The sequence below is a fragment of the Ovis canadensis genome, chromosome 6 (assembly GCF_042477335.2).
Source record: "Ovis canadensis isolate MfBH-ARS-UI-01 breed Bighorn chromosome 6, ARS-UI_OviCan_v2, whole genome shotgun sequence".
In the NCBI taxonomy this organism is placed as follows: domain Eukaryota; kingdom Metazoa; phylum Chordata; class Mammalia; order Artiodactyla; family Bovidae; genus Ovis; species Ovis canadensis.
Window position 1 is genome coordinate 132655916 of NC_091250.1, and position 215988 is coordinate 132871903.

The 215988-nt window shown below is 56.2% G+C and overlaps 4 protein-coding genes, 1 long non-coding RNA gene and 1 other non-coding gene across 23 annotated transcripts; 3 read left to right on the forward strand and 3 right to left on the reverse strand.

The window, feature by feature from the left end:
* Positions 1-3738: 3738 nt before the first annotated feature.
* Positions 3739-3845, reverse strand: LOC138443042 (U6 spliceosomal RNA). The gene has a single exon (XR_011257969.1). It is a non-coding gene; the product is annotated as a U6 spliceosomal RNA (small nuclear RNA).
* Positions 3846-21847: 18002 nt separating this feature from the next.
* RNF4 (ring finger protein 4) lies at positions 21848-54004 on the reverse strand. 13 transcript variants are annotated; one of them, XM_069594908.1, is made up of 8 exons: positions 53846-54004; positions 44497-44641; positions 41364-41478; positions 34043-34122; positions 25606-25615; positions 25217-25376; positions 24573-24621; positions 21848-23995 (listed from the first exon to the last, which is right to left on the reverse strand). In XM_069594908.1, the coding sequence occupies exons 2-8, from the start codon at positions 44503-44505 to the stop codon at positions 23846-23848; spliced, it is 573 nt and encodes a 190-aa protein (XP_069451009.1). In that variant the 5' UTR covers positions 44506-44641; positions 53846-54004; the 3' UTR covers positions 21848-23845. The 13 variants fall into 13 exon arrangements, 11 of the variants coding, with proteins under 11 accessions (XP_069451009.1, XP_069451005.1, XP_069451001.1 ...); XM_069594904.1 differs by lacking the exon at positions 25606-25615 and adding an exon at positions 33113-33200; XM_069594900.1 differs by lacking the exon at positions 25606-25615 and adding an exon at positions 33113-33230.
* Positions 54005-55932: 1928 nt separating this feature from the next.
* Positions 55933-98154, reverse strand: CFAP99 (cilia and flagella associated protein 99). 2 transcript variants are annotated; one of them, XM_069594897.1, is made up of 16 exons: positions 97932-98154; positions 91963-92089; positions 83735-83879; positions 82615-82709; positions 80440-80552; positions 79241-79418; positions 77991-78071; positions 77770-77844; positions 76921-76992; positions 76636-76727; positions 75834-76038; positions 60333-60474; positions 60075-60226; positions 59145-59350; positions 57301-57463; positions 55933-57162 (listed from the first exon to the last, which is right to left on the reverse strand). In XM_069594897.1, the coding sequence occupies exons 1-16, from the start codon at positions 97964-97966 to the stop codon at positions 57055-57057; spliced, it is 1989 nt and encodes a 662-aa protein (XP_069450998.1). In that variant the 5' UTR covers positions 97967-98154; the 3' UTR covers positions 55933-57054. The 2 variants fall into 2 exon arrangements, with proteins under 2 accessions (XP_069450998.1, XP_069450999.1); XM_069594898.1 differs by lacking the exons at positions 91963-92089; positions 97932-98154 and adding an exon at positions 84937-85876 and having other exon boundaries at positions 83735-84207.
* A 148-nt stretch (positions 98155-98302) lies between these two features.
* Positions 98303-194162, forward strand: ZFYVE28 (zinc finger FYVE-type containing 28). Of its 2 annotated transcripts, XM_069593291.1 has the most exons (13): positions 98388-98734; positions 144905-145045; positions 153322-153459; positions 154676-154878; positions 155979-156068; positions 157170-157259; positions 160124-160225; positions 167924-169066; positions 188031-188164; positions 189610-189726; positions 190849-190953; positions 192113-192216; positions 192979-194162. In XM_069593291.1, the coding sequence occupies exons 1-13, from the start codon at positions 98696-98698 to the stop codon at positions 193108-193110; spliced, it is 2538 nt and encodes an 845-aa protein (XP_069449392.1). In that variant the 5' UTR covers positions 98388-98695; the 3' UTR covers positions 193111-194162. The 2 variants fall into 2 exon arrangements, with proteins under 2 accessions (XP_069449393.1, XP_069449392.1); XM_069593292.1 differs by lacking the exons at positions 167924-169066; positions 188031-188164; positions 189610-189726; ... (1 more) ...; positions 192113-192216; positions 192979-194162 and adding an exon at positions 162747-163294 and having other exon boundaries at positions 98303-98734.
* On the forward strand, positions 114612-116087 carry LOC138442950 (uncharacterized). Its single transcript, XR_011257942.1, has 2 exons — positions 114612-115440; positions 115814-116087. It is a non-coding gene; the product is annotated as an uncharacterized lncRNA (long non-coding RNA).
* Positions 194163-201102: 6940 nt separating the features above from the next.
* Positions 201103-214995, forward strand: MXD4 (MAX dimerization protein 4). Of its 4 annotated transcripts, XR_011257912.1 has the most exons (8): positions 201103-201513; positions 201605-201704; positions 205190-205219; positions 210520-210634; positions 211415-211577; positions 211753-212390; positions 212965-214061; positions 214197-214995. XR_011257912.1 is itself a non-coding variant. In XM_069594912.1 (6 exons), the coding sequence occupies exons 1-6, from the start codon at positions 201450-201452 to the stop codon at positions 211908-211910; spliced, it is 630 nt and encodes a 209-aa protein (XP_069451013.1). In that variant the 5' UTR covers positions 201103-201449; the 3' UTR covers positions 211911-214995. The 4 variants fall into 4 exon arrangements, 1 of the variants encoding a protein (XP_069451013.1); XR_011257911.1 differs by having other exon boundaries at positions 211753-214061; XR_011257910.1 differs by having other exon boundaries at positions 212965-214995.
* The last annotated feature ends 993 nt before the right edge of the window (positions 214996-215988 follow it).

The following is a 215988-nucleotide window of genomic DNA, read 5'->3' on the forward strand; positions in this document are numbered from 1 at the left end:
ACCCAGGGATCGAACCCGGGTCTCCCGCATTAGAGGCAGACGCTTTAACCTCTGAGCCACTAGGGAAGCCCTATGGGCATGTTACCATTTGGCGATCCCAAAGAACCAGGCAGTTCTTGCGGATCACCCAGAACTGAAGCCCACCGGTCAGAAGCTCTGCCCACATGGAGCTTCTAATCAGCTTTTAATCACATTGCTTGTGAACATGAAGGAACAGTGAAGGATCACCAGTCATTTAAGAAATAGATCAAGTGTGAATATGAAAAAATGTGTGGGCAGGGTGGGCAGGCAAAGAAACTGTTAATGGAGGGAATCAAAACATGTTTTCAAAAACTGCTAATAGCCTCAGAGATGTTTAAGAAAAGAGTCTTGAAAATTAAAATTATAGCCAACATTGTAAAAGAAATTCAATAGAAGGACTACAAGATAAAGGTAAGGAAATTATTCAGGAAGTAGAACAAAAAGAAAATTAGAAGGAAGTTATACAGGAAGTAGAACAAAAAGAGACAGAAAATTAGAAATGACTTAAAATCTCACTTCAGGAGCCTTAACAACTTTCCCCTAAGGATTCTGGGGGAGGACTTCTCTTGAGGTCCAGCGGTTAAGGACCCACTTTCCAGTCCAGGGAACATGTTCAGTTGGTGGTCAGGGAGCCAGATCCCACGCGTTGCAGGGCGGCTGAGCCCTCCCCAACTCCAGCTGCCCTGACTGAGCTTGCCCGCTCCGGAGAGTTTGCACTGCAAATAAAGCCCTCACACCTGCAGTGAAGACCCAAATAAAAACAACTCGAGGGGGAACAATGGAGGGAAACAGCTTTTAAAAGAAAGAAGGTGGGACTTGTCTGGTGGTCCAGTGACTCAGACTCCGCACTCCCAATGTGGGGGCCCAGTGTTGATCCCGGGTCAGGGAACTAGGTCCTGCATGCTGCAACTCAAGATCCCACTTGCAGCAACTAAGACAGGTGCACCCAAACAAGTATTTTTTAAAAAATAATAGTAATTTACCAGAAATGAAGACTTGAACATACAGACCGGAAGGCACCTGTGCGCCTCAGTATACCACCAGCGTGAAGGTTCAGATTGAAAGAGCCCACCAAGGAAGATGGTTGACTGTATAAATCAGAGATTTAAAAAAAAAAAAAAAAGAACTTAAAAACATTCAGAAGGAAAATCAACTTCATCTAAAAAAAAAAAAAGGAAAAAGAACCTCACTAAACTTCTTAATTAGTAACATTCAATGCTAAACTGATGCAGGGCCTTCAAAATTCTGAAAAAGAAAAAAAACACATTTAAGTAGAATTGTATAGCCAGCCAAACTGTCGATCATGTATGGAGACAAAAAAACAATTGTGGACATACATATTGGGAGAAGATATTTCCAAACGATGTTACCAATAGGGATCAGTCTCCAAAATTTACAAACAGCTCATGACAATTAACAGCATCAAAACAAACAACCCACTCAAAAAGTGAAGACCTAAATAGACATTTCTCCAAAGCAGACTTACAGATGGCCAATAAGCATATGGAAAGATGTTCAACATTGCTAATTATTAGGGAAACACAAATCAAAACTATCATGTGATATCACCTCACACCAGCCAGAATGGCTATCATCAAAAAATCCACTAACAATAAATGCTGGAGAGGGTGTGGAGAAAAGGGAGCCCTCCTACACTGTTGGTGGGAATGCACGTTGGTGCAGCCACTGTGGAGAGCAGTGTGGACGTCCCTTAAAAAACTAAACACAGAGCGACCACATGGCCCTGCACTCCCACCACTGGGCACATATCCAGAGAAAAACGCGGCCCGAATAGACGCATGAACCCAATGTGCGCCGCAGCGCTGTGTGCAATAGCCAAGGCAGGGACGCAGCCTAAATGCCCACCTACAGAGGGAAGGATGGAGAAGACGCGGTCCGTCCACACGATGGGATGCGACTCAGCCGTCAAAAGGAGTGAAACAATGCCGTTTGCAGCAACATGGATGGCCCTCGAGAGGGTCATACTGAGTGAAGTGAATCAGACAGAAGGAGAAATATCGTACCATATCCCTCATGAGCTTACTTACAAAACGGAAACAGACCCGACTTCAAGAGAACAGGCTTATTGTTACAGGGGTGGGGAAGGATGGGGGTAAGGGATAGTTCGGGAGTTTGGGATGGACATGTACACACTGTTCTAATTAAAATAGATAACCAATGAGGACCTGCTGTATAGCACAGGAAATTTTGCCCAATGTTATCTGAAAGCCTGAATGAAGGGGAGTTTGGGAGAAAACGGATATGGATGGCTGAGACGCTTCTGCTGCTCACCTGAAACTATCATTGTTTGGTAATCGGCTATGTTGTTGTTCAGTCGCTAAGTCACGCCCAACTCTCTAAGATCCCACAGACTCTAGCACGCCAGGCTTCCCTGTCCTTTACTATCTCCCAGAGTTTGCTCAAACTCATGTCCCTTGAACTGGTGATGCCATCCAACCATCTCATCTCTGTCACCCCTAGTCAGCTATACCCCCAATAGAAAAAAATTTTTTTTTAATTGTGGACATTCAAACTATATTTTTCAGGTAAGCAGACTGTAACATAGTAACAAAGCCTAAAATACCAGTACGTCTATTTCTCACCTATGGCCTGAGGCTGTGAAGTGTCTCTCCTCCATCATGAACCATGAACTTCCAGATGTTCAAGCTGGATTTAAAAACGCAGAAGAACCAGAGATCAAATTGCCAACATCCGTTGGATCATCAAAAGAGCAAGAGAGTTCAAAAAAAATCTGCTTTATTGACTAAGCCAAAGACTTTGTGTGAATCACAGCAAACTCTGGAAAATTCTTTTTTGTTTTTTATTTTATTTTATTTTTTTAATTTTTATTTTTTTATTAAATTTTTATTTTTACTTTATTTTACTTTATAATACTGTATTGGTTTTGCCATACATTGACATGAATCCACCAGGGGTGTACATGCGTTCCCAAATATGAACCCCTCTCCCACCTCCCTCCCCATAACATCTCTCTGGGTCATCCCCGTGCACCAGCCCCAAGCATCCTGTATCCTGCATTGGACATACACTGGCGATTCGTTTCTTACATGACAGTATACATGTTTCAATGCCATTCTCCCAAATCATCCCACCCTCTCCCTCTCCCTCAGAGTCCAAAAGTCTGCTCTACACATCTGTGTCTCTTTTGCTGTCTCGCATACAGGGTCATCCTTGCCATCTTTCTAAATTCCATATATATGTGTTAGTATACTGTATTGGTGTTCTTCTTTCTGGCTTACTTCACTCTGTATAATCGGCTCCAGTTTCATCCATCTCATTAGAACTGATTCAAATGTATTCTTTTTAACAGCTGAGTAATACTCCATTGTGTATATGTACCACAGCTTTCTTATCCATTCATCTGCTGATGGACATCTAGGTTGTTTCCATGTCCTGGCTATTATAAACAGTGCTGCGATGAACATTGGGGTACATGTGTCTCTTTCAATTCTGGTTTCCTCGGTGTGTATGCCCAGCAGTGGGATTGCTGGGTCATAAGGCAGTTCTGTTTGCAATTTTTTAAGGAATCTCCACACTGTTCTCCGTAGTGGCTGTACTAGTTTGCATTCCGACCAACAGTGTAGGAGGGTTCCCTTTTCTCCACACCTTCTCCAGCATTTATTGCTTCCTGACTTTTGGATCGCAGACATTCTGACTGGTGTGAAGCGGTACCTCATTGTGGTTCTCATTTGCATTAAAAATATGGAACGCTTCACGAATTTGCGTGTCATCCTTGCGCAGGGGCCATGCTAATCTTCTCTGTATCGTTCCAATTTTAGTATATGTGCTGCTGAAGCGAGCACTGGAAAATTCTTAAAGAGAAGGTAATACCAGACCACCTTACCTGCCTTCTGAGAAATCTGTATGCAGGTCAAGCAGCAACAGTTAGAACTTGACTTGGAACATCAGATTTGTTCCAAATGGGGAAAGGAGTATGTCAAGGCTGCATACTGTCATCCTGCTTAATTTAAATTACATGCAGAGCACATCATGTCAAATGCAGGCTGGATAAAGCACAAGCTGGAATCAAGATTGCTGGGAGAAATATCAATACCTTAGAAACACAGATGACAGCACACTTATGGCAGAAAGCAAAGAAGAACTAAAGAGCCTCTTGATGAAAGTGAAAGAGGAGAGTGAAAAAGTTGACCTAAAACTCGACATTCAGAACACTAAGATCACGGAATCTGGTCCCATCAGTACAGTTCAGTTGCTGTCGTGTCCGACTCTTTGCGACCCCATGAATCGCAGCACGCTAGGCCTCCCTGTTCATCACCACCTCCCGGAGTTCACTCAGACTCACGTCCGTCGAGTAAGTGATGCCATCCAACCATCTCATCCTCTGTCGTCCCCTTCCCCTCCTGCCCCCAATCCCTCCCAGCATCAGAGTCTTTTCCAATGAGTCAACACTTCGCATGAGGTGGCCAAAGCACTGGAGTTTCAGCTTTAGCATCATTCCTTCCAAAGAAATCCCAGGACTTATCTCCTTCAGAATGGACTGGTTGGATCTCCTTGCAGTCCAAAGGACTCTCAAGAGTCTTCTCCAACACCCACAGTTCAAAAGCATCAATTCTTCGGTGCTCAGCTTTCTTCACAGTCCAACTCTCACATCCATACATGACCACTGGAAAAACCATAGCCTTGACTAGACGGACCATAGTCGGCAAAGTAATGTCTCTGCTTTTGAATATGCTATCTAGGTTAGTCATAACTTTTCTTCCAAGGAGTAGGCGTCTTTTAATTTCATGGCTGCAGTCACCAGCTGCAGTGATTTTGCAGCCCAAGAAAATAAACTCTGCCACTGTTTCCACTGTTTTCCCATCTATTTCCCATTTAGTGATGGGACCAAATGCCATGATCTTCATTTTCTGAATGTTGAGCTTTAAGCCAACTTTTTCACTCTCCTCTTTCACTTTCATCAAGAGGCTTTTTACTTCCTCTTCAATTTCTGCCATAAGGGTGGTGTCATCTGCATATCTGAGGTTATTGATATTTCTCCCGGCAATCTTGATTCCAGCTTGTGTTTCTTCCAGTCCAGCGTTTCTCATGATGTACTCTGCATATAAATTAAATAAGCAGGGTGACAATATACAGCCTTGACATACTCCTTTTCCTATTTGAAACCTTCGTCCAAGGTAAGGAGCAGCGGCTGCGCTTTCCTGGAGCAGCCGTGAAGAGGTACCCCACGCCCAAGGTAAGAGAAACCCAAGTAAGATGGTAGGTGTTGCAAGAGGGCATCAGAGGGCAGACACACTGAAACCATACTCACAGAACTCTAGTCAATCTAATCACGCGAGGACCACTGCCTTGTATAACTCAATGAAACTAAGCCATGCCCGCGGGGCAACCCAAGATGGGCGGGTCATGGTGGAGAGGTCTGACAGAATGTGGTCCACTGGAGAAGGGAATGGCAAACCACTTCAGTATTCTTGCCTTGAGAACCCCATGAACAGTATGAAAAGGCAAAATGATAGGATACTGAAAGAGGAACTCCCCAGGTCAGTAGGTGCCCAACACGCTCCTGGAGATCAGTGGAGAAATAACTCCAGAAAGAATGAAGGGATGGAGCCAAAGCAAAAACAATACCCAGCTGTGGATGTGACTGGTGATAGAAGCAAGGTCCGATGCTGTAAAGAGCAATATTGCATAGGAACCTGGAATGTCAGGTCCATGAATCAAGGCAAATTGGAAGTGGTCAAACAAGAGATGGCAAGAGTGAACGTCGACATTCTAGGAATCAGCAAACTAAAATGGACTGGAATGGGTGAATTTAACTCAGATGACCATTATATCTACTACTGCAGGCAGGAATCCCTCAGAAGAAATGGAGTAGCCATCATGGTCAACAAAAGAGTCCAAAATGCAGTACTTGGATGCACTCTCAAAAATGACAGAATGATCTCTGTCTCCAAGGCAAACCATTCAATATCACAGTAATCCAAGTCTATGCCCCAACCAGTAACGCTGAAGAAGCTGAAGTTGAATGGTTCTATGAAGACCCAGAAGACCTTTTAGAACTACCACCCAAAAGAGATGTCCTTTTCATTATAGGGGACTGGAATGCAAAAGTAGGAAGTCAAGAAACACCTGGAATAACAGAAAATTTGGCCTTGGAATGCGGAATGAAGCAGGGTAAAGACTAATAGAGTTTTGCCAAGAACATGCACTGGTCATAGCAAACACCCTCTTCCAACAACACAAGAGAAGACTCTACACATGGACATCACCAGATGGTCAACACCGAAATCAGACTGATTATATTCTTTGCAGCCAAAGATGGAAAAGCTCTATACAGTCAACAAACACAAGACCGGGAGCTGACTGTGGCTCAGATCATGAACTCCTTATTGCCAAATTCAGACTCAAATTGAAGAAAATAGGGAAAACTGCTAGACCATTCAGGTATGACCTCAACCAAATCTCTTATGATTATACATTGTAAGTGAGAAATAGATTTAAGGGCCTAGATCTGATAGATAGAGTGCCTGATGAACTATGGAATGAGGTTCGTGACAGTGTACAGGAGACAGGGATCAAGACCATCCCCATGGAAAAGAAATGCAAAAAAGCAAAATGGCTGTCTGGGGAGGCCTTACAAACAGCTGTGAAAAGAAGAGAGGCGAAAAGCAAAGGAGACAAGGAAAGACATAAGCATCTGAATGCAGAGTTCCAGAGAATAGCAAGAAGAGATAAGAAAGCCTTCTTCAGCGATCAATGCAAAGAAATAGAGGAAAAGAACAGAATGGGAAAGACTAGAGATCGCTTCAAGAAAATTAGAGATACCAAAGGGACATTTCATGCAAAGATGGGCTCGATAAAGGACAGAAATGGTATGGACCTAACAGAAGCAGAAGATATTAAGAAGAGGTGGCAAGAATACACAGAAGAACTGTACAAAAAAGGATCTTCATGACCCAGATAATCACGATGGTGTGATCACTCATCTAGAGCCAGACATCTTGGAATGTGAAGTCAAGTGGTCCTTAGGAAGTATCACTACAAACAAAGCTGGTGGAGGTGATGAAATTCCAGTTGAGCTCTTTCTAATCCTGAAAGATGATGCTGTGAAAGTGCTGCACTCAATACACCAGCAAATTTGGAAAACTCAGCAGTGGCCACAGGACTGGAAAAGGTCCATTTTCATTCTAATCCCAAAGAAAGGCAATGCTAAAGAATGCTCAAACTACCGCACAATTGCACTCATCTCACATGCTAGTAAAGTCATGCTCAAAATTCTCCAAGCCAGGCTTCAGCAATACGTGAACCGTGAACTTCCTGATGTTCAAGCTGGTTTTAGAAAAGGCAGAGGAACCAGAGATCAAATTGCCAACATCTGCTGGATCATGGAAAAAGCAAGAGAGTTCCAGAAAAACATTTATTTCTGCTTTATTGACTATGCCAAAGCCTTTGACTGTGTGGATCACAATAAACTGTGGAAAATTCTGAGAGAGATGGCAATATCAGACCATCTGACCTGCCTCTTAAGAAATCTGTACACAGGTCAGGAAGCAACAGTTAGAACTGGACATGGAACAACGGACTGGTCCCATCACTTCATGGCAAATAGATGGGGAAACAGTGGGAAAGGTGACTGACTTTATTTTTCTGTGCTCCAAAATCACTGCAGATGGTGATTGCAGCCATGAAATTAAAAGATGTTTGCGCCTTGGGTGAAAATCTATGACCAACCTAGACAGCATATTAAAAAGCAGAGACGTTACTTTGCCAACAAAGGTCTGGTCCAGTCAAAGCTAGGTTTTTCCAATAGTCATGTATAGATGTGAGAGTTGGACCATAAAGAAAGCTGAGTGCTAAAGAATTGATGCTTTTGGACTGTGGTGTTGAAGACTCTTGAGAGTCCCTTGGACTGCAAGGAGATCCAACCAGTCCATCCTAAAGGAGATCAGTCCTGGGTAGGACTGATGTTGAAGCTGAAACTCCAATACTTTGGCCACTCTAATGAGAAGAGCTGACTCATTGGAAAATACCCTGATGCTGGGAAAGATTGAGGGCAGGAGGAGAAAGGGACGACAGAGGATGAGATGGTTGGATGGCATCACCGACCAATGGACATGGGTTTGGGTGGACTCCGGTAGTTGGTGATGGACAGGGAGGCCTGGCGTGCTGTGGTTCATTGTGTTGCAAAGAGTCGGACACGACTGAGTGACTGAACAATCCTTTCCCAGAATGTTTCACCATCTCAAACATAAACTGTACCCAGTGACTATCCCAAGGCCGTGTTAACCTCTACTCTACTCCCTGTGTCTGTGAATTTGTCTATGCTAAGGACATCACGTAAGCGGAATCGTAGCAGTTTTACGTGTAGCTTATTTCATTTAGCATGATATCATCGTTAAGTATGCATCCGAATTTCATTCTTTCTTCAGGCTGCATACTATTCCATTGCGTGGATATACCGCACTTTATCCATTCATATGTGGATAGACATTTAGGTTCTTTCTACCTTTTAGCTGTGAATAATGTTGCTATGAACACTGATATACAAATATCTTAGTCCGTTTTGAATTCTTTTGGGTATTAATCTAGCAGTGAAAATTTTGTATCATAGAGTAATTCTATATGTAACTTTTTCAGGAACCAGCAAACTGTTTTCTAGATCAGCTTTATAACTTTATATTTCTAGCAGCTATGGACAAGGGTAGCAATTTCTGTTCATCTTCACACTTGTTTTCCGTATTTTTGAAAATAGCCCTTGAATGGGTGTGAAATGGTATTTAGTTTTGATGAACATTTTACTCATGACTAATGATTTTGAGCTCATGGGCTTATTGGTTATTTGTATGTCTTCTTTGGAGAAATATCTATTTTAGTCCTTTACCAATTTTTGAATTAGGCTGATTTTTTGTTCTTATTGAGTTGTAGGAACACTTTATATATTCTGATTATTTGACCTCAATCAGATAGATGAATTCCAAATATTTCCTCTTGTTCTGTGGGTTGTCTTTTCAATCTCCTAGTAGTATCCTTTGATGCACAAAAGTTTTAAATTTTAATGAAGTCTAATTTATTTTTCCTTTAGTTGCCTCTTTTTGATGTTGTATATGAGAAAGCCTTGCCAAATCCAAAGTCATGAATATTTGCATTTATGTTCTAAGAGTTTTTATAGTTTTAGTTCTTCAATCTAGGTATTTGATCCATTTTTTAATTAATTTTTACTTATGGTTTAAAGACCCAGCTTCATTGTTTGCACATGTTCAGTCCTTCAGTCATGTCCAACTCTTTGCAATCCCATGGACTGTGCCCACCAGGCTCCTCTGTTCATGGAACTTTCCAGGCAAGAACACTGGAGTGGGTGGCCATTTCCTACTTCAATTCTTATGCATGAGAATATACAGTTTTCCAAGCACCGTTTATCACAGAGACCTTTCTCCTCCATTGCATGATCTTTAAACCCTTATGAAAGTCGCTTGGCCACTGAAATGAGGATTTATTTCTGGGCTCAGTCTCACTCCATTGGTCTCTGTGTCTGTCCCAAAGCCAGCACCACATGGTTTTGATTTCTGTACTTTTATAATGTTTTCAAATTGGGAAGTGAGTCTTCCACATTCTTCTATTTCAAGATTATTTTATCTGTCCTTAGTCCTCTAAAATTCCATAGGTTTCTATAGTCTGCCATTGGGTTTGGTAAGGATTGCACTGATTCTGTATTATATTGTTTGGGGTAGTATTGCGAACTTAACAATACTGTCTTCCAACCCACCAGCATGGGATGTCTATTTATTTAAATGTTTCTTTCAGCAATGTTCTGTGGTGTTGTTATAGTAAAGTCTCAGTGTACAAATTTTATACCTACTTGGTTAAATTTATTCTCAAGTGTTTTATTCTTTTTTGATGCTATGGGAAACTTAATTTCCATTTCAGATTATTAACTGATAGGGTATAGAAATACAATTGATTTGTGAATTTGCATCCCACAACTTTGCTAAATTCATACTGTAACTGTATGTACTGTGTATTATTTAGGAAACTCTACGTGTAACTTTGTGTTCCTAGGAGTTTGCCCATATCATCAACATTATCCAATTTGTTGGCATGAAGGGGTTCATAGTCTTATAATCCTCTGTATTACTGTAAAGTTCAGTAGTATCCTCTCTTTCATTGTTTTAAGCAGTTTGAGTCTTCTCTCTTGCTCTTAAGTCAATCTATAGGTTGGTGAAAAAGTAATTATGGTTTCAGACCACGTATTTTAAATCATTATAAATAGATACCATTACAATCAACATATTTTTGCCAACAAGAAATCAGTCTGTTTATTCCTGTATCATAAAAACCCATGCTCTGGGATTCAGAGAACCCTTGGAAAGCATTTTCTGCCTCCTGCTGATTGTGAAAGCATTTTCAGTGCAGAAAGTTGTCAAGGTGCTTGAAGCGGTGGTAGTATGTTAGCAAAAGATTGGGCGAATATGGTGGATGAGACAACACTTCACAGCCCACTGCGTTCAATTATTGAAGCATCGGTTGTGTGGTGCGCAGGCGGGCGTTGCTGTGGAGGAGAACTGGGCCCATTCTGCTGATCACTGCTGGCTTCAATCATCACCATTTCAGTGCGTCTCAGATTTACCGAGATCACATTACTTGCTGAGGTGCATTACATCTGTATGTACCTCTCAGATGTAATGGTTTTGCCAGGATTCAGAAAGCTGTAGTGGATCAGTTGGGCAGCAGACGACCAAATAGTGATCACCTTTTTTGGGTGCAAGTTTGGCTTCAGAAAGCGTGCTTTGGAGCATCTTCTCCGTCCAGCGACTGAGCTGGTCATCGGTGGCTGTCATATACAATCCACTTCTTTTCGTCACACGTCACAATCCAATCAAGAAATGGTTCACTGTTTATTGTGTAGAATAAGAGAAGACAACACTTCAAAATGATGATTTTTTTTAAATTTTCGGTACCTCATGAGGCACCCACTTACCAAGCTTCTCAGCTTCCAATTTGCTTCAAATGCCCAATCACCATACAATGGTTGGTGTTGAGTTCTTTGGCAACTTCTCATGTAGTTGTAAGAGGATCAGCTTCCATAATCCTCTCAATAGGTCATCGTCAACTTCTGATGGCCGACAACACAACTGCCTGCCTGGTCTTTAAGGCTCTCTTCTTTGCAAAACTTGAAACACCACTGCGCTGTAGGTTTGTTAGCAGTTCCAAGGCCAAGTGCATTGCTGATGCCACACATTTTCTCTGCTGCTTTAGTCAGTTCAGTTGCTTAGTCGTGTCCGACTCTTTGCGACCCCATGAATCGCAGCACGCCATGCCTCCCTGTCCATCACCATCTCCTGGAGTTCACTCAGACTCACGTCCCTCGAGTCTGTGATGCCATCCAGCCATCTCATCCTCGGTCATCCGCTTCTCCTCCTGCCCCCAATCCCTCCCAGCATCAGAGTCTTTTCCAATGAGTCAACTCTTCTCATGAGGTGGCCAAAGTACTGGAGTTTCAGCTTTAGCATCATTCCTTCCAAAGAAATCCCAGGGCTGATCTTCAGAATGGACTGGTTGGATCTCCTTGCAGTCCAAGGGACTCTCAAGTCTTCTCCAACACCACAGTTCAAACACATCAATTGTTCGGCGCTCAGCCTTCTTCACAGTCCAACTCTCACATCCATACATGACCACTGGAAAAACCATAGCCTTGACTAGACGGACCTTAGTCGGCAAAGTAATGTCTCTGCTTTTGAATATATTATCTAGGTTGGTCATAACTTTTCTTCCAAGGAGTAAGCGTCTTTTAATTTCATGGCTGCAGTCACCATCTGCAGTGATTTTGGAGCCCCCCAAAATAAAGTCTGACACTGTTTCTACTGTTTCCCCATCTATTTCCAATGAAGTGATGGGACCAGATGCCATGATCCTTGTTTTCTGAATGTTGAGTTTTAAGCCAACTTTTTCACTCTCCTCTTTCACTTTCATCAAGAGGCTTTTTACTTCCTCTTCAATTTCTGCCATAAGGGTGGTGTCCTCTGCATATCTGAGGTTATTGATATTTCTCCCGGCAATCTTGATTCCAGCTTGTGCTTCTTCCAGTCCAGCATTTCTCATGATGTACTCTGCATAGAAGTTAAATAAGCAGGGTGACAATATACAGCCTTGACGCACTCCTTTTCCTATTTGGAACCAGTCTGTTGTTCCATGTCCAGTTCTAACTGTTGCTTCCTGACCTGCATACAGATTTCTCAAGAGGCAGGTCAGGTGGTCTGGTATTCCCATCTCTTTCAGAATTTTCCACAGTTTCTTGTGATCCACACAGTCAAAGGCTTTGGCATAGTCAATAAAGCAGAAATAGATGTTTTTCTGGAACTCTCTTGCTTTTCCCATGATCCAGCGGATGTTGGCAATTTGATCTCTGGTTCCTCTGCCTTTTCTAAAACCAGCTTGAACATCAGGGAGTTCACGGTTCACGTATTGCTGAAGTCTGGCTTGGAGAATTTTGAGCATGACTTTACTAGCATGTGAGATGAGTGCAATTGTGTGGTAGTTTGAGCATTCTTTGGCATTGCCTTTCTTTGGGATTGGAATGAAAACTGACATTTTCCAGTCCTGTGGCCACTGCTGAGTTTTCCAAACTTGCTGGCATATTGAGTGCAGCACTTTCACAGCATCATCTTTCAGGACTTGAAACAGCTCAACTGGAATTCCATCACCTCCACTAGCTTTGTTTGTAGTGATGCTTCCTAAGGCCCACTTGACTGCACATTCCAGGATGTCTGGCTCTAGATGAGTGATCACACCATCGTGATTATCTGGGTCATGAAGATCCTTTTTTGTACAGTTCTTCTGTGTATTCTTGCCACCTCTTCTTACTGTCTTCCGCTTGTTAGGTCCAGACCATTTCCGTCCTTTATCGAGCCCATCTTTGCAGGAAATGTTCCTTTGGTATCTCTAATTTTCTTGAAGCGATCTCTAGTCTTTCCCATTCTGTTCTTTTCCTCTATTTCTTTGCATTGATCGCTGAAGAAGGCTTTCTTATCTCTTCTTGCTATTCTCTGGAACTCTGCATTCAGATGCTTATATCTTTCCTTGTCTCCTTTGCTTTTCTCCTCTTTTCTTTTCACAGCTATTTGTAAGGCCTCCCCAGACAGCCATTTTGCTTTTTTGCATTTCTTTTCCATGGGGATGGTCTTGATCCCTGTCTCCTGTACAATGTCACGAACCTCATTCCATAGTTCATCAGGCACTCTATCTATCAGATCTAGGCCCTTAAACCTATTTCTCACTTCCACTGTATAAGCATAAGGGATTTGATTGAGGTCATACCCGAATGGTCTAGCGGTTTTCCCTTCTTTCTTCAGTTTAAGTCTGAATTTGGCAATAAGGAGTTCATGATCTGAGCCACAGTCAGCTCCTGGTCTTGTTTTTGTTGACTGTATAGAGCTTTTCCATCTTTGGCTGCAAAGAATATAATCAGTCTGATTTCAGTGTTGACCATCTGGTGATGTCCATGTGTAGAGTCTTCTCTTGTGTTGTTGGAAGAGGGTGTTTGCTATGACCAGTGCATGTTCTTGGCAAAACTCTATTAGTCTTTTCCCTGCTTCATTCTGCATTCCAAGGCTATATTTGCCTGTTACTCCAGGTGTTTCTTGACTTCCTACTTTTGCATTCCAGTCCCCTATAATGAAAAGGACATCTCTTTTGGGTGTTAGTTCTAAAAGGTCTTGCAGGTCTTCATAAAACCGTTCAACTTCAGCTTCTTCAGCATTACTGGTTGGGGCATAGACTTGGATAACTGTGATATTCAATGGTTTGCCTTGGAGATGAACAGAGATCATTCTGTCGTTTTTGAGATTGCATCCAAGTACTGTACTTCGGACTCTTTTGTTGACCATGATGGCTACTCCATTTCTTCTGAGGGATTCCTGCCCGCAGTAGCAGATGTACTGGTCCTCTGAGTTAAATTCACCCATTCCAGTCCATTTTAGTTTGCTGATTCCTAGAATGTCGACATTCACCCTTGCCATCTCTTGTTTGACCACTTCCAATTTGCCTTGATTCATGGACCTGACACTCCAGATTCCTATGCAATATTGCTCTTTACAGCATCGGACCTTGCTTTAGACCCATTTTGAACTTGAATAAGGAAATCACTCAAATTTGCTTTTTGTCTAATATCATTCTCCTAGTCTAAGATAAATATAAAATAAAAAGTAATGGCATTAGCAAAAAAACATAAAGCAACAAATGTGCATTAACATGATGTATTCGGACACGACTGAGCAACTGGACTGGACTGAACTGATGACATAACCACATTTAAGAATGTATTCCAATATCAAACAGCAAAGTCCAACAGTGCAGAACTGCAATTACTTTTGCATCAACCTAGCTAAAGGTTTTTTTTTTTTTTACTTTGTTGTTTTTATTATTATTTTTGCCTAATATATATTTTATTGAAGTATAGTTGACTTAACACTTCAGGTGCACAGAAAGGTGATTCCCTTGTACATGTACACCCATTATTTTTCAGATAATAGAAAATATATTCTAGGTTATTACAAGATAATTGACTATAGTTCTGTGTATAATATGGTAAAACTTTTGTTCCATATCTATTTTCCTTAACTAGAAATCTAGGATTCTATTTATACTAAGTCAAACAAGTGGAATCAAAATGTCATAAATTTTTTAGTTAGGCAAAAGTTGGTAAGTGTTCTAAAACATATATATTATACACACTATTTTTATAGATGTATACAAAAGCTTTTCTACTGCAGTTGATAAAGACTTGAGAAAAAACATCAAAAAAAAAGAGAAGGAGAAATTAGAAAACGTAAACTAAATGAAATGGGAGCACTGAATATGAAAAAGTGAAACTCGATCAAAGATCATCATATAGTCCAGGTGCTTTTAAACATGACTGCTCATTAGAAACGTCTGGAGCTCTGGAGAAAAACAAGCAATACTCGAGCATTTGTATTTTTCTAAAATTGCAAGATAATTCTGATACCCATTTGGATTTTAAAAAGTGGTTACAAGTTTTCCTATTAAATGGTAGTTTCGGTGATACCGAATTCTGTTATTTTCTGTTGACCAATCATGATACAATGGTATTAAGTGAGTAATAGTTACATAATCATAATAGTAAAAGATGTGAAGATGTTTATGTTTTCACAATCAACAGCCAGACAAAAAATAAGAGATAATTACAACTGCAAGCTATCATGGGAACAAGATTAACCTGCTGCTGCTGAGTCGCTGCAGTCGTGTCCGACTCTGTGTGACCCCACAGACGGCAGCCCACTAGGCTCCTCCGTCCCTGGGATTCTCCAGGCAAGAACGCTGGAGTGAGTTGCCATTTCCTTCTCCAGTGCATGAAAGTGAAAAGTGAAGGTGAAGTCGCTCAGTCGTGTCCGACTCTTAGCGACCCCATGGACTGCAGCTTTCCAGGCTCCTCCGTCCATGGGATTTTCCAGGCAAGAGTACTGGAGTGGGGTGCCATTGATAGCTACATACAATCTGGGGTGTCAAGCAGAGTGATGTGATACATGCACATTTTCATGGAATTCTCTGTTCCACATGGCCTGTCTTTTGGTTGGTGCATTTAATCCATTTGCATTTAAGGTAATTATCAATATGTATGATCCTATTACCGTTTTCTTAATTGTTTAGGGGTTATTTTCTGCAGGTCTTTTCTTTCTCACGTGCTTCCTGCCTAGAAAAGTTCCTTTAGCCATTTGTTGTAAAGTTGGTTTGGTGGTGCTGAATTCTCTTACCTTTTGCTTCTCTGGAGAGCTTTTGATTTCTCCATCAAATTGGAAGGAGTCTTGCCGGTAGAGTATTCTTGGTTTTAGGCTCTTCCCTTTCATCACTTTTGATTACTATGTGTTGGTGTGTTCCTCCTTGGGTTTATCTTGCCTGGGACTCTGTGCTTCCTGGACTTGGTTGATTATTTCCTTTCCGATGTTGGGAAGTTTTCAGCAATTCTCTCTTCAAATAATTTCTCAGGATCTCTTTCTTCTCCTCCTGGGGCCCCAAGGTGCACATGCTGGTGTGTTCGTTGCTGTCTCAGAGGTCTCTCAGGCTCTCTTCATTTTCTTTTCATTCTTTTTTCCATATTCTGTTCTGTGGCCGTGATTTCCACCCTTCTCCTCCAGGTCATTCATCAGTTCTTATACCTGTTATTCTATTGATTCCTTCCAGGGTAGTATTCGTCTCTGGTTTGTCCTTCAGTTCTCCTAGGTCTTTGGACATTTCTTTCATCTTCTCCACTGTTTTCCCCAAGATCCTGGACCGTCTTCACTATCACTTTTCTGAATTTGTTTTCCAGAACATTGCGTTTTTCCAGAACATTGCCTGTCTCCATCTCGTGGTTTTCCTGGAATTTTATCCTGTGCCTTCATCTGAGACATAACTTTCATCTTGATTAATGTTCTGTAATATGGTTTTTGTTTGTCGCTGTGGGATTGTGCTTCTTCTTCTGTCTGCCCTCTGACAGATGAGGCTGAGGCTTTTGTAGGCTTCCTGATGGGAGGGACTGGCTGTGGGGAAGCTGGCTCTTGCTCTGGTGCATAGGGCCTTGTTCAACTCTTACTGTCTGTTCTTTCCTCTATTGTTTTTTAGCCTCAATTTCCTGCCTCTGCTTCATCCTCTTCTATTGCTTTCCATCTGCTAACTTTAGGTTTAGCTTGTTCTTTTTCTAGTTCTTTAAGGCATCCAATTATATTATTGATCTTGCAATGGAGAAATTTATAGCTATGAATATCCCTCTGAGCAGATCAAAAGGCTACAGTTAGAACCAAACATGGAACAAAGAACTGGTTCAAAATTGGGAAAGGAGTGTGTCAAGGCTGCATATTGTCACTCTGTCTCTTTACAATATACGCAGAGTACATCATGCAAAATGCCTGACTGGATGAATCACAGTCTGAAATCAAGATTGCTGGGAGAAATATCAACAACCTCAGATATGCCTATGATACCACTCTAATGGCAGAAAGCAAAGAGGAACTGAAGGGTCTCTTGATGAGGGTGAAAGAGTGAAAAGGCTGGCTTCAAACTCAACATGACAAAAGCTGCCTGGGAGAGAGGGCAGGAAGGGGCTTCTAAGGTGCTGATTAAGTTTCTTGCTGCAGTTGGTTGTTCCATGAACATGTGCTTTATGGTAATTCACTAGACTGTACTTTTGAAGTAATTCCATGAAATATGCTTTTGCAACTTTTTAAATTTAATGTTGGCTGCACTGCGTCTTTGCTGCTGCACGTGGACTTTCTCTAGCTGTGGCAAACAGCTGTCTCTGGCTGCAGTGCGGGGCTCCTCACGGCAGTGGTTTCTCTTGTTGTGGAGAGCAGGCGCGGTAGCTGAGGCCCACGGGCTTTGCTGCTGCCCAGCATGTGGAATCTTCCCCAGCCAGCAACTGAGCCTGGGTCCCCTCCACTGGCAAGCGGATTCCTGACCACTGGAAACCAGGAAAGCCTAAGGCAGGCTTTCTGTGTTCTCTGTTTCACAGCGCATGCTAAGTTGTCTCAGTTGTGTCTTACTGACTCTGTGCAACCCCAACGGACTATAGCCTGCCAGGCTCCACTGTGCACAGATTCTCCAGCAAGGAATACTGGAGTGGGTGCCATGGCTGTCCCCAGGGGATCCTCCAGACCCAGCAATCAAACCCGCGTCTCTTATGACTTCTGCGTTGGCAGGCTGCTTGTTTTTTTTTAAAAACCACTAGTGCCACCTAGGAAGTCCATATTTCACAGTATAAAAGGCAAATAAACACAGTAGCCTTGAGCTGGTAACAACCTTAAACATTTCATAAAAGCAAGGGTTAGAAACAGGGAGGGAGGTTCAAAGGGAAGGGGAGATACATACACACACAGACACACACACACACACCTATGGCTGATTCATGTTGAGGTTTGACAGAAAACAACAAAATTCTGTAAAGCAACTATCTTTCAATACAAAAAGAAAAAGGAAAAAGGGGTTAAAAACAAGAAAAAAAAGGAAGGATTAATACTCTCTGGAAGAATCCACCTTCAATCCAGAACTCAAAAGAACTTTCTGGTAGTGCACCAAGTTAAATGGGTTCAATGTAAGGAAGAAAAAAGCCCACAAAACATACCGAGAAGGATGTCACTATCAGAGCCAGCAGGAATAAAAGGCCTCAGAATTAGATCCACAAAAACTGGGGGTACTGGAGTCAACATAAATGTGGGACTGACAAATCTCTAAGAAAACTTAAAAACAAAGGGAAAGCACACATTAGCATTAATGGTAGAAAGGTGCTGCAGAAACTAATTAGCTTACAAGAGAATATTTTGAACTTTATACCACAATCTTACAAAAAGATGAAATGCACAATTTGTAGAAACCTGCAACTGATTTTAAATATGAATAATTCTGAAACATTAAGAAAAAAAAAAACCCGGGTCTTCACTTGTGGTCCAGTGGTTAGGACTCCATGCTCCCAATGCAGGTCTGACAGCTGGTTAGGGGGTGAGAGCCCGCATGCCGCAACCAAGACACAGCACAGGCAGAAAGAAAAAAATCTGCATTTTAAAATCTTTCCTTGATGGGTCAGTGTAACCTGTGAACATGTATTTTTAAAAACCCAAAACCAAACATTCGGATCAGAGAAAAAGCAAGAGAATTCCGAAAAAACATCTACCCTTGCTTCACTGAAGTGAAGTTGCTCAGTCGTGTCCGACTCTTTGCGACCCCACGGACCACACAGTCCACGGAATTCTCTAGGCCAGAGTACTGGAGGGGGTTGCCATGCCCTGGTCCAGCGGGTCTTCCCAACCCAGGGATCAAACCCAGGTCTCGCGAATTGCAGGCGGATTCTTCACCAGCTGAGCCACCAGGGAAGCCAGTCGCCTGCCCGCAGTGCAGAAGACCTGAGTGTGATTCCTACGTCCAGAAGACCCCCTGGAGACGGAAACGACAACCCACTGCAGTATTCTTGCCTGGAAAACCCCATGGATGGAGCCTGGTGGGCCACAGTCCGTAGGGTTGCAGAGAGTCAGACGCAACTGAACGACTACACTCTTTCTGCTTCACTGACTGCACTAAAGCCTTTGACTGTGTGGGTCACAAGTTGTGGAAAATTCTTAGAGATGGGAATACCAGACCACCTTACCTGCCTCCTGCGGAATCTGTATGCAAGTCAAGGAGCAAGTTAGAGGTGGACATGGAACAATAGACTGCTTCCAAATTGGGAAAGAAGTATGTCAAGACTGTATATTGTCACCCTGCTTATTTAACTTATATGCAGAGTACATCATGCGAAATGCCGGGCTGGATGAAGCACAAGCTGGAATCAAGATTGCTGGGAGAAATATCAATAACCTCAGATACACAGATGACCACCCTTATGGCACAGAGTGAAGAGGAACTAAAGAGCCTCTTGATGAAAGTGAAAGAGGAGTGAAAAAGCTGGTTTAAAACTCAACATTCAGAAAACGAAGCTCACAGCATCTGGTCCCATCGTTTCACAGCAAACAGATGGAGAAACGATGGGAACAGTGAAAGACTTTATTTTCTTGGGCTCCAAAATCACTACAGATGGTGACTACAGCCACTAAATTAAAAGACGTTTACTCCTTGGAAGAAAAGCTATGACCAACCTAGATAGCTTATTAAAAAGCAGAGACATCACTTTGCAAACAGAAGTCCAAATAGTCAAGGCTATGGTTTTTCCAGTAGTCATGTATGGATGTGAGAATTGGACCATAAAGAAGGCTGAGCATCGAAGATGCTTTTGAACTGTGGTGTTGGGGAAGACTTTTGAGAGTCCCTTGGACTGCAAGGAGATCCACCCAGTCCATCCTAAAGATTAGTCCTGAATATTCATTGGAAGGACTGATGCTGAAGCTGAAGCTCCAATACTCTGGCCACTTGATGCAAAGAACTGACTCATTGGAAAAGACCCTGATGCTGGGAAAGGTTGAAGGCGGGAGGAAAAGGGGACAAAGGATGAGATGGTTGGATGGCATCACTGACTCAACGGACATGAGTTTGAGCAAGTTCCCGGAGTTGGTGATGGACAGGGAAGCCTGGCGTGCTGCAATCCACGGGGTCACAGAGAGTCAGACAGGACTGAGCGACTGAACAAAACCAAATAGTGGCAAGACAAAGAAACATTTAAGTCAATACATCATGAACAAAGTGGATTTACCAAAGAAATGCAAAGCTGGTATACACTGAAAGAAAAATCAATGTGAAACATACTATTAACTGATCTCAAGGGGAAAAAATCCTCTACCCCAGTAGAGAAAAAGGATCAATAAGGACATACATCCATAGTGGACAAAATAAAACAGAAATAAAAGGCAAACTCTTACCTCATGGTTGGAAAAGGAACCTTCCTTTCCTATTAATTATCTTACAAGTCCAGCAAGAAAAAGAATGTTCCAAGAATTAGAACAAGTTGGACTGTGAAGAAAGCTGAGCACTGAAGAACTGATGCTTTTGAACTGTGGTGTTGGAGAAGACTCGAGAGTCCCTTGGACTGCAAGGAAATCCAACCAGTCCATTCTAAAGGAGATTGGTCCTGGGAGTTCTCTGGAAGGAATGATGCTAAAGCTGAAACTCCAGTACTTTGGACACCTCATGCGAACAGCTGACTCACTGGAAAAGACTCTGATGCTGGGAGGGGTTGGGGGCAGGAGGAGAAGGGGACGACAGAGGATGAGATGGCTGGATGGCACCACGGACCCGATGGACGTGAGTCTGAGTGAACTCCGGGAGATGGTGATGGACAGGGAGGCCTGGCATGCTGCAGTTTATGACTAGCACATAGTTGGGACACGACTGAGCGACTGAACTGAAGATGATATGGCTGTGAATGAAAAGGATTCAATAGAACCCAGAGTCTTACCAGAATAAAGCTTTGGCAAAGATGCTTACACAATATACAAAAACCACTATGTGCAAACAACAGAAAAATGTAGTTAAAACACAAGTTTCAAAAGTAAGAAGCCTAGAAACAAGCCCCTTCAGTAGCCAGTTTTGCGGGCCCTGCTGCTAACGCTCACGCTTCTCCCCTCCTGGGGCCTGCCGGGGACGGAGGCCTCCTGGATCCTAGCTTCAGGACCACTGCTGGGTTTCAGTGGCCACCCAGAAGTGTGGGGTCAGTCCCAGCCCCAGGTCTCAGGAGGCCCGTACCCCGGAAGGGCACTGGGCCTGAGCCTGTACTCAGGAGCTGTTCCTCTTCACCCTACCTAGACTACGCAACTGAGTTTTTGTCTCCGGTGGTCTCCTGTGAAAGGCAGGCCTCTGAAGCTCACCAGTCGTGTGCCCCCGAGCCCCGGGCCTCGAGCATGTGAGCCTGCTCCATCTTGGGACCACCAGACAGGAATGGAGAGAGGCAGACAGGAATGGAGAGAGGCACACAGGAGGACAGCTCTGCCATCCCTTCTCTGGAGACCTCAGGCCCATCCGTCTTTTCAGCTTTCCCAAGGCACTGACAGGCACGCCACGCCCTCCTGGGCCCCTTTCCCACACGGAGGACAAACCGCGTATGGTGGTTGGTGCACCAAGTCCACGCTGCTCAGAGCTCTGCTCCTGAGCTGGAACTGGCAAGACTGAGCAGACAGCCCCCAGTCAGCCTCACTTCTCAGGGGCTGAAGTTAAATTCTGATCAATTAGGGATTCCAGGGCCTGGACTTGCAGCTCCACCCAAGAGTAACCCTCTTACCCGCTGGCTTCTAAGCTGGTACATGACCAAGCCACCTTCCCACATGTGTGCCCCAAGATACACAAAGCTGGAGGTAGACAGGAATCACGTACCTTGGGCAAGGGTGCAGGGCGAGAGGTGAAATGGATCCTGATGAATAAATGAACACACGAAAAACGTACCTGGTTCAAGTTAATGATTTATTTTCACCTGTAACACTAGCAGAGAAGTCAAAACCAGACTGACAAACATGGATAAAGTTTATAAACAGAACAAAGAAAGATCTGAACTATGTACACTGAGGGAGAGAAAGGGATTTTTCTGTATCAACTTTTCCTATTTTGCAATTTCTGAACAGTAGAAACTAAACATTTCCCCCCAGTTTAGTATGAAGGAACACAACTTGTATGATCAACCATCTGTCCTTAAGCATAAAGTGTAAGAGATTTTGGCTGTGTAGTTGTCCTGGCTCCTGAAGTCTGGGTATTGTTAGAACATTAAAAAGAAAAAAAAAAAAAAGAGTGTTCCATGAAGCCCAGAAAGAACTGCATGGGGACACTGTCTACTTAAACGGCAGACAGTGCCCGGCATGGTGACGAGAACTGATGTCCTGCCTTCCTCGATTATAAGGAGAAAATAGTACTTTTATCAAACCAACTGGAAGTGAGCCAGTTATCAAAGTCAGAATGAAGCATGAAGTTTCCTTTCACAGAGAAGGGACACTCCTTCGGCCCTGTTTAAAGTGAATTCTGCGCTGAGTCCCTGCTCCTCCAGAAGGAAAACCTGAAGGCCAGTTATTGCTAGCAACGCCAGAGGAGGCCCCCTTCCACCTTGAAGCTGTTTCACACAGAAGGCTGTGGGTCTGGCTTGAAGCCCTCTGAGGAAGGAAGGGGTGGAGGTGGAGGTGGCAGGCTCTGCAGGGCTTCTCTCCCGGGAGCCACCCCCAGGCCACCACGCCACCTCCTCGAGGACCAGAGGCTCTCACACCTGGAGTTGAGCAGAAGGGTGTTATCTGGGCCCCTGGGGAGGAAAAATCTAAGGAGCAATCGAAGCCCAAAGGATCAAGGCCCAAAGGCCAGAAGAGCAGCTTCTGAAACGAGTATCAGTTGCGGGGGTGGTGGTACCCAGCTTGAGTCTGGAGAGCCGAGCTTTGAATCGCAGGTGGCTGTGACTTGGGCAACAGGATGGACGTGGGCAGCTGATAAGGCCACAGTGACTGCCACCGCCGCCTGGATCTATGCTTGAGTAGACGTTAGGCAGTGGGAACTGAGGACCAGAGGGCCTATGGTAAACACAGGATGATTTTATCAGAAAAGAGGACACCCGATCACGTGCCTGCCCCACTGTGACTCCTGCGCCAGTGAGCTCAGGCGCGGGGCCAGTTCCTGAGAACAGGCGGTGAGCAGGACGGGGCGACCCAGGCACCGCTCCGCAGGTGGCACGAGGCCTCCCAAGGACACTGGGAGTGCTACATCTCCTGGGCTGCTGGAAAGGAGGCAGAGGACGGGCTTTATTGCACGTTTCGTCCTTAGAAAACTAGGGATTGCCCTGCGAGGCCTTGGTGATCTGCAGGAACCTCTGACATCGATGTAGGCGGAATCATGGGTGGCCTCTGAATCACAGGGGATGGAAAACAAAGTCCAGTGGTTGGTCTTTCCGGGGCCACGCTTGTGTCTGGGATCCTCAGACTGGATGGACCGTGTGTGGCTTGCGCTGCAGTGGGCAGACGCCTGGGACGAGGTAGCATGCCCAGGAGAGCTGGGCGGACCTGCGTGCTCTCTGGCCAGGGCTGGCGCTCCATGACACCGCCAGGTGGAAGGTGGGGCAAACTCTCCAAACGGGGGAAAACTTCTTGGCAAACGTGCAGCTTCTGAAAGAGGCTAGAACCATGACTCTTATTTCCAATGTGCCTGACTCCCTCTCTCCTACCATGGAACCAGACTACCCAGGAGATGTCAACCAGCTGGGAGGGGCCTGGCTCCAGCTCCATGGCATCCAACTAGAGGTGACAAAAGGATCTAAGATGGGGTTGGAAACAAGAGAGCAGTTTACATAGTGGACGTTGATTCTGAAATAGTCTTTTTGAGCTCAAGAAACTGGAGGCAGATGAGCCGCGTAAGGCTGCAGAGAGAGCCCAGCCAGGCTCTGTGCGGCCCCTTGTCTCTCCGGAGCACACTCAGCACCTCATATGTAAATGGGGTGGTACCGTTTGTGGCTCATCTTTTTCCTGCAAGTCGGGCAAGTGTTAGCACTCTTCAGGGAATCGCGGAGGCACTGGCTACAGAAGACGTGGCCACACTCTGTAGAAACGATGAGGCGTCCGTTCTGCACAATCTGGAAAGCAAACAGCCTTCACGTCACATCCTGTACCTGAGCGGCCGGAGCCCCAGCGTGCACGCCGCCTGTTCCTAAGGTGACGAATGAGCGGGGAGGGGCCGGGGGCTGCAGCAGGAAAGCAGGGAGGGGGTCTGGAGTACTAAGGATGCTCCTCTGAGGCTCAGGCAGGTACGGGCGGCGTCTCTGAAGCTGAGGAACAGGCAGGAACCAATCTCGGGCAGCGAGAGCCCAAGTTGAAGCCCTGGGGCTCCAGGAACCCCAGGCACACAGTAGGGCAGAGCCAGAGGGCCCAGGGCCACCGGAAACGCTCGCAGCTTCTGCCGAGCCCGGGCGGGGAACACACAGGACTGGCACTTGCACAGGGCAGTGCAGGGAACGAAGGGGCCAGAGTTCAAGACCGTGCCGCCCAGAGAGAGGGCACGTCCTCCCCTCACAGATGTGCGCCACGCCACGTGCCAGACCCGGCACGCCTGCAGGACAGGTGTCAGAGCCCACCCGCGAGAAGTGCTCATCTCACTCCCTGCCTGGAGCAGCAGAGACCAGGACCAGGGGCGACGCAGCCGAGCCTGCTTACCTCCGAGTACCCGTCCATGCAGATGGGACAGCTGACGGTGCCCGAGGGCCTAGAAGCACAGAGCTCACGTCAGGGGAGCAAGCCGGACGGCCAGCTCCTAACGCTGCGTGGCTCCATCTAAGCCGCCCACGGCCCCTCCTCACAAGAGCCTCCTGCAGCCTGCCACAGCCCAGGCACTTGGGAGGCTGGCAGTGCCATGGCGCAGGGGTCCTCAGAGAAAGGGGGGCAGAGAGCACAAGAGAAAGTGCAGACAACAGGAGTCCCCCGTGCAGCCGCCCTGTCTGGGGCAGGAGCTGGCTGAGCACCGCCTTCCTCCAAGCATTCCTGCTGCAGGAGGCGGGGGTGCTGGGGCTCACCCCAGCTACTCACACACACCCTGGCAGTGCCTGGTGCACCCGGTCAGGTCACGGGGGGGACAGTGGAGCCCAGCCTGGGGCCCGCCCGCCACCCAGATGCGGCAGCAAGCCCTTCCTGAGCCCAGGGGTCGAAGCATTTGCCGAGGGGCCAGTATTTCTAACACCCTGCCTCCGCCCAACCTCTTCACTGAAAACTGGAGGAAGAAGGGATCCTCATTCCCGGGACAAGCGCCCATGTGTCCAGAGGCTGCCTGGCAGACAGCCTGCCCCCAGCACGGCCCCTGGTACCTGAAGCCCGCAGCTGCCTCCTCCCTGGCGCTCCTGGGGGAGTGGGTGGTCACATACACGTCCTTGTCCCGGGCCAGCTCCTCCTCGTCACTGCTCACCACACAGCTATCCGCGTGGTCCTGGCGCAGCCGCCGGCCATTCCTTCTCGGCCGCCTCCTCTCTAAGGTGTGAGTCCTCGTTCAGGGAAGGGCCTCTCAGCCCCATCCCTTTCGGGACCAGCTGCCTTCCCAGCCGTCTTCCCAGGAGGGGCCCCCAACCCTGCTGCGAGCAGGCCAGGGGTGAGTCCCCGAAGCAGGCAGGGCTGCCCCAGGGGGTATTCCCGCCCACAGAGCAGGCGGGCCTGCAGCACCGCCCTCGCCCAAACCCAAGAAAGGAGGGAGACCACTCACCTTCAACAAACTTGGAAACAGGAGAAAAACAGAAGAGAAAGACACAGTTAACTTGACATATGATATTCTGTACTCTTTAAAAACTCTTCAACAATCAGGCTGATGCATTTGGGTCCCACGCGGGATCCTCAGGGGAGCAGCCAGGCCTTGAGCGGCTGAGCCTGGTGCCCGGTGCTGAGGAGTCCCGGGAGCTGGCACGTCACTCACCCTCCCGGAGCTGCCCATGGCCTCTTCTGAAACAGAGGCTCCAGTGCCCACAGCGCCACGCTGCTGCGAGGACCAGGCGAGACCACACGATGCCAAGGGCACCAAGGGCGGCTGAGCCCACCACCTGCCCCGCCTATCCCCACACCCCACAGGCTACTGCCAGAGATGGGGCTTTACTAGGAGAAGGCTTTGCAGGGTTCATGCTTTACCAACTGGAGGTGGTCAGGTAGAGACCCTGAGAACAGCACATGCCATGCAAGGACACCAACCCAGCCCTGCGCTGGAGGCGGGTGGAGACCGGCAGGGAGAACCCTCCAGCCCAGGGCCGGGCTCCAGGCCAGCGGCCTCGCCACGCTGCGTGCACGCTGTGGCTCTTACATGCCAAAGTCCCCGGCAGTCCTGCTGCTCCCACTGCCCCCAACAGCATTTGCTCGCTTCCCATCTGTGTCACCGTCTAGTAATTCTCACCACGTTTCAAACTTTTTCATTGTTGTCATATTCACTATGGCTCTACCTGATCAGTGATTTCTGATGCAACTACCCTAATTGTTTTAGAGCACTACGAACCTCACCAATATAAGATGATGAGCTTAAGTGATAAATACGTGTTCTGACTGTTCCACAGACCAACTGTACCATGACTCCCTCCCTCTTCTTGAGCCTCCCTACACCCTAGACACAACAATACTGAAATTAGGCCAATTAGTCACCTTACAGTGGCCTCGCAGTGTTAAAGCGAAAAGGAAGAGCTGCATATCTCACTTTAAATCCCAACCTAGAAATGACAAAGCTTAGTGAGGAAGGCACTTCAAAGGTTAGGACAGGCCAAAAGCTAGGTCTCCTGCACCAGTCAGCTAGCTTGTAAATGCAAAGGAAAAGTAGTTCCTCAAGGAAATGAGGACGTGCTCCTCCAGTGAACGCACAGTGATAAGAAAGTCAACAGGCTTCCTGCTGCTGTGGAGAAAGAGTGGCCTGGACGGAAGATCCAACCAGCCACAGTATCTCCACAAACCAAAGCCCAAGCCAGAGCAAGGCCCTAACTCTCTTCAATTCTGTGAGAACGCAGAGGGGCGAGGAAGCTGCAGAAAGTGTGAAGCTGGTGGGGTTGGTTCCCAAGGTCGAAGGAAAGATGCCGTCTCTGGCACACCAGAGTGTGCAGGTGGAGCCCCAAGTGCTGACGGAGAAGCTGCAGCAAGTCACCCAAAAGAGCCAAGACCACTTCTGGGGGGCTACATCAGACAGCAGGCTTTCAGCATAGACACAGCCTCTATTAGGAGGAGATGCCATCCAGGACTTTCGTAGCTACAGAGAAGTCAATGCCTGCTTCAAAGCTCAGACTGACTCCCTTGTTAGGGGCTTAATAGCTGGTTGAAGTCAACGCTTGCTCACCACTCCAGAAGCTCTACGCCCCTAAGCATGGCGCTGCATCGACCCCTCCCTATCTGCGCACACGGAGCACAGTAACTGCGCGCCGCGCGGCCACTGGGCGTCTTGCCTGCTGGCGCTCACTGCTCAGAAAAGATTCCCTTCAGAACAGCCCCTCCCACAGACAATGCGCCTGATCACCCGAGAGCTCTGATGGGGATGGACAACCAGACGAATGCTGTTTCTTGCCGAGTAACACAACATCCTGCAGCCCATGGATCAAGGAGGCATTTCAACTTCCAGGTCTTGTAATTTAAGAAATATATTTCTAAGCCTACAGCTGCCATAAACAGTACTTTCTCTGAGGGATCTGAGCAAAGTAAACCCAAAACCATCTGGAAAGCAGAGATATCACTTTGCCAACAAAGGTCTGTATAATCAAAGCCATGGTTTTTCCAGTAGTCAGGTATGGATGTGAAAGTTGAACCATAAAGATGGCTGAGTGCCAAAGAATATGATGCTTTGGAACTGTGGTGTTAGAGAAGACTCCTGAAAGTCTTTTGGACTGCAAGATCAAACCAGTCAGTACTAAAGGAAAACAGTCCTGAATATTCATTAGAAGGACTGATGCTGAAGCTCCAACACTTTGGCCACTTAATGCAAAGAGCTGACTCATTGGAAAAGACCCTCATGCTGGGAAAGACTGAGGGCGAGAGGAGAAGAGGATGACAGAAGATGGAGGTTGGATGGCATCAGTGACTCAGTGGACATGAGTCTGAGCAAACTCAGGGAGAGAGGGGAGGACAGAGGAGCCTGGTATGCAGCAGTCCGTGGGGTTGCAGAGAGTTGGACACGACTTAGTGACTGAGCAGCAAGTGAGTGCACAGTGGCCAGAGAGCCCCTCCCTGGTGGTGACCGTGTCCCCGTGCTCAGTGGGAGAGGAGCTCGGAGATGAGGCTTCTTGCACAAAGCACAAAAAGGAATGGACCCACACAGCCTGGCCTCCCAGCTCCAGGCCCCTCCTGTGACCTTGAGTCACCTCCTAGCAGATGGACAATAACACAGTTTGTAGGATACAGCTACCGATAATATGATCTTTAATTCATTACTAGAAAAGAAATGATGAAAATTAGCAAAATAAATGATGAAAATTAGCAAAATAACTCAAAGAAAAGAAAAAGCAATGAATGAAAACAGACTTATAAGAAAAACGATACACAAAACTGAAAGTTGGTTCTTTGAAAGATCTAATATAACTCTGGTGATACTAATCTTAAAAAAAAAAAAAAAAAAAAAAAACCAGAAAACACAAACAACCAGTATCAGAAATGAGACATCACTACAGATTCCACAGAACTGAAGACATTACAAATTTATGCCAATAAAAGTGAAAATTTTAGATGAAATCAACAAATTCCTACAAAGTATAATTAGCAAAGTGAAGTGAAAACTGAAAGCTCCTCAGTCGTGTCCAACTCTTTGCAACCCCATGAACTGTATCCCAACAGGCTCCCTCTGTCAATGGGATTCTCCAGAAAAGAATACTGGAGTGGGTTGCCATTTCCTTCTCCAGGGGAATCTTCCTGACCCAGGGATTGAACCCACTACAGGCAGATTCTTTACCATCTGAGCCACCAGGGAAGCCCAATAATTACCAAAGCACGAACACGTAGTTGCTCAGTCATATCCATCTTTTCTTTCTTTTTCTTTTAATCAGTGTGATACTCTTTATTCTTGGCTTTTTACAACTTGTGAGATTTCATGAAATAGTATTAACATCAGAACAATTCCAAATACATCTGAAAGTTTATAAAGAGTGTTTTAGTTATATCTTGACCCATGTGAGTCAAAGATTTATTATTTTTTAAAACAAAAAGTAATTTTTCTGTTACTATTTACTGATCAACTTGCATAAATAGATGAGATATCTGAGAATAAAGAAAATGAATAAGACAAACGATTAAAGGCATGGGTGGAGTGTTGTAAAAAAAAAAAAGGAGAAAGCAACACATGAAGGGCTCCTGAAACCTGATTCCTCCACTGAAATAATTTCTAATAGAATCCTGCATGCCTATCACAATTTATTCCAGCCTGTATGTCTCTCACAGGGCATATCCATCTTTTCAACGGCATGGACTGTAGCCTACCAGGTTCCTCTGTCCATGGGATTTTCCACGCAAGGATACTGGAGTGGGGTGCCATGCCCTCCTCCAGGGGATCTTCCTGACTCAGGAATCAAAAGTGGACCTCCTGCATTGCAGGCAGCATCTTTACTGTCTCAGCCACCAGAAAAGCCCCAATAATTATCCAAACCTACTAAAACTCTGCTGCTGCTAAAACTCTACTTCTGCTTTATTGACTATGCCAAAGGCTTTGACTGTGTAGATAACAATAAACTGTGGAAAATTCTGAAAGAGATGGGAATATCAGACCACCTTACCTGCTCCTGAGAAATTTGTATGCAGGTCAAGAGGCAACAGTTAGAAATGACATGGAACAACAGACTGGTTCCAAATTGGGAAAGGAGTACATCAAGGCTGTATACTGTCATAGCGCTTATTCAACTTATATACAGAGTACATCACGTGAAATGCTGGGCTGGATGAAGCACAAGCTGAAATCAAGACTGCTGGGAGAAATATCAATAACTTCAGATACACAGATGACACCACCCTTATGGCAGAAAGTGAAGAGGAACTAAAGAGCCTCTTGAAAGTGAAAGAGGAGAGTGAAAAAGTTGGCTTAAAGCTCAACATTCAGAAAGCTAAGATCATGGCATCTGGTCCCATCACTTCATGGCAAACACTGACAGACTTGCTGACAAAGGTCCATCTAGTCAAAGCTATGGTTTTTCCAGTGGTCATGTATGGATGTGAGAGTTGAACTGTGAAGAAAGCTGAGAGCTGAAGAATTGATGATTTTGAACTGTGGTGCTGGAGAAGACTCTGAAGAGTCTCTTGGACTGCAAGGAGATCCAACCAGTCCATCCTAAAGGAGATCAATCCTGAATATTCATTGGAAGGACTGATGCTGAAGCTGAAACTCCAATACTTTGGCCATCTGATGCAAAGAACTGACTCACTGGAATAGACCCTGATGCTGGGAAAGATTGAAGGCAGGAGGAGAAGGGGACAACAGAGGATGAGATGGTTAGATGGCATTACCAACTTGATGGACATGAATTTAAGCAAGCTCCGGGAGTTGGTGATGGACAGGGAAGCCTAGCATGCTGCAGTCCATGGGGTAGTAAAGCACTGGACACAACTGAGTGACTGAACTGAAGTATTTTCTCTGTAGAGTTCTACCAACTATCTAAGGAAGGAGTAGTCCCAATCTTACAAAATCTTCTGCAGAACAGAAAAAAGGTGCCCAAATTACTTTGCAAAGATACCAAAACTCTGATACCAGAACTTTATAAAGAAAAACTACTGATCACTAATCTTACTCACAAAAATAGAGGCAAAGATTACATACAAAATATTAGCAAACTGAGTCTAGCAACATAGAAAAAAAAAATTATGTTACAACCACAATGCTTAAGTAGTTTAACACTAGAAACCAATGTAATTCTCCACTCCAACATATGAAAGGGGAAAAAAAAAAATCACTAGATTAGACTAAAATTTCAACACTGATTCAGGATGAAACTTATAGCCAAACATGAAAAAAGAGAAAATTCTCCACTCTGGAAACGGTATCAACAAACCCAAAACGTTACAGCAGAGGTCTTATTTAATGGTAGAACCGAAAGGACTCTTGCAGGTTGTGAATGAAACAAGAATGCCCATGACTGTCACTGTTTTTACTCAGCCAATACTGAGTTTTTTAGCCAGTGTGTTAAGGCCAAGGGAAAAAAAAAAAAAACAAACGAGTAGAACCAAAACCTGTTTTATGTACACAAAAAAATCAAAAGATTTACAGATTAAGAATTGTTAGACTAAAAAAAGAAAAATCAATTGCATTTCTTTATATTAGCAAATCATAATTAAAAAGAAATGAAAATCTGAAACACCATTTATAGCATCTTAAAATACTACATACCTAGGAATAAATCTCCTAACAAGACATGCAAAATCACTCCAGGGTATAAAGTTTACTGTGAAGTATCTAATCTTGGTGTTCAGTTGCTCAATCGTGTCTGACTCTCTGCGACCCCACAGAAAGCAGCACGCCAGGCTTCCCTGTCCTTCACTATCTCCCAGAGCTTCCTCAAACTCACGCCCACTGAGTGTGTGATGCCCTCCCACCATCTAATCTCATCTCAAACCATACACAAAACTCAATTCACATAGATTACAGACCTAAACATGAAACGTGAAACAGTAATACTTTTCCAATACAGGAACAAATTTTTATGGTACAGGATTTTCATCAACAGAATTGATAAATTCAACTATATTAAAATTAAGACCCTTTGTATATAAACCAAAAAGAGAAAAAGACAAGCGTCTAAACAGAAGATTCAATACACAACTGATGGCAGGCTCATATTCAGAACTCATTTAAAAAAGTGAGGCAAGGCAGGCAGCCACAAGGGAGAATGAGCGGAGATTCAGTTAAAAAAAAAAAGATCCCAACAGGCAACACACCGAAGAGGAAAGTGAGCCACCACTGAGCATGGAAAGGCATGTGACCCCAACAGTACCAGGGAAACACCCTGAAAGCATGTGGGAGACTCCAGGCAACACCACAGTGGCGGGAGCCTGGGCGGGGCGGCCTCTCTGGAAGACAGGGGTCACTGCCCAGCGCCTGCTGAAGGCACACACCTGGACAGAGTCTGCACAGCCTCTCCTTCAGTCTTCAGAGGGCTCACCAAAGCTCCACTGTGGCCTGGGGTGTACAGATGTGAGCTACTCCCAGACGGGGTCCACGTGGTACTTAGCCTACCCCCTGGATTCTGGGTGGCTGGTAAGATTACCCCAAACTAGGAAACAACACGATCATTTCACTCTCCTGAACGTGGCATCCGATGTAACCCTAAACTCGTAACCACTCTAATAGAGGCCCCTCATCTTGAGTTAGTAACATTACTAGGTATTCCAAGCGGATACTTAGTGAAAATTTCAGTCTAGGTATACTTTACACTGTAAATCTTAACAGTGGCATTTGAATTTGTTAAAGTAGTTATCAATAAAAAATGAAGAACAATTAGATTAAAAGGGATGCTATCAAATCCCAACTATTCTGTCTGGGAACACTGAGGCCACAGGAAGGGGGACTCCTCCACCAGAACCCAGGACCCCTGCTTCTCAAGCTGGTCTCCCCCACAACCTGCCCAGGCTCTCCACCTGCTCCCAGGACAGCCCCCAGTGCCAGCATCCCTGTCCCAGCGTCTCCCAGTGACTCTCCACAGGCAGGGACACAGCAGGAAGCTAGAGAGCTCAGAAAGGCAGCGCATGGAGGGAAGGCAGATGAACCATCAAAACAAAACCAGGGCGTAAAAGGGACTATGACAACGCTGGCTAGTCACTCAGCAGCAGCCGTTGGCGTCCCCATGAGGGCAGAATCCTGGCCAGCTCCCCAGGGCCTGGCATGCCTCAGGTGGACACCAAGTGGTGGGCCAACAAGGACTGGCGGCCCCGTGAAGTGCTAATCAGCAACTGAGCTGCAGGTCTCAGCCCAGGTGCCAGACTCAGCTGTCTTCTCAGAGCCTCAGGGAGCTTGCCAGGAACAGCAGCAAAGCTGGATGTATGATCCTTAGAAAACACTCATAAGGCCCAGCGGGGACCACTGGACAGCTAAGCCACTGAGACATCTCCAGGGAAATGACTGCCTCTTGCTCAGCAGTGGTGTCCCCGAGCACTCACGCATAATCCGCTGGGACAGCTGACAGGCTCAGCAGGAGCAGCTGCCTGGCCTTTGGGGTGGGGTGGGGGGTGGGGCGGATGCGACGGACAGACACACAGCCGGACAGCCCAGCAGTTTCAGACTGGGCCCAGAGTCCAAACCTCTTCACTTGTCAGGTCAGTCCCTGTCCTCACACACTTGCTTCTTTTGAAGGCTCGAAGCTTCTCGGAGTAACCCTGAGGTTCCAAGCACAGCCAGGATAGCCCCTAGGCCGAGGGGAGACTCAGCTCCCAGCAACCTCCGCTGGCCCCAGCAAACCATCCTCAGCAGCACTGCACCCCCCCACCCCCCTCACAGGGGTCCCCCTCCGCTCTGCACACCTGCGCCCTTGCAGCATCCTGAGACAAGCGCACCCTCAGGAAGCGGGCGGGCTGAGGCAGACTCCCAGCCCAACCGGGGGAGGCACCCTGCTTGGTGGAGCTGGGCTGCAGGACTGGCTCCCCCATCCCCGAGCAGGTCTCCTTCCTGGAGGCCACGCAGGGGCAGGCAAGCGCCCCAGGACAGCAGCCTCTGGGAGCCACGGCACTGTTGGGCACCAGCGGGCAGTGCAGGGGGCCTGCCTGCTCCACGGCAGCGGCTTCCAGGCCTCAAGACCCGCCCTGGCAGTGCTCAGCGAATGTCCCCATTCCCACCAGCCAAGAGGGTGTGAACTCACGTTTACTGGGCACCACGTTGGGTGCCAGGCACTCAAATAAAGGATCCTTCCAACCCTCACAGTATCCTACTGACACGGATGGTATTATCCTCATTTTATGGACAAGCGAAGGAGGCTAAGTCACTTGCCCCAGGTCATGCTGCTGTTGTTAAGGGTGGAATCAGAGACTAAAGAGAGACGGAGCCTCAAAGTTCTCCCCAACTATGCAAAGGAGGCTCACTTGTGATTAATTAGAGCAATAAAGTTATGATAAATGATTTTCCTGAAACATGTTCCACCTTGAGTGCCTGTGACCAAGGGCTTCAGATGTGCCAGCCAGGGGCCCACCACCGAGAGCACCAACGCTCAGGCTTCCCCACTTACCACAACGGAGTCATTATGAGTCAGGTCGACGACCACAGGCTCTAAAGATTCACAGGTGAGGTCCACTATTTCATCTCCAGCTTCAAAATAAAGCATTTTAACAAGCTTTAGAAGAAAAGTAAAGGCATATTGCCCAGTTTCATTAATACGACAACTACCAGAACACAGCTTATGGCAAACATCCCTGGTCCAGTAGTAAAGGGGCAAGCAATGAACACTCCTCGAGCCCTGCTCTGAACAACACTGCGCGGTTTAACCAATACACCAGCCCTCCCTGTGGCTTCACACCCCACCCCTGCGCATCCGCAGCAGAGAGGCAGCAGGTCGCCTGCGGCAGGGGGGGTGCACAGCCGGGGAGCCGCCAGGCACGCTGGGCTCGGGCTTCGGGGCGGGTCTGTCTGGAAGCTCCGCTCCCTCGATCTCAGGTCAGGCTATACTCGGCACCGCAGAGGCTGTACTCTTCATCAGTTGCATTTTCATCTCCCTTTAGCCCACTGGCACTTCCCAACTTGGCTGGGCCGCAACGGTTTACTCACTGGTGCCCCAAAACCCCAACTTGCCAAGAGAGGTCGAGCCTGTCCTGCCACTTGCCTGTGGGCCCGAGAGTACACTGCACGTCTCCCCACGCGTGGGACACGTGGGAAGGGCGTGTGCCAAACAGTTACCAGCACTGAGGTCTGGCAGTGCACAACCTCCATTTCTATAAACTGAAACAAGATTTACAACAAGATTTACAACCATCTTTGCTTCTATTATTCATAACATTAAAAAGCAGGAGGAAAGAACTTCTAGAAATAATGGTCAATATTTGGGGAAAGTCACTTGTAATACATTTAACATATTCAAATTTTTGTTCTCCTGGATTAAAAAGTTCACAGGAATAAACATCATAATATATCAATGATTCCAACATAATTTATACAAAATGATTTTATTTCTTTTAAAGAATAGTCCATAATGGATCTATCATAACTTACAGAACTGTTTCTCTTTCTGGTGAACACCGTTTTGGGTTCTTACAATAAAAACTATGCCAACGGGCAGCTTGTGCACGGAGTCCTGCACATGGGCGTGAGGCTCACCGAGGACGGAAAATGCCACCGTGGAGAGCAGTGGGCCTCAGGCAGGCTGGAGACTCTGAGCCCTCTGAGAGGCACGCATGGGTTCCGTGTCCCACAGGAGCAGACCCCTGCACCTGCTGGGGGGGCGCGGGGGAAGCAGGGTGGCCCAGGGCTGTACGGGTCTGCCCGAAGTGAGATCAGAGACCAGAGACAGGCGGAGGCCTCACTCCCTGAAGGGCCATGACATGACCTCAGGCAAGCCGCTTCTCTCCAAGTCTCAGTTCTCGTGCCTCATAATTACAAAAGCAACCTTCCCGTATGCAGAGCGGAGGGACTGACGCAGGCCATGTGCCACTGCCCTGAGCAGCCGAGCAGAGGGGAAAGAGCCAATCTGCCTCCGCCCATGCCCAGTGCCCTCCAGCCCAGGACGGTCGGCGCCAGGTCTGCCTTCTGCGGCAACTGTCGGTCTTGATGAAGGAGAAAAGAAACCTGAGTACTTCCTGAGGCCAAGTTTAAGTTGAGACACAACTTCAAAGAGAAAAGGTGGACCCAGACAGTGTCCACGTCTACGCTGCGCAGCCTCCGAGGATGGCTGATTAGGCCCAGGGGGCAGCTCTGGCTCACTTCAGCTTTGAGTCGTGGACGGTGAGTCTGAGACTGTCGGTCTTATAAACACAGCGACTAAGCTGGACCTTGTATAGCGCATCTGACACGTACAGCTCTGAGTGTTCGTGTCACCTACTCACTTCAGAGCCGGAACAGCTCTACACAGAGCTACTGCATATACACGCGCCACGACCCTTGCATATACACGCGCCACGACCCTCGCACGCACGTACACGTGCCACGACCCTCACACACAGCCCCATTATTCATGTGTTCACACATGCCATAATCCTCACACACACACACGCCACGATCCTGACATGCACGCATGCGATGATCCTCACACAGCCCCATTATTCATGTGTTCACATACGCCATGATCTGCACACACACCGTTATCCTCACACACACACACGCCATTATCTGCACACACACACACGCATGATCCTCACATACAAACAGGCCATTATGCCCATATACACACATGCCACTCATCCACGTGCACACAAACCATCATCCATGTGCACACATTATCCTCACACACACACGCCATTCTCCTATACACACAACCCCATTATCCACGTATACATACACACATCATTCTCCTCATATACACACCACTACCCTCATATACACACACACACGCCATTGTGCTCATATACACACCATTGTCCAAGTCAGACGGTAGGTGTTGCAAGAGGGCACCAGAGGGCAGACACACTGAAACCATACTCACAGAAAACTAGTCAATCTAATCACACTAGGACCACAGCCTTGTCTAACTCAATGAAACCAAGCCATGCCCGCGGGGCAACCCAAGACAGGCGGGTCATGGTGGAGAGGTCTGACAGAATGTGGTCCACTGGAGAAGGGAATGGCAAACCACTTCAGTATTCTTGCCTTGAGAACCCCATGAACAGTATGAAAAGGCGAAATGATAGGATACTGAAAGAGGAACTCCCCAGGTCAGTAGGTGCCCAACAGGCTACTAGACATCAGTAGAGAAATAACTCCAGAAAGAGTGAAGGGATGGAGCCAAAGCAAAAACAATACCCAGCTGTGGATGTGACTGGTGATAGAAGCAAGGTCCGATGCTGTAAAGAGCAATATTGCATAGGAATCTGGAATGTCAGGTCCATGAAGCAAGGCAAATTGGAAGTGGTCAAATAAGATGGCAAGAGTGAACGTCAACATCCTAGGCATCAGCGAACTAAAATGGACTGGAATGGTTGAATTTAACTCAGAGGACCATTATATCTACTACTGCAGGCAGGAATCCCTCAGAAGAAATGGAGTAGCCATCATGGTGAACAAAACAGTCCGAAATGCAGTACTTGGATGCAATCTCAAACGACAGAATGATCTCTGTTTGTCTCCAAGGCAAACCATTCAATATCACAGTTATCCAAGTCTATGCCCCAACCAGTAACGCTGAAGAAGCTGAACAGTTCTATGAAGACCCAGAAGACCTTTTAGAACTAACACCCAAAAGAGATGTCCTTTTCATTATAGGGGACTGGAATGCAAAAGTAGGAAGTCAAGAAACATCTGGAGTAACAGAAAATTTGGCCTTGGAATGCGGAATGAAGCAGGGTAAAGACTAATAGAGTTTTGCCAAGAACATGCACTGGTCATAGTAAACACCCTCTTCCAACAACACAAGAGAAGACTCTACACATGGACATCAACAGATGGTCAACACCGAAATCAGACTGATTATATTCTTTGCAGCCAAAGATGGAGAAGCTCTATACAGTCAACAAACACAAGACCAGGAGCTGACTGCGGCTCAGATCATGAACTCCTTATTACCAAATTCAGACTTAAATTGAAGAAAGTAGGGAAAACCACTAGACCATTCAGGTATGATCTCAATCAAATTCCTTATGATTATACAGTGGAAGTGAGAAATAGATTTAAGGGCCTAGATCTGATAGATAGAGTGCCTGATGAACTATGGAATGAGGTTCGTGACATTGTACAGGAGACAGGAATCAAGACCATCCCCATGGAAAAGAAATGCAAAAAAGTAAAATGGCTATCTGGGGAGGCCTTACAAATAGCTGTGAAAAGAAGAGAGGTGAAAAGCGAAGGAGAAAAGGAAAGACATAAGCATCTGAATGCAGAGTTCCAGAGAATAGCAAGAAGAGATAAAGCCTTCTTCAGAGATCAATGCAAAGAAATAGAGGAAAACAACAGAATGGGAAAGACTAGAGATCTCTTCAAGAAAATTAGAGATACCAAGGGAACATTTCATGCAAAGATGGGCTCGATAAAGGACAGAAATGGTCTGGACCTAACAGAAGCAGAAGATATTAAGAAGAGGTGGCAAGAATACACAGAAGAACTGTACAAAAAAGATCTTCACGACCCGGATAATCGTGATGGTGTGATCACTCATCTAGAGCCAGACATCCTGGAATGTGAAGTCAAGTGGGCCTTAGAAAGCATCACTACAAACAAAGCTAGCGGAGGTGATGGAATTCCAGTTGAGCTGTTTCAAATCCTGAAAGAAGATGCTGTGAAAGTGCTGCACTCAATATGCCAGCAAATTTGGAAAACTCAGCAGTGGCCCCAGGACTGGAAAAGGTCAGTTTTCACTCCAATTCCAAAGAAAGGCAATGCCAAAGAATGCTCAAACTACCACACAATTGCACTCATCTCACATGCTAGTAAAGTCATGCTCAAAATTCTCCAAGCCAGGCTTCAGCAATACGTGAACCATGAACTTCCTGATGTTCAAGCTGGTTTTAGAAAAGAAAATCCCATGGACGGAGAAGCCTGGCAGGCTGCAGTCCATGGGGTCGCTAAGAGTCGGACGTGACTGAGCGATTTCACTTTCACTTTTCACTTTCATGTATTGGAGAAGGAAATGGCAATCCACTCCAGTGTTCTTGCCTAGAGAATCCCAGGGACGGCGGAGCCTGCTGGGCTGCCGTCTATGGGGTCGCACAGAGTCGGACACGACTGAAGCAGCTTAGCAGCAGCAGCAGAGGAACCAGAGATCAAATTGCCAACATCCGCTGGATCATGGAAAAAGCAAGAGAGTTCCAGAAAAACATTTATTTTTGCTTTATTGACTATGCCAAAGCCTTTGACTGTGTGGATCACAATAAACTGTGGAAAATTCTGAAAGAGATGCAATACCAGACCATCTGACCTGCCTCTTGAGAAATCTGTACGCAGGTCAGGAATCAATAATTAGAACTGGACATGGAACAACAGAGTGGTTCCAAATAGGAAAAGGAGTACGTCAAGGCTGTATATTGTCACCCTGCTTATTTAACTTCTATGCAGAGTACATCATGAGAAATGCTGGACTGAAAGAAACACAAGCTGGAATCAAGATTGCCGAGAGAAATATCAATAACCTCAGATATGCAGATGACACCACCCTTATGTCAGAAAGTGAAGAGAAACTAAAAAGCTTCTTGATGAAAGTGAAAGAGGAGAGTTGGCTTAAATGCTCAACATTCAGAAAATGAAGATCATGGCATCTGGTTCCATCACTCCATGGGAAATAGATGGGGAAACAGTGTCAGACTTTATTTTTTGGGGCTCCAAAATCACTGCAGATGGTGACTGCAGCCATGAAATTAAAAGACGCTTACTCCTTGGAAGAAAAGTTATGACCAACCTAGATAGCATATTCAAAAGCAGAGACATTACTTTGCCGACTAAGGTCCGTCTAGTCAAGGCTATGGTTTTTCCAGTAGTTATGTATGGATGTGAGAGTTGGGACTGTGAAGAAGGCTGAGCGCCGAAGAATTGATGCTTCTGAACTGTGGTGTTGGAGAAGACTCTTGAGAGTCCCTTGGACTGCAAGGAGATCCAACCAGTCCATCCTAAAGGAGATCAGTCCTGGGTGTTCATTGGAAGGACTGATGTTGAAGCTGAAACTCCAATACTTTGGCCACCTGACAGGAAGAGCTGACTCACTGGAAGAGACCCTGATGCTGGGGAAGATTGAAGGCAGGAAGAGAAGGGGACAACAGAGGATGAGATGGTGGATGGCATCACCGACTCGATGGACATGGGTTTGGGTGGACTCTGGGAGTTGGTGATGGACAGGGAGGCCTGGCATGCTGCAGTTCATGGGGTGGCAAAAGTCGGACATGACTGAGCAAATGAACTGAACTGATCCTCATACACACACACACACAGACACCATTATCCTCATATACAAACACAATATTATTCTCACACACACATGCTGTTATCCATGTGTGCACACACACCATCATCGTCATATACACAAACACACGCCATTATCCACACACGCACACAGGCCATTATCCTTATACACACGTCATTACCCATGTGTACACACATGCCATTATCCTTACACACACACCATTATCCACGTGTGCACATACGCTGCTGCTGCTGCTGCTAAGTTGCTGCAGTCGTGTCCGACTCTGTGTGACCCCATAGACGGCAGCCTATGAGGCTCCCCCGTCCCTGGGATTCTCCAGGCAAGAACACTGCAGTGAGTTGCCATTTCCTTCTCCAATGCATGAAAGTGAAAAGTGAAAGTGAATTCGCTCAGTCGTGTCCGACTCTTAGCGACCCCATGGACTGCAGCCTGCCAGGCTCCTCCATCCATGGGATTTTCCAGGCAAGAGTGCTGGAGTGGGAGGCCATTGCCTTCTCTGGCACATATGCTATTATCCTCCTAAACACACATGCCATCATCCTCACACACACACACAACCATAATCCTCATACACACACACGCCATTATCTGTGTGTGCACACATGCAATTATTCTCATACACACACATACACGGCATTACCCTCCTACACACACACACCCCATTATCTGCACGCACACACATGCCACTATCCTCACACACAATTAGCCCCCCACACACAACCATAATCCTGATACACACGCGCCATTATCCATGTGTGCACACATGCAATTATTCTTACACACACACATACACACCATTACCCTCCTACACAATTATCTGCACGCACACAAATGCCATTATCCTCACACACATACACAGAACCATAATCCTGATACACACGCGCCATTATCCATGTGTGCACACATGCAATTATTCTTACACACACACACACCATTATCCACCCCCCCCACATGCCATTATCCTTATACACACGTCATTACCCATGTGTGCACACATGCAATTATTCTTACACACACACACCATTAGCCTCCTACACACACACACCATTATCTGCACGCACACACATGCCACTATCCTCACACACAATTAGCCCCCCCACACAACCATAATCCTGATACACACACGCCATTATCCATGTGTGCACACATGCAATTATTCTTACACACACACACACATCGTTACCCTCCTACACACACACACACACCATTATCCACCCCCCACACACATGCCATTATCCTCACACACACACAATTATCCTCATACACACATACATAAATGCCATCATCCTCATATAAACACACACACATCCTCACTCACACACATGCCATTATCCTCATATATACAAACATGCCATTGTCTGCAAGCACCATGCCTTAATCCTCATACACACCCCCCCCCATTATGCACCGTTTCAGATGAGGAAACTGAGGCCCACAGGTATAGCCTGCACCAGGCCAGTGGCTCCCAACTGATGCTCAGGGTCACTGGCAATCTTACCGCTTTCCACGAGCTCTATAGGTTCTGCCTCCAAGGCCATCTCAGGTGGGGAGGTGGTTTCCCGAGTTCGCTTCTGGGCTTGTCTAGAATTTACTGTCCCACCACGACGCTTTCTCTGAGGGTTTCCAGGGAAAAAGAAACAGTTACATAGCTTCTGACCAGTAAGATTTCTGCTAGAAAACTAAAAAAGGCCAAGTCACTGAGAATAAGACCATAATGAACAGCCCTGAGGCTGAGGTCCTTTCAAAACTTGAGATTCTGGCACTGAATGCTTAGCGAGAAATCATCCAAAATACACAGTGAATACAATTCTATAAAGTGAAGCTCCTGTTATACAGACTGTTAGTCCGTCAAACGCACATGCCACACCACTCCATGGAGGCCTCTGGCCCAGGCTGGAATCAGACCAGAAGCCCCTTCTATTAACCAAAAGTTACAGGCCTATTTCTCTTGGATTTGTATTTGGCCCACTGAGCACCTTTTGTCTTTCAGCCCAAGGCCTTCAGTTCCCCAAGTTTCTATTCCCCGTGAAAAGCAGGTCTCTTTTTGGGAAAGGGTTCTGGCCTCTAAATTTTTAGAATACTATCAAGTTGTAGTTTATACCCTAATAACCACTCCCCACAGCTCCAAGAACCAAAGCTTTTATCTATTTTTTCTTGAGATGAGAACTTTAAAAAGTTTTTTATTGGAGTTTAGTCGACTCACAGTGTCGTGTTAATCTCTGCTGCACAGCAGAGTGACTCACGTATACATAGACCCTTTAAGATTCCTTCCCCACATAGATCATTACCGAGTACTGGGTAGGGTTCTTTACGCCATACAGTAGGTCCTCCAAGAACCAGTTTCAGTTCCTAGGGGCTTCCAGAGAGACACGCCTTCTGGAAGGTCAGAACCGTTAATCAGCATGTCTGCAGTCAGACCCCGTGTCAGGCTTCCGTGGCCTTGCACCAGGTGCCAACGTGCTCCAGCACATCTGGCCTGTCCCCTGCATCTTCCTCAAGAGACGGGGCCTCCACCTGCCTTGTAGCTTTATTATTGCGTCCTGTGCTGCCCCATCCAGCCCTGGCTCTGTTTCAGCGCTCCTCCCTGCCTTGTCCCGCTCCTCAGTGGCACTGGGCCCACTGTTTACAATGGGCGACATGGGGCTGAACTTCCTCACCAGTGGCAGCCCCACAGAGCTCTCCTAAGGATGAGGCGTCTGCACAGCGCTGAGCGCCAGCCGAAGACGCCATCCATACACTCTCGTGCCTCGCCAGGCATCCTCACCGTGGACACGCTGGCAGGACAGGGAAGTGTCCTCGGGACCCACACAAGATTAAGGAGTGCCCCTCACCCAGCCAGTCCTCGATGGTAGCAGAGAAGCCGGCTTCTCTCCGTGTTCTAAGCGCCGCTCTCCTCTCACGGCCGCCCGAGGAGCCGCCTCCCAGCCTAGGGGGGCCTGGAGGCCAGAGGCAGCAGGGAGCCGTTCCGTCCCTCAGGCCAGAGGTGAGGCTACCGGCGGCGGTTTCTAACTTTCCCCAGCAGTTACCAGATTACCTAGGGCTCTCCCCCACTCTCTTTGAAGCTGTCCTGATAGCGTCCTTCCTTGGAAAAGGACTGCGTCTTTCTCAGCAGACACTGCTGAACAGAGCCCTTCACGCCCCTACTGCGCAGCTTCTCTGAGGGAGGAAGCAGCAGTCATGGGCCTGGCCACAGTCTGAGTGTGGAGCCCTAAAAGCCCCGTCCCGGCCACGGCAGCGATGTGTCCTGCTAACCCTCAGCGCAAGCCAACAGCAGTCCTCTCCTCTTTCAGCCTCCCCCTGCCCTCTTCACTGGACCAGCTCTCACACAGCTTTGAGGGGCTTCCTCGACTGGCAGCGCCACCGTGAGGCCATTCTCAAGCCCTCCTGCTGGCCACCTCGTGCCCCCGTCCTCCTCCCCCTTCCCCACAGGGAGCCCCGCACTTCCCCTCCTCCTCCACCCGCACGCCCTGGAGGCCAGGCTCAGGCAGCCTAGGACCCAGGAAGGCTCTGCCCCGCCCCGCCCGTTATTTTCATCTCGCTCGCCTGTCATTTACCAGCAGAGCCCTCAGAGGGCCGCAGCCTGGTGTTAAAGCTGACCACCTGGCCACTGCACACCTTGTTCACACTGCCCTGAGTGGAGTTTAACCAGCTTCTTCACAGCTGCTCACAGAGGCCACACTGCTCTGTCTGTTCAGAGTGCAGCTTCCGAGGGGAGGTGCCCAGGCTTAAGAGGCTTCCCTGCAGATAAGGGACTGAGGTGGGAGGTCACCTGGCCTTTAAAGGGCAGGTCCAGGGGCCTGGAACACAGCGGGGACTGCAGTGGTCAGAAGGGATGGACCAAGGGGAGGGAGGTGGGCCAGAACAAAATCTATAGGACTCCTACCACTCTTCAGCCCGGGAGCGGACTGGTCAGCCTTCCCGCCACCCCAACACCTCTAGAACCTGGAGAGAGGATGTCTCCCAGCTAGCCCACCGGCCGGGAATGCTCTGCTTCAGAAAACAGCTGTTCTGAGTTTACATCACACGGGCAGCATCGGTAGCAGGCAGTAAAGCGGGGAGGGGGACCGTCAGGCAATCTCTGGACTCGAGGGGCTCCCGGTGACATCTGGGCTACAACAAACCAGAGCTACCTCTGCCGTCTAAAACAGAAGTTACACTGACTTACCCACTTCGGCCACTGAGCGTGAGAAAACTCACCAAGGGTTGTTCTCACTACCAATGCTGGCATCAGACCAAGGACTGTGCAGGGAGCAGAAACAGGAGGAAAAGTGGGAAACTGGGCTGTAAGCAGTTACATAAACCAGGGCCCTAACAGCTCCAGGGTGCCAGCAGCGGCTCTGGAGGCGTGAGGAGTGAACCCTCAGCCGTCCTCCTCAGCCTTCCGTCTTTAGAGCACCGGCCAAAACACTGGCCACTCTGACCAAGGCAGGCAGGCGGATGCGACTGCCCAAAGGCCCCACGCACGCTCTTCCAAGCAGACGGATGCGACTGCCGAAAGGCCCCACGCACGCTCTTCCAAGAATGAGGGTTACTCAGAAGCAGCTTTATGGTACTCTCGTAATTTAGGTGCACAAGGAATGCAGTAGGTGTTTAGTCTTAAAAAACAGAATCCGTGAACTTGTAAAGCTCACCGTACTCATGGTGCTCCTTGGCGCCAACCTAAAGGAAAACACAGAGTCTAGACCAGGCCTGGCCTCAGCCTCTCATGCCTGCTGGTTACTCATCTTGACTAGCGCAGGGATCTGCACGCCAGCAGATTTCAGGAATCTTCAAGCCCTGGAAAATAAAGGCATCAAGTTGACAAATGCTGCACCTGTTTTACCAACAAGCGCGCTCAGCTCAATTGTCTACGGGTCCTTCCTGTCAGCTGCGCACGTTGCTGAGCACTTTATGCAATCACGTCCTAATCCACATCCTCCATGGGAGATACATACCCTTGTGGAATACAGGACAACGTAATCCCACAGCCTGCAAGCAGGACCATTAAGTCACCTCTTGCCCTCCTGGCTGCTGAAACACACACAGATGCTCCTTGGCCCACGGCCCCCTCCCTGCCTGTCTAGACTTGCCCCCGTGGGGCTAAGATGGGCTCTGGCCTTGTCGAAGTTGTGCCCACCTCCCCCAGGGTGTGCCAGGAGACAAAATGCAAATGGCAGGGTGCCAGCCAGCTGCTGGTCACTGGGCGACCTACTCTAGTTAGGCCGTTCCAGGCAGCCGAATGGTGATGACCTGTGACCCATTAGGGGAGCAGGCAGAGGGGACAAAGCCCAGGTCTCTGTTACGAAAGGAGAAATCCTGAACCCTCTTGCACAATCTGTGAGGACGCGGCTTGCCTCACTCAAGCTTAGGAAAGCAGCTATTGCCCCATGACTCTGACTGCGAGAGGCTGGGGACCCTGAGCTCACGGCCTCTGGTTCACAGCTTCCTTGGATGCAGTGATCCTGCCTCACTGCACACGCTCTGAGGCTCCTGCCAACTGGGAGGGTGGGTGACGCTGAAGCCCCCTCCCATCTTGAATCCTCTCTGGAGTAATCAAGAGGAGATCAATAAACAAAGGGACCCCCCCCCCGCAACACACCAGACACACACACACAGACAAGAAACCCCTGCAGAGTCCTTCGCAGCTTCTGGGAGGATGAGAATCAGAACTGCTCCATGTGACCGCACAACCCCAGGAAGGAAAGAGCTTCCGCCTCTCCCCAAGACTGGGAACTGGGGCCTGCTGCAGGTGCCCGTAATTCAGGGGAAGCGACAAGGGCCACCGGTCCTGACCCACCCTCCGTGCCCAGCTGAGACTCTGCCACTGGCAGCAGATGAGCGGAGAAGAACCAAGAAATTGTGGGTCGGGAAGCCAGGCAGGCTCCGGGAAAGGCAGAGAGCGCAGCAGGTGCGGAGGCTCCTGGAGAACGGAGACCCCTGGTTCGCTCAGGGCCCGCCGAAGGTGGGGACTAACCCTGGAGATCTGAGTTCAGGGACACAGTGGCGAAAGCAGTGAAGGAGCAGCCCAGATGTGCAGACGGGCTTCTAGCGGGAGAGGCCTGAGCGCAGGGCAAGGCCGAGGGACCCGGGCAGGGGCAGAGGGAGGCGGCGGCTCCGGGTCGGCCCGGCCGGGATGACGGGGGTTTGCACAAGGACAGGCGTTCTCAAAGTGGAGCCCGCATCAGGCTCACTCACCTGGAGAGTTTGTTAAACTACATTCGGATTCAGGAGGTCTAGGATGGGGTTCACAAGTCCCAAGGCAAGGCTGATGAAGCCACTGAGGGCCACGCCACAGGAAGGCCTGTCTAGGAGACGGCCTGGGAGCTGGAGAGGACCAGTCATACACACGTGAGAGACAAGGACACGGGGCCTCTGCCAAACACCCTTCTCCTCGTGCCCGGGGCTGCCGCCTCCTCCACACGACCTCCCCAGCCTGGCACCCTTCTGCCCTACTGCCAACAGGGCTCTGAGCAGCAGCTGACCCCACAGCCTTGCCCCAGGTCCCCATCAAGTCCCGACCCCTAAGCCTGGCCTGCGGAGTCCACCTGGCCTTTCAGTTAGAGCACACCCGCACAGCCAGACAGCAGGGACGGGGGTCGCAGCTCCAGACCCCTGCTTGCAGCCTTGGTGAGGCGCCGGCTCCTCTGTGCCTCATCTGCTGTGAAGCCGCTCAGTCGTGTCCGACTCTGACACCCGTGGACTGCAGCCCGCCAGGCTCCTCCGTCCATGGGATTCTCCATGCAAGACCACTGCAGAGCGTTGCCATTTCCTTCTCCAGGGGATCTTCCCAGACCAGGGATCGAACTCATGTCTCCTGCATCAGTAGGTGAGTTCTTTACTGCTAAGCCCTCAGGGAAGCCCAGGCCTTATTTGCTTGTCTATAAAACAAGACAGCATCGACCTCAAAGGTGTGTGAGGATTACAGGAGCTAATAGAGAGAGCACCTGGACCAGTACTGGCCCTTCACAGGCTCATGGACCTGTTCTGCCAGCACAGCCTTGCACCGCCCATTGCGTAGCCCCAGCCCTCTGCCCAGCCCTAAGAGGCTGTGGACCGCCGCACCCGACCCAGCTTCAACACGTACCCACGGGCTGCACGCCTCCCCACATCTGCACCCATCAGCGCGGCTCCTGCCCTGGGAACACAGCAGTGACTGCATCCAGCCCCAGCTCCTGTCTGGGGTGGGTGCCAGCAGACAGCTCAGGTGTTGCAGTAATTGGGACATAGGAGCCCTGTGCAAGGGAAACCAAGAGGGCCGGGAGAGGCCAGAGGTTCCCCAGGAGCAGCCCCACTGAGGGAGCGTAAAGCCAACTGAGCCTTTCTCCAGCACCCGGCAGTCTGCATCCGGGCGCGCCCCGACCGCACGGGCCATGCAGACCCCGAGTAGTTTACTTTCCACCAGCGGGGAGCTGCTCTACAGCGCTGTACTGGAGTCTGTCACGTCAGCATCAGCCATAAGCGCACGCATCGCCCTCCCTCAAGCCTCCCCCGGCGCCACGGGTGCCTCAGACAGTCTCTCCAATGAGGCTCGCAGCTGGCCTACTGCATGACCTCGCCTGACACCCTCAGACCGGCCCAGGGGTGCCCTCAACTCGAGCCTGGCACAAGTGCCTCCCAAAGCAGACATGAAGACAGTCCACCTGGCGGGCACGGGTGGCGGTGGCACCTCCACAGCCCCTGGGGACTCACAAGATCAAATCACACGTGGTTCCAGAGCCACTGGGCTTCCTGGATCCTAACCCAGAACTCATCAATTCCAGCAGTCTCTCTCAGAACTGAGAAGAATCTGATACAAATGTCACTGACAGTGATCTGTCTGCTGAGCACAAGGAAATAATTTAATGCACAGACCTCTGCTGCTCTGAAGCCTCTTGCCTCCTACTTGTTTTAAGCTTTAGGTTTTCAAACACTGTTGCTCCAGACGCGTCCAGCAGCTGCGCCACAGGGCTCTGCGCTCCTCAGCGTGCACACTCTCCTTGCTCCCCACTGCCCACCTGCAGCCCCAGGCTCTGCTGCACCCCCTGCCTGGTTCTCCCTTAGCGGACAATAAAGGTCAGCGGTCAGAGGACATAAAAGGCTGGAAGGCCAGCCTCAGGGAAATCTGCCAAGGGGCTGGATTTCACCAGAGAATGGAGGTGGGAAGACCGGGGTCAGGGGGTCTCCCCAGCAGACCAGCTTGTGGACATGGAAGTACAATGTGTGGACAGAGAGGCCAGGGGATGTGGGAAAGATGGCCCTCACCAACTACAAAACGTTCTGGGTCATGCAGCTAATAGAAGCCACTACAACAGTAAGACTAACTAACAATAGCTCAAACACAGAGGTCACTTCTGTGTGCAAGACACTACAGCGCTCTCCACACAGCACCTTGGATAATCCTCTAGCCCAACAAGGAGGCAGACACTATTATGGTGACCATCTCACACACAAGAGAGCTAAGAATGGTCAGGGGTTAAGTAACTTGCCCACAGTCCACACCTAGTAGACACCAAGTCTGGATTTAAGCCAGGGCAGTTTGACACCAGAACACCGAGTCTTAAAAACACAAACAAGCCAGAGTCAGATGTATTAATTCTAGAAACAATATGGAACACGGGTGTTTCCCAGGTTTCTCAAACGTAGGTCCAGGAACTCCTTCCAACATGCCAGCACTCCATCTCAGCAACACTCCCCACCGTGGTTTCCAAAGCAAACCATGCAGTTATTCAGCATGCCTCACCTGAAAAAGTGCCAGAGGCCAGGCCTCTGTCTACTTCGCACCTAGCTAATCCTTTGCCCAAAGGAGATGTTCCTGTTTATTGAAGCGGCGAGTGGCTCAGAAGTGAGAGAGGGTGGTTAATGTCCCTGCCACTAAGAAAAGACCAGGAGTAGAGGGTGGCACCGGAGAAGGCGATGGCACCCCACGCCAGTCCTCTTGCCTGGAAAATCCCATAGACGGAGGAGCCTGGAAGGCTGCAGTCCACCGGGTCGCTGAGGGTTGGACACAACTGAGTGACTTCACTTTCACTTTTCACTTTCACGCATTGCAGAAGGAAACGGCAACCCACTCCAGTGTTCTTGCCTGGAGAATCCCAGGGATGGAGGAGCCTGGTGGGCTGCCGTCTATGGGGTCACACAGAGTCGGACACGACTGACGTGACTTAGCAGAGCAGCAGAGCAGAGGATGGCACCGGGAATGGTCAAGAAGGCCAGATGCCAGGACCCCTTAATGCTCTGACAGGAAGGTGAGGGAAAACCAGCCCTCGCGAGATCATCTATCTGGGTATACCGTGGGAGTGACGCCACGGAACTGGGCTAGGGAAGGGATAAACAAGGAAGACACCTTAATTTTAGAAATGCTGAACGTGGGTATCCAAGGAGAAAGGTCCAAAGGCAACTGAAAAACTCAGGAGAGAGAACCAGGGTGGAGGGAGAGGTTTCAGAATCTGTGTTACAATCTGGGAAGTCAGGTGGGGGTGGGGGTGGGGGGAAGCCTGAAGAGACACTCAAAATGCAGAAAGCAAGCTGGGAGAACTTGGACATCGGTTAGACAAAAGCTGGCATTTCAAGGAGACGGCAGCAGTCAACAGGCAGACCTAGAAAAAGGACAGAGAGCTGCCCACAGGGAGCTGAGCCCCAGTGGCCAAGCAACTGGAGTAAAATCAACTATACTTGAATGCATTTATTGAAAACAAACCAACAGAGAACAGACGGTGCCTCACTTCAGGTACTGTGGATGCCAGTCCCAGCACCGTGATTTGAAATATGCTGTTCCCTCGCCTGCAAGGGTCTCCTACCCCATCCCACTCTGGAGAACTGCTCATTCTTCTAGGTCTACCTCAAGAAAATGTCTCCTACATTTCTGTCACTCCTCGTCCTCAGTTTTTTCTGTTGCACTCCATCTGCTAAACATAACTCTATGTCAAAACCCATCAGGGAATGCCCTCTTCTTTGAACAGCACTTGGCACAAACATGGTAGCTAAACAATTATTTTACATTGAAATTAAATTACCGACCTCATGAGATACTTGGAAATGATGGCAGATTCTTCAGGATGGCAGAGTGTCCTGAGGCGAGAAAAAGATGGGGAGAGGGGACCCCGATCACACTGCAAATAGAGATACAATCACCACGGGGAAACAAAGGGACATTTAAAACGAGAAGATCACCAAGGGAGAATAGGACAGAACATCTCTATCTGAAGCATGTTCAACTTGAAAATAAGAGGCCACAACCTTAAGTTTTTAAATATTAGTTAAGAACTGAAAAATATCAAGAAGGTGTTCAGAAAAGCAGCAAACTTTATACAGGTCTGCTACAGCAAGCAGCAGAATTCAGCAACAGTTTGGTTAAAATGAGAAGTGAGGTGCAGCAGACAGGAAAATGCCCAGGTCCTGAGACTACTTTCTTGGGCGAGGGGGCCACTCAGGAACAGAAACTAGACTCACGAGTACAATACAATTACTGAAAATTAAGTTTCTCGAGAATATTTATAATTAGACCCTTTTTGGGTAAACCTTCCTTGAAAAAGAAACGTTCACAATAAACACTAACAAAGTCCAGCAAAAGGAACAAAGACATTGGGGTCTGAGGCTCGGATGCTGGGTCTGCTTCCTAACTGCATGACCTCTGTCTCTCCTGTGCTTCAGGATACCTAAGATGGAGCTAAGCAAAACTACCGGGCAGGGTGGATTTTTAAGTGGTAGAGACCCCTAAATTTAGTAGACATGATTATTACATCACAAACCTACCTTTAGAGACATCTGAGTCACATTCCTCCAGCTAGAAAAATTATGACTCCAAGGACTTCACTGAGGTCCAGTGGCTAAGTTTCCAAGCTCCCAATGCAGGGGGCCCGGATTCTATCCTTGATCAGGGAATTAGATCCCACATGCCCCGACTAAAAGAGTTCACATGCAGCAAGGAAGACTGAAGATCCCTTGGGCCACAACTAAGATCTGGTGCAGTCAAGCAAGTAAATATCAAAAAGAAAAAAATTATAACTCCCAAACAAAATGACATTAACAGGTAATAAGGCCATTCAGGAGATATTCATTTTAAATTTGTCTATGTCAAGAAGATCTACATAGCAAGCGAGTCTCCTCAGCGATCCTGAGGCGCCTACTGGGTGTGTCAGGAGACCATGTGGCTTCTGGAGCACAGGAAAGCCTGATGGTCACAACCTCTCTTCTGCACAAGCAGGCTACTGATAACACTCATTCTGGAACGTTCCCAAGCCTTTCCTTCTCTTCTAAATGAGGTATTCATTTAGAAGTAAACCTGCCCAGATTTACTTATGCCTGAGGGAAAAAACAAAACAAAACCCTTCCAAAGAAAATTCCCCATCCCTGTGGAGCGGTACCCTCTACCCCACGTTTACTCACACTTGACCTGTAACCCTGGGATGAGGTGGAATCTGTGCTCTGGGCCATCCTTCTTAGAGAGGAAACCTCAAAATGCCTTGCTCTAAAAATTCCCAAAGTTCTTCTAAGAAGCAAGCTATTTAAGAAAGATAAGTCAGAAAAGCTCATATGATTCATATCTCACTCAATAACAGAGTCAACCTTGTAATACTCTACAGGAGCCACCTTATCCCTCAAAAATCCCTAATTTGGGGATAGTGAAAAATGTACATAAATCATTCCAAATAAGACATGGGTAACATATACACGCCCTTGGCTGGTGGCTCAGAGGGTAAAGCATCTGCCTGCAGTGCAGGAGACCTGGGCTCGATCCCTGGGTTGGGAAGATCCCCTAGAGAAGGAAATGGCAACCCACTCCAGTATTCTTGCCCGGAAAATTCCATGGACTGAGGAGCCTGGTAGGCTACAGTTTATGGGGCTGCAAAGAGTCGGACACGACTGAGCGACTTAACTAACATATACACAGGAGCACACGACACGTACAAAGCAACCAACTTGTGCACATGTTTTCATCGAGCAGCACCCCAAGTCTTTCCCAGAAATTGGCAAGGCTATAAACTCCCAGACACAAACTCTGCTGAAAGCTTTTAAGTAAAAAGTGAGTAAAGAACTTCCATGACTGGCAATCACCAAGTTCAGTGACCAGTCCCTTTGTGTGTGCACGCTCAGCCGTGTCTGACTCTTTGCAATCCCACAAGCTATAGCCTGCCAGGTTCCTCCATCCATGGAATTTCCCAGGCAAGAATAGTGAAGTGGGATGCCATTTCCTTCTCCAGGGCATCTTCACGACCTAAGAATCGAACCCATGTGTCTTGCATCTCTTGCACTGGCAGACGGATTCTTGATTACTTGCACCAGCTGGGAAGCCCCTAGTCACTCACTACCCTGGCTCAAGCTACCCTTCCCTCTCTTCCTAACTGGTCCTGAAGCAACTAGTTTTGTCCACCTTTCTAACCATCCTTCTCATACACAGAACAGTGATTTTTCTAAAACACATATCTAACCCTGTTAAGTTCCCTTCTTAGAACTCAATTCAGTGATTTCCCACTTGGCCTTCAGATAAATGCTGAATTCCTCATTGTGGAGGCACACCACAGACCTTCTGTATTCTAGTTCCTGCCACCTCTCCAGCCTCATCTTATGTTTCAACCTTGGGGAATACCCCTCATGCTCTCCACTCTGGCTCCTCAGCTCCACCAGGGCCTGTACCACGACTATTTTTGTCCAAGCAAAAGCTTGGCACACAGAAGACCTCAAAATATCATGACTTAAAATATTAATGTATGAATTCTTAAAGGCCGGGGAAGCCCCTTCTTTTTCTTTACAAAGCATAAACATGCATATAACTCATAAAAAGAGCATACACTAGGAAGGCAGCTTGAAACTGTGCAGAGAACAATTGTTCGCTGAAAACAACTAGGAAAACAATGTGTAAAAAAGGCTGGGGAAGGAGGGGAGTCATGATTGTAGAAGGTTTACAAACACTGCCCTAAAGCAAGGTTTGAGTCCAAGTCGGAAGCTCAAGTTCAGGCCATACAGATGGCAGCATTATTTGAATGCTCTCAAACTCATAAGGAAAACCATCCCAACCCCTCAAAAAACAAACCACCAGAAAAACAAAGCCAAACGATTCCCTTCAACTTTTCTTTCATAACCAGTGGGCCCCCAAGCTCCTGGTCACTGAGTTCAAAGGTCTAGTTCTGCAGGCAGGGAACTCAGGCTGTGACCTTGGGCAGGCCGCTTCAGTCTTCCCGGCCACAAGCTGGAGCACAGCGTGCAGGACCGCAGAGCTGGAGACCCCAGGTCTGGTTCCAACAAAAGTGGCGCAGAAGAAGGAAGGTATGGCCGTGACAGTCCACGGGCAGGGGCTGGAGTTACACAAAAGCCCACGCCCCACGAAAACGCCTACCAAGGCTCTGAACTCTTCCCCTTTTCCCTCGACGGGTGAAGACGTGGAAAGTGGCCTGCGCCGAGTCCTGGGCTTCAGGTACCCGTCTCCAGGCGCCCGCCGCGGGCTCGGCCACAGGCCTCGGCGGCTACGCGTCCGGCCAGCGCGCGGAGCCTAAGACCCGCTGAGCTCTGCCCACCCCCCCGCCTCGAGCGTGCCAGCCTCGGCCCAGCCTGAAGGCGGCTCCGCCCGGCGGCCTCGCCAGCCCGCGGCGGCGGCCGCCCGAGCACACAAAGGGGGCGGCCTCGGCGGGGACGAAACCCTCGCCCGGCCTCCCTTCACGCCCGCGCCGGCCCGCGAGCGGCGCCCCTCCCGGCCTTCCCGGTGACCTTGGACGCGCCCCTCCCCGCCCCGCCGCCTCAGTTTCCCCGGCGACGCTAAGACGGCGGCGCCCAGGCTGCGGCCCGCCCGGGGCGGCCGACACCCGCGGCGAGGCCCTCCCCACTTCCGCGCCCGCGCCAGGCTCGTGCGGCCCCCGCGCGGGGCCCGGGGAGAGGCTCTCGGCCGCGGGTCGGGGCCCCAGAGGGGTCGGCCGCTCCCCGGCGGTTCCGCGGCGCCAAGGCCTCCTCAGGCCGCGCGAGGCCACCAGAACCCCCGAACCCGCCCGGCGCTGCCTTGCCGCCCGCGCCCCCCGCGAAGTCGAGCCCTGCCTGGCGCCGGGGAGGCTCAGCGGGCGCGGCGGTTGACGCACTCGAGCGAGGGAAGCACCTCCGCGAGCCGCTTCAGAGAAGACCTCCAGCAGACGACGCCGCCGCCGCCGCCTCAGCACCGACCCACTTCCTCTCCCGGGGCCTCGGCCCCGCCCCCACGCCTCCCTACTGGCCGCCGCCGTCCCTAACTCCCGCGGTCCGCCCGTGGAGAGGGCTCTATTTTCACTCCTATTGGACAACAAAACCATCTATCACCACTTTGAAACGCGCCTGCTTCCGGCCCCGCCCAGGCCCGCGAACTCAAAAAAGCTTCTGCCTTCCCGCGAGAGGAGCGGCCGGCGCCTCTCGGCGCGCAAGGCCTGCCGGGAGTCGTGGTCCCGGCTGGGACACGCCCCTCTCTCCACCTAGGTTCTCTGGAATCTCCGCCGCCTCCACTCTGGCCTCCTGACCGCGCCAGGCCCTGGACCCGCGCGCGGCTGGTTCCCGCGATCCCGTGCCTTTACCGGGCTGCTGGCGGAGATGGAAGGGAGGGGTGGGAAGCACGGACCAGCCCATCTGCGGGAAGCCGGAAGAGGCACTCAACCGGGCCGTCTGGGAGGGCTCCCCGGAGGGAGCTAGCTGAGCATCCAAAGCACTAGAATGGAGGAGAGCAGTTCCAGGAAAAGGGGGCCTGGGTGAACAAAGGTGGGCGCGCATGGCCAGGGAGCTGAAGGCTGCCCAGTAGGCCAGGGTGCAGGGGTTGGGAGCGACGGGGGTCGCGGGAGGCAAGACGCAGACCTCGGAGGGCTGGGAGTCTTGATTATTCCGAAGACTGTAGGTGTCAGGAAAGGGCTGAAGACGGACGAGAATTCCCGCCGGCTTCCGGCCCAGCCAGGTCCTAGGAAAGCGGGCCTGAAGGTCTCCCGGGTAACTCCCCGGAGTCAGAGTGTGGAGCCTGGATCGCTCTTGCCTGAGTTTGAATCCCAGCTCCAGGGTTCAGGCAGGTCCAGGGTTCCCTGGCCTGTTGTATGGAGAAGACAGCGGTGCCCACCTCAGGGGATCCTAAGACCCAACTCTGAGCACAGGTGTGTGCCAGCCCAGGTGGGGCTGCATGTCAGAATGGGGATTAGAGAGCCTGGTGGTGGCTTCCTCGAGTTTAGCTGCCAGAACTGGGCCTGGGCATGGATTTGGCAACCAGAAAAGGGCCCAACTTGTCTCTTTTTCTGAGAATACCAGATCGTCCCAATAGGACCATCCCACCTGGGACAGGCCCACACTGTGGCCAGGTGGAGAACTAGAGGGACCTCCAAGGCCACCTGAGGTCCAGGCTGTCACCTGGCACACTGCCGCTCCTGCTGGACCCTATCGGCCAAAGCAAGTCAGCTCAGATTCAAGGACTCTGCTTCTTGATGGGAGGTTACAAGGCAAGGAACATGGATACCAGGAGACACTGTTGCCATCCGTACAGCACAAGACAGGCCCTCAGGCCATAAACTCAGGGGATGGCCCAAGAGCTGCCCTCCAGGTTCCATGGGGTCTATATGAACAGAAGGCCCAGGTTCTCTCAAGGCACTCTGAGCAGCTGCCCAGTCCAGGAGGGCAGGTGGGGACCCTGTGGACTACCAACCAGCATCGTTCCCAATAGCACCCTGAGTTTGCTGGGCCACCACCTTTCCCCCTGCTCCAGAGGCCAGTCGGACAGGTGAAGGGAAATTCTCTGCCTTTGTCACAGAGCCTGCTTTAGGCCCCCATGCAGGCCTTCCGCCATTGCAGGGACTTGTTCAGCAGACCATGTTCAATCCAGTGAAGCTAGAGCTCAAGGCTTGGAAGACAGAGAGGTTTCCCTCCTAAGAGAGCTGCCAGGGAGAGATGGCCCTTCCTCCAGATGCTGTGAGATTGGAGCTGCTATCAACTTAGAGACAAAGCTCTTGGATCAGGCATGTCCTGAAGTCCACTCTACCTTTGAATTACCAGTTATAGAAGGTGACAGTTCCCCTTTTGGAGCCGTCTGGGCTCCTGAGGGACTCTCTTGGGGCAGGTCATCATCAGTGTATTCCCTCAATACCAAGTGAAATGGGTTTGAATGACTCAACAAAGGATGTAAGAAATGCCGTTTTTTTGTTTTGTTTTTTTTTTTTAATGAAATTTAATCTGCTCCCAGCTCTAATTTGACAGGGAGGTGGGAAATTCCTCTTTTTACCAGCCTCGGTTGCAGGGAAGTCCTGGGGTTCTGACACAGTTGAGAATATTGGGGGAGAACTCTGGTCTTTAGTCCGTTTCTGTCACTTTCAGATGGCCACCCTCCTGGTCTGGATGTGCTCTGGGGTTCTGCCTCCCCGCTCTGGGGTGCCCTCTTCTCCGCAGGCCCACAGAGGATGTGGGTATGGGGTCCCTCTCCTAGACATCCATCCCCTACCGCCTTGTACCCCACCACCTTGTACCCCACCGGCTTGCCCATCCTCTCCCAGGAGCCGCAGCACACTGCGTGGTCTTCACTCAGCCCGCTGGTCCTCAGCCACACACCTGCTGCCCAGGCCTGGGTCTGAGGACCAGGAGAATCAATCCGTTCCTGTCCAGGCCCTGGGCCAGGGCACCTGCCCAGCGGCTCCAACCTCATTCCTTCAGTGAGCCTGGGTAAGGCTGGGCCATACTCTAAGGGCCTCCAGGCCTAGCTTTGGGTCCCAGGGCTCGGGGCAGTTCACTTCACCTTTCTGAGCACCGGTGTTCTCACCAGCAGAAAGGGCATGGGGGACAGTTCCCAATTCCCTGGCCAATTCCCCCCATCCTCTGAGGTTTAGGAGATCAGGTGCGAGAAGGGCCAGTTGGTAGTGACTCAGTATCCTGGCCACTTCTAATTGCATCCGCACAACCACATATTCAGTCTTGGGGGATTAGGGCAGAGAACGGAGATTCCGGGGTTCCACGGGCACTGCGGGCTCCGGGAACTCGGGCGCGGGCGGGGGAAATGCCTACCGCTAGGCCGCAGGGAAGGGCAAGGATCTGGACCAGGGTGGCCATGTTTAGCACATTCGATACAAGACACCCCAATAAAGCTGAATTCCAGCGGATACGTTCTTAGCATGTTTGTCCCACGCAATAACTGGGTGTCCCGCCTTTTATTTGGCAACCCTGCTCTGGGCGGGCGGAGCGGGGCAGGGCCACGGCCCCGCGGTCTTCATTCGGGCTAGTGTCTCGGGGTCCTGGGTGGGGATGAGGGGAGGCCGCGCGGCTCAGGCGGCCCCGAGGCGGCGCGCGGCCCCGCATCCTGGCTGCTGCGCCTGCAGCCAGCGCTCGCGGCTCCGCTCCAGCTCCAGCCTGCGCTGCGCCTCCAGCTGTGCCTGCGGGAGGGCGAGCGGTGGAGGTCGGCGCGCGGCGCTGCGCCGCAGCCGGACGCGGCTTCCCTGCGCGCCCCCTACCCCGCACCTCGCGTCCCCGACCCCCGCGCGGCGCGCCCTCGCGGCCGCCGCCGGGCTCACCCGCTGCTTGGGGCGCACGGCCCGCGGCGCCGGCACGTGCCCCGGGGCCGCCCGCGCGCGCCGCTCGGCCGCCTTCTCCTGGATCCGGCGCCGCAGCTCCAGCACACGCTCGTCTTGGGAGGGCGCTCCGGCAGCCGCCCACCGCGCCTTCTTCTCCTCCCACCTGGGCGGGCGGAGGGGCCGGTTTAGGAGGGCCCCGCAGCGGTGGACCACAGGGTTTTAGGTGCCAGCGGACAGCGCCCCCACACCCCCGGGGAACCGCTCCGGGAGGGTTCTCCCCGGCGCCTCTTGTCTTTTTGCTCCTTGTATCTCACAGTTGAAAGAGTGTTCCACAGGTTTGCCTATGCACGTTTCCGGGGATGAGAAAAGCCACCGCCCTTTCATCTTACCCTGCCTTCCCCGCTCTTGCCTAGAGATTACTACTGCTAATATTCCACTCGGAGAAGGCAACGGCACCCCACTCCAGTCCTCTTGCCTGGAAAATCCCATGGACAGAGGAGCCTGGAAGGCTGCAGTCCATGGGGTCGCTGAGGCTCGGACACGACTGAGAGACTTGACTTTCACTTTTCACTTTCATGCATTGGAGAAAGAAATGGCAACCCACTCCACTGTACTTGCCTGGAGAATCCCAGAGACGGGGGAGCCTGGTAGGCTGCCGTCTATGGGGTTGCATAGAGTCAGACAGGACTGAAGTGACTTAGCAGTAGCAATATTCCTCTGTCTGTTTAGATCTTTCCATACCAGGCCCCACGGGGCCCAAAAAGTCACCACAGTGTTCCCCAAACAAAAAGGGTGTGTGTGTGTCCATGTGCTTTCCACTGAAAGAGATGTTTGACAACCAGATGCTACCTGTGACCTCATCCCCCACCTCCCCACCCCCACCCCACAAGCCCTAGTTTAAAAAGATAAAAGTTATAGTACTCAATCTTTCCAAGCTGTAGTGGACAGTTTTGGGATCCTTGGAGAAATGTGACCAGACAGGGTATTTAGATGGCACTGGGAGTCTCTGCTCGTTTCTAGCTGTGTCATTGTGCTGTGGTTATGTAGTGAAAGTGACGTCGCTCAGTCGTGTCTGACTCTTAGCAACCCTATGGACTGCAGCCCACCAGGCACCTCCGTCCATGGGGTTTTCCAGGCAAGAGTATTGGAGTAGGTTGCCACTGTGGTTATGTAGGGCTGTGTTTTTTCTCAGAAGATGCACACCAGAGCGTTTATGAGTGCAGTGTCCAAAACCCACATGGGCTTCCCTGGTGGCTCAGCTGGTAAAGAATCCGCCTGCAGTGCAGGAGACCCCGATTCAATTCTTGGGCTGGGAAGATTCCCCTGGAGAAGGGATAGGCTGCCCACTCCAGTATTCATGGGCTTCCCTGGTGGCTCAGACGGTAAAGACTCCGCCAGCAGTGCGGGAGACGTGGGTTCGATCCCTGGGTTGGGAAGATCCCCTGGAGAAGGGAAAGGCTGCCCACTCCAGTATTCTGGCCTGGAGAATTCCGAGGACAGAGGAGCCTACAGTCCAGTCGCAAAGAGTTGGACACGACTGACTAAGCACGCACTTCCCAGCATCCGCCCAAACCCATTAAGTAGCTGGCTCGCTATTAATGGATGAAGTGCAGGGCTAAAGGGTGTGGTCCGGCTCATTGGAGCCGTCACCGGAGGCTTTTTTTCCACCCTTTCTGAAGGCCTGAGACTTGTCTAAGAAAACAGTTGGGTGGGGGGAAGAGATTGCAAGGGAACTGACTGGAGGGTGGTGGATTGCTGCGAGGAAAACCCACGGGGGGAGGAGGGGAAAGGCAGGCTCCCTTCCCCTTGCCCAGGGTGCCCGCCCTGGGGTCGCCAGTACCCACCTCAGGGCTGCAGACCTCCCCATGGCGGCGCGGCAGAGCGCCACCTGCTCCACCGTGTCCCGCAATTCCTGGCTCTTGGTGCGCTTGCCCTGGATGATCTGGTCTCGCCGCTCCTCCTCCTGGCGACGCCGGGTCTCCTTAAGCAGGGCCAGCCGCTCACGCAACTCCACCACCGACATCTCCCCCTCCAAGCCATGGCCGGGGGTCTGCAGGAGGACCAGGGTAGGGAGATGCCCCAGGTCGGGAGCCAGGCCCAGCCTTTCTCGGGCAGCCCCGGCCCCTGGCTTTCCCCCTGCACCAGCTTCATCGTCCTTCCTGAAGGCCACAGGCCTGGCCCCGTGCCCAGGCGGCCTCCCGTCCTCTCAGCGGTGTTTGTGTGGCAATGTCCGCCATCTGGCTTCTCCCGCCTGGGCTCCCTCCACAGCCCTGACCTGCGCGGGGACAGCTCAGCTGGGGGCCTGTTGGGGCCCCCCATGGTACTCAGCCCTGTCTCCCCAGCCGGGACCTGGGGACCCAGCCAGAGAGCCCATCAGACTCTGCACAGCCTGGGACCAGGCCTACCCACCCCGGCCCATCCCCGGGTACCAGCCTGGCCTCTCGCAGTGTTTCCCACACTGGTCCCCAGGAGCTGCTGCCCGTCCAGCACACCTGCCACGTGGGCCTAGTGGGTCCCGGTAGCTCCCTCAACGCACAAGTCCATGAAGCTGCCTGGCCAGCCCCCGGAGTGCCAGAGGCCTCCCTGGACCAGGTCCTCTGGCACAGTGCACGGGGGGCAGCCGGGCATGAGTGGCCAGGTGGACCCCAGACTGCCTTCGGCCCTGGTGGGAATCATGGGTGCACCCTCCGCAGGATGCCAGGCCCAGGAAGATGTGGGGAAGCGCCCCTGCTGGAGGGTGCTGGAAGGGCACAGGCCGTGGGCTGCGGCCTCACCTGGGTCAGGTCCACCAGCTTGCCCCTGCGCGTGGGCTGAAACTCCAGGGCTCGCAGCTGGGAGACGAGGGCACGGCGCTGCCTCCGTTCCTCCTTGGCCGCCTCTGCGCTGCGCTGCAGCAGCTCCCGGTTCTCCTCTGTCACCTCCTGAGCTGGGGGCCGAGCGGGGCGCTGAGGGGCTCGGAGAGCAGCCGGCCAGCCCCGGGGGCGGGGGTAGCTCCCGGGAGGGCATGGCGCCCCCCCACCCCGACCCCCTACCTATCCGCCGGCGGCCCTTCCGGAGCTCGGTCTGTGCCACCCTGACGTTCTTCTGTGTCTCCATCACCTGCTCCACCAGCTCCTTCATGGACTTTTCCTCCTGGAGGCGCCTCTCCGTGCACCGCTGCATCAGCTCGGCTGTCTGGACACAACCGGCCGCCATCAGAGCTGCCCGCTCTGGCCCCTGAGCCGCTGAGGTTGGCCCTGAATCACTCGGGAACCTGGGTTTAGGCTTGCCAGCGTCTCGGGGGTCAGGCCTGCGGAGAAGTCCTACCTCACGCCCTCCTGGTGTCTGCGATGGGGGTGAGCCCAGAACCAGGCAGTCGCGACCCCGGATCAAACAGGGTCGCTGAGGAGGGCGGCCAACAGAGCCTGCCCAGTGATGACTCTAGCTGAGAGAGGAGGACCCTCCTTGCTTTGCAGCCGCATGGGGGCAGCTGTCCAGATTCTGCCCACGTCTGTGCACAGGCCAGGCCGGCCCTGGGGGAGCCCCAGGCATGGCCTGACGGTCCTCCCACACCTCTCTTTCTCCTGGAGCCTCTGAAATGCACGGTCCTGAACCGCAGGGCATGCTGCTGCCACTGTGAACCACGTCACAGGCCCTGCGTCCCCGCTCCCCTCTTCTGCTCTGCGCCAGGGGTTCCAGCCTCACCCACGTGTTCACTGGGACTGCAGTTGGCTTACTCTCGTGGCTCTTTCAGGGAATATATCACAACTCTTTGATCCATTCTACCATCAAGACACATTCAGGTTGTTTCCTGTTTGGCGCTATTGTGAACAATTCAGAATATTATTTTCAGTCTTCAAGATGCTACAGAGTGGACTTCCCTGGAGGTCCAGTGGTTAAGAATCTGCCTGACAATGCAAAGCTGAGCACTGAAGGATTGATGCTTTTGAACTGTGGTGTTCGAGAAGACTCTTGAGAGTCCCTTGGACTGCATGGAGATCCAACCAGTCCATCCTAAAGGAAATCAGTCCTGAATGTTCATTGGAAGGACTGATGCTGAAGCTGAAACTCCAATACTTTGGCCACCTGATGCAAAGAACTGACTCATTTGAAAAGAGCCTGATGTTGGGAAAGATTGAAGGTGGGAGGAGAAGGGGAAGACAGAGGATAAGATGGTTGGACGGCATCAACCGACTCAATGGACATGAGTTTGGGTAAACTCCGGGAGTTGGTGACGGGCAGGGAGGCCTGGCGTGCTGCAGTCCGTGGGGTCACAAAGTCGGCACGACTGAGCGACTGAACTGGACTGAGAGTACAGGGGACACAGGTTCGATCTCTGGTCTGGGAAGATGCCGTGTGCTGTGGGACAGCTAAGCCCATGCGTCACAACTACTGTAGCCTGTGTGCCCCAGGGCCCAGGCTCAGCGAGAAGAGAAGCCGCTGCTCACCACAGCTAGAGAAAGCCCACGCACAGCAACGAACACCCAGTGCAGCCAAAAAATAAATAGAAAATTCTTTAAAGACTCTCCATTTAAAACAGAAAAAAAGATTCCACAAAGGACAGTGTGGGATGTATACCTCCCGTCACTGCCCAGCGCCGCCAGGGGCTCTGGACTCCCAACCCCAGAGGTCTTGGCAGCTCGGGGTTCATTTCAGACCTCGTGGCACATGGAGGGTCCGCCTGTGGTGGTGGCGTGGACTCCAGGCACACTGGGCAGGAAGAAAGCCTTGGTGAAGCACTCTGCCAACACATATAAACTGGCTCATGGCCGCCCCTCTCCGTGCAGGTTCATCCCAGGTTCTAAGAAAAGGAACCAGGGTCTTTGGAGAGATGGCCACTTTACGGCTGAGGAGGAGAAGGTACAGGATGAGCCGGGAGCGTTTTATGGCATTGTAAAGGAAGGAGGGGGCCTCCCGAGTGGGTCAGCAGTAACAAACTGGCCTGCAGTGCAGGAGACGTGGGTTCAATCCCTGGGTCAGGAAGATCCCCTGGAGGAGAGCATGGCAACCCACTCCAGTATTCTTGCCTGGGATATCCCATGGACAGAGGAGCCTGGCAGGCTACAGTCCTTAGCAACTAGGCAACAACAAAAGTGACGTGCGTGCGAACTCGCTCAGTTGGTCTGACCCTGCGACTGTATGGACTGTTTGTTTTAAACAGTAAAAATGAACTTCCCTGGTGGCTCAGACGGTAGAGCATCTGCCCACAATGCGGGAGACCCGGGTTCAATCCTCCGGTCGGGAAGATCCCCTGGAGAAGGGAATGGCAACCCACCCCAGTATTCCTGGCTTGAGAATCCCATGGACAGAGGAGCCTGGTGGGCTACAGTCCATAGGTCACAAAGAGTTGGGACAAGAGTGATCGACTTCACTTTCTTTGAAAACTTTGTCATAAGTTCGAGAAATGCTTCGGCGGAAGTACAAGGTGAAAAAAAAAGCAGGCTCCCAGAACATGGAGGAGTCCTACCTCAAGTAACCAGCCTCTGTGCAAAGAAAGATGCCTGGTCTCTGGGTGCCCAGCTTGTCAGCAGCACAGAGAGGGCTGGGGGCCTCATCCACGGCTCCCAGCTCCGTGTAAGCCTCATGGAGCCCAGGAGCCCTGCGGCCAGCCGTGGAGAAGGCCCAGGGAGGGAGGGAGGCCAGGATTGTAGTTCTGCCGGGCAGATCGCCCCGCCCCGCCCCCTCGTCTCTGCCGGTGACTGGGGTGGCGGTGCTGCCTCCCCGACCATTCCCTGGCCCCCATCCGCTGTGGCCCTAATGTCAGCCCAGCATCGCTGATCAGAGAAGAGGGTGGAGTGCTCGAAGAAAGAGGGAGGCCAGAAAGCCGAACGGGTGGGCGGGCAGAGGGGCTGCGGCCTGGCTCTCTGGGCCGGCCAGCAGGAGGAGGGCAGGGGTCACCAGGGTGCCCGGAGCCCCGGGCCAGCTCTCGGCTCTGTCTGCTTGGACGTAGCCCTTGGGCCCGTGGTCCAGCCCGGAGTCCAGTCGGGGGCCAGCCTGGCCTCCCGCCTCCACAGCCAGTACCACCCTGCCCCAAGGAAGGGCCTTCAGCTGGAAGTTCAAGGGAACACGGACCGCGCCCAACAGCACCAAATAGAAGAATGCCCCAAGGGGCTCCTAAGGGAATAATCCACCCAACACTTCCGTGAAGCGCGCTCTCTGAACGGGCGCCCGTGGCAACCAGATTGGGAGGGTCCTGCAGCCTGTGGCTTTGTGTACGGGTTTTCTGGATTAAGTTCACTGTGACAACAGGTTGAAAAAGGAGATTATGTGAATTTCATCCGTTTTTCCCCCAATATAGTTACTTATTTCTATGGTTCATCAAATTATTTTTACAAGGGGATAACATTGGGAATTCCCTGGCTCTCCAGTGGTTAAGACTCTGCACTCCCACTGCAGGGGCACGGGTTCAATCCCTGGTCGAGGAACTAAGATCCCACAAGCTGAGCAGTGCAGCCAAAAAGAGAGGGGGGGAAGATGAAATTTAGTGAAGACAGTATATTCTGATTGTTTAACATCTTGAGACAGTGACAGAGCTACGCTCAGGACTTTGCAATTGTGTCCTTTTCAGCCCCATTGCTAGAGCGCCTTAATACTGGGGACCAGGGAAAAATCAGAAAAGCCCCCTGACCCCCAGCTATGGAAATCGACCCTGGGCTCTGCGAGGAGGCCCCGGGGCTCAGGAGAATAACTGAACGTGTGTCTCAAGAAGAGGAAATTCAGATGGGCCCCACACATCCTGCCCCTCAAAAGAAAGGACGTCCCGTGGCTCTAGATGGGCAGAGAGGACAGGGGAGGCTGGGTGGGGAGGGTGGGCCCCGTGGGCCGGGCCGTGGCCACGGAGCCTCCGGCCGACACAAAGTCCCATTAAGGCCCAGAGGTTAAGACTCGGCACTTCTACTGCAGGGGCTTGGATTCAATCCCTGGTTGAGGAACTAAGATCCCATATTGTGCGTGGTGTAGGAAAAATTAATAAATAAAATAAAGAACACTCGATTTAAATTAAAACCTTAGAAAAAAAACCTAAAATGATAGTTAAAAACAAGACAGAGGCTGTAAGAGTCACTAGTCCGGCATGAACAGCACAGGGAAAAATGAAACTTCCTCTTCAAATGCGCCTGTGCTAGTTGCTCAGCCACGCCCGACCCCTTGCGTGGCTTGTGACCCCATGGATCACACAGTCCATGGGACTCTCCAGTCCGGAATGCTAGAGTAGGCAGCCTTTCTCTTCTCCAGAGGATCTTCCCAGCCCGGGGATCGGACCCAGGTCTCCCACATTGCAGGCGGATTTTTCACCAGCCAAGCCATGTCTAATCTGTTAGTTTGCTCGTAAAACATAGTCGTCATCTAAACGCCTGCAGCTGGATGTCCCAGGAGCGGCGAGAGACGCCTCTGGACCCACTCGGGGTGGGGCAGTCAGGTTCAGCTTCATTCTGGGGACACGGCTCGGGGCTTGCAGTGCTGCCCAGTTATGCGGACAGTCGGCGGGCGAGATGCAGGGTGGTGGGAAGCCAAAGTGTTCTGTGCCTGCTTCCCAAGAGCAGCCCAGCTCCTGGAACACGGAAGGAGGCCCAAGGAGGAGTGAGGACCCCTGAGGCGTTAAGAGCGAGGCATTCGGGGGGGAAAGCCTGCGGGGGTGGGGGTGCTTTCCTCCCGGGAGGAGCTGCTCCCCCAGCACCTCGGATGGGTCGCCTGGACACAGTCTCGTCCCCAGCAAGGCCACTCATCAGGCCACAGCTTCTAGTCCAAGCCCTGGCCTCCAGCTGGACTAGTGACTTTTACAGCCTCCAGCGCCCACCCCTCTGATGGGGTCTCTGCCCCTCCAGGTGGCTCCCCCGGGCTCCTCTCAGGGTCTCCAGTCAAGGCAAGTGCTCGGCTGCTCAACTACAGCCCATTTTTGCCCTCCGTCCCCACCCCCCGCCCCCCGCCCCCCGCCTCTGGACATTTCCGCCTGAGTCCCAGGGACTCTCAAACTCCAGGGAGACTGCACGGGACTCATCCCAGGAAGGCACGGAAGGGTTAGCATTAAGAAATCCCTCATCCTGCGTCCGACATAGACTGGCGATTCATTTCACATGATAGTATACATGTTAGAATGTCATTCTCCCAAATCATCCCACCCTCTCCCTCTCCCTCTGAGTCCAAAAGTCCGTTATACACATCTGTGTCTCTTTCCCTGTCTTGCATACAGGGTCGTCATTGCCATCTTCCTAAATTCCATATATATGTGTTAGTATACTGCATGTTTGGGAAAGCATGTAAGAATTAAAGATTTTAAAATTAAAAAAATAAAAATAAAAAATAAAAATAAAATAAAATAAAATACTCATTAAAAAAAAAAAAAAGAAATCCCTCATACAATTCACCACATGCATAGAGGTTGGGAGGAAAAGTGGATTCTCTCCACAGACGCTGCAGAAGCCTTTACGAGAATCGACACCTGGAACGTCCACGTCTGGGAAGACGGCGGGGGGCTGGGGGGCAATTTCCTCCCTCCCACTCGGCACAGCTAAAAGCCCCAAATATAAGTTGTCAAACATACAGGGACTTCCCTGGTGGTCCAGTGGCCAAGGCTCTGTGCTTCCAATGCGGGAGGGGCCCGGGTTCGCTCCCCGGTCAGGGAGGTAGAGCGCACAGGCCGCCGCTAGCCCTTCCCTGGCGGCTCCGAGGTAAAGAGTTCACCTGCTGAGGCAGGCGACGACATGAGCTGGGTCCCTGGGTCGGGAAGCCCCCCGGGGAAGGGAATGGCCACCCACTCCAGTATTCTTGCCTGGGAAATCCCATGGACAGAGGAGCCTGGCGGGACATCGTTCCATGGAGTCACAAAAGAGCCAGCTGAATAACAATCACAATGAATACTGCAACTAAGACCTGGGACAGCCAAATGAATAAATATTAAAAAAAAAATACATAAGAAGACAGCTAACAGTGGAGGGAAGAGGGCCGGCAGGCTAGGACTGCAGGGCCTGAAGAATGGCACGGTGCTGGGGCCCCTGGTCTCTTTTTTACCTTCTAGGTTCTAGGCTGGGGGCTGAAGGCCCCCAAAATGCCACAAGTACAGACAAAAAAGTGCGACCAAAGCCTGCTTTCTCCAGCGAGTGTCAGCTGCTGTTGTCTGACTCTCTGCGACCGCATGGACTGAAGCCCCAGTCCACCAGGCTCCTCTGTCCATGAGATTTCCCAGGCAAGAAGACTGGAGTGGGTTGCTATTCCCTTCTCCAGGGGATCTTCTCCACCCAGGGATTGAACCTGGGTCTCCCTCACTACAGGCAGATTCTCTACCAGCTGAGCCTCTGGGGAAGCCAGGAGCCACCCAGAGAGACAGAAGACGGAGCAACGTGACCTGTGCTCCAGCCAGACACCACAGGCAAAACCTGGGCAAAGGCCAAGCGGGCGTGAGCTTCCTCAATCTGAGCAGGGGCCTGCCCTAGGGGTCCGGTGTGCCAGAGGAGAGCTGGCAGCAAGCTCAGCAACCTGGCGTCCACCCCCACCCGTGGGAACAAGGGTCCTTTCACCACCTCCCCCCCCCCCCCGACCAGGGTGGCGTCAGAGGAAGCTGAGGGCCAAGTGAGGGCTTTCCCTTCACGCTTGTCACGTGACAGCGAGGGCCACGTGGGGGCAGTTATAAGGTGCCCCTGCCACCCCAGGTCAGGCAGCTGTCAGCGGAGGACTAGCGGAGCCCTTGCCCTCACGAGTAGCCCCTCTCGGGGGTCAGCAGAGGCACGTGGGGAAGGTGGGCTGACAAGCCTGCCGGGCAGTAACACAGTGGTGCCTCCCTTCCCCTCCCGGAGCAGCATCAGAGAGGGGACGCTCAGACAGAAGGCTTAAATGCGACCCAGAAGCTTGGAACATAATACCCAGAATGCCCAGGTTTCAACCGGTTATCACACACAAGCCAGGATGGTCTCCAGCAGAATGAAGACACAATCAGCAGATGCCAGCACTGAGGTCACAGAGGCGTTAGATCTGACATCGGTTTATAAAGAAGCCGTCATTAAAATGCTTCAACAAGCAATTATGAAAGACGTGATCTCAACAAATCTAAGATAAACAGCACGGAGTATGTTCAACAACCACGATGGAATTGACCGGAAATCAATGACGAAAAAGGACAAATGCTTGGGAACTAAACAACATACTTCTAAATAATCCAAGGGGCAAAGAGGCATTTTCAAGTGAAATGAAAAAGGACACTGAACTGAATGAAAGTGAAATACAAAATACCAAAGTTTGTGGACACAGCCAGAGCAACAAAATAAACAGAGACATACAACACCAGCACTTAAACAGAAAGGCAGCGGAGTCTCCAGTCAGCAGCCCAGCTCCGACCTCAAGAACCTGGGAAAAGAGCAAAGTAAACTCAAAGCAAGCAGAAGGAATAATAAAGAGCAGAAGTCAACAGCATTGAAAACAGTAGAGGAAAATCAATGAAACAAGAAACTGGTTCTTTGAAAAGATCAATGGAATTGACAGATCTCTAGCAATTCTCACAGAAAAAATGAAAAAACATGAAATCATCAATATCAAGAGTGAAATGCTCTAGACCCTACAGACATTAAAAAGGATAGTAACAGAATCTTCAAAACAACTTACAGTCATAAACTTGGCAACTTAGTGAAATGGACAATTTCTCAAAAAACAAACTGGCACAACCTACCGAAAACTAAACAGATCATTTGAATGGCCCTGGAACTTGTAAGAGAGTTGAATTTCTAATTTAGATACATCCAAAAAAGAAAACCCCAAACCCAGATGATTTCACTAGAGAATCCTACCATGTGTTGAAAGAATGAATATCAATTTTACACAATCTTTCCTAGAAAACGAAAGGAGAAAACACTTCCAAATTCATTCTATGAAGTTAGAATTACCGCGATAACCAAAACCAGGCAGATGACATTACAAAAAAGAAAACTATAGGTTAACACTACTTATGAAGCTACATGTAAGAACACCTCTAAGAAAATCAAACTAGTAGCAAATAGAATTCAACATACATAAAAAAGAATTATACAAACACCACAATCAGGTGGGGCGTATTCTTAGAATGCAAAGCTGGTTCAACATTTGAAAATCGGTCAGTGGAATCCACCATATTAACAGGCTAAAGACGATCACACGACTGTATCCATTGATCCAGAGAGCCACCGAGCAAAAATTCCTGATAAAAACTTTAAGAAAACCAGGAATAGAAGGGAATTTAATCGATTTGATAAAGTGCACATCTACGAAAAACCTGACATCTAACATTACACTTAACAGTGAAAGAACTGATTTCCCCCAAGATGGAGAATGAGCCAGTGCAGCAGGCGAGAGGAAGAGAGAAACGGAATGCAAACCGGAGGGAGGGGATGCGGACCGGAAAGGGGGGATGCGGACAGGAAAGGGGGGGATGCGGACCGGAAAGGGGGGGATGCGGACCGGAAAGGGGGGGATGCGGACCGGAAAGGGCGGAACAGGAGATGGCATCCGCGCCACAGAGAGAAGCCCAAGGAATCGACGACAAACTGTCCTGTGTGTCCTAGAAAACTAGTTAGGGAAAAAAAAAGAAAGAAAGAAAACTAGTTAGGGAGTTCAGTGAGGCCACGGGACACAGGAACGACACGCAAAACCAACTGTATTTTACAGACTGGCATTCACTACGAGGATGCCAAAACTGAAAATAATAGTGCCATCCACAACCACTCGAAAATCATGGAAGAAATACTTAGGTGCAAGTCTCACAAACTTACAGAAACCTAATAACCAGATGAAAGAAATAAAAGTCATAAGTGGACAAAAGAAGCAAGTGGAGGCATGTCCTGCATTCGGGGACTGGAAGACTAAACTGGACGGCATCTGCTGGATTCGGATCTCACACCACGCGCGAGAATAAGCTTCAAGTGGATACAGATCCAGGTTTAAAAACAAAACCACACAAATGCTAGAAGAGAATATGGCTGAATTCTTCCATACCATGCACATGGGAAAAGCCTTCCTCATTCCAAATCCAGATACAGCGAAGGAGAAGACTGGTATGTTTGATGACACGAATACACACTTCACGGCCAGAACACACTATTCAAGTGAAGCCCAATGAGTAACCCGGACAGGATACCTGTAATAACAGATTACAATTAAACAGTTACCTTCCTTAATAGGTAAGTGAAAGTTGCCCAGTCATGTCCAACTCTTGGCGACCCCACGGATATACAGTCCATGGAATTCTCCAGGCCAGAATACTGGAGTGGGTAGCTGTTCCCTTTTCCAAAGGATCTTCCCAACCCAGGGATCAAACTCAGGTCTCCCGCATTGCAGGCAGATTCTTTACCAGTTAAGCCACCAGGGAAGCCCAAGAATAAACTAGTTAATCTAATCACACTAGGACCACAGCCTTGTCTAACTCAATGGAACCAAGCCATGCCCATGGGGCAACCCAAGACAGGCGCGTCATGGTGGAGAGGTCTGACAGAATGTGGTCCACTGGAGAAGGGAATGGCAAACCACTTCAGTATTCTTGCCTTGAGAACCCCATGAACAGTATGAAAAGGCAAAATGATAGGATACTGAAAAAAGAACTCCCCAGGTCAGTAGGTGCCCAACACGCTCCTGGAGATCAGTGGAGAACTAACTCCAGAAAGAATGAAGGGATGAAGCCAAAGCAAAAACAATACCCAGCTGTGGATGTGACTGGTGATAGAAGCAAGGTCCGATGCTGTAAAGAGCAATATTGCATAGGAACCTGGAATGTCAGGTCCATGAAGCAAGGCAAATTGGAAGTGGTCAAACAGGAGATGGCAAGGGTGAACGTCGACATTCTAGGAGTCAGCGAACTAAAATGGACTGGAATGGGTGAATTTAACTCAGAGGACCATTATATCTACTACTGCAGGCAGGAATCCCTCAGAAGAAATGGAGTAGCCATCACGGTCAACAGAGGAGTCTGAAATGCAGTACTTGGATGCAATCTCAAAAATGACAGAATGATCTCTGTTCATCTCCAAGGCAAACCATTCCATATCACAGTTATCCAAGTCTATGCCCCAACCAGTAATGCTGAAGAAGCTGAAGTTGAACGGTTTTATGAAGACCTACAAGACCTTTTAGAACTAACACCCAAAAAAGATGTCCTTTTCATTATACGGGACTGGAATGCAAAAGTAGGAAGTCAAGAAACATCTGGAGTAACAGGCAAATTTAGCCTTGGAATGTGGAATGAAGCAGGGTAAAGACTAATAGAGTTTTGCCAAGAACATGCACTGGTCATAGCAAACACCCTCTTCCAACAACACAAGAGAAGACTCTACACATGGACATCAACAGATGGTCAACACCGAAATCAGACTGATTATATTCTTTGCAGCCAAAGATGGAGAAGCTCTATACAGTCAACAAAAACAAGACCGGGAGCTGACTGTGGCTCAGATCATGAACTCCTTATTGCCAAATTCAGACTTAAACTGAAGAAAGTAGGGAAAACCGCTAAACCATTCAGGTATGACCTCAATCAAATCCCTTATGCTTATACAGTGGAAGTGAGAAATAGATTTAAGGACCTAGATCTGATAGATAGAGTGCCTGATGAACTATGGAATGAGGTTCGTGACATTGTACAGGAGACAGGGATCAAGAGCATCCCCATGGAAAAGAAATGCAAAAAAGCAAAATGGCTGTCTGGGGAGGCCTTACAAATAGCTGTGAAAAGAAAAGAGGAGAAAAGCAAAGGAGACAAGGAAAGATATAAGCATCTGAATGCAGAGTTCCAGAGAATAGCAAGAAGAGATAAGAAAGCCTTCTTCAGCGATCAATGCAAAGAAATAGAGGAAAAGAACAGAATGGGAAAGACGAGAGATCTCTTCAAGAAAATTAGAGATACCAAGGGAACATTTCATGCAAAGATGGGCTCGATAAAGGACGGAAATGGTCTGGACCTAATAGAAGCAGAAGATATTAAGAAGAGGTGGCAAGAATACACAGAAGAACTGTACAAAAAAGATCTTCACGACCCAGACAATCATGATGGTGTGATCACTCCTCTAGAGCCAGACATCCTGGAATGTGAAGTCAAGTGGGCCTTGGAAAGCATCGCTACGAACAAAGCTAGTGGAGGTAATGGAATTCCAGTTGAGCTGTTTCAAGTCCTGAAAGATGATGCTATGAAAGTGCTGCACTCAATATGCCAGCAAATTTGGAAAACTCAGCAGTGGCCACAGGACTGGAAAAGGTCAGTTTTCACTCCAATTCCAAAGAAAGGCAATGCCAAAGAATGCTCAAACTACCACACAATTGCACTCATCTCACATGCTAGTAAAGTAATGCTCAAAATTCTCCAAACCAGGCTTCAGCAATACATGAACCGTGAACTTCCTGATGTTCAAGCTGGTTTTAGAAAAGGCAGAGGAACCAGAGATCAAATTGCCAACACCCACTGGATCATGGAAAAAGCAAGAGAGTTCCAGAGAAACATCTATTTCTGCTTTATTGACTATGCCAAAGCCTTTGAATGTGTGGATCACAATAAACTGCGGAAAATTCTGAAAGAGATGGGAATACCAGACCACCTGACCTGCCTCTTGAGAAATCTGTATGCAGGTCAGGAATCAACAATTAGAACTGGACATGGAACAACAGACTGGTTCCAAATAGGAAAAGGAGTACGTCAAGGTTGTATATTGTCATCCTGCTTATTTAACTTCTATGCAGAGGACATCATGATAAACGCTGGGCTGGAAGAAACACAAGCTGGAATCAAGATTGCTGGGAGAAATATCAATAACCTCAGATATGCAGATAACACCACCCTTATGGCAGAAAGTGAAGAGGAGCTAAAAAGCCTCTTGATGAAAGTGAAAGAGGAGAGTGAAAAAGTTGGCTTAAAGCTCAACATTCAGAAAACGAAGATCATGGCATCCGGTCCCATCACTTCATGGGAAATAGATGGGAAAACAGTGGAAACAGTGTCAGACTTTATTTTGGGGGGCTCCAAAATCGCTGCAGATGGTGACTGCAGCCATGAAATTAAAAGACGCTTACTCCTTGGAAGAAAAGTTATGACCAACCTAGATAGCATATTCAAAAGCAGAGACATTACTTTGCCGACTAAGGTCTGTCAGTCAAGGCTATGGTTTTCCAATGGTCATGTACGGATGTGAGAGTTGGACTGTGAAGAAGGCTGAGCACTGAAGAATTGATGCTTTTGAACTGTGGTGTTGGAGAAGACTCTTGAGAGTCCCTTGGACTGCAAGGAGATCCAACCAGTCCATTCTGAAGGAGATCAGCCCTGGTATTTCTTTGGAAGGACTGATGCTAAAGCTGAAACTCCAGTACTTTGGCCACCTCATGCGAAGAGTTGACTCATTGGAAAAGACTCTGATGCTGGGAGGGACTGGGGGCAGGAGGAGAAGGGGACGACCGAGGATGAGATGGCTGTATGGCATCCCGGACTCGATGGACATGAATCTGAGTGAACTCCGGGAGTTGGTGATGGACAGGGAGGCCTGGCGTGCTGCGATTCATGGGGCCGCAAAGAGTCGGACACGACTGAGCGAGTGATCTGAACTGAGCCTATCTCCAGGGGATCTTCCCAACCCAGGAACTGAACCAGGGTCTCTTGCATTGCAGGTGGATTCTTTTCCAGCTGAGCTACATAAAGTCAATGAAATGAAGGTTAAAAGCTCACAGAAAATGTACATGGTCAACTAATCTTTGACCAAGGCACCAAGAAAATTCAGTGGGGAAAGGACAATGTCTTTTATGAATATTGTTGAAAGAGCCAGATTTATGCAAACAGTGAGATTGAATCTCTACCTTAACCACACACAAGAATCAACTCAGAATGGATCAGAGGCTTGAATGTAAAGCCTGAAGCCATAAATGGGCTTCCCTGGTGGCTCAGATGGTAAAGAATCTGCCTGCAGTGCAGGAGACCTCGGTTCGATCCCTGGGTCAGGAAGATCCCTGGAGAAGGGCATGGCAACCCACTCCAGCATTCCTGCCTGGAGAATCTCATGGACAGAGGAACCTGGTGGGCGCATGTCCATGTGGCTGCAGAGTCAGACACAACTAGCAACTCTCAGCTCCACTTTCTGGGCTTCCCAGATGGCAGCAGTGGTAAGAAATCCACCTGGCAATGCAGGAGGCTTCACGAGACCTGGGTTTAATCCCTGCATCAGGAAGATCCCCTGGAGAAGGAAATGGCAACTCCCTCTGGTGTTCTTGCCTGGAAAATTCCATGGACAGAGGATCCTGATGGACCACAGTCTATGGGATCGCAAAAAGTCAGACACGACTGGGCACTCACACATGGAATGGGAGACGATATTTGCAAATCATATATTCAGTACAACTAGACATCTCTTCAAGAAAATTAGGGACACCAAGGTACATTTCCTGCAAAGATGGGCACAGTAAAGGACAGAAATGGTGTGGACCTAACAGAAGCAGAAGATATTAAGAAGAGGTGGCAAGAATATACAGCAAAACTATACAGAAAAGAACTTAATGACCCAGATAACCATGGTGGTGTTATCCCATAGAACCAGACATCCTGAAGTCCAAAGTCAAGTGGGCTTAGGAAGCATCACTACGAAAAAAAGCTAGCGGAGGTGATGGAATACCAGCTGAGCTATTTCAAATCCTAAAAGATGATGCTGTGAAGTGCTTTACTCAAAATGCCAGCAAATTTGCAAAACTCAGCAGTGGCCACAGGACTGGAAAAGGTCAGTTTTCATTTCTATCCCAAAGAAGAGTTATGCCAAAGAATGTTCAAACTACTGCACAACTGCACTCATCTCACATGCTAGCAAAGTGATGCTCAAAATTCTCCAGGCTAGGCTTCAACAGTACATGAACTGAGAACTTCCAGATGTTCAAGCTGGATTTAGAAAAGGCAGAGGAACCAGAGATCAAATTGCCAACATCTGTTGGATCATAGAAAAAGCAAGCGAGTCCCAGAAAAACATCTACTTGTGCTTCATTGATTACACCAAAGCCTTTGATTGTGTAGATCACAACAAACTGTGGAAAATTCTTGAAGAGATGGGAATACTAGACCACCTCACCTCCTGAGAAATTTGCATGCAGGTCAAGAAGAAACAGTTAGAGCTGGACATGGAACAACAGACATTTCAAAATTGGGAAAGGAGTAAGTCAAGGCTATATATTGTGTCCCTGCGTATTTAACTTACATGCAGAGTACAACATGAGAAATGCTGGGCTGGAGGAAGCACAAGCTGGAATCAAGATTGCTGGGAGAAATATAAATAACCTCAGATATGCAGATGACACCACCCTTATGGCAGAAAGTGAAGAACTAAAGAGCCTCTTGATGAAAGTGAAAGAGGACACTGAAAAAGTTGGCTTAAAGCTCAACATTTAGAAAACTAAGATCATGGCATCCAGTCTCATCACTTCATGGCAAATAGATGGGGGAACAGTGGAAACAGTGAGAGACTTTATTTTGGGGGCCTCCAAAATCCCTACAGATGGTGACTGCAGCCATGAAATTAAGACACTTGCTCCTTGGAAGAAAAACTATGACAAATCTAGATAGCATATTAAAAAGCAAAGACATTACTTTGTCGACAAAGGTCCGTCTAGTCAAAGCTATGGTTTTTTCAGTAGTCATGTATGGATGTGGAAGTTGGACCATAAAGAAAGCTGAATGCCGAAGAATTGTTGCTTTTGAACTGTGGTGTTGGAGAAGACTCAAGAGTCCCTTGGACTGCAAGGAGATCCAACCAGTCCATCCTAAAGGAAATCAGTCCTGAATATTCATTGGAAGGACTGATGCTGAAGCTAAAGCTCCAATCCTTTGGCCACCTGATGAGAAGAGCCAACTCACTGGAAAAGACCCTGATACTGGGAAAGATCGAAGGCAAGTGGAGAAGGGGACGACAGAGGATGAGATGGATGGATGGCATCACCAATCCGATGGACATGAGTTGGAGCAAATTCTGGGAGACAGTGAAGCACAGGGAGGCCTGACGTGCTGCAGTCCATGGGGTCACAAAGAGTTGCACACGACTGTGGAACTGAACAACAGTGTGAAGAACAGAGACAAATGCGTCTTGCAGGAGGAGCGATACACGTGAACCTGAGGCGTAGCCACCGACTCAGACCCTTAGAGGCACATCTGACGGGGTGGGCTCCTGTGCGTCCCTGGGCCCTGCAGGCTCCCGCCTCGTCCAGGCTCCCGCCAGGCCCTCTGGACGGGACACCGGCAAGGCACCCCCAGCCAGGCCATGTCTCCTGCGATGTCCAGAGCATCCTAACTGGAAACGTGGGCGACCCATTACCCTCTTGTGTCTCATGCAAACACGTCTGCATAAGTCCCTCAGTCCTCCAGTCTCCCCTCACGTGTAGGTGCGGGGACCAACCGACCCTGCTAGTAGGGGCAGGGGGCAGCCTGGACCCGAAGTGCTGGCCAGTTGGCCCACTGAGGCCCCTCCACTACCGCCCCCTGCCCCGGCCCGGGCCCCGCAGGGCCAGAGGACCCAGCCCAGCTCTGTGGGTTTAGGAGGAAACGGCCGGGTCAGCAACTGCGGGAGCAGCCCGGGCCGCCCCCCACCCCTGGTCACCTCCTCCTTCTTCAGCTCCGCCGTCCGCCTCTTCTCCCGCGCCACCTGCTGCCGCGCCAGCGCCGCCTCCTCGTGGCTCAGCTTCCCCCGCAGCCGCCGGACCTCGCCCGCGGCCAGCTGCTCCTCCCGATCCTTCGCCTGCATCCGCCTCTGCCACTCGAGGAACTCGGAGAAGTCCCCAGCCCCGTCCACGAGCCGGTCCACCCTGGGGAGACGGGGCGGCGGGCGTGCTGGCGGCTCCTGAGAGGCCTGCCCGGAGCCCAGGGTCCCCGTCGGGGCGCATTGCCTTCACGGGCGTGGCCGCTCTGCACCGGACACCTGGCCCCAGGCCGCCCGCCGACGACCCCAGCCCACCCGCCCTGGTCCAGCGTGTGCACCCACCCTCCGGCCGCGTCTCCCTCCTCATCCCTTCAGCCGCCTGTCTGTCCTCCACCCCCCCACCCCCCGCCCACCCGTCTGTCCTTCTGTCCATCTTCTCATCCAGCCGGTCAGACACCCAAGCTCCCCCCACAGCCCAGCTCTCCGGATGAGAGCAGGGCCTGCAGCCGGAGTGGTCTAGGGGAGGGGGCACCGGAGAGGGTTCCCGGGAGGAAGTGGCCCCTCAGGGAGGTGTGGGGTGGCCGGGTTTCCCTGAGCCTCCTCCTCCTCACCTGTCCATCTCCTCCCCGAGTGGAGATGACCTTCCTCGGCTGCGGCCATGACCCTGGCGCTGGCCTTCTTGAGCCCCTGGGGCTGTTCGCGTGGGACTGTGTCCCTCCCCCCCGGGCCCCACAAGGGATGCCCGAGGCCCTCCCGTGCCCACCTCTGCAGCGCCTTCTCCACCTGCCGCTGGTACAGGGCCCCTTCGCGCAGGATGGCAGCCGTATTGAGCTTGACCGGGGCGTTGTCATTAGGCTGCGGGAGAGGGTGGGGGCGGGCTATGATGGGGGTGGGGGGGCGGCCTCGGAGCAGCCAGCGCCCCCTGCCCCTCTGCCGTCCACACCCGCCCCCTGCCTGGCGCTACCCTAGGCCGAAAGGGCTGGGATGTCCTCAGTGGGACAGGCCCGGAGGCGGACGCATGGGGAGAGGCCCCAGGATTCCCACTCACCGTGTAGAAGGTCAGTTTCTGGGCCTTGAGGATACGAGGCGGGAGCCGAAGCCGTGGCTTCTTCTTAGAGTCCTGCAGGAGTCCAGGCTTGGCACCTGTGCCCACGGGTGCCCCCAAATGCACCCCGGGGAGGCGTGGCCCACTCCCCTCTGCCCAGCTTGCCCCGTGCAGGGTCCCTGGGCAGGGCCCTGCAGCCTCCTGGGTGGGTAGGGAGGGTTTGGGGCCAGGGACCACGGTTCCCAGCCCCGGCGCTGCAGCCTGCAGGCTCAGGGGCCCTCTCCCCGCTGCCCCGGGGCTGCCCCAGGACGGGGCCGGCTGCTCCCTGCCCAGCCTTCGGCTCTGCTGACCCCCTCAGGGTTGGCACGGTGGTCCATGGGACAGCAGCTGGTGAGAGGCACCCCCACCCACAAGCACTCAGCTGTCACACCCAGGCATGCTGCTCCCGGATGGGGTGCCCTCTCCCCTGGCCTGCCCCCACTGCCCGTGGGAGGTTCACCTCTGGTCTATCTGCTGCCACCCAAGCGGGTCGACGGTGTGGGGTGGTGGGGGACAGGCCAGCCTCTCCCAAGGGAGTGCCGCTCAGTGTCCACCCAGCACGGAGCCACCCAGTGCGGGGCCTCCTGGCCCAGCTCCCTGACTTTCTTTATTGACAAATGCATCTTGGGGGTTTTTTCTCACAGAAACGTTAAATGCGCAGCGTGGGAAAACCTGGAAACAGCCGGAGAGTGCGAGGCTGCCCCTGCTGTCCTGGACCGCACATGGCCCGGCGGCTCGGGGCCGTCCCCCTCTGTGGGCCAGGGAGGGGCCTGTCTGTGGAGCCCCGCCCAGGGCGTGGGGGGCGGGCGTCACCTGCAGCTGGGGCTCCCCTCGACTCCTGGGTACCGCGCACCGCAGCTCCTCGATGTTGGCCTGCAGCAGCAGCTCCTGCGCAGGGACAGACGGCTACAGCCCCGCCGGCTGCCACGTGGTCCCCCAGCCACTCACGCACAGGCCGGCTTGCCGCCCCGCCCCTCCCCTCCCCTCCCCGCCCCCCGGCACCCCCACAGGGGTCTCCTGTGCAGCCTGCCCACCTCAGCCTTCCAGCGGTTGTATCTCTTGGTCATCTCCAAGAGCCGCTGCTCCTTGGGCGGCTCGTAGGTGCTCCTGGGGACCTGGTGGGGGGGGGGGCAGTGGAAGGGAGACCCGAGGTGACAAGCCACACTATGAAAACTAAAAGACCAATAAAAACCGTAAAAACTAATTGGTGTCATGAAGAAAAGGATCTGGGTCAATGAAAAGGAAATTGAGAGAGCTGATAGAGGCGGGGGGGTCCATGGAAGGCCTCTCAGGGAAGAGACTGTAAGGAGACCAGACAGGTGGTGGGACTGGACTGGGACCCTGAGAGCACCCTGCACCATCCCTTCACCCTTCACGGACTCCGTAGTTCTGCTGGGGGATGCGACTGGTTCTGGGAAGCTGAGTCCACCACAGGCACTCAGGGCAGAGCCCAAGACTGGTCAGAACACTGCACTGCCGGTCACGGTCACCAGGTCAAGGGCAGACATGCGACCCCAGCCGGTCTAACCATACTGTCACAGGATTCTCGGCCCTAGGTGTCTCCTCTCGTGCCCTGGACAGTGAGCTGTGGGCATGAGGCCTGGATGTTTGGCTACTATGAGGGAAGTCAGCCCAGAGATCAAGCTGACCCTCAGAGGGGACTAGGGGAAAGAGAGTCACGAAGAAGCAGCTCTAGCACCCTTATCAAACAATGCCTGAAGCCGATCCTAACTCAGCCATGAGAGTCAACTAGTCCTCTATCGTCTAGGCCAGACTGAGCTCTTTTTCCTTGTAATAAGAAGCATCTTGACTGAGAGACGTCAACAACGCAGGGGAGCGGGAGGCAGCGATAAAGGGTCTAGGCAGATGGGATAGACAGGCAGAGACCCCGAGGTGGGGAAAGCCTGCACCAGCGCGCACACACACATGCGCACACACAAACACGCACACGCACATGCGCGTGTACTCTGTGGGGAGGGAGAGGTGCATAGCAACAGGGTTAAGAGGGCTCTGAGTGCCAAGTAAGACAGGCCTGCACCCTGCGGCCACCAGATTCACTCCACGCCTACTGACCAGACCTCACTCCCTGGGCGCCCACTCCCCTGGGCAGGCTCTGGGTCAGCCAGGCTTCCCTCTCTGGGTGAGATGGGGTGGTAGGGGTGTCGAATGTTCCTGGTCTGGCCCATGCACCCTCAGCCCTGGAAGAACCCAGCTCCGCCCTGGCCCACACGGCCCATGCTCCCTGCCTGCACAGGCCGGGCCCATGGAGACCGACTCCACTTACTGGTCTGGTCTCGGCCACCTGGGGGACCAGCTCAGGCACAGGGATGGCACGGGGCCTGGGGGTGGTCAGGCTGAGCTCCTTGGGCTCTGTGACCTTGGCCTTGCTCTTTGGAGGAGAGAGCTGGCTGGTCAGCTCCCCCTGCAGCTGGTTGATCAGCTCCTGGATTTCCGGCTGCCACCTCAAAGGCAAAGTGGGAGCAGCTTGGTACGGCTGCCTGTGCAGGTCAGTGAGGGGACAGCCCCTCGGCACAGGGGAGGAGGCTATGAGCGGGCAGCAAGCGGGCAAGTCAAAAGCAGGCTCCCTGGAGCTGCACCGCCCTGATGGGTGGAGAGGAGGCCGTGGGAGGGGGCGAGGAGGAGGGAGTCTCGAGGTGGGGGTGCCCCGGACCAGAGGTTCTGGAAGGGCCCTGCTGGGCTGCCCCTGAGGTTTGGGCTCCGCCCCCCATGCCTTCTCATGCCAGTGGGGCACCGCCGGCCATTGCCCACGTAGCCAGTGGATGATGCCTCCCGGGCAGACTGCTTGGTGTGACTCTTTCCTGCCCCAGCCTGAGGTCCAAGGTCACCAGGAGGAGGAAGGGCATGTCTGAGGGCCAGCAGGGCTGGGGTCTCATGACGGGGGGTGGGGGGGATGGTGAGGAAGGGGGCTGCTCACAGACCGGTGGGGGGGAAGGCTGCACATGGGGTGCTGGGCGGGGCAGGCCTGGGCAGCTGGGAGCAGCCCCCCGGGCAGGCAGTGAGTCCAGCCAGGCGGGAGCGAGGCCCTCCCCCGGGTAAAGTGCCGGCTCCGGGGGCACCCCGTTGCTCAGGGCTGGGCCTCCTCCTCCACATGGTCGGGGGCCTCCTGTACCCAGTGGGCACCCGAGGGCTCTGCCGCTGCCAGAACCGCCTGTCGGCCTGTCCCCAGGAAGACAAGGTGGCTCCCCCAACCCTGGCAGAGGGGGCTGGCTGCGGGGGGCGCAGCTGCGTGCTGGCTCTGGCAGGCCCACTGGAGGTCCTTCCACCCGCGGGGCCTGGCCTGCGCCAGCCCAGCCGGCATCGGCCCGAGCCTGTTGAGGGAGGTTGTGGAAGGCGGTGGGGACAGCTTTGGGATGACGGGCCCAGGAGCAGCGCTCCAGGGGCAGCTGGGGAAGAGATGCAGACCCCCCCCGACCCCGGCCATGAGCTGGCTGTCCGCGAGGTGAGAATTCCAGCGCTGCCCACCTCATCAAGGGGTCGATCCAGTTCTCCTTCACGTGGGAGGTCTCATAGATGAGGCTCCACTCGTCCTTGATCCACGAGCCAAGGTTCAAGGGGTTGAAGAGGAACCTGAGGAACTGAGGGAAGAGGGGGCCGCGGGGGCCAGGCCCCCTGGGTGAGAGAGAAGCCCCCGGGGGCGCCCCCAGCGGGGAGTCAGTGCTGCGGGGCGCTGCGGCTGGCGCACCCCAGGACACCTCTGCCAGCTGCAGGCAGGGGTCCTGCCCCCCGGCCTGCCCCCTCTTGTGGGCCCCGGCGGAGCTGCCTGTCATTCACCTGGGCCCCTGTGTTTGCCAGCGGGGTCCCTGCCGGCCATGGGCCCCGGGCTTCAACCCCTGTACCCCCTGGGTCTGTACGGACGCCCTCACCCCATCCTCCTCACCGGCCCTGGTTGGCTGGGGGCTGGGCAGGCCCACAGCCCTGATGCCCAAGGGGGTGGCGGTGGGCAGGGGGCAGCAGAAGGGCCCCTGGTTGCCTGCTGCTGCCTCCTCTGGGGGCCCACCGCCCCCACAGGCGCGTCCGCCCTTCCTCCTTCCGCTCAGGCCTCCATGCCCTTCCTCAGGGAGCGGCTGCCAGAGGTCCTTCTAGAGCCTTCCACAGCTTCCCACTCAGCAGCCTGGCCCCTGCTCCCCCGCACCCCAACCCGCCAGGTCTCTGTCTACCCCCTGGGCACCACGGAGGCTGTCTCAGCTCCTCGCCTACCCCCTCCCGGTGTTAGCTCCATCTCCTAGTTCCTGTTCCCACTTGCTGATGACAGAGGCAGTCAAGTTCCTGTGGTTGGGGCATGGGGTCTCTGCAATTCCCCCTCCCAGACCACTGCTCCCGGGGCCCACCACTCCACCCCCAGGCCCCTCCTCTTAGCGCAGGGCGTCTGTTGACCCCCATCCGGGGACACACCGCTCCCCGTCCGCCCGCAGATGGGGAAGCCGCATTGGAGAGGGTGTGCTGGCTGTGGGGACCGGCCGGGAGGCTGAAGCTGGTGCAGGGTCGGCTCCGCAGCTGCGGGACCCGGGGCAGGCTGACTCACACGTGGGCCTTTTGCTCAACAATCATTAAGAATTTCAAGACTCTGACAGCGGAGTGTGAACCAAGTGCAGGCGCTCCAGCCGCTCCAGCCGGGAAGCTGGCCCCGGGGCGAGGGGGAGTTGTCTCTGAATAGCGCTCAGAAAATGCTGTCACGAAATGAAGCCCTCACGCTGACTATGCAACATCCACGCACTGCGAACTGCTTACGTTTACGTGGACAGGAAAATGAGTGGCTAAACGTGCTGCCCGGTCCCCTGCCGGGGGTGGGGGGCGGGGCAGATCTCTGGGCGGTGGTCCCAGGAGTGTCCCGGCTCCTGGCTCCCCTCCCGCACCCCTCCCCCTTCAGCGCTTCCCTCCAGAGGGGCCCCAAAGCACTCCTGGGGCCTCAGCTGTCCCTCTCTTCTCAGGGGAGTCATTATCCTGGCCTGGGGGCTGCTCTCCCACACCCAAGCCAAGTAGGGAGGAACCAACCAGCGGTTGAAAGCCTGGCCCAAGAGCCGGCTCTCCCGCACAGTTGCTGTGTTATGTCAAGTTAGTTACCGAACCTCTCTGTGCCTCAGTTTCCTCAACTGTGGGCTGAGTGCCTGTAGGAGTGACCTCACCCAGTCCCGGTGAGGGTGGACCAAGAGCTGCTCGCAGAGGAAGCTGGGGCCACAGCAAAAGCCCGTGGGAGTGGCTGGCAGAGGGCAGTGGGCCTCAGGCCCATTCACAGTCCTGCTGGCCCTGAGGCCCCAGGCACCCCGAGCTTTCCACCCGAGTGAACAGGCAGCCACAGAAACGGCCTGGGGGCTGCAGGGGGTGGGCTCCTGCAGGCGCCCTCCCAGAGGCTGCCACCCCTCAGGACCTGCTCCAGACTGTGCCCCCTCCCGGCCCCCAAGGCCGCACAGCCCCTCCTGCAGGGAGGAGAGGCTGCCTGGGGCTCAGGAGATTCCAGAGGCCCAGACTATGAACGGGCAAGGACACTTTGTCTCGACTAACAGCTCACATCCAGCAGCGACCACACGCCGGACCATGAAGAGCAGAAACCAGATTGCCCAAGGCTGAAAAGGGCGCATTTGCAGCAAGGAGGGGTAGGGGCTGGGGCCTACGTGGGGCCGGGGGGCGGCGGGGGCTCACCTTGCACGCCTTGTGGGTGGGCTGGGCCTGCACAACATCGCGGAAGACCTGAAAGCCAAGCTCCTCCAGCTGGAACGTGGCCAAGTAGCAGAGCACTGGGGCGAGACAGGACGTGGGCGTGGGGGCAGGGCGAGGGCGTGGGGGCAGGACGCTGGGGCCCGCCCGGGCGTTGGATCCCGGGACAGGCGCCCGGGGCCTCAGCCCAGAGCCAAGGGCGCCCGCCTCCCTCGGGCCGTGTGGTCAGAGGCGCCCGCTCCATCAGGCCCGCGAAAATGGCAGCCTGATACAGCAGCACACGCGACGGGGGCGGGGGGCGGGGAATGGTTCCAGGGCTTCAAGCACGCGCAGGTTGTGGTAGCTTACTGGATACATTTCTAGAAATTCCAAAACTTCTGGGGTAAAAGTGAAACCATCTTGCATTTCAGGTTGTGAATTCTGAGACTGGAAGCTGCTGGACTAGGGAGCGGGGGGCCAGCAGCCCAGCTCTGGCCCCGGCATCGGGGCATCGGGCTCGCCCCACGTCTGTCTCTGAGCTCCCTGCAGTCCCGGCCCCTCCCTCCCAGGCAGGGCCATCGAGGCCCAGGGGCGAGGCCACCTTCCCCGCTCAGACACTGGCCCTCTGCCCACGCTGCCACCACACCCCACGAAGGCAGCACTGCACACGTGGGGGCTTAGCTCCCTGACCAGGGATCGAACCCACGGCCCCCTTCACTGGCAGCTGCCCGGGAAGTCCCCAAACACCTCCTACTACTGAATCCCCTCTGGGAGCGTCCAGAGCACAGCCAGAACGCTGTCTCTGCACGTTGTCCTCAGGCCGAGGGGCCAGGAGCTCAGCTGATGATGAAGGCCCGTCCTGTCACCAGACTGGCCTCCAGGGCCACCTCTCCCAGCCAGGCCCGCCCTCCCTCTGAGGCCTGCCGAGGCCTGCCTCCTGGGGCCTGGCGGTCAGCACGCCCGGAGTGTCTCCACGTCGGTGAGAAGGGAAACACAGCCCCCTGGCCGCCCATGCTCCAGCACCAGGAGGGTCCAGGGAGGGAAGGGAGGCTGAGGACCTCGGAGGCCTGCTGGGGGAGGGTCTCGGTTGCTATCGAGGGTCTGCGGGGGTCTGGCCCGCACCTACCCTCAAAGAGGCTGTAGTCGGCCCGTGGGCAGAGCCGGCCGTCCCGCACGTAGAAGGCATCCACCACGATGGTCAGCAGCTTGTGGTACTCCAGGCACCCAGACAGGATCTCCATGATGAACGCCTGCTTCTGGGGGCTCAGCGTCTGGAGGAGAAACAGCCGGGGGAGGGGGCAGCCGCCTCCAGACGTGGGGGCCCCGGAGCCCTACAGTGGGGAGCACCCTGGCCAACCCTCTGAGCCCGCAGGTCCTCCCCCAGGAGTTGGTCGCAGGACAGAGACCATGAGGGGAGCAGAGACAGAGACAAACATGGAACACGACCTCAAAGGAAAAGCCCTGTGTGATCCCACTCGTGTGAGGAGTCAGATTCCCAGGACCGGAAGTAGAAAGGTGTGTGGGGGGTGATGGAAGGAGGGAGAGAGGGTGGAAGCTGTCATTTGATGCAGAGTTGCCGTTTGCCAAGGTGAGAAGGTTCTGGAGACAGACGGTGGTGATATTCACACATGAACACACTTAATACCACTGAATTGTATGCATCATACACCTAAGAATGGCTAAGATGGTGAATTTTATGTCACGTGTCAAGCTCCTATGAAGTTTTTCAAAATTACCCCCCCCCCCAAATCAAACAAACACAAAAACCAAGCGAGGAAAATCTCTGGCAGAGGGAATCAGTGTCAGCGGAGACTGACTCTTCTCCGTTTACTCTGAAACACGTGGGGTTTTGTGACCTGTGTGTGTCCTGGTTTGTGTATTCAAAAAACTAAGTTTCGACAATAAGAAAAAAAGAATATCTGTGGTAGCCAGCAGGGCTTGCCAGGCGGAGCAGTGGTGAAGAACACACCCGCAAACGCCGGAGGCGTAAGGGACGCCAGTACATTCCCTGGGTCGGGAAGATCCCCTGGAGGAGGCAACGGCAACCCGCTCCCATATTCTTGCCTGGAGAATCCCAGGGACAGAGAAGCCTGGTGGCCTGCAGCCCATGGGATCGCAAAAGAATCAGACACGACTGAAGCGACTTAGCACTCACTGTTGCCGACACAGCAGTGAGCCTGGGTCGTGGGGACGGGGCTGGGGTGTCTTTCCTGAAAGCAATTTGGAAATATGTTTCAAGGGTCTTGTATTTCCCACACACTTTAACCCAGGAACCACACTTCTGGGACTCTAAGGAAACCAGACAAAAGGCAGGAAACATCCACATACGAGATGCTCAGGGCAACGGCACGTGCAGCGGCGAAAATGTTAACAGCCTGAATGTCAACGCAGGGAGTCAGATACAAGCTTTCCATGCTGTGGGCGAGTGGGATGCTGCGACTACCATGATGCTCCTGGAAGACTTACAGTGAGATGGCAAAGTACTTAATGCCGCGTAAACCTGAAAATGTAGACTAGGACCCCAGCAGATGTTCAGTTCAGTTCAGTTCAGTCGCTCGGTTGTGTCCAACTCTTTGCGACCCAATGGACTGCAGCACAACAGGCCTCCCTGTCCATCACCAGCTTCCGGAGCTTGCTCAAACTCATGCCCATCGAGTCGGTGATGCCGTTCAACCATCTCATCCTCTGTAGTCCCCTTTTCTCCCCGCCTGCCTTTAATCTTTCCCAGCATCAGGGTCTTGTCTAGTGAGTCAGTTCTTCGCATCAGGTGGCCAAAGTATTGGAGCTTCAGCTTCGGCATCAGTCCTTCCAGTCAGGACAGATTTCCTTTAGGATGGACTGGTTGGATCTCCTTGCTGTTCAAGGGGGCTCTCAAGAGATGTAAAACACATCAAAATAATCATAAACTCTTGTTAGCAACATCACTCCCCTCCACTTCCCCACTTTTGGACAATATTTTATCTAAAAAAAAAAGAAAAGCGCTTCTTGGGCGGTGCTGGGCCGCTTTGCCCAGGCTTTCCCTCCTTACGGCGAGCCGGGGCTTCTCTTCACTGCGGGGCAGACGTTTTGTCGCGGCAGCTTCTGTCGCTGCAGAGCATGGGCTCTGGGGCACCTGGGCTTCAGGTTGCGGCCCGAGGGCTCTAGAGGTCAGGCTTAGCTGTCCCTTGGCATGTGGGATTTTCCTGGACCAAGGGTCAGACGATGTCACCTGCGTTAGCAGGAGGACTCTTACTATGCCACCAGGACGTCCTGAAGTTTTATTGTCAATGAGATTTTCATACGTTTACTGGACATATACTTGTATTTCCCTTCTGTGAATTATCAGTTTATATTCTTGGCTAACTTTTTCTATTGGGATATTATTTTTCCCAATCCTCTATAGATTGAGGGAATCAACATGTCCATTACGTGTGACAGCTATTTGCTATAAGCTTGTAGTTTGCCTTTTAATTTTGTGCAAAGTATTTTTTTTTGACATATGGATCATATAACTTTTGCTTTGTTTTGAGGTCAAATCTGCCTTTTCCTCTGTGATTTCCTCCCTTGTTTTTATGCTAAGAACACCTGAGTAATGAGCCCATCCAGGGGTCCGAGATGAACTTGGACTCCCGGGAGCCCCAGCCCCCACGCGTGTGAGTAGGGTGTTTGTTCTTACTCCCTCTCGGCCTCCGCACCCCGGGGGCTGGAGGCCTGAGAGCGGCCCTCTCCAGCCGCCCCGCCTGGGGTCCAGGGGTCCTGGGTGGAGTCAGGTTCGGCTGGCAGCAGTGATGGGCGGCAGTGGGGGGACGTCCCCCTCCTGCCTTGGCAGGGCGCTCCCGACACTGACTCTGCCGCCCCTCCGGTGCCTAGAGCCCCCAGCTGATGGGGCAACAACACCCTCCCCGGACCTCCGACCTCCGCTCACAGGCTCCTCCGCGACTTCTCGGTTTTCTGCACTCGCCACTGGGTGACCGTCAAGACTGACGCAAGCAGATTTTGACTGCGGGTGGGAGGGCCCACTCCCGTCTCAGGAAGCACTACGCCCTATTTCCCCGCGACGCTCTCCCCAGCGTCCCGTCACCTCCTTCGGGCACTCCTCAGCGGCCGCCCAGCAAGTCTTTGTAAAGGAAAGGCGGATTGCCCCCGTGCTTGCTGGAACCCTCTAGGGAAAACGTCCTTCCGCTGCCCCGCCTCCATGAGTCCCCGCCCACGCGGCTGCACCCCCCCCCCCCCCCCCCCCCCCCGGCGCTGGCGACCCTCCAATCAGAGGGACCTCGCCTCCAGACCGGCTGTCCCCTCCGCCTGCAGGGCCCTGCCCTGCACGCTTGCTCCCCACGCCCATCAGGCCTTGGCTCAGAGGCCATCCGACCCGGGAGGCACCTCAGCCACCCCCCAGGGTCACCCATGGCCCTCCCGGCTCCCGAGGGAGAGGGTGGGCCGCCCTGCCTCCGTGGGGGGCCGCGGGCAGGTGGGCACAGGGCGGGGCTACCCCCTCGCAGCACAACCAGGAGGGGAGGGGCGGCCTCGCCCAGGTCAGCCCCGGCCTCAGGAGCCAGGACCCTGGACCCTGCCTCCTATTCCCTCTCAGGCTTCCCTGACCCGCTGGCCGTGCCCACACAGAGGGCACGAGCCCCAGCCAGTGCCAGGCACCCTCCTCTAACTCCCCGCCTTTGTCAAGGGAAGCCCGGAGCGGTGAGTCAGCAGGGCTCGCTCGAGGGACGCCCTGAGTCAGCGCTCCCTGCGCTGAGGCCTCCTGGCTTAGACCGCGGAACTCCACTCTGCCTCCCCTCACACGCCTGGATTTGGGGCCCTGAGCGTGTATAATACGTCAGACAGAGCCTGGAGCCTGCGGCTACAGGCCCTCGGCTGTCCGCCCCGGGGAGGAGGCAGGGCTGCGCTGGGCCGAGGGTGGGGGTCGGGGGTGGGGGCCCAGCAGGCGAGGAGCCAGGCAGCGCAGGACCATCTGGCCCGCATGCCAGGCCCTCACCCCTGCAAGGTCGAGCAGGGGGGGTGGTGGAGAGGAGGCTGAGGTCCACACAGGTGACATGAAGGATGCTGAGCCCTAGACTGGTCCTCCTGGCCAGGCCAGTGCAGCAGGCAGGGCGAGGTCCAGACCCTCCAGAGGAGCCCTCAGTCCTGGAGTCAGACACCCCTAACTCTGGGCCAGCCTTGGTCACTGAGGCCAGAGGGCTACCCGCCCCTAAGGGGCCTCTGAGCTCCGGGTACAGTCTAGGGCCTTGGTCCAGTTCAGGGCTCCTGGGTCTGGGGATCTGGGCAGGCAGGGGCCCTGCAGGCAGGGGGAACAGAGACCCACAAGCCTGCCTCTGGCTCGACACGTCCGGCAGCACCTCTGATAGCGGGTGCTCGGGTTCATGGTCGGAGCCCCAGGGTCGGTGCAGAGCTGCAGCGGGCTCCGGGGCCAGGAGGGGACCCGGATGCTGATTGTACCACAACCCAGGGTTTGTAACTCATGTCACCAAGACCCAGGGGCTCCCGCTCATCGGTGACACAAAGACATAAGTTGGTTAGAAGAGGGGGCGAAGGAACCAAGGCTGCCAGACGCACACACAAGCGCTTCTCCCCTCCTTCCTGCTGGACAGGAGTAAACTGTCTCGACTTCTCCCAGCCCCTTGCTGATGTGGCTCGTGGCTCCAATGAGACCTGATGGCAAATTGCTAGGTGTGGCCTCCAAGAAACTTCCTTGAGCATCAAGCAGATTCAGCTGGCACCTGCCTTTCACTGTTTGCCCTTCTCTCCTCTCTGGGACCTGGGTGCAATGCTGGAGCAAGGCAACCACTTTGTGATTACAGGACAAGGGGCACATTCTGCGGATGGATGAGCAGAGACAAAGGAGAGTGAGGTCCTAACGGTGCCACAGCGGTGCTGGTAGCCACCCTGGGCCGCCCGTCCGCCAAATGCTTCTCACGTGAGCAAAGACACCTCTGACAGCTTTCTTGCGGTTGCTGCTGCCCAACACCATTTCCTTATAGACACGAGTCTGAGCAGGAAGGCCAGAACAAGAAATACTCGTGAAAATATAACAGGAGAAATGCTGATTGTAACTACACCGACTGCCTGTCCCCACCTGTTCCGTTTGTGAGCGCATCACACAAGCAGAGAGTGTCAGTAAGGAGGTCTCTGTGTCAGGTCAGTTGGCAAGATCTCTTGAAGTAACAAGGGTCAGCACTCTCTCGCGAGTGTTTTCTAGAACTTGACTCTGGGTGTGGCTGCCCAGGTGCAGAGGGACAGGGTGGTTAGGAACAGTAACAGACTGGAAACAACAATGATCCCACCCACAGGGCATGGTTATAATGGTTCTGGCACAGTCAGCGAAAAGGATGCTCATGGCTTCACGACAAGAACAGGGAGTGATCCCCGCGACCCCTTGCTAAGTGGGAAAAGAGGAGGGCAGGACTGTGTTTAATGTATTACCCTCTTGCAAAAGACTTTAAAAATTATATACATTTATTGACAGCTTTCACATGTAAAGGTTATAGTTTAAACTAAAATGTTTTCAGATCTATTATATTACCTATGTGAGACAGGCCTGGACAGTCTCTCCAGATGGAGGTCACTGGTCTCACCCTAGGGATACCCAAACTGCATACCATATTGAGTGTTTGGGTTTGGGATCTTTGATCCAAAGTACATTGGGTATTTTTTAAGATATCCATTAAAACAAAAACCCTGTCCCAAGCCCAGGTCTCCTCTCACACTGTGGACCAGAAAGTGAACCAAGGCTCCCTGGGGCTGGCTCCCCCGCACCACACCTCTTTCCCCGCCCGGACCAGGGCTGTGTTTCCAGGCTCCGCCCGCCCCTGCCTTCCCCCAGCCTCTTGCACAAGCCTCTTCCCATCCCCCTCGCTTTCCCCCAGGCTGGGGGACTGGCCTTTCCCCACCCCAGGCTGTCTGATGAGGCCCCTCTCCTGCCGGCCCTTTCATTTCGCTGCTCAGAACTCACGCCCCCCAGGGCCCTTCCCCCACTCCGGAGGCCGGCATCCGGAGAGGCTGCTCCCCACGCCTCAGCCCCGCCTCGGGCGGTGGTGCGGTGGTGCGGTGGTGCTGCCGGAGAACTTTCTCTCGATGGCAGATGGATCCCTTTCAGATCTGAGACCGAATCTTCTCCCACTGACATATGTTCTCTGTGCAGGAATGCCATCGGGACTGTGGGCTGGGGGGCTGCTCCGAGTGTGTCAGGGGAAGGATCCCCAGGCTTCTGTCTACAGAGGGAGAGACCCCACACTCTGCCCCACTCCACTAACCACCTTTCCCGGTCCTGACATGATGAGTATCTGCAAAGAACGGGGTCTCCGAATAAGGTCACTCTCACACGGATTCCCTGGAGGCTCAGATGGTAAAGAGTCTGCCTGCAGTGTGGGAGATGTGGGTTTGATCCCTGGCTTGGGAAGATCCCCTGGAGAAGGACATGGCAACCCACTCCAGTATTCTTGCCTGGAGAATCCCATGGATGGAGGAGAATGGTGGGCTACAGTCCACGGGGTCGCAAAGGTTGAACCAGGGCAGTGTCCTGACCCAGCTGGAAATAAAGGCTTGCTCTCCAAACTGGGTCAGACTCCAGTGCCCCCTGCACTGGGCCCAGGATGGCTCCCTGAAAAGGTGTGAGAAGACCCGTGACCTGGAGAAGAAGCTGCCTCTTGGTCCAGCCTGAGTGCCTGCACCTGTGGAAGACTTCGGGGGCTGCTGGGCTAGGGTGGAGTGGGCCTGGTGCCTCCCTCGGGGTGGACTTGCACACGTACTGCCGTCATGCCAGAGCCCGCCGGGGGACAACCAGGGGTCATTTCCTAAGCCATTGTGAAAGTGTTACTCACTCGGTGGCGTCCGACTCTTTGCGACCCACAGACTGTAGCACGCCAGGCTCCTCTATCCGTGGGATTCTCCAGGCAAGAATGCTGGAATGGGTAGCCGTTCCCTTCTCCAGGGGGTCTTCCCGACCCAGGGATTGAATCCGTGCCCCGTGCAGTGGAAGCATGGATCCTAACCACTGGACTGCCAGGGAAGTCCCATCCCAGGGTTATTTGTTGTGACATACTCAACTTTCAGTAATGATTCTGAAATGATTCTGGAGAAAGAAAGGCATTAACTTTGTTGGGTCCGCTGAGCAGTGAGGAAGGCCCTGCAGGGCTTGCAGTGGGTCAGGATACCCAGGGGTCTTGCTGGAAATGTGGGCGGTGCTGGGACTGCAGTAAAGAGGCCTTTCTTGTCTTCAGTAGCTGTGGGTGAGGGGAGGGAGGCAGGACAGGCCGAGGGAGCAGCCAGAGGGGCAGCTGGCTCCAGGGACACGGCTTCGAGGCCAGCTTCGACCAGCAAGGAGAGGGACCGCGGACGGGCCTGACCTTGGCTGTTTTCATCCTTTCCTCCAAACGCTTTAGGTTTTGGGGGAGAGTTTGAGGGAGAGGAGGGGAGCAGAGGTGCGGAGAGCGGGGCGCACCCCATGCCCCAGTCCTTGTGGACAACAGGGCTCTAGCTGGCAGAGACACCCTTTTCTGAGCCACCCGGGGAGCAGTGGTCCTGAGGTTTCCCTTGAGAGACAGGCTTCGGTGTCCAGGCCTCCTCCAGCCTCTGTGGGCACCTCCAGGGCCCTCCCCACCCCAGGTTTTCCAGCGGCGGCACCATAAGGGGGCTGATGAAGGTGGAGGGGAAGGTGGGTCTGTGGGCAGCCCCGGGGCACGGCAGAGGCCACCCCACTGCGGGTGTGTGCGGCCCTTGCTAAGCTGGGGAGGGCTGCAGCTGGTGCTTAAAAGCTGACGGGGGGGGGCGCAGCAGGCTGAGTGTCCCCCTAGAGCCCTTCTTTGGGAGCACGTGGCCTCCTCTGACGCCCCGTCCATGGGGCCCATGCCCGGAAGTCCTGAAGGTGGCACCTGCATCATCGCCTGGCCCTGTTCCTGGGCACTTGCCCTTGATGGACAGACCAACAGACGCGGGGTCAGGTCACAGGGCGGCCTCCGAGGTGCCAGAGGGAGTTCAGCCCAGAGAGAGTTCAGAGAGAGCTCAGCCCAGGGTCCCTCTGCACGTGTGTCAAGGGGCGTGCCGCAGGACAGGGACCTCCAGGGCTTGGGGACAAGAGCCCAGGAGCTCCTTTTGGTGTGGTCGCGCTGCCTGCCACTCAGCGCTGCCCTGGGTGGGAAGATGCCCCCCGGCAGGGTGGGCGGGGGAGACGCCTGTGAGGCAGGCACACATCCACCTTCAGGGAGGACGGCCCACCCTGCAGACTCCTGGGTTACATTGCTGGGTCGCGGCAGCAGCATTTGGCCCTCTGGGAATCTTGCCTCAGGTCTCTCCATGTGAAGGACGGGATGAGACTGAAAAGCTCCCGCCATGGCCCCCCCGAGCCTCGAAGCCCCATGTGGAGCCTACCTGCAGGGAGGCGGCCGCGGCCTCCAGGAACTGCTCGGGACTGTCCTTCTGAGGCTGAAATCGGTCCAGGTGCTTCATCGCTACTTCAATGCACTTCCCATAGTGGGCCATCTTCCCGGGCGGGACCCTAGGAGCAAACCGGACAGGTCACGCCCTCCATGCGCCCTGGGCCACTGGCCTGGCAGGCGGTGACGGGCCCTCACCGAGCCCACCAAGGGTCCACCAGGGAGCCTCGTGTGGCGAGGAATGCCGGACCAAAGTGGGGACCCCGGCGGGCATAAGCCCAGGCCCACCTCCTAGACAGCGTCCCTGCAGGCCTCGGGGAGCCCGCCTCCGGCTCCCGCTCCCCCACAGCCCCTGCAGCCTTCTCTGCCCACGGAGGGTCCCAGGATGACCCCTGAGGGAGGCCCGGCCAGCATGGAGGCCCCTGAGTCCACCCGAGTGTCCCTCAGCCCAGCTGGGGCGTGGTGACGGGTGACTCAGCAGTCCTGCTCAGAGGAGGGGGGCACCTCGTCACAAAAGTCTGGGGCAAGAAGAATCCTCAGGTCTCCACTTTAAAGGTGAGGTAACCAGCACCCTGGCTGGTGCTGAGATGGTGGGGGACAGGGAGGCCCGGCGTGCTGCCGTCCACGGGGTTGCAAAGAGTCGGACGTGACTGGGCTACTGAACAACAATGACAACCAACACCCAGGTAAGATGCCAGGCCTGAACATTCCAGAAACGCAGCAGCTCCAGCAGACCGGCTCGCTCAGAGCCCTGGCAGACCCTGGAGAAGCTGCCTGGGGTGGGATGGGCCCCCAGGACCTGGCTCTAATAGGTGACGCCACATTGCCCTCAGAGCAGGGTGGCCAACCCCCAGGAGCTCCCATCTCACCCCCCGTGGCTCCATGCTGACTGAGCAGCTTCTGGGTCACCACGCAGCTGGCTTCCCAGGCACCAGCTATCAGCAAGGCTGCTCCTCCCTCCACTAAGCTGGACCGGCTCCCGAGAGCAGCCCGCAGCCCTAGGTCCCGCAGGTTGGAGACCGAGCAGAGAAACACCGGGGTTCCCCAGTGAGAGGCCAGCCCCAGTCAGTCACGGCCCTCTGGGTGAGACCCCCCACCATCACTTTGAAGACAGCGAAGGCCAAGTGTCACCAGACGCCAAACACGGAAACAGAAGCCCGCCAAAAACGACGTTCGAGAACAGTGGGAATAACCCAGAAACAAACAGCTATGCCGGCTCGGAGAGGGAGAGGTGCAGTGTTCACAAAGCAAATGAGGAGAAGAGAGTTCTTGGAAATTAAAGTGTGATAGCAGAGCGGGAGACGTAAATAGGAGAGGCGAAGGCAGAGCGGAGAAGAGAGCAGAGAGCAGAAGGGCAAGATGACGTCAAAAGCGGGGAAAGAAACCACGGAGAAAAGAGACCCGCTGTGCATTCCGGCTGACAGGGGTTTCTGAGAGACAGGAGAGACGCAGTACAAGAGAGTGTCCCAGCATTGCCGGACGGGGGCCCTGGAGGCAGGTGGTGAAGGGAGGGACAGGGCCGGGTGAGGGCAGCCCCAGGTCCCCCGACAGTAACTCTGGGCACCAGGCCCCAGGGAACCCCTCTCCAGCCCCAAAGAATGATGGCTCCGGAGGCAGGAACGGGTCCTGGTGGTGCCAGCAGCTAACTCCCCGGTACCCATGGGAGATGGACAGAGAGGCCCTGCCCCCCAGCCCGGGGAGTGTGCCCAGAAAGGGGCAGGCATGGCACTGGAAAGCCAGAGACTTTTCCAGGAAGGTGAGAGCAGGGGGCAGGCTAAGGGCCCCCTCCCTGAGCAGTTTTTCGGACGCTTTGACCCCTACCCTCACCAGGAGAGGGAGAGCAGCGCCGAGCTGCTGGGGGTCTGCACACCTGGGCCCTGTACCACCCCACATGGAGGCCTGACTGGGCCCTTCGGCTCCTGGGGCCCGCTTTGAGGCCTGGCCCCCGCTGTGCATGGACACAGAAGCTGGCTGGGGCCTGTCCCAAATGGGGCTGGAGGAAAGGCCTTGTGGGCCTTGGAAACATGCTGGAACTGGCCTGCAGCCCTGGGCCCAGGGGAGGGCCCGCCCGACCTGGAGACCACGTCTCAGGAGGGTCGGTGGATCCAGAGACTGGTCTACCGCAGCCAGGGCCAGCCACGTGAGCAAAGGCCATGACCCACAAAGGCTCGGGGGCTGCCCAGGAGCCCCTGTCTCCACACCGGTCCTTGCAGCCAAATGCTCCTAAGCTGCCGGAACACCAGGACCCGTCACCGCCTCGGGGCAGGGGGCGGGAGGTCTGGGAGGGGCAGCCTCCGGTCCGCGGAGTCTCCTTCCACCCCAGCCATCACTAGCACCCCCGGGACCCGGCAGAGCCTCCTCAGCGTGCCCCTCTGCTTAGCCTGGGGTCACAGTCCCCGGACTCTTTTCCGTCCTCGCCCTGGCCCTGCCCGCTTGGGCTTCTCACTGGCTCAGAAGCCCCATCACATATCTCTCCAGAAACTTGAACTTTCTTCTCTCCCTGGTGAGCTCCTAGGCACCCCTCAGCACCCCATTCACATATCGCCACCCGTGGTGAAGATGTGTGCAAGGATCGACCGTGCTAAACGGTTCTTGGGTTTCAATCTGCTGTTTCAATCACAACAAGAGTTGTGATCCAGAGACAGACCTGCTCAAAGACCACGAGCTTTTTAAGCCTCGGCTTCCACAGGTTCTAGAATTCAACAGAGCTCAGCTCTACTGTCTCATTCAATTGGACAGTAATAGATGCCTCAGTGGCACTCATGAGGCAGGTTACCGTGGAAGAGAGCCACCTGGGCTCGGGGAGGAGGGTCAGCCTCTTCATCCCCGAGGAGCGTTTCCTGCCTGTGGGACCCACTGAGGCCCAGGCTGGGGTCTAAAGTCCTTGACCACACACTCCACCAGACCCCGGAACTGCATGGCACCATGTCAACACAATGAGAGAAATAACAGTCACCTCCAGGGCTCACAGGGAAGTCCTGAACCTGGGCAGAAAGTCTGTGTTTATGAAAGCAATGTCAAGCATCAGTTTTTCTCCTTTTCCCGCACTGCGGTCACATTGGGGTGCTGCCCTGGGACACGCTCAGCCTGGAGGGACTGGGTAAAGGGATCCCTGCTGTGCCTGATGTGGGCACAGAGAGAGCACGTGCGGATGTGTGCGTGTGCGTGGATGTGTGTGTCTATGTATGTATGGGTGTGTGTGTAAGTGTGTGTGTGCATGTGTATGTATATATGTACATGTATGTGTGTGGGTGTGTATGTGTGTGGGTATGTGTGTGTGTGTGGTGTGTGGGTGCATGTGTATGTATATGTGTGTGTGTGTGTGTGGGTATGTATGTGTGTGGGTGCATGTGTATGTATATATGTATATGTATGTGTGTGGGTGTGTATGTGTGTGTGGTGTGTGGGTGCATGTGTATGTATATATGTATGTGTGTGTGGGTGTGTGGGTGGGTGCATGTGTATGTATATATGTATATGTATGTGTGTGGGTGTGTATGTGTGTGGGTGTGTATGTGTGTGGGTGTGTATGTGTGTGGGTGTGTATGTGTGTGTGGTGTGTGGGTGCATGTGTATGTATATGTATATATGTGTGTGTGTGGGTGTGTATGTGTGTATGTATGTGTGTGGTGTGTGGGTGCATGTGTATGTATATATGTATATGTATGTGTGTGTGTGTGTGTGTGTGTGGTGTGTGGGTGCATGTGTATGTATATGTATATATGTGTGTGTGTGGGTGTGTATGTGTGTGGGTGTGTGTGGGTGTGTATGTGTGTGGTGTGTGGGTGCATGTGTATGTATATGTATATATGTATGTGTGTGGGTGTGTATGTGTGTGGGTGTGTGTGGGTGTGTATGTGTGTGGTGTGTGGGTGCATGTGTATGTATATGTGTGTGTGTGTGTGGGTGTGGGTATGTATGTGTGTGGGTGCATGTGTATGTATATATGTGTGTGTATGTGTGTGTGGTGTGTGGGTGCATGTGTATGTATATGCATATATGTGTGTGTGTGGGTGTGTATGTGTGTGGGTGTGTATGTGTGTGGTATGTGGGTGCATGTGTATGTATATGTATGTGTGTGTGTGTGTGTGGTGTATGGGTGCATGTGTATGTATATATGTATATGTATGTGTGTGGGTGTGTATGTGTGTGGGTGTATACATGTATGGGTATGCGTATGTATATGTATATGCGTGTGTGTGTGTTTAACGGCACCTGGGCAGGAGGGCTTTCCTCCCCTCCCCTCTCCTACTGTCCTGGAGCTGGAACATTCTGAAAACAGGATGACCTGAGGTGATGATACACGTCAAGGAGGAGCAAGAGAGCCATCCAAGGCCTCCCCATCCAGAGAGACCTGGATGGAAGCAGTGAAGGGAGGGGCAGGGTGGAGGATACAGAGAAGAGGGTCCTGGGGTGGGGAATGGGCACCCCACACCTGCCACAGAGGGCTGCCTGTAAAGGTGGACACTGGAAGAGGCACTTGCATTCTGCATTCCAACTGAAATTAGCCTAGAATCTTAGTCAAAATAGTCACAACTTTGGGTAGGAAATAGGTTTTGAAGTTCATCCAATTCCAATGCGTGCTTTTAGCACCTCAGCTTTATTTTAATGGTGTAAAACCATACATGTGGGTAAGTGACATTTAATTCCCAAGCTTATTGTTTTTTTTTAATATTGATTTTAACTCCAGTAATCAGGCCGTGACTGTCTCATTTCTCAGGGAACTTTAAAGGTGGGCTGGACCAAGTCTTTTCTCTTGGTCTCAAAGATTTCTATCAAATCCTTTACAGGCAGAAATGAGATTACACAAGGAGATTCAAATTCCATAATCCCATCAGACACACACTGGTTCAACACTCTCAGTCACTAGAGTGGCTTAATTGACATAGATCCCAAATGTGTGCTAATTGAAATATATTCTTTTCCTGCCTTTAAATTCTGATTAAAGCCAGTCTCCTAAGGATTTCTGCTAAGTCATGCTCAGATGGCTTTGTTTAAAGTACAGACCCATGTGGCAGGTTTTGTTGGTTGCTTTTCAGTCTTCTCTATTCCTTCTTCCCTGAGTACAAAACTCTGATTTTTAGTTGGGTCCATTGTTACCTAACTGAAAGAGGACATTTCTTAGCCTTCCTGGCATCTGGGTATGGCAAGAAGCGGAAGCATCTTGGAGACTTCCAGAAAGTCTCCTTGTAAGAGATGGGCATACACTTCCTCTCTTTTCCATCTTGCTGCCTGGACTCAGGAGGTGATGGCAGGAACTTAGGAAGCAATTCTGGACAATGAGGAAACATGCAAAGATGGCAGAAGAGCAAGTTAGAGGACCCCAGATCTCCCTGATAACTTTTGAGGGTGTCATATCTCCCATGATTTCCTCCCCATGGGCCTATTTTTGGGAAACATTAATTACCTTGTCTGGGTCACTATGACGTTTTGCATAAAGCTGAACCTAATCCTAACTATTGGGCTTCCCTGGTGGCTCATGGTAAAGAATCTACCTGCCAATGCAGGAGACTCGGGTTCGATCCCTAGGGAAGAGCACCGGGACGAGGAAATGACAACCCCCTCCAGTATCCTTGCCTGGATAATCCCAAGGACAGAGGAGCTTGGCGGGCTACAGTCCGTGGGGTCACAAAGAGTCAGACATGACTGAGTGGCTAAGCGACACTAGCTCTTAACAGGTTCTCAGATTTTTTTTTGATTGTTTTTATGGATGCAAATTAGGGCACGTTTGGGGGAAGTAGTGAATACGGGAGAATATCTTCTTAAAAAGTATCTCTTGAGATGATTTAAAAAAAGAAAGCACTGTTAACTTCAATCAGGGAGTTGGGAAGAAGAGGAAGTTAGCGAAAGCAAGACGGGAAGCAAGAAAGAACTAGCCTGCAGATCTAGGGAAGTGCAGGTGGGAGGTGCCGGTGCTGAGCGGACGCGCTTTGCCTCACTTTCATGCTGCCCTACTCCGCGTACCTGTTAGGCCCCGCCGGTGCTTCGGAACCTCCCATTTTCGCCACCGACCGCCGCACAGCGGTTGCCAGGGTCGGCGGACGCGAGGGGGCTCGGGAACAGCAGTGAGTCCCGCCGCCTGCACTTGTGCTCCTCCTGGACCTCTCTGCAACCCCTTGGGCAGGAGCGCTGCTGGGATGCAGTTGGACCTTCGTCACCTAGCAACCACTGCACGCTTCGGGGCCGTGGGCGGGAAGACTACAACCCCCAGAATACACAGCGCGGCAGAGATCGCCCCATTCAAGGGCCCCGCCTCCTCGCAATGCCCATCGGGACTTGTAGTTCTCGGCGCCGCAGGGCGCGCCGGGTCGCCGGCGAGGGAGCGCGCCTCGGGCGGGGCGCGGCGCGGCGCGCGGATTGGGCAGCCTCCGCGGCTCTCAGCGGGGCCGGGGGCTCGCAGCGCGTCGGCGCATGTGTGGCGCGAGCGGCGGTGGCCGGTGGAGGCGCGAGGTGTCAGTGAGCGGGGAGGCACCGGCGCCCCAGTCCCCGGTCCGTCTGCGCGTCTGTCCGCGGGTCCGCGCCGCGCGCCGCTCTCCGAGCATCTTCTGGCTGCGCACCTGCCCCGCGCACCTGCCGCCCGCCCGCCCGGCGCCCCAGGGTCCGCGCGGGACTCCGGCCCGGCCCGGCCCCGCGTCCGCCCCGCGCCGCACCCGGGGCCAGGCGCAGCGCTGCGGAGGTAAGGGCCGCTGAGGTCGAGCCGGGCCGGGCCGGGCCGGGTCGGCGCGGCGATGATGAACAGGTTCCGAAAGTGGCTGTACAAACCCAAGGTGAGCGCTGCCGGGCAGACCCTCTTCCCAGTCGGGACCGGCTTCTCCGCGGTGCCGCCGACACCTCTCCCGCTACTCGGCGACTTGCAAACACGGTCGCCCTCCCCTCCCCCCGACTTGAGCGGGTCCCCCCCCCCCAGCCCCGCCTGGTGCAAACCCTTCCTGCTCTTACCCTCGAACCCGGGTGCACTCGCTGCCGCGCCTGCCGGCTGCCAGTACCGGCCCCTCGTGCTTCCCAGTCGGGTCCTGCGTGTGCCCAGCTCGCACCTCGTGGTGGCCGGCACGCAGCCCGAACAGACCCCCCCCTCCTACTTCTGGGTTCCGGAAAGACCTCTCCAGCCCCCCTCGCTGCAGCGGCGATGACTCCTGCGTTCCTCTTCTGCGCCCCCTCCCAGTTATCCTGGACCCGGAATGTACCTCCCGCCCGCTTCCCCCTCCGCCCCTGCCTCCCCGCAATCAGAAACGGACCCTCTCTGCGTTTCCTCCAGGTTCTAGAGCGGGCCCTCATATCTGTGTCTTTCCCGGGGCCCGGAAGGACCCCTCCTTGCTTGTGTCCGGAGCGGGTCCCCATCCCACTTCCCGAACCAGGACCGATCCGCGCCTGACCCACTTGGCGTGCGTATCCTTGTCCCGTGCCCACCCGCGTGCCCTGAACCCAGGGGATGCTCCTGCCCGCTGGCGGAGGGTGAGTGCGCCCGGGGCCGCAGGCTCGGAGGGGATGGCGACGAGCTCTTCCCGGCGCGGCGCCCCTCCCTGGTCGTGGGTCGGGGTCTGGGCAGCGTGCCCCGCGCCGCCCTCGGCGGCTGCGCCAGTCGCACTGCGGGCGCTGCGTCCCTCGCAGCTCGCCCAGGGCTCGAGTTCGCTGCGGCCGGAGCTCGTCGGAGTGCGGCGGTGCGCCCGAGCCGTGCGGAATCCTGAGCGCACCCTAGACTTCCCGGGGCCTAACGCTGGGGGACCGGTGCCGCGGTAGGGCCGGGGCGCTGGGGTCTTGGCTCGCGGGGGCGGGGGGGCGGCTGGTTCTTGGTCGGGGTGGTGCCAGTGGTCATCTCTAGGCGCCTCGGACATCCACAGTGGGGCTGAGCGACCACAGGGACATCCTCACCCCAAGGCTGACCACTTCTCTGGATCTGGGTTTTCTGCCCCCCCTCCCCCGCCGGAGGTCGTATCTCAGGGTCGGGGGAGGGGGCGGTGCTGAGATCTGTGGTCTCCTGGCGCTCTTTTGGGGTCAGCCGCCCTCTGTTGGAGGATGGGCACCCGAGGTCCGACAGCGAGTTCAGAGGCCACAGGGACTCATGCGTCATCGCCCGCGGGGTCGCCGTTGGGTTGAGAGTGCCTGGGGCCACCCCTTGCTTGGCCTTGGCCTCACCCGGCGGGAATTCAGGTTCTCTCTTGCCCGAGGCGGCTGCAGCCCTGCTCCTGCTCATCTTCCCACCTCCCTGTAGGTTCGCAGCTGTGTTGGCCGCTTGCTGGGGGCACCCTGGTGCCTCCTGGCGCTGCCCCGCCGTTTGGGGCCTCTCTGCCCTTGGCTGCCTCCCGCCCAGCCCTCTTCTTACTGCAGTCCCCCCACCCCCACCCCCAGCAGCGGCTTTGATCCTCCGGGTTGGTGCTGTGTAGGTGGCCAGGGGAGGGGAGCCGCCTCTGAACACGATTTCTGTACAAGGAGTGGCTTTCTGTTTGTGTGACTTCTGTCCCCAGTTAAGGAAAAACCAAATAGACTTTCAGAAGGTCACTTTGGGGGTGGGCCCCAGAACCGTTTTTCAGTGGGCACGGGTGAGACGGGACAAGGTATGGTAGTAACATTCTGCTGTCTCTGAAAACACTTTGTCAAGGATCCTGTTCCCAGGCGGGGCGGTGGAAGAGGCCTTGTTTCCAGGGTTGCTGCTGTTGCTGTTGCCCATGGGCTGCAGCACGCCACGCTTCCCTGGCCTTCCCTACCTCCCGGGCTTTCCAGGGTTGCCTCACTGTAGCATATTGTTGGAAGGGATGCGAAAGCAACGTGCACACTCTGTTTCATCGGCAGCTGAATAATTCCAGTGGCCCTCCCTGCTTCAGTTTAGGGAAAAGTCTTTAGAAGTGGGAAATGATTCTGCCCTTGAGATTGTGCCCCAGAATTGAGAGTTGAGTCCCGAGTTTTCCCTCTCTGCAGGCAGCTCTGCCCTTCCAAAGCCAGCCCTGGGGCTGGGCAGGGTCAGGTGGAGAGTTTGTGAGTCAGCCTGCGCCCGAGGAGAAGTGGAGGGGGGGTGTTTCTTCTGGTCCCGCTCCTCCCCTGAAAGTGGTGTCTCAGTCTGTTGTCTGACCCTTGGACTCAAGACATACCTCCATCTGAGATCTTTGTGTTTGCCCTGAGGCCGATCAGCCTGAGCGTGGCAGTCCCTTGTTGGGCTTCTGTCCTTGGGGTTAAATATCTTGATTATTTGAAGGGTTGGAGGAGGTTAGGTCACCCCAGTAGCTTTTCATTTTTCAAACCAAAGCAATTTTGGCCTTAGACTGTGAACTGAAGTTCGTGCTTTCCTCCCTCTGGCACAAGCAGCAGTCGGTTCTGGGAGGTTTCTGGGCCTGGAAGGGTTGAAGTGTTAAATGCTAGGTGTGGGGAGGTGTGTCTGAGAGAGGTTGCTGCCTGCCGTGAGGGTTTTTTCCACCATTTTATTTGGATAGATATGAGGGTTTTTTCCACCATTATATTTGGATAGATATGCAATTCAAACTGAATTCTTGATTTAATCCCTGCTTTGGTTTAAAACTGAACACTGAGCTTCTTGTTCATCACAGTGCAATGGAAAACATTCTGAAACCAAAAATACTCGTTGTTCTTGTTCCGAAAGGCATTTGGAGATGCTTTAAAATATTCTTATATGATGCTTACAATTTTTGATGTCTGAATCATGAATAGCTACCTAAGTTGAATGACAAGCCAGACCAACCTGATGTATACGGTAGTTATTTGCAGGCTCTCATTCTTCCTTCTTTATTTTCTTTAAGGTGGTCTTTTAAGCACTACTGTGGTTTTTCTCCATGGAAGGTGTTTAGGATTTCTAAGGTCTTTGCTTTTGCTTAGGGAGAAACTTTCCAAGAAAGAGTTAACTCTAAGAGCGTGAACTGTCATGGAATACCGGGTCTTCATTTTCATCAGCAATCTGCACACTTGTGTTTCCTGCTGGGCTAGAACTTTCTCCCTGTCCCCGGTGACTGGGCTGGGGGGAGGCCCCGGCGTGGGTGCCGGGCCGGAAGACTCCTGGTCTCCTTGGCCGTCAGGGAGCGGTGCTCAGGAGGCACCGTTTCCCACCCTTGGGGAAGAACAGATGAGCGGGTGGGTGGTGTTGCCAGGTGGACGGGGATTCCCACGCTCGGCTGTGTGCCCCACGAGGAGCTCTCTTGTCTGCACCCCCAAACCACGTCTAGGGGGTGGCGTCATTAACTTTCCGTATCCCCCCTTCTTTGTGGAGAAGCAGTCCTTGTAAATACAGAGCTTTCCTGAGTGAGTTTATCTGGAAACTTCCTGTCAACATTCTGGGTTCGGTTCAGGGATGAACTGGCCTTTTCCAAGAGAAGCTGAGAAGCCTGCCGGGTGTGTGCGGTTTGTGAAGGAAGCCCTTTGCGGAGTTGCGGTCTGCCTGCTGCGGGGCTGGCGGGCAGGGCACGGGGCGTTGTGTGTGAGGCTTCCCATCGTGGCTGTTGGCCCAGCCAGGTCTCCGTGGGCAGCTGGGCGTCCGTGGCCCCGCCCGGGGCCCCTCCCTGTTTCCAGAGTCTGGGCCCTCTGGCTGTGGGCCTTGGGCATGGCGCTGCCCGGTGGGGGCCGTCACTCTGCCCCTTGACCCCCAGGTGGAGGGGGTCCTGCAGGTATCAAACCAGCCGGCCCCAGGGCTAGGACAGCCCTGGGCTTGCATCTGCATGGCCCCCATTGTCCACAGACATGAGCAGCCAACTTGTCCCTGGGGGCTCACCCCCGTGGTGGCCGAGAGTGAGGGCACCCCCTCTGGCAGCAAAGCCTCAGGTTCAGAAGCGTGGCGCGAGGGGTCACAGTGGAGGCGAGTGAGGTGGTGGTCTTCCTGTGGCCTGAGTCCTGCCGCCCCGGACTCTGGACTGGAGCGTGGCCGTGGCTGCCGCCGGGCGCCCCAGCAGCACCTCTGTGTGCCCCACTCGGAGCGCAGCAAGGCCACAGATGGGCACGGACACAGCTCCAGGGCTCCGGACATCAATGCTGACTTCTAGCAGTGCTGACTGCTAGCTGGTTCTTTTCTAGCTGATAAATCCTGAGCATCCAGCTGCGGCTGCAGCCGTCGTCGGAGCGGCAAGTCTGTCTCCCGGGAGGTGGGGGCAGAGGGAGCTGCTGGAAGGCCAGGCGGTCTGCCCTGGGCAGTGGGGGCTGGGCCGGGAACGGGGCTCCCGAGTCCCGGAAGGATGCCCGGCGGTGCTGAGTCAGAGCGCTGGCCGGGCGCACCTGTCTCTTGTCCCTGAGTTCAGAAGGCACCAGGCCCCGCCCCCACCCCGGCTACGGCCGCGCCCCCCAAGAACCATCCTTCTGATGCAGGCCAGCCCGGGCACACAGGAGGGCCCGGGAGTCTGCTTGCCAAGGAGGCTTGTGGCACCCGCGTCGGGTCTGGTGGGGGACTCAGTAGGAAGCTCTCGTCTACTCCCCAGGCTCCGTTGCCCTTCGTCTGTGGCTAGGGGTGAGGGGGGCACGTGGGGGCCGCACACGCCCAGCCTTGTGCTGCCGGCATTGGCGGGGGGCGGGGGGGGAGAGGCTGAGCTGCGTCAATTTCTGTGCCCGCTCTGTGCCAGCTCTGAGGTCATCGCTCAGGGCTCTGCGCTTTACCATCAGTGCAGCGGCCTGTTTACGGGAAGCATATGATACGGTTTCTGTTAAATGGGCGAGTCACAGGCAGGGAGCCTGAGGCTTCGGCTAATTGCTGTCTGGCCTCGGCGTCCAGCGGGCGGTGGTGGGGTGTGGGCAGGGGGTGGGGTGGGGGGGCCTGGGCCTTGGTGTACTGTCCCCCGTGAATGGGAAGTGCGTCGAGTGATTCCGTTTGCCCCCTGCTGGAAGGCGGGTGACGTCAGCAGGGCCTCTCGCTCAGACTGCCTGGAATCCCCAGGGCACCAGGCAGGCTAGTCCTGGCCACGTGCAGGTGCCCGTGCGTGACTGGGCGGTCATCTGCCGGTTTTGAAAGCAGTGTCTTGTCGGGGCTGATAAGCTCGAGCAGCCTCGGCCCTGCAGGGTTGCCATGTGGCCACAGAGGTGGGCACAGGTGAGCTGATTCCAATTCAAAGAAACATCTGCAGTGTTGTGGGTGTCGGGATCCCTCCGGTGTTTACCGCCCTCAGTCTTTGCTGCCCGCCTTGGCTTATGCGTCTCCACAGTGTTGAAGCCACAGATGGGGTGGTAGGCGCCTCACTGCCCTGCCCCCCCAGCCCTGCCTGCAGTGGGGGGAAGAGACCAGATAGGTGGAGTCTGAGGGGGCCATCTCTGCCTGAGGCTCACGGTGATGGCTCAGGAAGCGACCTCTGCCATTGTAGGTGGAGCTCGCGGGCGGGGTCGGAGGTGCGGGGTTGAGACAGAGCTCTGTGTGGGGGACTTTGTCGGGTCCCAGAGGCCCGCATGGCTGCTGGGTACTGCTGCCGGGTCACTCTGAGAATGAAGCTTCTCGGCAGGTGCCCCTCTTCCTTTGGGTGCTCAGCTTTGGGGAGGAGACCCTGACTTGCTCTCTGGCGTCCCGGGGTCTGGTTACCTTCACCCTCCCTGGTGGGAGAGACGCTGCCTGCTGTTTGGGTACCCCTCCCAGGTGAGAGTCCAGGGGCTTAATTTCAGCCAGTGTGGGCCTCTGTGGGGTCCACTGTATCAGGCCTGACCCCAGACCTCCTGAGATATCACCCCGTGGAAGTGGCCCGAGTCCCCGTTCCCTTGGCTGGAGGCTCAGGACCCAGTAGAGGACCCCAGAGGAGTGGGAAAGGGAAGGAGTCCGGCCCGGGGGCTGGGCGTGAACGATGCCTTGGGGTAGGTCTCTGTTGCTGAAGGCTCCGAGGCTTTGGGGGCGCTGGTTAACAATTAGATTATCCTAATGCAGCCTTTCTTACACGTGAGGTTAACTTGCTGGAGCCATCACAGGGGCTAGGATTGAATTTAGGTCTGTCTGACCCCAGGCCTGGAGCCCATATGCACCCCATCCTGAGCGGTGCCTTTCCTGCAGGAGTGAGTTGTAACTGTCATTGGTTTTTGCATGAATCCCATTTGGTGAAACAATTACTTTTGTACTTTTTACACTTGGATTGCAAAGAAACTTGGGTATTGATGGGCAATTCAAGTGTTTGAAGGAGGAAAACAAAAATGAATGGATTTTTTTCTCCAATCTGAATAGATTAAGCAAAAGTAGAATAGAGCATTTCATGTTATGGTAATTTATGTAGAGTAGTTGGTTAAGATGAATGGAATATTTTTTTCCTTCTTACAGTAAGGATTTTGAAGCTCTTCCATTTCTCATTGTCTTGTGCTGGGTGGGGACGGGGATGTTGTGGACACTTCACGGGGGGCTCCCTTCGTGGCTGAAGGGGGTTTCTTGAGCTCCGCGTGTTGTTCAATCGCTAGGTCGTGTCGTGTCCGACTCCTTGCAACCCCATGGACTGCAGCACGCCAGGCTTCCCTGTCCTTCACCATCTCCCGGAGCTTGCTCAGATTCGTCCGCTGAGTTGGTGACACCATCCAAACATCTCATCTTCTATAGTTCCTGTCTCCTCCTGCCTTCAGTTTTTCCCAGCATCAGAGTCTTTTCCAGTGAGTTGGCTCTTTGAATCAGGTGACCGAAGTACTGGAGCTTCAGCTTCACCATCAGTCCTTCCAATGAACATTCAGGGTTGATTTCCTGTAGGATGGACTGGTTTGATTGAGCTCTGCCTGGGGGCTCTGTAAGTCTCTGCTGCGGCGGGGTTTGTTCCAGCCAACGCTTTCCCCTTGACAAACCAGCCCCAACCATGGGGGCACAGTGGCTGGGTTCCTGGGGGAAATGGATTAGCATACCCACTGTGGGGGTGATGTATTTAGAACAGTCATTTTTTTTTTCCGTTGCATTTTCAATTTTTGAGTATGTTTTCAGTTGCTTCTAGGGATATTGTAGTTAATTTTAAAAAGTCCAAGAGCAGAATCTGCTCCTCAATGTCGATACGTTTAAGAATTGCACAGTGTGTTCAGAGTGGCGTGAGCAGCCGGAAGGTGGAAGCTGCCCAGATGCCCACCAGCAGTGAGCAGGTGAATACGCTGGGGTTCGTGCCCACAGTGGAGTGCGATTCAGCCACGAAAAGGAATGAAGCACCCAGAGCCACGTGCCTGAGCCTTGAAACCCTGATGCCGAGTGTAAAGAAGCCAGGCCCGAGAGGGCGGATAGCGAGTGATTCCCTGTATGTGAAATGTCCGGGAGAGGCAAGCCCACTGAGACAGGAGGTGGATCGGTGGCTGCTGGGGTGGGGGGCGGGGCGTGAGGAATGAGCCTGAAGGTATGGGGTTTCTCTGGGAGGTGGTGGGAAAGGTTTAAAACTGGAGCATGGGCGCACAGATGCCTCTGGATCCCACAGTTTGCGTGATTCCTTGTAGTTGTATGAATTTCACTTAAGTCGAAGGAAAGGGATTTTTGGAGATTTTTTTTTCTTTTTACGAATTGTATTGAGATAATCAAGGGAAAAGGTGTTTTGCAGCTGAACAGAAAGATGCTCGGGTCCACATTTCTCAGGGGGGCTTGGTGTCCTGGGCCCCCACGGCTTCCGGGTCCCCACTGGCCAGTGCCCGTCCAGCTCTCCCTCCTGGTGGTGTCGGGGGTGGTGGTCATGTGCCCCGGGGGGTTCTCCGAGGAGGGGTGAGTGGACCAGGGATCAGCGGGGAGGGGCAAGGAGCCTGTGGGGCCAGGGCTGGGTCAGATGCTAGGGTCATTGGTGCTCAGAGTCACCTGGGTACCCGGTGGAATAAAGCAAGCTGTCCCAGAAGGGCCTCCTGCTGCCCTGCTGAGGCGGAATTTGCTGTAAGAAGTCACGAAACTCCTGAGAAAGTGGTTCCCCCTGAGCAAGGATCAGAAGTAGCAAAGGTGTGGAATATTACTCAGCCATAAAAAGGGACGCATTTGAGTCAGTTCCAGTGAGAACTGACGAGATGAACCTAGAGCCGATTATGCAGAGTGAAGTAAGTCAGAAGGAGAAAGACAAATATTGTGTATCAACGCATGTATGTGGAATCCAGAAAGATGGTACTGATGAACCTGTTTGCGGGGCAGCAACGGAGAGGCAGACACACAGAACAGACTTGTGCACACGCCGGGGAAGGAGAGGGTGGGAACAGTTAGAGAGGCGCGTTGAAACATACCCATTACCACATGTAGGACAGGGAGCTCATGGGAAGCTGCTGTGCGATAAAGGGAGCTCAGCTCGGTGCTCTGATGACCTGGAGTGTGGGACGGAGGTTCTGGAGGGAGGGGACACGTGTGTACATGAAGCCGAGGCGCGTCGTATGGCAGAAAGCAACACAGCACTGTAAAGCTATTATCCTCCAATTAAAAATAGATTAAAAAAAGAAAACGGAACGCCTGGGCTCACAGGACCGTCGCGAGAACAGTCCAGGACGTGTGGGAAAGCACAAGGCAACCGAGACTTTTTAATTTAAAACATTTTAATTTTTTTTTTGCTATGTGATCCTAGTTCCCCAGCCAGGAATTGAACCTTTGCCCGCTTGCAGTGGAAACACAGAGACTTAACCAGTAGACCACCAGGGAACTTCCCTGAGCCTCTTTAAACCAGAGCCAGAGGAAGCTCCCAGAATGAGAAAAGGCAGTCTTTGGGTTAAAAAGCAAAGCCGAGGCCCACCCGAAGGAGTGGGTTAAAGGTTGGAGGGGGTTGGTGAGCTGGCGGGTGGTTGAGGAGGTCACCCAGCAGGTGGCCCGGGAAGTGGGCAGCACCCTGAGAGGTTTGGGGACGCAGAGGGCAGGGTGAGGGGTTCCAGGTGCACCTGATGGGGCTTCCGGGACGAGAGGCCGGAGAAAGGGAGGCTCTTGTCTGCCCGTGTTGGCGGCGTTCAGGCTGTGTGCTGCACGCGTCCTGAGCAGCACGGGCGGTCCTGAGTGCCGCCTGAGTGAGGAGCTGACTCACGGTGCTGAATGCACGGCACGTGGGGGACTCCTCGCGAGGACAGTGGGTGGGGCTGGGCCCCAGGCCCAGACGCGGGGGTGGGGTTCACGGGCAGGGACCTCGCTGGGCCGAGGGAGCTGGGGGTGCAGGCGGAGTCCCCGCAGAGTGGGGCTGCCATCCGCGGAGCAGAGTCAAAGGGACGCAGACAAAATGTGTCCGCCCCCCATCCTTGCTGCAGAGACGTGTTCTCCAAAAGCAAGATCAAAGTCAGCAGGAGGGAGTGGGAGGCGAGAAGCAGTCAGATGCGCCAGCGTGGGGGCAGGCGGGGGGCCCGGCTCCTGGGAGCGGCCCTGAGAACCCGTGAGGATGGATGACCCGGACTGACGCCTGCCGGCCGGCCGGACACACAGTGCAGGTCGAGGCTGCTGTTCCGGCCACCTCTGGGCTACGAGCTGAGTGTGTGAGTGAGCTCGATAAGCCCTCCGTGTTAGTCACAGACCGGGGAGCTCCAGACCTGGAGAGGGAAGAAAGAACACAGACGATGGGGCCCATCCAGCCGCAGCAGGAGAAGGGGGGAGAAGGGACATAAAAACCAAGCAGTGAAGCTGCAGCAGCCGCGGCAAATTCCTCGGAGTCTGAGCTCTGTGGAGGAGCAGGTGCCTCAGGCCTGCCTGAAGGAGGGTCCTGGGGTGGGGGGGCTTCAACCCCGGCTGAGAGCAGGCCCAGGGCTAAGCGGCCCGTGCAGAGGTGGGGAAGGGGGCCCTAGAAGTTGGCTCCCGGAGCTTTGCCTGCAGGCGGGGTGTTGGGAGGCCTTGGGGAAGGGATGAGGCAGGGTGGGACTGGGCACAGAGGACACTGGGCCTCGGCGGGCTGGCCCTTCTGGACGGCTCGTCTGCCACCCTGGACAGGTGACAGGTGCCCGGAAGGGGCCTCCTCGGTGGAAGCCACCCTGGGTGCTGAGGGTAGGCCCCTCGCTCCTGGAGGTGCGTCCGGGCGCGGGACGAGGCAGGCCCGTCCTCACCTCCATCCATCACCTCTTCCTCTGGAAGAAGGGCCACGCTTGCTGGGTGGACAGACCGGCTGCGTGAGCCCGGGGGCAGCTCAGGGTCCTTCTCTCCCTGTGTCTGAGGTCATCACAGGCAGCTGTGAACGTCACAGAAGCGGTCACACGTGGTCCTGGGGCTGCTGCCCCGGTCGGGACCCGTGAACGTGGGGGATGGCTTAGCCCAGGACCTCCCACCCCACCGTCAGGAGTCTGGGGGCCTTCAGGAGTCTGTCCCGCACTCCCCACCCTGGTGGCGGCTCTGCTTTGTGGATGGGGAGTGGAGACGGGCCCAGGACGTGGGCTCAGGCCCCTGGGGCCCCCTCAGGCCTCCTCGCCCGGGGGGTGACAGACGCGCTCGCTGTGGGTTGTTGTTGCCAGGCTTGGTGCTCTGGCTGAAGAGGAGGCCCTCGGAAGCCCCTGGAGCCGCCTGCCTCCCAGGCCTCTTGGGCTGGGCTCCCAGGGACCTGGCTGGGGGGACCAGCAGAGAGGACCCTGCCAGGATGCCCACTGCTTGCGTCGCTGGTCAGGGGACATGAGGTGCCACACAGGCGCTCACGGTGGCCTGTTTCCCCGCATCAGCCAGGCTGGTGCCTGGGGCATCGCCTCCCCTGACAGGGCACCTGTGCCTGTCCAGGCGAGCAGGTTGGGGCTCCCTGGGACCGTGAGGATGCCGACCAGCTGTTCCCAGTCGGGGACACCTGGAAGGGACGGTGGGGGGCAGCCACGTGGCCGAGGCCTTCCTGGCACCCCACCCCACCTCTGCCGCCCTGGCAGCCTGTTGCCGGGTGTTTGGAAAATGCTTCGAGGGAACCAGAGGCCCCCCAAGGAACAGTGCTGGGACCACACGGCTCTGCACCCTGTGGTCTCATGGCGGCATTGCCTGGCTGCCCCTCCTTATTACCCTGCGGGTCCTGGGGCCACCCTCCTGCCCACTGCCCTCTGCCCAAACCAGGCACGGGGCCTGGCCCACCCGCCCCCTCTGGCCACGTGTCCCGCCATGGGCTGCTGGCCATGGTTGGCATGTGGCCTCTCTAAGGGGCTCTGGGGGGGTCTGGTTGGTCCACGCCAGAGTGCTCCAGATCATTCTAGAGCCAGGGACTGTTGGGTCTCACCCTGCCTCCCCCTGAAGACAGCCCCAAGAAAGCAAGGCAAGTGTTGCTTGAGACACGTCCCCCACCTTCCCTGTGCAGGATGGCCTAGAAGGGGCCAGGACACGGGGCTCGTGCCCCAGAGACCCCGACCCAAAGCTGGAGGGCCCACGGGCTCCCCTCAGGGCTTTCCCAGCGATGTGCTTAAATCTGGCTTGTCGATGAGGCCTGCTGTTGTTTCTTGGTTTTTGTTAATATGTCTTGTTTTTCTAAAAGAATGTGGTGACATTCACACAGTGTCCAGTTCAGTGCAGACTCCAGCTCCCCTGGTCTCTAGAATGTTCCCCGGAATCCCTGATGGAGGCCCTCTCCTGCCCCAGCCCCTGGTCTCCAGAATGTTCCCCGGAATCCCTGATGGAGGCCCTCTCCTGCCCCAGCCCCCGGCAGCCTCCAGGCTGCTGTCTGTCTCATGGATTTGCCTGCTCTGGACATTTGTATAAGAGGAGACCCACCACCTGGGGCCTTTCGCGTCTGACTTGCTTCACGTGCGTTTCATCTGTGTTGTAGCCCTTGTGAGAATTCCCTTTGCAAGGACAGGTCACGCTCCATTGTGCGGGTGGCCCGCCGCTGTCGGTCCGTACATCCCTCCGTGGACTTCAGGCCGTCTCCAGCGTTTGCCCCTCGGAAGGCTGCCATGAACTTCCGCCGGCGTGTTTCCGTGTGGACAGGAGTTTTCGCTCTCCTGGGCAGGTCCCAGGAGCGGAGTTGCGGGTCAGGCAGCACCTCTGAATCTGCCTCTGTGAGGAGCTCCTGGGTTCCCTTCCCCGTGTGGATCTTGACCGGTGGAGGGTGGGGGGTGGAGGTGGGGGCAGGGCCTGGGTGAGCCCCGAGGCATCCAGACGGGACGGACTGTGGCAGGCCTGGAGAGTGGGCTGTCCCCACGGCGTCCCCCACCTCCCTGTGCCCATCACCCAGGGCAGACTCCTTGAGATTGCGGGCCTGGCAGTCCTCCGAGGGGCTGTGGCCTGTCCCCCAACACGGCCTGAGGCCTGCCATGAGCCAAGCCCACGTGGCGGGAATCCTCCTCGGACGCGCACAGAGTGTGCCGATGCTCCTTGATGTGCCTAGGCCTTTCTCACGCGCCGGCTGCACACCCCACGCCGGGCACAGTTACATGGGGTCCCTGGGTGGGGTGGTCATGTGCTCGGTGGGGGTCCCGGGAGCTGGTTGCAGCTGAGTTAAGAGTGGGGCTGCCCCTGAGCTGCTGTTGCCTCTGCTGGTTCTGGACACAGGATAGTTTGGGCTCTGGTGAGGGGCAGAGACTGCAAGGAGATCCAGCCAGTCCATCCTATAGGAGATCAGTCCTGAATATTCACTGGAAGGACTGATGCTGAAGCTGAAACTCCAATCCTTTGGCCACCTGATGCGAAGAACTGACTCGTTGGAAAAGACCCAGATGCTGGGAAAGATTGAAGGCGGGAGGAGAAGGGGATGACAGAGGATGAGATGGTTGGATGGCATTACTGACTCAACGGACGTGAGTTTGAGTAAACTCCAGGAGTTGGTGATGGACAGGGAGGCCTGGCGTGCTGCGGTCCATGGGGTTGCAGAGTCGAACACGACTGAGCGACTGAACAGAACTGACCTGAACTGGGGGCGGAGTCCTTGCCCCACATCTGGGTCCGGCCAGAGCGGGCTCCCTCTCAGGAGAAGCTGGGACCTTCCTGCGGGCGCCTGTGGGGCAGAGGGCAGTGGGTGCTGGGGGTCGGGGGCAGTGAGGGGCGCCGGGAGGGCGGGGGCAGCACTCAGCGCCCTCAGAAGAGAGTGCTGCACCAGGTCAAGTGCCGCACAGAGCGGGTATGCGGGGCACGGTGAGAGCCAGGCGCAGTTCCCTGTCCTCAGAGGGACGGGACAGGGCTGCGGGCACGCCAGGCAGGGCAGTGCGGAGTGGGCAGGGCAGGCAGGGGCTCCTGAAGGCCGCGGAGGATGCCTGGGCAGGAGCAGGGGCCGCGGCTGGAGGCCTCAGCGTGGAGGGCCGGGCCTTAAGCCCAGACCCGCGTGGGTCCTAAGAGCAGGCTTACAATCCTCCACGTCTGGGGGGCGCCGGCCCCCCTGGGCATTGTGGGATCTGCATGGCCAGCCCCTGCAGGTTGGACGGTGTCCCCCTGGAGACAGTTCAGGCCCTGACCCCTGCACCCGTGACCAGGATCTTATTTGGAGGCAGGGTCTTTGCAGACGATCTGGTGAAAATGTCCTCAGGGTGAGGCCTGCGTCAACAGGACTGGAGTCCCTGTGAGAAGGGGACATTTGGGCTCACGGGGCACTCGGGGGTGGGGGGCATGTGAATGAAGACAGAGGCAGGGATGGGGTGATTCTTCCACACGCTAGAGATCACCAGGAGTGCCCCAGACTCGGGGGGAGAGAGGGAAGAGTCTCCTCAGAGCCTTGGCGCTGAGCGCACCCACCTCCATCTGCGCACCTGGGTTTGGTGGCCCGAGCGGGTCACAGGACCCCGACGGCGAGATTGTGCAGAACCGGCCGGGAGAGGTGGCCGAGCTCCGGGCTGGTGCGCCCCGCCGTGCGTCGGGAATTCCTGCTCACGCTAGCTTCCCCAGGGCTCTGGGTTCAGCTCCTCTTCTGTCCCAGGCATCCCCGTAGCCTCCAGCCTGGGGACTCCGGGGTCCCCAGGCTCCTGCCCCAAGCCCTGTCCACCCCCACCCTCCATAACCAGGAGCACCCGAGCAGAATCTGAGGGGTGGTGGTTTGGGGCTGAACAGGCTTCTTCAGGGACCATTCTCTGGGCATCAGCGGAGTCCTTGGCTCTGCCAGGGGCCGCCCACCCAGCCACATCGGCCAGCACGTACGTGGCCCCTGCAGCCGGGCCCATGGCGGCGGCTCCCCGGGGGGGTCGGCTAATGCCTTCACCTCCTGTCGTCTGCCCCCTCAAGGTTCCCCCCTAAACCCCTTGTGAAAAGTCCCTCTCAGTTCAGAGCTAGGATTCACCGTGGGGAGGGGGATGTGTACCTGTACACCTGCTCCCCCAGGTGGGACACACCTGGCTGTGCCTGGCCTGCCTCTCCGAGGGGACCGTCCCACCCCTGCCTCTGCGCTGGCATGTCGCGGCAGCCCCCAGGCTCTTTGGGGACAACACTGGGCATCGGTCCATCAAAACAAACAGCTCTGACGGGCTGCCCTGGGCTTGCTCCCTCCAAGCCCAGGGTGACTGGTAACCTCCGGGACGCTCCTCCAGGGCAGTTTGGGACACCCAAACGTTGCCGTGGGGTCACAGCTGCTCAAGCCCCCATGTTTGAGTAAGTGCGAAGAGATGAGTGGCGTGTGAGTATTTTATCACCTGGTGAACGGAGATCATTTTGTGTCAGTCTGCGCTTCTAAATGCTCTGCAGTTGACCAACAACACCTAAACACACTTAATCCCCAGGCCCTTCTGGAGAAGGCAATGGCACCCCAGTCCAGTACTCCTGCCTGGAAAATCCCATGGATGGAGGAGCCTGGTGGGCTGCAGTCCGTGGGGTCGCTGAGGGTCGGACACGACTGAACGACTTCACTTTCGCTTTTCACTTTCATGCATTGGAGAAGGAAATGGCAACCCACTCCAGTACTCCTGCCTGGAGAATCCCAGGGATGGGGGAGCCTGGTGGGCTGCCATCTATGGGGTCGCACAGAGTTGGACACGACTGAAGTGACTTAGCAGCAGCAGCAGCAGCAGCAGCGAGGTCCTTCTCGTGGATGAATGAATTAACCCCACAGCCCTTCACATGGATAAAGGGCGTGCAATCAGGTCATCCTACCAGTGGTTCTCTGAGGCCTTTGAAGGCTCTTAAGGTCTCTGAACCGTGGCGGTGGGGGCAGAGGGGGTGGTTCAGGGCTGTGTGCCCCCCTGGAGAAGCCAGCAAGCTCTTGTGGAGTGGCCAGGAACCCGAAGGGTCTAGCCCCCTCGGTTAAGCAGATGCTAAGTGATGAGGCAGAGCCCCGTGCACTGCAGGGCCTGCCTGGCAACCGCCCGGGAGCACCTCCCTGGGGCTCTCTTCTGGGGAGAAGGTTCCCAGCGCTGCGTCTTTGCAGGCACCGGCCTGGCCCGCTTCCTTCTCCCGTGCCCCGAGAACGCCTGCGCATGAGTGAGGGAGACAGGGAGCAGGGAGCCCTCTGAACCGTCCCAGGATGGTAGTTGAGGTGATCGTTGATTGACTCAGCAAACATTCCTTGGGTCGGTACTGGTCCTGGCCTTGGCCTGGGACTTTGGCGGTGACCAGGGCCACGAGGCCCCTTGTGCAGTTCTTTCCCACGGGGGATAAAGCCGGCTGCCTGGAGTGAATGGTCAGGGGTTTTGTCTGCGTCAGAGGGTGGGAGAGTTGAGCGACCTGCAGCAGGGGCCCCTCCCTGTGCTCCTGCGGGAACCCTGACGGCTTGCCCCCCCGACGGCTTCGTCTCCCAGGAGGTCGGAAATCGCAAAGAGGCTCTCTGAAGCCGGTCTCCTGGCTCCCGGGCCTGCAGGGCCTGCAGGACAAGGCCGTCCAGCCCGGGCGATGGGCTTCCTGAAGCCACCCTGCAGAGGCTGGAGGCTGAGGGCCTTCGTGGAGCAGTGGGTCAGCGTGTGGGACTCTGCGGGTCTCTGCACGTGACCCCACAGGTGTGACTTCCTGGAGTCTTCCTTCCAGACACCCTGACCCTGGAAGGTTGCCTCTCTGGACCGCATGCTGACCAGCAGGGGGTCTTGGGGATGACCTCAGCAAAGGGGGCACTGAGCGCCCGAGAACGGATGTGAGCCAGCAGGGGTCCCCTCCGTCCCGTGGGGCTGCAAAGAGGCTGTGACTCAGGGCCCTGCGAGGAGAGTCAGCGCCTGCTCCCTAAGTCCAGGCTTTGAAAAAGTTTCTTTAAACAAACAAACAGACAACTTTTAAGGGGCTTTATTGAGGCAGGCTTCCCCGGTGGCTCAGTAGTAAAGACTCCACCTCCAACACAGGGGTCACAGGAGACGCGGGTTCCATCCTTGGGGTGGGAGAATCCCCGGGAGGAGGGCATGGCAGCCCACTCCCGTGTTCTTGCCTGGGAATCCGTGGACACAGGAGCCTGGCGGGCCACGGTCCACGGGGTCGCAAAGAGTCGGACACGACTGAACTGACTTGGCACACACAGTGTACTTCGTGCCAATAACCTGTACTCCTAAAAAGGGTTAGGCGGTAAATTCTTTGTTATGCGCATTTTGCCACAGTTCGTATTTCTTGAAACACTGGTGGGACGATGGAGCGGTTGCGCGTCTTGGCTGTGGGCTGGACCCACATGCGGGATGGGTGTGCACAGCCCTCGTCACACTTGCAGTGCGCGGGCGGACGGAGGGCAGCTGGGACGGGCAGCCAGCCTCTGTCAACATCCCGGTTGCTGTGGGCTCTGCGGTTCAGCCGGGGTCCCTGCCAGGGCAGGAGCGGGTGAAGGTGCACCCGACCGTCTGTGCATGTGAGTCTGTAAGTTCCTGAGACCGAAACAGCGAATACAAATAGCGACTTTTAAGCGGCTTCTTGAAGGTGTGATTGGTGGACAGTAAACGCACGTGTTTTAAGTGGGTGTGACTCCTGTGAAAGGGTCTCCACGATGCAGACGGTGTGACTATCCCCCCAGGGGACCCCCGCCGTCCTGCACCCCCCAACTCAGTCGCACCCCCGCCTTCACCCCCTGCAGACTAATGCTGGTCTGCTTGCTGTCATTATAGAGCGGTTCCAACTTTCTATAAAAGAGGGCCATCTAAATAAGCACAGCTTCCAGGGCCTTGGAGCCTGCCGCGGGGTGTGTGGGGTCTTGCAAAGAGGAGCAAAAGGAGCTCCTAGAAAACCTTTTCAGTGACAGGACTGTGGTCGGGGGTGCCGCGGACTGAGGAGGGTCCCCCAAGCTCTCGAGGAGCCCTGGCCCCGAGCACGGCTGCGTTTGGAGGTGGGCCTCTCGGAGGCCATTAACGACAGATGCCGTCCCGAGGAGGGTGCCGTCCAGCCTGCCAGAGGAGCTGTCCCCGCGGGGCACACACGCCGAGAGCCAGGCCGCGGGAACTCGCCCCGGTGGTGCCTCGACCCTGGACACCTGACCTCCAGACGGCGGGAAATAAACGTCTGCCCTCCAACTGCCGGCTCTGTGGTCTTCTCTTGTGGCTGCGGGGGGCTGATGGTACAGTGGCTGAGCGATCTCACCCCACTCCGGCGCCCCCAGAAGGGAGGCAGCTCGTCTGGAACACACTCCTCGGCCCTGTGCTGGGACAGCCTCTCTCCTTGGGTCTCCCTCGTTCAGCCCCTGTGTGGGGCCGGGGGTCCAAGAGACGACCCCGTGCAGGAGGCCTCTGGGCACTCATGCAGCAGTGCTGGCTGTGTTCCCTCGGCCCCAGCGGGTCAGGGGCCACCCCGGGTCCAAGGAGGGCGACAGAGTCCGCCTTCAGATACAAGGAGAGGCCTGGGCACAGGGAGGTGGGGGCCCGGAGCACTGTAGGCAGCCCACCTCTCCCACCGCCTGGACCCCACCCCCTTACACACTAGATCTGATGGCCCCAGCTTATACCCTGGGCCCAACCCCGTTACACACTGGCTCCCACCGCCTTCTACACTGGACCCCACCCCCTGTTATACCCTGGGTCCAACCCCCCATTATACACTGGCTCCCACCCCCTTACACACTGGATCCCACCCTCCTTACACACTGGATCTGACCGCCCCAGCTTATACCCTGGATCCAACCCCCCATTATACACTGGATCCCACCCCCTGTTATACCCTGGGTCCAACCCCCCATTATACACTGGATCCCACCCCCTTACACACTGGCTCCCACCCCCTTTCACACTGGCTCCCACCCCCCTTGTGTCCTGGATCTCACCCCACCCTTTGGACTGGATAGTCGCCCCCTGTCCTGTCCCGATCTCCCCCAGTCTTCTAGGTCATCGTCAGAGGTGACAGACGGCGGTGCCTGTCCTGGCGAGCTCAGTGAGCACCCAGGAGGCGGCGGGCGTGCCCTGCAGCCAGCCTGTCACTGCAGCTATTCCAAGCGGCCATTGATGGGCGGATGGACGGCAGGTGTGGTAGGTACACACACGACTCAGCCTTGGCCAGGAAGCGAATCCCAGCACCTGCCACAGCGTGGGTGAACATCTGTCACACTGAGCGAAGCGAGCCTGACACAAAGCCACGCCCTATACGATTCCTCTTACGAGAGGCGGTTAGAGCGGCCAGACTCCTCGAGGTGGAGGAGAAGGGTGGTTGCCAGGGTGGGGAGGGCGGGGGATAGGGGTCGCTGTGTGACGGGACGGAGCTCCAGTTTCACAAGATGAACTGCCTGGAAGGGATGGTGGTGACGGCTGCCCAGCAAGGTGAGCGCACTTCATGCCCTTGACGTGCACTCAGAAATGGTTAGATGAAGATCTTGTGTGCATGTTGCTGCAATTGAATAAGTAATCAAAGTGTTTCTGGGGGACAACCCCTTCTGACGCCTCCCCTGTTCCTCGCAGGAGCCCCTAAGGGGCTGCAGCCTCCTCCTGCCCGTGGCCCCCACCCACCCCAAGCTGGTCTTAACACAGCAGCCAGAATCTTTTTTTTATATTATTTGTTTGGCTGCACCAGGCCTTAGTTGTGACTTGGGAATTCGTGGTTGTGGCGTGTGGGGTCCAGGTCCCTGACCAGAGATTGAACTGGGGCCCCTGCACTAGGAGCGTGAGGCCTTCACCACTGGACCGCCAGAGAGGCCCCCGGAATCGCCTTTTTAAAAATCCCTTGTTGTGGCCGTGCAGGGTCCTCGCTGCTGCGTGTGGCCCTCCGAGTGGGCCCCTCATCACTGGCTTCTCCTGTTGCAGGCTTGGGCTCCAGGGCTCCAGAGCCGTCACTCGGCTCAGTTGCCTTGTGACGTGTGTGGTCTTCCTGGACCAGGGATCAAGCCTGTGTGCCTTGCATTGCAAGGCAGGTTCTTAACCACTGGACCACCAGGGACGCCCCGGAATCATCTTAAACACAGTTCTGATGCCGCTCTGCCCGGAACCCCTGCCACCCATCTCAGAGTAAAGCCTGCGTTCCCGGGGGGTGGGGGTCAGGCGCCCCTGAGGCCTCTGAACCCGCAGCCCCCGCAGCCCCTCTGGGCTCAGGCAGCTTCTCCCCTCTGCCAGGACGGCTCCTCCCTTCTCGATCCCCCCTCCCAGGTCTACCTCCCTGGAGGCCCTCTTTTCTGTCTGACCCATGGCTCTCAGTGGGGTGATCTTGACTCTTGGGGGATGGTTGGTGGTGTCTGGAGATGGGTTCTTGTGGTTACAACATGGAGGGGGCGTGTCCTGCTGGCCTCCAGTGGGCGGCAGATGGGGGCGTGGCCCAGCCTGGAGCAGTGCACAGCACGCTCCCCCCCAACCTCGCTCACAGCAACCCTGGCTCCCCTCCAGGGCCCCTACCCTGCCGGTCCTCTGGCACGATGCGATGGGTATGTTCCCTCCCACGGCAGCACCTTCGCCTGGTCTGGCCTGGTGCTCACAGTGCCCTTGGCTCCAGAACAGCTCAGGTGGAGGTGACTCACAGGAAGGCCTTGCTTCCCGCCCCCAAGTCCACGACGAGGTGTCCAGCCCAGCGCGAGGGGCCACCGAGGCTGAGCCCTGGGCCTCAGCATGGATGCCCCTGGCCAGTCCCGCCGCTCAGCCTGAGCGCCTCAGTCGAGCTGGGAAAAGGCTTCCTTTTGGTTTTTTCGTCTTGTCACCTGTTCTTGGAAAATAAGCCATATAATTAAGCAGTTCTCATGAAGCGTTAGGTGCACTGTCTGGATTCCTCCTTTATTAGACTGTTAAAATCTGGACCAGAGGAAGTGGCGAGTGGGAGCAGCTCTTTCTGGGGTGCGCGTGACCTCAGACATTCCAGGCTGGTCAGAGAATATGGATGATTCCTTGGAAACGGGTCTTTCCAGCCCTTGGAGAAAAGGGGCTTCATGCCAGGGGTCTCCACCATACCCGCTGTGGTTCTGTTCCACTTCCAGGAGAGAAGAGAGGCCCTTCTCCCTTGGATGAGGTTGGGTTTTGATTGAAAAGGTCAGAGAGGTCAGGAGGCTGGCCTTGACCTTGGCCTTGGAGAGATCTCTGGCTCTTCCACTGCAACCATGCTGATGTCAGAGCGCCACACCTCTGACCTGGACCCTGTAATCAAAGTGTGTACACCCAGCCCGTGACTGTTCCCAGGACTGCAGACCCCGTGTGCCAACGTCCGTTCCCCAGGCCCCTCCATGTGAGGACTGTGAGCTGGACACACTCGCCCCTCGGGGGCACAAGCTGGAGCTCCGTTGCAGCCCCACCACCTGCTGAGGACATGCTCAGCACCCAAGGGTCCTGGGGCCAGAAGGCCCGTCCTCAGCAAGAGCCACCCCTCCCATTCGGCTGCCACGAAGGCGTCCTCCGCGGAGGGGCTGGGCAGGGTGGTCCCCAGATCTGCGGCCTGGCTGCAGGGCATGAATGGGGGTGACCCAGAAACGCTGCCCGTGGCAGGCAGAGTCTTGGCCCCTATGGGCGTCTGCATCCTGGGCCCCAAGCCTGTATCTCAGGTCACGTGCCCAGGTGCAGGGAAGGCTGCAGGTAGAGCTGAGCCGCGATTGGTCAGCCTTACAGTGGTAAGGAGCCCCTGTGGCACCCATGGGCCCAGGGTGACTGCGGGTCCTCCTGGTGGAAGCCGACCGAGGGCCGCAAGAACTGTGCCCACGGAAGGAGGCGAGAGACTCGTGCCGCCGGCCTCTGAGATGGAGGGACGGGCCTCGGGTCAGAGAGAGCGGGGTGTCCAGAAGCCAGGATGTGACAAGCCAACAGCCAGTCCCCAAATACCGCAGACGCGTGACGTCCTTTCTATAGAGTTAGGAACGACCGAAAACGCACTCCAGGGCGACAGATGGCAACGACAGGCTGCGCTAATGGGGCCGTGTGAGCCGGCACCTGGGGCGCGGGTAGCCCTGTGGGGCCGTGGTGCTCCCTGCCTGTCGGGTGCTTCCTGCGCGACTCACAGTGACTACTGGGTCACTTAACTTCTGTGCAGAGTGGAGAAGCAGCCCGTTCCCAGGCGCCGTGTGGCCCGGGGCCCGCCTCCTGGAGAACTGCAGCCCGGGCGTGTCGCAGAGCGGGTTTCGGTCGGCGGTCTGTGGGGCGTGTTCTGGCCGTGAGATGGGAGGTCCAGGCGCCTGCCCTCAGCCTCCGGGGCTCTGCCTCGAGAACCCATCGACTCCTGGGGTTGGGAGGACACCTTCGGTGGCGAGAAGAAGTGGACTGTGGTTGTTTTAGAGGGAGATGGGGGAAAAGCCTGTCTGTTTTGCCTGCATCTGCAAAGGGATAATGCTTTTTCTTCCCCGGGGACTTGGGAGTGACTGTTTGCTGCACTTCTGGAATCCCTCCGGCTGAGCTGTCCGCCAGGTGGTTCTCCGTACGCTTGGGCCAAAGTCCTCTCCGCTTCGCGGCTCAGCGCCGGGTGGGGACGACTGGGTTTTGAGGTTGACGGTGGAGTGAGGAGGCAGGGCCCCTTTGACGGTGTTCGCTTTGAGTCCCGTTAGGGACTGAGAGACGGGAGGAAAGGCTACCCTGGGTGCAGTAGAGCTCGGTTGCGTTTAGGGGACTTTGTAAGACGGAAGGTCATCACGATGCTCGGTGGTCCTCCTAGCAGCCCGCAGGTTACTCTCCTCTGTGAAGGCTTGCCTGTAAACCCTGGCCTTGAATAGCCTCTTTCCCAAATCACACGTGGTCCACCTGATCAGGAAGAAAAATGTAAAATTAATGTACTTTTTTGAGAGTTCTGCCTATTTTATACCTCTCAGTCATTGTTCCCTGATAGCTCAGCTGGTAAAGAATCTGCCTGCAATGCAGGAGACCCTCGTTCGATTCCTGGGTCAGGAAGATCCCCTGGAGAAGGGATGGGATACCAACTCCAGTATTCTTGGGCTTCCCTGGTGACTCAGCGGATAAAGAATTTGCCTGCAGTGTGGAAGACCTGGGTTCCATCCCTGGGTTGGGAAGATCTGGCTACCCACTCCAGTATTCTGGCCTGGAGAATTCCATGGAAAGTATAGTCCGGTCCACTGGGTCGTAAAGAGTTGGACACGACTGAGCGACTTTCACTTTCAGTAACCTCTTATCTGCCAGGGTGCGGAGGGCCTGCCCTGGGGAGACCCCTGGCCAGGAGGCTCTGGGCTGTCACCCCCGCGGGACTGCATGGGGTTTGGGAAGGAGGTTCCAGGCACACGGGGGGCTGCTCCGCTGGTTGGCCGCCCTGGGCTCCTTTTCTGCTTCTAAGATTGACTTCTGTGGGGCGACTGTGCTTGGGGTCATTGTCATTAGGAGTTGACCTTGAGAAGCTAACTGGGAAATGAGCATTCTGAAAACTTTTAATTTGCCTTTCCTGATAGGATCCGCATTTAGTGTGGTCGTAATTGCCAGTTTTTATGTGTCTGGATGTCTTAAATTTATGCTCAGGCTTTGGAGAGAGTTTCCGGGAATGGCGCTGTCAGATAAATCAGGAGGCCAGCACAGGGCCCTGCGGCATCGACAGGGCCCCAGGCAGGTGGGCACCACGGCTTTGTCGGGTCCCATCCTGGCTGTGCTCACAGAAGTCAGCGATCTGTGTCCAGGAGGAGGGGGTCCGAGGGGCCTCTCTCCTGAGGACTTCTGCTGATGCCAACACCCCAACTCCGTTCCTGGGCAGGGGAGGCCACCGTGAGGGGGGAGCCAGGGACCCCGACATGACGGCACATGCTGGACTCTCACAGAGCTGTTCTCATTACAGCAGCTGTGAGAGCTGTCAGCTGGGGCCTGGGCACCCCCCTCCCCTAACAAGAAGGGGTCCCGCCTCCCCCCACACAAGAGAGGGATCCTGGCCCCGGTGCTTTGTTGTGAGGGGTTCTCTGAGGATGGCCGGCCTATCCCGACCAAGGCCCGGATGGATGCTCCCAGGATCCTAGCAGACCCTTCCCCAGGGGGGTCTGGGGGGATGCAGGAGGCAGGCAGGGGGGCCCAGCGGAGAGCTCATCCCAGGAGGGGTGGACCCAGAGGAGGAGAGGGAGGGGGAAGGACTCAGGGGCAGAAAGGGGAGGGGGCCACAGGGGACGGAAGGGGGTGCGGAAGCGGGGCTGAGGGGCAGATCAGGGAGGAGGCGAACCCAGGAAGACCCTCAGGGAGGAAACAGGAGCAACCCTGGGGTGGGGGAGCGGAGAGTATGCTGAAGTGGGGCGCAGGGCCGTGGGGAGGGTTCAGGGAGGTGAGCCCCTTCCGTCCGCCCACACACCCCCGCCCCGACCCCAGCCGCAAGGGCCTCCAGACGCTGCGTCTTCCTCCAGGCTAGGTCCTTCCTCTGCCTGGGCGCCAGGAGCTGTCCAGTGCCCCTGCTCTGGGTCTCAGGCCTCAGGGGACTCTGGTGGCCACCACTCCGCCGTGTCTGGTCGGGGACTCTGAGCCCCCTCCAGCCCCTGGTCCCCACAATTTCTGTTCAGATGAGCCTGGACTCTTGGGGTGCTGGGGAAGGTGGGAGGGGTCCCTGCCAGCTCCTTAAAGGAGGTTAGGAATTTATGAGACAAAGCCATAAAGACGCAGGAGTGTGGTGGCGGTGGTTTCGTCGCCAAGTCATGTCCGACTCTCGCGACCCCGTGGGCTGCAGCCTGCCAGGCTCCTCCCTCCATGGGGTTCTCCAGGAAACAGTCCTGGAGTGGGTTGCTGTTTCCTTCTCCAGGGTATCTTGCCAACCCAGGGATCGAGCCTGGGTCTCCTGCACTGTAGGCAGATTCTTTACCGACTGAGCTAGAAGGGAAGCCTTAGGAAAATAAGCCATAAAGACGCAGGGGTGTAGAGAGACGTGCCTCTGTCCTGGAGTAAGGTGTGGGGTGACAGGCCGGAGGCGGGGGAGGCTGCAGAAGTGAGATTCGGCACCACAAGAGCTCCACAGCGTTTCTCACGGAGAAGACGACCATCAAGTGAAACCACGGGTGACAGAGAGCACGTGTCAGTAATGGTGGAGCAGTGAATCGCTGGCTTTAGTGATGAGCAAAAGCTCCCACCCGCGGGGACGGCAGCCACCCAAATCCAGGAAAAAGCGAGTGCTGGCGAGGACGCACAGAAGCAGGAACCTGTGCCCTGTGGGCGGGAGTGTAAAACGGTGACGCCACTTGGAAACAGTATGGAGTTTCCTTAAAAACTAAAACCAGAGCTACTGTGCAATCCAACAATTCGAATTCTGGCATCTCTCTTAAAGAAAGCAAGGTCTTAAATGCTTGTAGATCCAGGTTGATAGCAGCATTGTTCACGACAGCTAAATGGTGGTTGCAGGGGGCTGGGTGGAAGGGGTAGTGGGGAGTTACTTACTGTTTAATAGGTATAGAGTTTAAAGGTCCGTCTAGACTGAAGTGACTTAGCAGCAGTAGCAGCAGCAGTCAAAGCTACGGCTTTTCCAGTGGTCACGTATGGATGTGAAAGTTGGACCATAAAGAAAGCTGAGCACCAAAGAATTGATGCTTTCAAACTGTGGTGTTGGAGAAGACTCTTGAGAGTCCCTTGCACTGCAAGGAGATCCAACCAGTCCATCCTAAAGGAAATCGGTCCTGAATATTCATTGGAAGGACTGATGCTGAAGCTGAAACTCCAGTACTTTGGCCACCTCATGCGAAGAGTTGACTCATTGGAAAAGACTCTGATGCTGGGAGGGACTGGGGGCAGGAGGAGAAGGGGATGACCAAGGATGAGATGGCTGGATGGCATCACGGACTCAATGGACGTGAGTCTGAGTGAACTCCGGGAGTTGGTGATGGACAGGGAGGCCTGGTGTGCTGTGATTCATGGGGTCGCAAAGAGTCGGACACGACTGAGCGACTGAACTGAACTGTCCATTTAAAATGGTTAAGATGGTAAATTTTGTTTTGTGTGTTTAACCATAATGACTGCTGAGGGCCAGCCATCGCATCTGCATTCCAGTCCAAAGGCAGGAGGAGAGAGGAAGGCAGGCTTGCTCCCCCTGCTGTTGGCCCTTGGCACACACTGGGTGGAGACGGGCAGGGGTCTCCAGGTGAGCGGGAAGGCGGTATCCGTCGCCTCTGCCTCTGTTGAATTAACTGTTCTTCTGGAGCCGACTCACACACTTGTCTGTCCGCACATCCTGGACTGGCCTCTCTGCCCACCCTCTGTGGCCTCCCTGGCTTGGGCTCTTTCCTCGTGCACCCGCCGCCCTGCTGACCTCGAGCGGTGAGCTCCGGGCCCCCAGCCCCGTTCACGTGACCCCACCCCTGACCTCACGCTGCATTGGCTAAGGTCGTGGTGACCCCGGGCCCCACCTGTGGTCAGCCTGAGTGGTGCCCAGCGTCTGTCCGTGCTCTTGGTGGCACACTTTCTGGGTCACGCTCCATCTAGAAGGTCCAGGAGCTCAGAAACGTGCTTTTCTACAAAGCCTGCTTCATGTTCCCTGATTAAAGTGTTTCCTTCCAGAAAGTTCCCTCCACCAGCAGGGCAGCCTGGGCCCCTCAGGGTCTCTCTGAGGACCTGCAGAAGGGCCCATCAATGAGCCACTCTGCTGGAGCGAAGCCTGCAGCCCGGGGTTCCTCCTCTGACGCAGCGAGGGGTGGACCCAGCTGGTCTGTGGCGCGAGGTTCTGGACGCAGATGTCGAGAGGGTCAGTGGGGGGCGACCAGTCGCCTGTGCGGGGGAGGTGCTGCGGAGGCCGAGCAGCCACGATGCACGTGGCCACACCGTGACGCCGCCTGTGTGCGCTCCACACGCACAGAGAGGCCTGTCCGTGTGCCTTAGAGACGGAATGTCCAGGGCCCAGACGCCCGGAGCTGGGCCAGAGCCTCTCCCTGAACTCTGTGTGGCCGGAAGGCTCGTGCGTGTGAAGGTGACTTGTCGTCGGCAGGTTCCGGCCCTTCCTGGGTGTCAGGATGGACACCTACCTCCGGGGTGGGGGTGACCGGGACTGTGTCCTCCCGGGGACCTCGGGTTCTGCTTCCCTGGCAGCCAGAGTTTGTGCCATTCCCGCCACAGGCACCGTGCCCTTCCAGCCAGTTCAGCTCCAAGTCTTTGCTGCAGCAAAACTGAAGTTGCTCAGTCGTGTCTGACTCTTTGTGACCCGTGGACTATACCGTCCACAGAGTTCTCCAGGCCAGGATACTGGAGTGGGTAGCCTTTCCCTTCGCCAGGGGATCTTCCCAACCCCTGGAATTGATCCGGGGTCTCCTGCATTGCAGGCGGATTCTTCACCAGCTGAGCTATCAGGGAAGCCCTCAGCAAAACTGAAGGAGGCTTAACTGAGCTGCCACTGACATGCAGCAGAGAGGATTTTGATCGTAAAGTGATTCTCAGCCCCTGAGTCAGTGTTTCACGGCACGGCACAGAGATGTCCTTCTCCTTCCCTGCCCCCCTGTGCTGACTCAGCTCTGAGGATGGGACCCAAACCATCTGACCGCTGACGCCAGTCTAACGTGGCAAAGAGCAATGTCCCCGCATAAACATGAATGGGCCAGAAACCCCCAGCTGCGTCTGTCCGTTTAAGAAATGTGTGTCTCCATGTGTACGGGATCTAGAAAGACGGTGCAGATGAGCCTGTGTGCAGGGCAACCATGGAGACACGCACAGAGAACGGAGTTGCGGACACGGCAGGGGAGGCCGAGGCTGGGCGGGCGGCGACACACACGTCTCCCGCTGTGACGGCCGGCCAGCCGCACCTGCTTTATGACACACGGAGCGCAGCCTGGTGCTCTGTGATGACCTTAGGGGTGGGAGGGAGGTCCTCAGGAGGGAGGGGACGTAAGTGTGCCTATGGCTGAGTCATGTTGATGTAGGGCAGACTGTTGTTCCAAAGTCGTGTCCGACTCCCTGCGACTCCGTGGAGCGTAGCACCACAGGCTTCCCTGTCCTTCACCATCTCCTGGAGCTTTCTCAAGCTCATGTCCGTCGAGTTGGTGATGCCATCCAGCCACCTCATCCTCTGTCACCCCCTTCTCCTCCTGCCCTCAAACTTTCCCAGCATCAGGGTCTTTTCCAATGAGTTGACTCTTCGCATCAGGTGGCCAAAGTATCGGAGCTTTAGCTTCAGCATCGGTCCTTCTAACACAAATTTGAAAAGCAATTATCCACCAATTAAAAATTTAAAAACAGAAATGCGTTTCTCATAGAACTTTACTGTGAAACGCTTGGGCACCAGGCTTTTGTTCTACGTTTCTGTTGCTTTGCTCACTTGTGTGCTGAAACTTAGCGCAGCAAGGATTTAACCTGGAAGAAGCTTTAAACACTCAGCGCCTTGCAGTCAGGGAATTCTGTAAGAAGTTTTCAATCCAACTCATGTCAAACAACTGACGTCAAATATGAACGTATTGACAGGCGATCAATAAAAGACCGTGAGACACAGAAATACGTCCCCAAAGGACACATCCCACAAGGTAGGGGTGGGGGGTGGAAACGTGAGTTTCGGAGGCAGAGGAGCCGTGTCCTGTGCAGCGGCCTGTCCACCTTCTAACCGGAGCAGCGGGGTCGGGGGCTGCGTGCAGGCTCATTCTGTCGCTAAATGTCGACAGCTGCTCTGCCAGCCACTGCACCCTGTCCTCTCGTAAACCGTAGCGTAGGACTGGAGCTGTAGACTCGGTTTTCCTGATTCTCTCAAGAGGAGGAGAGATCTCCGAGTTTGAGGTGCTGGGATGGGGCACGTGCCCCCAGCTCCCCCTGGTCTGGCAGGACCTGGGGCTCTGAGATAGTCTTGTTTCGGTAGTGAGGAAACTGGGGTCCCTTGTGGCTGTCCTTTGACTTTCGAGGGTCCTCCCTCTTCCTGGAGGTTCCCCACCCCCGAGACCCTGCACAGCGGCTTGCTCTCTGCACCAATATGGACATTTTCACGGGTGATCGATGTATCCGTAGCAGGGCTGTGCTTCTCCGGGTCCAGCCATCCTAAGATGCCCTCTGCCCGTGTGACCAGCCCTCATCCAGCCCCTTGTCCTTGTGGGACGGCCCAGTAGCACCCCCAACGTGATCCAGAGCTTGCCGAGCCAGCTGGTCAGGCGGGGCCCGGGGGCTCTGGGGTGGCTGTCCGCCCCGTGGACCCCTTCCCAGCAGCTCACCAGGACATCCTGGAGCCCACAGGTCACCAGCACAGACCTGCCCCTGGAGGGAGAGCCCTCCACTCGGAGCCCCTTGCCCGGCTCCTGGCTCCCTGCCTCCTGGGGTCCAGGGTGGGGTGGGTAGGGGTAGATGGACCCCACCGTCTGATTTGGTTCCGTGTGTCGAGTAATCAGGATCCATGGTGCTCCTGGGGATTTAGAGACTGCGGCTCTAAAGGCAGCCAGCTGTCCACCTGGTCCTAGGAGGCAGGACGGAGGAAGGGCTGGGGCTGGGTGAGGAGGGCTGCAGGAGCTTTCTGCCACGTGCCCAGCCTCCTCAGACCTCGCAGTCACTGCGCAGAGGCCATGTTGGAGTCAGTCCTGGGGGAGCACAGAGGGCAGGTGGGGCTCCTGAGCTCGTGCAAGGCCCAGGGGTGGGCCCTCCCTAGGGTGGACATGTTGGAGTCAGTCCTGGGGGAGCACAGAGGGCAGGTGGGGCTCCTGAGCTCGTGCAAGGCCCAGGGGTGGGCCCTCCCTAGGGTGGACATGTTGGAGTCAGTCCTGGGGGAGTGCAGAGGGCAGGTGGGACTCCTGAGCACGTGCAAGGCCGGGGCAGGGGGGGCCAAGCTCTGGCAGATAGTAGAGGGCAGGGAAGCCTGGTGTGCTGCAGTCCGCGGGGTCGCAGAGTCAGCCATGACTGGGCGACTGCGCAGCAACGAAAGCTGCTCTGGGCGACCTGTAGGCCCGCCACAGCCGTGTTAGAGTCGCTGCCATTTTTTTCAGATGAATCGAATACATCAGTGTTTTTGAGGGGTTCTCTGGGGAACGTGAATTTCTGCCGAGCTATTAATACATGCGTTTTGCACTTACTACGGTGTGGGTTTGAGAAGTTCTGCTTGGGGTCTGGGGTGACTAAGAATTATGTTCAGTCTTGGAGACATTTGTTTTCCTCTTTATATTTTTCAGAACATCTGTACTTTTTACAATCAGTAATATTTAGAACTGTTCTGTGTTGAATACACTCTGTCAAGGGCTTCCCTGTGGCCAAGCAGTGAAGAATCCGCTTTTGCATTTGCAGTGCAGAAGACCTGGGTTCGATCCCTGGGTCGGGAAGGTCCCCTGCAGAAGGAAGTGGCAACCCACTCCAGTGTTCTTGCCTGGAGAATCGCATGGGCAGAGGAGCCTGGTGGGCTGCCATCCGTGGGGTCACAGTCGGACATGACGGAGCGACTGAGGCATGCCTACTCTGTCACGGCGTGTCATTCCTTAGGCGGCTGGAGCCTGAGTTGCTGGAATTTTCTAGTTCACCTTTTGGTAAATGGAGATGCCGCCCATCAGCCACCCATCCAGGGCCTCCGGTCTCTGTTGGGGGGCTTCTCTGAGGGAGGCACTGACCGGGGGAGCCCCGAGGGTTGGCCCCGAGTGAGGGTCTTCTGTTGCCCTGGTGTGGCTCTGCCCCGCCTCCGCTGCAGGGGCCTGGGCTGTTGGGGGCGCTCCTAGAGGCCTGGTGGCCTTGGACGCTGGGTAGGTGCTGGGCCCGGGCGGCCAGGCTGGCCAGTCTCAGGGAGGAAGCTCCAGGAGGGTGGGTTTCAGGGATGGACGTGGGCTCCGCTGCCCAGCGCCCCTCCCGCAGTCACCAGAGCCTGTGCAGCCCCAGGTGGGGTGGTAGCGTGCAATGCCAGCCAGAGGCCACGCCGGCCTTCCTGAGGTTTACGTCTCAGACTCAGTCACCGGGCAGTGCCAGGCCAGCCTGCTCACGCCTGCCTCCCGGGGCACCTGTCCACTCCTCCTTCTCACGTCTTGCCCTCAGGGACCCAGGGAGGCCTGGGGCCTTTGGGCACAGCCCTGGGGTCTGGGCCGTGAGGGCAGAGGCCTGGAGGCTTGGCCTCGCAGGGCGTGCAAGGCGGCGTGTGCAAGGCGGCATGTGCAAGGCGGCGTGTGCAAGGCGGCATGTGCAAGGCGGCGTGTGCAGGACAGCCAGGTGAGGGGAGCGGGCTGGGGCTGTGTGTGGGGGTGGGGGCAGTGGTGTTGGCTGAGTGATGGTAAGAGGGTGGCTGAGGGTGGCCAGGGGCGTTCGGGGGTCAGCATGCCGAAGACACAGCCCCTCGGGCTGGCTTGGGCCGCGGCGCCGGGAGGGTGGGAGAGGGGGTCCCGGGCCCTGGGCCCTCTGTCCGTGCTTCCTCTTTTTAACTGGAGTCTGCTTGGTGCCTGGTGTTGTGTAAGCCGCAGGGCGCAGGGCGCAGGGCTCCCGAGCTCTACAGGGCGTGCTCCGCTTGGTCATCGCAGAGCGTGGCTGTGTTCTCCGCACAGCGCCTCCTCGCAGCGTGTTTCACGCGTAACCGTTTGCGCCGCACCCCCACCCCTGCGATCCCCCTCCCCGCTGGTGGCCGCCCGTCTGTCCCCGCGTCTGTGAGCCCGCTCCTTGTTTTGCTGTGATACCTCCTTTGTTTCCATCTTTTCCGTCTCCACATGTAAGTGGTACTTATCGTACGCAGCGTTGCGCCTGTCAGTGAGAAGCATGTGGTCTTTGTCTGACTTAGTCCACTCAGCATGACCCTCCAGGTGCATCCATGTTGTCGCAAAGGCAAGCTCTCATTCCTTTTCTGTGGCTGAGTAATATTCCGCTGCACATCCAGACCACGCCCTCTTTACCCGCTCACCTGTCGACGGACACTTCGGTGACTGCCAGCTTGGCTGCCGTAGATACTGCTGGAGTGAACACTGGGGCACATGTATTTTTTCTGTTAGTGCTTTCATGTCTTTGGATATTTACCCAGGAGCGGAACTGCTGGACCCTACGGTGGTCCTACTTTCAGGTTTGTGAGGACCTTCAAAGGGTGGAGAGAGCGCGGACGTGATGAGTGCGTGGCCTTTAACCGCAGTGTCCTGTCCGCTCCCTGAGCCTCTCAGGTTCTTGCCGACTCTGCCCCTGAGCATTCTCGCTGCCGCCTAGGCTGGGCCCCCAGTGCCCTGTGACTGCCGTCTGTCCCACTGTGCCCTGTCTGATCAGGCACCGCCGAGCTGATTCTGTCATTGGGTACGCTGTTCACTCGCTCAGTCCTGTCTGACTCTTCGCGACTCCATGGACTGCAGGGGCCAGGCTTGCATTTTCCAGAATTGTGTATGAATGGGGTTGTATATACTCCAGTCTGTTTGGGGCTGGCTTCAAGTCAGCCTCGATACCGTAAGACTCACCGCTGTGGTAGAACGTGTCAGTCCCTCTTGGGCGTGCTCACCGTGTGGACGGACCGCCGCCTGTTTGCCTCACGCAGTGGACGTGTGGGTTGCTTCCACCTCTGGCTGTTACAGATGAAGCCGTCCTGAACGTATGTGCACAAGTCTTTGTGTGGACGGGAGCTTCCACGTCTCTTGGGACAGCTGGGCATAGAATGGCTGGTTCGTCTGGTCAGCTAGTATTTAACTCTTTGAGAACCTGCCACCCTGTCTTCCAAAGGTTGGGCTGCTTTGCACCCCCACCCGCCGCATGAGGCTCTAGTCGCTCTGCGCCACCGCCAGCACTTGGGTGGTGACTTTCTGAACTTCAGCCATCCCGGCAGGTGTGAGGTGGTAGGTCACTGCAGCCTGAATCTGCTCTTTCCCTATGACCACGTATTGCGTGTCTTTTCAGGTAGGTCTTCTTTAGTTAAGTGTCCAAATCTTTTGCCCAAATTTTAAAAGCCAGTTGTCTTCAGACTGCAGTGTGAGAGTTCCTCCTGTTTCCTCCAAAATGTATGTGTTTGACAAATATCGTCTCCAAGTCCGTGGCTTGACTTTTCATTTTCTCAACAGGATCTTTTGAAGAGTAAACTTTAGAATGTTGGTGAAACCCAGGGTGTTTGTTTGTTTTATAGTTCACGCTCTCTGTGAACTATTTAATAAAGCGTTGTCAAACCCACGGTCACGGATTTCCTCTTTGGGGCCGATGGTTCTGCGTGTGATGAGTAAGGTCTGAGGACCGTTGCTGATGGTTCTGCGTGTGATGAGTAAGGTCTGAGGACATTTGCTGATGGTTCTGTGAGTGATGAGTAAGGTCTGAGGACCGTTGCTCTGCACGTGGCTGTCCAGTTGCTCCAGCACCACTTGTTGACAAGATGCTTTTTTCTCCATCGCGTTTCTTTGGTGCTCTTGTCAAAAATCAATCGGCCATGTCTGTGTGGGTGTATTTCTGGATTCTCCATTCTGGGGCATCCCCAGGCACTGTAACAGCCCAGACCATCCCTCTCTCTACCGACACACCCGCGTGGGTGGGCCCTGACTGGGTGCTAAACACAGGATCCCCAAGGGCAGCATTTACAGGGAGGATGTAACCAGCTCAGGGGAAGGAGAGGCCGCTTTGTGACACTGAGTCTGTGTCCTGGGAGAGGCGCACTGCAGCCATCCAAGGACGAAGGGACTCCTCCCCATCCTGCTCCGGAGGGCCCCGTCCAGCCCTGACTTTGCCGCCTTCTCTCCCGAGCCCTAGGTGGACGTGGGCTGACGTCTTGTCCCAGAGGCTCTGCCCTGCCTGCCTTTCAGATGGCCTAGCACTTAGGGTCTGCCCCGCCAGGGCTGGGCGAGTCTGGTCCCCTCTGGGCAGGTGGGGTGAGCACATGGGAGGGGCAGAGCAGGAGCCCAGGGCTGCTCAGCTTTTGCTACTGTTGGGGGTTCATGTGAAGAGCTTTAATTGTCCCCTGTTGCTGAAGGGAGTCTACTGTGTGTGTGTGTGTGTGTGCGTGTGTGTGGGGCAGTGTTTACGTATATATGTGTGTATGTATGCAGGTGTGTGCGTGCATGCTGGTGTTTGTATGTGTATTTGTGTGTGTGTGTGTATATGTGTGTCTCTGTGGGTGGGGCAGTATGTGTATATGTGTGTGGGGGGGGGCAGTGTGTGTGTGTGGGGGGCAGTGTGTGTGTATGTGTGTGGGTGTGTATGTGGGGGGTAGTGTGTGTGTGTGTGGGGGGCAGTGTGTGTGTCTGTGTGTGTCTGTGTGTGTCTGTGTGTGTAGGGAGCAGTGTGTGTGTGTGTGTTTATATGTGTGTGTATGTGTGTGTGGGCAGTGTGTTTGTCTGTGTGTGTAGGGAGTGGTGTGTGTGTGTGTTTATTATATATGTGTGTGTATGTGTGAAGGCAGTGTGTGTGTCTGTGTGTGTCTGTGTGTGTAGGGGGCAGTGTGTGCATGTGTGTGTGTATGTGTGTGTGTCTGTGTGTGTCTTTGTGTGGGAGTGTGTGTGGTTTTACCCTGACTTGAGAAGCTGCATCTGAGCTATTTCCCCACCGACCCCATCCTTGTTTTTGGGGTTTTTCTGAGCAGACTCCCAGTTGCTTCTCTTCTGCCATATGTCAGAACATCCTGTAAAAATGCATAAAAGCCAAACAGAGGCCCTTGCTGGGCTCCACTGCAGATAAGTTTTACCCTCTCGTGAAACAGCATGTTGGTGAGAACAGGTGCTCTGTCAGGATGGCTATTTTTAAAGCACGGGGACAGCTTGTTGTCTGTGATCCGTGCCTCTAGTGACGAGCGCCCTGTGAGTCAAGTGCCTCTAAGTTTTATTCGCATTATTTGCTAAGCCGAGCAGCAAGCGCAGTTTAGAGGGAGACTCTGCCCGGGGCGCGGGGTGTGGGCGCCGGGAGTCCTCGAGCGGCCTGGAGGCCCGAGCCGGCCTCCCTCTGCCCATCCCCCCAGCACCCTAGATCAAACCTCCCCGGCTCTCCAGCTCCAGGCTCTCCAGCTCCAAGTCGCCCCCCTTCCCTGCTTCCCTGTAGGAAGTGGGATCCAAAACCTCAGAGGTCTGACCAAGAAGAGCCAGACTCAGAATCTGTGTCGCGAAGGCTTTCCCGTGTCCTCAGCAAGACCCCTGTGCGCGCTTCAGTGGAGAGCAGGCCCCGTGTCCTCCCGTGGAAGCACCTGGAGCTCTGTGTGCCGCCCAGAAAGGTCGGAGGGACAGATTCCGGTCCTGCAGGGGCGCAGGCCATCAGAGGGAGGCCCTCAGAGCTGCAGGCCGGGAGGGAGCAGGGACAGCCGCCAAGGAACACCTCGCCACCCTGAGCAGACAGCGGGATCACAGGGGAGCGCTCAGCAGGCCCTCCCGCCTCCCTGTGGCTCAGCCGAAGCCCTGGGCCCAGGCTGCCTCGGTCCTGCGGGTGCGTCCCCTGAAGAGACGGAAGGCTTGTGGGAAGGGTCCAGGACCTGGGCGGTGTCTGTTCTCTGAGGCACTGGGGGCGAGGGGCACGTGGGGAAACGTACCGCCCCAGGTGTGACCCAGGGCACGTGACCCCGCCTGCAGCCCAGCAGCCCTGCGGGACCCAGGACGCCGCGGTGCATCCAGCAGGGCCCGGGCAAGCGGCGCTTGGGGAGTTCTGAGTGGGCAGACTGCAGAGAGAAGCAGGGCTCACAGGGCCCTGGCTCGCGGGGACCCCTCTTCCCTGCCTGTGCCGAGGTGCATCTGGGCGTGGGGACGCTGCTTTCCCGTCCCATGGCTGCTGTGCCCACAAAGTAGGTGGCTGGGAATAGCAGGAATGTAGCCTTCCATGGTTCGGGAGGCCCGAGTCTGGAAGTAAGATGTCGGGAGGGCTGGTCCCTCCTGCAGGCTGTGAGAGGCAGTCTGGTCCTTGTCTCCGCCCGGTTCTGGGGCTGCAGGTGCCCCAGGGCCTGCAGACGCCTCGCTGCCGTCTCCGCCTCTCTCCCCCATGGCCTCTCCTCGCTGTGTGTCCCCTCCCCTTGTAAGGACACTTGTCTCAGCAGGTGGGGCCATTCGGTCATCCGGATGGCCTCATTCCAAGGCCCTGACCTACCTTCCATCTGCTAAGGCCCCTTTTCTCAAAGTGTTAGTCACTCAGTTGTGTCTGTCGCTTTGCAACCCCATGAACTATACCCCCCAGGCCCCTCTGTCCATGGAATTCTCCAGGCAAGAATACCGGACTGGGCGGCCACTCCCTTCTCCAGGACATCTTCCCAACCCAGGGATCACAGGGGTCTCCTGCAGGCAGGCGGATTCTTTACTGTTAGTCTACGCAGTCATGTTCGACTCTTTTGTGACCCCATGAACTGTAGCCACGCCCTGCCCTTGGTTCCTCTGTCCATGGAATTCTCCAGTCCAGAGTACTGGAGTGGGTAGCCATTTCCTTCTCCAGGGGGTCTTCCCAACCCAGGGATCGAACCCACCTCTCCTGCATGCAGGCAGATTCTTTACCATCTAAACCGCCAGGAAGCCCCTCTGTAGAGCAAGTTGGATCCTAATCCTGATGGAACTGCCACGCTGCCCATCCACACCCGCCCGCAGCTTTGGTGGCGTCACGTGGCTGCTGCAGAGCGGACCCTTGTTCCCCTAGAGGAAGGCTCCGTGTAGACCGTGCGTTTGTTTACATGACTGTGAGAGAGCAGATGTGGTCAGTCTCGAGAGCGCCTCAGCCCCTCCACTCACGTGCGGACAGATGACAGGAGGAAAGAAGACTCACAGACACAGCAGCAGGCGGAGGGCGCTCCACCGCATCGGTCACCAGGGGGACGCAAGTCCAAGCGAGACAGCGCTTCACACCCCCCAGGACAGCTAGAATCAGAAGCCAGACGGCAGCTCGGGGTGGGGAGGACGTGGAGAAATTGGACCTCCCACACTGCTGCTCTGTGATCAGCTTTACTGATGTGGTGGACGTGAAGCTCGCGTCACGAGCTGTGATCGACACATGTCACGTTTGGGGGTACTGCACGAGGACGTGGCTCCCACACATCACAAAATGGTCATCACAGTCGATTCAGTGAGCATCCATTTAAAGAGTCTCTTGATGAAAGTGAAAGAGGAGAGTGAAAAAGCTGGCCAAAATTGAAGATTATGGCATCCGGTCCCATCACTTCATGGCAAATAGATGGGGGAAAGTGGAAACAGTGACAGACTTTATTTTCTTGTGTGCAAAGATCACTGCAGGTGGTGACTGCAGCCACAAAATTAAAAGATGCTTGCTCCTTGGAAGCAAAGCTATGACCAGCCTAGACAGCACATTAAAAAGCAGAGACATCACTTTGATGACAAAGGTCCCTAAGCTGTGGTTTTTCCAGTAGTCATGTACAGATGTGAGTGTTTCGACCATAAAGAAGACTGAGCGCCGAAGAATTGATGGTTTCCAGCTGCGGTGTTGGAGAAGACTTTTGAGAGTCCCTTGGACTGCAAGGAAATCAATCCAGTCCATCCTAAAGGAAATCAACCCTGAGTATTCATTGGAAGGACTCATACTGAAGCTGAAGCTCCAATACTTTGGCCACCTGATGCAAAGAGTCAACTCACTGGAAAAGCCCCTGATTCTGGGAGGGATTGAGCACAGGAAGAGAAGGGGCCAACAGAGGATGAGATGGTTGGATGGCATCACTGACTCGATGGATATGAGTTTGAGCACATTCCGGAAGATGGTGAGGGACAGGGAAGCCTGGCGTGCTGCAGTCCATGGGGTCTCAGAGTCAGACACAGCTGAGAGACTGAGCAAGTGTTTATTTATCATGTTGTACACCACAGCCTTAGTGCTTTTTTTTCTTATGATGAGAAGCTTGTATCCTGCGAGCACCTTCCTCCAGTCCCCTCTCTGCCATCTGTATCTCTGACAACAGGTCTTGTGTTTTTCTCCTTGAGTGTTGTTGTTTTAAAGCCTATACCCTGGAAGCCTTCTTTTAATGCACTTATTGGCTGTGCTGGGTCCTTAGTGGCGGCATGTGAACTCTTTATTGTGGCAGCTGAGCTCTAGTCCCCTGACCGGGGAGCAACCCTGAGCCCCCTGCATGGGCAGCACAGAGCTCAGCCCCCGGATCCCTAGGGAAGTCCCCCTCCGTCTGTTTGTGAAGTACAACACTGTTTCAGTTCCCATCACACAACACGGTGATCTGACACTTCGAAAGGGTCACCAGGATGAGTCTAGCTGCTGGGGCGGGGCGAGGTGGGGTGAGGCGGGTAGGCGCGGGCGGGTGTGTCCCCACATAAAGACATGACACTGTCACTGCTCCCCGCGCGGGTTAATCTTCTGCTGAAACTTGGCCCTCCCAGTTGCCCTTGCTTTCTCGCTCCTCTCCTCACCCCTCTTCCCTCTGGAAACCCCCCGTTTTCTGTATCTATGACCGTTGCTGTTATGTTATGTTTGGCCACTTGTTTTGGTTTTTAGATTCCACATTTAATGAAATCTTGCAGTATTTGCCTCTTCTCTGTCTGACTTAACCTCACGAAGCATAATACCCTCTGCTGCTGCTGCTGAGTCGCTTCAGTCGTGTCCAACTCTGTGCGACCCCATAGACGGCAGCCCACCAGGCTCCGCCGTCCCTGGGATTCTCCAGGCAAGAACACTGGAGTGGGTTGCCATTTCCTTCTCCAGTGCATGAAAGTGAAAAGCGAAAGTGAAGTCACTCAGTCATGTCCGACTCTTCGCGACCCCATGGACTGCAGCCCCCCAGGCTCCCTGTCCCTGGGATTCTCCAGGCGAGAGCACTGGAGTGGGCTGCCGTTTCCTTCTCCAGTGCATGAAAGTGAAAAGCGAAAGGGAAGTCGCTCAGTCGTGTCCGACCCTCAGCGACCCCATGGACTGCAGCCCCCCAGGCTCCCCGTCCCTGGGATTCTCCAGAAGCATTGCTGCCTTCTCCAGTAATGCCCTCTAGGCCCGTCCATATTGCCACGATGGCGAGATTCCATGCTGGTGGCCGAGTGCGGCTCTGCTGTGCACACCTGCAGCGTCTTCATCACTCGTCTGTGGATGGGCACTTACGGGGGCTCCATATCTTGGCTGTTGTAAACAGTGCTGTGATGGACATGGAGGCGCAGATACCTCTTCAGTCTTTCCATCTTCTTCAGATAACAATTCCCGGGCGTGGGATCACTGCATCAGGCAGCTTCATGTTCTGAGGAACCTCCGCGCTGTTCTCTGTCATGTCCGCACCGATTTTCATTTCCATGGAAGCGCACGAGGGTTCCCTCTTCTCCACACCCTTGCCAGCGCTTGTCACATGTACCCTTTTCGACAGCCATTCTGACAGCTGCGAGGTGGTGGCTTGCTGACGCCATGATTTGTGTGTCCCTCATAGTTCCTGATCTTAGCATCTTTCCGTGTGCCTGTTGGCCGCCTGCATCTCCTTTTTGGAAAAATGTCTATTCGGATCCTCTGTCCATTTTTCAGCTGTTTTTTGATGTCGAGTTGTATGAGTCCTTGGTATATTTTGGATACTCTCTCCTTATCAGATTATCACTTGCAAATATCTTCCCTCATTCAGTGCGTGGCCTTTTCATCTTGTCAATAATTTTCTTCATTGTTCAGATGCATTTTAGCTTGATGCTGTCTCATCTGTTTATACTTACGTTTCTTTCCCTTGCCTGAGGAGACAAACCAAAATATTTCCATATACATACATATATATATATTATAAGACCGATGTCAAAGAGCGTCTGCCAATGTTTTCTTTTAGAAGTCTCACGGGTTCAGGTCTTGCGTTTAAGTCTTTAGTCCACTTTGAATCTATCTCTGTGGGCGGTATGAGAGCGCGGTGCGGTTCTTTGGAATCTGTTGCTGTACGTGGTATGCGAGCGTGGTGCGGTTCTTTGGACTCTGTCGCTGTAGGTGGTATGAGAGCGCGGGGTGGTTCTTCTGCATGCGGCTATCGAGTTCTCCCAACACCATTTACTGAAGAGGCTGTCTTGCCTCCCTTATCAGAGATTAATTGCCCATTTGAGTATGGGTTCATCCCTGGGTTCTCTGGTATGTTCCATTGATCTGTGTGTCTGTGTTGTGCCAGGACAATGCTGTTTTGACTAGTGTAACTGTGCAGTATAGTTTGAAATTAGGGTGCACGACAGCTCTAATTTTTTTTTTCTTTCTCAAGATGGTTTTGTTATTCAGGGTCTTTGTGTTTCTACACAAATTTTAGAGTCATTTGTTGTAGTTCTGTGAAAAGTACGGTTGATACTTTGATAGGGATTGTATTGAATCTGTAGCTTGCCTCGGGTAGTCTGGTCATTTTTACCATATTGATTCTTTCAGTCTTTGAGCATGGCAGACCTTTCCATCTGTTTGTGTTATCTTCCGTTTCTCTCCCTAGTGTCATAGGTTTCTGAGTACAGATCTTTTACCTCCTTGGTTAAATTTATTCTTTTTGATGAGACTGTAAATGGGATTGCTTTCTTAGTTTCTTTCTGGCATTTCCTTGTTAGTGTGTAGCAACGCAATAGGCTTCTGTATGTTAACTCTATATGGCAACCTTGTTCTTACATCTTTGTTAAATGGTGCAGCCAAATAATCAGATTTTCAAAAAGTCTAACATAGTCACTGTATGACTGGCACTGTATGGAATTCCACTTTGGCTTATTCCCCAAAGAGCTGAAAACATATCCACATAAAAACCTGTTTGTAGCAGCATTCTTCACAATGGTCAAGGCAGAAACAGCCCAGACGCCCATCACCTGACGAATGGATTAGCAAAACGTGGTCCATCCACGTGGTGGAATATTATTCAGCCTGAAAGGACTTCCCTGGTGGCTCAGACGATAAAGCGTCTGTCTACAGTGCGAGAGACCCGGGCTCAATCCCTGGGTTGGGAAGATCCCCTGGAGAAGGAAATGGCAATCCACTCCAGTATATTGTCTGGAAAATCCTATGGACAGAGGAGCCTGGAAGGCTACAGTCCATGGGGTCGCAAAGAGTCGGACACGACTGAGCGACTTCACTTATAAACGGGAACGAAGTGCTGACGCGTGCTGCCTCATAGAGGAACCTCGAAGCCATGCGGAGCAACAGAAGCCAGGCATAAAAGATCACAGCTTGCACGGCTGCCGTTAGTTAAATGCCCAGAACAGGCACCTCCATAGCCATGGTGGGTTAGCGGGGACTGCTAGGAATGGGGGTGAGGCTTCTCTGGGGGTGATGAAAAGATTCTAACTTTAGTTCTTGGTGATGGTGGCTGCTCTGTGAAGATACTAAACCCCAGCATTGCATACTTTGATCAGGTGGATGTTATGGGAGGTGAGTCATGTCTCAGTAAAACTGTTTCTAGAAGCCCAAATCATCCTCTCTGGAGAAGGGGTGGCAGGGCTTGTCCCCCACCCTGCTGGAGCTGCCTGTCCACAGACCCTCCCAGAGCAGCGTCACCTGAGCCGCCCGGGTGAGGCGTGGTCAGAGGGTCTGTGCCGGGACACAGCAGCCACCCTGGGTTCCCAGGTCCTGTGTCCTTCAGGGGGTGGTCCGGAGCAGTGCGCTCCCCCCGCCCCGGTTCACCAGGGGCCCCGTCAGTGCTGGCTTCCACTGACGTCCTCTCTTAGGTGCTCCCATGGAGCCCTCTCCGGGGATTCCATGTTCCTCCCCAACCAGCGTGTTCCTGGGACCCAGGCAGGAAGGGCCTCTCCCAGTCCACTTCACCCCAGCCCGGTGGGGGGACGTGCCCAGGACAGGGGGGCATGCCCCGGGAGGGCTCCGGCCTGGCCCGGCAATCCTGAGATCAGGGTAACCACCTGCAGTAATCCACATGGCCCAGAACCCGGGATCCCTGTTCCGGACTTCTGATTGCTCCTCTGATTAAACAAATAGGTTCAATTCACTTGCATTATAATTAAGTCATCTCAAGTCCTTTTTGAAGGAGAGAAATAATTCATAACAAGCAGTTTAAATTCCCATTTCCCACGAGTGGATTTCTATCCGTCCTAGAAGCGGAGAAGACCGCAGCCTCTCCGCGGCTGGTTCCCGGGTTGCTGTCAACCAGGTAGGGCTTTTCCCGGCAGCAGGGCGCGGCCTCGTGTCGCCCTGAAGGCCCGCGGCTTCTGGGACAGTGTCCCCTGGCTGTCAGAAGAGAGTGGACAGGCTTGATTGGCGTGCTAACAAGTTCACTAGGTGATGAGTCTTAAAAATAAAATGCTTGTTAAAGAGCCTGAAACCTATTGAAATTCAAAGATGAGCTCTCCTGCACTTTGAAAGCCCAGCTGTCAGATGCCGTTTGTTCACATTGGTGCCACGGGGACCCCCCTCCGCCCTACAGGGCGGTTGCCACCCTGGGCTCCTTTCTTCTGCGGTTACGGAAGAGCTTCTTTCTGACCCACTGCAGCGGCTGCGGTTAAATTTCCTGCAACTAGTGCTCTCGGCCTGTCGTCTGTATGTATATACAACATCCGATTGGGAGTTTTATCTGAGAACGCATTCTCCTTCTGAAAACCGTCCTCGAGACGCTCAGCCATCTCCAGGCCTTGTGTCTGCACGTGCCACAGCCAAGGCCCCGGTGGGCGCCTGGGGTGTCGGCAGGGCCCCGAGCCCAGCTGTCCCCTGGAAGGAGGGTGTCCAGCCCGACGGGGCCACCTCATTCTGGCGGGACCAGACCAGCTTCCTCCAGGGATGGGCCTGCTTCTCTGGAGCCGGTTCTCCTGTGGGGGGGGGGGGGGGGGGTTGGCATTATCCAGGGGCCCTCGCTGTGCCACACGGGCAGGGACCCTCCGCGGGGGTTCTCCTGAGGCGGGCTGCCCTCCAGAGTGACCCACGGCTCGAACTGCCCCTCCGAGCCGGCTGCGGCTTTCGGCCGGGGGTAACACTGCCTGGAGAGACAGCAGGGGCGGGGAAGTGACTCTCTGGGTGTCTAAACTGGTCCGGGAATTGAAAGCTTTCAGGGCACATGTTCAGTAGGCCGTCTAGTGGCCGCAGAGTCCTGGCCTTGCCGCAGGGCCATCGGCGGTCGGCTCTGCGGAGGAAGGTTCTCTTGTTCAGGCGCTCGGTCGTGTCCCACTCTGAGGCCCCGTGGACTGCAGCAGGCCGGGCTGTAGAGGCGGTGACCTGACCCCAGGTACGGGTCCCAAGAGTGAGCAGGGGCTGGAGGCCCAGCCGCAAGGCCCTGGTGGAGGAGCCTGGGTGGGAAGGCTGGCAGCGGGGTGCAAGTGTGTGCAGGGTAGCCAGCAAAGGCAAGGGAGCGGCAGCAGCGCGCGCCCGCTGGGGGTCCCGGTCCGCTGATGGCGGCGGGTGATGCGGCTGGGGCCCTGACGTGCTGCTGTGGACCAGGCCAGCCTTGAGCAGCGGGGTCACGGCTGCCCGGTACCCCCAGGCCCCGGGGACGGAAGGATGCAGTGGAGACCCGCGGAGGGCCTGGCTCAGTGTTTGTTTGGAGGCAGTGAAGGGTTTCCAGTTGGTGGCCCGTGGTCAGTGGCTTTCCCTGACAGTCTCGTGTGGCCTGGGCAGCTTCCCCTGAGCCCAGGGCCCGAGGGCCAGCGGGCTGCGGGAGGCCCCGCTCGGGGAGCAGCTAGACTCTGTGTTCACGACCTGAGGCTCTTCTCCGCTTTCTCGGCTACGCTCTTGTGTTCAGGCTTGGCAGAGCGGGGTATAAGGCTTTGCTGGAGGGCTTGTCCAGGAGAGGCCCAGGCCTGGGCTGGCCCCACCAACTCTCACTCCTGAGCTGCCTGCCGCCTGTCCAGCTGCAGCCCACCTGGGGAGCCACCGAGATCTGGAAGGCTCTCCTCTGCCCAGCGTGAGGGTGGTGGGGGTCGTGTGGGGTGTGGTCTTGGGAACAAGGGTTTGGAGCCCAGCTCCTGTCCTGGGGCAGCTGCTGGGGGGCGGGGGCTGGCTGCTCTCCATCGCCGGGCTTGTGCTGGGGGTGCGAGGGGGCTGGTTCTCTCCGACCTGGCCACGCTGCTGTCCTGCCATGTGTCCTGCCCACCTGTCCTGCCATCTGCCTCCTCCTCTCCTCCCCTTCCTGGAGCTTGGCTGAGACCGTGCTGCCGTGACCAGGCATCCTTCTAAGGTTTCCCCGCTGCAGCGTTTGCTTCCTACTTGGGAAGCAAGAGTCACGGATCCGGTCCTGGTTCCTCTTTCCCACGCGGACCCCCGAGTGTCCTTAGACTGAGACCTGGGCTTACCGCCGGCTCTGCTGGGCCCACTGAGGTGACCCTGGCCGTTAGTTTGCTTCATCTGGGTTAGTATCAGGCCACCTCACAGAGGGTCTGGTGGCACCTACTGGGACACAGCCGGCAGTCTGCCCAGGGCTGGGGGCGCTCACGGTTCAGGCCACGTTCTGCCCCGGCCCAGCTGGCCAGCCTCACGCAGCGTGGGTCCCTCCAGCATCGTCCCATGCCTGGCTCAGACAGGCACTTGAGGGCAGGGCCTCAGCTCACACACACCCCGGCGTCCACGCCCGCATCCCACATCCCCAGCCTGCATCACAGAACAGCTGTTTGAGTGACGGATCATCCCATCGGCTTCACAGAATCGGTTCTGAACTGTCAACCTTGGCGCTTCGGACTGGCTCAGCCACTGCTGTGGTTCTGTGTGTTTTCTCTTGCCTTCTCGGAGGCTGCTGATTCACTACTCATCTAACCGCCTAAGTGCTATCTTCGTGAATTTTATTTTTGTCCTGTAACAGTGAAAGCTGTCACTGCTATGAATTTATTTTGAGAAAATATTGACATCGTGTGCCAAAAAGACATCCTTATTGGGCTCTATTTTATCCTCTCATGGTTTTAATTTCAAGGTAGGGTGAGCACTTCTTCCTGTCCGTATCAACTGATTCTCTTTGCCGTGGACACCTCACTCAGGGACATTTGAAAGTCTCATTTAAAATTTAACGGTAAGCGTTGTTGAACGAGGCCGGCTGACCCAGGTCGGAGCGAGCAGAATGTCTGTCCTCTGCTGCACTCTGCTTCCCTGCAGTCCACGGTCCTGCCCCCACGCTGGCCTGAGGGTGACCCTGCCCTGCTGGACCGATGTAGGTCTGAGTGATGAGCCAGGCTAGAGATTGCTGTGTTCGCTTTGTTCTCTGCATACTTAGAAATGAAAATATGGCACCAAAATGTTCTTTTGGATCCTGTTGATCAGCACAAATTGAATCATTGGAGTTGTGTTCATTCATCTCCTGGACCCCTGCCCGGAAGTTTTGTCTTCACAGCATTTGGGTCTCCCGGTGGCATCGGCAAGATTCTCCCGCTGCACCTTGGCAACCCGAGCCCCCCGGGAACTCTTTCCATCTTTCCAGTTCTGGCTGCGTGTTGTGGCCTGCGGGATCTCAGTTCCCTGACCAGGGGTCAAACCTGTGCCCCTGCACTGGAAGCACGGAGTCCTAACCAGTGGGCTGCCGGGGACGTCCACGGAGGGGAATTTTGATTCTTGGCTGGAAATCATCCCTTCTGAGGGGACTGGAAAACTATCTTGGAATATAACTAAAATTTTAAAATCACACAGGCCTTCTGTGTTTCAACAAAATACTTGCTAGCTTAAACAATATTTTTTTTCTGACTTCTCTGATTTCTTCAGTGCGCACACGTGCTGTGCACACCTATTTTTGGTGATGGTCAGCACACTCGTAGCTCTGGTCTCAAGGTCTTTGCTGTACTGGAAGCAAAGCGTGGTAAGCCCAAAGGGCTCGTCTCGGTGCTTCCACTCCCAGGCGACAGGGTCCGCTCCGCCCAGGCCGTGTTCCCAGGGAGAGGGGAGGCCGGCTTCGGAGGATGTTTGTTGCTCACGGTCATGGAGGTGTTTGGCCCACCCAAGTCTGGGGGGCTGCTGGTTGGGGTCCCCGGTACCGTGTTGCCGTTTTCTTCCCTTTCTCTGGGCGGGCGGCCCTCCCCAGCTCCCTCCTGTCTTCTCCCTTATGTGGGTGCCTGCCACACCCTGAAGGTGCCAGGTTAAACCCTGGCTGGGGGTCAGAGGACAAGCGTGTCCCTCCCTGCCCCCAGCTTCTGAAACCAGGAGGAGGCCCCGGGGTAGGAAGTGGGTCCAGATGGGCCGTAATGGACAGATGTGGGCCTGGGGGGCTTGAGACCAGGGTGGTGGGGAGCGTGCGTGAGGGTGCTATCCGGGCAGATGCTTCCAGCCCCTCTCCTTCCGGTCAGCACAACAGGAAGGGGGCAGAAATGCACTGCCAGCTGCTGACCCCACCCCAGTTCCCCTCTCATCACAGAGGGGTCCCTGGTGGGCATCCTGGGGGAGTCAGCTGAACCCACGGAGGGGACCAGGGAGTCAGGGACACCGGGGGCCCGCAGGGTGGGGTCTGGCCTGCCCTGGTCAAGGCGTGTCCCCTGTTCTGCATTCTCAGCAGTGGGTGCTCAGGCGCCTTTGCTGGGTAGGGGGTGGGGGTGAATCCCCGATCTCCTGTGAAAAGTATCTGGGGGGGCCTCTCCCAGGTCCTGATAACCAAGACCCCTGCTCGGAGGAAGATCCACCCAGGAATGGGCCACACTGGGGGACGGGCGAAACTCAGGCTCCATCAGCCAAGCAGAGAACTGAGAAATCACAAAAACAAGTTACCCTGTGTTCAGCAGACTGCAGGGCATAGTCACGGGTAGGCTGATTCCCAGACGGAAGAAGGAGGGAGCAGGGGCTGACCTGCTGTCCGGCCTTCGCTCCTGTCTCTCTGTAATCACGGAGGGCCCTCTGGGCTGCCCCAGAGCTGGCTAGGACCCCTTCCGTGAACATGTCCTCACCCTGCACTCAGATCGAGGGGACACGCCCTCGGCCCCCGGGCCGGAGGGAGACCACGTGGAGGCCTGCGGTGGCTGGGAGCGTGTGGGCAGGACACGCGGTGGGTGCCGGGCTGGAGCCAGGGGCGGGCAGGGGACCAGGTGGCCCGCAGGCCGGATGGAGGCGCATCGAGACCAGGGTCGGAAGGGCCCCCTGGGGTTCCGTGGGAGCTGAGCCTCTGAGAGGAGGGTGTCCCCCTCAAAGGCCTGCTCCTCCTGGCGTCGTGGAAGCCGGGCTGCGGGCTGGGGGTGCTGGGGGCGCTGGCGGGGCTGGGCAGCGGAGCTGGCCCTCCGTTCAGCCGCTGCCTTCATGGCCTCGGCTTAGTGTCCGGAGTAAAGCTCCTTCCTAAGTGAGCCCACTGTCCTCGGCCCCCAGCGCTCCCCAGCCCCTTGTCTGTGATCACCACCCGCCATGCACACAGGGGCGCAGGGGCCCGTCAGGTGAGGGGCCGCACCGGGCGTCTGCTCACTCCGCTCCCTCCGCAGCGGTCGGATCCGCAGCTGCTGGCACAGTTCTACCACGCGGACGAGGAGCTGAGCCAGGTGGCCGCCGAGCTGGACAGCCTGGACGGGCGGAAGGACCCCCAGCGCTGCACGCTGCTCGTCAGCCAGTTCCGCTCCTGCCAGGTGAGGGGCGGGGACAGCGGAGGGGGCGGGCAGAGCTGCTGAGGAGGGCCAGGCTCACGGGCCCCCTCCAGGGGAATGGGGGGGCTGCCCCAGAGCTGGCGGGGGGGCGACTTCCACGCTGCAGGGTCCAGACTGACGGTCGGTCCAGGCTGCCCTGCTGGGAATTCCTACGGCTCAGCAAGCACGGCTTCACCAGCCTGACAACTTCCATTCCACAGTTCCAGAGCCTGCTCAGCCCGCCAGTCCACGCCTCTCCACTTGGGGAGGTGGGGGCTTGGGCGTGCGTCCCAGATCACAGGCAGGTAGGGTCCCCGAAGGGTTTCAAGCATCATGGTTCTTATAGGAGGAGCACACCCTCCTCTGTCATCTCTCAGGAGGGGCCAGGGCCCAGGGCCACGGGGGTCTCCCACCTGGCTGGCCCCTGGACAGCCTGGTTTCCCAGCGGAGGATGGCCACAGTCCTTGCAACTTGCTGAGCCCGGCCGGGCAGGAGGCCGCTCTCTGCCCCTCCCCACCTGGCCCGGCTCTCCTGGCAGGGGGGGACTTGCTTCCTGGGATTCTTGGATCCCAAGCCCCGCCGGGCCTGCTCACTGCATGTTACACAGACGGACCAAGTAGGTAAAACTCAGCTGGCACCTCGCAGAGCCTCGGCAGGAAAAGCAGAGAGGGAGGTCCGCCCTGGGACTGGATGCAGGTGGAGCAGCTCAAAAAAGGTGGAAGAAAGTCATAAAAGTCGGCTAAAGTACCTCACAGTCACACGGCAACACCAGAACCTTCCACGTCTCACACTCCCTGAGGACCTCCAGGTCAGGGTCCCCAAGGCCACCCCGGGTTCCAGCAGGAGGACGTGTGGACCGGGCACGTTGGTCCTCTCAGCTCCGATCCATCACAGCGAGAAGCTGCGAAGCAGAACCAGCAATGGGAAAAGGCCCAGTGGGGGACGGGGTGGGGTCCAGGGGAGACAGGCCCCAGCTTCCAGAATCCCATCCCGAGGACACACACGGACCCACAGAGACATGTGTCCCCAGGGAAGCTTGTCGCAGACTCAGAGCCGGGGTTGTTACCGGGGGCCGGCCCTGCGGGCCCCTCTGCTGGGCAGACACTCAGTCCAGCCCCAGGGAGGAGGGTGTGAGCACAGACAGAGCACGCAGGCACAGGGAGCCCCATCCGTGCGGGTGCTGGGGGCCCTCCCGACACCCCAGCTCCTGGACGCCAGCCCACACATGGGCCTCTCGGAGGACGGCAGTCAGGCCTGCTGGGAGGACCCCTCTCTGCACAACCGCATGGCCCCAAGTGTGGCTGAGGCCCCCCGGGCCCTGGCTTAGTACTCAGCTGCCCACTGAGGAAACAGGACTTAGAAGAGCCGCCAAAGCGAGCCTCCCTGTGCGAGCCGCCCCTTCACAGAGGCCCGGCAGCGTCACATGTGGCTGGCCCGTTGCTGCGGCGCCTCTCGTTGTCGGGGGCTCCCGCGGCAGTGAACTCCTGTGAAGCTCAGCTGGTCACAGGGGGAGTGATTTTCATATCTAACTCCTCCTGAGACAGGCGTTCTGCCCTCTCCAGTCTTCATCGAGGTCTCACGTTCTGCTTGTCATGATGCCACTGGCTCACGCCCTCCATCGCTCCGTGGCACTTCCCCGCAGAGGTGCCCCTCTGCAGAAGGCGGATGATGGTGGGGGGGGGGGGTGGGCGTCTGCAGTCAGGGAGGGGTTTGGACAGAGGCCGCGCACCGGGAGGTGCCGTGAGTGACCACAACACACGTGAGATAAAACGTGCCGGCCTGGCGGAGGGGCTGGTGGCAGCACGCCCTGCCGGGCCCCCGCCGTGGCCTTGAGTCAGAGCCCTGTCACCCTGGGGGGGTCTCCCAGCTCCAGATTTAGCTGGTTCCCGTCCAGGTGGCTTGGTGGTGAGGAATCCATCTGCCAGTGAGGAGATGTGGGTTTGATCCCTGGGTCGGGCAGATCCCCTGCAGGAAGGAACGGCAGCCCACTGCAGTCTTCTTGCCAGGAGAATCCTACGGACAGAGGAGCCTGACAGGCTGCAGTCCAGGGGGTCGCGGACTCGGACACTGAGCAGGCACGCGCTTGCTCTTCCCGCTGGCTTCTTCCCCGCCCCTGATGTTCCCAGCATCCGTGCGTCAGGTCCCGGAGCACATGGACGCCCCCGGACGTGCCCGGAGGTCACGGCTTTCTCAGCCGCAGGCAGGGGCTCGGCCCCTTGCCTGGGGTGCCTCAGGCTTCCCAGATGCCATCACACCAGGTGCCCTGCACTCAACGGGGGCGTCTGTGCGGGGCCCGCAGGACAGCACCGGCCCAGCCTGATTCTGCCTCCCGGGGGGGCCTGGGGGTCACATTTTCCTAATTCTTTACAAGCCTGGTCATTTTTCTATTGGACGCCTGGCATTGGGAATTCTACCTTGCTGGTAGCTGAATAGTTTTGTTTTCCTGTTAAGCTTTTGGAGCTTATTTTGTAATACAGTTTGGTTGCTTGGAAATGGTTTGATCCTTTGGGGTCTTTTTTTTTTTTTTTTAAGATGTTACGCAGCTTCAGAGCCCTGTTTAGTCTGGGGCTAAGAAGAATGGCTACCAGGTACACCTGGTGTTACTCAGTGCCCTGTGATCTGTGAGCATTTCTATGCTGTGGGGCCTGCGCCCCCTGGACCCTCAGGGAGGGGCCTCCCCGTGACTGTCTCCCCGGGCAGCTCACTCACCTCCGCTACTCTGTCCTCTGGATTCTGGTGGCCTTGGCTTCCGCAGACTCTCGGCTCTGTCTCCCCATCCTGGGCGTTTGCTGGGCTCCGCCTGGTCCCCTCTGTCTGTGCCAGGACCCGAGAATTCCCTCCAGGCAGTGAGCTGGGCAGTCACAGTTCCCTCCTCCTCTGCTCCTCTTCTCTCTGGGATCACGCGTTGCCTGATGTCCAGTGTCTGGAGAGTCCTTGTCTTGCTTCCATCCTTATCGTGTGAGGAGGTGGTTTTCATTCCTGTTACTCCATCTTGGCTGGAATCGGATGTCCCAGCAGATATCCCGTGAGGGACACTGCTCTAGCTCTGGGGACCCATCAGCGTCCCTGGGTCCCTCGGTGGCTGTTTACTGGGACATCCTCAGGCAGCTCCTGTCCTGGGCTGGGCAGTGGGGAGCATCCCCACTAAAAGGCCACATGACTTTGGGCAAGGGCTTGGCTCCCTGGCCCGCAGTACCCTCTGGTGTTTCCCAGGCACTTGCTGCTGGTTTTGACATTAGTTTTTTGTTGGTTTGTTCAATCGTGAGACAGGGACCTGCCCACCCAGAAAATCTTTAAAAAGAGCTGACAGTGAGACGGCTCAGTGACGGCTGGATTTTATTTTCATGTTTGGTGCATTTCTTATGCTGCCTAATTTCCTTCAGAGTTTAGCACATCACCTGTTTGCATTAGAAAGCCACGCTTCCTGCTCAGTCTTCTGCCTAAGGAAAACGAAGCTCGGGCCTCAGGGGAGGGGAGGGCTGAGACAAAATTGCCCAGGGCGAGACTCAGTCAGTGCCATCTCTCTGGAAACCAATCATCGGAGCTGATCGCAGCTCACACTCGGCTTTGTTGTGCTGCCTCTAGGCATGGCTTACGACGGACCAGCCTGAAGTGCGGCGTCAGGCGCCACGCACCACATGGTGACCGCGTTATTCACGGAAAATTAGAAGTGTCGTAAGCATCCAACAGAGGAGGCAGCAGGGAGCTGAAAGGATGGGGCGTTCGCTGGGATCTACGAGGCTCCCCACCACAAGCTGGATTTGTGGGAAGTCATAATAACGTGTCCCAACAGTAGGCGACAGCAGCGTGCGGAATTACGCACACAATCCCAGCTGACGGGAGGAAGCCCTTGGGGACGAGAGCAGGGAGGAGGCATGCCACCTCCAGTCTCTGCTCCAAGGACACTCCCCGCTCGCCCGGTTCCCGATTCCTGGGATGGGTGTGCATTCATCTCACCCCTAACAAATCACAAAGAAACGGAATTTGTAACATTCTCGTGATTCTGCTGAATGACCGGCACACGTAATGACCGGCACACGTAATGACCGGCACACCCATACAGAACAGGACGGTTTTGAGAAAGCAGTGGGATGCCACCTAAGATTCAGTAGGGCAGGTTTGCGGAGGCCGGGCTTGCAGGTCAGCCCTTAGTGACCCTCAGTGACGTCGGTGGCCATGTTGCCATGGAGCCCAGGATGACGCCGAGAATGTCAATCAAAGCAGCACAGACAGTAGGTGCTGAAGAGCCTCTCTAAAAGCGTCTGTCCACCTAGTCCGGTTCAGTCGCTCAGTCGTGTCCGACTCTTTGTAACCCCGTGGGCTGCAGCAGGCCAGGCTTCCCTGTCCATCACCAACTCCCGGAGCTTGCTCAAACTCATGTCCATCGAGTCAGTGATGCCATCTAACCATCTCATCCTCTGTCGTCCCCTTCTCCTCCTGCCCTCAATCTTTCCTAGAATCATGGTCTTTTCCAAGGAGTCTGTTCTTCGCATCAGGTGGCCAAAGTATTGGAGTTTCAGCTTCAGCATCAGTCCTTCCAATGAATATTCAGGACTGATCTCCTTCAGAATGGACTGGTTGGATCTCCTTGCACTCCAAGGGACTCTCAAGAGTCTTCTCCAACACCACAGTTCAAAAGCATCAATTCTTTGGCACTCAGCTTTCTTTAATGGTCCAACTCTCACATCCATACATGACCACTGGAAAAACCATAGCTTTGACTAGACAGAACTTTGTTGACAAAGTAAGTCTCTGCTTTTGAATATGCTATCTAGGTTGGTTATAACTTTTCTTCCGAGGAGTAAGCGTCTTTTAATTTCATGGCTGCAGTCACCATCTGCAGTGATTTTGGAGCCCCCAAAAGTAAAGTCTGTCACTGTTTCCATTGTTTCTCCATCTGTTTGCCATAAAGTGAAGGGACCAGATGCCATGATCTTCATTTTTTGAATGTTGAGTTTTAACCCAACTTTTTCACTCTCCTCTTTCACTTTTGTCAAGAGGCTTTTTAGTTCCTCTTCACTTTCTCCCATAAGGGTGGTTTCATCTGTGTATCTGAGGTTATTGATATTTCTCCCCCCAATCTTGATTCCAGCTTGTGCTTCATCCAGCCCAGCATTTCTCATAATATACTCTGCATTTAAGTTAAATAAGCAGGGAGACAGTATACAGCCTTGACATACTCCTTTCCCAATTTGGAACCAGTCTATTGTTCCATGTCTGGTTCTAACTGTTGCTTCTTGACCTGCATACAGATTTCCCAGGAGGCAGGTCAGGTGGTCTGGTATTCTTATCTCTTTTAAGAATTTTCCACAGTTTGTTGTGATCTACACAGTCAAAGGCTTTGGCGTAATCAATGAAGCAGAAGTAGATGTTTTTCTGGAATTCTCTTGCTTTTTCTATGATCCAGTGAATGTTGGCACTGTAATCTCTGGTTCCTCTGCCTTTTCTAAATCCAGCTTGAATATCTGAAAGTTCACGGTTCATGTACTGTTGAAGTCTCCCTTGGAGAATTTTGAGCATTACTTTGCTAGCATGTGAGATGAGTGCAATTGTGCAGTAGTTTGAACATTCTTTGGCGTTGCCTTTCTTTGGGATTGGAATGAAAACTGACCCTTTCCAGTCCTGTGGCCACTGCTGAGTTTTCCAAATTTGCTGGCATATTGAGTGCAGCACTTTCATAGCATCATCTTTTAGGACTTGAAATAGCTCAGCTGGAATTCCATTACCTCCACCAGCTTTGTTTGTAGTGATGCTTCCTAAGGCCCACTTGACTTCACATTCCAGGATGTCTGGCTTGAGGTGAGTGATCATACCATTGTGGTTACCTGGGTCATGAAGATCTTTTTTGTACAGTTCTTCTGTGTATTTTTGCCACCTCTTCTTAACATTTGCTGCTTCTGTTAGGTCCATACTGTTTCTGTCCTTTATTTTGCCCATCTGCTTCCCTGATAGCTCAGTTGGTAAAGAATCTGCCTGCAATGCAGGAGACCCCGGTTTGATTCCTGGGTCAGGAAGATCCACTGGAGAAGAGATAGGCTACCCACTCCAGTATTCTTGGGCTTCCCTTGTGGCTCAGCTGGTAAAGAATCCGCCTGCAGTGAGGGAGACCTGGGTTCGATCACTGGGTTGGGAAGATCCTCCAGAGAAGGCAAAGGCTACCCACTTCAGTGTTCTGGCCTGGAGAATTCCGTGGACTATACAGTCCATGGGGTTGCAAAGAGTCAGACATGGGTGAGTGACTTTCACTTTCACTTTTGCATGAAATGTTCCCTTGGTATCTCTAATTTTCTTGAAGAGAAAATTCTAATCTTTCCTATCTCTGCTAAGTCGCTTCAGTCGTGTCCGACTCTGTGCGAACCCATAGACGGCAGCCCACCAGGTGCTGCCGTCCCTGGGATTCTCCAGGCAAGAGCGCTGGAGTGGGTTGCCATTTCCTTCTCCAACGCATGAAAGTGAAAAGTGAAAGTGAAGTTGCTCAGTCGTGTCCGACTCTTAGCGACCCCATGGACTGCAGCCTTCCAGGCTCCTCCATCCATGGGATTTTCCAGGCAAGAGTGCTGGAGTGGGGTGCCATTGCCTTCTCCATTCCTATCTCTAGTCTTTCCCATTCTGTTGTTTTCCTCTATTTCTTTGTATTGATCACCGAGGAAGCCTTTCTTATCTCTCCTTGCTATTCTTTGGAACTCTGCATTCAGATGGGTGTATCTTTTCTCCTTTGCCTTTTGCCTTTCTTCTTTTCTCAGCTATTTGTAAGGCCTCCTCAGACAGCCAGTTTGTATTTTTGCATTTCTTCTTCTTGGGGATGGTCTTGATCACTGCCTCCTGCACGACGTCACAAATCTCCATCCATAGTTCTTCAGGCACTCTATTAGATCTAATCCCTTGAATCTATTTCTCACTTCCACTGTATAATCATAAGGGATTTGATTTAGGTCGTACCTGAACGGTCTAGTGGTTTTCCTTACTTTCTTCAATTTAAGCCTGAATTTGGCAATAAGGAGTTCATGATCTGAGCCACAGTCAGCTCCTGGTCTGGTTTTTGCTGACTGTATAGAGCTTCTCCATCTTCACCTGCAAAGAATATAGTCAATCTGATTTCGGTATTGACTATCTGGTGATGTCCATGTGTAGAGTCTTCTCTTGTGTTGTTGGAAGAGGGTGTTTGCTGTGACCAGTACGTTCTCTTGGCAAAACTCTGTTAGCCTTTGACCTGCTTCGTTTTGTACTCCAAGGCCAAACTTGCCTGTTACTCCAGGTATCTGCTGACTTCCTGCCTTTGCACTCCAGTCCCCTGTGATGTCAAAGGCATCTTTTTTTGGTGTTAGTTCTAGAAGATCTTGTAGATCCTCATAGAACCGTTCAACTTCAGCTTCTTCAGCGTTACTGGTTGGGGCATAGACTTGGATTACTGTGATATTGAATGGTTTGCCTTGGAGACAAACAGAGATCACTCTTGTTTTTGAGACTGCACCCAAGTACTGCGTCCTGGACTCTTTTGTTGACTGTGATGGCTACCCCATTTCTTCTAAGGGATTCCTGCCCACAGTAGTAGATATAATGGTCATCTGCGCTAAACTCACCCATTCCAGTCCATGTTAGTTCACTGATTCCTAGAATGTCGATGTTCACTCTCTCCATCTCCTGCTTGATTACTTCTAATCTGCCTTGATTCATGGACCTGACATTCCAGGTTCCTATGCAACATTGCTCTTTACAGCATCGGACTTTACTTCCATCACCAGTCACACCCCCAGCTGGGTGTTGTTTTCTCTTTGGCTCCTTCTCTTCATCCTTTCTGGAATTATTCCTCCACTCTTCTCCAGTAGCATATTGGGCACCTACCCACCATCTGTCCACCCAGGAATTCCATTTCTCCAGCTCTGTCCTCAGAAATGTGTGCACAGGCATTAAGAGAGACACTTGGGGCTGTCACCGTGGCCGAGGCTGCAGGGAGCTGAGGGTGGGTCTGCAGGGGGCGGTTCAGCCATCACAGAGGGCGCCGCACCGTGCCCACGGGGACTGATGTGGGAAGTGCCCCCTGCCCTGTGGTGGGCGCACTAGATACCTGGCCGTGGGGAAGAGGAGGCAGGCAGGTGGTCCTCCCTGGGTGCTTCTGGCAAGGCTGGGCTCCTTGCAGCGCGAGCCAGGCAGGCCCCAGGTGCTGCCACGTCGCCGCCTCACCTCCCAGCACGCCGGGCTTGCTTCTCGGATTTGCCCAGCGGTCCTGCTAAGCCGCCCGCTGGAGCTGTGTCCTAGCGCCCTCCCCGCTTCTGTTTCAGGACAACGTGCTGAACATCATCAACCAGATCATGGACGCGTGCATCCCCCAGGACCGAGCCCCGCGGGACTTCTGTGTCAAGTTCCCTGAGGAGATCCGCCATGACAACCTGGCCGGCCAGCTGTGGTTTGGCGCCGAGGTAGCCCAGCCGTCCCTCCGTGCCTGGCCCCCGTGGGCACCTGCAGGTGCAGGGCGTCTCCTCTCCCACGGGTGGCAGATGGTGCTGAACCTGCTCCCCTGAAACTGCACACGCAAATACAGACGTGAGGTTTCACGTGTGATTTCTGTGAGGCTCTTAGGCCCCCAGGCATGTGAAAATGGTTCTCTGCTACAGTGACACTCAGACAGCACTGCCCCCCAAGGGGCTGTTTACTCCTGCCCGGGCGGGGGAGCTGCACCAGCCCACACCGCTGCCACCACCCACGTGGCCCCTCAGATCTTGGTCTTCAGCCCCGGGGAGGCGCCTGAGGCTCTGGAGGGAGGTGCTCCCCCCGACCCCAGGCAGCACCAGCCTCGCTCTGTGCAGCGGTGTCCGTGGGAGCCCCTCGCCCGGCCCCTCTCTCAGGACGCTAGCACATGCCATTCCCCCCCCCCCCCCCCCCCCCCCCCGCCCAGCTCTCCAGGATTCCCATGCGCCCACTTCCCTGCACACTGCCGGCCCTGGGCCTGCCTGCTCCCCCATCTCAGTCTGTCCCACCGGCTCCTCCGAACCGCCTGGGTGGGGTGTCCCCAGTGGGGATGGCTCCAGATGGTGGGGGTGGCCCCAGGCAGGCGGTCTCTTCCCCCAGCCTCAGTTTTCACCTCTGCAAAGTGAGTCCCAAGGGCGGGGGCAGCTGCGGGGGGCCGTGAGGCGAAGCAGGGAAGCTTTGTGGACACCAAGTGTCTGCATCTTAGAAAGGTGTGGGTCTCGGGGAGCCCGGGGCAGCTCCCGGGCTGTGGGCCTGGGCGAGAGCCAGAATGGGGTGTCTGCGGGGTGTCTGTGGGGCCGGGGGCGGGGCGGGGAGACAGGGGTCACATGCCCAGGAAGGCCCCGTGTGGAGCCGCAAACCCAAAGGCATTTGTTATCACGGCTGTGCACCTAAGAAATCAGGAGAGAGCCGGTGCCCAGAGGAGGGGGGAGGGTCTCATGGATGGGAGGCGGGGCTCGGGGCGGGGCTCGGGGCGGGGCTCGGGGCGGGGCGCGGGGCGGGCTCGGGGCGGGGCGCGGGGCGGGGCTCGGGGAGGCCACGCCCCCACCCCGCCCCGGCCGACGTGTGGCCGCGGCCTCCCGGGGCACGCGGGGTGGCTTGTCCCGGCGTCGCCGGGGTGGCGCGTGCTCCGCGGGCGGGCTGCCCTGACCCCTCCGCCGCCCGCAGTGCCTGGCTGCCGGCTCCATCATCATGAACCGCGAGCTGGAGAGCATGGCCATGCGGCCGCTGGCCAAGGAGCTGACCCGCAGCCTGGAGGACGTGCGCGGGGCGCTGCGCGACCAGGCGCTGCGGGACCTCAACACTTACACGGAGAAGATGCGGGAGGCGCTCCGGCACTTCGACGTGCTGTTCGCAGAGTTCGAGCTGAGGTGACCGGAGGCCGCCTGCGGGGGGTCGCGGCCCCGGCCTGCTGGTGGGGGAGCCGGCCGTCTGCCGCGGAAGACTCCGCGAAGGGAGGCGCCCTCCCCGGCTGGTTGCGGCCTTCGGGGGTGGAGCGGACCCCTGGGGTGGGTGGGGGTGGGCACGGCGAGGGGAGGGGCCAGGGCCGGCGGAAGGACACAGGGACACCCCCTCCCCCGTCCTGCTCCCACCTCTGCCCCTGGCGCCCCACCAGCGGTGAAGACCCCGGGGCGGCCCTGTGGGTGCAGGTCATCCACCGCCCCCTCCTCACCCAGCGCGTCTTAGGGCTCCCACCCGGGACACCGCCCGAGCCGGGATGAGGTGGCTGCTAGGGTCCTGCTGGGCCCCCAGCTCCACGGTGCGGAGAGCCCCCTTCAGCTCAGCGAGTCTGCAGACGACAGGGCAGGGCCCCCTTCCCCCCACCCGCCCCGCCAAGGGCCCTGGAGGGCCCGGGACTGTGGGGACTGGGCTGCAAGATGTTCAACAGACACAGACACGCTTGGGGTTCAGGAGACGCAGGAGGCTCCCACCCGTCCACCGCGGTGCGGGTTAGCAGAAACTGCCCGACTTGTGATGCGTGGGCGGAGGAGGAAGTCACAAGGTTCCAGATGGTTCTCTAGGGAGCGGGGCCCACACATGAGCTTTCTACCTTTCTACCTCCCTGTCTGCTCCAGGTTTCCCCAAGTGAGCTGTTATTACAAGAAAGGCCAGTTAGTCACTTAGGAGGAAGGGAAAGCGTTCTCACCTGGGGAATCGGCGAGTCCTGCTCCGCAGGGGCCTGGGGTCCCTCGCTGGCCCTGGGTCCCTCACTGGCCCTGGATGCACGTGGTCACTCCCTCGTTCCCTCGAGGCATGAGCAGTGGCAGCTCCAGGCCAGGTGCGGCCCAAGGAGGGAGGAGCTTCGGCTGAAAACAGGAGCGGTGATACTGGGGCCCTGTTGTGAGCCCTTGAGAGGCGGCAGGGGGCTGCAGTCAGAGGGACCCCGTTTGGTTGTCTGTTAAGCCCCACAGGGCTCGGAGACATGGCCGGGCACCCGGGGCTGACCCTCACCCTGTCCCTCTGCCCGCAGCTACGTGTCGGCCATGGTGCCCGTGAAGTCCCCCCGGGAGTACTACGTGCAGCAGGAGGTCATCGTGCTGTTCTGCGAGACGGTGGAGAGGTGAGGCCCCTGTCACCCGGGGGCCCAGTGCTCCCCCCACCCCGACCTAGGGGAGGGCTGCACCCGGGAAGCGCGCCGAGTCCGTGTGCCGTGTCCACCAGCCCTGGCTGCCTGCCCCCAGCCCCACAGTCCCGTTTCTCTGGGCCTGGAGGATCGGTCCAGCAGGTGAAGCTCGCAGGGGCCAGGGGGGCTCCAGGCTCAGCCCGAGGAGCCAGGCTCCTCACCTCCTCACCCTTCTCCTCCTGCTCCTCACATTCCCACCTCCTCACTTCCTGTCCTCCACTCCTCTCTCCACCAGGCCAGGATGGAGCCCCTGTAGGCTGGGTTTCAGGGGTGATTCATCGGTAATCTAAGCATGCCTTGTTCGGGGGCAGGGGTCAGATCTGAAGTCAGGGTTTATGAATAAACTAAGATTGAACCTGGAATATTCCTCATATCTGACTAGTGCTTCACTGACAGGTAAGTTTTGAACTTGCCTACTATCACATCATTGGAGAAGGGAATGGCAACCCACTCCAGTACTCTTGCCTGGAAAATCCCATGGACAGAGGAGCCTGGCGGGCTACGGTCCACGGGGTGCCAAAGAGTCGGACACGACTGAGCGACTAAAGAACAACAATGCCACATGGTGAGTTTGTTAATTTTTTGAGACAGATTGTTCACTCTTAGGCGTTGATAGATACTTCAAATCAGCAGTCGGTCAGACGGCAGGAAACCTTTGGTTTTGAGCACGCTGGTGCGTGCCTGCCCACGCGTGCAGGGACGCCAGCTCTGTATCCCTGGAGGCGGGTGAATGCAGGAGAGCGGTTGCTGCTTCTCAGGGGCTGTTGCTGGCTCAGGGCAGCACCTTTACTCTGCGGTGTTGGGTGGCAAGCTGCCCCCACCAGCCCCCCTGGGCGGGCACCTCTCTCGTGCTCCCCGCTTCTGTCCAGCAGTGGGTCAGGAGGTGGGAAGCTAGGGGAGGCCAAGGGGGAGCTGGGCCTCTGGGAGCGGGCTCGTGCAGCCGCCGTCCTCCGCGTGTCCACGTGTGAGGCCCGTGCGGCCGCCCTCCCAGCCCCGCCTGGCCGTGGTCACGCCTGCTCCCTGCCTCCTCCCCGCCAGGGCCCTGGGCTTCGGGTACCTGACCCAGGACATGATTGACGACTACGAGCCGGCCCTCATGTTCACCATCCCCCGGCTGGCCATCGTGTGGTGAGTGTCCCTCACGCTGCCCCGGGCGGTCGTTTGCGGAAACCCAGGGGTGTCAGGCCCCTCTGAGTGGTGCTGAGCGGTGCTTGTACCCTGATGGTGGCCATCCACCCGCCCCGGAGCAGTCACCGGGGGGGCCTGCCCTTGTTCCAGCAGACAAGGAGCCAGGTTTTCCAGGCGCACCCCCTCACCCTGGTGTGGGAGGGACCCCCAGCCTCGATGGGGGGACAGGTGAGCATGTCAGCCACGGGCACTCCCAGCCTGGGGAGGAGGACCCTGCGCTCAGGCACAGGGGACCAGCAGGGGCTGTGGGAGCCGGCTTTGCAGGGACGAGAGGCGAGGCACCCCTGTCCCTGGGGAGGATGTAACGAGCTTGTCTGGACGATCCGCGGGGTGGCTGGGAGGCGGGGCCCGTGGGCTGAAGAGCAGGGGTCCTAGTGATGGGGCGGGAGCACAGCGGTGAGGGCTGGGGAGCTCCAGGTCAGGCCTGCGGGCTCGCGGCCTCGGCTACGGCAGGGCAGCACGTGGGTTCAGGCCTAAGGACTTGGAGGCGGGAGGCGCGCGGTCTCGTGCTGGGCGTCTCGGAGCCACTCGGAGCCAAGGTCAGAGCTCAGGTGTTCTGGGCTTGGTCCACGGCTGCGCACCCACACCTGGACACCCAGGTGGAGACTGCCTGCCCCCCCGCCAGGTGAGGGACCGGGGACAGCTGGGGTGCCGAGCCGAGGCTGCTGGCAGATGTGGCCATCGGTGGACTGGCCCGGGGAGAGTGGGGTGGACACGTGGGCCAGGACCGGTCCGGGCACAGGCTGCGGGGGGAACCTGCCGGGGGTGGGGGCTGAGCAGTTCCCGGGGCCCGGCCTCTGGGACATAGGGGTGTCCATAGACTGGACCACAGGGGCCTAGACGGGTCGTGTGCCACGTGTAGGGCCGGTGGGGAGCGAGCTGGGCAGACGCCACTACCCGGGGATCTGGAGCAAAGAGCCTCATGTGCCCTGGAGTACAGGGAGGACCTAGGCGATGAAGACCCAGGAGGATGGGGGGCGGGGGGTGGGGCTGGCACCCAGGGCTTCAGAGAAGCCTGAGCAGCTGCCTTGGGATGCGTGGCGTCTGCCCCTGCCACACCTGCAGCTCCCCTTGGGCTCGCGGTGTGGCCTGCACCTCGCTTTTCCTGGCCTCGCTGCCTTCCCCCTGCGAGGTCTTGACAGTGGTCTTGTGGGAAACCAGACCCTCCCAGGAAACTCTCATCAGCTCCCACCGTCTTAGAGGGAACCTGCTCTAAACCTGGAAGGAGGCCCTTAGGCAGCCTGTCCGTCTAAGGTAAAATGAGCCTGTTGAACAGAAGCGCGTGCTTCTGGGTCATACAACCATCACCACTGATTTCAGTGACCTTCGTCTCTGGAAAGAGATCACTGACCCCTCGGCCGCCACCTGCATCCCCATCCTCCCACCTCTCCGGAGGTTTTCCGATTCGGGATGTCTCGCCTAAGTGGGATCTGGCTCACTTTTGTGTCCCCGCCACTGGCCTGTGTCACGGAGCAGTGTCCTCCCCGCTAGTCACCCAATGTCCTTGGTGCCTGGCAGGCGGCAGCACGCGAATTCCTGCAGAATTTCATTGTATTGACCTAGCAGGACACAAAACACGTATTTATGAAGCTTTTTCACAGAAGTTTTATTTTTAATTTATAAAAATTTGGTATGGAGGTATGTATCCAGAATTAAAGTGTGAAAGTGTTCAATCAGTCGTGTCCGACTCTTTGCGATCCCATGGACTATAGCCCGCCAGACTCCCCTGTCCATGGGATTCTCCAGGCAAGAATACTGCAGTGGGTTGCCATTCCCTTTTCCAGGGGATCTTCCCAACCCCAGGGATCAAACCTGGGTCTCGTGCATTGCAGGCGGATTCTTTACCAACTAAGCCACCAGGGAAGCCCTATCTAGAATTTAAGGGTTGGTTAAAAGTCTTGGGACTTCCCCGGTGGTCCAGAGGTTAAGAATCCCCCTTTCAATGCAGGAGAATTAAGACCCGACATGCTACAGAGCAACTAACCCTGGGTTCCCCAAACCCACCTTTTTTTCTGTCTGTTTTCACTCTGCTTTTGTGCTGTGACCAACACATTTTCCCACGAAGTCAAGGTTCTGTCTTGGGAAATTGTTCCCCAAACACCACTAACTGAAGCACCGCCATCTGGAAAGTCTCGCCCGGTCTATGCAGTACCCCTGAAGGACCCTGTCCCCACCGCCAAGGGCCCAGCCCTGGGGTCAGGGCTCCTGGGCTGGGGGAGGGCAGGCTGGGCCTCAGTCCCAGCTCCTGCTTCTCTTTGCAGCAGGTGGTTTCAGGGCCAGTTCTCACCAACCGTGTGTCTGTGTTATATTTAAACACAAATCCGGTGTTTCCGGGCTTCCCTGGTGGCTAAAGAATTTGCCTGCAAGGCAGGAGACTCGGGTTGGATCCCTGGGTCAGGAAGATCCCCTGGAGGAGGGCATGGCAACCCACTCCCATATTCCTGCCTGGAGAATCCTATGGACAGAGGAACCCGGTGGGCTGTGGTCTGTAGGGCTGCAGAGTCTGGACACGACTGAAGCGACTTAGGATGCCAGTGTTTCCACTTTGAAGGAGGCAGATTCAGCAACAGACTTCGATGCTGAGTTATCTGATGGCAGCAAAGAAGTGTGCAGACGTGTTTTATGATTGTTATGATCCCTCAAACGAACGCAGGCTGACCTGCTTTGAAAAGGGATGAAACCTGGGTCACCTTCACTGCTTTTTCCTAACTTATTTACAATTCGAGCTCAGAGGGAATCGCAAGTGGGAGCAGTCTGGGCCGGCCGTGGGGCTGAGGCCAGGCTGGCTTTGTGCTTGGATGCAGCGGCCTCGTGGTCTACGCGGACGGACCCCTGAACCTGGACCGCAAGGTGGAGGACATGTCCGAGCTGTTCCGGCCCTTCCACACGCTGCTGCGGAAAATCAGGTGAGGGGGAGGGCGGTGTGTGCCCCTGAGCCCCTCGGGGCTGCGACTGATCCAGGGCTGACAGTGAGCTCTCTGGATGAGTCTGGTCTTGCTTTGCCCGCTGATAGCTCCAGGGTATGCGTTTCCTCCGGGCGCAGCTTCAGAGCGAGGTTGCCTTTGCACTCCTCTATGAAGCTGATTCTTTGCCTTCCGTTCACTGAAAGCCCCGGCGTGGACCTCCGTTCACCTCGGGGGTGCTGGCGCCTTCACCGTTGGCTCCACTGTTGGGAGCTCCCTCTGACCCCCACTGCTTCTCCCCCACAGAACAGGTGCTTGTTCTCGGCCCATAGCCTTCAGACCCGCACACAAACGTCCTGTCCCAAGACAGCAGCCGCCCTGGCTGACGGCGTGGACGCCAGGCCCCCCTCTGGTTTCTCACAGAAACGCCTCTGTGACTGAGTGTCTCTGTGAAACCGGGGTGGTGCGGGGTGGACAGGGCCACACACGATGTCCCCCTGGGCCAGGCTGCCCCCCACGTGCGCTGGACTGGGGCCCAGGCACGGGCCTCCTGCTAGTTTTCTGACTGGTTTAGGGGGTGTTGACTAGTTTAGGGGTGTGGACTGGTTTAAGATGTGGATTAGTTTAAGGGTGTTGACTAGTTTAGGGGTGTTGACTGGTTTAGGGGTATTGACTGGTTTAGGGGTGTTGACTGGTTTAGGGTGTTGACTGGTTTAGGGGTGTTGGCTGGTTTAGGGGTGTTGACTGGTTTAAGGTATTGACTGGTTTAGGGGTGTTGACTAGTTTAGGGGTGTTGACTAGTTTAGGGTGTTGACTGGTTTAGGGTGTTGACTAGTTTAGGGGTGTTGACTAGTTTAAGGGTATTGACTAGGAGTATTGACTAGTGTAGGGGTATTGACTAGTTTAGGGTATTGACTGGTTTAGGGTGTTGACTGGTTTAGGGGTGTTGACTTTTAAGGTGTTGACTAGGATGTTGACTAGTTTAGGGGTGTGGACTGGTTTAAGGTGTGGACTAGTTTAGGGTTGTTGACTGGTTTAAGGTGTTGACTGGTTTAGGGTGTTGGCTAGTTTAGGGGTATTGACTGGTTTAGGGGTGTTGACTGGTTTAAGGTGTTGACTGGTTTAGGGGTATTGACTGGTTTAGGGGTGCTGACTGGTTTAGGGGTGTTCACTGGTTTAGGGTGTTGACTGGTTTAGGGGTGTTGACTGGTTTAGGGTATTGACTGGTTTAGGGGTATTGACTGGTTTAGGGGTGTTGACTGGTTTAAGGTGTTGACTGGTTTAGGGGTGTTGACTGGTTTAAGGTGTTGACTAGGGCTGTTGACTAGGGTGTTGACTGGTTTAGGGGTGTTGACTGGTTTAAGGTGTTGACTGGTTTAAGGTGTTGACTAATTTACAGGTATTGACTGGTTTAAGGTGTTGACTGGTTTAGGGTGTTGACTAGAGTGTTGGCTAGTTTAGGGGTGTTGACTGGTTTAAAGTGTGGACTAGTTTAGGGTGTTGACTAGTTTAGGGGTATGGACTGGTTTAAGGTGTTGACTAGGGCTGTTGACTGGTTTAGGGGGGTTGACTAGTTTAGGGGTGAAGCGCTCAGTTCTCAGTGAACAGTTCCTCCCCTGCCCTGAGGCTCACTCTGCCCCTTCTTGCTGCCCCCCACCCTCCCAGGGTGGCCTTGGCACCATCTGCCATCCTGTGGGCATGGTGTCCTGAGGGCCTCCCTTGGCCTTCAGCAGTGGGTCCTCCAGCCAGCAGCCCTGACCTCGACCCTTCCCCAGTAAGCTCGCTTCAGGTTGGATGGTGCCCCCAGCAGTGGTGGCCTCTGTGAGCAACAGGGCCCAGCTGAGGCTCCTGTGGGGGTGGGTCGGGGGGCTGTCCTCTGAGGCTATGTCCCTGCCACACTCTCCCTGGCCCCATCTCGGTGGACCCTGAGGTCTTTCCTTCCACCATCCCTGGTCTCCGAGAGGCCACTCTTCCCTGATTGTTGGTCCGGAACCCCAGGGACCCCTGCCACACTCTCCCTGGGCCTGGCAGGCCTTCCTGGCTCAGGGCAGCTTTCCTCTGCTGGCCTTCTTGCCCTTCGCCCTGTCAGGAGCCAAACGCACTTTGAATCCAGGCAGGGAGGAGTGACCCGGGAGGCCCAGGGGGGTCAATGGGCATCCTGAGCAGGACGTGACCCTGGACCCAGAGGCTGAGTCCCTTGCCCTCTCTGGGCGCTCAGCTGGGAGAGGAGACAAGGAGCAAGGGGAGAGGGTGGACGATCCTAGGCCAGGAAGGGAAGAGCAGGCCCTGGATGGGCAGTGGCCGTGGGGGAGGGCGGACTCATGGGGTTGGGGAGGGGCCAGGTGCTGGGGACTCTGAAAGGGCAGAGTCCAGAGCCTCGGTATGGGCAACACACTCGAAACTCTAATGTGCGTGATTGGGATCGGAAGGAAAGAACAGAGAAAACGGGCAGTTTGCTGAAGCTGTATTCAGAGAAATCATGGCCAAGAGTTTTTCAAAACTGAAGAGAAATCTCTGCCCACAGATTCAGGAGACTCAGGAAAACTACGCGCAAGATGGACAGAACACATACCTGGGTGTATCACAGCAAAATGGCTGAAAACGGAGAAAACCCTTGAACACAGCCGGAGGAAAGAGACATATTGCTATGAAACAGTATAGATTGACAGCTGTCTTCTCAAAAACAGTGGAGGCAGGCAATGAAATGATGTATATTTAAAGTGCTGAAAGGAAAAAGCTGACAATCAGAATTTTATGACCAGGAGAAATATTCTGCAACAATTAAGATGAAATAGTGGGCTATTCAGAAATACAAAACTAAAGAAATTTGTTATCACCAGACTGCGCGTAAAGGAAAACTAATTGCAGTTCTTTCGACAAAGGAAAAAATCCCAGATGGAAATATGGGTGCACAGGAGAGACTTAAGACCTTGATGTGAATTAGTATAAACGAATAAGGGCTGTACAAAATAATTATAATGTCTTAGGAAGTTTGACTTATGCATAGCATAGTTTAACGTTTGAAAATAAAGTCAATGTCTTTCTATATTAATTTTTAAAAAGGAAGAAAAACCAAATCATTTTGAAAGTTAGAGAAAAAGAATTTGAAAAATTCAACACCTATTTTAATCAAAACATCTCTTAGCAAATTAGGAATAGAGTGAAATTTTCTTAATCTAATAAAAGATACACTCACACGTATGCACACACTTATGAAACGGGACGCTTACCTAACACCTTACATAGAAATTAACTCAGAATGGATCAGTGATCTAAATGTAAGAGCTAAAACTACAAAATTATGAGAAAACAGGACATAAGCCCATGACGTTGCACTCGGCAGTGGTTTCTTGGATGTGACGCCAAAGTCACAGGTAACAAGAAAAAATAGACACACGACTTTGAGAAAATTTCAAAATTTTGTGCCTCAAAAGACACTACAACAGAGAAAAAAGGCAGCCCATGGAATGGGAGAACATATTTGCATATCATGTATCTGATAAGGGACTAATACCTCGAATATGTAGAAAACTCCTAAAACTCGACACCAGGAACAGCAACAAATAAACAACCCAATTAAAAATGGGCAAAGGACGTGAATAGACATTTCTCCAGAGAAGATGACCAATAAGCACATGAATAGATGCTCAACACGATTGTTAGGGAGACACAAATCGAAACCTCACACCCGTGAGGAAGGCTGCTATCAACACAAAACAAAAACTAGAAAGCAGCAAGCGCTGGTGAGGATGTGGGGAAACTGGAGCTCTTGGGAACCACTGGTGGGAATGTCGAATGGTGCAGCTGCCGTGGAAGTTCCTCAAAACACTAAAAGAGACCTACCACGAGATCTGGCAGTTCCCCTTCTGGCTTTTTACCCAAGAGCATTGAAAGTAGCATCTTGAAGAGAGATTTGTACACTTGTGTTCGCTGCAGCGTCATTCACAGCAGCTAAGACGTGGAAGCAACCGGTGACAGGTGAGCGCGTAGGCACGGCGCGCTCCAGTCTTACTCCGGGACGTTGTTTAGCCTTGAGAGGGAGGGGGATTACAGCGCGTGCACGACAGGGATGGACCGTGAGGCCATGCTCCGCGACGTGAGCCCGTCACAGACGGTGCGCGATCCCACTGACACAAGTTCCCCAGCGTCCGCTAGGTGACAGAGACGGAAAGCATAAACGGTGGTTGTCTGGGGCTGGAGGGAGTGGATAACGTCTCATGGGGACAGAGGTTTAGTTTTACAAGATGAAGCGCTAGGGGATGGAGGCGCAGCAATATGAATATATTTAATACTGCTGAAAATGAAAGTCGCCCAGTCCTGTCCAGTTTTGTGACCCCCATGGACCACACAGTCCATGGAATTCTCCAGGCCAGAATACTGGAGTGGGTAGTCTTTCCCTTCTCCAGGGGGATCTTCCCAGCCCAGGGATTGAACCTAGGTCTCCCGCATTGCGGGCGGATTCTTTACCTGCTCAGCCACCGGGGAAGCCCTGGCGAACACCACTGAACTGTCCCTTAAAACGGTTAAGGTGGTAAGTTTCATGTTACATGTATTTTATCACAACAAAAAAATTTAAGTGTTATTTACAATGGTGTCAATAGCTGTTAATCACTTAAGCATAAACCTGAGATGTCTGAGACCTCTACTGAGAGTTCCAAAATGTTTTTGACCCCAAATTTTAAAGACCTAAGTAAATAGCTGCTCCATCTTCAGGGAGTGGAAAACTCAATGCCAAGAGGATATCAGTGATTCTCAAATTAATCTCTGAGTTCAATGAAACCTCACACAAAATCCCAGGAGGCTTTTTCTTTTGTGGAACTCGACAATCTAATTCTAAAATTCACATAGAAAGGCACAGGGCCTGGAATAGCCAAGAAAAAAAAAAATTGCTGGAAAAAAAGGGCAAAGAAGAATATCATTGCTCTGTTCCGCCCTGAGTTGCGTTTGGGTAGCTTCCACAGGTGGGGAAGGTGACGGCGTCCACTCCAGTGCTCTCACCTCGGGATCCCAGGGATGGCAGAGCCTGGTAGGCTAAGAGTTGGACACGACTAAATTACTTCCCTTTCACTTTTCACTTTCATGCATTGGAGAAGGAAATGGCACCCACTCCAGTGTTCTTGCCTGGAGAATCCCAGGGACGGGGGAGCCTGGTGGGCTGCCGTCTATGGGGTCGCGCAGAGTCGGACACGACTGAAGTGACTTAGCAGCAGCAGCAGTTTCCACAGACGGTGCTGGTGTGACCAAGCTCGTGAACATACGTGTGCATTTCTGCTGAGTGTCCTTCATAAAACAAGGGCGCAGTTGGAGACAGTCCCTGCCATAAACTGTAGTCATGCTGGCAGAGGCGCAGTGCGCAGGGCCTTTGACGGAACAGAGGGTGGAGAGCGACCAGCACCCCCTTCACGCCAAGGGTGGTGGCAGGACCATGGAGAGTGGCTGGCTTTTCCCAGTGCACAGCCGAACCAGTAACGTCCACACGAGGAGGAAGATCCTTAAGACACTCACGTGTGTTCGCTTGCTCAGTCATGTCTGACTCCTTGTGACCCCATGAACTGTAGCCCATCAGGCTCCTCTGTCCATGGAATTTTCCAGGCAAGAATACTGGAGTGAATTGCCATTTCCTTCTCCAGGGGGATCTTCCCAACCCAGGGACTGAACCCGCATCTCTTGCGTCTCCTGAATTGGCAGGCGGATTCTTTACCGCTTGCGCCATCTGGGAAGTTACTACACTGGGGAGTTTGTCAATTTTAGGTTGATTGCAAGCACAAAGGTGAAAAGACAACGCTTTCAGAGGGAGAAACTGGGTACATGTTTGTGCTCTTCGAGCAGGCAGAGACTCCTTCAACAGGGCACAGAAACACCGACCACGGAGAGACATGACATATTCAGCCTGACCGAAATTAGAAACTGGAGTTTGTTCAAAGGCACCGTTAAGAGTGAGAAGGCCGCAGAGCTGGAGACGACGCCCAGTGAAGAACCTGGATCCAAAATTACACAAAGAGCTCCTGTCAATCGGTAAGAAGAGTTAGCCCAGCAACAAGGAAGTCCTGAGCAGGCACTTGAGAGGGTCTCCAGGGGTCGGTCGGCATGCGGACGGGGCACGGCCTCCCGAGTGAGCAGGCTAAAGTGATATGAAGCCACGGTGAGGAATGTGCTGCACGCTCAGCAGAGAGGAGGACGTGGAGACTGAGTGCCCTGGGCTCTGGGCGGGGACCTGCTCTTTACTCGGCACCCTGGCTTCAGAAATGCACCCCCGCGGCCCCCTGGACAGGGGCTCAGAGATGCGGGTCCCGCAGCCAGGACCCTTGGGGTGTAGAACAGCTTCAGAGAAGACCTGCGGGGCGTTTCCACCGGGAGAAACAGAAGGGTTTACGACGACTACACGTCTCACCAGAGAGGGTTGCCAGGGCTGGCACGGCGAAACAGCAGCAAGTCCGATTGAATTTGAATTTCAGATACACGGCAATACTTCGTTACAGGAAACATGTCCCCAGTGGGGGCCATTTGGGACATACTTACTCTAAAAACTATTCATACACTTTTTAAGTGTTTGTTGGGACTTTCCTGGTGGTCCGGTGACTTAGGACTCCAGGCTTCCAATGCAGGGGGCCTGGGTTTGGTCCCTCGTCAGGGAACTAGATCCCACAGGTCTCAACATCCCACATGCTGCACCAAAGATCAAAGTTAGCCACAACTAAGACCCAGCATAAATACAAATAAATACAAATAAACTTTTTTCAAAAAAAGCCACTTCTTTTTTAAAAAGCCTTTGTTTCCCTGAAGTTCCAATGTGACTGGGTGTCCAGTGTCTCTTCTGGCGCCTCCTCACACATCCAGGGCCGGCTGACAGCCTGCCGCGCAGGCTGCGGAGCAGTGTGGAACGTAGAGGTGACGGGCCGGGAGCAGGGCGGGCCACGGAGTCCATCTACCTGCAAAGAACAGGTGTGATCACTGCAGGGGCCGTGGGGTGGTCACGGCAGGGAGTGATGGTGGGGGAGGGCCGTGTGGGGGCTCCTGGGAGCACGGTGAGCACTGTACTTCTTGATCTGAGTGCTGCTTGCAGAGTGTGTTCAGCTTATGAAAACCCACAGCTGAGCGGTTCTGAGACATGGGACCTGTAGGACCCACACTGAGCTCATCCCAGTGGGTGGCATTAGACCCACTCCACTCGAGTTCAGTGCCACTTCCTCCAGGGAGTCTCCAGGTTTGCTGGCGCCTCCTGGCGGGCACGGTCCTCTGCTGCCGCCGCTGCCGTGACTGTATTTCCATTTTTGCTCCTATCTGTTTGTTGTCTGCGTCTTCCTTACAGAACTCACATGGGCAGGGGCCATGCCAGTCTTCCTATGTGTCACCCTGGGCCTGGCACAGAGACAGTGCTCAGGAGTATTTGTTGAACCAAAGGATGAAAACCTATATGTTAAACCACATGTATCTTTTTACTAGCAGAAGGTTTTACTAATGCAGTTACCACTGAGAATCAGGGCTTTCTTGTTTTTCAGCAAGAAGCTTCAGAATCTCATTTTTAAGGAAGAGCGCATTCTAGAATCAGTCCGCCACCCCAAAGGACTGTTGTCCCGACCCGAGGCCCCCGAGACCCTGGAGGCATCGACACCTTGCGGGGATCACTGCAGGCACCACTGGGGACTGGCGGGGGGTCGCTTCAAGGACCCTCACCCTTCCTTTGTGCCTCGGCCCTTGTAGGGATTTGCTGCAGACCCTGACGGAGGAGGAGCTGCACACCCTGGAGCGGAACCTCTGCATTTCCCAGGACGTGGAGTTGCCCGTCCGGGCCGACGCCCCAGCGCCCCCGGCCCTGGCCCCGGCCGAGCCCAGACGCGCGGACGCGGAGCTGGCCTGCTCGGTCCAGAACGACGACCAGGAGCTGGAGCAGCTCAGCCGCCTGGTGCACAGCGCAGGGGACGCCATGGCCTCGCTGCTGTCCCCGCCCAGCGCCGGCCCGTCCCCCGCCCACAGGCCGGGCGCGGCTGCCAGCCCCCGCGGGCGGGCGTCCCCGGGCCGCGCGCAGCTGCCCCCCGCCGGCGACGAGGAGGAGGGGAGGGTGTTCTTCATGGAGGACGTGGACGGGGCGGCCGAGGCCCCGGGCGGCGGCGTCGACCCCCAGGAGACGGGGGAGGGCCGAGAGGCGCGGGTCGCCTCGCCGGCTTCGGCCAAGCGGGAGGACTCGGGCAACAACAACAGCGCCGAGGGCGCCGCGCTGCGGGCGGCGGCCCCCGCCTCCTGCCCCTGCCTGGACTCGCGGCCGCAGCTGGACGGCTGGGAGGCTGGCGCGGAGCACGCCGAGACGGCCGAGCTGATCGCCCACCGGACCGGGGGCATGAAGCTGTCGGCCACCGTCATCTTCAACCCCAAGTCGCCCGCCTCCCTGGACTCCGCCCTCGCCCACCCGGGAGTCCCGGGAAACGGCGGCCCCGCGGCTGCCGAGGGCACGGCGGGCGGCCCCCACAGACTCAGCGCCACGGCCACCAACTGCCTCCTGAACTCCTGCGTCTGCTGCGCGGGCTGCGCGGGCGCCGGCGAGGACGCGGCCGCCCAGAGTCTGCGGGGCAAGTGCGGCTCGGGCGGCGTCATCCGCTCCGCCAAGGTGGGCGCCAAGGGCTCCGCCGCGGGGCCGCTGGAGGCCCTGCCCGCGGGCGCCCCGGACCCCGCGCCCTCCGAGGACGCCCCCGGCAGGCCGGAGCCCGAAGCCCCTGCTTCCGACAAGTGCCTGGCACACAGCTCAGGGCCCCCGGGGGACGCGGCGCACAGGCCGTGCGGAGGGGTTGACGGCTCGCGCCAGCAGGAGGAGGCCCCGCAGGAGCAGCCCGCGCCCCCGGCGGGCCCCAGGTAAGGGCCGCCGGCCTCATCCTCTGCTCGGTTTAGCGGCGTCAGGCCCTCCTGCGCGCACGCGCCCCCTGAGTCCCACCGAGAAGTGTCGCCAGGGGCCTAGGCCGCCTCGTTTCTGGCCTTACCGGCGCCTCCCGGCGAGTGCGGGCAGCGCCAGGCCCCGGTCAGCCCCTCCGCACGGCTGTGCCCGGCGTGGGCCCACGGCCCCGAGCCTGGCGCCCCCCTGACTGGCGCCACTGCCCCCCTGGCCGCAGTTAGCTGCACTAATTCGCAGCCTGGGCATGTGGCCCCGGGGCCGCGGTGGGATCCTGAGACCCGCCCCTGCCCCCAGCAGACCCTCGGCAGGGTTCCCAAGGGTCCCTTTGTCTCCCCCTGCGGCTACTGAGCAGGCGAAGCAGGCGGGCCGGGCAGGAGGGGCCCTGGCACCCACACGCCTTCCATCCCCACGCCACAGCCTGGGCTTCGACTGAGTGGAGTAGATCCAGCCAGCACGGCCCACGCCCACCGTATGCCCCCCATCCTGGGCTTCAAGGAAGGAGGTGCCAGGGGCCCAGCCTGAGGTCCACACATGGCCATCCCTCTGCCCTCTCGCAGGAACCTGGCCCGAGGCTCCCATCCTGGCTGCACTGTGTCTGACGGCAGTTGGGGGGTGGAGAGGCCCCCACCCGCGGCCGTGGGAGCCGAGCAGGGAAGGAGGCTGGACACCAGGGGAGGGGTCTCTGGGCGCAGGGGCAGACGCCCTGTAGGCGCCCCTCCCTAGAGCTGCAGGTCCTCCCGGCAGCGGGCAGGGGGCTGGCAGGACCCCTGGGGGTCAGGGCCGCTCTCCTCTCTTCCCGTGTGGAACTCTGCTGCTCCGTGCCAGCCTTTCCTGTGTGGGCATCACCCCCCCAGCCCCTGGCAACCAGGAGTCTACTCTGTGGCCCCGTGCATTCGCCTGTTCTGGACGCTCCACAGGAGCAGAGTCACTGCCCAGCTTCCTTTGCTGAGCGTCGTGTCGTCAAGGCCCACCCTGTGAAGGGCTGTCACGGGTGTCCGGGCCTGCTTCCCGTGGCCCCCTCTCCTCCAGGGGGACCGCGCTGGGCTCGTGTGTCTGGGGCGTGTGCTGTGGTCCCTGCCTGGGTGTTGTGAGTGCTGTCGCTGCGACCGCGCTTGTGTGCGGCCGTGCGAGTCGGTTCTCTGGGTGTCCTCCGGAGTAGAGCTGGCGCCTCACACGGGCCCTCTACGCTCCAGGGTGCTGTCCCCGGCATCTTTCATCGCCTGGTCGTGTGCGGGGCTCCTGTTTCTCCACACCCTCACCGACACGTGTCGTCTAAGATGTTTTTACCAGTTCTTTTGACCTTTCGGGCACATCCCTCTAGAAGATAGAGCCGAGTGACTGCTTCCGAGTCACTTGACATCCTTCTGTCTGTAAAGTCATCTCCAAATCTTACCCGCAATAGGGTAATTTGTTCAGTTTGGCATGAGACGTAGAGATATTCCCATTTGCATTTCACTTTATAATTATGTGAAATGTTTGCATGGTTCCCAGACAAATTTATAAAATAAGTTATACCCAGAGAAATCTGTTCCTCCTTATTCTCCCCCTGCTCTAAAGTTACCGTTTTCAAATTTTTTACAGCTTATAAAAAACAGAAGCAATGATGTATATACAGAGAGAGACACACACACACACGCAGAGATATAGACATACACACACAGACGCACAGAGACATAGACACACAAATGCACACACAGATAGTGTTCCCCCTCCTGTTCTTTGGCAGAGGGCCTCATCCTTCCCACTGTGCTTTCCTGACCCTCTAGTCTGCAGGCCCATCCGTGACAGTTTCTAGAGGGCCTCATCCTTCCCACTGTGCTTTCCTGACCCTCTAGTCTGCAGGCCCATCCGTGACAGTTTCTAGAGATGGCCTTGTGGTCACTTTTGGCCATGTGGGACCGCACCGTGTGGCTGGATCACCGTGCAGTCAGGCCCTGCTGTTTCTAGTCTCGTTTCTACAGACGGCGCTGCAATGAACAGCTTCTGATGAGGCCCTTGTTTAGGGCCAAGCCTGGCCTCATCGAGTCCAGGGGGACAAATTATTGTCCACGACCCAGGGACAGTGTCCTCCCTTGGGGCCTCTGACTCAGTGGCCCAGAGCTGATCGGTGAGTGAATCGTTTTTTGCAAGGGTGATATGAAACCATCACAGATTCTTTGACAGGACACACGGACCTTTCAGTTTCTGATTCCCCCCTTTTCTTGCTCTGTGTCTAGGTCTGGAATCCCGTCCTGTTTTCCTGACGTGTCCCATCCTGGACACTGCTCATTCACGCCTCCCGGCAGCTCCCAGACCTCCCCTGGCTTGGTGCAAACGTGGAATTCTGCCGAGCTGAGAAGAGGAAGCTGCCTCCAGGGAGCCCTTGAGAGTCACTGCCGTCTCCCAAGGAAGCATTTCCTGCAGATGTTGGAGCCTGTGGGCCGCGGAGATAGGGGCGGGTGGGCAGGACCGTGGACAGCGACGCCCGGGTCCCTGCGCTGCACTGGGAATCGAGTCAGCAGGTGGCGCCCATCCCTGCCGCGGGCAGCGCCACCGGGCATATCATTCATTCATGTCACAGGCGGGCGGCTGGATGACTGAGCCAGCTGCGGGAGAGGTGGTCTGACCTCGCGGAGCGTGATCTGACTTGAGTGGTTGGGACAGAGAGACAGACAGATACAGGTGATCACCCTCTTGGCAGGATCCCTAGACATCAGATGCTGAGGTTGCTGGTGCTGCTTGGTGGTGGCAGTGCCGTCTGAGTGCAGCTCCTTGTAGACGGGCTCGCGTCTGCCACGGGTGACCCCCTCCCCCCGGCAGAGGGAAGAGATGGAGCCGCGAGGAGGCCGGCACCCCGCTTGGGTCCAGGGCGCCCTCCAGGGTCCCCTTGACCCGCCTGAGCGAGAGCCCGTCGGCCCAGCGGCGTCCTCCTCCCTGGTTGTCCCTCGGCCGGGACGAGCCGTCGTCTCAGGTTGACCGTGAGGCCGGCCGGTCCACCAGGTGCCCCTGTGGCCCTGCCATGCGCGGCAGGACCAGTGACCTCGGGTGCGACCTCGGGTGCGGCCCGTGTGCGAGTGAGGCGGGTGCAGCCTCAGGCCGCTGTGCCACCTTCAAGCAGGGCTCCCTGAGCCACGGCTACCTCTCTGCTCTCAGGACCAAGCGCCCAGTGGCCGCCCGGAGCGTTGTCTGCCTCTCGAGCAGCCCCTGGCCTCTGGGTGGAAGGGCAGGGCTGCCGGGGAGCAGACACAGGCCCGCAGGTGGGTCCTGGAGCGAGGCCCAGGCCAGGAGGACCCCACACGACCCCCAGCCCACTGCACACAGGCCAGTTCCCCTGCTGCCTAGGGCAGGGGACGGTGCCCCTGTCACAGTCCTGGGCAGAGTGTTCCAGAGCCAAGTGTCTTTCAGCTCTTCTCTTTCTACACCTTTTTCATACCCTTTCAGTGCTCAAAGATTAACCTTAGAACTCAGCACGTTTAAAAGCTTGCTATTCTCCATCTAGACGCACCTCCTCATCCAGAACCTTCCACATCCTCGAGCCAGCAGGAGAGCTCATTGTCTAGAAGATGGAAACTCGCCCTGACCCAGGTCTGCTCCATCTTTTCTGTGGACACTTCACTAAAGTGCGCTTACAGTCTTCTGACTCCTTGAAGGGGCTTCCCAAGTGGCTAAGGGGGCCAAGAGTCTGCCTGCAATGCGGGAGGCACAGGAGACTCGGACTGGATCCCCGAGAGGGCAGGACCCCCTGGAGGAGGCCGTGGTGGCCCACTGCAATACTCTTGCCTGGAGAATCTCACGGACAGAAGAACCTGGTGGGCTGCCGTCCATGGAGTGGCAGAGAGTCAGACACGACTGAAGCGACCAAGCATACACGCCTTCTGGAAAGAACATCGACTTTCTTGTTTCCGATTATGACTGTGGCCCATTGTGGTTCATTGTAGAAGCTTATGGAAACATAAAAAAGAGTAAGAGAAGGAAATAAAAACCGTTCCAAATTGGATGATGAGCAGTTTTATTTTTTTTCACTGAATGTTATCTTATGATCATTTATCTGAAAAATTCATTAAAAGGCAATATTCATAGAATTGTACTCTGTCATAAGGACACGTTAATTGTTTCCGTGTTTTATCCATGTGCGGTTAGCCTGTGGTCCCTCTCCCTAAGATCCTGCCTCTGCCTCTTGGAACCGGCCATTAGCCGTAGAGTCCCCCCGGCGAAGGCAGGGCTGCACCTCCCTTGGCGGTGACCGTGCCCCGCGGCGCAGCCAGGACCCCCAGGCTGCCTGGCTCTCTTGGGAGGCAGAGTGGAGTCGGACGCTCTGGTTCCTTCTCTCTGGTGGTCGTGTCCCTGCGTGCTTCCTCCCGTCTCTTCTGCAGAGTGACTTCCCACTTTTTACCCTTTTAGAAGTTGGGCTTCCTTCTGGCTGGGGTCTTTGCTGCAGCTAGCTTTCCCCAGTTTGTTACTTGCCCTTTGGCCTTATTTGTTGATGCCATTTAATATTAATTTTATGTATTTATTATTTATTTTGGCTGTGCTGGGTGTTTGCTGCTGCGTGGCCTTTTCTCTAGTTGCGGAGAGCGGGGACTACTCTCCCGCTGCGGTGCGAGAGCTTCTCCTTGCGGGGGCTCCTCCTGTTGCTGAGCACGGGCGCTAGGTCTCGTGGGCTTCGGTCGCTGTGACTCATAGGCTCAGTATCTGCGGTTTTAGAGCTCAGGCTCAGCAGCCGTGGCTCCCGGGCTCCAGAGCACAGGCTCAGCAGCCGTGGCTCCCGGGCTCCAGAGTGCAGGCTCAGTATCTGCGGTTTTAGAGCGCAGGCTCAGCAGCTGTGGTTTTAGAGCGCAGGCTCAGCAGCTGTGGCTCACTGGCTTAGTTAGGCCAGAAGAAGATCCCACGTGGGATCTTCCCAGACCAGAGTTCCAACCCGTGTTTCCTGCATTGGCAGGTGGGCTCTTTACCACTGAGACATCAGGGAGGCCCTGCTGACGTCTTGATTTCTAGATCCTTTAGTTAAGCTTATGAGCACTCTAGAGCTTCATGTCCTCCACCTCTCTCGTTCCTCTCCACCCCAAGGCTGGGGGACATTCCCCCCACGCCTCCCGGCTCTCTGAGTTTGCCTCTGCTCTCCCCTGCGTGGTGAGAGGCCCAGGCTGGTGTGTCTTCTGGGGCCATCTGCACCCCCCGGAGAGGGTGGGGTGGTCAGGGCTGCTGCCATCGTAATGCACGGACAGGCCCGCTGGGTGCTGGCCAAGGGCCGTGGCGCCCCCGGAAGCCCAGGTCTGCCCTGCGTCGCTCAGGCCCGTGGCTGGTGGTGCCCGTCCTCCCTGGGGTGGAGCGACGGGACTCCGGCAGGCAGGCCTCTGGCCACGTGCTCCTCCCTCGCTGTGTGCACGGGTGGCCAACGGTGGGCCCTGGGGTCGCCTCCCCCGGGGGCCTGTCGGCCCTTGGTGCTTCCCTGCGGACGGTGGTCCAGGGAGGGAGGCGCCTGTGGGCCGCTGGTCACCCGCCTCCCTGAGCCTCAGTTTCGCCATCTACAAACGGCTAATAGCAGTCCCCAGTGCGTGTGGCGCCATGAGGAGGTGCCGTAAGGGACCCATCCCTCGTCCCTCCCCGTCTCAGCGGCCTGGTTGCGCGTCTGCGTCGCTCTCTGCCGTCCTGTGTCTTCCCCCTGCTGGGCTCTGCAGGCCAGGTCCCTGGCTGCCAGCCGTCCTGACCGCCCTCCCCGCGCCCGCCCAGCCTCGCCACTCCCTGGCCTTGCCTCCACTTCCTCTCACCCCTGAGCGTGGTGACAGCTGGACAGGGTGACCGACTTGTCGCCCCAGCGTTTCTCCCGAGCAGACGGCTCTGCACCCCCCAGTGCGTGCCGTCTTCCTCTTTCCTGCGGCCTGGGTCTGGGTGGGGACCGCAGGGGCCTGGGGGTGCCCTGCGTCCACCCCTGAGCAGTGGTGACTGCAGAGAGGAGGCTGTACGCTGAGTACCCTGGAGCCACTGGCCGCTTCCCCACACAGAGGGGACTGCCGTGTGCCTGTCCCTGGGAGCCCTCCCCGAGGCCCACGGCTGCCCTTCTGACCTGCTGGGTCCACGCATCGCTGAAGCCCCTTTGCCTCTGGCAGAGGGAGTCATAGCCTCACGTCAGGGCCACCGCTGTCCACTGGCCCCTGCGGCCTGGAAGGATGCGCTTCCTTCTCCAGCTTCTGGTGCTGGCCGTTGGGGCTGCGGGGGGCATGTCCTGCACCCAGGGTACGGGGCGGGTAGCCCAGGCTTGGCACGGTGGGCACAGGGCCCAGCATGGCCTGCCTGAGCACTCCATGAGCCGGGGCGCGGGGGCGCGGCCTGGCCCTGCCCACCCCTTTGTGGAGGGGGGACCACCTCTGGGGTGTGGTGACAGGGTGGGCCCGGGTCTAACTCCAGCCAGTCCTGGAGGCTGTGTGACTCTAGGTGCCCCCTGCCCGCCCACTGCCCGGTTCCCTCCCTCCCGGGCCTGCACATCACTGCCCCCGGGTCACAGAGCCGCTCTGGGGCTGGGTGGCAGGCCCGAGACTGGAGCCCACGGTAGCTGTCCCCGCCGCCACACGGAGCCCCGGAGTCTCCCACCCACATCCTGGCTCTGGAAGCAGAAACAAGAACGATCGAGCAGTTTAAACACAGAGGAGAACCTGGAATTAATTAGAATTGAAAACCAGATTAGGCCTTGTGATGGTCATTGAATGAGCTGTTCACAAATGCAGGGACCCCGAGGAGGGGAGACGGGGGGCGCTGGGAGACCGGGGCTGCCGCACACGCGTCAGGTGGGCAACTACTGACAGCTGTGCAGCCCGGGGGCTCCAGCTCATGCGCTGCGGTGACCCGTCCTGAGTGGGAAGCGCCTGAGGGTGAGTGGACATACGTGTGCACGTGACTGACCCCCTTTGCTGGGCAGCAGAAGCCAGCACGAGGCCGTGACGCGGCGATGCTCCAACAAGAAACGTTTAAAAACCGCTGGTTCCCAAGTGACGGGGCCATGCCGGCCCACCTGGGGTGAGCGCGCGGAGCCAGGCTGAGTGGGCGGGAGGCCCAAGGGGCAGCGCTGGGTGCGGGGGTCCCCGGGAGGGGCCTGCCCTTCTCCTAGACGGGGCCTCCCCAGTGTCTGGCTTTCTAACTAAATCGCAGCCGATGGTGAGCGGCCGTGCTCTGGGCCCGGAGGCAGACCTGGCCTGGGCCGCGGCCACCGTGGGGGGCCAGGACTGAATCCAGGCCGCCAGGACGGCTCCTGCCAGCGCTGGCCTGGGAGACCCCTGGGTTCACGCGAGGCTCCTCCCGCCAGCTGGCCGCCTCCTGGCGCCCCAGACCCTGATGGAGGGGCCCCAGGCAGAGCAGAGGGGGCGAAGGAGGGAAGACGGGAGGGAGGGGGTGGGGGCCCCCAGGGGGCTTTGTAGGGCAGGTTGGGGGACAGGTCTTTTCCGAGAGGAAGCCTCAGCGTCAGAGGCACTACCACGGAAGCACAGTGGGGCCCCTGACTCCCCTCCCCGCCCCTGGACGGACAGACAGGTGCCCAGGGGCCCCTGCTGGCCGCAGGAAAGGGACGACGGCTCTGCTCGGTCAGTGGGCAGTCCAGCCAGACGACTTCCAGTGCTTTCCCACGACGACGGCCTCTCCCTAACGTGTGACACACCTGGGATTTCACTTTTTAAATCTTTTCGTTGAAAATTGAAAGATGAAAAAAATAAAAGTGGAAGATGAACAGGATCTATTTTCAAAGGAATACACAGAGAACGCACAAATAAATGACCACTTCTAAGAACCCGAGCTCTAGCGCGACGTTCTAGAAATGGGTTTGAGACCCTACGCGGAACCAGGTCTGGGCGCCGTCAGGGCTGGGATACGTCACTGGGGTCGCGGCCGGTCCTCAGAGGAGGTGAAAGTTGGGGCTTATTTGAGTGGAAAAGCTCACCATCCTGGACGGTGAGCCCTCGAGTCATCCTGTGCCCCGTGGTCTGTGCTCAGAACTGGAGGAAACAGGCTTTGTCTCCAGCACCTGCGCTTTCCTGGGGGGTCTTCACCGCAGTTCTGAGCGGCCCCCGCCCCCTCCCGGACCGGGGCCCCCAGGCTGGGTGGCTCCTCCGTCACCCCGGAGGACGCAGGGCCCAGGCCAGGGGGAGAGAGACCCCCGCAGGCGCCCCATCTCTGAGTCACATGTCCGGCCTGCTTGCTTCTTTGGACGCGTCCAGAGACTCGCAGGTTCGGCCGTGTGGTGTCACGGCTGGAGCAGCTCGTGTTGCTATTGGTTCTTCCAGGTGTGTTTTCTCGTATTCGGTAGACCCTTAGAACGTCAGAGCGTTCTGTTTCTGTCAAAGGCTCCTTGTTTTTTTCCCCTCCTCTGACAGTGGAATCGGACACTTGCCGTGTGTCCCTGCCCAGGGCGCGCTTTGGGAGGTTTGCTGCAATGCCTTTGACTGTGCGCAGAGACACAGGCTGGACAAGGCGCTCAGGGTTCATGTGACTGTCTGGAATTGCACAATATCTTGCTACCAGAAAAACGATGCTTCCTAGTGATTCAAACCTCAGGGGAGCTGTGACCGGGGATCTGTGCCGCCTTCTGTAAAAGACAGTGGCGGGAAACAGCTGGAAGCCAGCTGGGCATCGGTACAGCATCGGTACACAAGGCGCCAGGGCTCCTACATCCTGGTGAGCGGGAGGATCTGACACTGAGTGACGGTGCGATGGGAGGGCAGCCTCCCCGGGGCGGGGGGCGGGGAGCCCTTGGCCGGCCGGCGCCCCGCGCCTTCACCCTCGCCGCTCCCAGCTGCCATCCCTCTGCCTGGGGGCTCCGGCCACGTCCCGCCTGCACCCTTCCTGCCCCCATCGCAGATGCGAACTGCTGGGCGCCCGCTGGCCTCTCAGCTCCACCTTTAATGCGTTTGGCTCTAGACTGGGCTCTTGGGGCCCACACACAGGGCCTGATTCTTCCCTGGGACCCTCTTCCGTCCCCAGCCTGTCTGTCCAGCAGCTGCCTACAGAGGACCCGTGCCCTTCCAAAAGAGTGACCACCCTGGGCCGTGTTCCTGGTGTTCCTGGTGCCCAAATAATGCCCATCCGCTGGCCCCTGGGGAGCAGGCTGCCCCAGCCAGGCCCCAGGCTCAGCCCCCAGGTGTGGTCCCGGGCCCAGCCTCCACTGTTCTGTTCGCTTGCTCTCTGTGGCCCTTCCAAGCCTCACTGGGCTCCCTGTGGGCAGCACTTTATTGATTTTTCTGCCTCGGACCAGTCTTTTTATGGAGCCTTCGGCTCTCTTTCCATTCACACACACACACTCACTCACATGCACACACGCCCTACTCTGCAGAGCAGCTGGAGGGGGCGTGGGTTGGAGGCTGCAGTTGCGACCTGCCCCAGCCACCGCCCACGGGCCAGCCTTGGCTTCAGTCTTCTGGGCGAGTTCACTGGCTTCCCTGTTTTGTTTATTTGGAGTCTGGGTGGGGTCTTCCTTGCAGCATATGGCCTCCAGTTCCCTGAGCAGGGATTGAACCAGGGCCCTCTACATTGGGAGTGTGGAGTCTTAGCCGTGGACCCCCAGGGGAGTCCCAGACTTCACTGCTGTCTCAAGACATAAGGTGAGCCCCAGGCTTCGTGGCTCTCATAGCTCCGCCCATGCTCAGGGCCCCGCCCCGGGCTCCTTGCAGAGGAGCTGCCTACTGCCCTACTGCCGCCGCACCTGGCTCAGAAAGGCTTCTCTGGGGCCCCAGAGGGTGCCGTCCCTCCACTAAGACGCAGCCTCTGGGCCTCAGGAGGGCTGCGGCGGCACCTGCTGCAGGCACGTCCTCCCCTCAGCCTAAGCGCGTCTTCTGCTCCCAGAAGTAGTGCTTGATCTTAGAAGACACTTTGGCAAAATACCAACTTATTCATAGTCGTGCTGCTCAGATAAAGGTAATAGTAATGCTTTGCATTGACTATATTTTGCAATACCTCGTTTATGTACGTGTGATGGCTCTAATTTTTAAAATGCTATCTTTTTATTGACTATTTCAGCATTTCCAGCATCATTAACTATCCTTCCTGGACACCTCTGACCTGATTTACTGAATCAACCCACCATTGATGGGCCTCTAGCTTGAGCTAGTTCTTGAACATGCCTTTGCTAAATGATTACAAGAGAAACATCTTCTTATTCTTTTTAAAGTGCACAATTCAGTGGCTTTTAGCGCATTCGCAGAGTTGTGCAAACGCCACCGCTGTCCAGTCTCAGAACGTTTTCATCACCCCGTAAGGAAACCCCACATACTCCCCCAGTAAGACCTCTTCAGTCGGGGGCAACCATTTACTTTATGTCTCCATGGCTTTGCCGAGACTTTTCTAGACTTTTCAAAGAAATGAAATCATACAAGTGGCCTTTGTAACCGGCTTCGGTCACAGCTTAGTGTTTTCAAGGTTCGTCTACGTCGTGGCACCTGACGGTCCTTCATTCCTTTCCGTGGCCAAAGATTAATTCCATTGCACGGCTGGACTACGTTTTGTTGATCTGTTTATCAGCTGACCGACATTTGAGTTGCTTCCATTGTTAGGCTAGTATGTGTGAACATCCATGTACGAATGCTTGTGTGAATCTATGCTTCAGTTCTCCTGGGTAGCCACCTTAAAGTGGAATTGCTGGGTCATTCAGCCCGGGGAACTGCTGACCTGTTTTCCAGAGTGCCTGCAGCATTTTAGGTTGTCGCCAGGAATGCACGAGGGCTCCAGTTTCTCCAGATCTTCACCCACACTTGTTTTCTTTTAATTATTATCATCACGATGGGTATGAAATGGCACATTATTGTTTTAATCTGCATTTCCCAAATGACTAATGACGTTGAGCATCTTTTCATGTGTTCACTGGCTGTTTATATAGTTTTCTTTGGAAACATGTCTTTTCAGATACATTGCCCATTCTTTAGTTGGGTGATTTATCTTCTTCTTCTGTTGAGTTGTAAGAGTCCTTTCTATATTCCAGGAACTTATGCACTCTTGACAGACACATGCTTTGAAAAAGTGTTCTTGCATTCTGTAGAGTTTTCCACTATCTTGATGAAATCTTTTGAAGCACAGAAACGTTTAATTTTAATTTTGGGAGTGAATCTATGTTTCAGTTCTCCCAGGTTGATACTCAGAGTGGGGTTGCCGGGCCACACCTCATGAGGAACTGCTCATATTTGTCTTTGGTTGCTATGTTTTTCATGTCACACCTAAGAAATTATTGCCTAATCCAAGACCACAAAGATTCATGTTTTGCTGTAAAAGTTTTAGCTCTTACATATAGTCTTTGATCTGTTTGAGCCAATTTTTATATGTGGTGTAACGTACAACTTCATTATTTTGCATGTGGAAACGCAGTTTTCCCAGCACCACTAAAATTTTCTATAGAGGTACAGTTGATTGACAATATTCTGTTGGTTTCAGGCGTATAACATAGCCTTTCAGCATTTGTATAGGTGATTGACAATATTCTATTGGCTTCAGGCGCATAACATAGCCTTTCAGCATTTGTACAGTTGATTGACAATATTCTATTGGCTTCAGGCGTATAACATAGCCTTTCAGCATTTGTACAGTTGATTGACAATATTCTATTGGCTTCAGGGGTATAACATAGCCTTTCAGCATTTGTATAGGTTATCCTCCATTTAGACTTGTTATGAGATGCTGGCTGTGTCCCCTGTGCTGTGCGATACACCCTTGCGGCTCGTTTATCTTCCATTTAGCAGTCTGTGCCTCTTAACCCGCTGCCCCATCTCAGCCCCATCTCACCCCTTCCCGTCTCCCTCCCCCCGCTGGTGGCCACTGGCTCGCTCTCTGCACCCAGGACTCTGCTCCCGTTCTGTGCTGTCCATGCGTGTGTGGAGTTCTTTGGGTCCTGCATCGTCGCTGCATATTCACGCATTCTCGTGGCGTAACGCCTGCCCGGTCGTCTGTGCCGCTGGAACTGACACGGTTTCGTTCTGTTTTCGTGGCTGAGTGGCATTTCGCTTTCTATCTGCTTCACACCTTCTTTGTCCACTCAGCTGTTGGTGCGCACCTGCGTTGCTTCCGCATCTTCGCTGTTCTAAGTGATGCTGCTGCGAACATTGGACTGCGTGCTTCTTTTCTGATAAGTGTTTCCAGATTCTTCAGATGCATACCCAGGGGTAGAACTGATGGACCCTATGGTTGTTCTGGTTTCCGTGTTGCGAGGAACCCCCATGCCGCTTTCCACAGTGGCGGTACCAAGTTACACTCCCATCAGCAGTCTAGGAGGGCTCGCTTTTCTTCCCATCCTTGGCAACACTTGTTATTTGGGGTCTTTCTTATGATGGCCATTCTGACAGGTGGGAGGTTGGTATCTTTGGTTTTGATTTTCATTTCTCTGATGATTAGCAACATTGAGCATCTTTCCATGTGCTTTTAAACATCTGCTAAAATCTTCAGTCCATTTCCTGGGGTTTCCTTGTTGGCTCAGTGCTAAAGAATCCACCTGCCAGTGCAGGAGACCTGGGTTTGATCCCTGGGTCAGGAAGATCCCCTGGAGAAGGAAATGGCAACTCACTCCAGTATTCTTGCCCAGGAAATCCCATGGACAGAGGAGCCTGGCAGGCTACAGTCCATGGGGTTGCAAAATAGTCAGACACAATTTAACAACTAAACAACAGCAATTTCTGATCCATTTTCTCATCCAGTTGTTTATTTTTTTACATTGCATTGTATGAGCTGTTTATGTATTTTGGATATTAACACCTTATCAGTTGTATCATTTGCAAATATTTTCGCCCATTCAGTTGGTTATCTTTTCATCTTGTCAGTGGTTTCATTTGCTGTGCAAAAGCTTTTAGGTTAAGTTGGTCCTGTTTATTTTTGCTTTTCTCTCCCTTGCCTTGGGTTTTGGTGGTCATTCAGGCATGTCTGACTCTTTGCAACCCCCTGGACTGCAGCATGCCAGGATTCTCTGTCTTCTACCGTCTCCTGGAGTTCACTCAAATTCATGTCCACTGAGTCAGTGATGCTATCTAACCATCAACAGAACCAAAAACTATTGCTACAGCTTATGTCAAGAAGTGTTCTGCCGATGTTTTCTTCTAGAAGTTTTTTAGTTTCCAGTCTTACAATTAGGTCTTTAATCGATTTTGAGTTTATTTTTATGTACTGTGTGAAAAAAATGTTCTATTAATAATTTCACTTCTTTATATGCAGCTTCCAGGTTCCCCAGCACCACTTAGTGTAGAGACAGTCTTTTCTCCATCTCAGAACCATCTTTTGAGAAGGCCATTCTTTCCTTCCTGGGTGACCTTGACACAAACTCCTGGGTTCATTTCCGGACTTGCAGTGTTACTTTTCTCATGGTTCCCATGCCACTGCCGGCCTTGTTCCCTGTTGTTAAATTACACGGCATGTGAGTCCTCCCACTTTGCTTTTTTTCTTTCTCAAGATTGTTTCAGCTGTTCTGAGTCACTGCATTTCTGTATGAATTTTGCAATCAGCTTGTCAATTTCTGCATGGAAAAGGAAATTTTTTTTTTTTATATGGATTCCATTGAACCTATAGACCAGTATTGGGAGTATTGCCATGTTAATGATATTAAGTCCTCAACCATGAACATAAGCTGTGTTTCCATTTATTTAGGTCTAATTTATTTCAATGATGTTTCATTGTTGTCCATAACTCTTATGGAAAAATGCATCAATAACCTCAGATATGCAGGTGACACTACCCTTGTGTCAGAAAGCGAAGAGGAACTGAAGAGCCCCTTGAAGAAGGTGAAAGAGGAGAGTGAAAAAGCTGGCTTAAAACTCAACATTCTAAAAACTAAGATCATGGCGTCTGGTCCTATCACTTACTTCATGGCAAATAGATGGGGAACCAATGGAAACAGTGGCAGGCTATTTTCTTGGGCTCAAAAATCACTGTAGATGGTGAGTGCTGCCATGAAATTAAGATGCTTGTTTCTTGAAAGAAAAGCTATGACAAACCTAGACAGCTTATTAAAAGGCAGATAAATCACTTTGCCAGCAAATATCCATGTAGTCAAAGCTATGGTCTTTCCAGTAGTCACGTATGGATTTGAGAGTTGGACTATAAAGAAAGCTGGGCACCACAGAATTGTTTCTTTTGAGCTGTGGTGTTGGAGAAGACTCTTGAGAGTCCCTTGGACTGCAAGGAGATAAACCAGTCAATCCTAAAGGAAATCAGTCCTGAATATTCATTGGAAGGACTGATACTGAAGCTCTAATACTTTGGCCACCTTATGTGAAGAGACAACTATTGGAAAAGACCCTGATGCTGGGAGAGATTGAGGGTAGGAGGAGAAGGGGACGACAGAGGATGAGATGGTTGGACAGTATCACCGACTCAATGGACACGGGTTTGAGTGAACTCTGGAAGACAGTGAAGGTCAGGGAAGCCAGGCGTGCTGCCATCCATGGGGTCACAAAAAGTCAGACACGATTTAGGGACTGAGCAACAAAGGGTGACCTGAATGGTGCTGATATATGATATCTGTATAGTGTGTGTGCACGTGTGTGCGCGCGTGTGTGTGAGTGTGTGCACGTGTGTGCTCGTGTGTGTGTGTGTGTGAGTGTGCCCATGCATACTCAGTCAGTCGTGTCCGACTCTTTGTGACTCCATGAACTGTAGCCCGCCAGGCTCCTCTGTCCATGGGATTATCCCAGCAAGAATATTAGAATGGATTGCCATGCCATCCTCCAGGGGATCTTCCCAACCCAGGGATCGAACCCAGTCTCCTGCACTGGCGGGCGGATTATTTACCGTCTGAGCCACCTGGGAAGCCCTATATATATATAAATAAATATAGTATATATTAATAAAACTGTTACTGTTAAAGACCCAATTATATTAAGATATGGTAGCAATTAAAAAAAATCTTACTTGCATTCGCTTCAAGAAGATTTAAATATTTGGAATAAATGTAAGAAAAAAAAATACAAGAGTTAAAGTCAGTTCAGTCACTCAGTTGTGTCCGACTCTTTGCAGCCCCATGGACTACAGGACACCAGGCTTCCCTGTCCATCACCAATGCCTGGAGCTTGCTCAAACTTGTATCCATCAAGTCGGTGATGCCATCCAACCATCTCATCCTCTGTTGTCCCCTTCTCCTACTGCCTTCAATCTTTCCCGCCATCAGGGTCTTTTCTAGGGAGTCAGTTCTTCCCATCAAGTGGCCAAAGTCTTGGAGCTTCAGCTTCAGCATCAGTCCTTTCAATGAGTATTCAGGACTGATTTCCTTCAGGATTGACTGGTTTATCTCCTTGCAGTCCAAGGGACTCTCAAGGCTTCTCCAATACCACAGTTCAAAAGCATTAATTCTTCGGTGCTCAGCTTTCTCTATAATCCAGCTCTTACATCCATACATGACTACTGGGAAAACCATAGCTTTGACTAGACGGACCTTTGTCAGTAAAGTAATATCTCTGCTTTTAATATGTTGTCTAGATTTGACATAGCTTTTCTTACAAGAAACAAGCGTCTTTTAATTTCATGGCGGCAGTCATCATCTGCAGTGATTCTGGAGCCCAAGAAAATAAAGTCCGTCACTGTTTCCATTGTTCCCCATTTATTTGCCATGAAGTGATGGGACTGGATGCCATGATCTTCGTTTTCTGAACGTTGAGTTTTAAGCCAATTTTTCACTCTCCTCTTTCACTTTCATCAAGAGGCTCTTTAATTTTTCTTTGCTTTCTGCCATAAGGGTGGTGTCATCTGCATATCTGAGGTTATTGATATTTCTCCCGGCAACCTTAATTCCAGCTTGTGCTTCTTCCAGCCCAGCATTTCATGTGATGTATTTTGCATATAAGTTAAATAAGCAGGGTGACAATATACAGCCTTGACGTACTCCTTTCCCAATTTGGAACCAGTCTGTTGTTCCATGTCCAGTTCTAACTGTTGCTTCTTGAGCTGCATACAGGTTTCACAGAAGACAGGTAAGGCGGTCTGGTATTCCCATCTCTTGAAGAATTTTCCACAATTTTGATCCGCACAGTCAAAGGCTTTAGTGTAGTCAATGAAGCAGAAGTAGATGTTTTTCTGGAATTCTCTTGCCTTTTCTATGATCCAACAGATGTTGACAATTTGATCTCTGGTTCCTTTGCCTTTTCTAAATCCGGCTTGAACATCTGGAATTTCTTGGTTCACGTACTGCTGAAGCCTGGCTTGAAGGATTTTGAGCGTTACCTTGCTAGCATATGAAATGAGTTCATAACTCTTGCTGTACATCTGAAACTAACACAACATTGTAAATAAACTATGCTTCATTTTTTAAGTATTAAAAATATACACTATAAAAGTGTACAATTTGATGTAATTCTTAACCTGTTGTGTTGATGCCAAATCCATCAATGCTATTGGCCATTTAGACTTCAGTTCCTTTTCCTTTGCTTTCCCCTGTCCTAAATCTTTTTTCCTCTACTTTTTAATTTTGGCAAAATACGTATAACACAAAATTTACCATTTTGACAGTATTTAAGTGTACAATTCAGTGACAGTACGCACGTTCACAATCTTGTATGACCATCACCACTTTTTCCAGAAGTCTTTCATCATCCCAAACTGGAACTCTGTCCCCACTGAACCTGCCCTGCCCTGCCCCCTGGCACCCACCGTTCTGTCTCTGTGGACTTGACTCCTGTAGGGACCTCATGTAAGTGTCCTTTTGTGACTGGCTTATTTCACTTAGCATAATGTCCTAAAGGTTCATCGGAATTTTATTACTTTTTAAAGCTGAATAATGTCCCCCTGTGTGGCTGGGCCGCATTTTGTTTGCCCAGCATCTGTTGATGGGCGCTCGGGTTTTACACCTTTTGGCTCTCGCGAATAGTGCTGCTGTGCGTGTTCGTGTGTAAGCATCTGTTTGGGTTCCTGCTTTCAGATCTGGGTGAGGCTGCGAGCTGAGCCGGGGGGTGTTGGCGGACGTGGACCCTGGACAGTGACACTCACCCCGTTTCCTTTCTCAGCTCCCAGGGAGGGCACAGCCAGGCTCACACCCTCAAGTGGAAAGCCAGGGGCTTCGTCTCGGGGACGAGGCAGGCAGTCTGGGCTGGGAGGGCTCTCGGTCATCACGAGGGTCTTAGCAGAGCAGGGCGCCAGCCTCTCCGGCACCTCCCGTCACTCCTCCATGCTCTGGAGAAGCATTACACACTCAGAGACGGATGTTCCCGTTGCCCGAGTGTGCCAGTCAAACGCACCCCCATTTGTCTGGGGAGGAGACCCCGAGAAGCCAGTCTGGGCCCCTTCCCCTGGCCCCCTGCACTGAACTCCCAGGCGTATCCTGTCTCCGAGCTTCCTGGTGGTTGGACGCCAAGAGAGGTGCCCCTTAGTAAGACACCATTTGGCTGCACACCCATCTCTGCTTGTAGGGGGGGGACACCCATGTCCATGAGGGGCCACGGCCGCTCTCCCGTCGCTCAGGCAGGCCGTGGCCTGACGCAGTTGCAGTGGGCCGTTCTCCGTGGCTGCTGGATTTTGCTGGAACTTCCAGAGCCGCCCCGCAGATGCTGCTGTGTGGGCAGTTGCCCAGGGTGGACTCTCAGGCGCTGGCTGACCTCGGGCTGGGGGGCGTCAGCTCCACGGTATGGCTTCGGGGCCTCTCCCCATGGTCACTGGCCGGTTCACTCCCAGCAGCCACGCAGGGGCCCCCCGCCTCACCCACCAGGGCCTCTCTCTGACATTGGGATCCCGTGCATTTGAAGCCGGCCTCCAGCCTGAGAAACCCCAAGTTTCCCGCAGAAAAGCGAAAGCGGAGATACTGCAGGCCCCCGAAGGCAATTGTTAAAAAATTATAGTGAATATTTTTGGATAGATCAAAGATTTCGCATCCATGAAACCAGAGAGCAGGAAATGAATTCAGTAGTAGCGGACCCAATCAAACTTTTTGGCCAACCCAATAAAAACCTGGTAGCAAAAATGTCAAGGGGAAAACTGGGGTCGGGGGGAAAGGAGGAAATTTCCCAGAAAGTAGGAAAAACTGACAGGGGTGAAGATGAGAGGGGCATTATTTTAAGGACTGAAAGGCCAGCTCATGCACCTCCTGCAGCCGGGCGAATGGACACCCGGACAGTCCAGCCTCAGCTGCGGCCGCTGCTTGGGGCCTCGGGGTGACCCCTGAACAGAGCTAACAGCGCCTCCGGCAGGGCCCCTGGGCTGGGGTTGGGACGTGCACGGGGGCCAGAGGGCTTGTCTAAGTTGGAGACCCGAGATCTGAACCTGGAGGGGCTACGCTCCCTCCAGAGGCTCCGGGAGGGGGTCCTTCCGGCATCTTCCAGCTTCCCGTGGCTCTCGGAGTCCCCTGGCTTGTGACCTCGTCTCCACGATCTTGGTGGTGTGGTCACTGGTCCTCCCCGCCGCCCTCCTACTAAGACTCCTCGCCTCAGGTTAGGGCCACCAGAGAAGCCAGGACGTCCTCTCCAGGTCCTTGGCTTGGGGCTTCCCTCGTGGGCCGGCGCTTAAGAATCCGCCTGGCAGTACAAGGGACACTAATTGGATCCCTGATCTGGGAAGGGCCCCCACGCCGAGGAACAAGTGAGCCCGTGACCCACGACTCCTGAGTCTGTGCTCCGGAGCCTGGGAGCCACGACTGCTGAAGCCCGAGGCCCCAGAGCTCACGTTGCACACAGGACGCCCGCCCACGGCCACTAGAGCGCGGCCGTCAGCACAGCTGGGGAAAAGCCTGCCGCACCCAAGGCCCAGCACAGCCACAGAAATGAGAACCCTTACCTGGACTGCAAAGACCTTTTTCCAACTAAGGTCCCGCGGGGTTCCAGGTTCGGGCGTGGACAAATGTTTTGGGGCCCGCCAGCCCCTGCAGAGGGTGTGAGTGGGGTGAGGACGCTTCCATAGGACAAACTCAGCCACCGGTGTTGAGCCTGGGGCTCACCCAGGTGCGGGGTGGGGGGCCCTCCAGGCAGAAGTCTTGTCCCCCCTTGCTTCCTGCAGCCAAGCCCCTGTGTTCCCTTCTCTGTGCAGCGGCTCTACGGCTGATCCCTGCTCCCCAGACACGAGCAGCCCCGAGTCGGCGCCCATGGCCGTCAGAGAGAAGATGCGCTCCCGGTTCCACGGCAGCCACGACCTGGTCCACCGCCTGTTTGTCTGCATCTCAGGTGCCCCGTCGGGCCCCGGGGTGGGCACGGGCTTGGGGGTACACAGGGTCAGGCCCCAGGCTGGGCATGGGCTCGGGGGTACACGGGGGGTGGGCAGGCTGCAGGCAGTGGCTGGCACGCTGCAGGAGTCTCCCCAGGAAGGTTCGGGTGCGGGCCCTGCCCGGGGTCCCTCACCACGTCATTTCCTTGCCCCGAGCTCCGAGAGGAGCCCAGCCAAGAGGTGGGCGTCGTGTGTCCGCAGGTCCTCCTTGGTGTGGGGGTAGGAGCCCAGGCCGGGCCCCAGGGCCCTGGCCACCCACCCGAGAGGTCCTGTTCAATCTGATGTCCTGATTGATGCTGTTTCCTTCTGTCCCCTGAGTGAGGGGGCAGATGACTGCTTCATCTCCTAGGATTCAGAGGGGCGTGAGTGCAGCGTCTTTTTCGCCGTCTCCCTTAGTTTGTGCGTTGTGAGCTGGTGCAGGCATGTGGTTTGGAAGCATGGCTGTGCGGTGGGGTCTCGCTCCCCGCCGCCGGCCTGCCTGCCATCCACCCCCTTCTCCGGGTGGGGCTCAGCCAGTGCCCCTCCTGCAGCCTTGTCCCCCACCTGGCCCATCCTCTGGCCCCAGGCCGTGGGGTGGAGCAGCGGGGGCGCAGCCTGTGGATTGGCAGGCGCTGCAGAGTCGGGGTCCCGGTCCTGGGTGTGACTCTGCACTGCCCAGGGCCCCAGGCAGGGCCCCCACCCAGGCCAGGCTCAGGGGTGGCTCTGAGCTTCCATTTGAACATCTGGCAGAACCCGCTGCAAATCCACGGGTCTGTCTTGCGGTCTGGGGAGCAGCAGGCCCAGCAGGTGCCCAGCAGGGCTGCTGACACAGCAGGAACCCTCCAGAACCGCTGGCCACAGCGTCGGCGCGGTGACAGGCCCCGGGCCCTGGGGGCTGGGGGTCAGGTGCAGTCACCCCCTGGCCTTGCTGTGAACGCAGCCTCACCTGCCCTCAAAGAGCTTTTCACTGAGGAGGGCTGAGCCCACCTGACTGAGGGATGAGGAAACCTCGGCCCGTGAGGGTGGGGGCAGCCCCAAGGGCCCCCTGTCTGGGCAGGTCCCCAGAAGGGCTGGCCGAGGTGGCCGTGATGGGGAAGGAGCTGCCACGGGGGTAGGCACACTTGGGGGCGTGGAGTCGTCCCTCAGTGAGGAGCCAGAGCCCTTTGGTGGCCGTGGCTGAGACCCCCAGCACAAAAGCATGAACGGGACTAACTGCTGCCTGGGATGGGGGGCCCTGCGGGGTCGTGGGCCCGTCCCCTCCTTCCCTTGCCTCCTGAACTTGGCTTCTGCCAGAGGGACCCTGGGGTGGGGGGTAGGGGTCGCTTCCCACCCCGGCTCATCCAAGGACGAGCTGGTCCCTGGCCCTGAGCCGCAGCGGCTCAGCAGCCAGCAGGCGCCTCCCCTGCCCTCCCCGCGTCCCCCGCAGGTGTGGCCGACCAGCTGCAGACCAACTACGCGAGCGACCTGAGGAGCATCCTGAAGACCCTCTTTCAGGTCATGGCCACCAAGCCAGAGACGGACGACAAGGAAAAGCTGAAGAAGGGTGAGTGCCGGCCAGGCTCGGAGGCGTGCCACCCCCACCCGGGGATGCCTCGGAAACCTGCTCTCCTGGGCCACCTAGCTTCTTGTATGACCACACCCCGCGGCAGAAGCCCCCAGCCGAGCCAGGCTGTCCGCTGGGGGGTGGAGGGCACACCTCGCAGGCCCCCCGAGGCCACTGCCAGGAGCAGCAGCAGCGATCGCGTAGCACGTTGGCTGGGCCACCCAAAGGCGAGGTCGGTTGAGGAGGCGCGGTGCCCTTCCTTGGACAGACGGGACCCAGTGGTCCACAGTCGCTTCTGCAGAATTCTGTCTGTCAGAGCAACCAGACGCCAGCCCATGTCCTGGAGGGGACACAGGTCCCACTGCTCCAGGAGGAAGTGGCCCTTTGTGACCTGCCTCACACCCGAGTGTGCACTCACCGAAGCGTGCGTGCGCGCGCGCGCACACACACACACACACACTCTCTGAACAGTCACCTGGGGAGGGAGCAGGGGTCAGGCAGGGGACGCTGAGGCGAGGGCCGGGCGGGGTCCCAGCGTGGGGGAGGGGCGCCACCCCTGCTGGCTCCCTCTCTTCGGGGTTGAGGCTCCAGTTCTTGGCAAGCGGCCCCCCATCCCCGGGGCTTCTGCTCAAGAGCGACCAGGCAGCCCGCCCAGGCCCTGGGGAGAAGTCTGTCTTTTGTGCCCACCCAGCTTTGCCTCCCAAGGTCCATTCTGCTGGGCTGCACTGCCCCCACATACCCGGGGATTCCGCGGGGCTGCCTGTGGACCACCGCTACTCAGGAAGGGCAGTGACGTGGGCGCCTCTGCAAGCAAGGAGTGTGGGCCCCAGGGCTCGGGCCAGGCCTGGTCCACTGCCCACGTCAGGGCCACGGTCCAGGGGGCCTGACCACACACAAACAGTGCACGGGCCCGAGGCCAGCTGCCCACGTGGGGGCACTCAGATGGACAGGCTCCCAGGGTCGGGTCAGCACCCTGCCTGCCGGGCAGCGGGTGAGGGCCCCGGTGACCCCCTCTGTGGGCGGGACTGTGCACTGGGGGCTGCCCTCCGCTGGCCATACCCAGGCACACCTCCCGGGCACGAGTGGTGGCCCGTTGAGCCCAGTGGCCACATTTTCTTCCAGTCACCCAGACCCTGCGGAGCGCGGCCCTGGAGGACTGCGCCCTGTGCCAGGAGACCCTGTCATCCTCCGAGCTGGCTGCCAAGGCCCGAGCCGGAGACTTGGAAGGTGCGTGAGGGGCCGGGGCCTCCCCTCTACTCTGGCCTGCAGGCTGGGGGCAGCCCTCCTCCAGTGGGGGCCCCCCACCAAGGCCGTCAGGACTTGTGGCTCTCAGGGCAGGGCCGGGGAGTCCCCAGCATCCTCACTCTCCTCCTCGAGTGAGAGTCAGGATTTACCTGTTGGAGCTGGCCTCGTGGCCTGGCGTGACCCCAGGAGCGGCATCACTGGGACGGAAAGGGTGGACAGCGTGAGGGGAGGCCTCACTGGGGTGAGCGGTGGGCGGGAGCCAGAGCAGGGGCCCGGAGGGCAGGGTGGGAGGGGCGGGGGTCTGCAGGCAGCAGGCGGGGGGAGGGCAAGTCCTCGGGCGCAGCTTGGGGAGGAGGGGCCGGAGACGGGGCCGGAGACCATGGTCTCTCCTGGGCGAGTAGCCTCGCCGGCGCCGCCGCGCTCACGGCTGGTGCAGGGTGGGCACCTCATGTCTGGGGTGTCTCCCTGAACAAGGTGGCTCCTCCCAGCGCCTTCAGTCCCCGCCCCCCAAATTCCAGACCAGCCGCCCAGGGGCTCTCTCCAGTGAGCGCCTAGAGAAGGGAAAGGGGGTGAGACCAGTCGTGGGGGGCCGGCGCTGCACCTGTAGGGGGCGGGGCCATCCCCGGGGCGGGGCCATCCCCGGGGCGGGGCCATCCCCGGGGCGGGGCCATCCCCGGGGCGGGGCCAGCCTGGTCTCCGGGAGACGCCCTCCCTCGCATCCCCTCCCCCAGCTCCCTTGACCCGCTCTGGAGCCGGGTTGGGCGGGGCTGCGGGGGCGCCTGAGGCTCTAGCAGAGCCTTGATGGGGAGGTTGACAAAGGGAGTTGATTTCTTTCATCTGTCAGCCCCCGTGTTTGCCCGAGGACCCTGCCAGACTGGATGCCGGCCGGGAGAGGCTTGGGAGAGGGTGGCCTGGGTGCACCTCGCCCTGAGTCTTGGGGCGACCTGCAGGCTGCTGCCACAGGGGTCCGATCCACGCGCCTGGCCAGCAGTCCTGATACCTAGCCAGTAAGGAGCCTCGAGAGGACCGGAGGCTCCTGCATACCACCAGCCTCCGACCCCCGCCCCAGCCCACCGGCCCTCACTGCCGCCCCCGGCACCGCTGCCTCGGGCTGACCTGTCCCCCACTGTTATTGTCACAGACCCGCCCGAGTGGGTCCCGGACGAGGCCTGCGGCTTCTGCACCGCCTGCAAAGCGCCGTTCACAGTCATCCGCAGGAAGCACCACTGCCGCAGCTGCGGGAAGGTAGGCAGGTGGGCGGCTGGGGCTGCCACCTCAGACATCCCAGGGAGCGTCTGCACACCCCGCGCCCAGGTCCAGGGGTCAGGACCGATGCTCCGGGGCTGGCGAGGACTTAGGAGTCCTGTGCAGAGAGACACCCATGAGCCCTGGGCCCTGCTCTGACTTGGCACAGGGTGTGGCCTTGGGCTTCCCAGGTGGCGCTGGCGGTAAAGAACCCGCCTGCCAATGCAGGAGGCACGGAGACCTGGGTTCGATCCCGGGGTCGGGAAGATCCCCTGGAGGAGGGCATGGCAACCCACTCCAGTATTCTTGCCTGGAGAATCCCATGGACAGAAGAGCCTGGTCCATGGGGTCAGCAAAGAGTCTGACAGGACCGAGCGCCCTAGCACGCATGAACGCGGCCTCGGGCACGCAGCCACTAAGTGCGGTGGTGCGGTGGCCAGTCCTGGGTCCTTCAGACCGGGGGGTCTGGTGGGGGTGGGGTGGGGGCGGAGGGTCTGAATTGGAGCCTGCCGCAGCCTTGGTGTAAAGCCAGGACCCCCTTCCTCAGCCTGGCCTCTTGGTCAAGACCTGCCCCAGGTTTTCCTGAAGGTCCTGGCTCCGCGCTGGGGAGCGGGAGAACCCCGGGTGGGAGGAACGTGCAGGTCGGCCGTCCAGGGGGCGCAGGGCTCTGCTCCCGCCCTTGCTGGCCGCCCCCCCCCCCCCCCCCCCCGCGAGGCGCAGGGCTGCGGAGGGCGCTCACTCGGCCGCGCTCCCGCCTCCTAGATCTTCTGCTCGCGCTGCTCCTCGCACTCGGCGCCGCTGCCGCGCTTCGGGCAGGTGAAGCCGGTCCGCGTGTGCACGCACTGCTACATGTTCCACGTCACGCCCTTCTGCAGCGACAAGGCGGGCATCTGACCGGGCCCGCGGGCGCGCCGGGCTCCCGGGAGGGGCCCCCGCTGCCGCGCCGCGCCGGGCTCCCGGGAGGGGACCCGCTGCCGCGCCCCGCCTCCGCCACCCGGGCGGGCCGTCCGCTGGCCGGAGGGGCTTCGCCGCGTCTCATCTGCCTGCTGGCCCCGCCCCTGCGGGGGCTGCGGGCGCCCGGACTCCAGAACTCCAGTGCCTCCGCCCCCCGCCTGCAGGGCCCTCGGGCCCGGTGTAGGGCCCCACGGAGGTCAGCTGCAGCCAGCGCGGGGACCTGGGGTGCCAAGCCCGGGCCGGGGTGGGTCCCGCTGCCTTGCTGAGACGCCGTCGGAGGCTCAGCCGTAGCGGAAGGTCCGCTCTTCCTGGGCGGGTGAGAGGGGCCACTCAAAGCAGCCGCACGGCTTCCCCCCATGAGGTGGCCGAACGGGGAAAGACTAGGCTGTCCTCTCTCTCTGCAGGGCTCTGCGCCCACAGCCCCCCACCCCCTGCTCCCCTCAGGACCTTGCCTAAACCACATGTCTCATTTCTTGTTGGAGAGGGGACGTGCAGAGCAGACCCTGTAGTCCTCTGGGCAAGCGGCCGGCCCCTGCTGTGCTGTGCCCACCTTGGTCCTCCAGCTGATGGGGGGCGGGGGGCACCAAGCAGCAGGCAGAGGTATCTCAGCTTCCGAGGCCAGGGCGCTCCAGGGGGCTGAGGACCCCAGTGATGACCTCTTGGCTGCCCTTACTTCCATCCCTCTGACCCCCTGGGACCCTGGCCCCAGAGCGGCCCCAGGCCCCAGCACGGACACCTCCTCAGGCTTAAATCTCAGGCTTCACATTGCAATGATGATTGCAGTTTTATTTTTAGAGAGATGACACCTACTGCTTCTTTTATAGCATAAAATCCAATTACTGTTTGACAGTGGAATATACACGCACAAAAAAACAGCTTGTGTGGGAGAAGAAAAGTATATAATGGAGGGTATATTATGTATTGAGATTATTTTTATTTTCTAAATGCTGTAATTCAAAACCATTTCCATAAATCTATTTAAGGATTGCAGACACTCTTATTTCTCGTGTGAGCATGGATGGACTCCTTTTTCTTTGTCTGGGACGCGATGGGGTTCTTGCTGAAGTGCGCTCTCCTCCAGGAAACGAGGAGGGCTTCTGGACTCCTGGGACAGTGGGAAGGCAGGACGTGGCTTGCCACCAGCCCCCAGGAGAAGGGTGACCACCCCTTCCTCCACCCCATTCCACTCCCTGCGATGGGCTCCAGCCTCCCCCACTGCGCACCCATCCTGCCCAGCACCCCAGGCAGGCCAGCAGACAGGTGGACACCCACACAGGGCGGGGGCACAGGAGAGGAGAAAGACTGTTCGTGTCCTGGAGGCTGGTGGTGGCAGGAGGACAACTGGCAGCATATGGGAGGGCCAGGGCTGGGGTACACCACCCTTCCCCCATGGGTCTGGGCTCCTCCAAGGCCCCTGCTGCAGCCTCCACCGGCCACCAGGGGGCACCCTACCCAACGCCTCCTCCCCCCTGGGGCCTGGTGGCCAGGCTGTGGGGGCTTAGAGCCCTGCCTGCAGGGGCTGTCCCACTGTGGTGGGCACTCCAGGTTGGAACAAGGCCCCCAGCACACACGCACCCAGCAGCCAGGCACTTGTTCTCGAGGAACTGCAGGCAGGTGGAGAAACCAGAGAGGGTCCTGGCCCAGCAAAGATCACAGGCTGGGCGGGCCTCACCCTTAATGGCAGTGCAGAGTGGGCAAGAGGGCTCCTGATCAAGCTGGGCACTTCAGACCACCAGGGCTGGGGGTGGGGGCTGACACCATGGAGGGGGAACTTCCCGGTCATTCCCAGCTGTTCCTGTTCTCGGGACTCTGCAGAAGTTGGGGGGCGTTGTTGTTCAGTCACTCAGTCGTGTCCGACTCTGCGACCCCATGGACTGCAGCACGCCAGGCCTCCCTGTCCATCACCAGCTCCTGGAGCTTGCTCAAACTCATGTCCATCGCGTTGGTGATGCTATCCAACCATCTTATCTTGTCGTCCCCTTCTCCTCCCGCCTTCAGTCTTTCCTAGCATCAGGGTCTTTTCCAATGAGTTGCCTCTTCACATCAGGTGGCCGAAGCAGTGGAGCTTCAGTTTCAGCATCAGTCCTTCCGGGGGGAGGTGAGCGGGACCCAAAGTTCTGCCCTAAGCCACCTCCATAACTCAGAGTCCTGGAGGCTCTTGTCTGCTCTTAGGTCTACCAAGAGCCACCTCCTGGGCACCCCCCACCCTCCTTGGCCCCCATCCTCACACTCATTTTCAGAGCAGAGTCTCAGACTTGTTGCAGGAGTCAGCGAACCTCTCAGAACCTCTCCTGTCTGTGAGACCGGGGAGAGACAGATTCCAGGCTGGCACAAGCTCAAACTTAACCTCAGCCCAAAGGCTTAAAAACATGTGGCCTGGGTTCTGCTGGTGTGTTCGTTTCCAAGAGTTCAGCGCGGGTCAGGGGCTGGGTCCTGCACCCGAACTGGGCAAAGATGAGCACTCCCACATTCCAGACCTGGCCTGCCCTGGGGGGGTCTGCAGGTCTGGGGGCTGAGCAAGCTGGGCCTTGCGGGGTGGGCAGGATGCCACTGGAGAGTGGGATACCAGAGCTACACAGACACAGAACAGCCCAGTTCGAAGTGGCGAGGGTCCCGGTGAGGGTGGAGTACAGATGGTGAACGGGGGGTTACCCCAGGCACCAAACACTGGGCTTCGAGCAGGGGAGGACACAGTCAGATCTGTGGTCTGGACACCTTGTGGGGAGGACGAGTTGGGGGGGGGCAGACCCCAGGGCCCCCACTGCTCCATTGCAGGCAGTAATGCAGTGTAACTGCGGTCGCTGCTCTGACCTGGCTGTCTCTCCACCTCGTCACTCAGGACCGCCTTGAGCCCTACAGGCTGTGAGCTGAGCACCCTCTGACCGAGGCAGCTCAGGGCGTGCTTGCCCGAGCCTGCCCGGCTGCCCTCTGGGTCTAGAAGCCGCTGGATGCCTGGGGGCCTGGGATAGGGGCTCGGGCCCTCGGGGCATCCAGTTGGAGACTGTGAGGCCTTATGATGGTGTGTAGCGGCCAGGGCCAAATGAAGGCCACCTGCGCATGTTCTGGGAAGCCCAAAAGTCTTCCTGGAAGAGGCGGGGACGCAGGCCAGAAGGCCTAGGCCAGAGAACGCAGACAGTAGGGCTGGGAGAGGGATGCTGGGGTGAGCCCTGAAGCCCCTACTGTCTGGGGGGAGGAGACTTGCCGTCTGCTCCAGGCTCACGCTCCTCAGGGCTCTGGGAAGAAAGGGCCTTGGAGGTAGCTGGCAGGGGCCGAGGGGCGGCAGTAGGGCTGAGCTGGGCACTGGTCCTGCCCCCCCAGCCTGGGCCCAGGCCCTGGGAGAGGAGCAGGCTGGTGGCCCTGAGCCGCCAGCGGCCACACCCAACCCCGCAGCGGGCACCTCAGTCTGCACCACCTCCCTCCTTCGTAGGATTTTCCCCCTGAGAGAAAGTTTAAAAGAAAATCTTATTGCTTTGCTTTTGGACATTTTTGGGTATTTAAGACAATCACCTATACATTGTCCAGGGGTCATTGAGTATAGTTGGAAAACTCTGTAAAGAGAAACAAATATACCCCACAAATTGTTCACAAGTATAATGAGCTTCTTTTCTTATTTTACATTTAAAACTGGCATGGACATCATGCTGACGAGGCAGACACTTGTTACATCCTCACGCATCTTGATTTTGCTGTCTTTTGGTATGCTGGGGACAAGGCTTTCCCTAGCGTTAAACTCTTTCGAAGTCCCGCCGTGCCCTTGCCCGGGCGGCTGTGCGCCCTTTTACGGAACTTGATGCTGACTGCGACTAACCAGGCCCCGCGCCCATCTCCCTACGTGGAGCGTGCAGACTGAGAGGCGCTTGTGGGCTTCCCTGGTGGCTCGGCGGCAAAGAATTGCCCACCAGTGCAGGAGACGCGGGTTCAGTCCCTGGCCCAGGAAGAGCCCCCGTGCCATGGAGCGACTAAGCCTGCGCACCGCGACTGCTGAGCCTGCGCTCGGCAAGAAGGGAGACCACGGCCGCGAGAAGCCCGCCCACCGCACCTGCAGAGCGGCCCCCACTCGCCACAACTGGAGGAAAGCCCATGAAGCAACGAAGACCAGGCACAGCCAAGAAGTACAAAGATCTTTAGAGAAAGAAACGCCTGCTGATTTGGGCCTGATGTTCGTGTCTCTGCCACTCCTGACCCTGCCCTGCGCCTGGCATACTGCCTCCCAGGGCTTCCCATGCAGCCTTCACCGCACCCCATAACAACCTGAGGCCGCTACTGCCAACTCCAGTTTATCGCTGGGGAGACCAAGGCTCGGAGAGGTTTAGGGACTTGGCCAAGGTCTTGTGGCCAGACAAGAATCTGGGGTGGCTTTGGGGGAGGGGCCAGTGACGGAAGCCCCCGGGGCTTGCCCCTCGTCCTGGCACACAGCGGGCGGCTTGCAGGCTGACCGCCGTGCTGGGCTGGGCATGGCCCTCCAGCCCCTGACAGATGACCCCAGAGCTCATCTCTGTCTCCCTGCTCTTCGGTCCCTGTTGGAACCTGCCACCGCCCGGGGTCTGCACTGGGCTGGGGGAGGGCGCCAGCCCTGACCGCTCACTCCCAGCTTCCTCCCCCAAGCACTGGGCCTGGGGACACTGGGGGCAGCAGGACTCCAACCCAGTGGCCGAGGGGGCGAGAGAGAAGGCAGGACAGGGCCTGGCCACCCTGGCGGTGTGAGAGAGGGTTCTGGAGGGGGAAGGGCCGCACACACGGTCTCCTCCCGGGGCAGTGCTTCCCGACGCTCTTCTGAGAGCCACAGGCATGTCCCCAGTGTGTGTGCTGGCTGAGGGCTGGGTGACAGGCGCCCTTAGACACTGGATCCAGGGCAAGGGAGCTGGGGCCTGGTCAGCACGGGAGAACGTAGGAAACGGTCTTCCCGAGGGGTCCTCCCTTGCAGGATCCTGGGGGTGGCGAGTTCGCCAGCCTTTCACAAGCTTCCCCCCAGGACTCCTCCTAAGGTCCTCCAGTGCCCAGAGAGGGGCGTGTAGTTCTCATTTCAGAGGCAGGGAAGCTGAGGCAAGGGTGGGGTGGCGGACAAAACCCGCCCAACAGACCCCTAAGGCCTCCTGGACTCAGGCCCGGAACGTCTTCCTGAACCCCCCAGGCTAGGAGCCCTGAGGTGAACTGGGCTTCTCCTAAGAGCCGCAGGGGAAAGAGTTTGGAGGAAGGGGCAGGGAGGGGTATGTGGGCTGGGGGGTTGCCGCTGGGGGCCTGGGAGAGGGGAGGGGAGTTGGGGTGGGTAGGAACGGTCCAGGGCCTGTCTTGGACGCTAAGTGAAGGAAAGGGGTGGGGGCCTGGACTCCCAGGGGGAGGAGGCCTCCAAAGCCTGCTTCTTCCCTTCCAGTGTGGCCTCGGCGGGGTCGCACTCTGACAGGATAGGTCTCTTCACAGAAGGGGCAGGGAGAGCTGGCCAGGCGTGGGAGATGGGGTAGGCCAGGAGGCTGCTGGCCCAGCCTGGGCTCAGAGAAGGCTGCCTGGAGGAGGTGACTGCGCCCTGCTGGAGACCTGCTCTAGGGAACAGTCCCAGGGTGGCACCCTGCCATCCTTGGACCTGGGCCAGCCAGCACCGACCCAGGGCAGCCCTCAGTGCCTACAATGCCCCTTCCACGGGGCAGGGGGGTGGCGCGCGTTGAGGCTCTGCGTGCAGACACCTGACGGGTCCCAGGCAAGGCCACCCCATCCATCCTCCCCCTCGCCCCAGCACCCTCAGCTGGCGGCCTGGGACTCTCCCCGGGGAGCTCTGGACTCGCTCACAGCCACAGGTCCAGCCATGTGGGACCACTTCTCCTGCTGGCTCTCTCCATCCCTCCATCCACCGCTCAACACACATGGCGTTGCGGGGCTGCCCCCCGCCCAAGCCCCACAGTGGGACCCCGACGCCTCTGCCCACACCAGTCGGCCCACGTCCCCATCCACCCTTCACTGTGCGGGGCGCCCAGGCAGCGTGGACCCCGCGGGCACGGGGAAGTGGTCCATCCTGGGTGTGGCTGAGGGCGGGGGTCCCCCAAAGGCCTAGATGTAGTCAGTGGCGCAAGGTGGGGACCACGCACAGCCCTGCAGTCACATCTCTGCCCCTGTGCTGCCGCTGTGGCACAGAGCGCGCCCCAGGCCCCTCGACAGGAAAGGGAGGTGGGGGCCCAGCAGGTGCGGTCACACCGGCACCCGTGCAGCTTCAGGACTGCAGCCAGCAGCACATCCCTCACATAACCAGGGGTGGCCTGACCTTGCAAACACCAAGCGGTAAGCCAGGGGTCCTGCCTCCAACCCCCAGAGCCCACGATGCACCCTGGCCCTCCTTTACCCTGCACAGCCCTGGCTGCCCCCCAAACTAAGTGGAGGGCCCAGCACTCTGTGCTTGCTAGGGGTCCGCCCTGACCCTGGGGTGATTGTGGAGCAGGGGCAGGAAGGGCCAGAGCTCACATCCAGGTAGTGTTTTGATTTGTGTTTTCACATTGCCCGCAGCTTGCAGGGTCTCCATTCTCAGCGCAGGGGCTGCACCTGGGCCCTAGGCAGTGATAGTCAGGAATCCTAACCTCTGGAATGCCAGGGAATTCCCTGGAAGTGCTGTTTTAATGTCCACGCAGGGCTGTCTAATGCCAGTTTCCAAGTTCCTCGCTGGGGTGGGGTGGGGGTAGGCACACATCCTTAACCCCCTTTCTCAAATCAAGTTGTGCTGGGCCTGGAGGTGGTTTGGTCTCCATGCTCCTGTGTCACCAGCCCTGGGTCACACGTCTGGCAGCACTAATCATTCTGTTGGGAATGCTGGGAGACCCTGGCAAGTCCTCAGGATTCCCAGTCTTTCTGCCTGTAAACTGGGGATGTGGAAGCCCAAGGAAATGCATACATACAGTCACTAGGTCCTGGGACTGCACGTGCTTGAGTTTCAGTGTTTGCTCTCTTTCTTTGGCAGCAGCACTGGGGAATCCAGTCATTTATACCCTACTCTCCAGCCCGAGGGCCCCGCTTGCAGGAGCTCCCAAGCCAACAATCTCAATAACCTCTGAGAGGGAAAAATCAAGTGAGAATGAGGCCCGTCTGGGGCTGCCCCCACCCCCAGGCTGCCAGTTCTGCTTCTGTGGGCCAGCTTAGAGGTAGGGGTCACTAGGGCCACCCGCCAGCCAGCTGGGTGCTCGATGAGAGCTCCCCTCCCAGGCAAAGCAATTTTCTTCCCTAGAAAGCGCTTCCGTGGCCAGAGGGGACAAGTGCTAGCCTCTAGGAATGTCCCCACCCTTTGGGCCAGACGTGATCACGAAGTCCTCTACTCATGGGGGCCCGTCTAGACTGTGGCGGCAGAGCGTTGCCCCCTTTTTCTCAGATTCTTCCTTCCGCCCTAGGGTCCACTGGGCGGCTCTGAGGGACCCCTCCTGCCGTGGGCCTCAGTTTCCCCACTGAGATCCTCAGGAAAGCCTGACCGTTAGGCTCAGACCGTCTATGCCCCTCCTCCAAGCCCGAGCCTTTCCCGGGGTCACGCTGTGTCTGGCGGGGAGGGTTGTCGTTTCTTTGCAGCTTCACGGAAGACCCCTGAGGACACCGCGAGGACCCGAACTTCCTCGAAGCCAGTGCGGCAGCAGGCTCGGGGCGACAGGTTCCTGCGCAGAGGACGCGGACCAGCGGACTGGCGGACCGGCGGGGTGTCCGGATCGCTCCCCGAGCCCCATCGGACACTCGTGCGGGGGCCGGGCGGAGGGCGGCCCAGCCGCGCTCCGCTTCCTCTCGGCAACGCGTCCGACCGCGGCGCCCTCATTGGCCGCGCGCCCCGCGGCCGACCATTGGCTCCGCCGGCCCTACTTTACATGGCCCGCTCTGGGCCAATAGGCGCGAGGCGCCTACTTAACATGCACGCCGGCCTCCAATCAGCGGGCGCGGGGGCCGGGCCCCCACGTGCTGTTGCTAAGCTTGGGCTTCTAAATTGTTACTACCGCGGCGGGCCTATCCGAGCGGAGCCTCGCAGCTGTCAACATTCTCGGCCCCGCCCGAGGCTTGCGGCCTGCTCCCATTGGCCCCCGCCGGGCCCAGGGCCCGCCCCCGCCGCCCGAGCGCCGGCTCCCATTTGCTGCGCCGGCCGCCGCTCGCCCTTATGTGTCAATTTGAGGGCCGCGAGGCGAAGGGGTGGCGGCCGAGCGCTCGGGGAGTCCGCGGGCGTCTGGGGAAGTGGGGCCGCCGGGCGCGCGGGGCGGGCGGCGAGCGGAGCCGGCCGGGCAGCGGCCGCCGCCGTCCCGAAGCGCGCACGCGGGGGGCGGGCAGGCGGGAGGATGGAGCTGAACTCCCTGCTGATCCTGCTGGAGGCGGCCGAGTACCTGGAGCGCAGGGACCGAGGTAGAGCCCCGCGCCCCTTTGTGCGGCCGGACCGCGGGCGGGCGGGCGGGGCCGGGACCCGGGGCCCGCTGACCGCGCCGTCTGTCCGCAGAGGCCGAGCATGGCTACGCGTCGGTGCTGCCCTTCGACGGCGACTTCGCCAGGAAGAAAACAAAGGCGGCCGGCCTGGTGCGCAAGGCCCCGAACAACAGGTACCGCCCCCTGCTCGCGCGCGCGGCGTCCCCCTCCTCGGCCCGGGCCGCGGGGCTTTACGCCCCCCGCCCGCCCTGGAGCGCGCTCCCCACCCCGGGCCCGACCCTAGCTCGCGCGGCCCGGTGGCCCGCCTGGAGGAGGAGGCGCCCGGGCCGCCGCAGCCCCGCCCGGCCGGCCGCGCCCGCCCCGTCGCCATCTTCCCCGCGGGCCGCGCCTCCTCGGCCTCTCGCGTAAACAGTGCCACGCGTACAGCGCCCGTCGCCCAGGGTCTCCTCCCGGGGCGGCTCTCCTCCCCAGGCTTGTTCTGGACTTTACCGCGCGGGAAGAAAGTTGTCAGGGGCGCAGGCCGGTGCCCCCTGGGTCTGGGGAAACTGAGGTTCGGTGCGGAAGCAGCGTGGGGCCGTTGGTCCTGACCTCTGCCCGCCGCGGGCCGGTGGGCTGCATCTCCGCTGAGAGCAGAGCCCGGGTGCTGGGCCGAGTGCCCCCAGGTCCCCGGGGTCTGCAGGCTGGAGGCCCTGCTCCGGGCCCCCGGTACCTCACACGGTGGCCACCGCTCCCACCCAGCCTCCTGACCCAAGTGAAACTCCAGCGATCTGTGCCGGGGTCCCTGTCTTTTGGGTCAGAGGCCATTTTCCTAAGGGGCCGGGAGAGGCTGCAGGCTGGTGTGCTGCAGGCTGGCCTGGGACCCAGGCCGAGGAAGCCCGAAAGCCCGGGTGCACGTGTCTGGGTGGGGAAAGGAACCCTCAGCTAGGGCCCCCTGGGGGACTCCACACTCTGGCTGCCCTGGGGGCCGCAGCACACCTGGCGGTGCCCAGCGGCCCATGTCGGTTCTGGCCCATGTCGCCAGGTTGGGAGCTGCACTTCCAGGGGGCTTGGGGGCCTCTTGGCAGAGGGTGCGGCTCATTCCTGTGGCCTGCTTGTTCTTGGGAAACAGAAAGGCTGGCACAGGGACCCATCTCCTGTGGCGTCCCGGCGCCCTGGGCCTGGCGAGAGAGCGGCGAGGTCTCCATCTGTTCTAGCTGCACATGTTTCTGCGTCCCAGCCCCGGGTGCCCTCCCGGGGACCGTTTGGGGCAGGGCGTGTGCGGGTGGAGGGGCAGCAGCGCCTCAGGGCTCTTCGGTGAGCCAGCCAGGCCCCCGCTGTTGGTTCCCACTGTCCCAAGCGCCCTGCCACCCATGGAAAACTTTGGGCGGTGACTTTTCAGTCCTCTGGCTCGGATGCCCAAAGCCAGTAACCAAGAGCATAGCTAGGGCTCTCCCGCACGTGCTAGTTAACGGCCACCCAGCCCCATGAAGGAGATGTTATTTTTATCTCTGGAGCCGAGGAGAGGGCTGCACAGGAGATTGAACCATTTGCTAGGGCCGCCCTCCCGTCTCTAGGGCTCCTGTTCCGAGGTGGGCCCTCTGCCCCCAGTGCTCTGCTGGGGAGGAGACCTCGAGGGCACTCGGGAGCGACCCAGAGGGCCTTCTGAGGCAGGGTGCGCCGCCCTGCTGCTCCTCTCGGGGGAGCCCCGTGCTTTAGTCACCCCAGGGCTCCCAGGACGCCCCGCCTGGCTGGCCTGGCCCAGCAGGGCATCGGGCAGCCCAGACCAGCGGCCAGGGTGGCTCAGGACACAGGATGCAACGGCCTGACCTGGCGGGGCAGCTGCACGTGTGCAAGGCCTGTGCCCCCCTTAGGTGGGGGAAGGGGTGGGCACAGAGGGGACCAGGATGAGGCCTGGGAGGTGGAGCAGAAGGGCAGTGCATGGGGGTGGGATACGGTGACCCCCACCATTGCTGGGGCTACTGGAAGGGGCATTGGTTCAGCAGGAGGGGACAGGAGCTGGCCCCTGGTCAGGGATCCGGTCCTATAGGGAGGTGGGCACAAGAGTGCTTCCTTCCAGAGGTTAAAGGGGGGAGCCAGTGGTGATAGCAAGGACCCACCTAGCAGGGCCCTAGGCAGGCAGTCCCTCCCCTCCCCAGGCCACTGTGATCCTGGGACCCAAGTGACAATCTCCCCACAGGGCTCTGCAAGCGTCGGGGACGAGGGGAGAGCTTCAGGAGGGCTTTGGCCCCCTCTGTGTGCCCAGGCTGCCCGAGCAGCGCTGCCTCCGTCCGTGAGGGTCAGGCCACCAGGCCCCTCGCCGAAGGACACTGGCCGCCCCTCACACCCCTTACGAGTGAGCAGACCCACAGATCCGCAGCGCCGGGCTGCCGTCCAGGCCAGCAAGGAGCCTGACGGCTGTGCCCCCGCCCGCCAGCCCTGGCAGAGGTTCGGAGGCGCCCTGCCCAGCCCATGTGATCAGCGAAGCCCTCGAGGCCCTGGAACGTGGAGGTTCTGAGGCTCCACAGGGCGGCCTGGGAGCCAGCTGCCCGGGTGGGAGGAGAGGAGGCCTTGGGCCCGCGGGGCCGTGCTGGGACCCCGAGCCGTGGCAGGGACAGGCCGGACGGGTGAGCCCATGGGGTCGGGATGGGAGACACCTGACCCCGGGCTCCCAAAGCAGGAGGGTGAGGGTGGGTGGGCAGAGGTGGTGGGGCTCCGGGAGGGAGCGGGGCGTGGGCCCGGGGCCCATCTGGTTGGGCTCCGAGGTGGCCTGGGTCCTCTGCCCACTCGTGAAGCTGCCCGGGGAGCCTCAGGGCCCCAGCTGGCCTGCCGCCTTCCTGCCTGGACGCAGAGGGTGGCCTGAATCCGGGAGCTTGGTTGCACTGCCTGCGTCCCACAGGGCACTACCACGGCCCTGCCCTCTCTGGTGCTTAGACTCTGTGCTTCCATCCTAAGGCAGCAGGGTTTGGGCAGCAGAGGGGGCCGCCGGCCCCAGAGAGGCTGGTCCTCCCAGGCCTCAGCCCTGCAGGAAAGCAGAGGGCTGGCCTCAGTCTCCCCACCAGCCCAGAAGCACTCACGTCTCAGAGGCTGCCTTCTGGGCTGATACCTCCTGGCCCGGGACCACTCTGCTCGCCGGGCGTCCCTGTGGGAATGGCGAGCTGTGAGCCTGCGGCTCTGTGAGCCGGATGGGGTGGGGCGGTGCCCTGGCTGGTGATGCTGGGCCAGGGTGCATAGGTCCCCAGGCTTGGCCTCTGTGCCTGCCGGCCAGCACTTGGCCTTCTGTGCCAGCCCAGGTGGCTCCCAGTGCCCCGCTGGCCTTGGGGAGTGGGCAGCTGAAGACACAGGTGGCTCGGTGCCCGGCCGCCTTGGGAACAGAGGGTGGTCAGTCCCAGGGCCGGCTGCTGCTGCTCCGCTGGCCTGGCCCAGGGCTCTGGAAGGGGCCCAGCCCCTCCTGCTGGCTGGGCACCCTGGACATGGCAGCACCCCTCTGTCTCTTGGTCACCGGGGGTGAGTTTCCCCAGCTTCCAGTCAGCCGCTGCGCGCCTGCCCCAGCCCTCGCCTTCCTGCGGCCCAGACCCTCCCTGTGCCGTCTGCAAGGTCTCCGGACCCCCGGGCGGGGCCTGCACCCCCACGCCCTGGTGGTGGGCAGTGGAGTGAGTTCTGTCTCCGTTTCTCCAAACAGGTCCTCACACAACGAGCTCGAGAAGCACAGGTAAGCGGCCTCCCGCCCCCCCCCCCCGTGTGAACCCCCTGGCTCACCCCACCTCCCCTTCTGCCGCAGGGGTGTTGCAGCCACCCCTCACCCCCTCTCCCTGCCTTTTGCCCCCCGGCCTGGCTCGGCACAGTTCTGGGCGGGCCCTTGTCCGGGGAGTGCAGGCGGCTGGGCTCTGCTCCCCGGTTCTGCTAAGCCAGATGACGGAGCTGGGGCTCCAGGTCCTTCCTGCCCTTGGGAGCTCAGCCTGGGGGATCCAGAAGCAGGGGGTCTGTGTGGAGGGTCAGGGACTTGGGGTGGAGCCCTGTGTGCTGTGTGTCAGTGAGGGCCGGCTCCCTGGAGGAGGAGCCCATCTCTTCTTGGGTGTGCGAACCCTTCTGGGAGCAGCTTCTTAAACCTTTATGATGCTGCCCACCTACCAGGAAGGTTTGGCCCTCTCGGTCTGGGGGCCCCGGGCGCCTTGGGGCCTGACTTCCAAGGAGTTCCGAGTGGTCCTGTCCACTGGCGGTGGGGTGGGCGGCCAGGGCCTGGCCACGTGGGCCTGGTGGGAAGCTCTGCCCTGGGCAGGATCCGGGGGAGGCCTGCTTCATGCCCACCTGCTGGCCACAGAGCTGGGCCCGCTCTGGTCCTCCTCTGAGGAGCGTGGGGCCTGTGGTGAGGAGGGTAGCACGGTGGCCTAGAGAGGCTGCCTCCCCAGCCCCGATGAACTCCAGGCCCTGTGCCCTACGCTGGCCCTCCACTCCCTGGCTGGCGCCGGCCTGCGGTCCTGCTGCAGGCCTCCCTCTGCAGGGGAAGCAGGCCCAGCCAGGCTCGGCCTCTGGGACAGGTGTCCTTGTGACCGACCCCAGCAGGACCGACGGGGAGCCACGCGTGTGTCCAGGAGCCCCGGACTCCCCGGGGACGTGAGCGGTAGCTCTCTCCTGACCTTTGCTTTCATCTTCGGACGGGCCGGTTCTTCCCTGCTCTCTCGGCCTGGAGCGGGGTGGGGCTGGGGGTCTGCACGCGAGGTGGGCAGTCACAGCTCGCTCTGGAGCTCGGCTGGCTCTCCGTGTGTCCCCACCCCCGCGCCTACGCCCACAGCAGCATCAGCTTCCGCCCCCTGGGATCGGGGCCTCTGCTGGGCAGGCGCTGAGTGGGGACAGGACACCGTGTTCTCTGGAGGAGCTGCGCTTCCTGGATCGCTCCTGTGCATTTGGGGGGTTCCTGAGAGAGCCCGCCTGGCCCCGGGTGGCTCCCCAGCCAGAAGAGACAGCCGGGCTTGACTGGGGCCTGGAGCCTGGGCCGGTGGGGTCGGGGGTGCCCTGGGGAAGGCTTCCTGGGGTGGTACCTGGAGAACAGCCCCCCAGCACAGACAGAGGGGATGACGACGGAGGAGGAGGAGGCGGCGGACGAGGGCTGGCCTTTGACCCCTGCAAGCCACCCCTTGACCCTGGCCTTGGCTTCAGCCTCCTTCTCCCAGAGCCAGGCCTGAGGCTGGGCCCTTGGGGGCCCTTTTGAGACAGGGGTGGGGTGGTGGGCAGCCTGGGGTCTTCGTGTGCCCCCCTGCCCAGCCAAGCGCAGGGGCCTCTGTTCCTGGCTGGCCCGAAGGCAGGCGTGGTCAGCTCTGAGGAGCCCAGGGTCCTGGAGCTGGGGACCGTGTGGGGGACCTCAGCTGTGGCTCGGCCCATGGCTGCCTGGGGCTGGTGCCGGACGCGCTTGGCTGCTGGCCACAGGAAGGGCGGCCTGTTGTCCCCGGGAAGGCAGGAAGCATCTGGGGGTCATCTTCCCTGGATGCTGGCTTCCCTGGAGGTGTGCCACCTCGGGCCAGTGGGCTTCCGCTTCCCAGACTTCTGAGCCAGCGGCCCCTCTAGCCCACCCAGCCTGCCCTGCTCCTCCTCTGTCGCCTCCGCAGAGACAGCAGGTCCGGCCAGCCTTCCAGGGCCAGAGCTCGGCTTCTGACCCCGGTGACTGGGCCGCAGTGGCTCAGCTCCCGGCTTTCGCTTTTGTAGGGGAGAGGGGGTCCTCGATACCCCGCAGTGGGGCAGTCCCCACCCGAAAGGCCAGCCTGGGGCCCTGGGTGGAGCCCTGCTCACCTCTGTCTCCCTAGGGTGGGTGTAGTTATCTGGCTCCTGGGCATGGGTCCCTGCATGGGCGGGCTGCAGGGCAGCTGCCCCCGTCTGCCTGGTGCAGCTCCACCAGGCCTTCTGCCCCCTCACGGCAGGCAGTGTAGGGAGACAGGGAGAGCGGGCTGCTTGTCCCCTGTCTCAGGCCCCGAGGGTCTGAGGGTCACTGTCCACGTCGCCTCTGCCCTGGAGCCAGGTCTGGGGCACTTCAGGCACTTCAGAGGGTGGCCACCCTATCCCTCGGGCCCGGGGCGCCTGGTGAAGAGCGGGGCTTTCAGAGACAAGCTGGTAGGGCCTGCGTCAGGGGCTGAGCTGTGGGCAGGAGCTGCCGTTAGCAGTAAGCAGTCGTGTGGGTCTGCCTGCCGGTCCACACTGGGTTCCTGCAGGAAGCGGCGGATGTTCAGAGCCGGGTGCAGCCGCAGGGCACTGGCGGAGGGCCTGGCTCTGTAGCAGCTCCTGAGGCGGGCTGGGCCTACCCCAGTGCTGCCCGGCTCCTTGGCACATCCCTCTGGCTCTGAGAGGTGGGGGGAGGCCCGCTGCCCACAGGGATAGACACTGGGGCCTGCCCAGGGCCCCACTGCTGGCCCTGTGGCCCAGCTGGATGCTCCCTGTCTGGGGGCTGGACAGTTCATCCTGAGTTGAGCATGGCGTGGCTGTAGCCAGCGGCTTCTCCTTGTCTCTTGAGAGACTTTTTTCTGACTTCTAAAGAACTCTGTTCGCGGACGTCATGGGCAAGCATGGACCCCAGCCCCCACGCCCCACCCCAGGGGCAGCATCCTGGGCAGCTGGGTGCCGAGCCTGCCGCCCTCTCCCACGTGGCCCTCAGGGATGGGAGCGGAACCTTGCCACCCGCTATTTCGTAACTCGACTTTGTCCCTGACGCCTGCATGCAGTCTGCCTGTGTCCTGGGCGCCCACGGGGTGCTTCGTGATGGCTCTCCAGGAAGCGTAGACGGTACTGCTGTAGGGCTGGGTCGGGTCTTGTGGGTATGGAGGTGGAGATGGATTCATGGGGCCAAATTCTGCACGTAGAAATGCTGGTTGAGGGTTGAGCCGCCTTGGTGGCCCTTCAGAACTGCCACCTCACCAAGGAGGCCGTGAGTGCCCTCTGGGCAGCCCAACAGCGAGTCCCGCCTTTTCTACTTCAGCCCACATCAGCACCTCCTGGGCGAGTCCTCTCTAGGCCGCGGTGAGGCGGTGTCGGTTTTGCTAGGTCGGCCGCTCACGCCCTGCAGCTTGCCTGTGTGTGCCCTCCGCCTGTTTTTGCGCAAGGCGCTCCTCTTTTGGTCTTGGACGTGTGCGAGCTGAAGACGCCACCGACACTAACTGCTTGTCTCGTGTGTGCACTGCAGATGTCCTCCCGCTGCTACTTGTCTTTCACCTGTGTTTTTTCTTCCTTGTGCAAATGTGTCTTTCCTTGATTGTAAAAGTGATATGTGGCTTTTTAACACAGAGAACCTGGAAGATAGAAAAGGACGCACAAAACCACGTCACGTGGAGACGCGTGCTTCCTGCTCTCCTCTCTGTCCTGTGGAGTCTCTCGTGTGCGGTTACCGCTCTATTTTTCGGCTGTTTCTTGGGTCGCTTGTCACACAGGCTGCTCTGTCTGCTGACACGCCCACTCTGCTCGTGGCATGGAAACGTGGAGTACCCTCAGATGACGTGGTTGTCTCTGGGTGGCAGAACATGGGGGGTCCTTTTCATTCACTTTTTTTCCTTTGGATTTGCACCTTCTGGTTTTCCACAAAAGATCACCTACTGCGTGTGTACTCAGATGGTGGATTGTAAGCGTGGCCATTTGCCTGAGTGGACGGGGAGCCCCACTCGTGAGCTGGCTGCAGGTGGCAGGTCAGGAGGCCCCAGGGGTCTCACAAGCGGTGCTTGTGCATGAAGCTGTTCACTGGGGCCTGAGGCTGTCGGGCTGTAGGCCTGCTGCGGGCCCCTCTCACAGCTCCGGTGCCCACGGCCCTGCTCCGGGCGGCCTGGGGACTGAGCTCAGCCTCGGTCCCGCGTTCTGGATGTTCTTTCTAAGGTCAAGCTCGAGTTCACCTGGGGAACTTCAGGCCCTGCTGCCTGGGGCTGGGGTGCCGGCTGGCAAGGGGCTGGTCTGCAGGGCGGTGCTGTGTGGCCGTGGGTGACGCCCCGGCAGCTGGGCCAGCACTGCCCCCATGAGGTGGGGCTGTTACCACGGTGGCGGGGGGACTCCTGCGCCCTCTGTCTCTGCACTTCGGGGCCCCTCTCTGTCCAAGGGACATGGCCGTCGTGGCCCACTTTCCTTCCAGAGTCTGAGGGAGACTGGCTTTGGAACGAGGGCGTTGAAAGGTGGAGCTGCCAGGGTTGGCGCCTGAGGAGGGGGTCGTGTGTGCTGGGTCTGACGATGGCAGGGCCTGGCTGGGGCTGGGCGTACCTGCCCTCGTCCCTCTCCTGAGAGTGTCGGCTGAGCGGGCAGCTTGGTTTGAAAACCACTTGGTGGCCTGCATGGCCTCCAGTGGGCACGTGGACATAGCAGAGGCCCCACCCATCAGCGTGTTTTGAGGGTGAGCCTGGCCGCCCGCCCCCAAAGAGAGGAGCTGGGGAAGAAGGGCGCTTCCAGGTCACGGCTCCTCGCCCGAGGCCTCAGCCTGGGCGGATGCTGTTGGGTCTTAGGGTTTCGTGAGGAGACTGCGTTCGCCTGCGTGGACACAGGGCCAGCATCTAGGGCAAGGCAGTTTCTGAAGGGTCCCGGACGCGGGTGGGGGGCTTGTCCGTGGCCTTCCCCGATGCAGATGGACTCACGTTGCCATGGTGATGAGAGTGCCCAGGGAGCACCCTGTGCTTGGCGAGGCGGGGGTGGAGAGCTCGTCAGGGGCGTCCTGGCTTCTCCTCCGAGTTGTCTCCATGAGGCTTCTGGGCTCCACCGTGGAACGAGGGGACAGCAGGGGAGCCAGGGCTCTCGGAGCCTGGTGGCAGCACTGGGGCCCCAAGGGCCGTGCTGGCCCCCCTCCACTGGGGCTTCTGGCGGGCCGTGGGTGCCAGGGGCTGGGGGCGCTGCCAGCTGGGCTGGGAGAGGCACCCAGAAGCGGCCCTGGGCAGGCAGGTCTGTGCAGAAATCTGCTGGCCCCCCAACCCCCTTGTCCCCTGAGCCCTCAGTCTGTTCCGCTGACCTGCCCCACGGGCCGAGCTGCCTCTGCTTGACCCGTCATGTCTTTGGGTCTTTTAGACGAGCCAAACTTCGGCTCTACCTGGAGCAGCTCAAGCAGCTGGTGCCCCTGGGCCCGGACAGCACCCGCCACACCACGCTGAGCCTCCTGAAGCGCGCTAAGATGCACATCAAGGTGAGCAAGGTGCCTCCTCGCGGCCCCGCCACCCTGGGGAGGGGCCCTGGGGCCTGAGGATGGGCTGTGGGCCGCCCGGCAGGGGCTCCACGGGGGCTCGTGGTCTCTGGTGGGTGAGGAGCTCAGCCGTGGCGGGTGCAGGTTGGGTTCTGTGGGGCGTGGGTTGGGGGGTGGGCTGTAGATTGCCCCCTAAGGCCCTGGCGTGGGAAGAGGCTCTGGCAGGTATAGGGGTTGGTCTCCAGGAGCTGGCACTGGGGTGTGGACTGAGTGAGACGTTGCCAGGGGCTGGCCCTCGAGGCCTTAAGACTGCATGCCTTAGGATGGGGGACCTTGAGGTGGGTGGGTTCAGTCCTTCCACAGGGGCCCCAGATGGTGTGGGTGTGAGCTCCCCCATGCAGGGTCTCGAGGGGACTCAGCTGGTGCCCCGGGGCCCTCACAGAGAGGCCGCGGCTCTGTGCCCTGGGAGGTGTGCAGAGGGCAGGCGGGCATGCGGCCGCCAGATTGTGCAGGCAGGCTGTCGTCTGAGTTGCAGTGCCAGGCCAGGGCTGGGTGGCGCTGTCCCAGGCTCCAGGCCCGCTCGTGACTTGGTTTGGTCAAGCTGGCTGGTGGCTGTGGGCCTTCTAGAGGTGGTCAGCAGACGCAGAGCAAAGGGCTGGGGCTGGGGGCTGGGGGTGGGGGGCGGTGAGGAGGTGTGCATCAGGCCTTTGGGTCTGCCCAGGCTGGCTGCCCTGGGGCACACTCCCCACCCCCAGGCTCATAGCTCGGCCCCGCCCCCCCCAGAAACTGGAGGAGCAGGACCGGCGGGCGCTGAGCATCAAGGAGCAGCTGCAGCGGGAGCACCGCTTCCTGAAGCGGCGCTTGGAGCAGCTGTCGGCGCAGAGCCTGGAGCGCGTGCGCACGGACAGCACGGGCTCCGCCGTCTCCACCGACGACTCGGAGCAAGGTGGGCCTGGGCTGGGGGGCTGGCCGGCTGGCAGCTGCGGGGTGGGGGTGGCGCTTACTCGAGGTGTGGCCCCCCGGGATGGGATGAGGAAGCTAGGCCGGGTGCCCCGAGGGTCAGGGACAGTGGAGGGCCCTTCGGGGGCCCGGCGGTGACCCGCCCCGTCCGTTCTCCGCAGAAGTGGACGTCGAGGGCATGGAGTTTGGCCCCGGCGAGCTGGACAGTGTGGGCAGCAGCAGTGATGTGGACGACCACTACAGCCTGCGGGGCGGCGGCTGCAGCCACGGCAGCTTCGGGCCCCCCTGCAGGCGGCCCGGCCGCCCTGGCCTCTCGTAGGCGCTGCCCTCCCCGCTCCTCGGCCCGTCCGCCCGCCCGGCCGAGCGCATCGACCCTCTGGTCCTTGAAGCCTCTCCACGGGCCCACTGCTGTGCCATTCTGGAAGCTCTGCCGCCGCCTGGGCTGCCCGCCTGCCGGTCAGGGCCCGCCGTGCCGCCCGCTCCTCCCACCCGGGCAGGGACCCCTTCGGGAGGCCGGGCCCAGCTCCCACATCCGGGAGTCCAGCATAGCCGCCCACCGCGTGTTCTCAGATACCCAGTCATTCCAGAAGTATTAAATGTCATTGCTGCAAACCTCGGCGGGCGCCGTGTGAGGGGCTTAATGACCACCACGGGGAGCTCAGACCCCAACCCCGGATCCCAGCAGAAAGGAGTGGACCGAGGAAGGAAGCGTGGCTCTTCGTCCATCCGTCCATCTGTCTGTTGGTCCACGTAGGCTCCTGAGGCGTGGACGGAGGGATCCGTGAAGGGCGGGACTCGGGTGAGCACCCTGGGACCGTGGGTGGGCGGCAGCCTTTGCACCTGCAGGCGTCAGGAGCCAGGGCTGGGCTTCCGGGGGGGCTGCCAGGCTACCCCACCCCGATTTGGGCGGCTTCTGCTCTGTTCTTAGGACCCTCAGATGTGCACACGCACGCACCTAGGCACACACGCCTGCTCGCACACACATGCAGACACAGGTGGTCACGACCCTGAGGGCGCACGTCCCGGGGCCTTCAGGGGTCAGTTGGGCAAATGCCAGCCCCTGGCCTGTGCCTGGTCCCCCCTCCCACCCCCAGCCCACCTGCCCAGACTGCACAGGGCAGGCACTCCTCCCATCGGGGGCTGGGAGTCGAAACCACTGGGTCCTCAGAGGCTCTCTCACCTCACTTTAAAACACCACCAAGCAAAATGTTGCTGCATTTCCCAGGGGCCCAGAACAGGGCTCCTGGGAGAGAAGCTTTTCCCCCAAAACGAAGGAGAAACACTTTTAAAGAGAAAGCGCTCTGCTGACTCGGCCGCTGTCGCTGTGTGCCGCCTATTTCCTGTACGAGATTTTTTCTACTCTATTTTCCTAGCCGTTATCGCGTCCTTGTTTGCTGAGGGGTGGGAGCGACCCAGCGTCTCAGGGACTCGTCCGTCACCGTCGTCCAAGTGTGCCTTGTGCCCCGTGTCTGGCCCCACCCCGACCGCCACCACCAGCATCTCCCGCGTGGCTCACGGGACGCCCCCAGGTGCCCTCCTGGCCCTCTCCCCGCAGCCAAGCCCCCTAGGAGCGAGACTGCCTGGCCAGGTTGGCCTGGGGGCTGTGCGGCAGCAGGGTTCTGTTCTGTCTCCCAGCGGGAGGGGCTGTGACCTGTGGTCCTCCTGACCCCCCTCCCCCGCTGCGCAGTCTGACCTCCTAGGGTCTGGGGTGGGGGGGCGCTGCTAACCCGAAAAGTAGGTTCCTTCCTGTACCCAGCTTGAAGCCTCCCTTCTCCCCACCCTGAGCAAGGACTCCGGACGTCAGACACTGGCAGCTTCTGAAGACAAGCGTTCACCCTGCGTGGACAGGCCTGGGCATTAGGAGGCTTCTCCTGGCCTTTTGTCCCCAAGGCGTCGTCCCCGGGGACCACACAGCAATATTTGGGTGGGGGGCTGTGGGCCGACTCACAGTAGTGTCTGCCCCTCTGTCTTGTGCGTTGTAGCCAATTTCCAGATTGCGGCGGGGAGGGGGTGGGGAACTGGGTCTACCCCAGAAGGGTGGCCTGCTGAGGCACAAAGGGGTCCTAGGAGACAACTCTGGCGCAGAACCTGCCCCCCAGGGGCCTGGGAGGGTGGTGGGGAGCAGGCTCGAGGTGGGGCCGTGCAGGCGGCTGGGGCACTGCTCCATGTCATGGCAGTTGCAAGGCAAGCTGTGCTGTTGGCGCCTCCTACCAGCTCCTCTCGGGCCCAGCGTGGCCAGAGGGGCTTCCCGTCTGCCTGAGCTCATCCACTGAGCGTTCCTCGCAAGGACCCCACACCCTCGGAGCAGGGCAGGATCACCCACAGTTAAGAGCCTTCCCTAGGACATGCACCTGCAGGCCCCTGGGGAGCTCTGTGTTCTGAATTCTAGAGCATCAGTTCTCCAGCCACCCCCATCTTCACCCGCTACCCCCAGGAAATGTTCTGCTCTGGCCGGCAGAGTTCTCCCCAGGTGACCATGGCGGCCTCAGCTGACCTTCCTGGCCGGGAGACGCTCAGCCTGTGACTTTGCAGGCCGTGGTTCCCCCGAGGACGAGGGGGTGGGCGGGTTGGCCTCACTGGCCACCCAGGTGTGCTGGGGCCCCAGATATCACTCCTCGCCACTGGCAGATGCCAGTGAGGGTCTGTGCTGGAGCTGCTCACGTGCCCTCCCCTCCCCGGCCTCCTGCGCTGGTGGCCGGAGGGGCCACAGGGTCGCTAAGAGCAAGCCTGAGTGTCTTGGGGTCTGCAGAAAGCAACTGGGACCAGAACAGGGCCCGCGGCGGGGCTTGCCTGCACCCTTCCTCCGTTTGCCCTCATGCCCACGTGGCTCTTGGTGTCTGAGATCCTGGAAGCCTGGGCTCGGGTTTGGCGTGAGGCAGCCCCCGTGCCTCGTCCCAGGCTCCACTGGCTGGGGAGGCCGTAGGAAGGCCCCCCCCCCCCCCACTGGTGCGTCCCTGGCCGTCCCCATGCAGGGCGGGTCTTGAAGCGTGGTGCCCAGCTCACTTCCCTGGCGACGGGGCTGTGCGCCTGCCTGGCTTCGGTCTTGAAGGCCCCCGTCTCCTGTGGGGCTCTGGGCAACCCCATGTGCTGGGTGAGGCAGGCTTCCCCCTCTTGCCCACCCCCGTCTCTTGCGGGGCCAGCTCACCCGGGCCCCCCCACTGCATGCATGCAGGACTCTGACCCCACACCTACCCAGCCATGTCTTGAACACAGGGCAGGTTCCGCGCCAGAGTAGGGGATCAGGGGATGCCGCCTGGGGGCCTGGTGCTGGCCGAGTGGGCATGCAACAAGATCGTGGCTGGAAAGAGAGGGCCGCCCCCAGCCTGTTCACCAGGAGGTGTTCACCGGGAGGGACTGTGCTGTGCCGTTCTGTCTCTGTAACATAAATACAGATTTTAAGCCTCGCCTCTGTCTTCCCGTTCTTTCCGTCCCTGTGTTGGGCTTCCCTCCCCAGTGCCCTGGGCGGCCTCGGCGGTCCTCACCACCGTATCGGGAGCCTCGGCTTTCTGGGAGACCCTGCAGACCACGGGCCTCCCCTTCTTAGGAGCCGGCCTCTGGGACCAGCGTCAGAGCTGCCTCCCTGGACGTCCCCTGGAGGTGAAGGTGGGGCTGAGGTGGAAGCCATCCCCCTGCCATCCTGGGTCTGTTTGCCAGGCGGGAGGTCTTGCTGCCAGCCTCAGACTCAGCCCCTGGGGCTGGGGCACTGCCCAGGGACAGGGGGGCCCTCAGGGCGTCCCGGGCCGGCCAGCTGAGCGTTGCCGGCGCCTCAGCCACCGCCGTGTCATGTGCCCTTCGCGCATGGCGGCCACTGGCTCAGGGCAGCTCTGGGAGAAGCCCCGGGACCTGGCCTTGGTGTCTCCAGAACGCCCTGTTGTGCAGGTGGGGGTGTGAGGCCCCAGGGGTGGAGAGCTGGGGTGGGGCTTTCCTGGGAACCAGCCTGCGATCCCGGCTGGCCGCAGCCCAGTGAGGTGGCTCCCTGAGGTCTGCGGGCAGGTGAGGGGCGCCTGCGGGAGGGGATTTGGAGGGACCCCTGGGGACTCTGAGTTCCTCCTCCGTCCCCCAGCAGAAAGCAGTACTCCAGCCTCTTGTACTGGGCAAGTCCCTGGGGGCACCTCTAGGAGAGAAGAGAACCCTGCCAGAAACACAGCTGGGGCCTTGAGCCACCAGCACTTGGGCTTGAATGAGAATGCGGATATCTGAATTCCAACTGTTACTATGAGTTTAAATCACTACCACTTTAAAAAAAAAATTCTTAATTTTTTTGGCTGAGCCACACAGCATGTGGGATCTTAGTTCCCCAACTAGAGACTGAACCCGTTCCCCCGGAGTGGGAAGTGTGGTCCTAACCACAGGGCCACTGGGAAGGCCTTCCACCTCTTACTAAGGGCATGAACGCT

Coding starts and splice junctions, on each gene's coding strand:
- CFAP99 (XM_069594897.1), bottom strand. CDS start 97,966: ATGGGAGGTTCCGAAGCACCGGCGGGGCCTAACAG. Junction 83,880..91,962: donor CCGCGGCCGCCTCCCTGCAG/GTAGGCTCCACA, acceptor TTTCTCCTCCAG/ACGCTGAGCCCCCAGAAGCA. Junction 60,475..75,833: donor CGGAGCTGAAGAAGGAGGAG/GTGACCAGGGGT, acceptor GGTTGTGTCCAG/ACAGCCGAGCTGATGCAGCG.
- MXD4 (XM_069594912.1), top strand. CDS start 201,450: ATGGAGCTGAACTCCCTGCTGATCCTGCTGGAGGCGGCCGAGTACCTG. Junction 210,635..211,414: donor GCGCTAAGATGCACATCAAG/GTGAGCAAGGTG, acceptor CGCCCCCCCCAG/AAACTGGAGGAGCAGGACCG. Junction 211,578..211,752: donor CACCGACGACTCGGAGCAAG/GTGGGCCTGGGC, acceptor CGTTCTCCGCAG/AAGTGGACGTCGAGGGCATG.
- RNF4 (XM_069594900.1), bottom strand. Junction 34,123..41,363: donor TATAGAGCTCGTGGAAAGCG/GTAAGATTGCCA, acceptor TTTATTTTGAAG/CTGGAGATGAAATAGTGGAC. Junction 25,377..33,112: donor TGAAGAGGTTTGGACTCTGG/GCCCAGTCTGAA, acceptor CTCACACCTTAG/AGAGGAGGCGGCCGAGAAGG.
- ZFYVE28 (XM_069593291.1), top strand. CDS start 98,696: ATGATGAACAGGTTCCGAAAGTGGCTGTACAAACCCAAG. Junction 190,954..192,112: donor CCGAGCCGGAGACTTGGAAG/GTGCGTGAGGGG, acceptor TTATTGTCACAG/ACCCGCCCGAGTGGGTCCCG. Junction 192,217..192,978: donor ACTGCCGCAGCTGCGGGAAG/GTAGGCAGGTGG, acceptor CCCGCCTCCTAG/ATCTTCTGCTCGCGCTGCTC.